This window comes from Schistocerca nitens, chromosome 8 (assembly GCF_023898315.1).
Source record: "Schistocerca nitens isolate TAMUIC-IGC-003100 chromosome 8, iqSchNite1.1, whole genome shotgun sequence".
Lineage (NCBI taxonomy): Eukaryota > Metazoa > Arthropoda > Insecta > Orthoptera > Acrididae > Schistocerca > Schistocerca nitens.
Window position 1 is genome coordinate 7,652,013 of NC_064621.1, and position 288,358 is coordinate 7,940,370.

A 288,358-nucleotide genomic window follows, 5' to 3' on the forward strand; every position below is an offset into this window, starting at 1 on the left:
ATTAAGAGGCTCTGAACGTTACAATTAACTGTCAGTTTTGCGTCGGATTCGAAAACCTAGACTCACAGGAGAACGACCATAAGGTGCCCGAGGCAGCAATAGATCCTTGGAGACAAGTCGGCTGGAGGACGATGTATTGAATCGGGACGCAATTTGTGTGTTCCATTGTCATTAAGAGGCTCTCAACGTTACAATTCACTGTCAGTTTTGCGTCGGATTCGAAAATCTAGACTTACAGGAGATCGACCATAAGGTGCCCGAGGCAGCAATAGACCCTTGGAGACAAGTCGGCTGGAGGACGATGTATTGAATCGGGACGCAATTTGTGTGTTCCATCGTCATTAAGAGGCTCTGAAGTTTACAATTAACTGTCAGTTTTGCGTCGGATTCGAAAAACTAGACACACAGGAGAACGACCATAAGGTGACCGAGGCAGCAATAGACCCTTGGAGACAGGGCGGCTGGAGGACGATGTATTGAATCGCGACGCGATTTGTGTGTTAAATCGTCATTATCAGGCTCTGAACGTTACAATTAACTGTCAGTTTTGCGTCGGATTCGAAAAGCTAGACTCACAGGAGGACGACCATAAGGTGCCCGAGGCAGCAATAGACCCTTGGAGACGAGTCGGCTGTCGGACGATGTATTGAATCGCGACGCAATTTGTGTGTTCCATCGTCATTAAGAGGCTCTGAACGTTAGAATTCACTGTCAGTTTTGCGTCGGATTCGAAAATCTAGACTCACAGGAGAACGACCATAAGGTGCCCGAGGCAGCAATAGACCCTTGGAGATAAGTCGGCTGGTGGACGATGTATTGAATCGCGACGCAATTTGTGTGTTCCATCGTCATTAAGAGGCTCTGAACCTTACATATAACTGTCAGTTTTGCGTCGGATTCAAAATTCAAGACTCACAGCAGAACGACCATAAGGTGACCGAGGCAGCAATAGACCCTTGGAGACAAGGCGGCTGGAGGACGATGTATTGAATCGCGACGCAATTTGTGTGTTCCATAGTCATTAACAGGCTCTGAACGTAACAATTAACTGTCAGTTTTACGTCGGATTCGAAAAACTAGACTCACAGCAGAGCGACCATAAGGTGCCCGAGGCAGCAATAGACCCTGGGGGACAGGTCGGCTGTCGGACGATGTATTGATTCGCGACGCAATTTGTGTGTTCCATCGTCATTAAGAGGCTCTAAACGTTACAATTAACTGTCAGTTTTGCGTCGGATTCGAAAAACTAGACACACAGGAGAACGACCATAAGGTGCCCGAGGCAGCAATAGACCCTTGGAGACAGGGCGGCTGGAGGACGATGTATTGAATCGCAACGCGATTTGTGTGTTCCATCGTCATTAACAGGCTCTGAACGTTACAATTATCTGTCAGTTTTGCGTCGGATTCGAAAATCTACACTCACAGGAGAACGACCATAAGGTGCCCGAGGCAGCACTAGACCCTTGAAGATAAGTCGGCTGGTGGACGATGTATTGAATCGCGACGCAATTTGTGTGTTCCATCGTCATTAAGATGCTTTGAACCTTACAACTAACTCTGAGTTTTGCGTCGGATTCAAAAACCTAGACTCACAGAAGAACGACCATAAGGGGCCCGAGGCAATACTAGGCCCTTGGAGACAAGTCGGCTGGAGGACGATGTATTGAATCGCGACGCAATTTGTATGTTCCATCGCCATTAACAGGCTCTGAACGTTACAATTAACTGTCAGTTATGCGTCTTATTCGGAAAACTAAACGCACAGCAGAAAACCATTAGGTGCCCGAGGCAGCAATAGACCCTTGGGGTCAGGTCGGCTGTCGGACGAAGTATTGAATCTCGACTCAATTTGTGTGTTCCATCGTCATTAAGAGGCTCTGAACGTTACAATTAACTGTCAGTTATGCGTCGGATTCGAAAAACTAGACACAGGAGAACGACCATAAGGTGACCGAGGCAGCAATAGACCCTTGGAGACAAGTCAGCTGGAGGACGATGTATTGAATCGCGACGCAATTTGTGTGTTCCATCGTCATTAACAGGCTCTGAACGTTACAATTAACTGTCAGTTTTGCGTCGGATCGAAAATCTAGACTCACAGGAGTTCGACCATCGGTGCCCGAGGCAGCAATAGACCCTTGGAGACAGGTCGGCCGGAGGACGATGTATTGAATCGCGACGCAATTTGTGTGTTCCATTGTCATTAACAGGCTCTGAACCTTCCCATTAACTGTCAGTTTTGCGTCGGATTCGAAAAACTAGACACACAGGAGAACGACCATAAGGTGACCGAGGCAGCAATAGACCCTTGGAGACAGGGCGGCTGGAGGACGATGTATTGAATCGCGACGCGATTTGTGTGTTAAATCGTCATTATCAGGCTCTGAACGTTACAATTAACTGTCAGTTTTGCGTCGGATTCGAAAAGCTAGACTCACAGGAGGACGACCATAAGGTGCCCGAGGCAGCACTAGACCCTTGGAGACGAGTCGGCTGTCGGACGATGTATTGAATCGCGACGCAATTTGTGTGTTCCATCGTCATTAAGAGGCTCTGAACGTTAGAATTCACTGTCAGTTTTGCGTCGGATTCGAAAATCTAGAGTCACAGGAGAACGACCATAAGGTGCCCGAGGCAGCACTAGACCCTTGAAGATAAGTCGGCTGGTGGACGATGTATTGAATCGCGACGCAATTTGTGTGTTCCATCGTCATTAAGAGGCTCTGAACCTTACATATAACTGTCAGTTTTGCGTCGGATTCAAAATTCAAGACTCACAGCAGAACGACCATAAGGTGACCGAGGCAGCAATAGACCCTTGGAGACAAGGCGGCTGGAGGACGATGTATTGAATCGCGACGCAATTTGTGTGTTCCATAGTCATTAACAGGCTCTGAACGTAACAATTAACTGTCAGTTTTGCGTCGGATTCGAAAAACTAGACTCACAGCAGAGCGACCATAAGGTGCCCGAGGCAGCAATAGACCTTTGGAGACAGGTCGGCTGTCGGACGATGTATTGATTCGCGACGCAATTTGTGTGTTCCATCGTCATTAAGAGGCTCTAAACGTTACAATTAACTGTCAGTATTGCGTCGGATTCGAAAAACTAGACACACAGGAGAACGACCATAAGGTGCCCGAGGCAGCAATAGACCCTTGGAGACAGGACGGCTGGAGGACGATGTATTGAATCGCAACGCGATTTGTGTGTTCCATCGTCATTAACAGGCTCTGAACGTTACAATTATCTGTCAGTTTTGCGTCGGATTCGAAAATCTACACTCACAGGAGAACGACCATAAGGTGCCCGAGGCAGCACTAGACCCTTGAAGATAAGTTGGCTGGTGGACGATGTATTGAATCGCGACGCAATTTGTGTGTTCCATCGTCATTAAGATGCTTTGAACCTTACAACTAACTCTCAGTTTTCCGTCGGATTCAAAAACCTAGACTCACAGAAGAACGACCATAAGGGGCCCGAGGCAATACTAGGCCCTTGGAGACAAGTCGGCTGGAGGACGATGTATTGAATCGCGACGCAATTTGTATGTTCCATCGCCATTAACAGGCTCTGAACGTTACAATTAAGTGTCAGTTATGCGTCTTATTCGGAAAACTAAACGCACAGCAGAAAACCATTAGGTGCCCGAGGCAGCAATAGACTCTTGGGGTCAGGTCGGCTGTCGGACGAAGTATTGAATCTCGACGCAATTTGTGTGTTCCATCGTCATTAAGAGGCTCTGAACGTTACAATTAACTGTCAGTTATGCGTCGGATTCGAAAAACTAGACACAGGAGAACGACCATAAGGTGACCGAGGCAGCAATAGACCCTTGGAGACAAGGCGGCTGGAAGACGATGTATTGAATCGCGACGCAATTTGTGTGTTCCATAGTCATTAAGAGGCTCTGAACGTTACAATTAACTGTCAGTTTTGCGTCGGATTCGAAAAACTAGACTCACAGGAGAACGACGAACAGATGCCCGAGGCAGCTATAGACCCTTGGAGACAAGTCGGCAGAAGGACGATGTATTGAATCGCGACGCAATTTGTGTGTTCCATCGCCATTAACACGCTCTGAACGTCACAATTAACTGTCAGTTTTGCGTCGGATTCGAAAATCTAGACTCACAGGAGAACGACCATAAGGTGACCGAGGCAGCAATAGACCCTTGGAGACAAGTCAGCTGGAGGACGATGTATTGAATCGCGACGCAATTTGTGTGTTCCATCGTCATTAACAGGCTCTGAACGTTACAATTAACTGTCAGTTTTGCGTCGGATCGAAAATCTAGACTCACAGGAGTTCGACCATAAGGTGCCCGAGGCAGCAATAGACCCTTGGAGACAGGTCGGCCGGAGGACGATGTATTGAATCGCGACGCAATTTGTGTGTTCCATTGTCATTAACAGGCTCTGAACCTTCCAATTAACTGTCAGTTTTGCGTCGGATTCGAAAATCTAGACTCAAAGAAGAACGACCATAAGGTGCCCGAGGCAGCAATAGACCCTTGGAGACAAGTCGGCTGGAGGGCGATGTATTGAATCGCGACGCAATTTGTGTGTTCCATAGTCATTAAGGGGCTCTGAACGTTACAATTAACTGTCAGTTTTGCGTCGGATTCGAAAAACTAGACTCACAGGAGAACGACCATAAGGTGCCCGAGGCAGCAATAGACCCTTGGGGACAAGTCGGCTGGAGGACGATTTATTGAATCGCGACGCAATTTGTGTGTTCCATCGTCATTAACAGGCTCTGAACGTTACAATTAACTGTCAGTTATGCGTCGTATTCGGAAAACTAGACTCACAGCAGAACGACCATAAGGTGCCCGAGGCAGCAATAGACCTTTGCAGACAGGTCGGCTGTCGGACGATGTATTGAATCTCGACGCAATTTGTGTGTTCCATCGTCATTAAGAGGCTCTGAACGTTACAATTAATTGTCAGTTTTGCGTCGGATTCGAAAAACTAGACTCACAGGAGAACGACGATCAGATGCCCGAGGCAGCTATAGACCCTTGGAGACAAGTCGGCTGGAGGACGATGTATTGAATCGCGACGCGATTTGTGTGTTCCATCGTCATTAACAGGCTCTGAACGTTACAATCAACTGTCAGTTTTGCGTCGGATTCGAAAATCTAGACTCACAGGAGAACGACCATAAGGTGCCCGAGGCAGCAATAGACCCTTGGAGACAGGTCGGCCGGAGGACGATGTATTGAATCGCGACGCAATTTGTGTGTTCCATCGTCATTAACAGGCTCTGAACCTTACAATTAACTGTCAGTTTTGCGTCGGATTCGAAAATCTAGACTCACAGGAGATCAACCATAAGGTGCCCGAGGCAGCAATAGACCCTTGGAGACAGGTCGGCCGGAAGACGAAGTATTGAATCGCGACGCGATTTGTCTGTTCCATCGTCATTAACAGGCTCTGAACGTTACAATTAACTGTCAGTTTTGCGTCGGATTCGAAAATCTAGACTCACAGGAGATCGACCATAAGGTGCCCGAGGCAGCAATAGACCCTTGGGGACAGGTCTGCCGGAGGACGATGTATTGAATCGCGACGGGATTTGTGGGTTCCATCGTCATTAACATTCTCTGAACGTTACAATTAACTGTCAGTTTTGCGTCGGATTCGAAAATCTAGACTCACAGGAGATCGACCATAAGGTGCCCGAGGCAGCAATAGACCCTTGGAGACAGGTCGGCCGGAGGACGATGTATTGAATCGCGACGCAATTTGTGTGTTCCATTGTCATTAAGAGGCTCTGAACCTTACAATTAACTGTCAGTTTTGCGTCGGATTCGAAAATCTAGACTCACAGAGGAACGACCATAAGGTGCCCGAGGCAGCACTAGACCCTTGGAGACAAGTCGGCTGGAGGACGATGTATTGAATCGCGACGCGATTTGTGTGTTCCATCGTCATTAACAGGCTCTGAACGTTACAATCAACTGTCAGTTTTGCGTCGGATTCGAAAATCTGGACACACAGGAGAACGACCATAAGGTGCCCGAGGCAGCAATAGACCCTTGGAGACAGGTCGGCCGGAGGGCAATGTATTGAATCGCGACGCAATTTGTGTGTTCCATCGTCATTAACAGGCTCTGAACCTTGCAATTAACTGTCAGTTTTGCGTCGGATTCGAAAATCTAGACTCACAGGAGATCAACCATAAGGTGCCCGAGGCAGCAATAGACCCTTGGAGACAGGTCGGCCGGAGGACGATGTATTGAATCGCGACGCGATTTGTGTGTTCCATCGTCATTAACAGGCTCTGAACGTTACAATTAACTGTCAGTTTTGCGTCGGATTCGAAAATCTAGACTCACAGGAGATCGACCATAACGTGCCCGAGGCAGCAATAGACCCTTGGAGACAGGTCTGCCGGAGGACGATGTATTGAATAGCGACGCGATTTGTGTGTTCCATTGTCATTAAGAGGCTCTGAACCTTACAATTAACTGTCAGTTTTGCGTCGGATTCAAAAGTCTAGACTCACAGGAGATCGACCATAAGGTGTCCGAGGCAGCACTAGACCCATGGAGACAAGTCGGCTGGAGGACGATGTATTGAATCGCGACGCAATTTGTGTGTTCCATCGTCATTAACAGGCTCTGAACGTTACAATTAACTGTCAGTTTTGCGTCGGATTCGAAAATCTAGACTCACAGGAGATCGACCATAAGGTGCCCGAGGCTGCAATAGACCCTTGGAGACAGGTCGGCCGGAGGACGATGTATTGAATCGCGACGCAATTTGTGTGTTCCATTGTCAATAACAGGCTCTGAACCTTACAATTAACTGTCAGTTTTGCGTCGGATTCGAAAATCTAGACTCAAAGAAGAACGACCAAAAGGTGCCCGAGGCAGCACTAGACCCTTGGATACAAGGCGGCTGGAGGACGATGTATTGATTCGCGACGCAATTTGTGTGTTCCATAGTCATTAACAGGCTCTGAACGTTACAATAAAATGTCAGTTTTGCGTCGGATTCGAAAAACTAGACTCACAGGAGAACGACCATAAGGTGCCCGAGGCAGCAATAGACCCTTGGAGACAAGTCGGCTGGAGGACGATGTATTGAATCGCGACGAAATTTGTGTGTTCCATAGTCATTAAGAGGCTCTGAACGTTACAATTAACTGTCAGTTTTGCGTCGGATTCGAAAAACTAGTCTCACAGGAGAACGACCATAAGGTGCCCGAGGCAGCAATAGACCCTTGGGGACAAGTCGGCTGGAGGACGATGTATTGAATCGCGACGCAATTTGTGTGTTTCATCGTCATTAACAGGCTCTGAACGTTACAATTAACTGTCAGTTATGCGTCGTATTCGGAAAACTAGACTCACAGCAGAACGACCATAAGGTGCCCGAGGCAGCAATAGACCTTTGGAGACAGGTCGGCGGTCGGACGATGTATTGAATCTCGACGCAATTTGTGTGTTCCATCGTCATTAAGAGGCTCTGAACGTTACAATTAATTGTCAGTTTTGCGTCGGATTCGAAAAACTAGACTCACAGGAGAACGACGATCAGGTGCCCGAGGCAGCTATAGACCCTTGGAGACAAGTCGGCTGGAGGACGATGTATTGAATCGCGACGCGATTTGTGTGTTCCATCGTCATTAACAGGCTCTGAACGTTACAATCAACTGTCAGTTTTGCGTCGGATTCGAAAATCTAGACTCACAGGAGAACGACCATAAGGTGCCCGAGGCAGCAATAGACCCTTGGAGACAGGTCGGCCGAAGGACGATGTATTGAATTGCGACGCGATTTGTGTGTTCCATCGTCATTAACAGGCTCTGAACCTTACAATTAACTGTCAGTTTTGCGTCGGATTCGAAAATCTAGACTCACAGGAGATCAACCATAAGGTGCCCGAGGCAGCAATAGACCCTTGGAGACAGGTCGGCCGGAAGACGATGTATTCAATCGCGACGCGATTTGTGTGATCCATCGTCATTATCAGGCTCTGAACATTACAATTAACTGTCAGTTTTGCGTCGGATTCGAAAATCTAGACTCACAGGAGATCGACCATAAGGTGCCCGAGGCAGCAATAGACCCTTGGAGACAGGTCTGCCGGAGGACGATGTATTGAATCGCAACGGGATTTGTGGGTTCCATCGTCATTAACAGGCTCTGAACGTTACAATTAACTGTCAGTTTTGCGTCGGATTCGAAAATCTAGATTCACAGGAGATCGACCATAAGGTGCCCGAGGCAGCAATAGACCCTTGGAGACAGGTCGGCCGGAGGACGATGTATTGAATCGCGACGCAATTTGTGTGTTCCATTGTCATTAAGAGGCTCTGAACCTTACAATTAACTGTCAGTTTTGCGTCGGATTTGAAAATCTATACTCACAGAGGAACGACCATAAGGTGCCCGAGGCAGCACTAGACCCTTGGAGACTAGACGGCTGGAGGACGATGTTTGAATCGCGACGTAATTTGTGTGTTCCGTCGTCATTAACAGGCTCTGAACGTTACAATTAACTGGCAGTTTTGCGTCGGATTCGAAAATCTAGACTCACAGGAGAACGACCATAAGGTGACCGAGGCAGCAATAGACCCTTGGAGACAAGTCGGCTGGAGGACGATGTATTGAATCGCGACGCAATTTGTGTGTTCCATTGTCATTAACAGGCTCTGAACCTTACAATTAACTGTCAGTTTTGCGTCGGATTCGAAAATCTAGACTCAAAGAAGAACGACCATAAGGTGCCCGAGGCAGCACTAGACCCTTGGATACAAGGCGGCTGGAGGACGATGTATTGAATCGCGACGCAATTTGTGTGTTCCATAGTCATTAACAGGCTCTGAACGTTACAATAAAATGTCAGTTTTGCGTCGGATTCGAAAAACTAGACTCACAGGAGAACGACCATAAGGTGCCCGAGGCAGCAATAGACCCTTGGAGACAAGTCGGCTGGAGGACGATGTATTGAATCGCGACGAAATTTGTGTGTTCCATAGTCATTAAGAGGCTCTGAACGTTACAATTAACTGTCAGTTTTGCGTCGGATTCGAAAAACTAGTCTCACAGGAGAACGACCATAAGGTGCCCGAGGCAGCAATAGACCCTTGGGGACAAGTCGGCTGGAGGACGATGTATTGAATCGCGACGCAATTTGTGTGTTTCATCGTCATTAACAGGCTCTGAACGTTACAATTAACTGTCAGTTATGCGTCGTATTCGGAAAACTAGACTCACAGCAGAACGACCATAAGGTGCCCGAGGCAGCAATAGACCTTTGGAGACAGGTCGGCGGTCGGACGATGTATTGAATCTCGACGCAATTTGTGTGTTCCATCGTCATTAAGAGGCTCTGAACGTTACAATTAATTGTCAGTTTTGCGTCGGATTCGAAAAACTAGACTCACAGGAGAACGACGATCTGGTGCCCGAGGCAGCTATAGACCCTTGGAGACAAGTCGGCTGGAGGACGATGTATTGAATCGCGACGCGATTTGTGTGTTCCATCGTCATTAACAGGCTCTGAACGTTACAATCAACTGTCAGTTTTGCGTCGGATTCGAAAATCTAGACTCACAGGAGAACGACCATAAGGTGCCCGAGGCAGCAATAGACCCTTGGAGACAGGTCGGCCGAAGGACGATGTATTGAATTGCGACGCGATTTGTGTGTTCCATCGTCATTAACAGGCTCTGAACCTTACAATTAACTGTCAGTTTTGCGTCGGATTCGAAAATCTAGACTCACAGGAGATCAACCATAAGGTGCCCGAGGCAGCAATAGACCCTTGGAGACAGGTCGGCCGGAAGACGATGTATTCAATCGCGACGCGATTTGTGTGATCCATCGTCATTAACAGGCTCTGAACATTACAATTAACTGTCAGTTTTGCGTCGGATTCGAAAATCTAGACTCACAGGAGATCGACCATAAGGTGCCCGAGGCAGCAATAGACCCTTGGAGACAGGTCTGCCGGAGGACGATGTATTGAATCGCAACGGGATTTGTGGGTTCCATCATCATTAACAGGCTCTGAACGTTACAATTAACTGTCAGTTTTGCGTCGGATTCGAAAATCTAGACTCACAGGAGATCGACCATAAGGTGCCCGAGGCAGCAATAGACCCTTGGAGACAGGTCGGCCGGAGGACGATGTATTGAATCGCGACGCAATTTGTGTGTTCCATTGTCATTAAGAGGCTCTGAACCTTACAATTAACTGTCAGTTTTGCGTCGGATTTGAAAATCTATACTCACAGAGGAACGACCATAAGGTGCCCGAGGCAGCACTAGACCCTTGGAGACAAGACGGCTGGAGGACGATGTTTGAATCGCGACGTAATTTGTGTGTTCCGTCGTCATTAACAGACTCTGAACGTTACAATTAACTGGCAGTTTTGCGTCGGATTCGAAAATCTAGACTCACAGGAGAACGACCATAAGGTGACCGAGGCAGCAATAGACCCTTGGAGACAAGTCGGCTGGAGGACGATGTATTGAATCGCGACGCAATTTGTGTGTTCCATTGTCATTAACAGGCTCTGAACCTTACAATTAACTGTCAGTTTTGCGTCGGATTCGAAAATCTAGACTCAAAGAAGAACGACCATAAGGTGCCCGAGGCAGCACTAGACCCTTGGATACAAGGCGGCTGGAGGACGATGTATTGAATCGCGACGCAATTTGTGTGTTCCATAGTCATTAACAGGCTCTGAACGTTACAATAAAATGTCAGTTTTGCGTCGGATTCGAAAAACTAGACTCACAGGAGAACGACCATAAGGTGCCCGAGGCAGCAATAGACCCTTGGAGACAAGTCGGCTGGAGGACGATGTATTGAATCGCGACGAAATTTGTGTGTTCCATAGTCATTAAGAGGCTCTGAACGTTACAATTAACTGTCAGTTTTGCGTCGGATTCGAAAAACTAGTCTCACAGGAGAACGACCATAAGGTGCCCGAGGCAGCAATAGACCCTTGGGGACAAGTCGGCTGGAGGACGATGTATTGAATCGCGACGCAATTTGTGTGTTCCATCGTCATTAACAGGCTCTGAACGTTACAATTAACTGTCAGTTATGTGTCGTATTCGGAAAACTAGACTCACAGCAGAACGACCATAAGGTGCCCGAGGCAGCAATAGACCTTTGGAGACAGGTCGGCGGTCGGACGATGTATTGAATCTCGACGCAATTTGTGTGTTCCATCGTCATTAAGAGGCTCTGAACGTTACAATTAATTGTCAGTTTTGCGTCGGATTCGAAACACTAGACTCACAGGAGAACGACGATCAGGTGCCCGAGGCAGCTATAGACCCTTGGAGACAAGTCGGCTGGAGGACGATGTATTGAATCGCGACGCGATTTGTGTGTTCCATCGTCATTAACAGGCTCTGAACGTTACAATCAACTGTCAGTTTTGCGTCGGATTCGAAAATCTAGACTCACAGGAGAACGACCATAAGGTGCCCGAGGCAGCAATAGACCCTTGGAGACAGGTCGGCCGGAGGACGATGTATTGAATCGCGACGCAATTTGTGTGTTCCATCGTCATTAACAGGCTCTGAACCTTACAATTAACTGTCAGTTTTGCGTCGGATTCGAAAATCTAGACTCACAGGAGATAAACCAAAAGTTGCCCGAGGCAGCAATAGACCCTTGGAGACAGGTCGGCCGGAAGACGATGTATTCAATCGCGACGCGATTTGTGTGTTCCATCGTCATTAACAGGCTCTGAACGTTACAATTAACTGTCAGTTTTGCGTCGGATTCGAAAATCTAGACTCACAGGAGATCGACCATAAGGTGCCCGAGGCAGCAATAGACCCTTGGAGACAGGTCTGCCGGAGGACGATGTATTGAATCGCAAGGGGATTTGTGGGTTCCATCGTCATTAACAGGCTCTGAACGTTACAATTAACTGTCAGTTTTGCGTCGGATTCGAAAATCTAGACTCACAGGAGATCGACCATAAGGTGCCCGAGGCAGCAATAGACCCTTGGAGACAGGTCGGCCGGAGGACGATGTATTGAATCGCGACGCAATTTGTGTGTTCCATTGTCATTAAGAGGCTCTGAACCTTACAATTAACTGTCAGTTTTGCGTCGGATTCGAAAATCTAGACTCACAGAGGAACGACCATAAGGTGCCCGAGGCAGCACTAGACCCTTGGAGACAAGTCGGCTGGAGGACGATGTATTGAATCGCGACGCGATTTGTGTGTTCCATCGTCATTAACAGGCCCTGAACGTTACAATTAACTGTCAGTTTTGCGTCGGATTCGAAAAACTAGACTCACAGGAGATCGACCATAAGGTGCCCGAGGCAGCAATAGCCCCTTGGAGACAGGTCTGCCGGAAGGACGATGTATTGAATCGCGACGCGATTTGTGTGTTCCATTGTCATTAAGAGGCTCTGAACCTTACAATTAACTGTCAGTTTTGCGTCGGATTCGAAAATCTAGACTCACAGGTGAACGACCATAAGGTGTCCGAGGCAGCACTAGACCCTTGGAGACAAGTCGGCTGGAGGACGATGTATTGAATCGCGACGCAATTTGTGTGTTCCATCGTCATTAACAGGCTCTGAACGTTACAATTAACTGTCAGTTTTGCGTCGGATTCGAAAATCTAGACTCACAGGAGATCGACCATAAGGTGCCCGAGGCAGCAATAGACCCTTGGAGACAGGTCGGCCGGAGGACGATGTATTGAATCGCGACGCGATTTGTGTGTTCCATCGTCATTAACAGGCCCTGAACGTTACAATTAACTGTCAGTTTTGCGTCGGAATCGAAAATCAAGACTCACAGGAGATCGACCATAAGGTGCCCGAGGCAGCAATAGACCATTGGAGACAGGTCGGCCGGAGGACGATGTATTGAATCGCGACGCGATTTGTGTGTTCCATTGTCATTAAGAGGCTCTGAACCTTACAATTAACTGTCAGTTTTGCGTCGGATTCGAAAATCTAGACTCACAGGAGAACGACCATAAGGTGTCCGAGGCAGCACTAGACCCTTGGAGACAGGTCGGCCGGAGGACGATGTATTGAATCGCGACGCAATTTGTGTGTTCCATCGTCATTAACAGGCTCCAGAACCTTACAATTAACTGTCAGTTTTGCGTCGGATTCGAAAATCTAGACTCACAGGAGATCAACCATAAGGTGCCCGAGGCAGCAATAGACCCTTGGAGACAGGTCGGCCGGAAGACGAAGTATTGAATCGCGACGCGATTTGTGTGTTCCATCGTCATTAACAGGCTCTGAACGTTACAATTAACTGTCAGTTTTGCGTCGGATTCGAAAATCTAGACTCACAGGAGATCGACCATAAGGTGCCCGAGGCAGCAATAGACCCTTGCAGACAGGTCTGCCGGAGGATGATGTATTGAATCGCGACGCGATTTGAGTGTTCCATCGTCATTAACAGGCTCTGAACCTTACCATTAACTGTCAGTTTTGCGTCGGATTCGAAAATCTAGACTCACAGGAGATCGACCATAAGGTGCCCGAGGCAGCAATAGACCCTTGGAGGCAGGTCGGCCGGAGGACGATGTATTGAATCGCGACGCGATTTGTGTGTTCCATCGTCATTAACAGGCTCTGAACCTTACAATTAACTGTCAGTTTTGCGTCGCATTCGAAAATCTAGACTCACAGGAGAACGACCATAAGGTGACCAAGGCAGCACTAGACCCTTGGAGACAGGTCGGCCGGAGGACGATGTATTGAATCGCGACGCGATTTGTGTGTTCCATCGTCATTAACAGGCCCTGAACGTTACAATTAGCTGTCAGTTTTGCGTCGGATTCGAAAATCAAGACTCACAGGAGATCGACCATAAGGTGCCCGAGGCAGCAATAGACCATTGGAGACAGGTCGGCCGGAGGACGATGTATTGAATCGCGACGCGATTTGTGTGTTCCATTGTCATTAAGAGGCTCAGAACCTTACAATTAACTGTCAGTTTTGCGTCGGATTCGAAAATCTAGACTCACAGGAGAACGAACATAAGGTGTCCGAGGCAGCACTAGACCCTTGGAGTCAAGTCGGCTGGAGGACGATGTATTGAATCGCGACGCAATTTGTGTGTTCCATCGTCATTAACAGGCTCTGAACGTTACAATTAACGGTCAGTTTTGCGTCGGATTCGAAAATCTAGACTCACAGGAGATCGACCATAAGGTGCCCGAGGCTGCAATAGACCCTTGGAGACAGGTCGGCCGGAGGACGATGTATTGAATCGCGACGCAATTTGTGTGTTACATCGTCATTAACAGGCTCTGAACGTTACAATTAACTGTCAGTTTTGCGTCGGATTCGAAAATCTAGACTCACAGGAGATCGACCATAAGGTGCCCGAGGCAGCAATAAACCCTTGGAGACAGGTCGGCCGGAGGACGATGTATTGAATCGCGACGCAATTTGTGTGTTCCATTGTCATTAAGAGGCTCTGAACCTTACGATTAACTGTCAGTTTTGCGTCGGATTCGAAAATCTAGACTCACAGGAGAACGACCATAAGGTGTCCGAGGCAGCACTAGACCCTAGGAGACAAGTCGGCTGGAGGACGATGTATTGAATCGCGACGCAATTTGTGTGTTCCATCGTCATTAAGAGGCTCTGAACGTTACAATTAACTGTCAGTTTTGCGTCGGATTCGAAAATCTAGACTCACAGGAGATCGACCATAAGGTGCCCGAGGCAGCAATAGACCCTTGGAGACAGGTCGGCCGGAGGACGATGTATTGAATCGCGACGCAATTTGTGTGTTCCATCGTCATTAACAGGCTCTGAACGTTACAATTAACTGTCAGTTTTGCGTCGGATTCGAAAATCTAGACTCACAGGAGATCGACCATAAGGTGCCCGAGGCAGCAATAAACCCTTGGAGACAGGTCGGCCGGAGGACGATGTATTGAATCGCGACGCAATTTGTGTGTTCCATTGTCATTAAGAGGGTCTGAACCTTACGATTAACTGTCAGTTTTGCGTCGGATTCGAAAATCTAGACTCACAGGATAACGACCATAAGGTGAACGATGCAGCACTAGACCCCTGGAGACAAGTCGGCTGGAGGACGATGTATTGAATCGCGACGCAATTTGTGTGTTCCATCGTCATTAACAGGCTCTGAACGTTATAATCAACTGTCAGTTTTGCGTCGGATTCGAAAATCTAGACTCACAGGAGAACGACCATAAGGTGCCCGAGGCAGCAATGGACCCTTGGAGACAGGTCGGCCGGAGGACGATGTATTGAATCGCGACGCAATTTGTGTGTTCCATCGTCATTAACAGGCTCTGAACCTTACAATTAACTGTCAGTTTTGCGTCGGATTCGAAAATCTAGACTCACAGGAGATCGACCAAAAGGTGCCCGAGGCAGCAATAGACCCTTGGAGACAGGTCGGCCGGAGGACGATGTATTTAATCGCGGCGCGATTTGTGTGTTCCATCGTCATGAACAGGCTGTGAACCTTCCAATTAACTGTCAGTTTTGCGTCGGATTCGAAAATCTAGACACACAGGAGATCGACCATAAGGTGCCCGAGGCAGCAATAGACCCTTGGAGACAGGTCGGCCGGAGGACGATGTAATGAATCGCGACGGGATTTGTGTGTTCCATCGTCATTAACAGGCTCTGAACGTTACAATTAACTGCGTCGGTTTCGAAAATCTAGACTCACAGGAGATCGACCATAAGGTGCCCGAGGCAGCAATAGTCCCCTGGAGACAAGTCGGCCGGAGGACGATGTATTGAATCGCGACGCGATTTGTGTGTTCCATTGTCATTAAGAGGCTCTGAGCCTTACAATTAACTGTCAGTTTTGCGTCGGATTCGAAAATCTAGACTCACAGGAGAACGACCATACGGTGTCCGAGGCAGCACTAGACCCTTGGAGTCAAGTCGGCTGGAGGACGATGTAATGAATCGCGACGCAATTTGTGTGTTCCATCGTCATTAACAGGCTCTGAACGTTACAATTAACTGTCAGTTTTGCGTCGGATTCGAAAATCTAGACTCACAGGAGGTCGACCATAAGGTGCCCGAGGCAGCAATAGACCCTTGGAGACAGGTCGGCCGGAAGACGACGTATTGTATTGCGACGCGATTTGTGTATTCCATTGTCATTAAGAGGCTCTGAACCTTCCAATTAACTGTAAGTTTTGCGTCGGATTCGAAAATCTAGACTCACAGGAGATCGACCATAAGATGCCCGAGGCAGCACTAGACCCTTGGAGACAGGTCGGCCGGAGGACGATGTATTGAATCGCGACGGGATTTGTGTGTTCCATCATCATTAACTGGCTCTGAACGTTACAATTAACTGTCAGTTTTGCGTCGGATTCGAAAATCTAGACTCACAGGAGAACGACCATAAGGTGCCCGAGGCAACAATAGACCCTTGGAGACAGGTCGGCCGGAGGACGATGTATTGAATCGCGACGCGATTTGTGTGTTCCATTGTCATTAAGAGGCTCTGAACCTTACAATTAACTGTCAGTTTTGCGTCGGATTCGAAAATCTAGACTCACAGGAGAACGACCATACGGTGTCCGAGGCAGCACTAGACCCTTGGAGACAAGTCGGCTGGAGGACGATGTATTGAATCGCGACGCAATTTGTGTGTTCCATCGTCATTAACAGGCTCTGAACGTTACAATTAAGTGTCAGTTTTGCGTGGGATTCGAAAATCTAGACTCACAGGAGATCGACCATAAGGTGCCCGAGGCAGCAATAGAACCTTGGGGACAGGTCGGCCGGAGGAGGATGTATTGAATCGCGACGCGATTTGTGTGTTCCATCGTCATTAAGAGGCTCTGAACGTTACAATTAACTGTCAGTTTTGCGTCGGATTCGAAAATCTAGACTCACAGGAGATCGACCATAAGGTGCCCGAGGCATCAATAGACCCTTGGAGACAGGTCGGCCGGAGGACGATGTATTGAATCGCGACGGGATTTGTGTGTTCCATCGTCATTAACAGGCTCTGAACGTTACAATTAACTGCGTCGGTTTCGAAAATCTAGACTTACAGGAGATCGACCATAAGGTGCCCGAGGCAGCAATAGTCCCTTGGAGACAAGTCGGCTGGAGGACGATGTATTGAATCGCGACGAAATTTGTGTGTTCCATAGTCATTAAGAGGCTCTGAACGTTACAATTAACTGTCAGTTTTGCGTCGGATTGGAAAAACTAGTCTCACAGGAGAACGACCATAAGGTGCCCGAGGCAGCAATAGACCCTTGGGGACAAGTCGGCTGGAGGACGATGTATTGAATCGCGACGCAATTTGTGTGTTCCATCGTCATTAACAGGCTCTGAACGTTACAATTAACTGTCAGTTATGTGTCGTATTCGGAAAACTAGACTCACAGCAGAACGACCATAAGGTGCCCGAGGCAGCAATAGACCTTTGGAGACAGGTCGGCGGTCGGACGATGTATTGAATCTCGACGCAATTTGTGTGTTCCATCGTCATTAAGAGGCTCTGAACGTTACAATTAATTGTCAGTTTTGCGTCGGATTCGAAACACTAGACTCACAGGAGAACGACGATCAGGTGCCCGAGGCAGCTATAGACCCTTGGAGACAAGTCGGCTGGAGGACGATGTATTGAATCGCGACGCGATTTGTGTGTTCCACCGTCATTAACAGGCTCTGAACGTTACAATCAACTGTCAGTTTTGCGTCGGATTCGAAAATCTAGACTCACAGGAGAACGACCATAAGGTGCCCGAGGCAGCAATAGACCCTTGGAGACAGGTCGGCCGGAGGACGATGTATTGAATCGCGACGCAATTTGTGTGTTCCATCGTCATTAACAGGCTCTGAACCTTACAATTAACTGTCAGTTTTGCGTCGGATTCGAAAATCTAGACTCACAGGAGATAAACCAAAAGTTGCCCGAGGCAGCAATAGACCCTTGGAGACAGGTCGGCCGGAAGACGATGTATTCAATCGCGACGCGATTTGTGTGTTCCATCGTCATTAACAGGCTCTGAACGTTACAATTAACTGTCAGTTTTGCGTCGGATTCGAAAATCTAGACTCACAGGAGATCGACCATAAGGTGCCCGAGGCAGCAATAGACCCTTGGAGACAGGTCTGCCGGAGGACGATGTATTGAATCGCAAGGGGGTTTGTGGGTTCCATCGTCATTAACAGGCTCTGAACGTTACAATTAACTGTCAGTTTTGCGTCGGATTCGAAAATCTAGACTCACAGGAGATCGACCATAAGGTGCCCGAGGCAGCAATAGACCCTTGGAGACAGGTCGGCCGGAGGACGATGTATTGAATCGCGACGCAATTTGTGTGTTCCATTGTCATTAAGAGGCTCTGAACCTTACAATTAACTGTCAGTTTTGCGTCGGATTCGAAAATCTAGACTCACAGAGGAACGACCATAAGGTGCCCGAGGCAGCACTAGACCCTTGGAGACAAGTCGGCTGGAGGACGATGTATTGAATCGCGACGCGATTTGTGTGTTCCATCGTCTTTAACAGGCCCTGAACGTTACAATTAACTGTCAGTTTTGCGTCGGATTCGAAAAACTAGACTCACAGGAGATCGACCATAAGGTGCCCGAGGCAGCAATAGACCCTTGGAGACTGGTCTGCCGGAGGACGATGTATTGAATCGCGACGCGATTTGTGTGTTCCATTGTCATTAAGAGGCTCTGAACCTTACAATTAACTGTCAGTTTTGCGTCGGATTCGAAAATCTAGACTCACAGGTGAACGACCATAAGGTGTCCGAGGCAGCACTAGACCCTTGGAGACAAGTCGGCTGGAGGACGATGTATTGAATCGCGACGCAATTTGTGTGTTCCATCGTCATTAACAGGCTCTGAACGTTACAATTAACTGTCAGTTTTGCGTCGGATTCGAAAATCTAGACTCACAGGAGATCGACCATAAGGTGCCCGAGGCAGCAATAGACCCTTGGAGACAGGTCGGCCGGAGGACGATGTATTGAATCGCGACGCGATTTGTGTGTTCCACCGTCATTAACAGGCCCTGAACGTTACAATTAACTGTCAGTTTTGCGTCGGAATCGAAAATCAAGACTCACAGGAGATCGACCATAAGGTGCCCGAGGCAGCAATAGACCATTGGAGACAGGTCGGCCGGAGGACGATGTATTGAATCGCGACGCGATTTGTGTGTTCCATTGTCATTAAGAGGCTCTGAACCTTACAATTAACTGTCAGTTTTGCGTCGGATTCGAAAATCTAGACTCACAGGAGAACGACCATAAGGTGTCCGAGGCAGCACTAGACCCTTGGAGACAGGTCGGCCGGAGGACGATGTATTGAATCGCGACGCAATTTGTGTGTTCCATCGTCATTAACAGGCTCCAGAACCTTACAATTAACTGTCAGTTTTGCGTCGGATTCGAAAATCTAGACTCACAGGAGATCAACCATAAGGTGCCCGAGGCAGCAATAGACCCTTGGAGACAGGTCGGCCGGAAGACGAAGTATTGAATCGCGACGCGATTTGTGTGTTCCATCGTCATTAACAGGCTCTGAACGTTACAATTAACTGTCAGTTTTGCGTCGGATTCGAAAATCTAGACTCACAGGAGATCGACCATAAGGTGCCCGAGGCAGCAATAGACCCTTGGAGACAGGTCTGCCGGAGGATGATGTATTGAATCGCGACGCGATTTGAGTGTTCCATCGTCATTAACAGGCTCTGAACCTTACAATTAACTGTCAGTTTTGCGTCGGATTCGAAAATCTAGACTCACAGGAGATCGACCATAAGGTGCCCCAGGCAGCAATAGACCCTTGGAGGCAGGTCGGCCGGAGGACGATGTATTGAATCGCGACGCGATTTGTGTGTTCCATCGTCATTAACAGGCTCTGAACCTTACAATTAACTGTCGGTATTGCGTCGCATTCGAAAATCTAGACTCACAGGAGAACGACCATAAGGTAACCAAGGCAGCACTAGACCCTTGGAGACAGGTCGGCCGGAGGACGATGTATTGAATCGCGACGCGATTTGTGTGTTCCATCGTCATTAACAGGCCCTGAACGTTACAATTAACTGTCAGTTTTGCGTCGGATTCGAAAATCAAGACTCACAGGAGATCGACCATAAGGTGCCCGAGGCAGCAATAGACCATTGGAGACAGGTCGGCCGGAGGACGATGTATTGAATCGCGACGCGATTTGTGTGTTCCATTGTCATTAAGAGGCTCTGAACCTTACAATTAACTGTCAGTTTTGCGTCGGATTCGAAAATCTAGACTCACAGGAGAACGAACATAAGGTGTCCGAGGCAGCACTAGACCCTTGGAGACAAGTCGGCTGGAGGACGATGTATTGAATCGCGACGCAATTTGTGTGTTCCATCGTCATTAACAGGCTCTGAACGTTACAATTAACTGTCAGTTTTGCGTCGGATTCGAAAATCTAGACTCACAGGAGATCGACCATAAGGTGCCCGAGGCAGCAATAGACCCTTGGAGACAGGTCGGCCGGAGGACGATGTATTGAATCGCGACGCAATTTGTGTGTTCCATCGTCATTAACAGGCTCTGAACCTTACTATTAACTGTCAGTTTTGCGTCGGATTCGAAAATCTAGACTCACAGGAGATCGACCATAAGGTGCCCGAGGCAGCAATAAACCCTTGGAGACAGGTCGGCCGGAGGACGATGTATTGAATCGCGACGCAATTTGTGTGTTCCATTGTCATTAAGAGGCTCTGAACCTTACAATTAACTGTCAGTTTTGCGTCGGATTCGAAAATCTAGACTCACAGGAGAACGACCATAAGGTGTCCGAGGCAGCACTAGACCCTAGGAGACAAGTCGGCTGGAGGACGATGTATTGAATCGCGACGCAATTTGTGTGTTCCATCGTCATTAAGAGGCTCTGAACGTTACAATTAACTGTCAGTTTTGCGTCGGATTCGAAAATCTAGACTCACAGGAGATCGACCATAAGGTGCCCGAGGCAGCAATAGACCCTTGGAGACAGGTCGGCCGGAGGACGATGTATTGAATCGCGACGCAATTTGTGTGTTCCATCGTCATTAACAGGCTCTGAACGTTACAATTAACTGTCAGTTTTGCGTCGGATTCGAAAATCTAGACTCACAGGAGATCGACCATAAGGTGCCCGAGGCAGCAATAAACCCTTGGAGACAGGTCGGCCGGAGGACGATGTATTGAATCGCGACGCAATTTGTGTGTTCCATTGTCATTAAGAGGGTCTGAACCTTACGATTAACTGTCAGTTTTGCGTCGGATTCGAAAATCTAGACTCACAGGATAACGACCATAAGGTGAACGATGCAGCACTAGACCCCTGGAGACAAGTCGACTGGAGGACGATGTATTGAATCGCGACGCAATTTGTGTGTTCCATCGTCATTAACAGGTTCTGAACGTTATAATCAACTGTCAGTTTTGCGTCGGATTCGAAAATCTAGACTCACAGGAGATCGACCATAAGGTGCCCGAGGCATCAATAGACCCTTGGAGACAGGTCGGCCGGAGGACGATGTATTGAATCGCGACGGGATTTGTGTGTTCCATCGTCATTAACAGGCTCTGAACGTTACAATTAACTGCGTCGGTTTCGAAAATCTAGACTTACAGGAGATCGACCATAAGGTGCCCGAGGCAGCAATAGTCCCTTGGAGACAAGTCGGCCGGAGGACGATGTATTGAATCGCGACGCGATTTGTGTGTTCCATTGTCATTAAGAGGCTCTGAGCCTTACAATTAACAGTCAGTTTTGCGTCGGATTCGAAAATCTAGACTCACAGGAGAACGACCATACGGTGTCCGAGGCAGCACTAGACCCTTGGAAACAAGTCGGCTGGAGGACGATGTATTGAATCGCGAGGCAATTTGTGTGTTCCATCGTCATTAACAGGCTCTGAACGTTACAATCAACTGTCAGTTTTGCGTCGGATTCGAAAATCTAGACTCACAGGAGAACGACCATAAGGTGCCCGAGGCAGCAATAGACCCTTGGAGACAGGTCGGCCGGAGGACGATGTATTGAATCGCGACGCGATTTGTGTTTTCCATCGTCATTAACAGGCTCTGAACGTTACAATTAACTGTCAGTTTTGCGTCGGATTCGAAAATCTAGACTCACAGGAGATCGACCATAAGGTGCCCGAGGCAGCAATAGACCCTTGGAGACAGGTCGGCCGGAGGACGATGTATTGAATCGCGACGGGATTTGTGTGTTCCATCGTCTATAACAGGCTCTGAACCTTACTATTAACTGTCAGTTTTGCGTCGGATTCGAAAATCTAGACTCACAGGAGGTCGACCATAAGGTGCCCGAGGCAGCAATAGACCCTTGGAGACAGGTCGGCCGGAAGACGACGTATTGTATTGCGACGCGATTTGTGTATTCCATTGTCATTAAGAGGCTCTGAGCCTTACAATTAACTGTCAGTTTTGCGTCGGATTCGAAAATCTAGACTCACAGGAGAACGACCATAAGGTGTCCGAGGCAGCACTAGACCCTTGGAGACAAGTCGGCTGGAGGACGATGTATTGAATCGCGACGCAATTTGTGTGTTCCATCGTCATTAACAGGCTCTGAACGTTACAATTAACTGTCAGTTTTGCGTCGGATTCGAAAATCTAGACTCACAGGAGATCGACCATAAGGTGCCCGAGGCAGCAATAGACCCTTGGAGACAGGTCGGCCGGAGGACGATGTATTGAATCGCGACGCGATTTGTGTGTTCCATCGTCATTAACAGGCCCTGAACGTTACAATTAACTGTCAGTTTTGCGTCGGAATCGAAAATCAAGACTCACAGGAGATCGACCATAAGGTGCCCGAGGCAGCAATAGACCATTGGAGACAGGTCGGCCGGAGGACGATGTATTGAATCGCGACGCGATTTGTGTGTTCCATTGTCATTAAGAGGCTCTGAACCTTACAATTAACTGTCAGTTTTGCGTCGGATTCGAAAATCTAGACTCACAGGAGAACGACCATAAGGTGTCCGAGGCAGCACTAGACCCTTGGAGACAGGTCGGCCGGAGGACGATGTATTGAATCGCGACGCAATTTGTGTGTTCCATCGTCATTAACAGGCTACAGAACCTTACAATTAACTGTCAGTTTTGCGTCGGATTCGAAAATCTAGACTCACAGGAGATCAACCATAAGGTGCCCGAGGCAGCAATAGACCCTTGGAGACAGGTCGGCCGGAAGACGAAGTATTGAATCGCGACGCGATTTGTGTGTTCCATCGTCATTAACAGGCTCTGAACGTTACAATTAACTGTCAGTTTTGCGTCGGATTCGAAAATCTAGACTCACAGGAGATCGACCATAAGGTGCCCGAGGCAGCAATAGACCCTTGGAGACAGGTCTGCCGGAGGATGATGTATTGAATCGCGACGCGATTTGAGTGTTCCATCGTCATTAACAGGCTCTGAACCTTACAATTAACTGTCAGTTTTGCGTCGGATTCGAAAATCTAGACTCACAGGAGATCGACCATAAGGTGCCCCAGGCAGCAATAGACCCTTGGAGGCAGGTCGGCCGGAGGACGATGTATTGAATCGCGACGCGATTTGTGTGTTCCATCGTCATTAACAGGCTCTGAACCTTACAATTAACTGTCGGTATTGCGTCGCATTCGAAAATCTAGACTCACAGGAGAACGACCATAAGGTAACCAAGGCAGCACTAGACCCTTGGAGACAGGTCGGCCGGAGGACGATGTATTGAATCGCGACGCGATTTGTGTGTTCCATCGTCATTAACAGGCCCTGAACGTTACAATTAACTGTCAGTTTTGCGTCGGATTCGAAAATCAAGACTCACAGGAGATCAACCATAAGGTGCCCGAGGCAGCAATAGACCATTGGAGACAGGTCGGCCGGAGGACGATGTATTGAATCGCGACGCGATTTGTGTGTTCCATTGTCATTAAGAGGCTCTGAACCTTACAATTAACTGTCAGTTTTGCGTCGGATTCGAAAATCTAGACTCACAGGAGAACGAACATAAGGTGTCCGAGGCAGCACTAGACCCTTGGAGACAAGTCGGCTGGAGGACGATGTATTGAATCGCGACGCAATTTGTGTGTTCCATCGTCATTAACAGGCTCTGAACGTTACAATTAACTGTCAGTTTTGCGTCGGATTCGAAAATCTAGACTCACAGGAGATCGACCATAAGGTGCCCGAGGCAGCAATAGACCCTTGGAGACAGGTCGGCCGGAGGACGATGTATTGAATCGCGACGCAATTTGTGTGTTCCATCGTCATTAACAGGCTCTGAACGTTACAATTAACTGTCAGTTTTGCGTCGGATTCGAAAATCTAGACTCACAGGAGATCGACCATAAGGTGCCCGAGGCAGCAATAAACCCTTGGAGACAGGTCGGCCGGAGGACGATGTATTGAATCGCGACGCAATTTGTGTGTTCCATTGTCATTAAGAGGCTCTGAACCTTACAATTAACTGTCAGTTTTGCGTCGGATTCGAAAATCTAGACTCACAGGAGAACTACCATAAGGTGTCCGAGGCAGCACTAGACCCTAGGAGACAAGTCGGCTGGAGGACGATGTATTGAATCGCGACGCAATTTGTGTGTTCCATCGTCATTAAGAGGCTCTGAACGTTACAATTAACTGTCAGTTTTGCGTCGGATTCGAAAATCTAGACTCACAGGAGATCGACCATAAGGTGCCCGAGGCAGCAATAGACCCTTGGAGACAGGTCGGCCGGAGGACGATGTATTGAATCGCGACGCAATTTGTGTGTTCCATCGTCATTAACAGGCTCTGAACGTTACAATTAACTGTCAGTTTTGCGTCGGATTCGAAAATCTAGACTCACAGGAGATCGACCATAAGGTGCCCGAGGCAGCAATAAACCCTTGGAGACAGGTCGGCCGGAGGACGATGTATTGAATCGCGACGCAATTTGTGTGTTCCATTGTCATTAAGAGGGTCTGAACCTTACGATTAACTGTCAGTTTTGCGTCGGATTCGAAAATCTAGACTCACAGGATAACGACCATAAGGTGAACGATGCAGCACTAGACCCCTGGAGACAAGTCGACTGGAGGACGATGTATTGAATCGCGACGCAATTTGTGTGTTCCATCGTCATTAACAGGTTCTGAACGTTATAATCAACTGTCAGTTTTGCGTCGGATTCGAAAATCTAGACTCACAGGAGAACGACCATAAGGTGCCCGAGGCAGCAATGGACCCTTGGAGACAGGTCGGCCGGAGGACGATGTATTGAATCGCGACGCAATTTGTGTGTTCCATCGTCATTAACAGGCTCTGAACCTTACAATTAACTGTCAGTTTTGCGTCGGATTCGAAAATCTAGACTCACAGGAGATCGACCAAAAGGTGCCCGAGGCAGCAATAGACCCTTGGAGACAGGTCGGCCGGAGGACGATGTATTAATCGCGGCGCGATTTGTGTGTTCCATCGTCATGAACAGGCTGTGAACCTTCCAATTAACTGTCAGTTTTGCGTCGGATTCGAAAATCTAGAGTCACAGGAGATCGACCATCAGGTGCCCGAGGCAGCAATAGACCCTTGGAGACAGGTCGGCCGGAGGACGATGTATTGAATCGCGACGCGATTTGTGTGTTCCATTGTCATTAAGAGGCTCTGAACCTTACAATTAACTGTCAGTTTTGCGTCGGATTCGAAAATCTAGACTCACAGGAGATCGACCATAAGGTGCCCGAGGCAGCAATAGACCCTTGGAGACAGGTCGGCCGGAGGACGATGTATTGAATCGCGACGCGATTTGTGTGTTCCATCGTCATTAACAGGCTCTGAACGTTACAATTAACTGTCAGTTTTGCGTCGGATTCGAAAATCTAGACTCACAGGAGATCGACCATAAGGTGCCCGAGGCAGCAATAGACCCTTGGAGACAGGTCGGCCGGAGGACGATGTATTGAATCGCGACGCAATTTGTGTGTTCCATCGTCATTAACAGGCTCTGAACGTTACAATTAACTGTCAGTTTTGCGTCGGATTCGAAAATCTAGACTCACAGGAGATCGACCATAAGGTGCCCGAGGCAGCAATAAACCCTTGGAGACAGGTCGGCCGGAGGACGATGTATTGAATCGCGACGCAATTTGTGTGTTCCATTGTCATTAAGAGGGTCTGAACCTTACGATTAACTGTCAGTTTTGCGTCGGATTCGAAAATCTAGACTCACAAGATAACGACCATAAGGTGAACGATGCAGCACTAGACCCCTGGAGACAAGTCGACTGGAGGACGATGTATTGAATCGCGACGCAATTTGTGTGTTCCATCGTCATTAACAGGTTCTGAACGTTATAATCAACTGTCAGTTTTGCGTCGGATTCGAAAATCTAGACTCACAGGAGAACGACCATAAGGTGCCCGAGGCAGCAATGGACCCTTGGAGACAGGTCGGCCGGAGGACGATGTATTGAATCGCGACGCAATTTGTGTGTTCCATCGTCATTAACAGGCTCTGAACCTTACAATTAACTGTCAGTTTTGCGTCGGATTCGAAAATCAAGACTCACAGGAGATCGACCATAAGGTGCCCGAGGCAGCAATAGACCATTGGAGACAGGTCGGCCGGAGGACGATGTATTGAATCGCGACGCGATTTGTGTGTTCCATTGTCATTAAGAGGCTCTGAACCTTACAATTAACTGTCAGTTTTGCGTCGGATTCGAAAATCTAGACTCACAGGAGAACGAACATAAGGTGTCCGAGGCAGCACTAGACCCTTGGAGACAAGTCGGCTGGAGGACGATGTATTGAATCGCGACGCAATTTGTGTGTTCCATCGTCATTAACAGGCTCTGAACGTTACAATTAACTGTCAGTTTTGCGTCGGATTCGAAAATCTAGACTCACAGGAGATCGACCATAAGGTGCCCGAGGCAGCAATAGACCCTTGGAGACAGGTCGGCCGGAGGACGATGTATTGAATCGCGACGCAATTTGTGTGTTCCATCGTCATTAACAGGCTCTGAACGTTACAATTAACTGTCAGTTTTGCGTCGGATTCGAAAATCTAGACTCACAGGAGATCGACCATAAGGTGCCCGAGGCAGCAATAAACCCTTGGAGACAGGTCGGCCGGAGGACGATGTATTGAATCGCGACGCAATTTGTGTGTTCCATTGTCATTAAGAGGCTCTGAACCTTACAATTAACTGTCAGTTTTGCTTCGGATTCGAAAATCTAGACTCACAGGAGATCGACCATAAGGTGTCCGAGGCAGCACTAGACCCTAGGAGACAAGTCGGCTGGAGGACGATGTATTGAATCGCGACGCAATTTGTGTGTTCCATCGTCATTAAGAGGCTCTGAACGTTACAATTAACTGTCAGTTTTGCGTCGGATTCGAAAATCTAGACTCACAGGAGATCGACCATAAGGTGCCCGAGGCAGCAATAGACCCTTGGAGACAGGTCGGCCGGAGGACGATGTATTGAATCGCGACGCAATTTGTGTGTTCCATCGTCATTAACAGGCTCTGAACGTTACAATTAACTGTCAGTTTTGCGTCGGATTCGAAAATATAGACTCACAGGAGATCGACCATAAGGTGCCCGAGGCAGCAATAAACCCTTGGAGACAGGTCGGCCGGAGGACGATGTATTGAATCGCGACGCAATTTGTGTGTTCCATTGTCATTAAGAGGGTCTGAACCTTACGATTAACTGTCAGTTTTGCGTCGGATTCGAAAATCTAGTCTCACAGGATAACGACCATAAGGTGAACGATGCAGCACTAGACCCCTGGAGACAAGTCGACTGGAGGACGATGTATTGAATCGCGACGCAATTTGTGTGTTCCATCGTCATTAACAGGTTCTGAACGTTATAATCAACTGTCAGTTTTGCGTCGGATTCGAAAATCTAGACTCACAGGAGAACGACCATAAGGTGCCCGAGGCAGCAATGGACCCTTGGAGACAGGTCGGCCGGAGGACGATGTATTGAATCGCGACGCAATTTGTGTGTTCCATCGTCATTAACAGGCTCTGAACCTTACAATTAACTGTCAGTTTTGCGTCGGATTCGAAAATCAAGACTCACAGGAGATCGACCATAAGGTGCCCGAGGCAGCAATAGACCATTGGAGACAGGTCGGCCGGAGGACGATGTATTGAATCGCGACGCGATTTGTGTGTTCCATTGTCATTAAGAGGCTCTGAACCTTACAATTAACTGTCAGTTTTGCGTCGGATTCGAAAATCTAGACTCACAGGAGAACGAACATAAGGTGTCCGAGGCAGCACTAGACCCTTGGAGACAAGTCGGCTGGAGGACGATGTATTGAATCGCGACGCAATTTGTGTGTTCCATCGTCATTAACAGGCTCTGAACGTTACAATTAACTGTCAGTTTTGCGTCGGATTCGAAAATCTAGACTCACAGGAGATCGACCATAAGGTGCCCGAGGCAGCAATAGACCCTTGGAGACAGGTCGGCCGGAGGACGATGTATTGAATCGCGACGCAATTTGTGTGTTCCATCGTCATTAACAGGCTCTGAACGTTACAATTAACTGTCAGTTTTGCGTCGGATTCGAAAATCTAGACTCACAGGAGATCGACCATAAGGTGCCCGAGGCAGCAATAAACCCTTGGAGACAGGTCGGCCGGAGGACGATGTATTGAATCGCGACGCAATTTGTGTGTTCCATTGTCATTAAGAGGCTCTGAACCTTACAATTAACTGTCAGTTTTGCTTCGGATTCGAAAATCTAGACTCACAGGAGATCGACCATAAGGTGTCCGAGGCAGCACTAGACCCTAGGAGACAAGTCGGCTGGAGGACGATGTATTGAATCGCGACGCAATTTGTGTGTTCCATCGTCATTAAGAGGCTCTGAACGTTACAATTAACTGTCAGTTTTGCGTCGGATTCGAAAATCTAGACTCACAGGAGATCGATCATAAGGTGCCCGAGGCAGCAATAGACCCTTGGAGACAGGTCGGCCGGAGGACGATGTATTGAATCGCGACGCAATTTGTGTGTTCCATCGTCATTAACAGGCTCTGAACGTTACAATTAACTGTCAGTTTTGCGTCGGATTCGAAAATCTAGACTCACAGGAGATCGACCATAAGGTGCCCGAGGCAGCAATAAACCCTTGGAGACAGGTCGGCCGGAGGACGATGTATTGAATCGCGACGCAATTTGTGTGTTCCATTGTCATTAAGAGGGTCTGAACCTTACGATTAACTGTCAGTTTTGCGTCGGATTCGAAAATCTAGTCTCACAGGATAACGACCATAAGGTGAACGATGCAGCACTAGACCCCTGGAGACAAGTCGACTGGAGGACGATGTATTGAATCGCGACGCAATTTGTGTGTTCCATCGTCATTAACAGGTTCTGAACGTTATAATCAACTGTCAGTTTTGCGTCGGATTCGAAAATCTAGACTCACAGGAGAACGACCATAAGGTGCCCGAGGCAGCAATGGACCCTTGGAGACAGGTCGGCCAGAGGACGATGTATTGAATCGCGACGCAATTTGTGTGTTCCATCGTCATTAACAGGCTCTGAACCTTACAATTAACTGTCAGTTTTGCGTCGGATTCGAAAATCTAGACTCACAGGAGATCGACCAAAAGGTGCCCGAGGCAGCAATAGACCCTTGGAGACAGGTCGGCCGGAGGACGATGTATTAATCGCGGCGCGATTTGTGTGTTCCATCGTCATGAACAGGCTGTGAACCTTCCAATTAACTGTCAGTTTTGCGTCGGATTCGAAAATCTAGAGTCACAGGAGATCGACCATCAGGTGCCCGAGGCAGCAATAGACCCTTGGAGACAGGTCGGCCGGAGGACGATGTATTGAATCGCGACGCGATTTGTGTGTTCCATTGTCATTAAGAGGCTCTGAACCTTACAATTAACTGTCAGTTTTGCGTCGGATTCGAAAATCTAGACTCACAGGAGATCGACCATAAGGTGCCCGAGGCAGCAATAGACCCTTGGAGACAGGTCGGCCGGAGGACGATGTATTGAATCGCGACGGGATTTGTGTGTTCCATCGTCATTAACAGGCTCTGAACGTTACAATTAACTGTCAGTTTTGCGTCGGATTCGAAAATCTAGACTCACAGGAGATCGACCATAAGGTGCCCGAGGCAGCAATAGACCCTTGGAGACAGGTCGGCCGGAGGACGATGTATTGAATCGCGACGGGATTTGTGTGTTCCATCGTCATTAACAGGCTCTGAACGTTACAATTAACTGCGTCGGTTTCGAAAATCTAGACTTACAGGAGATCGACCATAAGGTGCCCGAGGCAGCAATAGTCCCTTGGAGACAAGTCGGCCGGAGGACGATGCATTGAATCGCGACGCGATTTGTGTGTTCCATTGTCATTAAGAGGCTCTGAGCCTTACAATTAACTGTCAGTTTTGCGTCGGATTCGAAAATCTAGACCCACAGGAGAACGACCATACGGTGTCCGAGGCAGCACTAGACCCTTGGAAACAAGTCGGCTGGAGGACGATGTATTAAATCGCGAGGCAATTTGTGTGTTCCATCGTCATTAACAGGTTCTGAACGTTACAATCAACTGTCAGTTTTGCGTCGGATTCGAAAATCTAGACTCACAGGAGAACGACCATAAGGTGCCCGAGGCAGCAATAGACCCTTGGAGACAGGTCGGCCGGAGGACGATGTATTGAATCGCGACGCGATTTGTGTTTTCCATCGTCATTAACAGGCTCTGAACGTTACAATTAACTGCGTCGGTTTCGAAAATCTAGACTCACAGGAGATCGACCATAAGGTGCCCGAGGCAGCAATAGTCCCTTGGAGACAAGTCGGCCGGAGGGTGATGTATTGAATCGCGACGCGATTTGTGTGTTCCATTGTCATTAAGAGGCTCTGAGCCTTACAATTAACTGTCAGTTTTGGGTCGGATTCGAAAATCTAGACTCACAGGAGAACGACCATACGGTGTCCGAGGCAGCACTAGACCCTTGGAGTCAAGTCGGCTGGAGGACGATGTAATGAATCGCGACGCAATTTGTGTGTTCCGTCGTCATTAAGAGGCTCTGAACGTTACAATTAACTGTCAGTTTTGCGTCGGATTCGAAAATCTAGACTCACAGGAGGTCGACCATAAGGTGCCCGAGGCAGCAATAGACCCTTGGAGACAGGTCGGCCGGAAGACGACGTATTGTATTGCGACGCGATTTGTGTATTCCATTGTCATTAAGAGGCTCTGAACCTTACAATTAACTGTAAGTTTTGCGTCGGATTCGAAAATCTAGACTCACAGGAGATCGACCATAAGATGCCCGAGGCAGCACTAGACCCTTGGAGACAGGTCGGCCGGAGGACGATGTATTGAATCGCGACGGGATTTGTGTGTTCCATCGTCATTAACTGGCTCTGAACGTTACAATTAACTGTCAGTTTTGCGTCGGATTCGAAAATCTAGACTCACAGGAGAACGACCATAAGGTGCCCGAGGCAACAATAGACCCTTGGAGACAGGTCGGCCGGAGGACGATGTATTGAATCGCGACGCGATTTGTGTTTTCCATCGTCATTAACAGGCTCTGAACGTTACAATTAACTGTCAGTTTTGCGTCGGATTCGAAAATCTAGACTCACAGGAGATCGACCATAAGGTGCCCGAGGCAGCAATAGACCCTTGGAGACAGGTCGGCCGGAGGACGATGTATTGAATCGCGACGGGATTTGTGTGTTCCATCGTCATTAACAGGCTCTGAACGTTACAATTAACTGTCAGTTTTGCGTCGGATTCGAAAATCTAGACTCACAGGAGATCGACCATAAGATGCCCGAGGCATCAATAGACCCTTGGAGACAGGTCGGCCGGAGGACGATGTATTGAATCGCGACGGGATTTGTGTGTTCCATCGTCATTAACAGGCTCTGAACGTTACAATTAACTGCGTCGGTTTCGAAAATCTAGACTTACAGGAGATCGACCATAAGGTGCCCGAGGCAGCAATAGTCCCTTGGAGACAAGTCGGCCGGAGGACGATGTATTGAATCGCGACGCGATTTGTGTGTTCCATTGTCATTAAGAGGCTCTGAGCCTTACAATTAACAGTCAGTTTTGCGTCGGATTCGAAAATCTAGACTCACAGGAGAACGACCATACGGTGTCCGAGGCAGCACTAGACCCTTGGAAACAAGTCGGCTGGAGGACGATGTATTGAATCGCGAGGCAATTTGTGTGTTCCATCGTCATTAACAGGCTCTGAACGTTACAATCAACTGTCAGTTTTGCGTCGGATTCGAAAATCTAGACTCACAGGAGAACGACCATAAGGTGCCCGAGGCAGCAATAGACCCTTGGAGACAGGTCGGCCGGAGGACGATGTATTGAATCGCGACGCGATTTGTGTTTTCCATCGTCATTAACAGGCTCTGAACGTTACAATTAACTGTCAGTTTTGCGTCGGATTCGAAAATCTAGACTCACAGGAGATCGACCATAAGGTGCCCGAGGCAGCAATAGACCCTTGGAGACAGGTCGGCCGGAGGACGATGTATTGAATCGCGACGGGATTTGTGTGTTCCATCGTCTATAACAGGCTCTGAACCTTACTATTAACTGTCAGTTTTGCGTCGGATTCGAAAATCTAGACTCACAGGAGGTCGACCATAAGGTGCCCGAGGCAGCAATAGACCCTTGGAGACAGGTCGGCCGGAAGACGACGTATTGTATTGCGACGCGATTTGTGTATTCCATTGTCATTAAGAGGCTCTGAGCCTTACAATTAACTGTCAGTTTTGCGTCGGATTCGAAAATCTAGACTCACAGGAGAACGACCATACGGTGTCCGAGGCAGCACTAGACCCTTGGAGTCAAGTCGGCTGGAGGACGATGTAATGAATCGCGACGCAATTTGTGTGTTCCGTCGTCATTAACAGGCTCTGAACGTTACAATTAACTGTCAGTTTTGCGTCGGATTCGAAAATCTAGACTCACAGGAGGTCGACCATAAGGTGCCCGAGGCAGCAATAGACCCTTGGAGACAGGTCGGCCGGAAGACGACGTATTGTATTGCGACGCGATTTGTGTATTCCATTGTCATTAAGAGGCTCTGAACCTTACAATTAACTGTAAGTTTTGCGTCGGATTCGAAAATCTAGACTCACAGGAGATCGACCATAAGATGCCCGAGGCAGCACTAGACCCTTGGAGACAGGTCGGCCGGAGGACGATGTATTGAATCGCGACGGGATTTGTGTGTTCCATCGTCATTAACTGGCTCTGAACGTTACAATTAACTGTCAGTTTTGCGTCGGATTCGAAAATCTAGACTCACAGGAGAACGACCATAAGGTGCCCGAGGCAACAATAGACCCTTGGAGACAGGTCGGCCGGAGGACGATGTATTGAATCGCGACGCGATTTGTGTGTTCCATTGTCATTAAGAGGCTCTGAACCTTACAATTAACTGTCAGTTTTGCGTCGGATTCGAAAATCTAGACTCACAGGAGAACGACCATACGGTGTCCGAGGCAGCACTAGACCCTTGGAGACAAGTCGGCTGGAGGACGATGTATTGAATCGCGACGCAATTTGTGTGTTCCATCGTCATTAACAGGCTCTGAACGTTACAATTAACTGTCAGTTTTGCGTGGGATTCGAAAATCTAGACTCACAGGAGATCGACCATAAGGTGCCCGAGGCAGCAATAGAACCTTGGGGACAGGTCGGCCGGAGGAGGATGTATTGAATCGCGACGCGATTTGTGTGTTCCATCGTCATTAAGAGGCTCTGAACGTTACAATTAACTGTCAGTTTTGCGTCGGATTCGAAAATCTAGACTCTCAGAAGAACGACCATAAGGTGCCCGAGGCAGCACTAGACCCTTGGAGACAAGTCGGCTGGAGGACGATGTATTGAATCGCGACGCGATTTGTGTGTTCCATCGTCATTAACAGGCTCTGAACGTTACAATCAACTGTCAGTTTTGCGTCGGATTCGAAAATCTAGACTCACAGGAGAACGACCATAAGGTGCCCGAGGCAGCAATAGACCCTTGGAGACAGGTCGGCCGGAGGACGATGTATTGAATCGCGACGCGATTTGTGTTTTCCATCGTCATTAACAGGCTCTGAACGTTACAATTAACTGTCAGTTTTGCGTCGGATTCGAAAATCTAGACTCACAGGAGATCGACCATAAGGTGCCCGAGGCAGCAATAGACCCTTGGAGACAGGTCGGCCGGAGGACGATGTATTGAAGCGCGACGGGATTTGTGTGTTCCATCGTCATTAACATGCTCTGAACGTTACAATTAACTGTCAGTTTTGCGTCGGATTCGAAAATCTAGACTCACAGGAGATCGACCATAAGGTGCCCGAGGCATCAATAGACCCTTGGAGACAGGTCGGCCGGAGGACGATGTATTGAATCGCGACGGGATTTGTGTGTTCCATCGTCATTAACAGGCTCTGAACGTTACAATTAACTGCGTCGGTTTCAAAATCTAGACTTACAGGAGATCGACCATAAGGTGCCCGAGGCAGCAATAGTCCCTTGGAGACAAGTCGGCCGGAGGACGATGTATTGAATCGCGACGCGATTTGTGTGTTCCATTGTCATTAAGAGGCTCTGAGCCTTACAATTAACTGTCAGTTTTGCGTCGGATTCGAAAATCTAGACTCACAGGAGAACGACCATACGGTGTCCGAGGCAGCACTAGACCCTTGGAAACAAGTCGGCTGGAGGACGATGTATTGAATCGCGACGCAATTTGTGTGTTCCATCGTCATTAACAGGCTCTGAACGTTACAATCAACTGTCAGTTTTGCGTCGGATTCGAAAATCTAGACTCACAGGAGAACGACCATAAGGTGCCCGAGGCAGCAATAAACCCTTGGAGACAGGTCGGCCGGAGGACGATGTATTGAATCGCGACGCGATTTGTGTTTTCCATCGTCATTAACAGGCTCTGAACGTTACAATTAACTGTCAGTTTTGCGTCGCATTCGAAAATCTAGAGTCACAGGAGATCGACCATCAGGTGCCCGAGGCAGCAATAGACCCTTGGAGACAGGTCGGCCGGAGGACGATGTATTGAATCGCGACGCGATTTGTGTGTTCCATCGTCATTAAGAGGCTCTGAACCTTACAATTAACTGTCACTTTTGCGTCGGATTCGAAAATCTAGACTCACAGGAGATCGACCATAAGGTGCCCGAGGCAGCAATAGACCCTTGGAGACAGGTCGGCCGGAGGACGATGTATTGAATCGCGACGGGATTTGTGTGTTCCATCGTCATTAACAGGCTCTGAACCTTACTATTAACTGTCAGTTTTGCGTCGGATTCGAAAATCTAGACACACAGGAGATCGACCATAAGGTGCCCGACGCAGCAATAGACCCTTGGAGACAGGTCGGCCGGAGGACGATGTAATGAATCGCGACGGGATTTGTGTGTTCCATCGTCATTAACAGGCTCCGAACGTTACAATTAACTGCGTCGGTTTCGAAAATCTAGACTCACAGGAGATCGACCATAAGGTGCCCGAGGCAGCAATAGTCCCTTGGAGACAAGTCAGCCGGAGGACGATGTATTGAATCGCGACGCGATTTGTGTGTTCCATTGTCATTAAGAGGCTCTGAGCCTTACAATTAACTGTCAGTTTTGCGTCGGATTCGAAAATCTAGACTCACAGGAGAACGACCATACGGTGTCCGAGGCAGCACTAGACCCTTGGAGTCAAGTCGGCTGGAGGACGATGTAATGAATCGCGACGCAATTTGTGTGTTCCGTCGTCATTAACAGGCTCTGAACGTTACAATTAACTGTCAGTTTTGCGTCGGATTCGAAAATCTAGACTCACAGGAGGTCGACCATAAGGTGCCCGAGGCAGCAATAGACCCTTGGAGACAGGTCGGCCGGAAGACGACGTATTGTATTGCGACGCGATTTGTGTATTCCATTGTCATTAAGAGGCTCTGAACCTTACAATTAACTGTAAGTTTTGCGTCGGATTCGAAAATCTAGACTCACAGGAGATCGACCATAAGATGCCCGAGGCAGCACTAGACCCTTGGAGACAGGTCTGCCGGAGGACGATGTATTGAATCGCGACGGGATTTGTGTGTTCCATCGTCATTAACTGGCTCTGAACGTTACAATTAACTGTCAGTTTTGCGTCGGATTCGAAAATCTAGACTCACAGGAGAACAACCATAAGGTGCCCGAGGCAGGAATAGACCCTTGGAGACAGGTCGGCCGGAGGACGATGTATTGAATCGCGACGCGATTTGTGTGTTCCATTGTCATTAAGAGGCTCTGAACCTTACAATTAACTGTCAGTTTTGCGTCGGACTCGAAAATCTAGACTCACAGGAGAACGACCATAAGGTGTCCGAGGCAGCACTAGACCCTTGGAGACAAGTCGGCTGGAGGACGATGTATTGAATCGCGACGCAATTTGTGTGTTCCATCGTCATTAACAGGCTCTGAACGTTACAATTAACTGTCAGTTTTGCGTCGGATTCGAAAATCTAGACTCACAGGAGATCGACCATAAGGTGCCCGAGGCAGCACTAGACCCTTGGAGACAAGTCGGCTGGAGGACGATGTATTGAATCGCGACGCGATTTGTGGGTTCCATCGTCATTAACAGGCTCTGAACGTTACAATCAACTGTCAGTTTTGCGTCGGATTCGAAAATCTAGACTCACAGGAGAACGACCATAAGGTGCCCGAGGCAGCAATAGACCCTTGGAGACAGGTCGGTCGGAGGACGATGTATTGAATCGCGACGCAATTTGTGTGTTCCATCGTCATTAACAAGCTCTGAACGTTACAATTAACTGTCAGTTTTGCGTCGGATTCGAAAATCTAGACTCACAGGAGATCGACCATAAGGTGCCCGAGGCAGCAATAGACCCTTGGAGACACGTCGGCCGGAGGACGATAAATTGAATCGCGACGGGATTTGTGAGTTCCATCGTCATTAACAGGCTCTGAACGTTACAATTAACTGCGTCGGTTTCGAAAATCTAGACTCACAGGAGATCGACCATAAGATGCCCGAGGCAGCAATAGTCCCTTGGAGACAAGTCGGCCGGAGGACGATGTATTGAATCGTGACGCGATTTGTGTGTTCCATCGTCATTAAGAGGCTCTGAACGTTACAATTAACTGTCAGTTTTGCGTCGCATTCGAAAATCTAGACTCACAGGAGAACGACCATACGGTGCCCGAGGGAGCAATAGACCCTTGGAGACAGGTCGGCCGGAGGACGATGTATTGAATCGCGACGCAATTTGTGTGTTCCATCGTCATGAACAGGCTCTGAACCTTCCAATTAACTGTCAGTTTTGCGTCGGATTCGAAAATCTAGAGTCACAGGAGATCGACCATCAGGTGCCCGAGGCAGCAATAGACCCTTGGAGACAGGTCGGCCGGAGGACGATGTATTGAATCGCGACGCGATTTGTGTGTTCCATCGTCATTAAGAGGCTCTGAACCTTACAATTAACTGTCAGTTTTGCGTCGGATTCGAAAATCTAGACTCACAGGAGATCGACCATAAGGTGCCCGAGGCAGCAATAGACCCTTGGAGACAGGTCGGCCGGAGGACGATGTAATGAATCGCGACGGGATTTGTGTGTTCCATCGTCATTAACAGGCTCTGAACGTTACAATTAACTGCGTCGGTTTCGAAAATCTAGACTCACAGGAGATCGACCATAAGGTGCCCGAGGCAGCAATAGTCCCTTGGAGACAAGTCGGCCGGAGGACGATGTATTGAATCGCGACGCGATTTGTGTGTTCCATTGTCATTAAGAGGCTCTGAGCCTTACAATTAACTGTCAGTTTTGCGTCGGATTCGAAAATCTAGACTCACAGGAGAACGACCATACGGTGTCCGAGGCAGCACTAGACCCTTGGAGTCAAGTCGGCTGGAGGACGATGTAATGAATCGCGACGCAATTTGTGTGTTCCATCGTCATTAACAGGCTCTGAACGTTACAATTAACTGTCAGTTTTGCGTCGGATTCGAAAATCTAGACTCACAGGAGGTCGACCATAAGGTGCCCGAGGCAGCAATAGACCCTTGGAGACAGGTCGGCCGGAAGACGACGTATTGTATTGCGACGCGATTTGTGTATTCCATTGTCATTAAGAGGCTCTGAACCTTACAATTAACTGTAAGTTTTGCGTCGGATTCGAAAATCTAGACTCACAGAAGATCGACCATAAGATGCCCGAGGCAGCACTAGACCCTTGGAGACAGGTCGGCCGGAGGACGATGTATTGAATCGCGACGGGATTTGTGTGTTCCATCATCATTAACTGGCTCTGAACGTTACAATTAACTGTCAGTTTTGCGTCGGATTCGAAAATCTAGACTCACAGGAGAACGACCATAAGGAGCCCGAGGCAACAATAGACCCTTGGAGACAGGTCGGCCGGAGGACGATGTATTGAATCGCGACGCGATTTGTGTGTTCCATTGTCATTAAGAGGCTCTGAACCTTACAATTAACTGTCAGTTTTGCGTCGGATTCGAAAATCTAGACTCACAGGAGAACGACCATACGGTGTCCGAGGCAGCACTAGACCCTTGGAGACAAGTCGGCTGGAGGACGATGTATTGAATCGCGACGCAATTTGTGTGTTCCATCGTCATTAACAGGCTCTGAACGTTACAATTAACTGTCAGTTTTGCGTGGGATTCGAAAATCTAGACTCACAGGAGATCGACCATAAGGTGCCCGAGGCAGCAATAGAACCTTGGGGACAGGTCGGCCGGAGGAGGATGTATTGAATCGCGACGCGATTTGTGTGTTCCATCGTCATTAAGAGGCTCTGAACGTTACAATTAACTGTCAGTTTTGCGTCGGATTCGAAAATCTAGACTCTCAGAAGAACGACCATAAGGTGCCCGAGGCAGCACTAGACCCTTGGAGACAAGTCGGCTGGAGGACCATGTATTGAATCGCGACGCGATTTGTGTGTTCCATCGTCATTAACAGGCTCTGAACGTTACAATCAACTGTCAGTTTTGCGTCGGATTCGAAAATCTAGACTCACAGGAGAACGACCATAAGGTGCCCGAGGCAGCAATAGACCCTTGGAGACAGGTCGGCCGGAGGACGATGTATTGAATCGCGACGCGATTTGTGTTTTCCATCGTCATTAACAGGCTCTGAACGTTACAATTAACTGTCAGTTTTGCGTCGGATTCGAAAATCTAGACTCACAGGAGATCGACCATAAGGTGCCCGAGGCAGCAATAGACCCTTGGAGACAGGTCGGCCGGAGGACTATGTATTGAATCGCGACGGGATTTGTGTGTTCCATCGTCATTAACAGGCTCTGAACGTTACAATTAACTGTCAGTTTTGCGTCGGATTCGAAAATCTAGACTCACAGGAGATCGACCATAAGGTGCCCGAGGCATCAATAGACCCTTGGAGACAGGTCGGCCGGAGGACGATGTATTGAATCGCGACGGGATTTGTGTGTTCCATCGTCATTAACAGGCTCTGAACGTTACAATTAACTGCGTCGGTTTCGAAAATCTAGACTTACAGGAGATCGACCATAAGGTGCCCGAGGCAGCAATAGTCCCTTGGAGACAAGTCGGCCGGAGGACGATGTATTGAATCGCGACGCGATTTGTGTGTTCCATTGTCATTAAGAGGCTCTGAGCCTTACAATTAACTGTCAGTTTTGCGTCGGATTCGAAAATCTAGACTCACAGGAGAACGACCATACGGTGTCCGAGGCAGCACTAGACCCTTGGAAACAAGTCGGCTGGAGGACGATGTATTGAATCGCGACGCAATTTGTGTGTTCCATCGTCATTAACAGGCTCTGAACGTTACAATTAACAGTCAGTTTTGCGTCGCATTGAAAATCTAGACTCACAGGAGGTCGACCATAAGGTGCCCGAGGCAGCAATAGACCCTTGGAGACAGGTCGGCCGGAGGACGATGTATTGAATCGCAACGCGATTTGTGTGTTCCATCGTCATTAAGAGGCTCTGAACCTTACAATTAACTGTCAGTTTTGCGTCGGATTCGAAAATCTAGACTCACAGGAGATCGACCATAAGGTGCCCGAGGCAGCAATAGACCCTTGGAGACAGGTCGGCCGGAGGACGATGTATTGAATCGCGACGGGATTTGTGTGTTCCATCGTCATTAACAGGCTCTGAACCTTACTATTAACTGTCAGTTTTGCGTCGGATTCGAAAATCTAGACACACAGGAGATCGACCATAAGGTGCCCGACGCAGCAATAGACCCTTGGAGACAGGTCGGTCGGAGGACGATGTATTGAATCGCGACGCAATTTGTGTGTTCCATCGTCATTAACAAGCTCTGAACGTTACAATTAACTGTCAGTTTTGCGTCGGATTCGAAAATCTAGACTCACAGGAGATCGACCATAAGGTGCCCGAGGCAGCAATAGACCCTTGGAGACACGTCGGCCGGAGGACGATAAATTGAATCGCGACGGGATTTGTGAGTTCCATCGTCATTAACAGGCTCTGAACGTTACAATTAACTGCGTCGGTTTCGAAAATCTAGACTCACAGGAGATCGACCATAAGATGCCCGAGGCAGCAATAGTCCCTTGGAGACAAGTCGGCCGGAGGACGATGTATTGAATCGTGACGCGATTTGTGTGTTCCATCGTCATTAAGAGGCTCTGAACGTTACAATTAACTGTCAGTTTTGCGTCGCATTCGAAAATCTAGACTCACAGGAGAACGACCATACGGTGCCCGAGGGAGCAATAGACCCTTGGAGACAGGTCGGCCGGAGGACGATGTATTGAATCGCGACGCAATTTGTGTGTTCCATCGTCATGAACAGGCTCTGAACCTTCCAATTAACTGTCAGTTTTGCGTCGGATTCGAAAATCTAGAGTCACAGGAGATCGACCATCAGGTGCCCGAGGCAGCAATAGACCCTTGGAGACAGGTCGGCCGGAGGACGATGTATTGAATCGCGACGCGATTTGTGTGTTCCATCGTCATTAAGAGGCTCTGAACCTTACAATTAACTGTCAGTTTTGCGTCGGATTCGAAAATCTAGACTCACAGGAGATCGACCATAAGGTGCCCGAGGCAGCAATAGACCCTTGGAGACAGGTCGGCCGGAGGACGATGTAATGAATCGCGACGGGATTTGTGTGTTCCATCGTCATTAACAGGCTCTGAACGTTACAATTAACTGCGTCGGTTTCGAAAATCTAGACTCACAGGAGATCGACCATAAGGTGCCCGAGGCAGCAATAGTCCCTTGGAGACAAGTCGGCCGGAGGACGATGTATTGAATCGCGACGCGATTTGTGTGTTCCATTGTCATTAAGAGGCTCTGAGCCTTACAATTAACTGTCAGTTTTGCGTCGGATTCGAAAATCTAGACTCACAGGAGAACGACCATACGGTGTCCGAGGCAGCACTAGACCCTTGGAGTCAAGTCGGCTGGAGGACGATGTAATGAATCGCGACGCAATTTGTGTGTTCCATCGTCATTAACAGGCTCTGAACGTTACAATTAACTGTCAGTTTTGCGTCGGATTCGAAAATCTAGACTCACAGGAGGTCGACCATAAGGTGCCCGAGGCAGCAATAGACCCTTGGAGACAGGTCGGCCGGAAGACGACGTATTGTATTGCGACGCGATTTGTGTATTCCATTGTCATTAAGAGGCTCTGAACCTTACAATTAACTGTAAGTTTTGCGTCGGATTCGAAAATCTAGACTCACAGAAGATCGACCATAAGATGCCGGAGGCAGCACTAGACCCTTGGAGACAGGTCGGCCGGAGGACGATGTATTGAATCGCGACGGGATTTGTGTGTTCCATCATCATTAACTGGCTCTGAACGTTACAATTAACTGTCAGTTTTGCGTCGGATTCGAAAATCTAGACTCACAGGAGAACGACCATAAGGAGCCCGAGGCAACAATAGACCCTTGGAGACAGGTCGGCCGGAGGACGATGTATTGAATCGCGACGCGATTTGTGTGTTCCATTGTCATTAAGAGGCTCTGAACCTTACAATTAACTGTCAGTTTTGCGTCGGATTCGAAAATCTAGACTCACAGGAGAACGACCATACGGTGTCCGAGGCAGCACTAGACCCTTGGAGACAAGTCGGCTGGAGGACGATGTATTGAATCGCGACGCAATTTGTGTGTTCCATCGTCATTAACAGGCTCTGAACGTTACAATTAACTGTCAGTTTTGCGTGGGATTCGAAAATCTAGACTCACAGGAGATCGACCATAAGGTGCCCGAGGCAGCAATAGAACCTTGGGGACAGGTCGGCCGGAGGAGGATGTATTGAATCGCGACGCGATTTGTGTGTTCCATCGTCATTAAGAGGCTCTGAACGTTACAATTAACTGTCAGTTTTGCGTCGGATTCGAAAATCTAGACTCTCAGAAGAACGACCATAAGGTGCCCGAGGCAGCACTAGACCCTTGGAGACAAGTCGGCTGGAGGACCATGTATTGAATCGCGACGCGATTTGTGTGTTCCATCGTCATTAACAGGCTCTGAACGTTACAATCAACTGTCAGTTTTGCGTCGGATTCGAAAATCTAGACTCACAGGAGAACGACCATAAGGTGCCCGAGGCAGCAATAGACCCTTGGAGACAGGTCGGCCGGAGGACGATGTATTGAATCGCGACGCGATTTGTGTTTTCCATCGTCATTAACAGGCTCTGAACGTTACAATTAACTGTCAGTTTTGCGTCGGATTCGAAAATCTAGACTCACAGGAGATCGACCATAAGGTGCCCGAGGCAGCAATAGACCCTTGGAGACAGGTCGGCCGGAGGACTATGTATTGAATCGCGACGGGATTTGTGTGTTCCATCGTCATTAACAGGCTCTGAACGTTACAATTAACTGTCAGTTTTGCGTCGGATTCGAAAATCTAGACTCACAGGAGATCGACCATAAGGTGCCCGAGGCATCAATAGACCCTTGGAGACAGGTCGGCCGGAGGACGATGTATTGAATCGCGACGGGATTTGTGTGTTCCATCGTCATTAACAGGCTCTGAACGTTACAATTAACTGTCAGTTTTGCGTCGGATTCGAAAATCTAGACTCACAGGAGATCGACCATAAGGTGCCCGAGGCAGCAATAGACCCTTGGAGACACGTCGGCCGGAGGACGATAAATTGAATCGCGACGGGATTTGTGAGTTCCATCGTCATTAACAGGCTCTGAACGTTACAATTAACTGCGTCGGTTTCGAAAATCTAGACTCACAGGAGATCGACCATAAGATGCCCGAGGCAGCAATAGTCCCTTGGAGACAAGTCGGCCGGAGGACGATGTATTGAATCGTGACGCGATTTGTGTGTTCCATCGTCATTAAGAGGCTCTGAACGTTACAATTAACTGTCAGTTTTGCGTCGCATTCGAAAATCTAGACTCACAGGAGAACGACCATACGGTGCCCGAGGGAGCAATAGACCCTTGGAGACAGGTCGGCCGGAGGACGATGTATTGAATCGCGACGCAATTTGTGTGTTCCATCGTCATGAACAGGCTCTGAACCTTCCAATTAACTGTCAGTTTTGCGTCGGATTCGAAAATCTAGAGTCACAGGAGATCGACCATCAGGTGCCCGAGGCAGCAATAGACCCTTGGAGACAGGTCGGCCGGAGGACGATGTATTGAATCGCGACGCGATTTGTGTGTTCCATCGTCATTAAGAGGCTCTGAACCTTACAATTAACTGTCAGTTTTGCGTCGGATTCGAAAATCTAGACTCACAGGAGATCGACCATAAGGTGCCCGAGGCAGCAATAGACCCTTGGAGACAGGTCGGCCGGAGGACGATGTAATGAATCGCGACGGGATTTGTGTGTTCCATCGTCATTAACAGGCTCTGAACGTTACAATTAACTGCGTCGGTATCGAAAATCTAGACTCACAGGAGATCGACCATAAGGTGCCCGAGGCAGCAATAGTCCCTTGGAGACAAGTCGGCCGGAGGACGATGTATTGAATCGCGACGCGATTTGTGTGTTCCATTGTCATTAAGAGGCTCTGAGCCTTACAATTAACTGTCAGTTTTGCGTCGGATTCGAAAATCTAGACTCACAGGAGAACGACCATACGGTGTCCGAGGCAGCACTAGACCCTTGGAGTCAAGTCGGCTGGAGGACGATGTAATGAATCGCGACGCAATTTGTGTGTTCCATCGTCATTAACAGGCTCTGAACGTTACAATTAACTGTCAGTTTTGCGTCGGATTCGAAAATCTAGACTCACAGGAGGTCGACCATAAGGTGCCCGAGGCAGCAATAGACCCTTGGAGACAGGTCGGCCGGAAGACGACGTATTGTATTGCGACGCGATTTGTGTATTCCATTGTCATTAAGAGGCTCTGAACCTTACAATTAACTGTAAGTTTTGCGTCGGATTCGAAAATCTAGACTCACAGAAGATCGACCATAAGATGCCGGAGGCAGCACTAGACCCTTGGAGACAGGTCGGCCGGAGGACGATGTATTGAATCGCGACGGGATTTGTGTGTTCCATCATCATTAACTGGCTCTGAACGTTACAATTAACTGTCAGTTTTGCGTCGGATTCGAAAATCTAGACGCACAGGAGAACGACCATAAGGAGCCCGAGGCAACAATAGACCCTTGGAGACAGGTCGGCCGGAGGACGATGTATTGAATCGCGACGCGATTTGTGTGTTCCATTGTCATTAAGAGGCTCTGAACCTTACAATTAACTGTCAGTTTTGCGTCGGATTCGAAAATCTAGACTCACAGGAGAACGACCATACGGTGTCCGAGGCAGCACTAGACCCTTGGAGACAAGTCGGCTGGAGGACGATGTATTGAATCGCGACGCAATTTGTGTGTTCCATCGTCATTAACAGGCTCTGAACGTTACAATTAACTGTCAGTTTTGCGTGGGATTCGAAAATCTAGACTCACAGGAGATCGACCATAAGGTGCCCGAGGCAGCAATAGAACCTTGGGGACAGGTCGGCCGGAGGAGGATGTATTGAATCGCGACGCGATTTGTGTGTTCCATCGTCATTAAGAGGCTCTGAACGTTACAATTAACTGTCAGTTTTGCGTCGGATTCGAAAATCTAGACTCTCAGAAGAACGACCATAAGGTGCCCGAGGCAGCACTAGACCCTTGGAGACAAGTCGGCTGGAGGACCATGTATTGAATCGCGACGCGATTTGTGTGTTCCATCGTCATTAACAGGCTCTGAACGTTACAATCAACTGTCAGTTTTGCGTCGGATTCGAAAATCTAGACTCACAGGAGAACGACCATAAGGTGCCCGAGGCAGCAATAGACCCTTGGAGACAGGTCGGCCGGAGGACGATGTATTGAATCGCGACGCGATTTGTGTTTTCCATCGTCATTAACAGGCTCTGAACGTTAGAATTAACTGTCAGTTTTGCGTCGGATTCGAAAATCTAGACTCACAGGAGATCGACCATAAGGTGCCCGAGGCAGCAATAGACCTTTGGAGACAGGTCGGCCGGAGGACTATGTATTGAATCGCGACGGGATTTGTGTGTTCCATCGTCATTAACAGGCTCTGAACGTTACAATTAACTGTCAGTTTTGCGTCGGATTCGAAAATCTAGACTCACAGGAGATCGACCATAAGGTGCCCGAGGCATCAATAGACCCTTGGAGACAGGTCGGCCGGAGGACGATGTATTGAATCGCGACGGGATTTGTGTGTTCCATCGTCATTAACAGGCTCTGAACGTTACAATTAACTGCGTCGGTTTCGAAAATCTAGACTTACAGGAGATCGACCATAAGGTGCCCGAGGCAGCAATAGTCCCTTGGAGACAAGTCGGCCGGAGGACGATGTATTGAATCGCGACGCGATTTGTGTGTTCCATTGTCATTAAGAGGCTCTGAGCCTTACAATTAACTGTCAGTTTTGCGTCGGATTCGAAAATCTAGACTCACAGGAGAACGACCATACGGTGTCCGAGGCAGCACTAGACCCTTGGAAACAAGTCGGCTGGAGGACGATGTATTGAATCGCGACGCAATTTGTGTGTTCCATCGTCATTAACAGGCTCTGAACGTTACAATTAACAGTCAGTTTTGCGTCGCATTGAAAATCTAGACTCACAGGAGGTCGACCATAAGGTGCCCGAGGCAGCAATAGACCCTTGGAGACAGGTCGGCCGGAGGACGATGTATTGAATCGCAACGCGATTTGTGTGTTCCATCGTCATTAAGAGGCTCTGAACCTTACAATTAACTGTCAGTTTTGCGTCGGATTCGAAAATCTAGACTCACAGGAGATCGACCATAAGGTGCCCGAGGCAGCAATAGACCCTTGGAGACAGGTCGGCCGGAGGACGATGTATTGAATCGCGACGGGATTTGTGTGTTCCATCGTCATTAACAGGCTCTGAACCTTACAATTAACTGTCAGTTTTGCGTCGGATTCGAAAATCTAGACACACAGGAGATCGACCATAAGGTGCCCGACGCAGCAATAGACCCTTGGAGACAGGTCGGCCGGAGGACGATGTAATGAATCGCGACGGGATTTGTGTGTTCCATCGTCATTAACAGGCTCTGAACGTTACAATTAACTGCGTCGGTTTCGAAAATCTAGACTCACAGGAGATCGACCATAAGGTGCCCGAGGCAGCAATAGTCCCTTGGAGACAAGTCGGCCGGAGGACGATGTATTGAATCGCGACGCGATTTGTGTGTTCCATTGTCATTAAGAGGCTCTGAGCCTTACAATTAACTGTCAGTTTTGCGTCGGATTCGAAAATCTAGACTCACAGGAGAACGACCATACGGTGTCCGAGGCAGCACTAGACCCATGGAGTCAAGTCGGCTGGAGGACGATGTAATGAATCGCGACGCAATTTGTGTGTTCCATCGTCATTAACAGGCTCTGAACGTTACAATTAACTGTCAGTTTTGCGTCGGATTCGAAAATCTAGAGTCACAGGAGGTCGACCATAAGGTGCCCGAGGCAGCAATAGACCCTTGGAGACAGGTCGGCCGGAAGACGACGTATTGTATTGCGACGCGATTTGTGTATTCCATTGTCATTAAGAGGCTCTGAACCTTACAATTAACTGTAAGTTTTGCGTCGGATTCGAAAATCTAGACTCACAGGAGATCGACCATAAGATGCCCGAGGCAGCACTAGACCCTTGGAGACAGGTCGGCCGGAGGACGATGTATTGAATCGCGACGGGATTTGTGTGTTCCATCATCATTAACTGGCTCTGAACGTTACAATTAACTGTCAGTTTTGCGTCGGATTCGAAAATCTAGACTCACAGGAGAACGACCATAAGGTGCCCGAGGCAACAATAGACCCTTGGAGACAGGTCGGCCGGAGGACGATGTATTGAATCGCGACGCGATTTGTGTGTTCCATTGTCATTAAGAGGCTCTGAACCTTACAATTAACTGTCAGTTTTACGTCGGATTCGAAAATCTAGACTCACAGGAGAACGACCATACGGTGTCCGAGGCAGCACTAGACCCTTGGAGACAAGTCGGCTGGAGGACGATGTATTGAATCGCGACGCAATTTGTGTGTTCCATCGTCATTAACAGGCTCTGAACGTTACAATTAACTGTCAGTTTTGCGTGGGATTCGAAAATCTAGACTCACAGGAGATCGACCATAAGGTGCCCGAGGCAGCAGTAGAACCTTGGGGACAGGTCGGCCGGAGGAGGATGTATTGAATCGCGACGCGATTTGTGTGTTCCATCGTCATTAAGAGGCTCTGAACGTTACAATTAACTGTCAGTTTTGCGTCGGATTCGAAAATCTAGACTCTCAGAAGAACGACCATAAGGTGCCCGAGGCAGCACTAGACCCTTGGAGACAAGTCGGCTGGAGGACCATGTATTGAATCGCGACGCGATTTGTGTGTTCCATCGTCATTAACAGGCTCTGAACGTTACAATCAACTGTCAGTTTTGCGTCGGATTCGAAAATCTAGACTCACAGGAGAACGACCATAAGGTGCCCGAGGCAGCAATAGACCCTTGGAGACAGGTCGGCCGGAGGACGATGTATTGAATCGCGACGCGATTTGTGTTTTCCATCGTCATTAACAGGCTCTGAACGTTACAATTAACTGTCAGTTTTGCGTCGGATTCGAAAATCTAGACTCACAGGAGATCGACCATAAGGTGCCCGAGGCAGCAATAGACCCTTGGAGACAGGTCGGCCGGAGGACTATGTATTGAATCGCGACGGGATTTGTGTGTTCCATCGTCATTAACAGGCTCTGAACGTTACAATTAACTGTCAGTTTTGCGTCGGATTCGAAAATCTAGACTCACAGGAGATCGACCATAAGGTGCCCGAGGCATCAATAGACCCTTGGAGACAGGTCGGCCGGAGGACGATGTATTGAATCGCGACGGGATTTGTGTGTTCCATCGTCATTAACAGGCTCTGAACGTTACAATTAACTGCGTCGGTTTCGAAAATCTAGACTTACAGGAGATCGACCATAAGGTGCCCGAGGCAGCAATAGTCCCTTGGAGACAAGTCGGCCGGAGGACGATGTATTGAATCGCGACGCGATTTGTGTGTTCCATTGTCATTAAGAGGCTCTGAGCCTTACAATTAACTGTCAGTTTTGCGTCGGATTCGAAAATCTAGACTCACAGGAGAACGACCATACGGTGTCCGAGGCAGCACTAGACCCTTGGAAACAAGTCGGCTGGAGGACGATGTATTGAATCGCGACGCAATTTGTGTGTTCCATCGTCATTAACAGGCTCTGAACGTTACAATTAACAGTCAGTTTTGCGTCGCATTGAAAATCTAGACTCACAGGAGGTCGACCATAAGGTGCCCGAGGCAGCAATAGACCCTTGGAGACAGGTCGGCCGGAGGACGATGTATTGAATCGCGACGCGATTTGTGTGTTCCATCGTCATTAAGAGGCTCTGAACCTTACAATTAACTGTCAGTTTTGCGTCGGATTCGAAAATCTAGACTCACAGGAGATCGACCATAAGGTGCCCGAGGCAGCAATAGACCCTTGGAGACAGGTCGGCCGGAGGACGATGTATTGAATCGCGACGGGATTTGTGTGTTCCATCGTCATTAACAGGCTCTGAACCTTACTATTAACTGTCAGTTTTGCGTCGGATTCGAAAATCTAGACACACAGGAGATCGACCATAAGGTGCCCGAGGCAGCAATAGACCCTTGGAGACAGGTCGGCCGGAGGACGATGTAATGAATCGCGACGGGATTTGTGTGTTCCATCGTCATTAACAGTCTCTGAACGTTACAATTAACTGCATCGGTTTCGAAAATCTAGACTCACAGGAGATCGACCATAAGGAGCCCGAGGCAGCAATAGTCCCTTGGAGACAAGTCGGCCGGAGGACGATGTATTGAATCGCGACGCGATTTGTGTGTTCCATTGTCATTAAGAGGCTCTGAGCATTACAATTAACTGTCAGTTTTGCGTCGGATTCGAAAATCTAGACTCACAGGAGAACGACCATACGGTGTCCGAGGCAGCACTAGACCCTTGGAGTCAAGTCGGCTGGAGGACGATGTAATGAATCGCGACGCAATTTGTGTGTTCCATCGTCATTAACAGGCTCTGAACGTTACAATTAACTGTCAGTTTTGCGTCGGATTCGAAAATCTAGACTCACAGGAGGTCGACCATAAGGTGCCCGAGGCAGCAATAGACCCTTGGAGACAGGTCGGCCGGAAGACGACGTATTGTATTGCGACGCGATTTGTGTATTCCATTGTCATTAAGAGGCTCTGAACCTTACAATTAACTGTAAGTTTTGCGTCGGATTCGAAAATCTAGACTCACAGGAGATCGACCATAAGATGCCCGAGGCAGCACTAGACCCTTGGAGACAGGTCGGCCGGAGGACGATGTATTGAATCGCGACGGGATTTGTGTGTTCCATCGTCATTAACTGGCTCTGAACGTTACAATTAACTGTCAGTTTTGCGTCGGATTCGAAAATCTAGACTCACAGGAGAACGACCATAAGGTGCCCGAGGCAACAATAGACCCTTGGAGACAGGTCGGCCGGAGGACGATGTATTGAATCGCGACGCGATTTGTGTGTTCCATTGTCATTAAGAGGCTCTGAACCTTACAATTAACTGTCAGTTTTGCGTCGGATTCGAAAATCTAGACTCACAGGAGAACGACCATACGGTGTCCGAGGCAGCACTAGACCCTTGGAGACAAGTCGGCTGGAGGACGATGTATTGAATCGCGACGCAATTTGTGTGTTCCATCGTCATTAACAGGCTCTGAACGTTACAATTAACTGTCAGTTTTGCGTGGGATTCGAAAATCTAGACTCACAGGAGATCGACCATAAGGTGCCCGAGGCAGCAATAGAACCTTGGGGACAGGTCGGCCGGAGGAGGATGTATTGAATCGCGACGCGATTTGTGTGTTCCATCGTCATTAAGAGGCTCTGAACGTTACAATTAACTGTCAGTTTTGCGTCGGATTCGAAAATCTAGACTCTCAGAAGAACGACCATAAGGTGCCCGAGGCAGCACTAGACCCTTGGAGACAAGTCGGCTGGAGGACGATGTATTGAATCGCGACGCGATTTGTGTGTTCCATCGTCATTAACAGGCTCTGAACGTTACAATCAACTGTCAGTTTTGCGTCGGATTCGAAAATCTAGACTCACAGGAGAACGACCATAAGGTGCCCGAGGCAGCAATAGACCCTTGGAGACAGGTCGGCCGGAGGACGATGTATTGAATCGCGACGCGATTTGTGTTTTCCATCGTCATTAACAGGCTCTGAACGTTACAATTAACTGTCAGTTTTGCGTCGGATTCGAAAATCTAGACTCACAGGAGATCGACCATAAGGTGCCCGAGGCAGCAATAGACCCTTGGAGACAGGTCGGCCGGAGGACGATGTATTGAATCGCGACGGGATTTGTGTGTTCCATCGTCATTAACAGGCTCTGAACGTTACAATTAACTTTCAGTTTTGCGTCGGATTCGAAAATCTAGACTCACAGGAGATCGACCATAAGGTGCCCGAGGCATCAATAGACCCTTGGAGACAGGTCGGCCGGAGGACGATGTATTGAATCGCGACGGGATTTGTGTGTTCCATCGTCATTAACAGGCTCTGAACGTTACAATTAACTGCGTCGGTTTCGAAAATCTAGACTTACAGGAGATCGACCATAAGGTGCCCGAGGCAGCAATAGTCCCTTGGAGACAAGTCGGCCGGAGGACGATGTATTGAATCGCGACGCGATTTGTGTGTTCCATTGTCATTAAGAGGCTCTGAGCCTTACAATTAACTGTCAGTTTTGCGTCGGATTCGAAAATCTAGACTCACAGGAGAACGACCATACGGTGTCCGAGGCAGCACTAGACCCTTGGAAACATGTCGGCTGGAGGACGATGTATTGAATCGCGACGCAATTTGTGTGTTCCATCGTCATTAACAGGCTCTGAACGTTACAATTAACAGTCAGTTTTGCGTCGCATTGAAAATCTAGACTCACAGGAGGTCGACCATAAGGTGCCCGAGGCAGCAATAGACCCTTGGAGACAGGTCGGCCGGAGGACGACGTATTGTATTGCGACGCGATTTGTGTGTTCCATTGTCATTAAGAGGCTCTGAACCTTACAATTAACTGTAAGTTTTGCGTCGTGTTCGAAAATCTAGACTCACAGGAGATCGACCATAAGGTGCCCGAGGCAGCACTAGACCCTTGGAGACAGGTCGGCCGGAGGAGGATGTATTGAATCGCGACGGGATTTGTGTGTCCCATCGTCATTAACAGGCTCTGAACGTTACAATTAACTGTCAGTTTTGCGTCGGATTCGAAAATCTAGACTCACAGGAGATCGACCATAAGGTGCCCGAGGCAGCAATAGACCCTTGGAGACAGGTCGGCCGGAGGACGATAAATTGAATCGCGACGGGATTTGTGAGTTCCATCGTCATTAACAGGCTCTGACCGTTACAATTAACTGCGTCGGTTTCGAAAATCTAGACTCACAGGAGATCGACCATAAGATGCCCGAGGCAGCAATAGTCCCTTGGAGACAAGTCGGCCGGAGGACGATGTATTGAATAGCGACGCGATTTGTGTGTTCCATCGTCATTAAGAGGCTCTGAACCTTACAATTAACTGTCAGTTTTGCGTCGGGTTCGAAAATCTAGACTCACAGGAGAACGACCATAAGGTGTCCGAGGCAGCACTAGACCCTTGGAGACAAGTCGGCTGGAGAACGATGTATTGAATCGCGACGCAATTTGTGTGTTCCATCGTCATTAACAGGCTCTGAACGTTACAATTAACTGTCAGTTTTGCGTCGGATTCGAAAATCTAGACTCACAGGAGATCGACCATAAGGTGCCCGAGGCAGCACTAGACCCTTGGAGACAAGTCGGCTGGAGGACGATGTATTGAATCGCGACGCGATTTGTGGGTTCCATCGTCATTAACAGGCTCTGAACGTTACAATCAACTGTCAGTTTTGCGTCGGATTCGAACATCTAGACTCACAGGAGAACGACCATAAGGTGCCCGAGGCAGCAATAGACCCTTGGAGACAGGTCGGTCGGAGGACGATGTATTGAATCGCGACGCAATTTGTGTGTTCCATCGTCATTAACAAGCTCTGAACGTTACAATTAACTGTCAGTTTTGCGTCGGATTCGAAAATCTAGACTCACAGGAGATCGACCATAAGGTGCCCGAGGCAGCAATAGACCCTTGGAGACACGTCGGCCGGAGGACGATAAATTGAATCGCGACGGGATTTGTGAGTTCCATCGTCATTAACAGGCTCTGACCGTTACAATTAACTGCGTCGGTTTCGAAAATCTAGACTCACAGGAGATCGACCATAAGATGCCCGAGGCAGCAATAGTCCCTTGGAGACAAGTCGGCCGGAGGACGATGTATTGAATAGCGACGCGATTTGTGTGTTCCATCGTCATTAAGAGGCTCTGAACGTTACAATTAACTGTCAGTTTTGCGTCGCATTCGAAAATCTAGACTCACAGGAGAACGACCATACGGTGCCCGAGGGAGCAATAGACCCTTGGAGACAGGTCGGCCGGAGGACGATGTATTGAATCGCGACGCAATTTGTGTGTTCCATCGTCATGAACAGGCTCTGAACCTTCCAATTAACTGTCAGTTTTGCGTCGGATTCGAAAATCTAGAGTCACAGGAGATCGACCATCAGGTGCCCGAGGCAGCAATAGACCCTTGGAGACAGGTCGGCCGGAGGACGATGTATTGAATCGCGACGCGATTTGTGTGTTCCATCGTCATTAAGAGGCTCTGAACCTTACAATTAACTGTCAGTTTTGCGTCGGATTCGAAAATCTAGACTCACAGGAGATCGACCATAAGGTGCCCGAGGCAGCAATAGACCCTTGGAGACAGGTCGGCCGGAGGACGATGTATTGAATCGCGACGGGATTTGTGTGTTCCATCGTCATTAACAGGCTCTGAACCTTACTATTAACTGTCAGTTTTGCGTCGGATTCGAAAATCTAGACACACAGGAGATCGACCATAAGGTGCCCGAGGCAGCAATAGACCCTTGGGGACAGGTCGGCCGGAGGACGATGTAATGAATCGCGACGGGATTTGTGTGTTCCATCGTCATTAACAGGCTCTGAACGTTACAATTAACTGCGTCGGTTTCGAAAATCTAGACTCACAGGAGATCGACCATAAGGTGCCCGAGGCAGCAATAGTCCCTTGGAGACAAGTCGGCCGGAGGACGATGTATTGAATCGCGACGCGATTTGTGTGTTCCATTGTCATTAAGAGGCTCTGAGCCTTACAATTAACTGTCAGTTTTGCGTCGGATTCGAAAATCTAGACTCACAGGAGAACGACCATACGGTGTCCGAGGCAGCACTAGACCCTTGGAGTCAAGTCGGCTGGAGGACGATGTAATGAATCGCGACGCAATTTGTGTGTTCCATCGTCATTAACAGGCTCTGAACGTTACAATTAACTGTCAGTTTTGCGTCGGATTCGAAAATCTAGACTCACAGGAGGTCGACCATAAGGTGCCCGAGGCAGCAATAGACCCTTGGAGACAGGTCGGCCGGAAGACGACGTATTGTATTGCGACACGATTTGTGTATTCCATTGTCATTAAGAGGCTCTGAACCTTACAATTAACTGTAAGTTTTGCGTCGGATTCGAAAATCTAGACTCACAGGAGATCGACCATAAGATGCCCGAGGCAGCACTAGACCCTTGGAGACAGGTCGGCCGGAGGACGATGTATTGAATCGCGACGGGATTTGTGTGTTCCATCATCATTAACTGGCTCTGAACGTTACAATTAACTGTCAGTTTTGCGTCGGATTCGAAAATCTAGACTCACAGGAGAACGACCATAAGGTGCCCGAGGCAACAATAGACCCTTGGAGACAGGTCGGCCGGAGGACGATGTATTGAATCGCGACGCGATTTGTGTGTTCCATTGTCATTAAGAGGCTCTGAACCTTACAATTAACTGTCAGTTTTGCGTCGGATTCGAAAATCTAGACTCACAGGAGAACGACCATACGGTGTGCGAGGCAGCACTAGACCCTTGGAGACAAGTCGGCTGGAGGACGATGTATTGAATCGCGACGCAATTTGTGTGTTCCATCGTCATTAACAGGCTCTGAACGTTACAATTAACTGTCAGTTTTGCGTGGGATTCGAAAATCTAGACTCACAGGAGATCGACCATAAGGTGCCCGAGGCAGCAATAGAACCTTGGGGACAGGTCTGCCGGAGGAGGATGTATTGAATCGCGACGCGATTTGTGTGTTCCATCGTCATTAAGAGGCTATGAACGTTACAATTAACTGTCAGTTTTGCGTCGGATTCGAAAATCTAGACTCTCAGAAGAACGACCATAAGGTGCCCGAGGCAGCAATAGACCCTTGGAGACAGGTCGGCCGGAGGACTATGTATTGCATCGCGACGGGATTTGTGTGTTCCATCGTCATTAACAGGCTCTGAACGTTACAATTAACTGTCAGTTTTGCGTCGGATTCGAAAATCTAGACTCACAGGAGATCGACCATAAGGTGCCCGAGGCATCAATAGACCCTTGGAGACAGGTCGGCCGGAGGACGATGTATTGAATCGCGACGGGATTTGTGTGTTCCATCGTCATTAACAGGCTCTGAACGTTACAATTAACTGCGTCGGTTTCGAAAATCTAGACTTACAGGAGATCGACCATAAGGTGCCCGAGGCAGCAATAGTCCCTTGGAGACAAGTCGGCCGGAGGACGATGTATTGAATCGCGACGCGATTTGTGTGTTCCATTGTCATTAAGAGGCTCTGAGCCTTACAATTAACTGTCAGTTTTGCGTCGGATTCGAAAATCTAGACTCACAGGAGAACGACCATACGGTGTCCGAGGCAGCACTAGACCCTTGGAAACAAGTCGGCTGGAGGACGATGTATTGAATCGCGACGCAATTTGTGTGTTCCATCGTCATTAACAGGCTCTGAACGTTACAATTAACTGTCAGTTTTGCGTCGCATTGAAAATCTAGACTCACAGGAGGTCGACCATAAGGTGCCCGAGGCAGCAATAGACCCTTGGAGACAGGTCGGCCGGAGGACGATGTATTGAATCGCGACGCGATTTGTGTGTTCCATCGTCATTAAGAGGCTCTGAACCTTACAATTAACTGTCAGTTTTGCGTCGGATTCGAAAATCTAGACTCACAGGAGATCGACCATAAGGTGCCCGAGGCAGCAATAGACCCTTGGAGACAGGTCGGCCGGAGGACGATGTATTGAATCGCGACGGGATTTGTGTGTTCCATCGTCATTAACAGGCTCTGAACCTTACTATTAACTGTCAGTTTTGCGTCGGATTCGAAAATCTAGACACACAGGAGATCGACCATAAGGTGCCCGAGGCAGCAATAGACCCTTGGAGACAGGTCGGCCGGAGGACGATGTAATGAATCGCGACGGGATTTGTGTGTTCCATCGTCATTAACAGGCTCTGAACGTTACAATTAACTGCATCGGTTTCGAAAATCTAGACTCACAGGAGATCGACCATAAGGTGCCCGAGGCAGCAATAGTCCCTTGGAGACAAGTCGGCCGGAGGACGATGTATTGAATCGCGACGCGATTTGTGTGTTCCATTGTCATTAAGAGGCTCTGAGCCTTACAATTAACTGTCAGTTTTGCGTCGGATTCGAAAATCTAGACTCACAGGAGAACGACCATACGGTGTCCGAGGCAGCACTAGACCCTTGGAGTCAAGTCGGCTGGAGGACGATGTAATGAATCGCGACGCAATTTGTGTGTTCCATCGTCATTAACAGTCTCTGAACGTTACAATTAACTGTCAGTTTTGCGTCGGATTCGAAAATCTAGACTCACAGGAGGTCGACCATAAGGTGCCCGAGGCAGCAATAGACCCTTGGAGACAGGTCGGCCGGAAGACGACGTATTGTATTGCGACGCGATTTGTGTATTCCATTGTCATTAAGAGGCTCTGAACCTTACAATTAACTGTAAGTTTTGCGTCGGATTCGAAAATCTAGACTCACAGGAGATCGACCATAAGATGCCCGAGGCAGCACTAGACCCTTGGAGACAGGTCGGCCGGAGGACGATGTATTGAATCGCGACGGGATTTGTGTGTTCCATCGTCATTAACTGGCTCTGAACGTTACAATTAACTGTCAGTTTTGCGTCGGATTCGAAAATCTAGACTCACAGGAGAACGACCATAAGGTGCCCGAGGCAACAATAGACCCTTGGAGACAGGTCGGCCGGAGGACGATGTATTGAATCGCGACGCGATTTGTGTGTTCCATTGTCATTAAGAGGCTCTGAACCTTACAATTAACTGTCAGTTTTGCGTCGGATTCGAAAATCTAGACTCACAGGAGAACGACCATACGGTGTCCGAGGCAGCACTAGACCCTTGGAGACAAGTCGGCTGGAGGACGATGTATTGAATCGCGACGCAATTTGTGTGTTCCATCGTCATTAACAGGCTCTGAACGTTACAATTAACTGTCAGTTTTGCGTGGGATTCGAAAATCTAGACTCACAGGAGATCGACCATAAGGTTCCCGAGGCAGCAATAGAACCTTGGGGACAGGTCGGCCGGAGGAGGATGTATTGAATCGCGACGCGATTTGCGTGTTCCATCGTCATTAAGAGGCTCTGAACGTTACAATTAACTGTCAGTTTTGCGTCGGATTCGAAAATCTAGACTCTCAGAAGAACGACCATAAGGTGCCCGAGGCAGCACTAGACCCTTGGAGACAAGTCGGCTGGAGGACGATGTATTGAATCGCGACGCGATTTGTGTGTTCCATCGTCATTAACAGGCTCTGAACGTTACAATTAACTGTCAGTTTTGCGTCGGATTCGAAAATCTAGACTCACAGGAGATCGACCATAAGGTGCCCGAGGCATCAATAGACCCTTGGAGACAGGTCGGCCGGAGGACGATGTATTGAATCGCGACGGGATTTGTGTGTTCCATCGTCATTAACAGGCTCTGAACGTTACAATTAACTGCGTCGGTTTCGAAAATCTAGACTTACAGGAGATCGACCATAAGGTGCCCGAGGCAGCAATAGACCCTTGGAGACAAGTTGGCCGGAGGACGATGTATTGAATCGCGACGCGATTTGTGTGTTCCATTGTCATTAAGAGGCTCTGAGCCTTACAATTAACTGTCAGTTTTGCGTCGGATTCGAAAATCTAGACTCACAGGAGAACGACCATACGGTGTCCGAGGCAGCACTAGACCCTTGGAAACAAGTCGGCTGGAGGACGATGTATTGAATCGCGACGCAATTTGTGTGTTCCATCGTCATTAACAGGCTCTGAACGTTACAATTAACAGTCAGTTTTGCGTCGCATTGAAAATCTAGACTCACAGGAGGTCGACCATAAGGTGCCCGAGGCAGCAATAGACCCTTGGAGACAGGTCGGCCGGAGGACGACGTATTGTATTGCGACGCGATTTGTGTGTTCCATTGTCATTAAGAGGCTCTGAACCTTACAATTAACTGTAAGTTTTGCGTCGTGTTCGAAAATCTAGACTCACAGGAGATCGACCATAAGGTGCCCGAGGCAGCACTAGACCCTTGGAGACAGGTCGGCCGGAGGACGATGTATTGAATCGCGACGCAATTTGTGTGTTCCATCGTCATTAACAGGCTCTGAACGTTACAATTAACTGTCAGTTTTGCGTCGGATTCGAAAATCTAGACTCACAGAGGAACGACCATAAGGTGCCCGAGGCAGCACTAGACCCTTGGAGACAAGTCGGCTGGAGGACGATGTATTGAATCGCGACGCGATTTGTGGGTTCCATCGTCATTAACAGGCTCTGAACGTTACAATCAACTGTCAGTTTTGCGTCGGATTCGAAAATCTAGACTCACAGGAGAACGACCATAAGGTGCCCGAGGCAGCAATCGACCCTTGGAGACAGGTCGGCCGGAGGACGATGTATTGAATCGCGACGCTATTTGTGTGTTCCATCGTCATTAACAAGCTCTGAACGTTACAATTAACTGTCAGTTTTGCGTCGGATTCGAAAATCTAGACTCACAGGAGATCGACCATAAGGTGCCCGAGGCAGCAATAGACCCTTGGAGACAGGTCGGCCGGAGGACGATGTATTGAATCGCGACCGGATTTGTGTGTTCCATCGTCATTAACAGGCTCTGAACGTTACAATTAACTGTCAGTTTGGCGTCGGATTCGAAAATCTAGACTCACAGGAGATCGACCATAAGGTGCCCGAGGCAGCAATTGACCCTTGGAGACAGGTCGGCCGGAGGACGATAAATTGAATCGCGACGCAATTTGTGTGTTCCATCGTCATTAACAGGCTCTGAACGTTACAATTAACTGCGTCGGTTTCGAAAATCTAGACTCACAGGAGATCGACCATAAGATGCCCGAGGCAGCAATAGTCCCTTGGAGACAAGTCGGCCGGAGGACGATGTATTGAATCGCGACGCGATTTGTGTGTTCCATCGTCATTAAGAGGCTCTGAACGTTACAATTAACTGTCAGTTTTGCGTCGCATTCGAAAATCTAGACTCACAGGAGAACGACCATACGGTGCCCGAGGGAGCAATAGACCCTTGGAGACAGGTCGGCCGGAGGACGATGTATTGAATCGCGACGCAATTTGTGTGTTCCATTGTCATGAACAGGCTCTGAACCTTACAATTAACTGTCAGTTTTGCGTCGGATTCGAAAATCTAGAGTCACAGGAGATCGACCATCAGGTGCCCGAGGCAGCAATAGACCCTTGGATACAGGTCGGCCGGAGGACGATGTATTGAATCGCGACGCGATTTGTGTGTTCCATCGTCATTAAGAGGCTCTGAACCTTACAATTAACTGTCAGTTTTGCGTCGGATTCGAAAATCTAGACTCACAGGAGATCGACCATAAGGTGCCCGAGGCAGCAATAGACCCTTGGAGACAGGTCGGCCGGAGGACGATGTATTGAATCGCGACGGGATTTGTGTGTTCCATCGTCATTAACAGGCTCTGAACGTTACAATTAAGTGTCAGTTTTGCGTCGGATTCGAAAATCTAGACACACAGGAGATCGACCATAAGGTGCCCGAGGCAGCAATAGACCCTTGGAGACAGGTCGGCCGGAGGATGATGTAATAAATCGCGACGGGATTTGTGTGTTCCATCGTCATTAACAGGCTCTGAACGTTACAATTAACTGTCAGTTTTGCGTCGGATTCGAAAATCTAGACTCTCAGAAGAACGACCATAAGGTGCCCGAGGCAGCACTAGACCCTTGGAGACAAGTCGGCTGGAGGACGATGTATTGAATCGCGACGCGATTTGTGTGTTCCATCGTCATTAACAGGCTCTGAACGTTACAATCAACTGTCAGTTTTGCGTCGGATTCGAAAATCTAGACTCACAGGAGAACGACCATAAGGTGCCCGAGGCAGCAATAGCCCCTTGGAGACAGGTCGGCCGGAGGACGATGTATTGAATCGCGACGCGATTTGTGTTTTCCATCGTCATTAACAGGCTCTGAACGTTACAATTAACTGTCAGTTTTGCGTCGGATTCGAAAATCTAGACTCACAGGAGATCGACCATAAGGTGCCCGAGGCAGCAATAGACCCTTGGAGACAGGTCGGCCGGAGGACGATGTATTGAATCGCGACGGGATTTGTGTGTTCCATCGTCATTAACAGGCTCTGAACGTTACAATTAACTGTCAGTTTTGCGTCGGATTCGAAAATCTAGACTCACAGGAGATCGACCATAAGGTGCCCGAGGCATCAATAGACCCTTGGAGACAGGTCGGCCGGCGGACGATGTATTGAATCGCGACGGGATTTGTGTGTTCCATCGTCATTAACAGGCTCTGAACGTTACAATTAACTGCGTCGGTTTCGAAAATCTAGACTTACAGGAGATCGACCATAAGGTGCCCGAGGCAGCAATAGTCCCTTGGAGACAAGTCGGCCGGAGGACGATGTATTGAATCGCGACGCGATTTGTGTGTTCCATTGTCATTAAGAGGCTCTGAGCCTTACAATTAACTGTCAGTTTTGCGTCGGATTCGAAAATCTAGACTCACAGGAGAACGACCATACGGTGTCCGAGGCAGCACTAGACCCTTGGAAACAAGTCGGCTGGAGGACGATGTATTGAATCGCGACGCAATTTGTGTGTTCCATCGTCATTAACAGGCTCTGAACGTTACAATTAACAGTCAGTTTTGCGTCGCATTGAAAATCTAGACTCACAGGAGGTCGACCATAAGGTGCCCGAGGCAGCAATAGACCCTTGGAGACAGGTCGGCCGGAGGACGACGTATTGTATTGCGACGCGATTTGTGTGTTCCATTGTCATTAAGAGGCTCTGAACCTTACAATTAACTGTAAGTTTTGCGTCGTGTTCGAAAATCTAGAGTCACAGGAGATCGACCATAAGATGCCCGAGGCAGCACTAGACCCTTGGAGACAGGTCGGCCGGAGGACGATGTATTGAATCGCGACGCAATTTGTGTGTTCCATCGTCATTAACAGGCTCTGAACGTTACAATTAACTGTCAGTTTTGCGTCGGATTCGAAAATCTAGACTCACAGGAGATCGACCATAAGGTGCCCGAGGCAGCAATAGACCCTTGGAGACAGGTCGGCCGGAGGACGATGTATTGAATCGCGACGCAATTTGTGTGTTCCATTGTCATTAAGAGGCTCTGAACCTTACAATTAACTGTCAGTTTTGCGTCGGATTCGAAAATCTAGACTCACAGAGGAACGACCATAAGGTCCCCGAGGCAGCACTAGACCCTTGGAGACAAGTCGGCTGGAGGACGATGTATTGAATCGCGACGCGATTTGTGGGTTCCATCGTCATTAACAGGCTCTGAACGTTACAATCAACAGCCAGTTTTGCGTCGGATTCGAAAATCTAGACTCACAGGAGAACGACCATAAGGTGCCCGAGGCAGCAATAGACCCTTGGAGACAGGTCGGCCGGAGGACGATGTATTGAATCGCGACGCTATTTGTGTGTTCCATCGTCATTAACAAGCTCTGAACGTTACAATTAACTGTCAGTTTTGCGTCGGATTCGAAAATCTAGACTCACAGGAGATCGACCATAAGGTGCCCGAGGCAGCTATAGACCCTTGGAGACAGGTCGGCCGGAGGACGATGTATTGAATCGCGACCGGATTTGTGTGTTCCATCGTCATTAACAGGCTCTGAACGTTACAATTAACTGTCAGTTTTGCGTCGGATTCGAAAATCTAGACTCACAGGAGATCGACCATAAGGTGCCCGAGGCAGCAATAGACCCTTGGAGACAGGTCGGCCGGAGGACGATAAATTGAATCGCGACGCAATTTGTGTGTTCCATCGTCATTAACAGGCTCCGAACGTTACAATTAACTGCGTCGGTTTCGAAAATCTAGACTCACAGGAGATCGACCATAAGATGCCCGAGGCAGCAATAGTCCCTTGGAGACAAGTCGGCCGGAGGACGATGTATTGAATAGCGACGCGATTTGTGTGTTCCATCGTCATTAAGAGGCTCTGAACGTTACAATTAACTGTCAGTTTTGCGTCGCATTCGAAAATCTAGACTCACAGGAGAACGACCATACGGTGCCCGAGGGAGCAATAGACCCTTGGAGACAGGTCGGCCGGAGGACGATGTATTGAATCGCGACGCAATTTGTGTGTTCCATTGTCATGAACAGGCTCTGAACCTTACAATTAACTGTCAGTTTTGCGTCGGATTCGAAAATCTAGAGTCACAGGAGATCGACCATCAGGTGCCCGAGGCAGCAATAGACCCTTGGATACAGGTCGGCCGGAGGACGATGTATTGAATCGCGACGCGATTTGTGTGTTCCATCGTCATTAAGAGGCTCTGAACCTTACAATTAACTGTCAGTTTTGCGTCGGATTCGAAAATCTAGACTCACAGGAGATCGACCATAAGGTGCCCGAGGCAGCAATAGACCCTTGGAGACAGGTCGGCCGGAGGACGATGTATTGAATCGCGACGGGATTTGTGTGTTCCACCGTCATTAACAGGCTCTGAACGTTACAATTAACTGTCAGTTTTGCGTCGGATTCGAAAATCTAGACACACAGGAGATAGACCATAAGGTGCCCGAGGCAGCAATAGACCCTTGGAGACAGGTCGGCCGGAGGACGATATAATGAATCGCGACGGGATTTGTGTGTTCCATCGTCATTACCAGGCTCTGAACGTTACAATTAACTGCGTCGGTTTCGAAAATCTAGACTCACAGGAGATCGACCATAAGGTGCCCGAGGCAGCAATAGTCCCTTGGAGACAAGTCAGCCGGAGGATGATGTATTGAATCGCGACGCGATTTGTGTGTTCCATTGTCATTAAGAGGCTCTGAGCCTTACAATTAACTGTCAGTTTTGCGTCGGATTCGAAAATCTAGACTCACAGGAGAACGACCATACGGTGTCCGAGGCAGCACTAGACCCTTGGAAACAAGTCGGCTGGAGGACGATGTATTGAATCGCGACGCAATTTGTGTGTTCCATCGTCATTAACAGGCTCTGAACGTTACAATTAACAGTCAGTTTTGCGTCGCATTGAAAATCTAGACTCACAGGAGGTCGACCATAAGGTGCCCGAGGCAGCAATAGACCCTTGGAGACAGGTCGGCCGGAGGACGACGTATTGTATTGCGACGCGATTTGTGTGTTCCATTGTCATTAAGAGGCTCTGAACCTTACAATTAACTGTAAGTTTTGCGTCGTGTTCGAAAATCTAGACTCACAGGAGATCGACCATAAGGTGCCCGAGGCAGCACTAGACCCTTGGAGACAGGTCGGCCGGAGGACGATGTATTGAATCGCGACGCAATTTGTGTGTTCCATCGTCATTAACAGGCTCTGAACGTTACAATTAACTGTCAGTTTTGCGTCGGATTCGAAAATCTAGACTCACAGAGGAACGACCATAAGGTGCCCGAGGCAGCACTAGACCCTTGGAGACAAGTCGGCTGGAGGACGATGTATTGAATCGCGACGCGATTTGTGGGTTCCATCGTCATTAACAGGCTCTGAACGTTACAATCAACTGTCAGTTTTGCGTCGGATTCGAAAATCTAGACTCACAGGAGAACGACCATAAGGTGCCCGAGGCAGCAATCGACCCTTGGAGACAGGTCGGCCGGAGGACGATGTATTGAATCGCGACGCAATTTGTGTGTTCCATCGTCATTAACAAGCTCTGAACGTTACAATTAACTGTCAGTTTTGCGTCGGATTCGAAAATCTAGACTCACAGGAGATCGACCATAAGGTGCCCGAGGCAGCAATAGACCCTTGGAGACAGGTCGGCCGGAGGACGATGTATTGAATCGCGACCGGATTTGTGTGTTCCATCGTCATTAACAGGCTCTGAACGTTACAATTAACTGTCAGTTTGGCGTCGGATTCGAAAATCTAGACTCACAGGAGATCGACCATAAGGTGCCCGAGGCAGCAATAGACCCTTGGAGACAGGTCGGCCGGAGGACGATAAATTGAATCGCGACGCAATTTGTGTGTTCCATCGTCATTAACAGGCTCTGAACGTTACAATTAACTGCGTCGGTTTCGAAAATCTAGACTCACAGGAGATCGACCATAAGATGCCCGAGGCAGCAATAGTCCCTTGGAGACAAGTCGGCCGGAGGACGATGTATTGAATCGCGACGCGATTTGTGTGTTCCATCGTCATTAAGAGGCTCTGAACGTTACAATTAACTGTCAGTTTTGCGTCGCATTCGAAAATCTAGACTCACAGGAGAACGACCATACGGTGCCCGAGGGAGCAATAGACCCTTTGAGACAGGTCGGCCGGAGGACGATGTATTGAATCGCGACGCAATTTGTGTGTTCCATTGTCATGAACAGGCTCTGAACCTTACAATTAACTGTCAGTTTTGCGTCGGATTCGAAAATCTAGAGTCACAGGAGATCGACCATCAGGTGCCCGAGGCAGCAATAGACCCTTGGATACAGGTCGGCCGGAGGACGATGTATTGAATCGCGACGCGATTTGTGTGTTCCATCGTCATTAAGAGGCTCTGAACCTTACAATTAACTGTCAGTTTTGCGTCGGATTCGAAAATCTAGACTCACAGGAGATCGACCATAAGGTGCCCGAGGCAGCAATAGACCCTTGGAGACAGGTCGGCCGGAGGACGATGTATTGAATCGCGACGGGATTTGTGTGTTCCATCGTCATTAACAGGCTCTGAACGTTACAATTAAGTGTCAGTTTTGCGTCGGATTCGAAAATCTAGACACACAGGAGATCGACCATAAGGTGCCCGAGGCAGCAATAGACCCTTGGAGACAGGTCGGCCGGAGGACGATGTAATAAATCGCGACGGGATTTGTGTGTTCCATCGTCATTAACAGGCTCTGAACGTTACAATTAACTGTCAGTTTTGCGTCGGATTCGAAAATCTAGACTCTCAGAAGAACGACCATAAGGTGCCCGAGGCAGCACTAGACCCTTGGAGACAAGTCGGCTGGAGGACGATGTATTGAATCGCGACGCGATTTGTGTGTTCCATCGTCATTAACAGGCTCTGAACGTTACAATCAACTGTCAGTTTTGCGTCGGATTCGAAAATCTAGACTCACAGGAGAACGACCATAAGGTGCCCGAGGCAGCAATAGACCCTTGGAGACAGGTCGGCCGGAGGACGATGTATTGAATCGCGACGCGATTTGTGTTTTCCATCGTCATTAACAGGCTCTGAACGTTACAATTAACTGTCAGTTTTGCGTCGGATTCGAAAATCTAGACTCACAGGAGATCGACCATAAGGTGCCCGAGGCAGCAATAGACCCTTGGAGACAGGTCGGCCGGAGGACGATGTATTGAATCGCGACGGGATTTGTGTGTTCCATCGTCATTAACAGGCTCTGAACGTTACAATTAACTGTCAGTTTTGCGTCGGATTCGAAAATCTAGACTCACAGGAGATCGACCATAAGGTGCCCGAGGCATCAATAGACCCTTGGAGACAGGTCGGCCGGCGGACGATGTATTGAATCGCGACGGGATTTGTGTGTTCCATCGTCATTAACAGGCTCTGAACGTTACAATTAACTGCGTCGGTTTCGAAAATCTAGACTTACAGGAGATCGACCATAAGGTGCCCGAGGCAGCAATAGTCCCTTGGAGACAAGTCGGCCGGAGGACGATGTATTGAATCGCGACGCGATTTGTGTGTTCCATTGTCATTAAGAGGCTCTGAGCCTTACAATTAACTGTCAGTTTTGCGTCGGATTCGAAAATCTAGACTCACAGGAGAACGACCATACGGTGTCCGAGGCAGCACTAGACCCTTGGAAACAAGTCGGCTGGAGGACGATGTATTGAATCGCGACGCAATTTGTGTGTTCCATCGTCATTAACAGGCTCTGAACGTTACAATTAACAGTCAGTTTTGCGTCGCATTGAAAATCTAGACTCACAGGAGGTCGACCATAAGGTGCCCGAGGCAGCAATAGACCCTTGGAGACAGGTCGGCCGGAGGACGACGTATTGTATTGCGACGCGATTTGTGTGTTCCATTGTCATTAAGAGGCTCTGAACCTTACAATTAACTGTAAGTTTTGCGTCGTGTTCGAAAATCTAGACTCACAGGAGATCGACCATAAGGTGCCCGAGGCAGCACTAGACCCTTGGAGACAGGTCGGCCGGAGGACGATGTATTGAATCGCGACGCAATTTGTGTGTTCCATCGTCATTAACAGGCTCTGAACGTTACAATTAACTGTCAGTTTTGCGTCGGATTCGAAAATCTAGACTCACAGGAGATCGACCATAAGGTGCCCGAGGCAGCAATAGACCCTTGGAGACAGGTCGGCCGGAGGACGATGTATTGAATCGCGACGCAATTTGTGTGTTCCATTGTCATTAAGAGGCTCTGAACCTTACAATTAACTGTCAGTTTTGCGTCGGATTCGAAAATCTAGACTCACAGAGGAACGACCATAAGGTGCCCGAGGCAGCACTAGACCCTTGGATACAAGTCGGCTGGAGGACGATGTATTGAATCGCGACGCGATTTGTGGGTTCCATCGTCATTAACAGGCTCTGAACGTTACAATCAACTGTCAGTTTTGCGTCGGATTCGAAAATCTAGACTCACAGGAGAACGACCATAAGGTGCCCGAGGCAGCAATAGACCCTTGGAGACAGGTCGGCCGGAGGACGATGTATTGAATCGCGACGCTATTTGTGTGTTCCATCGTCATTAACAAGCTCTGAACGTTACAATTAACTGTCAGTTTTGCGTCGGATTCGAAAATCTAGACTCACAGGAGATCGACCATAAGGTGCCCGAGGCAGCAATAGACCCTTGGAGACAGGTCGGCCGGAGGACGATGTATTGAATCGCGACCGGATTTGTGTGTTCCATCGTCATTAACAGGCTCTGAACGTTACAATTAACTGTCAGTTTTGCGTCGGATTCGAAAATCTAGACTCACAAGAGATCGACCATAAGGTGCCCGAGGCAGCAATAGACCCTTGGAGACAGGTCGGCCGGAGGACGATAAATTGAATCGCGACGCAATTTGTGTGTTCCATTGTCATTAAGAGGCTCTGAACCTTACAATTAACTGTCAGTTTTGCGTCGGATTCGAAAATCTAGACTCACAGAGGAACGACCATAAGGTGCCCGAGGCAGCACTAGACCCTTGGATACAAGTCGGCTGGAGGACGATGTATTGAATCGCGACGCGATTTGTGGGTTCCATCGTCATTAACAGGCTCTGAACGTTACAATCAACTGTCAGTTTTGCGTCGGATTCGAAAATCTAGACTCACAGGAGAACGACCATAAGGTGCCCGAGGCAGCAATAGACCCTTGGAGACAGGTCGGCCGGAGGACGATGTATTGAATCGCGACGCTATTTGTGTGTTCCATCGTCATTAACAAGCTCTGAACGTTACAATTAACTGTCAGTTTTGCGTCGGATTCGAAAATCTAGACTCACAGGAGATCGACCATAAGGTGCCCGAGGCAGCAATAGACCCTTGGAGACAGGTCGGCCGGAGGACGATGTATTGAATCGCGACCGGATTTGTGTGTTCCATCGTCATTAACAGGCTCTGAACGTTACAATTAACTGTCAGTTTTGCGTCGGATTCGAAAATCTAGACTCACAAGAGATCGACCATAAGGTGCCCGAGGCAGCAATAGACCCTTGGAGACAGGTCGGCCGGAGGACGATAAATTGAATCGCGACGCAATTTGTGTGTTCCATCGTCATTAACAGGCTCTGAACGTTACAATTAACTGCGTCGGTTTCGAAAATCTAGACTCACAGGAGAACGACCATACGGTGCCCGAGGGAGCAATAGACCCTTGGAGACAGGTCGGCCGGAGGACGATGTATTGAATCGCGACGCAATTTGTGTGTTCCATTGTCATGAACAGGCTCTGAACCTTACAATTAACTGTCAGTTTTGCGTCGGATTCGAAAATCTAGAGTCACAGGTGATCGACCATCAGGTGCCCGAGGCAGCAATAGACCCTTGGATACAGGTCGGCCGGAGGACGATGTATTGAATCGCGACGCGATTTGTGTGTTCCATCGTCATTAAGAGGCTCTGAACCTTACAATTAACTGTCAGTTTTGCGTCGGATTCGAAAATATAGACTCACAGGAGATCGACCATAAGGTGCCCGAGGCAGCAATAGACCCTTGGAGACAGGTCGGCCGGAGGACGATGTATTGAATCGCGACGGGATTTGTGTGTTCCATCGTCATTAACAGGCTCTGAACGTTACAATTAACTGTCAGTTTTGCGTCGGATTCGAAAATCTAGACACACAGGAGATCGACCATAAGGTGCCCGAGGCAGCAATAGACCCTTGGAGACAGGTCGGCCGGAGGACGATGTAATAAATCGCGACGGGATTTGTGTGTTCCATCGTCATTACCAGGCTCTGAACGTTACAATTAACTGCGTCGGTTTCGAAAATCTAGACTCACAGGAGATCGACCATAAGGTGCCCGAGGCAGCAATAGTCCCTTGGAGACAAGTCAGCCGGAGGACGATGTATTGAATCGCGACGCGATTTGTGTGTTCCATTGTCATTAAGAGGCTCTGAGCCTTACAATTAACTGTCAGTTTTGCGTCGGATTCGAAAATCTAGACTCACAGGAGAACGACCATACGGTGTCCGAGGCAGCACTAGACCCTTGGAGTCAAGTCGGCTGGAGGACGATGTAATGAATCGCGACGCAATTTGTGTGTTCCATCGTCATTAACAGGCTCTGAACGTTACAATTAACTGTCAGTTTTGCGTCGGATTCGAAAATCTAGACTCACAGGAGGTCGACCATAAGGTGCCCGAGGCAGCAATAGACCCTTGGAGACAGGTCGGCCGGAAGACGACGTATTGTATTGCGACGCGATTTGTGTATTCCATTGTCATTAAGAGGCTCTGAACCTTACAATTAACTGTAAGTTTTGCGTCGGATTCGAAAATCTAGACTCACAGGAGATCGACCATAAGATGCCCGAGGCAGCACTAGACCCTTGGAGACAGGTCGGCCGGAGGACGATGTATTGAATCGCGACGGGATTTGTGTGTTCCATCGTCATTAACAGGCTCTGAACGTTACAATTAACTGTCAGTTTTGCGTCGGATTCGAAAATCTAGACTCACAGGAGATCAACCATAAGGTGCCCGAGGCAGCAATAGACCCTTGGAGACAGGTCGGCCGGAGGACGATGTATTGAATCGCGACGCGATTTGTGTGTTCCATTGTCATTAAGAGGCTCTGAACCTTACAATTAACTGTCAGTTTTGCGTCGGATTCGAAAATCTAGACTCACAGGAGAACGACCATACGGTGTCCGAGGCAGCACTAGACCCTTGGAGACAAGTCGGCTGGAGGACGATGTATTGAATCGCGACGCGATTTGTGGGTTCCATCGTCATTAACAGGCTCTGAACGTTACAATCAACTGTCAGTTTTGCGTCGGATTCGAAAATCTAGACTCACAGGAGAACGACCATAAGGTGCCCGAGGCAGCAATAGACCCTTGGAGACAGGTCGGCCAGAGGACGATGTATTGAATCGCGACGCTATTTGTGTGTTCCATCGTCATTAACAAGCTCTGAACGTTACAATTAACTGTCAGTTTTGCGTCGGATTCGAAAATCTAGACTCACAGGAGATCGACCATAAGGTGCCCGAGGCAGCAATAGACCCTTGGAGACAGGTCGGCCGGAGGACGATGTATTGAATCGCGACCGGATTTGTGTGTTCCATCGTCATTAACAGGCTCTGAACGTTACAATTAACTGTCAGTTTGGCGTCGGATTCGAAAATCTAGACTCACAGGAGATCGACCATAAGGTGCCCGAGGCAGCAATAGACCCTTGGAGACACGTCGGCCGGAGGACGATAAATTGAATCGCGACGGGATTTGTGTGTTCCATCGTCATTAACAGGCTCTGAACGTTACAATTAACTGCGTCGGTTTCGAAAATCTAGACTCACAGGAGATCGACCATAAGGTGCCCGAGGCAGCAATAGACCCTTGGAGACAGGTCGGCCGGAGGACGATGTATTGAATCGCGACGCAATTTGTGTGTTCCATCGTCATTAACAGGCTCTGAACGTTACAATTAACTGTCAGTTTTGCGTCGGATTCGAAAATCTAGACTCACAGGAGATCGACCATAAGGTGCCCGAGGCAGCAATAGACCCTTGGAGACAGGTCGGCCGGAGGACGATGTATTGAATCGCGACGCAATTTGTGTGTTCCATTGTCATTAAGAGGCTCTGAACCTTACAATTAACTGTCAGTTTTGCGTCGGATTCGAAAATCTAGACTCACAGAGGAACGACCATAAGGTGCCCGAGGCAGCACTAGACCCTTGGATACAAGTCGGCTGGAGGACGATGTATTGAATCGCGACGCGATTTGTGGGTTCCATCGTCATTAACAGGCTCTGAACGTTACAATCAACTGTCAGTTTTGCGTCGGATTCGAAAATCTAGACTCACAGGAGAACGACCATAAGGTGCCCGAGGCAGCAATAGACCCTTGGAGACAGGTCGGCCGGAGGACGATGTATTGAATCGCGACGCTATTTGTGTGTTCCATCGTCATTAACAAGCTCTGAACGTTACAATTAACTGTCAGTTTTGCGTCGGATTCGAAAATCTAGACTCACAGGAGATCGACCATAAGGTGCCCGAGGCAGCAATAGACCCTTGGAGACAGGTCGGCCGGAGGACGATGTATTGAATCGCGACCGGATTTGTGTGTTCCATCGTCATTAACAGGCTCTGAACGTTACAATTAACTGTCAGTTTTGCGTCGGATTCGAAAATCTAGACTCACAAGAGATCGACCATAAGGTGCCCGAGGCAGCAATAGACCCTTGGAGACAGGTCGGCCGGAGGACGATAAATTGAATCGCGACGCAATTTGTGTGTTCCATCGTCATTAACAGGCTCTGAACGTTACAATTAACTGCGTCGGTTTCGAAAATCTAGACTCACAGGAGAACGACCATACGGTGCCCGAGGGAGCAATAGACCCTTGGAGACAGGTCGGCCGGAGGACGATGTATTGAATCGCGACGCAATTTGTGTGTTCCATTGTCATGAACAGGCTCTGAACCTTACAATTAACTGTCAGTTTTGCGTCGGATTCGAAAATCTAGAGTCACAGGTGATCGACCATCAGGTGCCCGAGGCAGCAATAGACCCTTGGATACAGGTCGGCCGGAGGACGATGTATTGAATCGCGACGCGATTTGTGTGTTCCATCGTCATTAAGAGGCTCTGAACCTTACAATTAACTGTCAGTTTTGCGTCGGATTCGAAAATATAGACTCACAGGAGATCGACCATAAGGTGCCCGAGGCAGCAATAGACCCTTGGAGACAGGTCGGCCGGAGGACGATGTATTGAATCGCGACGGGATTTGTGTGTTCCATCGTCATTAACAGGCTCTGAACGTTACAATTAACTGTCAGTTTTGCGTCGGATTCGAAAATCTAGACACACAGGAGATCGACCATAAGGTGCCCGAGGCAGCAATAGACCCTTGGAGACAGGTCGGCCGGAGGACGATGTAATAAATCGCGACGGGATTTGTGTGTTCCATCGTCATTACCAGGCTCTGAACGTTACAATTAACTGCGTCGGTTTCGAAAATCTAGACTCACAGGAGATCGACCATAAGGTGCCCGAGGCAGCAATAGTCCCTTGGAGACAAGTCAGCCGGAGGACGATGTATTGAATCGCGACGCGATTTGTGTGTTCCATTGTCATTAAGAGGCTCTGAGCCTTACAATTAACTGTCAGTTTTGCGTCGGATTCGAAAATCTAGACTCACAGGAGAACGACCATACGGTGTCCGAGGCAGCACTAGACCCTTGGAGTCAAGTCGGCTGGAGGACGATGTAATGAATCGCGACGCAATTTGTGTGTTCCATCGTCATTAACAGGCTCTGAACGTTACAATTAACTGTCAGTTTTGCGTCGGATTCGAAAATCTAGACTCACAGGAGGTCGACCATAAGGTGCCCGAGGCAGCAATAGACCCTTGGAGACAGGTCGGCCGGAAGACGACGTATTGTATTGCGACGCGATTTGTGTATTCCATTGTCATTAAGAGGCTCTGAACCTTACAATTAACTGTAAGTTTTGCGTCGGATTCGAAAATCTAGACTCACAGGAGATCGACCATAAGATGCCCGAGGCAGCACTAGACCCTTGGAGACAGGTCGGCCGGAGGACGATGTATTGAATCGCGACGGGATTTGTGTGTTCCATCGTCATTAACAGGCTCTGAACGTTACAATTAACTGTCAGTTTTGCGTCGGATTCGAAAATCTAGACTCACAGGAGATCAACCATAAGGTGCCCGAGGCAGCAATAGACCCTTGGAGACAGGTCGGCCGGAGGACGATGTATTGAATCGCGACGCGATTTGTGTGTTCCATTGTCATTAAGAGGCTCTGAACCTTACAATTAACTGTCAGTTTTGCGTCGGATTCGAAAATCTAGACTCACAGGAGAACGACCATACGGTGTCCGAGGCAGCACTAGACCCTTGGAGACAAGTCGGCTGGAGGACGATGTATTGAATCGCGACGCGATTTGTGGGTTCCATCGTCATTAACAGGCTCTGAACGTTACAATCAACTGTCAGTTTTGCGTCGGATTCGAAAATCTAGACTCACAGGAGAACGACCATAAGGTGCCCGAGGCAGCAATAGACCCTTGGAGACAGGTCGGCCAGAGGACGATGTATTGAATCGCGACGCTATTTGTGTGTTCCATCGTCATTAACAAGCTCTGAACGTTACAATTAACTGTCAGTTTTGCGTCGGATTCGAAAATCTAGACTCACAGGAGATCGACCATAAGGTGCCCGAGGCAGCAATAGACCCTTGGAGACAGGTCGGCCGGAGGACGATGTATTGAATCGCGACCGGATTTGTGTGTTCCATCGTCATTAACAGGCTCTGAACGTTACAATTAACTGTCAGTTTGGCGTCGGATTCGAAAATCTAGACTCACAGGAGATCGACCATAAGGTGCCCGAGGCAGCAATAGACCCTTGGAGACACGTCGGCCGGAGGACGATAAATTGAATCGCGACGGGATTTGTGTGTTCCATCGTCATTAACAGGCTCTGAACGTTACAATTAACTGCGTCGGTTTCGAAAATCTAGACTCACAGGAGATCGACCATAAGGTGCCCGAGGCAGCAATAGACCCTTGGAGACAGGTCGGCCGGAGGACGATAAATTGAATCGCGACGCAATTTGTGTGTTCCATCGTCATTAACAGGCTCTGAACGTTACAATTAACTGCGTCGGTTTCGAAAATCTAGACTCACAGGAGAACGACCATACGGTGCCCGAGGGAGCAATAGACCCTTGGAGACAGGTCGGCCGGAGGACGATGTATTGAATCGCGACGCAATTTGTGTGTTCCATCGTCATGAACAGGCTCTGAACCTTACAATTAACTGTCAGTTTTGCGTCGGATTCGAAAATCTAGAGTCACAGGAGATCGACCATCAGGTGCCCGAGGCAGCAATAGACCCTTGGATACAGGTCGGCCGGAGGACGATGTATTGAATCGCGACGCGATTTGTGTGTTCCATCGTCATTAAGAGGCTCTGAACCTTACAATTAACTGTCAGTTTTGCGTCGGATTCGAAAATCTAGACTCACAGGAGATCGACCATAAGGTGCCCGAGGCAGCAATAGACCCTTGGAGACAGGTCGGCCGGAGGACGATGTATAGAATCGCGACGGGATTTGTGTGTTCCATCGTCATTAACAGGCTCTGAACGTTACAATTAACTGTCAGTTTTGCGTCGGATTCGAAAATCTAGACACACAGGAGATCGACCATAAGGTGCCCGAGGCAGCAATAGACCCTTGGAGACAGGTCGGCCGGAGGACGATGTAATAAATCGCGACGGGATTTGTGTGTTCCATCGTCATTAACAGGCTCTGAACGTTACAATTAACTGCGTCGGTTTCGAAAATCTAGACTCACAGGAGATCGACCATAAGGTGCCCGAGGCAGCAATAGTCCCTTGGAGACAAGTCGGCCGGAGGACGATGTATTGAATCGCGACGCGATTTGTGTGTTCCATTGTCATTAAGAGGCTCTGAGCCTTACAATTAACTGTCAGTTTTGCGTCGGATTCGAAAATCTAGACTCACAGGAGAACGACCATACGGTGTCCGAGGCAGCACTAGACCCTTGGAGTCAAGTCGGCTGGAGGACGATGTAATGAATCGCGACGCAATTTGTGTGTTCCATCGTCATTAACAGGCTCTGAACGTTACAATTAACTGTCAGTTTTGCGTCGGATTCGAAAATCTAGACTCACAGGAGGTCGACCATAAGGTGCCCGAGGCAGCAATAGACCCTTGGAGACAGGTCGGCCGGAGGACGATGTATTGAATCGCGACGCGATTTGTGTGTTCCATTGTCATTAAGAGGCTCTGAACCTTACAATTAACTGTAAGTTTTGCGTCGGATTCGAAAATCTAGACTCACAGGAGATCGACCATAAGATGCCCGAGGCAGCACTAGACCCTTGGAGACAGGTCGGCCGGAGGACGATGTATTGAATCGCGACGGGATTTGTGTGTTCCATCGTCATTAACAGGCTCTGAACGTTACAATTAACTGTCAGTTTTGCGTCGGATTCGAAAATCTAGACTCACAGGAGATCAACCATAAGGTGCCCGAGGCAGCAATAGACCCTTGGAGACAGGTCGGCCGGAGGACGATGTATTGAATCGCGACGCGATTTGTGTGTTCCATTGTCATTAAGAGGCTCTGAACCTTACAATTAACTGTCAGTTTTGCGTCGGATTCGAAAATCTAGACTCACAGGAGAACGACCATACGGTGTCCGAGGCAGCACTAGACCCTTGGAGACAAGTCGGCTGGAGGACGATGTATTGAATCGCGACGCAATTTGTGTGTTCCATCGTCATTAACAGGCTCTGAACGTTACAATTAACTGTCAGTTTTGCGTCGGATTCGAAAATCTAGACTCACAGGAGATCGACCATAAGGTGCCCGAGGCATCAACAGACCCTTGGAGACAGGGTGGCCGGAGGACGATGTATTGAATCGCGACGCGATTTGTGTGTTCCATCGTCATTAACAGGCTCTGAACGTTACAATTAACTGCGTCGGTTTCGAAAATCTAGACTTACAGGAGATCGACCATAAGGTGCCCGAGGCAGCAATAGTCCCTTGGAGACAAGTCGGCCGGAGGACGATGTATTGAATCGCGACGCGATTTGTGTGTTCCATTGTCATTAAGAGGCTCTGAGCCTTACAATTAACTGTCAGTTTTGCGTCGGATTCGAAAATCTAGACTCACAGGAGAACGACCATACGGTGTCCGAGGCAGCACTAGACCCTTGGAGACAAGTCGGCTGGAGGACGATGTATTGAATCGCGACGCAATTTGTGTGTTCCATCGTCATTAACAGGCTCTGAACGTTACAATTAACTGTCAGTTTTGCGTCGGATTGAAAATCTAGACTCACAGGAGGTCGACCATAAGGTGCCCGAGGCAGCAATAGACCCTTGGAGACAGGTCGGCCGGAGGACGACGTATTGTATTGCGACGCGATTTGTGTGTTCCATTGTCATTAAGAGGCTCTGAACCTTACAATTAACTGTAAGTTTTGCGTCGGATTCGAAAATCTAGACTCACAGGAGATCGACCATAAGGTGCCCGAGGCAGCACTAGACCCTTGGAGACAGGTCAGCCGGAGGAGGATGTATTGAATCGCGACGGGATTTGTGTGTTCCATCGTCATTAACAAGCTCTGAACGTTACAATTAACTGTCAGTTTTGCGTCGGATTCGAAAATCTACACTCACAGGAGATCGACCATAAGGTGCCCGAGGCAGCAATAGACCCTTGGAGACAGGTCGGCCGGAGGACGATGTATGGAATCGCGACGGGATTTGTGTGTTCCATCGTCATTAACAGGCTCTGAACGTTACAATTAACTGTCAGTTTTGCGTCGGATTCGAAAATCTAGACACACAGGAGATCGACCATAAGGTGCCCGAGGCAGCAATAGACCCTTGGAGACAAGTCGGCTGGAGGACGATGTATTGAATCGCGACGCAATTTGTGTGTTCCATCGTCATTAACAGGCTCTGAACGTTACAATTAACTGTCAGTTTTGCGTCGGATTTGAAAATCTAGACTCACAGGAGATCGACCATAAGGTGCCCGAGGCAGCAATAGAACCTTGGGGACAGGTCGGCCGGAGGAGGATGTATTGAATCGCGACGCGATTTGTGTGTTCCATTGTCATTAAGAGGCTCTGAACGTTACAATTAACTGTCAGTTTTGCGTCGGATTCGAAAATCTAGACTCACAGGAGAACGACCATAAGGTGCCCGAGGCAGCACTAGACCCTTGGAGACAAGTCGGCTGGAGGACGATGTGTTGAATCGCGACGCGATTTGTGTGTTCCATCGTCATTAACAGGCTCTGAACCTTACAATTAACTGTCAGTTTTGCGTCGGATTCGAAAATCTAGACTCACAGGAGATCGACCATAAGGTGCCCGAGGCAGCAATAGACCCTTGGACACAGGTCGGCCGGAAGACGATGTATTGAATCGCGACGCAATTTGTGTGTTCCATCGTCATTAAGAGGCTCTGAACGTTACAATTAACTGTCAGTTTTGCGTCGGATTCGAAAATCTAGACTCTCAGAAGAACGACCATAAGGTGCCCGAGGCAGCACTAGACCCTTGGAGACAAGTCGGCCGGAGGACGATGTATTGAATCGCGACGCGATTTGTGTGTTCCATCGTCATTAACAGGCTCTGAACGTTACAATTAACTGTCAGTTTTGCGTCGGATTCGAAAATCTAGACTCACAGGAGATCAACCATAAGGTGCCCGAAGCAGCAATAGACCCTTGGAGACAGGTCGGCCGGAGGACGATGTATTGAATCGCGACGCGATTTGTGTGTTCCATTGTCATTAAGAGGCTCTGAACCTTACAATTAACTGTCAGTTTTGCGTCGGATTCGAAAATCTAGACTCACAGGAGAACGACCATACGGTGTCCGAGGCAGCACTAGACCCTTGGAGACAAGTCGGCTGGAGGACGATGTATTGAATCGCGACGCAATTTGTGTGTTCCATCGTCATTAACAGGCTCTGAACGTTACAATTAACTGTCAGTTTTGCGTCGGATTCGAAAATCTAGACTCACAGGAGATCGACCATAAGGTGCCCGAGGCATCAACAGACCCTTGGAGACAGGTCGGCCGGAGGACGATGTATTGAATCGCGACGCGATTTGTGTGTTCCATCGTCATTAACAGGCTCTGAACGTTACAATTAACTGCGTCGGTTTCGAAAATCTAGACTTACAGGAGATCGACCATAAGGTGCCCGAGGCAGCAATAGTCCCTTGGAGACAAGTCGGCCGGAGGACGATGTATTGAATCGCGACGCGATTTGTGTGTTCCATTGTCATTAAGAGGCTCTGAGCCTTACAATTAACTGGCAGTTTTGCGTCGGATTCGAAAATCTAGACTCACAGGAGAACGACCATACGGTGTCCGAGGCAGCACTAGACCCTTGGAGACAAGTCGGCTGGAGGACGATGTATTGAATCGCGACGCAATTTGTGTGTTCCATCGTCATTAACAGGCTCTGAACGTTACAATTAACTGTCAGTTTTGCGTCGGATTGAAAATCTAGACTCACAGGAGGTCGACCATAAGGTGCCCGAGGCAGCAATAGACCCTTGGAGACAGGTCGGCCGGAGGACGACGTATTGTATTGCGACGCGATTTGTGTGTTCCATTGTCATTAAGAGGCTCTGAACCTTACAATTAACTGTAAGTTTTGCGTCGGATTCGAAAATCTAGACTCACAGGAGATCGACCATAAGATGCCCGAGGCAGCACTAGACCCTTGGAGACAGGTCGGCCGGAGGACGATGTATTGAATCGCGACGGGATTTGTGTGTTCCATCGTCATTAACAGGCTCTGAACGTTACAATTAACTGTCAGTTTTGCGTCGGATTCGAAAATCTAGACTCACAGGAGATCAACCATAAGGTGCCCGAGGCAGCAATAGACCCTTGGAGACAGGTCGGCCGGAGGACGATGTATTGAATCGCGACGCGATTTGTGTGTTCCATTGTCATTAAGTGGCTCTGAACCTTACAATTAACTGTCAGTTTTGCGTCGGATTCGAAAATCTAGACTCACAGGAGAACGACCATACGGTGTCCGAGGCAGCACTAGACCATTGGAGACAAGTCGGCTGGAGGACGATGTATTGAATCGCGACGCAATTTGTGTGTTCCATCGTCATTAACAGGCTCTGAACGTTACAATTAACTGTCAGTTTTGCGTCGGATTCGAAAATCTAGACTCACAGGAGATCGACCATAAGGTGCCCGAGGCATCAACAGACCCTTGGAGACAGGGTGGCCGGAGGACGATGTATTGAATCGCGACGCGATTTGTGTGTTCCATCGTCATTAACAGGCTCTGAACGTTACAATTAACTGCGTCGGTTTCGAAAATCTAGACTTACAGGAGATCGACCATAAGGTGCCCGAGGCAGCAATAGTCCCTTGGAGACAAGTCGGCCGGAGGACGATGTATTGAATCGCGACGCGATTTGTGTGTTCCATTGTCATTAAGAGGCTCTGAGCCTTACAATTAACTGTCAGTTTTGCGTCGGATTCGAAAATCTAGACTCACAGGAGAACGACCATACGGTGTCCGAGGCAGCACTAGACCCTTGGAGACAGGGTGGCCGGAGGACGATGTATTGAATCGCGACGCAATTTGTGTGTTCCATCGTCATTAACAGGCTCTGAACGTTACAATTAACTGTCAGTTTTGCGTCGGATTGAAAATCTAGACTCACAGGAGGTCGACCATAAGGTGCCCGAGGCAGCAATAGACCCTTGGAGACAGGTCGGCCGGAGGACGACGTATTGTATTGCGACGCGATTTGTGTGTTCCATTGTCATTAAGAGGCTCTGAACCTTACAATTAACTGTAAGTTTTGCGTCGGATTCGAAAATCTAGACTCACAGGAGATCGACCATAAGGTGCCCGAGGCAGCACTAGACCCTTGGAGACAGGTCGGCCGGAGGAGGATGTATTGAATCGCGACGGGATTTGTGGGTTCCATCGTCATTAACAAGCTCTGAACGTTACAATTAACTGTCAGTTTTGCGTCGGATTCGAAAATCTACACTCACAGGAGATCGACCATAAGGTGCCCGAGGCAGCAATAGACCCTTGGAGACAGGTCGGCCGGAGGACGATGTATGGAATCGCGACGGGATTTGTGTGTTCCATCGTCATTAACAGGCTCTGAACGTTACAATTAACTGTCAGTTTTGCGTCGGATTCGAAAATCTAGACACACAGGAGATCGACCATAAGGTGCCCGAGGCAGCAAAAGACCCTTGGAGACAAGTCGGCTGGAGGACGATGTATTGAATCGCGACGCAATTTGTGTGTTCCATCGTCATTAACAGGCTCTGAACGTTGCAATTAACTGTCTGTTTTGCGTCGGATTTGAAAATCTAGACTCACAGGAGATCGACCATAAGGTGCCCGAGGCAGCAATAGAACCTTGGGGACAGGTCGGCCGGAGGAGGATGTATTGAATCGCGACGCGATTTGTGTGTTCCATTGTCATTAAGAGGCTCTGAACGTTACAATTAACTGTCAGTTTTGCGTCGGATTCGAAAATCTAGACTCACAGGAGAACGACCATAAGGTGCCCGAGGCAGCACTAGACCCTTGGAGACAAGTCGGCTGGAGGACGATGTGTTGAATCGCGACGCGATTTGTGTGTTCCATCGTCATTAACAGGCTCTGAACCTTACAATTAACTGTCAGTTTTGCGTCGGATTCGAAAATCTAGACTCACAGGAGATCGACCATAAGGTGCCCGAGGAAGCAATAGACCCTTGGACACAGGTCGGCCGGAAGACGTTGTATTGAATCGCGACGCAATTTGTGTGTTCCATCGTCATTAAGAGGCACTGAACGTTACAATTAACTGTCAGTTTTGCGTCGGATTCGAAAATCTAGACTCTCAGAAGAACGACCATAAGGTGCCCGAGGCAGCACTAGACCCTTGGAGACAAGTCGGCCGGAGGACGATGTATTGAATCGCGACGCGATTTGTGTGTTCCATCGTCATTAACAGGCTCTGAACGTTACAATTAACTGTCAGTTTTGCGTCGGATTCGAAAATCTAGACTCACAGGAGATCAACCATAAGGTGCCCGAAGCAGCAATAGATCCTTGGAGACAGGTCGGCCGGAGGACGATGTATTGAATCGCGACGCGATTTGTGTGTTCCATTGTCATTAAGAGGCTCTGAACCTTACAATTAACTGTCAGTTTTGCGTCGGATTCGAAAATCTAGACTCACAGGAGAACGACCATACGGTGTCCGAGGCAGCACTAGACCCTTGGAGACAAGTCGGCTGGAGGACGATGTATTGAATCGCGACGCAATTTGTGTGTTCCATCGTCATTAACAGGCTCTGAACGTTACAATTAACTGTCAGTTTTGCGTCGGATTCGAAAATCAAGACTCACAGGAGATCGACCATAAGGTGCCCGAGGCATCAACAGACCCTTGGAGACAGGTCGGCCGGAGGACGATGTATTGAATCGCGACGCGATTTGTGTGTTCCATCGTCATTAACAGGCTCTGAACGTTACAATTAACTGCGTCGGTTTCGAAAATCTAGACTTACAGGAGATCGACCATAAGGTGCCCGAGGCAGCAATAGTCCCTTGGAGACAAGTCGGCCGGAGGACGATGTATTGAATCGCGACGCGATTTGTGTGTTCCATTGTCATTAAGAGGCTCTGAGCCTTACAATTAACTGTCAGTTTTGCGTCGGATTCGAAAATCTAGACTCACAGGAGAACGACCATACGGTGTCCGAGGCAGCACTAGACCCTTGGAGACAAGTCGGCTGGAGGACGATGTATTGAATCGCGACGCAATTTGTGTGTTCCATCGTCATTAACAGACTCTGAACGTTACAATTAACTGTCAGTTTTGCGTCGGATTGAAAATCTAGACTCACAGGAGGTCGACCATAAGGTGCCCGAGGCAGCAATAGACCCTTGGAGACAGGTCGGCCGGAGGACGACGTATTGTATTGCGACGCGATTTGTGTGTTCCATTGTCATTAAGAGGCTCTGAACCTTACAATTAACTGTTTTGCGTCGGATTCGAAAATCTAGACTCACAGGAGATCGACCATAAGGTGCCCGAGGCAGCACTAGACCCTTGGAGACAGGTCGGCCGGAGGAGGATGTATTGAATCGCGACGGGATTTGTGTGTTCCATCGTCATTAACAAGCTCTGAACGTTACAATTAACTGTCAGTTTTGCGTCGGATTCGAAAATCTACACTCACAGGAGATCGAACATAAGGTGCCCGAGGCAGCAATAGACCCTTGGAGACAGGTCGGCCGGAGGACGATGTATTGAATCGCGACGGGATTTGTGTGTTCCATCGTCATTAACAGGCTCTGAACGTTACAATTAACTGTCAGTTTTGCGTCGGATTCGAAAATCTAGACACACAGGAGATCGACCATAAGGTGCCCGAGGCAGCAATAGACCCTTGGAGACAGGTCGGCCGGAGGAGGTTGTAATGAATCGCGACGGGATTTGTGTGTTCCATCGTCATTAACAGGCTCTGAACGTTACAATTAACTGTCAGTTTTGCGTCGGATTCGAAAATCTAGACTCACAGGAGTACGACCATACGGTGTCCGAGGCAGCACTAGACCCTTGGAGACAAGTCGGCTGGAGGACGATGTATTGAATCGCGACGCAATTTGTGTGTTCCATCGTCATTAACAGGCTCTGAACGTTACAATTAACTGTCAGTTTTGCGTCGGATTCGAAAATCTAGACTCACAGGAGATCGACCATAAGGTGCCCGAGGCATCAACAGACCCTTGGAGATAGGTCGGCCGGAGGACGATGTATTGAATCGCGACGCGATTTGTGTGTTCCATCGTCATTAACAGGCTCTGAACGTTACAATTAACTGCGTCGGTTTCGAAAATCTAGACTTACAGGAGATCGACCATAAGGTGCCCGAGGCAGCAATAGTCCCTTGGAGATAAGTCGGCCGGAGGACGATGTATTGAATCGCGACGCGATTTGTGTGTTCCATTGTCATTAAGAGGCTCTGAGCCTTACAATTAACTGTCAGTTTTGCGTCGGATTCGAAAATCTAGACTCACAGGAGAACGACCATACGGTTTCCGAGGCAGCACTAGACCCTTGGAGACAAGTCGGCTGGAGGACGATGTATTGAATCGCGACGCAATTTGTGTGTTCCATCGTCATTAACAGGCTCTGAACGTTACAATTAACTGTCAGTTTTGCGTCGGATTGAAAATCTAGACTCACAGGAGGTCGACCATAAGGTGCCCGAGGCAGCAATAGACCCTTGGAGACATGTCGGCCGGAGGACGACGTATTGTATTGCGACGCGATTTGTGTGTTCCATTGTCATTAAGAGGCTCTGAACCTTACAATTAACTGTAAGTTTTGCGTCGGATTCGAAAATCTAGACTCACAGGAGATCGACCATAAGGTGCCCGAGGCAGCACTAGACCCTTGGAGACAGGTCGGCCGGAGGAGGATGTATTGAATCGCGACGGGATTTGTGTGTTCCATCGTCATTAACAAGCTCTGAACGTTACAATTAACTGTCAGTTTTGCGTCGGATTCGAAAATCTAGACTCACAGGAGGACGACCATAAGGTGCCCGAGGCAGCACTAGACCCTTGGAGACAAGTCGGCTGGAGGACGATGTATTGAATCGCGACGCGATTTGTGTGTTCCATCGTCATTAACAGGCTCTGAACGTTACAATTAACTGTCAGTTTTGCGTCGGATTCGAAAATCTAGACTCACAGGAGATCGACCATAAGGTGCCCGAGGCAGCAATAGACCCTTGGAGACAGGTCGGCCGGAGGACGATGTATTGAATCGCGACGCAATTTGTGTGTTCCATCGTCATTAACAGGCTCTGAACGTTACAATTAACTGTCAGTTTTGCGTCGGATTCGAAAATCTAGACTCACAGGAGAACGACCATAAGGTGCACGAGGCATCAACAGACCCTTGGAGACAGGTCGGCCGGAGGACGATGTATTGAATCGCGACGGGATTTGTGTGTTCCATCGTCATTAACAGGCTCTGAACGTTACAATTAACTGCGTCGGTTTCGAAAATCTAGACTTACAGGAGATCGACCATAAGGTGCCCGAGGCAGCAATAGTCCCTTGGAGACAAGTCGGCCGGAGGACGATGTATTGAATCGCGACGCGATTTGTGTGTTCCATCGTCATTAAGAGGCTCTGAACGTTACAATTAACTGTCAGTTTTGCGTCGGATTCGAAAATCTAGACTCTCAGATGAACGACCATAAGGTGCCCGAGGCAGCACTAGACCCCTGGAGACAAGTCGGCTGGAGGACGATGTATTGAATCGCGACGGGATTTGTGTGTTCCATCGTCATTAACAGGCTCTGAACGTTACAATTAACTGTCAGTTTTGCGTCGGATTCGAAAATCTAGATTCACAGGAGATCGACCATAAGGTGCCCGAGGCAGCAATAGACCCTTGGAGACAGGTCGGCCGGAGGTCGATGTATTGAATCGCGACGGGATTTGTGTGTTCCATCGTCATTAAGAGGCTCTGAACGTTACAATTAACTGTCAGTTTTGCGTCGGATTCGAAAATCTAGACTCACAGGAGGTCGACCATAAGGTGCCCGAGGCAGCAATAGACCCTTGGAGACAGGTCGGCCGGAAGACGACGTATTGTATTGCGACGCGATTTGTGTATTCCATTGTCATTAAGAGGCTCTGAACCTTACAATTAACTGTAAGTTTTGCGTCGGATTCGAAAATCTAGACTCACAGGAGATCGACCATAAGATGCCCGAGGCAGCACTAGACCCTTGGAGACAGGTCGGCCGGAGGACGATGTATTGAATCGCGACGGGATTTGTGTGTTCCATCGTCATTAACAGGCTCTGAACGTTACAATTAACTGTCAGTTTTGCGTCGGATTCGAAAATCTAGACTCACAGGAGATCAACCATAAGGTGCCCGAGGCAGCAATAGACCCTTGGTGACAGGTCGGCCGGAGGACGATGTATTGAATCGCGACGCGATTTGTGTGTTCCATTGTCATTAAGAGGCTCTGAACCTTACAATTAACTGTCAGTTTTGCGTCGGATTCGAAAATCTAGACTCACAGGAGAACGACCATACGGTGTCCGAGGCAGCACTAGACCCTTGGAGACAAGTCGGCTGGAGGACGATGTATTGAATCGCGACGCAATTTGTGTGTTCCATCGTCATTAACAGGCTCTGAACGTTACAATTAACTGTCAGTTTTGCGTCGGATTCGAAAATCTAGACTCACAGGAGATCGACCATAAGGTGCCCGAGGCAGCAATAGAACCTTGGGGACAGGTCGGCCGGAGGAGGATGTATTGAATCGCGACGCGATTTGTGTGTTCCATTGTCATTAAGAGGCTCTGAACGTTACAATTAACTGTCAGTTTTGCGTCGGATTCGAAAATCTAGACTCACAGGAGAACGACCATAAGGTGCCCGAGGCAGCACTAGACCCTTGAAGTCAAGTCGGCTGGAGGACGATGTAATGAATCGCGACGCAATTTGTGTGTTCCATCGTCATTAACAGGCTCTGAACGTTACAATTAACTGTCAGTTTTGCGTCGGATTCGAAAATCTAGACTCACAGGAGGTCGACCATAAGGTGCCCGAGGCAGCAATAGACCCTTGGAGACAGGTCGTCCGGAAGACGATGTATTGAATCGCGACGCGATTTGTGTGTTCCATCGTCATTAACAGGCTCTGAACGTTACAATTAACTGCGTCGGTTTCGAAAATCTAGACTTACAGGAGATCGACCATAAGGTGCCCGAGGCAGCAATAGTCCCTTGGAGACAAGTCGGCCGGAGGACGATGTATTGAATCGCGACGCGATTTGTGTGTTCCATTGTCATTAAGAGGCTCTGAGCCTTACAATTAACTGTCAGTTTTGCGTCGGATTCGAAAATCTAGACTCACAGGAGATCAACCATAAGGTGCCCGAGGCAGCAATAGACCCTTGGAGACAGGTCGGCCGGAGGACGATGTATTGAATCGCGACGCGATTTGTGTGTTCCATTGTCATTAAGAGGCTCTGAACCTTACAAATAACTGTCAGTTTTGCGTCGGATTCGAAAATCTAGACTCACAGGAGAACGACCATACGGTGTCCGAGGCAGCACTAGACCCTTGGAGACAAGTCGGCTGGAGGACGATGTATTGAATCGCGACGCAATTTGTGTGTTCCATCGTCATTAACAGGCTCTGAACGTTACAATTAACTGTCAGTTTTGCGTCGGATTCGAAAATCTAGACTCACAGGAGATCGACCATAAGGTGCCCGAGGCAGCAATAGAACCTTGGGGACAGGTCGGCCGGAGGAGGATGTATTGAATCGCGACGCGATTTGTGTGTTCCATTGTCATTAAGAGGCTCTGAACGTTACAATTAACTGTCAGTTTTGCGTCGGATTCGAAAATCTAGACTCACAGGAGAACGACCATAAGGTGCCCGAGGCAGCACTAGACCCTTGGAGACAAGTCGGCTGGAGGACGATGTGTTGAATCGCGACGCGATTTGTGTGTTCCATCGTCATTAACAGGCTCTGAACGTTACAATTAACTGTCAGTTTTGCGTCGGATTCGAAAATCTAGACTCACAGGAGATCGACCATAAGGTGCCCGAGACAGCAATAGAACCTTGGGGACAGGTCGGCCGGAGGAGGATGTATTGAATCGCGACGCGATTTGTGTGTTCCATTGTCATTAAGAGGCTCTGAACGTTACAATTAACTGTCAGTTTTGCGTCGGATTCGAAAATCTAGACTCACAGGAGAACGACCATAAGGTGCCCGAGGCAGCACAAGACCCTTGGAGACAAGTCGGCTGGAGGACGATGTGTTTAATCGCGACGCGATTTGTGTGTTCCATCGTCATTAACAGGCTCTGAACCTTACAATTAACTGTCAGTTTTGCGTCGGATTCGAAAATCTAGACTCACAGGAGATCAACCATAAGGTGCCCGAGGCAGCAATAGACCCTTGGAGACAGGTCGGCCGGAAGACGATGTATTGAATCGCGACGCAATTTGTGTGTTCCATCGTCATTAAGAGGCTCTGAACGTTACAATTAACTGTCAGTTTTGCGTCGGATTCGAAAATCTAGACTCTCAGAAGAACGACCATAAGGTGCCCGAGGCAGCACTAGACCCTTGGAGACAAGTCGGCTGGAGGACGATGTATTGAATCGCGACGCGATTTGTGTGTTGCATCGTCATTAACAGGCTCTGAACGTTACAATTAACTGTCAGTTTTGCGTCGGATTCGAAAATCTAGACTCACAGGAGATCGACCATAAGGCACCCGAGGCAGCAATAGACCCTTGGTGACAGGTCGGCCGGAGGACGATGTATTGAATCGCGACGCAATTTGTGTGTTCCATCGTCATTAACAGGCTCTGAACGATACAATTAACTGTCAGTTTTGCGTCGGATTCGAAAATCTAGACTCATAGGAGATCGACCATAAGGTGCACGAGGCATCAACAGACCCTTGGAGACAGGTCGGCCGGAGGACGATGTATTGAATCGCGACGGGATTTGTGTGTTCCATCGTCATTAACAGGCTCTGAACGTTACAATTAACTGCGTCGGTTTCGAAAATCTAGACTTACAGGAGATCGACCATAAGGTGCCCGAGGCAGCAATAGTCCCTTGAAGACAAGTCGGCCGGAGGACGATGTATTGAATCGCGACGCGATTTGTGTGTTCCATCGTCATTAAGAGGCTCTGAACGTTACAATTAACTGTCGGTTTTGCGTCGGATTCGAAAATCTAGACTCTCAGAAGAACGACCATAAGGTGCCCGAGGCAGCCCTAGACCCTTGGAGACAAGTCGGCTTTAGGACGATGTATTGAATCGCGACGGGATTTGTGTGTTCCATCGTCATTAACAGGCTCTGAACGTTACAATTAACTGTCATTTTTGCGTCGGATTCGAAAATCTAGACTCACAGGAGATCGACCATAAGGTGCCCGAGGCAGCAATAGACCCTTGGAGACAGGTCGGCCGGAGGACGATGTATTGAATCTCGACGGGATTTGTGTGTTCCATCGTCATTAACAGGCTCTGAACGTTACAATTAACTGTCAGTTTTGCGTCGGATTCGAAAATCTAGACTCACAGGAGGTCGACCATAAGGTGCCCGAGGCAGCACTAGACCCTTGGAGACAAGTCGGCTGGAGGACGATGTATTGAATCACGACGCGATTTGTGTGTTCCATCGTCATTAACAGGCTCTGAACGTTACAATTAACTGTCAGTTTTGCGTCGGATTCGAAAATCTAGACTCACAGGAGACCGACCATAAGGTGCCCGAGGCAGCAATAGACCCTTGGAGACAGGTCGGCCGGAGGACGATGTATTGAATCGCGACGCAATTTGTGTGTTCCATCGTCATTAACAGGCTCTGAACGTTACAATTAACTGTCAGTTTTGCGTCGGATTCGAAAATCTAGACTCACAGGAGATCGACCATAAGGTGCACGAGGCATCAACAGACCCTTGGAGACAGGTCGGCCGGAGGACGATGTATTGAATCGCGACGGGATTTGTGTGTTCCATCGTCATTAACAGGCTCTGAACGTTACAATTAACTGCGTCGGTTTCGAAAATCTAGACTTACAGGAGATCGACCATAAGGTGCCCGAGGCAGCAATAGTCCCTTGGAGACAAGTCGGCCGGAGGACGATGTATTGAATCGCGACGCGATTTGTGTGTTCCATCGTCATTAAGAGGCTCTGAACGTTACAATTAACTGTCAGTTTTGCGTCGGATACGAAAATCTAGACTCTCAGAAGAACGACCATAAGGTGCCCGAGGCAGCACTAGACCCTTGGAGACAAGTCGGCTGGAGGACGATGTATTGAATCGCGACGGGATTTGTGTGTTCCATCGTCATTAACAGGCTCTGAACGTTACAATTAACTGTCAGTTTTGCGTCGGATTCGAAAATCTAGACTCACAGGAGATCGACCATAAGGTGCCCGAGGCAGCAATAGACCCTTGGAGACAGGTCGGCCGGAGGACGATGTATTGAATCGCGACGGGATTTGTGTGTTCCATCGTCATTAACAGGCTCTGAACGTTACAATTAACTGTCAGTTTTGCGTCGGATTCGAAAATCTAGACTCACAGGAGATCAACCATAAGGTGCCCGAGGCAGCAATAGACCCTTGGAGACAGGTCGGCCGGAGGACGATGTATTGAATCGCGACGCTATTTGTGTGTTCCATTGTCATTAAGAGGCTCTGAACCTTACAATTAACTGTCAGTTTTGCGTCGGATTCGAAAATCTAGACTCACAGGAGAACGACCATACGGTGTCCGAGGCAGCACTAGACCCTTGGAGACAAGTCGGCTGGAGGACGATGTATTGAATCGCGACGCAATTTGTGTGTTCCATCGTCATTAACAGGCTCTGAACGTTACAATTAACTGTCAGTTTTGCGTCGGATTCGAAAATCTAGACTCACAGGAGATCGACCATAAGGTGCCCGAGGCAGCAATAGAACCTTGGGGACAGGTCGGCCGGAGGAGGATGTATTGAATCGCGACGCGATTTGTGTGTTCCATTGTCATTAAGAGGCTCTGAACGTTACAATTAACTGTCAGTTTTGCGTCGGATTCGAAAATCTAGACTGACAGGAGAACGACCATAAGGTGCCCGAGGCAGCACTAGAGCCTTGGAGTCAAGTCGGCTGGAGGACGATGTAATGAATCGCGACGCAATTTGTGTGTTCCATCGTCATTAACAGGCTCTGAACGTTACAATTAACTGTCAGTTTTGCGTCGGATTCGAAAATCTAGACTCACAGGAGAACGACCATACGGTGTCCGAGGCAGCACTAGACCCTTGGAGACAAGTCGGCTGGAGGACGATGTATTGAATCGCGACGCAATTTGTGTGTTCCATCGTCATTAACAGGCTCTGAACGTTACAATTAACTGTCAGTTTTGCGTCGGATTCGAAAATCTAGACTCACAGGAGATCGACCATAAGGTGCCCGAGGCAGCAATAGAACCTTGGGGACAGGTCGGCCGGAGGAGGATGTATTGAATCGCGACGCGATTTGTGTGTTCCATTGTCATTAAGAGGCTCTGAACGTTACAATTAACTGTCAGTTTTGCATCGGATTCGAAAATCTAGACTCACAGGAGAACGACAATAAGGTGCCCGAGGCAGCACTAGACCCTTGGAGACAAGTCGGCTGGAGGACGATGTGTTGAATCGCGACGCGATTTGTGTGTTCCATCGTCATTAACAGGCTCTGAACGTTACAATTAACTGTCAGTTTTGCGTCGGATTCGAGAATCTAGACTCACAGGAGATCGACCATAAGGTGCCCGAGGCAGCAATAGAACCTTGGGGACAGGTCGGCCGGAGGAGGATGTATTGAATCGCGACGCGATTTGTGTGTTCCATTGTCATTAAGAGGCTCTGAACGTTACAATTAACTGTCAGTTTTGCGTCGGATTCGAAAATCTAGACTCACAGGAGAACGACCATACGGTGTCCGAGGCAGCACTAGACCCTTGGAGACAAGTCGGCTGGAGGACGATGTATTGAATCGCGACGCAATTTGTGTGTTCCATCGTCATTAAGAGGCTCTGAACGTTACAATTAACTGTCAGTTTTGCGTCGGATTCGAAAATCTAGACTCACAGGAGATCGACCATAAGGTGCCCGAGGCAGCAATAGAACCTTGGGGACAGGTCGGCCGGACTAGGATGTGTTGAATCGCGACGCGATTTGTGTGTTCCATTGTCATTAAGAGGCTCTGAACGTTACAATTAACTGTCAGTTTTGCGTCGGATTCGAAAATCTAGACTCACAGGAGAACGACCATAAGGTGCCCGAGGCAGCACTAAACCCTTGGAGACAAGTCGGCTGGAGGACGATGTGTTGAATCGCGACGCGATTTGTGTGTTCCATCGTCATTAACAGGCTCTGAACGTTACAATTAACTGTCAGTTTTGCGTCGGATTCGAAAATCTAGACTCACAGGAGATCGACCATAAGGTGCCCGAGGCAGCAATAGACCCTTGGAGACAGGTCGGCCGGAAGACGATGTATTGAATCGCGACGCAATTTGTGTATTCCATCGTCATTAAGAGGCTCTGAACGATACAATTAACTGTCAGTTTTGCGTCGGATTCGAAAATCTAGACTCTCAGAAGAACGACCATAAGGTGCCCGAGGCAGCACTAGACCTTTGGAGACAAGTCGGCTGGAGGACGATGTATTGAATCGCGACGCGATTTGTGTGTTCCATCGTCATTAACAGGCTCTGAACGTTACAATTAACTGTCAGTTTTGCGTCGGATTCGAAAATCTAGACTCACAGGAGATCGACCATAAGGTGCCCGAGGCAGCAATAGACCCTTGGAGACAGGTCGGCCGGAGGACGATGTATTGAATCGCGACGGGATTTGTGTGTTCCATCGTCATTAACAGGCTCTGAACGTTACAATTAACTGTCAGTTTTGCGTCGGATTCGAAAATCTAGACTCACAGGAGATCGACCATAAGGTGCACGAGGCATCAACAGACCCTTGGAGACAGGTCGGCCGGAGGACGATGTATTGAATCGCGACGGGATTTGTGTGTTCCATCGTCATTAACAGGCTCTGAACGTTACAATTAACTGCGTCGGTTTCGAAAATCTAGACTTACAGGAGATCGACCATAAGGTGCCCGAGGCAGTAATAGTCCCTTGGAGACAAGTCGGCCGGAGGACGATGTATTGAATCGCGACGCGATTTGTGTGTTCCATTGTCATTAAGAGGCTCTGAGCCTTACAATTAACTGTCAGTTTTGCGTCGGATTCGAAAATCTAGACTCACAGGAGAACGACCATACGGTGTCCGAGGCAGCACTAGACCCTTGGAGTTAAGTCGGCTGGAGGACGATGTAATGAATCGCGACGCAATTTGTGTGTTCCATCGTCATTAACAGGCTCTGAACGTTACAATTAACTGTCAGTTTTGCGTCGGATTCGAAAATCTAGACTCACAGGAGGTCGACCATAAGGTGCCCGAGGCAGCAATAGACCCTTGGAGACAGGTCGGCCGGAAGACGACGTATTGTATTGCGACGCGATTTGTGTATTCCATTGTCATTAAGAGGCTCTGAACCTTACAATTAACTGTCAGTTTTGTGTCGGATTCGAAAATCTAGACTCACAGGAGATCGACCATAAGGTGCCCGAGGCAGCAATAGAACCGTGGGGCAGGTCGGCCGGAGGAGGATGTATTCAATCGCGACGCGATTTGTGTGTTCCATTGTCATTAAGAGGCTCTGAACGTTACAATTAACTGTCAGTTTGGCGTCGGATTCGAAAATCTAGACTCACAGGAGATCGACGATAAGGTGCCCGAGGCAGCAATAGACCCTTGGAGACAGGTCGGCCGGAGGACGATGTATTGAATCGCAACGCGATTTGTGTGTTCCATTGTCATTAAGAGGCTCTGAACGTTACAATTAACTGTCAGTTTTGCGTCGGATTCGAAAATCTAGACTCACAGGAGAACGACCATACGGTGTCCGAGGCAGCACTAGACCCTTGGAGACAAGTCGGCTGGAGGACGATGTATTGAATCGCGACGCAATTTGTGTGTTCCATCGTCATTAACAGGCTCTGAACGTTACAATTAACTGTCAGTTTTGCGTCGGATTCGAAAATCTAGACTCACAGGAGATCGTCCATAAGGTGCCCGAGGCAGCAATAGACCCTTGGAGACAGGTCGGCCGGAGGAGGATGTATTGAATCGCGACGCGATTTGTGTGTTCCATTGTCATTAAGAGGCTCTGAACGTTACAATTAACTGTCAGTTTGGCGTCGGATTCGAAAATCTAGACTCACAGGAGATCGACCATAAGGTGCCCGAGGCACCAATAGACCCTTGGAGACAGGTCGGCCGGAGGACGATAAATTGAATCGCGACGGGATTTGTGTGTTCCATCGTCATTAACAGGCTCTGAACGTTACAATTAACTGCGTCGGTTTCGAAAATCTAGACTCACAGGAGATCGACCATAAGATGCCCGAGGCAGCAATAGTCCCTTGGAGACAAGTCGGCCGGAGGACGATGTATTGAATCGCGACGCGATTTGTGTGTTCCATCGTCATTAAGAGGCTCTGAACGTTACAATTAACTGTCAGTTTTGCGTCGCATTCGAAAATCTAGACTCACAGGAGAACGACCATACGGTGCCCGAGGGAGCAATAGACCCTTGGAGACAGGTCGGCCGGAGGACGATGTATTGAATCGCGACGCAATTTGTGTGTTCCATCGTCATTAACAGGCTCTGAACCTTACAATTAACTGTCAGTTTTGCGTCGGATTCGAAAATCTAGAGTCACAGGAGATCGACCATCAGGTGCCCGAGGCAGCAATAGACCCTTGGAGACAGGTCGGCCGGAGGACGATATATTGAATCGCGACGCGATTTGTGTGTTCCATCGTCATTAAGAGGCTCTGAACCTTACAATTAACTGTCAGTTTTGCGTCGGATTCGAAAATCTAGACTCACAGGAGATCGACCATAAGGTGCCCGAGGCAGCAATAGACCCTTGGAGACAGGTCGGCCGGAGGACGATGTATTGAATCGCGACGGGATTTGTGTGTTCCATCGTCATTAACAGGCTCTGAACGTTACAATTAACTGTCAGTTTTGCGTCGGATTCGAAAATCTAGACACACAGGAGATCGACCATAAGGTGCCCGAGGCAGCAATAGACCCTTGGAGACAGGTCGGCCGGAGGACGATATAATGAATCGCGACGGGTTTTGTGTGTTCTATCGTCATTAACAGGCTCTGAACGTTACAATTAACTGCGTCGGTTTCGAAAATCTAGACTCACAGGAGATCGCCCATAAGGTGCCCGAGGCAGCAATAGTCCCTTGGAGACAAGTCGGCCGGAGGACGATGTATTGAATCGCGACGCGATTTGTGTGTTCCATTGTCATTAAGAGGCTCTGAGCCTTACAATTAACTGTCAGTTTTGCGTCGGATTCGAAAATCTAGACTCACAGGAGAACGACCATACGGTGTCCGAGGCAGCACTAGACCCTTGGAGTCAAGTCGGCTGGAGGACGATGTAATGAATCGCGACGCAATTTGTGTGTTCCATCGTCATTAACAGGCTCTGAACGTTACAATTAACTGTCAGTTTTGCGTCGGATTCGAAAATCTAGACTCACAGGAGGTCGACCATAAGGTGCCCGAGGCAGCAATAGACCCTTGGAGACAGGTCGGCCGGAAGACGACGTATTGTATTGCGACGCGATTTGTGTATTCCATTGTCATTAAGAGGCTCTGAACCTTACAATTAACTGTAAGTTTTGCGTCGGATTCGAAGATCTAGACTCACAGGAGGTCGATCATAAGATGCCCGAGCCAGCACTAGACCCTTGGAGACAGGTCGGCCGGAGGACGATGTATTGAATCGCGACGGGATTTGTGTGTTCCATCGTCATTAACAGGCTCTGAACGTTACAATTAACTGTCAGTTTTGCGTCGGATTCGAAAATCTAGACTCACAGGAGATCAACCATAAGGTGCCCGAGGCAGCAATAGACCATTGGAGACAGGTCGGCCGGAGGACGATGTATTGAATCGCGACGCGATTTGTGTGTTCCATTGTCATTAAGAGGCTCTGAACCTTACAATTAACTGTCAGTTTTGCGTCGGATTCGAAAATCTAGACTCACAGGAGAACGACCATACGGTGTCCGAGGCAGCACTAGACCCTTGGAGACAAGTCGGCTGGAGGACGATGTATTGAATCGCGACGCAATTTGTGTGTTCCATCGTCATTAACAGGCTCTGAACGTTACAATTAACTGTCAGTTTTGCGTCGGATTCGAAAATCTAGACTCACAGGAGATCGACCATAAGGTGCCCGAGGCAGCAATAGAACCTTGGGGACAGGTCGGCCGGAGGAGGATGTATTGAATCGCGACGCGATTTGTGTGTTCCATTGTCATTAAGAGGCTCTGAACGTTACAATTAACTGTCAGTTTTGCGTCGGATTCGAAAATCTAGACTCACAGGAGAACGACCATAAGGTGCCCGAGGCAGCACTATACCCTTGGAGACAAGTCGGCTGGAGGACGATGTGTTTAATCGAGACGCGATTTGTGTGTTCCATCGTATTTAACAGGCTCTGAACCTTACAATTAACTGTCAGTTTTGCGTCGGATTCGAAAATCTAGACTCACAGGAGATCAACCATAAGGTGCCCGAGGCAGCAATAGACCCTTGGAGACAGGTCGGCCGGAGGACGATGTATTGAATCGCGACGCGATTTGTGTGTTCCATTGTCATTATGAGGCTCTGAACCTTACAATTAACTGTCAGTTTTGCGTCGGATTCGAAAATCTAGACTCACAGGAGAACGACCATACGGTGTCCGAGGCAGCACTAGACCCTTGGAGACAAGTCGGCTGGAGGACGATGTATTGAATCGCGACGCAATTTGTGTGTTCCATCGTCATTAACAGGCTCTGAACGTTACAATTAACTGTCAGTTTTGCGTCGGATTCGAAAATCTAGACTCACAGGAGATCGACCATAAGGTGCCCGAGGCAGCAATAGAACCTTGGGGACAGGTCGGCCGGAGGAGGATGTATTGAATCGCGACGCGATTTGTGTGTTCCATTGTCATTAAGAGGCTCTGAACGTTACAATTAACTGTCAGTTTTGCGTCGGATTCGAAAATCAAGACTCACAGGAGAACGACCATAAGGTGCACGAGGCAGCAATAGACCCTTGGAGACAAGTCGGCTGGAGGACGATGTGTTGAATCGCGACGCGATTTGTGTGTTCCATCGTCATTAACAGGCTCTGAACCTTACAATTAACTGTCAGTTTTGCGTCGGATTCGAAAATCTAGACTCACAGGAGATCGACCATAAGGTGCCCGAGGCAGCAATAGACCCTTGGAGACAGGTCGGCCGGAAGACGATGTATTGAATCGCGACGCAATTTGTGTGTTCCATCGTCATTAAGAGGCTCTGAACGATACAATTAACTGTCAGTTTTGCGTCGGATTCGAAAATCTAGACTCTCAGAAGAACGACCATAAGGTGCCCGAGGCAGCACTAGACCCTTGGAGACAAGTCGGCTGGAGGACGATGTATTGAATCGCGACGCGATTTGTGTGTTCCATCGTCATTAACAGGCTCTGAACGTTACAATTAACTGTCAGTTTTGCGTCGGATTCGAAAATCTAGACTCACAGGAGATCGACCATAAGGTGCCCGAGGCAGCAATAGACCCTTGGAGACAGGTCGGCCGGAGGACGATGTATTGAATCGCGACGGGATTTGTGTGTTCCATCGTCATTAACAGGCTCTGAACGTTACAATTAACTGTCAGTTTTGCGTCGGATTCGAAAATCTAGACTCACAGGAGATCGACCATAAGGTGCACGAGGCATCAACAGACCCTTGGAGACAGGTCGGCCGGAGGACGATGTATTGATCGCGACGGGATTTCTGTGTTCCATCGTCATTAACAGGCTCTGAACGTTACAATTAACTGCGTCGGTTTCGAAAATCTAGACTTACAGGAGATCGACCATAAGGTGCCCGAGGCAGCAATAGTCCCTTGGAGACAAGTCGGCCGGAGGACGATGTATTGAATCGCGACGCGATTTGTGTGTTCCATTGTCATTAAGAGGCTCTGAGCCTTACAATTAACTGTCAGTTTTGCGTCGGATTCGAAAATCTAGACTCACAGGAGAACGACCATACGGTGTCCGGGGCAGCACTAGACCCTTGGAGTTAAGTCGGCTGGAGGACGATGTAATGAATCGCGACGCAATTTGTGTGTTCCATCGTCATTAACAGGCTCTGAACGTTACAATAAACTGTCAGTTTTGCGTCGGATTCGAAAATCTAGACTCACAGGAGGTCGACCATAAGGTGCCCGAGGCAGCAATAGACCCTTGGAGACAGGTCGGCCGAAGACGACGTATTGTATTGCGACGCGATTTGTGTATTCCATTGTCATTAAGAGGCTCTGAACCTTACAATTAACTGTCAGTTTTGCGTCGGATTCGAAAATCTAGACTCACAGGAGATCGATGCCCGAGGCAGCAATAGACCCTTGGAGACAGGTCGGCCGGAGGAGGATGTATTGAATCGCGACGCGATTTGTGTGTTCCATTGTCATTAAGAGGCTCTGAACGTTACAATTAACTGTCAGTTTTGCGTCGGATTCGAAAATCTAGACTCACAGGAGAACGACCATAAGGTGCCCGAGGCAGCACAAGACCCTTGGAGACAAGTCGGCTGGAGGACGATGTGTTTAATCGCGACGCGATTTGTGTGTTCCATCGTCATTAACAGGCTCTGAACCTTACAATTAACTGTCAGTTTTGCGTCGGATTCGAAAATCTAGACACAGGAGATCAACCATAAGGTGCCCGAGGCAGCAATAGACCCTTGGAGACAGGTCGGCCGGAGGACGATGTATTGAATCGCGACGGGATTTGTGTGTTCCATCGTCATTAACAGGCTCTGAACGTTACAATTAACTGCGTCGGTTTCGAAAATCTAGACTTACAGGAGATCGACCATAAGGTGCCCGAGGCAGCAATAGTCCCTTGGAGACAAGTCGGCCGGAGGACGATGTATTGAATCGCGACGCGATTTGTGTGTTCCATTGTCATTAAGAGGCTCTGAGCCTTACAATTAACTGTCAGTTTTGCGTCGGATTCGAAAATCTAGACTCACAGGAGAACGACCATAAGGTGCCCGAGGCAGCACAAGACCCTTGGAGACAAGTCGGCTGGAGGACGATGTGTTTAATCGCGACGCGATTTGTGTGTTCCATCGTCATTAACAGGCTCTGAACCTTACAATTAACTGTCAGTTTTGCGTCGGATTCGAAAATCTAGACTCTCAGAAGAACGACCATAAGGTGCCCGAGGCAGCACTAGACCCTTGGAGACAAGTCGGCTGGAGGACGATGTATTGAATCGCGACGCGATTTGTGTGTTCCATCGTCATTAACAGGCTCTGAACGTTACAATTAACTGTCAGTTTTGCGTCGGATTCGAAAATCTAGACTCACAGGAGATCGACCATAAGGTGCCCGAGGCAGCAATAGACCCTTGGAGACAGGTCGGCCGGAGGACGATGTATTGAATCGCGACGGGATTTGTGTGTTCCATCGTCATTAACAGGCTCTGAACGTTACAATTAACTGTCAGTTTTGCGTCGGATTCGAAAATCTAGACTCACAGGAGATCGACCATAAGGTGCACGAGGCATCAAGAGACCCTTGGAGACAGGTCGGCCGGAGGACGATGTATTGAATCGCGACGGGATTTGTGTGTTCCATCGTCATTAACAGGCTCTGAACGTTACAATTAACTGCGTCGGTTTCGAAAATCTAGACTTACAGGAGATCGACCATAAGGTGCCCGAGGCAGCAATAGTCCCTTGGAGACAAGTCGGCTGGAGGACGATGTATTGAATCGCGACGCAATTTGTGTGTTCCATCGTCATTAACAGGCTCTGAACGTTACAATTAACTGTCAGTTTTGCGTCGGATTCGAAAATCTAGACTCACAGGAGATCGACCATAAGGTGCCCGAGGCAGCAATAGAACCTTGGGGACAGGTCGGCCGGAGGAGGATGTATTGAATCGCGACGCGATTTGTGTGTTCCATTGTCATTAAGAGGCTCTGAACGTTACAATTAACTGTCAGTTTTGCGTCGGATTCGAAAATCTAGACTCACAGGAGATCGACCATAAGATGCCCGAGGCAGCAATAGACCCTTGGAGACAGGTCGGCCGGGGGACGATGTATTGAATCGCGACGGGATTTGTGTGTTCCATCGTCATTAACAGGCTCTGAACCTTACAATTAACTGTCAGTCTTGCGTCGGATTCGAAAATCTAGACTCACAGGAGATCAACCATAAGGTGCCAGAGGCAGCAATAGACCCTTGGAGACAGGTCGGCCGGAGGACGATGTATTGAATCGCGACGCGATTTGTGTATTCCATTGTCATTAAGAGGCTCTGAACCTTACAATTAACTGTCAGTTTTGCGTCGGATTCGAAAATCTAGACTCACAGGAGAACGACCATACGGTGTCCGAGACAGCACTAGACCCTTGGAGACAAGTCGGTTGGAGGACGATGTATTGAATCGCGACGCAATTTGTGTGTTCCATCGTCATTAACAGGCTCTGAACGTTACAATTAACTGTCAGTTTTGCGTCGGATTCGAAAATCTAGACTCACAGGAGATCGACCATAAGGTGCCCGAGGCAGCAATAGAACCTTGGGGACAGGTCGGCCGGAGGAGGATGTATTGAATCGCGACGCGATTTGTGTGTTCCATTGTCATTAAGAGGCTCTGAACGTTACAATTAACTGTCAGTTTGGCGTCGGATTCGAAAATCTAGACTCACAGGAGATCGACGATAAGATGCCCGAGGCAGCAATAGACCCTTGGAGACAGGTCGGCCGGAGGACGATGTATTGAATCGCGACGCGATTTGTGTGTTCCATTGTCATTAAGAGGCTCTGAACCTTACAATTAACTGTCAGTTTTGCGTCGGATTCGAAAATCTAGACTCACAGGAGAACGACCATACGGTGTCCGAGGCAGCACTAGACCCTTGGAGACAAGTCGGCTGGAGGACGATGTATTGAATCGCGACGCAATTTGTGTGTTCCATCGTCATTAACAGGCTCTGAACGTTACAATTAACTGTCAGTTTTGCGTCGGATTCGAAAATATAGACTCACAGGAGAACGACCATAAGGTGCCCGAGGCAGCAATAGACCCTTGGAGACAGGTCGGCCGGAGGAGTATGTATTGAATCGCGACGCGATTTGTGTGTTCCATTGTCATTAAGAGGCTCTGAACGTTACAATTAACTGTCAGTTTGGCGTCGGATTCGAAAATCTAGACTCACAGGAGATCGACCATAAGGTGCCCGAGGCAGCAATAGACCCTTGGAGACAGGTCGGCCGGAGGACGATAAATTGAATCGCGACGGGATTTGTGTGTTCCATCGTCATTAACAGGCTCTGAACGTTACAATTAACTGCGTCGGTTTCGAAAATCTAGACTCACAGGAGATCGACCATAAGATGCCCGAGGCAGCAATAGTCCCTTGGAGACAAGTCGGCCGGAGGACGATGTATTGAATCGCGACGCGATTTGTGTGTTCCATCGTCATTAAGAGGCTCTGAACGTTACAATTAACTGTCAGTTTTGCGTCGCATTCGAAAATCTAGACTCACAGGAGAACGACCATACGGTGCCCGAGGGAGCAATAGACCCTTGGAGACAGGTCGGCCGGAGGACGATGTATTGAATCGCGACGCAATTTGTGTGTTCCATCGTCATTAACAGGCTCTGAACCTTACAATTAACTGTCAGTTTTGCGTCGGATTCGAAAATCTAGAGTCACAGGAGATCGACCATCAGGTGCCCGAGGCAGCAATAGACCCTTGGAGACAGGTCGGCCGGAGGACGATGTATTGAATCGCGACGCGATTTGTGTGTTCCATCGTCATTAAGAGGCTCTGAACCTTACAATTAACTGTCAGTTTTGCGTCGGATTCGAAAATCTAGACTCACAGGAGATCAACCATAAGGTGCCCGAGGCAGCAATAGACCCTTGGAGACAGGTCGGCCGGAGGACGATGTATTGAATCGCGACGGGATTTGTGTGTTCCATCGTCATTAACAGGCTCTGAACGTTACAATTAACTGTCAGTTTTGCGTCGGATTCGAAAATCTAGACACACAGGAGATCGACCATAAGGTGCCCGAGGCAGCAATAGACCCTTGGAGACAGGTCGGCCGGAGGACGATGTAATGAATCGCGACGGGATTTGTGTGTTCCATCGTCATTAACAGGCTCTGAACGTTACAATTAACTGCGTCGGTTTCGAAAATCTAGACTCACAGGAGAACGACCATACGGTGTCCGAGGCAGCACTAGACCCTTGGAGTCAAGTCGGCTGGAGGACGATGTAATGAATCGCGACGCAATTTGTGTGTTCCATCGTCATTAACAGGCTCTGAACGTTACAATTAACTGTCAGTTTTGCGTCGGATTCGAAAATCTAGACTCACAGGAGGTCGACCATAAGGTGCCCGAGGCAGCAATAGACCCTTGGAGACAGGTCGGCCGGAAGACGACGTATTGTATTGCGACGCGATTTGTGTATTCCATTGTCATTAAGAGGCTCTGAACCTTACATTTAACTGTAAGTTTTGCGTCGAATTCGAAAATCTAGACTCACAGGAGATCGACCATAAGATGCCCGAGCCAGCACTAGACCCTTGGAGACAGGTCGGCCGGAGGACGATGTATTGAATCGCGACGCGATTTGTGTGTTCCATCGTCATTAACAGGCTCTGAACGTTACAATTAACTGTCAGTTTTGCGTCGGATTCGAAAATCTAGACTCACAGAAGATCAACCATAAGGTGCCCGAGGCAGCAATAGACCCTTGGAGACAGGTCGGCCGGAGGACGATGTATTGAATCGCGACGCGATTTGTGTGTTCCATTGTCATTAAGAGGCTCTGAACCTTACAATTAACTGTCAGTTTTGCGTCGGATTCGAAAATCTAGATTCACAGGAGAACGACCATACGGTGTCCGAGGCAGCACTAGACCCTTGGAGACAAGTCGGCTGGAGGACGATGTATTGAATCGCGACGCAATTTGTGTGTTCCATCGTCATTAACAGGCTCTGAACGTTACAATTAACTGTCAGTTTTGCGTCGGATTCGAAAATCTAGACTCACAGGAGAACGACCATACGGTGTCCGAGGCAGCACTAGACCCTTGGAGACAAGTCGGCTGGAGGACGATGTATTGAATCGCGACGCAATTTGTGTGTTCCATCGTCATTAACAGGCTCTGAACGTTACAATTAACTGTCAGTTTTGCGTCGGATTCGAAAATCTAGACTCACAGGAGATCGACCATAAGGTGCCCGAGGCAGCAATAGAACCTTGGGGGCAGGTCGGCCGGAGGAGGATGTATTGAATCGCGACGCGATTTGTGTGTTCCATTGTCACTAAGAGGCTCTGAACGTTACAATTAACTGTCAGTTTTGCGTCGGATTCGAAAATCTAGACTCACAGGAGAACGACCATAAGGTGCCCGAGGCAGCACCAGACCCTTGGAGACAAGTCGGCTGGAGGACGATGTGTTGAATCGCGACGCGATTTGTGTGTTCCATCGTCAGTAACAGGCTCTGAACCTTACAATTAACTGTCAGTTTTGCGTCGGATTCGAAAATCTAGACTCACAGGAGATCGACCATAAGGTGCCCGAGGCAGCAATAGACCCTTGGAGACAGGTCGGCCGGAGGACGATGTATTGAAACGCGACGGGATTTGTGTGTTCCATCGTCATTAACAGGCTCTGAACGTTACAATTAACTGTCAGTTTTGCGTCGGATTCGAAAATCTAGACTCACAGGAGATCGACCATAAGGTGCACGAGGCATCAACAGACCCTTGGAGACAGGTCGGCCGGACGACGATGTATTGAATCGCGACGGGATGTGTGTGTTCCATCGTCATTAACAGGCTCTGAACGTTATAATTAACTGCGTCGGTTTCGAAAATCTAGACTTACAGGAGATCGACCATAAGGTGCCCGAGGCAGCAATAGTCCCTTGGAGACAAGTCGGCCGGAGGACGATGTATTGAATCGCGACGCGATTTGTGTGTTCCATTGTCATTAAGAGGCTCTGAGCCTTACAATTAACTGTCAGTTTTGCGTCGGATTCGAAAATCTAGACTCACAGGAGATCGACCATACGGTGTCCGAGGCAGCACTAGACCCTTGGAGTCAAGTCGGCTGGAGGACGATGTAATGAATCGCGACGCAATTTGTGTGTTCCATCGTCATTAACAGGCTCTGAACGTTACAATTAACTGTCAGTTTTGCGTCGGATTCGAAAATCTAGACTCACAGGAGGTCGACCATAAGGTGCCCGAGGCAGCAATAGACCCTTGGAGACAGGTCGGCCGGAAGACGACGTATTGTATTGCGACGCGATTTGTGTATTCCATTGTCATTAAGAGGCTCTGAACCTTACATTTAACTGTAAGTTTTGCGTCGAATTCGAAAATCTAGACTCACAGGAGATCGACCATAAGATGCCCGAGCCAGCACTAGACCCTTGGAGACAGGTCGGCCGGAGGACGATGTATTGAATCGCGACGCGATTTGTGTGTTCCATCGTCATTAACAGGCTCTGAACGTTACAATTAACTGTCAGTTTTGCGTCGGATTCGAAAATCTAGACTCACAGAAGATCAACCATAAGGTGCCCGAGGCAGCAATAGACCCTTGGAGACAGGTCGGCCGGAGGACGATGTATTGAATCGCGACGCGATTTGTGTGTTCCATTGTCATTAAGAGGCTCTGAACCTTACAATTAACTGTCAGTTTTGCGTCGGATTCGAAAATCTAGATTCACAGGAGAACGACCATACGGTGTCCGAGGCAGCACTAGACCCTTGGAGACAAGTCGGCTGGAGGACGATGTATTGAATCGCGACGCAATTTGTGTGTTCCATCGTCATTAACAGGCTCTGAACGTTACAATTAACTGTCAGTTTTGCGTCGGATTCGAAAATCTACACTCACAGGAGATCGACCATAAGGTGCCCGAGGCAGCAATAGAACCTTGGGGACAGGTCGGCCGGAGGAGGATGTATTGAATCGCGACGCGATATCTGTGTTCCAACGTCATTAACAGGCTCTGAACGTTACAATTAACTGTCAGTTTTGCGTCGGATTCGAAAATCTAGACTCACAGGAGATCGACCATAAGGTGCCCGAGGCAGCAATAGACCCTTGGAGACAGGTCGGCCGGAGGACGATGTATTGAATCGCGACGGGATTTGTGTGTTCCATCGTCATTAACAGGCTCTGAACGTTAGAATTAACTGTCAGTTTTGCGTCGGATTCGAAAATCTAGACTCACAGGAGATCGACCATAAGGTGCCCGAGGCATCAACAGACCCTTGGAGACAGGTCGGCCGGAGGACGATGTATTGAATCGCGACGGGATTTGTGTGTTCCATCGTCATTAACAGGCTCTGAACGTTACAATTAACTGTGTCGGTTTCGAAAATCTAGACTTACAGGAGATCGACCATAAGGTGCCCGAGGCAGCAATAGTCCCTTGGAGACAAGTCGGCCGGAGGACGATGTATTGAATCGCGACGCGATTTGTGTGTTCCATTGTCATTAAGAGGCTCTGAGCCTTACAATTAACTGTCAGTTTTGCGTCGGATTCGAAAATCTAGACTCACAGGAGAACGACCATACGGTGTCCGAGGCAGCACTAGACCCTTGGAGACAAGTCGGTTGGAGGACGATGTATTGAATCGCGGCGCAATTTGTGTGTTCCATCGTCATTAACAGGCTCTGAACGTTACAATTAACTGTCAGTTTTGCGTTGGATTCGAAAATCTACACTCACAGGAGGTCGACCATAAGGTGCCCGAGGCAGCAATAGACTCTTGGAGACAGGTCGGCCGGAGGACGACGTATTGTATTGCGACGCGATTTGTGTGTTCCATTGTCATTAAGAGGCTCTGAACCTTACAATTAACTGTAAGTTTTGCGTCGGATTCGAAAATCTAGACTCACAGGAGATCGACCATAAGGTGCCCGAGGCAGCACTAGACCCTTGGAGACAGGTCTGCCGGAGGAGGATGTATTGAATCGCGACGGGATTTGTGTGTTCCATCGTCATTAACAGGCTCTGAACGTTACAATTAACTGTCAGTTTTGCGTCGGATTCGAAAATCTAGACTCACAGGAGATCGACCATAAGGTGCCCGAGGCAGCAATAGACCCTTGGAGACAGGTCGGCCGGAGGACGATGTATTGAATCGCGACGCGATTTGTGTGTTCCATTGTCATTAAGAGGCCCTGAACCTTACAATTAACTGTCAGTTTTGCGTCGGATTCGAAAATCTAGACTCACAGGAGAACGACCATAAGGTGCCCGAGGCAGCACTAGACCCTTGGAGACAAATCGGCTGGAGGACGATGTATTAAATCGCGACGCGATTTGTGTGTTCCATCGTCATTAACAGGCTCTGAACGTTACAATTAACTGTCAGTTTTGCGTCGGATTCGAAAATCTAGACTCACAGGAGAACGACCATAAGGTGCCCGAGGCAGCAATAGACCCTTGGAGACAGGTCGGCCGGAGGACGATGTATTGAATCGCGACCGGATTTGTGTGTTCCATCGTCATTAACAGGCTCTGAACGTTACAATTAACTGTCAGTTTGGCGTCGGATTCGAAAATCTAGACTCACAGGAGATCGACCATAAGGTGCCCGAGGCAGCAATAGACCCATGGAGACAGGTCGGCCGGAGGACGATGTATTGAATCGCGACGCGATTTGTGTGTTCCATCGTCATTAAGAGGCTCTGAACGTTACAATTAACTGTCAGTTTTGCGTCGCATTCGAAAATCTAGACTCACAGGAGAACGACCATACGGTGCCCGAGGGAGCAATAGACCCTTGGAGACAGGTCGGCCGGAGGACGATGTATTGAATCGCGACGCAATTTGTGTGTTCCATCGTCATGAACAGGCTCTGAACCTTACAATTAACTGCCAGTTTTGCGTCGGATTCGATAATCTAGAGTCACAGGAGATCGACCATCAGGTGCCCGAGGCAGCAATAGACCCTTGGAGACAGGTCGGCCGGAGGACGATGTATTGAATCGCGACGCGATTTGTGTGTTCCATCGTCATTAAGAGGCTCTGAACCTTACAATGAACTGTCAGTTTTGCGTCGGATTCGAAAATCTAGACTCACAGGAGGTCGACCATAAGGTGCCCGAGGCAGCAATAGACCCTTGGAGACAGGTCGGCCGGAGGACGATGTATTGAATCGCGACGGGATTTGTGTGTTCCATCGTCATTAACAGGCTCTGAACGTTACAATTAACTGTCAGTTTTGCGTCGGATTCGAAAATCTAGACACACAGGAGATCGACCATAAGGTGCCCGAGGCAGCAATAGACCCTTGGAGACAGGTCGGCCGGAGGACGATGTAATGAATCGCGACGGGATTTGTGTGTTCCATCGTCATTAACAGGCCCTGAACGTTAGAATTAACTGCGTCGGTTTCGAAAATCTAGACTCACAGGAGATCGACCATAAGGTGCCCGAGGCAGCAATAGTCCCTTGGAGACAAGTCGGCCGGAGGACGATGTATTGAATCGCGACGCGATTTGTGTGTTCCATTGTCATTAAGAGGCTCTGAGCCTTACAATTAACTGTCAGTTTTGCGTCGTATTCGAAAATCTAGACTCACAGGAGGACGACCATACGGTGTCCGAGGCAGCACTAGACCCTTGGAGTCAAGTCGGCTGGAGGACGATGTATTGAATCGCGACGCAATTTGTGTGTTCCATCGTCATTAACAGGCTCTGAACGTTACAATTAACTGTCAGTTTTGCGTCGGATTCGAAAATCTAGACTCACAGGAGGTCGACCATAAGGTGCCCGAGGCAGCAATAGGCCCTTGGAGACAGGTCGGCCGGAAGACGACGTATTGTATTGCGACGTGATTTGTGTATTCCATTGTCATTAAGAGGCTCTGAACCTTACAATTAACTGTAAGTTTTGCGTCGGATTCGAAAATCTAGACTCACAGGAGATCGACCATAAGATGCCCGAGGCAGCACTAGACCCTTGGAGACAGGTCGGCCGGAGGACGATGTATTGAATCGCGACGGGATTTGTGTGTTCCATCGTCATTAACAGGCTCTGAACGTTACAATTAACTGTCAGTTTTGCGTCGGATTCGAAAATCTAGACTCACAGGAGATCAACCATAAGGTACCCGAGGCAGCAATAGACCCTTGGAGACAGGTCGGCCGGAGGACGATGTATTGAATCGCGACGCGATTTGTGTGTTCCATTGTCATTAAGAGGCTCTGAACTTTACAATTAACTGTCAGTTTTGCGTCGGATTGGAAAATCTAGACTCACAGGAGGTCGACCATAAGGTGCCCGAGGCAGCAATAGACCCTTGGAGACAGGTCGGCCGGAAGACGATTTATTGTATTGCGACGCGATTTGTGTATTCCATTGTCATTAAGAGGCTCTGAACGATACAATTAACTGTCAGTTTTGCGTCGGATTCGAAAATCTAGACTCTCAGAAGAACGACCATAAGGTGCCCGAGGCAGCACTAGACCCTTGGAGACAAGTCGGCTGGAGGACGATGTATTGAATCGCGACGCGATTTGTGTGTTCCATCGTCATTAACAGGCTCTGAACGTTACAATTAACTGTCAGTTTTGCGTCGGATTCGAAAATCTAGACTCACAGGAGATCGACCATAAGGTGCCCGAGGCAGCAATAGACCCTTGGAGACAGGTCGGCCGGAGGACGATGTATTGAATCGCGACGGGATTTGTGTGTTCCATCGTCATTAACAGGCTCTGAACGTTACAATTAACTGTCAGTTTTGCGTCGGATTCGAAAATCTAGACTCACAGGAGATCGACCATAAGGTGCACGAGGCATCAAGAGACCCTTGGAGACAGGTCGGCCGGAGGACGATGTATTGAATCGCGACGGGATTTGTGTGTTCCATCGTCATTAACAGGCTCTGAACGTTACAATTAACTGCGTCGGTTTCGAAAATCTAGACTTACAGGAGATCGACCATAAGGTGCCCGAGGCAGCAATAGTCCCTTGGAGACAAGTCGGCTGGAGGACGATGTATTGAATCGCGACGCAATTTGTGTGTTCCATCGTCATTAACAGGCTCTGAACGTTACAATTAACTGTCAGTTTTGCGTCGGATTCGAAAATCTAGACTCACAGGAGATCGACCATAAGGTGCCCGAGGCAGCAATAGAACCTTGGGGACAGGTCGGCCGGAGGAGGATGTATTGAATCGCGACGCGATTTGTGTGTTCCATTGTCATTAAGAGGCTCTGAACGTTACAATTAACTGTCAGTTTGGCGTCGGATTCGAAAATCTAGACTCACAGGAGATCGACCATAAGATGCCCGAGGCAGCAATAGACCCTTGGAGACAGGTCGGCCGGGGGACGATGTATTGAATCGCGACGGGATTTGTGTGTTCCATCGTCATTAACAGGCTCTGAACCTTACAATTAACTGTCAGTCTTGCGTCGGATTCGAAAATCTAGACTCACAGGAGATCAACCATAAGGTGCCAGAGGCAGCAATAGACCCTTGGAGACAGGTCGGCCGGAGGACGATGTATTGAATCGCGACGCGATTTGTGTATTCCATTGTCATTAAGAGGCTCTGAACCTTACAATTAACTGTCAGTTTTGCGTCGGATTCGAAAATCTAGACTCACAGGAGAACGACCATACGGTGTCCGAGACAGCACTAGACCCTTGGAGACAAGTCGGTTGGAGGACGATGTATTGAATCGCGACGCAATTTGTGTGTTCCATCGTCATTAACAGGCTCTGAACGTTACAATTAACTGTCAGTTTTGCGTCGGATTCGAAAATCTAGACTCACAGGAGATCGACCATAAGGTGCCCGAGGCAGCAATAGAACCTTGGGGACAGGTCGGCCGGAGGAGGATGTATTGAATCGCGACGCGATTTGTGTGTTCCATTGTCATTAAGAGGCTCTGAACGTTACAATTAACTGTCAGTTTGGCGTCGGATTCGAAAATCTAGACTCACAGGAGATCGACGATAAGATGCCCGAGGCAGCAATAGACCCTTGGAGACAGGTCGGCCGGAGGACGATGTATTGAATCGCGACGCGATTTGTGTGTTCCATTGTCATTAAGAGGCTCTGAACCTTACAATTAACTGTCAGTTTTGCGTCGGATTCGAAAATCTAGACTCACAGGAGAACGACCATACGGTGTCCGAGGCAGCACTAGACCCTTGGAGACAAGTCGGCTGGAGGACGATGTATTGAATCGCGACGCAATTTGTGTGTTCCATCGTCATTAACAGGCTCTGAACGTTACAATTAACTGTCAGTTTTGCGTCGGATTCGAAAATCTAGACTCACAGGAGAACGACCATAAGGTGCCCGAGGCAGCAATAGACCCTTGGAGACAGGTCGGCCGGAGGAGTATGTATTGAATCGCGACGCGATTTGTGTGTTCCATTGTCATTAAGAGGCTCTGAACGTTACAATTAACTGTCAGTTTGGCGTCGGATTCGAAAATCTAGACTCACAGGAGATCGACCATAAGGTGCCCGAGGCAGCAATAGACCCTTGGAGACAGGTCGGCCGGAGGACGATAAATTGAATCGCGACGGGATTTGTGTGTTCCATCGTCATTAACAGGCTCTGAACGTTACAATTAACTGCGTCGGTTTCGAAAATCTAGACTCACAGGAGATCGACCATAAGATGCCCGAGGCAGTAATAGTCCCTTGGAGACAAGTCGGCCGGAGGACGATGTATTGAATCGCGACGCGATTTGTGTGTTCCATCGTCATTAAGAGGCTCTGAACGTTACAATTAACTGTCAGTTTTGCGTCGCATTCGAAAATCTAGACTCACAGGAGAACGACCATACGGTGCCCGAGGGAGCAATAGACCCTTGGAGACAGGTCGGCCGGAGGACGATGTATTGAATCGCGACGCAATTTGTGTGTTCCATCGTCATTAACAGGCTCTGAACCTTACAATTAACTGTCAGTTTTGCGTCGGATTCGAAAATCTAGAGTCACAGGAGATCGACCATCAGGTGCCCGAGGCAGCAATAGACCCTTGGAGACAGGTCGGCCGGAGGACGATGTATTGAATCGCGACGCGATTTGTGTGTTCCATCGTCATTAAGAGGCTCTGAACCTTACAATTAACTGTCAGTTTTGCGTCGGATTCGAAAATCTAGACTCACAGGAGATCAACCATAAGGTGCCCGAGGCAGCAATAGACCCTTGGAGACAGGTCGGCCGGAGGACGATGTATTGAATCGCGACGGGATTTGTGTGTTCCATCGTCATTAACAGGCTCTGAACGTTACAATTAACTGTCAGTTTTGCGTCGGATTCGAAAATCTAGACACACAGGAGATCGACCATAAGGTGCCCGAGGCAGCAATAGACCCTTGGAGACAGGTCGGCCGGAGGACGATGTAATGAATCGCGACGGGATTTGTGTGTTCCATCGTCATTAACAGGCTCTGAACGTTACAATTAACTGCGTCGGTTTCGAAAATCTAGACTCACAGGAGAACGACCATACGGTGTCCGAGGCAGCACTAGACCCTTGGAGTCAAGTCGGCTGGAGGACGATGTAATGAATCGCGACGCAATTTGTGTGTTCCATCGTCATTAACAGGCTCTGAACGTTACAATTAACTGTCAGTTTTGCGTCGGATTCGAAAATCTAGACTCACAGGAGGTCGACCATAAGGTGCCCGAGGCAGCAATAGACCCTTGGAGACAGGTCGGCCGGAAGACGACGTATTGTATTGCGACGCGATTTGTGTATTCCATTGTCATTAAGAGGCTCTGAACCTTACATTTAACTGTAAGTTTTGCGTCGAATTCGAAAATCTAGACTCACAGGAGATCGACCATAAGATGCCCGAGCCAGCACTAGACCCTTGGAGACAGGTCGGCCGGAGGACGATGTATTGAATCGCGACGCGATTTGTGTGTTCCATCGTCATTAACAGGCTCTGAACGTTACAATTAACTGTCAGTTTTGCGTCGGATTCGAAAATCTAGACTCACAGAAGATCAACCATAAGGTGCCCGAGGCAGCAATAGACCCTTGGAGACAGGTCGGCCGGGGGACGATGTATTGAATCGCGACGCGATTTGTGTGTTCCATTGTCATTAAGAGGCTCTGAACCTTACAATTAACTGTCAGTTTTGCGTCGGATTCGAAAATCTAGATTCACAGGAGAACGACCATACGGTGTCCGAGGCAGCACTAGACCCTTGGAGACAAGTCGGCTGGAGGACGATGTATTGAATCGCGACGCAATTTGTGTGTTCCATCGTCATTAACAGGCTCTGAACGTTACAATTAACTGTCAGTTTTGCGTCGGATTCGAAAATCTAGACTCACAGGAGAACGACCATACGGTGTCCGAGGCAGCACTAGACCCTTGGAGACAAGTCGGCTGGAGGACGATGTATTGAATCGCGACGCAATTTGTGTGTTCCATCGTCATTAACAGGCTCTGAACGTTACAATTAACTGTCAGTTTTGCGTCGGATTCGAAAATCTAGACTCACAGGAGATCGACCATAAGGTGCCCGAGGCAGCAATAGAACCTTGGGGGCAGGTCGGCCGGAGGAGGATGTATTGAATCGCGACGCGATTTGTGTGTTCCATTGTCACTAAGAGGCTCTGAACGTTACAATTAACTGTCAGTTTTGCGTCGGATTCGAAAATCTAGACTCACAGGAGAACGACCATAAGGTGCCCGAGGCAGCACCAGACCCTTGGAGACAAGTCGGCTGGAGGACGATGTGTTGAATCGCGACGCGATTTGTGTGTTCCATCGTCAGTAACAGGCTCTGAACCTTACAATTAACTGTCAGTTTTGCGTCGGATTCGAAAATCTAGACTCACAGGAGATCGACCATAAGGTGCCCGAGGCAGCAATAGACCCTTGGAGACAGGTCGGCCGGAGGACGATGTATTGAATCGCGACGGGATTTGTGTGTTCCATCGTCATTAACAGGCTCTGAACGTTACAATTAACTGTCAGTTTTGCGTCGGATTCGAAAATCTAGACTCACAGGAGATCGACCATAAGGTGCACGAGGCATCAACAGACCCTTGGAGACAGGTCGGCCGGACGACGATGTATTGAATCGCGACGGGATTTGTGTGTTCCATCGTCATTAACAGGCTCTGAACGTTATAATTAACTGCGTCGGTTTCGAAAATCTAGACTTACAGGAGATCGACCATAAGGTGCCCGAGGCAGCAATAGTCCCTTGGAGACAAGTCGGCCGGAGGACGATGTATTGAATCGCGACGCGATTTGTGTGTTCCATTGTCATTAAGAGGCTCTGAGCCTTACAATTAACTGTCAGTTTTGCGTCGGATTCGAAAATCTAGACTCACAGGAGATCGACCATACGGTGTCCGAGGCAGCACTAGACCCTTGGAGTCAAGTCGGCTGGAGGACGATGTAATGAATCGCGACGCAATTTGTGTGTTCCATCGTCATTAACAGGCTCTGAACGTTACAATTAACTGTCAGTTTTGCGTCGGATTCGAAAATCTAGACTCACAGGAGGTCGACCATAAGGTGCCCGAGGCAGCAATAGACCCTTGGAGACAGGTCGGCCGGAAGACGACGTATTGTATTGCGACGCGATTTGTGTATTCCATTGTCATTAAGAGGCTCTGAACCTTACATTTAACTGTAAGTTTTGCGTCGAATTCGAAAATCTAGACTCACAGGAGATCGACCATAAGATGCCCGAGCCAGCACTAGACCCTTGGAGACAGGTCGGCCGGAGGACGATGTATTGAATCGCGACGCGATTTGTGTGTTCCATCGTCATTAACAGGCTCTGAACGTTACAATTAACTGTCAGTTTTGCGTCGGATTCGAAAATCTAGACTCACAGAAGATCAACCATAAGGTGCCCGAGGCAGCAATAGACCCTTGGAGACAGGTCGGCCGGAGGACGATGTATTGAATCGCGACGCGATTTGTGTGTTCCATTGTCATTAAGAGGCTCTGAACCTTACAATTAACTGTCAGTTTTGCGTCGGATTCGAAAATCTAGATTCACAGGAGAACGACCATACGGTGTCCGAGGCAGCACTAGACCCTTGGAGACAAGTCGGCTGGAGGACGATGTATTGAATCGCGACGCAATTTGTGTGTTCCATCGTCATTAACAGGCTCTGAACGTTACAATTAACTGTCAGTTTTGCGTCGGATTCGAAAATCTAGACTCACAGGAGATCGACCATAAGGTGCCCGAGGCAGCAATAGAACCTTGGGGACAGGTCGGCCGGAGGAGGATGTATTGAATCGCGACGCGATATGTGTGTTCCAACGTCATTAACAGGCTCTGAACGTTACAATTAACTGTCAGTTTTGCGTCGGATTCGAAAATCTAGACTCACAGGAGATCGACCATAAGGTGCCCGAGGCAGCAATAGACCCTTGGAGACAGGTCGGCCGGAGGACGATGTATTGAATCGCGACGGGATTTGTGTGTTCCATCGTCATTAACAGGCTCTGAACGTTAGAATTAACTGTCAGTTTTGCGTCGGATTCGAAAATCTAGACTCACAGGAGATCGACCATAAGGTGCCCGAGGCATCAACAGACCCTTGGAGACAGGTCGGCCGGAGGACGATGTATTGAATCGCGACGGGATTTGTGTGTTCCATCGTCATTAACAGGCTCTGAACGTTACAATTAACTGTGTCGGTTTCGAAAATCTAGACTTACAGGAGATCGACCATAAGGTGCCCGAGGCAGCAATAGTCCCTTGGAGACAAGTCGGCCGGAGGACGATGTATTGAATCGCGACGCGATTTGTGTGTTCCATTGTCATTAAGAGGCTCTGAGCCTTACAATTAACTGTCAGTTTTGCGTCGGATTCGAAAATCTAGACTCACAGGAGAACGACCATACGGTGTCCGAGGCAGCACTAGACCCTTGGAGACAAGTCGGTTGGAGGACGATGTATTGAATCGCGGCGCAATTTGTGTGTTCCATCGTCATTAACAGGCTCTGAACGTTACAATTAACTGTCAGTTTTGCGTTGGATTCGAAAATCTACACTCACAGGAGGTCGACCATAAGGTGCCCGAGGCAGCAATAGACTCTTGGAGACAGGTCGGCCGGAGGACGACGTATTGTATTGCGACGCGATTTGTGTGTTCCATTGTCATTAAGAGGCTCTGAACCTTACAATTAACTGTAAGTTTTGCGTCGGATTCGAAAATCTAGACTCACAGGAGATCGACCATAAGGTGCCCGAGGCAGCACTAGACCCTTGGAGACAGGTCTGCCGGAGGAGGATGTATTGAATCGCGACGGGATTTGTGTGTTCCATCGTCATTAACAGGCTCTGAACGTTACAATTAACTGTCAGTTTTGCGTCGGATTCGAAAATCTAGACTCACAGGAGATCGACCATAAGGTGCCCGAGGCAGCAATAGACCCTTGGAGACAGGTCGGCCGGAGGACGATGTATTGAATCGCGACGCGATTTGTGTGTTCCATTGTCATTAAGAGGCCCTGAACCTTACAATTAACTGTCAGTTTTGCGTCGGATTCGAAAATCTAGACTCACAGGAGAACGACCATAAGGTGCCCGAGGCAGCACTAGACCCTTGGAGACAAATCGGCTGGAGGACGATGTATTAAATCGCGACGCGATTTGTGTGTTCCATCGTCATTAACAGGCTCTGAACGTTACAATTAACTGTCAGTTTTGCGTCGGATTCGAAAATCTAGACTCACAGGAGAACGACCATAAGGTGCCCGAGGCAGCAATAGACCCTTGGAGACAGGTCGGCCGGAGGACGATGTATTGAATCGCGACCGGATTTGTGTGTTCCATCGTCATTAACAGGCTCTGAACGTTACAATTAACTGTCAGTTTGGCGTCGGATTCGAAAATCTAGACTCACAGGAGATCGACCATAAGGTGCCCGAGGCAGCAATAGACCCATGGAGACAGGTCGGCCGGAGGACGATGTATTGAATCGCGACGCGATTTGTGTGTTCCATCGTCATTAAGAGGCTCTGAACGTTACAATTAACTGTCAGTTTTGCGCCGCATTCGAAAATCTAGACTCACAGGAGAACGACCATACGGTGCCCGAGGGAGCAATAGACCCTTGGAGACAGGTCGGCCGGAGGACGATGTATTGAATCGCGACGCAATTTGTGTGTTCCATCGTCATGAACAGGCTCTGAACCTTACAATTAACTGCCAGTTTTGCGTCGGATTCGATAATCTAGAGTCACAGGAGATCGACCATCAGGTGCCCGAGGCAGCAATAGACCCTTGGAGACAGGTCGGCCGGAGGACGATGTATTGAATCGCGACGCGATTTGTGTGTTCCATCGTCATTAAGAGGCTCTGAACCTTACAATGAACTGTCAGTTTTGCGTCGGATTCGAAAATCTAGACTCACAGGAGGTCGACCATAAGGTGCCCGAGGCAGCAATAGACCCTTGGAGACAGGTCGGCCGGAGGACGATGTATTGAATCGCGACGGGATTTGTGTGTTCCATCGTCATTAACAGGCTCTGAACGTTACAATTAACTGTCAGTTTTGCGTCGGATTCGAAAATCTAGACACACAGGAGATCGACCATAAGGTGCCCGAGGCAGCAATAGACCCTTGGAGACAGGTCGGCCGGAGGACGATGTAATGAATCGCGACGGGATTTGTGTGTTCCATCGTCATTAACAGGCCCTGAACGTTAGAATTAACTGCGTCGGTTTCGAAAATCTAGACTCACAGGAGATCGACCATAAGGTGCCCGAGGCAGCAATAGTCCCTTGGAGACAAGTCGGCCGGAGGACGATGTATTGAATCGCGACGCGATTTGTGTGTTCCATTGTCATTAAGAGGCTCTGAGCCTTACAATTAACTGTCAGTTTTGCGTCGTATTCGAAAATCTAGACTCACAGGAGGACGACCATACGGTGTCCGAGGCAGCACTAGACCCTTGGAGTCAAGTCGGCTGGAGGACGATGTATTGAATCGCTACGCAATTTGTGTGTTCCATTGTCATTAAGAGGCTCTGAACGTTACAATTAACTGTCAGTTTTGCGTCGGATTTGAAGATCTAAACTCACAGGAGAACGACCATAAGGTGTCCGAGGCAGCACTAGACCCTTGGAGACAAATCGGCTGGACGACGACGTATTGAATCGCGACGCAATTTGTGTGTTCCATCGTCATTAACAGGCTCTGAACGTTACAATTAACTCTCAGTTTTGCGTCGGATTCGAAAATCTAGACTCACAGGAGATCGATCATAAGGTGCCCGAGGCAGCAATAGACCCTTGGAGACAGGTCGGCCGGAGGAGGATGTATTGAATCGCGACGGGATTTGTGTGTTCCATCGTCATTAACAGGCTCTGAACGTTACAATTAACTGTCAGTTTTGCGTCGGATTCGAAAATCTAGACTCACAGGAGATCAACCATAAGGTACCCGAGGTAGCAATAGACCCTTGGAGACAGGTCGGCCGGAGGACGATGTATTGAATCGCGACGCGATTTGTGTGTTCCATTGTCATTAAGAGGCTCTGAACTTTACAATTAACTGTCAGTTTTGCGTCGGATTGGAAAATCTAGACTCACAGGAGATCGACCATAAGGTGCCCGAGGCAGCAATAGACCCTTGGAGACAGGTCGGCCGGAAGACGACGTATTGTATTGCGACGCGATTTGTGTATTCCATTGTCATTAAGAGGCTCTGAACCTTACAATTAACTGTAAGTTTTGCGTCGGATTCGAAAATCTAGACTCACAGGAGATCGACCATAAGATGCCCGAGGCAGCACTAGACCCTTGGAGACAGGTCGGCCGGAGGACGATGTATTGAATCGCGACGGGATTTGTGTGTTCCATCGTCATTAACAGGCTCTGAACGTTACAATTAACTGTCAGTTTTGCGTCGGATTCGAAAATCTAGACTCACAGGAGATCAACCATAAGGTGCCCGAGGCAGTAATAGACCCTTGGAGACAGGTCGGCCGGAGGACGATGTATTGAATCGCGACGCGATTTGTGTGTTCCATTGTCATTAAGAGGCTCTGAACCTTACAATTAACTGTCAGTTTTGCGTCGGATTCGAAAATCTAGACTCACAGGAGAACGACCATAAGGTGCCCGAGGCAGCAATAGAACCTTGGGGGCAGGTCGGCCGGAGGACGATGTATTGAATCGCGACGCGATTTGTGTGTTCCATTGTCATTAAGAGGCTCTGAACGTTACAATTAACTGTCAGTTTTGCGTCGGATTCGAAAATCTAGACTCACAGGAGAACGACCATAAGGTGCCCGAGGCAGCACCAGACCCTTGGAGACAAGTCGGCTGGAGGACGATGTGTTGAATCGCGACGCGATTTGTGTGTTCCATCGTCATTAACAGGCTCTGAACCTTACAATTAACTGTCAGTTTTGCGTCGGATTCGAAAATCTAGACTCACAGGAGATCGACCATAAGGTGCCCGAGGCAGCAATAGACCCTTGGAGACAGGTCGGCCGGAGGACGATGTATTGAATCGCGACGGGATTTGTGTGTTCCATCGTCATTAACAGGCTCTGAACGTTACAATTAACTGTCAGTTTTGCGTCGGATTCGAAAATCTAGACTCACAGGAGATCGACCATAAGGTGCACGAGGCATCAACAGACCCTTGGAGACAGGTCGGCCGGACGACGATGTATTGAATCGCGACGGGATTTGTGTGTTCCATCGTCATTAACAGGCTCTGAACGTTATAATTAACTGCGTCGGTTTCGAAAATCTAGACTTACAGGAGATCGACCATAAGGTGCCCGAGGCAGCAATAGACCCTTGGAGACAGGTCGGCCGGAGGACGATGTATTGAATCGCGACGCGATTTGTGTGTTCCATTGTCATTAAGAGGCTCTGAACCTTACAATTAACTGTCAGTTTTGCGTCGGATTCGAAAATCTAGACTCACAGGAGAACGACCATACGGTGTCCGAGGCAGCACTAGACCCTTGGAGACAAGTCGGCTGGAGGACGATGTATTGAATCGCGACGCAATTTGTGTGTTCCATTGTCATTAAGAGGCTCTGAACCTTACAATTAACTGTCAGTTTTGCGTCGGATTCGAAAATCTAGACTCACAGGAGAACGACCATACGGTGCCCGAGGCAGCAATAGACACTTGGAGACAGGTCGGCCGGAGGACGATGTATTGAATCGCGACGCTATTTGTGTGTTCCATCGTCATTAACAAGCTCTGAACGTTCAGTTTTGCGTCGGATTCGAAAATCTAGACTCACAGGAGATCGACCATAAGGTGCCCGAGGCAGCAATAGACCCTTGGAGACAGGTCGGCCGGAGGACGATGTATTGAATCGCGACCGGATTTGTGTGTTCCATCGTCATTAACAGGCTCTGAACGTTACAATTAACTGTCAGTTTGGCGTCGGATTCGAAAATCTAGACTCACAGGAGATCGACCATAAGGTGCCCGAGGCAGCAATAGACCCATGGAGACAGGTTGGCCGGAGGACGATGTATTGAATCGCGACGGGATTTGTGTGTTCCATCGTCATTAAGAGGCTCTGAACGTTACAATTAACTGTCAGTTTTGCGTCGCATTCGAAAATCTAGACTCACAGGAGAACGACCATACGGTGCCCGAGGGAGCAATAGACCCTTGGAGACAGGTCGGCCGGAGGACGATGTATTGAATCGCGACGCAATTTGTGTGTTCCATCGTCATGAACAGGCTCTGAACCTTACAATTAACTGCCAGTTTTGCGTCGGATTCGATAATCTAGAGTCACAGGAGATCGACCATCAGGTGCCCGAGGCAGCAATAGACCCTTGGAGACAGGTCGGCCGGAGGACGATGTATTGAATCGCGACGCGATTTGTGTGTTCCATCGTCATTAAGAGGCTCTGAACCTTACAATGAACTGTCAGTTTTGCGTCGGATTCGAAAATCTAGACTCACAGGAGGTCGACCATAAGGTGCCCGAGGCAGCAATAGACCCTTGGAGACAGGTCGGCCGGAGGACGATGTATTGAATCGCGACGGGATTTGTGTGTTCCATCGTCATTAACAGGCTCTGAACGTTACAATTAACTGTCAGTTTTGCGTCGGATTCGAAAATCTAGACACACAGGAGATCGACCATAAGGTGCCCGAGGCAGCAATAGACCCTTGGAGACAGGTCGGCCGGAGGACGATGTAATGAATCGCGACGGGATTTGTGTGTTCCATCGTCATTAACAGGCCCTGAACGTTAGAATTAACTGCGTCGGTTTCGAAAATCTAGACTCACAGGAGATCGACCATAAGGTGCCCGAGGCAGCAATAGTCCCTTGGAGACAAGTCGGCCGGAGGACGATGTATTGAATCGCGACGCGATTTGTGTGTTCCATTGTCATTAAGAGGCTCTGAGCCTTACAATTAACTGTCAGTTTTGCGTCGTATTCGAAAATCTAGACTCACAGGAGGACGACCATACGGTGTCCGAGGCAGCACTAGACCCTTGGAGTCAAGTCGGCTGGAGGACGATGTATTGAATCGCGACGCAATTTGTGTGTTCCATCGTCATTAACAGGCTCTGAACGTTACAATTAACTGTCAGTTTTGCGTCGGATTCGAAAATCTAGACTCACAGGAGGTCGACCATAAGGTGCCCGAGGCAGCAATAGGCCCTTGGAGACAGGTCGGCCGGAAGACGACGTATTGTATTGCGACGTGATTTGTGTATTCCATTGTCATTAAGAGGCTCTGAACCTTACAATTAACTGTAAGTTTTGCGTCGGATTCGAAAATCTAGACTCACAGGAGATCGACCATAAGATGCCCGAGGCAGCACTAGACCCTTGGAGACAGGTCGGCCGGAGGACGATGTATTGAATCGCGACGGGATTTGTGTGTTCCATCGTCATTAACAGGCTCTGAACGTTACAATTAACTGTCAGTTTTGCGTCGGATTCGAAAATCTAGACTCACAGGAGATCAACCATAAGGTACCCGAGGCAGCAATAGACCCTTGGAGACAGGTCGGCCGGAGGACGATGTATTGAATCGCGACGCGATTTGTGTGTTCCATTGTCATTAAGAGGCTCTGAACTTTACAATTAACTGTCAGTTTTGCGTCGGATTGGAAAATCTAGACTCACAGGAGGTCGACCATAAGGTGCCCGAGGCAGCAATAGACCCTTGGAGACAGGTCGGCCGGAAGACGACGTATTGTATTGCGACGCGATTTGTGTATTCCATTGTCATTAAGAGGCTCTGAACCTTACAATTAACTGTAAGTTTTGCGTCGGATTCGAAAATCTAGACTCACAGGAGATCGACCATAAGATGCCCGAGGCAGCACTAGACCCTTGGAGACAGGTCGGCCGGAGGACGATGTATTGAATCGCGACGGGATTTGTGTGTTCCATCGTCATTAACAGGCTCTGAACGTTACAATTAACTGTCAGTTTTGCGTCGGATTCGAAAATCTAGACTCACAGGAGATCAACCATAAGGTGCCCGAGGCAGTAATAGACCCTTGGAGACAGGTCGGCCGGAGGACGATGTATTGAATCGCGACGCGATTTGTGTGTTCCATTGTCATTAAGAGGCTCTGAACCTTACAATTAACTGTCAGTTTTGCGTCGGATTCGAAAATCTAGACTCACAGGAGAACGACCATAAGGTGCCCGAGGCAGCAATAGAACCTTGGGGGCAGGTCGGCCGGAGGACGATGTATTGAATCGCGACGCGATTTGTGTGTTCCATTGTCATTAAGAGGCTCTGAACGTTACAATTAACTGTCAGTTTTGCGTCGGATTCGAAAATCTAGACTCACAGGAGAACGACCATAAGGTGCCCGAGGCAGCACCAGAACCTTGGAGACAAGTCGGCTGGAGGACGATGTGTTGAATCGCGACGCGATTTGTGTGTTCCATCGTCATTAACAGGCTCTGAACCTTACAATTAACTGTCAGTTTTGCGTCGGATTCGAAAATCTAGACTCACAGGAGATCGACCATAAGGTGCCCGAGGCAGCAATAGACCCTTGGAGACAGGTCGGCCGGAGGACGATGTATTGAATCGCGACGGGATTTGTGTGTTCCATCGTCATTAACAGGCTCTGAACGTTACAATTAACTGTCAGTTTTGCGTCGGATTCGAAAATCTAGACTCACAGGAGATCGACCATAAGGTGCACGAGGCATCAACAGACCCTTGGAGACAGGTCGGCCGGACGACGATGTATTGAATCGCGACGGGATTTGTGTGTTCCATCGTCATTAACAGGCTCTGAACGTTATAATTAACTGCGTCGGTTTCGAAAATCTAGACTTACAGGAGATCGACCATAAGGTGCCCGAGGCAGCAATAGACCCTTGGAGACAGGTCGGCCGGAGGACGATGTATTGAATCGCGACGCGATTTGTGTGTTCCATTGTCATTAAGAGGCTCTGAACCTTACAATTAACTGTCAGTTTTGCGTCGGATTCGAAAATCTAGACTCACAGGAGAACGACCATACGGTGTCCGAGGCAGCACTAGACCCTTGGAGACAAGTCGGCTGGAGGACGATGTATTGAATCGCGACGCAATTTGTGTGTTCCATCGTCATTAACAGGCTCTGAACGTTACAATTAACTGTCAGTTTTGCGTCGGATTCGAAAATCTAGACTCACAGGAGATCGACCATAAGGTGCCCGAGGCAGCAATAGAACCTTGGGGGCAGGTCGGCCGGAGGAGGATGTATTGAATCGCGACGCGATTTGTGTGTTCCATTGTCATTAAGAGGCTCTGAACGTTACAATTAACTGTCAGTTTTGCGTCGGATTCGAAAATCTAGACTCACAGGAGAACGACCATAAGGTGCCCGAGGCAGCACCAGACCCTTGGAGACAAGTCGGCTGGAGGACGATGTGTTGAATCGCGACGCGATTTGTGTGTTCCATCGTCATTAACAGGCTCTGAACCTTACAATTAACTGTCAGTTTTGCGTCGGATTCGAAAATCTAGACTCACAGGAGATCGACCATAAGGTGCCCGAGGCAGCAATAGACCCTTGGAGACAGGTCGGCCGGAGGACGATGTATTGAATCGCGACGGGATTTGTGTGTTCCATCGTCATTAACAGGCTCTGAACGTTACAATTAACTGTCAGTTTTGCGTCGGATTCGAAAATCTAGACTCACAGGAGATCGACCATAAGGTGCACGAGGCATCAACAGACCCTTGGAGACAGGTCGGCCGGACGACGATGTATTGAATCGCGACGGGATTTGTGTGTTCCATCGTCATTAACAGGCTCTGAACGTTATAATTAACTGCGTCGGATTCGAAAATCTAGACTTACAGGAGATCGACCATAAGGTGCCCGAGGCAGCAATAGTCCCTTGGAGACAAGTCGGCCGGAGGACGATGTATTGAATCGCGACGCGATTTGTGTGTTCCATTGTCATTAAGAGGCTCTGAGCCTTACAATTAACTGTCAGTTTTGCGTCGGATTCGAAAATCTAGACTCACAGGAGATCGACCATACGGTGTCCGAGGCAGCACTAGACCCTTGGAGTCAAGTCGGCTGGAGGACGATGTAATGAATCGCGACGCAATTTGTGTGTTCCATCGTCATTAACAGGCTCTGAACGTTACAATTAACTGTCAGTTTTGCGTCGGATTCGAAAATCTAGACTCACAGGAGGTCGACCATAAGGTGCCCGAGGCAGCAATAGACCCTTGGAGACAAGTCGGCCGGAGGACGATGTATTGAATCGCGACGCGATTTGTGTGTTCCATTGTCATTAAGAGGCTCTGAGCCTTACAATTAACTGTCAGTTTTGCGTCGGATTCGAAAATCTAGACTCACAGGAGATCGACCATAAGGTGCCCGAGGCAGCAATAGACCCTTGGAGACAGGTCGGCCGGAGAACGATGTACTGAATCGCGACGGGATTTGTGTGTTCCATCGTCATTAACAGGCTCTGAACGTTAGAATTAACTGTCAGTTTTGCGTCGGATTCGAAAATCTAGACTCACAGGAGATCGACCATAAGGTGCCCGAGGCATCAACAGACCCTTGGAGACAGGTCGGCCGGAGGACGATGTATTGAATCGCGACGGGATTTGTGTGTTCCATCGTCATTAACAGGCTCTGAACGTTACAATTAACTGTGTCGGTTTCGAAAATCTAGACTTACAGGAGATCGACGATAAGGTGCCCGAGGCAGCAATAGTCCCTTGGAGACAAGTCGGCCGGAGGACGATGTATTGAATCGCGACGCGATTTGTGTGTTCCATTGTCATTAAGAGGCTCTGAGCCTTACAATTAACTGTCAGTTTTGCGTCGGATTCGAAAATCTAGACTCACAGGAGAACGACCATACGGTGTCCGAGGCAGCACTAGACCCTTGGAGACAAGTCGGTTGGAGGACGATGTATTGAATCGCGGCGCAATTTGTGTGTTCCATCGTCATTAACAGGCTCTGAACGTTACAATTAACTGTCAGTTTTGCGTTGGATTCGAAAATCTACACTCACAGGAGGTCGACCATAAGGTGCCCGAGGCAGCAATAGACTCTTGGAGACAGGTCGGCCGGAGGACGACGTATTGTATTGCGACGCGATTTGTGTGTTCCATTGTCATTAAGAGGCTCTGAACCTTACAATTAACTGTAAGTTTTGCGTCGGATTCGAAAATCTAGACTCACAGGAGATCGACCATAAGGTGCCCGAGGCAGCACTAGACCCTTGGAGACAGGTCGGCCGGAGGAGGATGTATTGAATCGCGACGGGATTTGTGTGTTCCATCGTCATTAACAGGCTCTGAACGTTACAATTAACTGTCAGTTTTGCGTCGGATTCGAAAATCTAGACTCACAGGAGATCGACCATAAGGTGCCCGAGGCAGCAATAGACCCTTGGAGACAGGTCGGCCGGAGGACGATGTATTGAATCGCGACGCGATTTGTGTGTTCCATTGTCATTAAGAGGCCCTGAACCTTACAATTAACTGTCAGTTTTGCGTCGGATTCGAAAATCTAGACTCACAGGAGAACGACCATAAGGTGCCCGAGGCAGCACTAGACCCTTCGAGACAAATCGGCTGGAGGACGATGTATTAAATCGCGACGCGATTTGTGTGTTCCATCGTCATTAACAGGCTCTGAACGTTACAATTAACTGTCAGTTTTGCGTCGGATTCGAAAATCTAGACTCACAGGAGAACGACCATAAGGTGCCCGAGGCAGCAATAGACCCTTGGAGACAGGTCGGCCGGAGGACGATGTATTGAATCGCGACGCTATTTGTGTGTTCCATCGTCATTAACAAACTCTGAACGTTCAGTTTTGCGTCGGATTCGAAAATCTAGACTCACAGGAGATCGACCATAAGGTGCCCGAGGCAGCAATAGACCCTTGGAGACAGGTCGGCCGGAGGACGATGTATTGAATCGCGACCGGATTTGTGTGTTCCATCGTCATTAACAGGCTCTGAACGTTACAATTAACTGTCAGTTTGGCGTCGGATTCGAAAATCTAGACTCACAGGAGATCGACCATAAGGTGCCCGAGGCAGCAATAGACCCATGGAGACAGGTCGGCCGGAGGACGATGTATTGAATCGCGACGCGATTTGTGTGTTCCATCGTCATTAAGAGGCTCTGAACGTTACAATTAACTGTCAGTTTTGCGTCGCATTCGAAAATCTAGACTCACAGGAGAACGACCATACGGTGCCCGAGGGAGCAATAGACCCTTGGAGACAGGTCGGACGGAGGACGATGTATTGAATCGCGACGCAATTTGTGTGTTCCATCGTCATGAACAGGCTCTGAACCTTACAATTAACTGCCAGTTTTGCGTCGGATTCGATAATCTAGAGTCACAGGAGATCGACCATCAGGTGCCCGAGGCAGCAATAGACCCTTGGAGACAGGTCGGCCGGAGGACGATGTATTGAATCGCGACGCGATTTGTGTGTTCCATCGTCATTAAGAGGCTCTGAACCTTACAATTAACTGTCAGTTTTGCGTCGGATTCGAAAATCTAGACTCACAGGAGGTCGACCATAAGGTGCCCGAGGCAGCAATAGACCCTTGGATACAGGTCGGCCGGAGGACGATGTATTGAATCGCGACGGGATTTGTGTGTTCCATCGTCATTAACAGGCTCTGAACGTTACAATTAACTGTCAGTTTTGCGTCGGATTCGAAAATCTAGACACACAGGAGATCGACCATAAGGTGCCCGAGGCAGCAATAGACCCTTGGAGACAGGTCGGCCGGAGGACGATGTAATGAATCGCGACGGGATTTGTGTGTTCCATCGTCATTAACAGGCCCTGAACGTTAGAATTAACTGCGTCGGTTTCGAAAATCTAGACTCACAGGAGATCGACCATAAAGTGCCCGAGGCAGCAATAGTCCCTTGGAGACAAGTCGGCCGGAGGACGATGTATTGAATCGCGACGCGATTTGTGTGTTCCATTGTCATTAAGAGGCTCTGAGCCTTACAATTAACTGTCAGTTTTGCGTCGTATTCGAAAATCTAGACTCACAGGAGGACGACCATACGGTGTCCGAGGCAGCACTAGACCCTTGGAGTCAAGTCGGCTGGAGGACGATGTATTGAATCGCGACGCAATTTGTGTGTTCCATCGTCATTAACAGGCTCTGAACGTTACAATTAACTGTCAGTTTTGCGTCGGATTCGAAAATCTAGACTCACAGGAGGTCGACCATAAGGTGCCCGAGGCAGCAATAGGCCCTTGGAGACAGGTCGGCCGGAAGACGACGTATTGTATTGCGACGTGATTTGTGTATTCCATTGTCATTAAGAGGCTCTGAACCTTACAATTAACTGTAAGTTTGGCGTCGGATTCGAAAATCTAGACACACAGGAGATCGACCATAAGGTGCCCGAGGCAGCAATAGACCCTTGGAGACAGGTCGGCCGGAGGACGATGTAATGAATCGCGACGGGATTTGTGTGTTCCATCGTCATTAACAGGCCCTGAACGTTAGAATTAACTGCGTCGGTTTCGAAAATCTAGACTCACAGGAGATCGACCATAAGGTGCCCGAGGCAGCAATAGTCCCTTGGAGACAAGTCGGCCGGAGGACGATGTATTGAATCGCGACGCGATTTGTGTGTTCCATTGTCATTAAGAGGCTCTGAGCCTTACAATTAACTGTCAGTTTTGCGTCGTATTCGAAAATCTAGACTCACAGGAGGACGACCATACGGTGTCCGAGGCAGCACTAGACCCTTGGAGTCAAGTCGGCTGGAGGACGATGTATTGAATCGCGACGCAATTTGTGTGTTCCATCGTCATTAACAGGCTCTGAACGTTACAATTAACTGTCAGTTTTGCGTCGGATTCGAAAATCTAGACTCACAGGAGGTCGACCATAAGGTGCCCGAGGCAGCAATAGGCCCTTGGAGACAGGTCGGCCGGAAGACGACGTATTGTATTGCGACGTGATTTGTGTATTCCATTGTCATTAAGAGGCTCTGAACCTTACAATTAACTGTAAGTTTTGCGTCGGATTCGAAAATCTAGACTCACAGGAGATCGACCATAAGATGCCCGAGGCAGCACTAGACCCTTGGAGACAGGTCGGCCGGAGGACGATGTATTGAATCGCGACGGGATTTGTGTGTTCCATCGTCATTAACAGGCTCTGAACGTTACAATTAACTGTCAGTTTTGCGTCGGAATCGAAAATCTAGACTCACAGGAGATCAACCATAAGGTACCCGAGGCAGCAATAGACCCTTGGAGACAGGTCGGCCGGAGGACGATGTATTGAATCGCGACGCGATTTGTGTGTTCCATTGTCATTAAGAGGCTCTGAACCTTACAATTAACTGTCAGTTTTGCGTCGGATTGGAAAATCTAGACTCACAGGAGGTCGACCATAAGGTGCCCGAGGCAGCAATAGACCCTTGGAGACAGGTCGGCCGGAAGACGACGTATTGTATTGCGACGCGATTTGTGTATTCCATTGTCATTAAGAGGCTCTGAACCTTACAATTAACTGTAAGTTTTGCGTCGGATTCGAAAATCTAGACTCACAGGAGATCGACCATAAGATGCCCGAGGCAGCACTAGACCCTTGGAGACAGGTCGGTCGGAGGACGATGTATTGAATCGCGACGGGATTTGTGTGTTCCATCGTCATTAACAGGCTCTGAACGTTACAATTAACTGTCAGTTTTGCGTCGGATTCGAAAATCTAGACTCACAGGAGATCAACCATAAGGTGCCCGAGGCAGTAATAGACCCTTGGAGACAGGTCGGCCGGAGGACGATGTATTGAATCGCGACGCGATTTGTGTGTTCCATTGTCATTAAGAGGCTCTGAACCTTACAATTAACTGTCAGTTTTGCGTCGGATTCGAAAATCTAGACTCACAGGAGAACGACCATACGGTGTCCGAGGCAGCACTAGACCCTTGGAGACAAGTCGGCTGGAGGACGATTTATTGAATCGCGACGCAATTTGTGTGTTCCATCGTCATTAACAGGCTCTGAACGTTACAATTAACTGTCAGTTTTGCGTCGGATTCGAAAATCTAGACTCACAGGAGATTGACCATAAGGTGCCCGAGGCAGCAATAGAACCTTGGGGACAGGTCGGCCGGAGGAGGATGTATTGAATCGCGACGCGATTAGTGTGTTCCATTGTCATTAAGAGGCTCTGAACGTTACAATTAACTGTCAGTTTTGCGTCGGATTCGAAAATCTAGACTCACAGGAGAACGACCATAAGGTGCCCGAGGCAGCACTAGACCCTTGGAGACAAGTCGGCTGGAGAACGATGTGTTGAATCGCGACGCGATTTGTGTGTTCCATCGTCATTAACAGGCTCTGAACCTTACAATTAACTGTCAGTTTTGCGTCGGATTCGAAAATCTAGACTCACAGGAGATCGACCATAAGGTGCCCGAGGCAGCAATAGACCCTTGGAGACAGGTCGGCCGGAAGACGATGTATTGAATCGCGACGCAATTTGTGTGTTCCATCGTCATTAAGAGGCTCTGAACGTTACAATTAACTGTCAGTTTTGCGTCGGATTCGAAAATCTAGACTCTCAGAAGAACGACCATAAGGTGCCCGAGGCAGCACTAGACCCTTGGAGACAAGTCGGCTGGAGGACGATGTATTGAATCGCGACGCGATTTGTGTGTTCCATCGTCATTAACAGGCTCTGAACGTTACAATTAACTGTCAGTTTTGCGTCGGATTCGAAAATCTAGACTCACAGGAGAACTACCATAAGGTGCCCGAGGCAGCAATAGACCCTTGGAGACAGGTCGGCCGGAGGACGATGTATTGAATCGCGACGCAATTTGTGTGTTCCATCGTCGTGAACAGGCTCTGAACCTTACAATTAACTGTCAGTTTTGCGTCGGATTCGAAAATCTAGACTCACAGGAGATCGACCATAAGGTGCCCGAGGCAGCAATAGACCCTTGGAGACAGGTCGGCCGGAGGACGATGTATTGAATCGCGACGCGATTTGTGTTTTCCATCGTCATTAATAGGCTCTGAACGTTACAATTAACTGTCAGTTTTGCGTCGGATTCGAAAATCTAGACTCACAGGAGATCGACCATAAGGTGCCCGAGGCAGCAATAGACCCTTGGAGACAGGTCGGCCGGAGGACGATGTATTGAATCGCGACGGGATTTGAGTGTTCCATCGTCATTAACAGGCTCTGAACGTTACAATTAACTGCGTCGGTTTCGAAAATCTAGACTTACAGGAGATCGACCATAAGGTGCCCGAGGCAGCAATAGTCCCTTGGAGACAAGTCGGCCGGAGGACGATGTATTGAATCGCGACGCGATTTGTGTGTTCCATTGTCATTAAGAGGCTCTGAGCCTTACAATTAACTGTCAGTTTTGCGTCGGATTCGAAAATCTAGACTCACAGGAGAACGACCATACGGTGTCCGAGGCAGCACTAGACCCTTGGAGACAAGTCGGCTGGAGGACGATGTATTGAATCGCGACGCAATTTGTGTGTTCCATCGTCATTAACAGGCTCTGAACGTTACAATTAACTGTCAGTTTTGCGTCGGATTCGAAAATCTAGACTCACAGGAGGTCGACCATAAGGTGCCCGAGGCAGCAATAGACCCTTGGAGACAGGTCGGCCGGAGGACGATGTATTGAATCGCGACGCAATTTGTGTGTTCCATCGTCATTAAGAGGCTCTGAACGTTACAATTAACTGTCAGTTTTGCGTCGGATTCGAAAATCTAGACTCACAGGAGAACGACCATAAGGTGCCCGAGGCAGCTATAGACCCATGGAGACAAGTCGGCTCTAGGACGATGTGTTGAATCGCGACGCGATTTGTGTGTTCCATCGTCATTAACAGGCTCTGAACGTTACAATTAACTGTCAGTTTTGCGTCGGATTCGAAAATCTAGACTCACAGGAGATCGACCATAAGGTGCCCGAGGCAGCAATAGACCCTTGGAGACAGGTCGGCCGGAGGACGATGTATTGAATCGCGACGCGATTTGTGTGTTCCATTGTCATTAAGAGGCCCTGAACCTTACAATTAACTGTCAGTTTTGCGTCGGATTCGAAAATCTAGACTCACAGGAGAACGACCATAAGGTGCCCGAGGCAGCACTAGACCCTTGGAAACAAATCGGCTGGAGGACGATGTATTGAATCGCGACGCGATTTGTGTGTTCCATTGTCATTAACAGGCTCTGAACGTTACAATTAACTGTCAGTTTTGCGTCGGATTCGAAAATCTAGACTCACAGGAGAACGACCATAAGGTGCCCGAGGCAGCAATAGACCCTTGGAGACAGGTCGGCCTGAGGACGATGCATTGAATCGCGACGCAATTTGTGTGTTCTAGCGTCATTAACAGGCTCTGAACGTTACAATTAACTGTCAGTTTTGCGTCGGATTCGAAAATCTAGACTCACAGGAGATCGACCATAAGGTGCCCGAGGCAGCAATAGACCCTTGGAGACAGGTCGGCCGGAGGACGATGTATTGAATCGCGACGCGATTTGTGTGTTCCATCGTCATTAACAGGCTCTGAACGTTACAATTAACTGTCAGTTTTGCGTCGGATTCGAAAATCTAGACTCACAGGTGATCGACCATAAGGTGGCCGAGGCAGCAATAGACCCTTGGAGACAGGTCGGCCGGAGGACGATATATTGAATCGCGACGCGATCTGTGTGTTCCATCGTCATTAACAGGCTCTGAACGTTACAATTAACTGTCAGTTTTGCGTCGGATTCGAAAATCTAGACTCACAGGAGATCGACCATAAGGTGCCCGAGGCAGCAATAGACACTTGGAGACAGGTCGGCCGGAGGACGATGTATTGAATCGCGACGGGATTTGTGTGTTCCATCGTCATTAACAGGCTCTGAACGTTACAATTAACTGCGTCGGTTTCGAAAATCTAGACTTACAGGAGATCGACCATAAGGTGCCCGAGGCAGCAATAGACCCTTGGAGACAGGTCGGCCGGAGGACGACCTATTGTATTGCGACGCGATTTGTGTGTTCCATTGTCATTAAGAGGCTCTGAACCTTACAATTAACCGTAAGTTTTGCGTCGGATTCGAAAATCTAGACTCACAGGAGATAGACCATAAGGTGCCCGAGGCAGCACTAGACCCTTGGAGACAGGTCGGCCGGAGGAGGATGTATTGAATCGCGACGGGATTTGTGTGTTCCATCGTCATTAACAGGCTCTGAACGTTACAATTAACTGTCAGTTTTGCGTCGGATTCGAAAATCTAGACTCACAGGAGATCGACCATAAGGTGCCCGAGGCAGCAATAGACCCTTGGAGACAGGTCGGCCGGAGGACGATGTATTGAATCGCGACGCGATTTGTGTGTTCCATTGTCATTAAGAGGCTCTGAACCTTACAATTAACTGTCAGTTTTGCGTCGGATTCGAAAATCTAGACTCACAGGAGAACGACCATACGGTGTCCGAGGCAGCACTAGACCCTTGGAGACAAGTCGGCTGGAGGACGATTTATTGAATCGCGACGCAATTTGTGTGTTCCATCATCATTAACAGGCTCTGAACGTTACAATTAACTGTCAGTTTTGCGTCGGATTCGAAAATCTAGACTCACAGGAGATCGACCATAAGGTGCCCGAGGCAGCAATAGAACCTTGGGGACAGGTCGGCCGGAGGACGATGTATTGAATCGCGACGCGATTTGTGTGTTCCATTGTCATTAAGAGGCTCTGAACGTTACAATTAACTGTCAGTTTTGCGTCGGATTCGAAAATCTAGACTCACAGGAGAACGACCTTAAGGTGCCCGAGGCAGCACTAGACCCTTGGAGACAAGTCGGCTGGAGGACGATGTGTTGAATCGCGACGCGATTTGTGTGTTCCATCGTCATTAACAGGCTCTGAACCTTACAATTAACTGTCAGTTTTGCGTCGGATTCGAAAATCTAGACTCACAGGAGGTCGACCATAAGGTGCCCGAGGCAGCAATAGGCCCTTGGAGACAGGTCGGCCGGAAGACGACGTATTGTATTGCGACGTGATTTGTGTATTCCATTGTCATTAAGAGGCTCTGAACCTTACAATTAACTGTAAGTTTGGCGTCGGATTCGAAAATCTAGACACACAGGAGATCGACCATAAGGTGCCCGAGGCAGCAATAGACCCTTGGAGACAGGTCGGCCGGAGGACGATGTAATGAATCGCGACGGGATTTGTGTGTTCCATCGTCATTAACAGGGCCTGAACGTTAGAATTAACTGCGTCGGTTTCGAAAATCTAGACTCACAGGAGATCGACCATAAGGTGCCCGAGGCAGCAATAGTCCCTTGGAGACAAGTCGGCCGGAGGACGATGTATTGAATCGCGACGCGATTTGTGTGTTCCATTGTCATTAAGAGGCTCTGAGCCTTACAATTAACTGTCAGTTTTGCGTCGTATTCGAAAATCTAGACTCACAGGAGGACGACCATACGGTGTCCGAGGCAGCACTAGACCCTTGGAGTCAAGTCGGCTGGAGGACGATGTATTGAATCGCGACGCAATTTGTGTGTTCCATCGTCATTAACAGGCTCTGAACGTTACAATTAACTGTCAGTTTTGCGTCGGATTCGAAAATCTAGACTCACAGGAGGTCGACCATAAGGTGCCCGAGGCAGCAATAGGCCCTTGGAGACAGGTCGGCCGGAAGACGACGTATTGTATTGCGACGTGATTTGTGTATTCCATTGTCATTAAGAGGCTCTGAACCTTACAATTAACTGTAAGTTTTGCGTCGGATTCGAAAATCTAGACTCACAGGAGATCGACCATAAGATGCCCGAGGCAGCACTAGACCCTTGGAGACAGGTCGGCCGGAGGACGATGTATTGAATCGCGACGGGATTTGTGTGTTCCATCGTCATTAACAGGCTCTGAACGTTACAATTAACTGTCAGTTTTGCGTCGGATTCGAAAATCTAGACTCACAGGAGATCAACCATAAGGTACCCGAGGCAGCAATAGACCCTTGGAGACAGGTCGGCCGGAGGACGATGTATTGAATCGCGACGCGATTTGTGTGTTCCATTGTCATTAAGAGGCTCTGAACCTTACAATTAACTGTCAGTTTTGCGTCGGATTGGAAAATCTAGACTCACAGGAGGTCGACCATAAGGTGCCCGAGGCAGCAATAGACCCTTGGAGACAGGTCGGCCGGAAGACGACGTATTGTATTGCGACGCGATTTGTGTATTCCATTGTCATTAAGAGGCTCTGAACCTTACAATTAACTGTAAGTTTTGCGTCGGATTCGAAAATCTAGACTCACAGGAGATCGACCATAAGATGCCCGAGGCAGCACTAGACCCTTGGAGACAGGTCGGCCGGAGGACGATGTATTGAATCGCGACGGGATTTATGTGTTCCATCGTCATTAACAGGCTCTGAACGTTACAATTAACTGTCAGTTTTGCGTCGGATTCGAAAATCTAGACTCACAGGAGATTGACCATAAGGTGCCCGAGGCAGCAATAGAACCTTGGGGACAGGTCGGCCGGAGGAGGATGTATTGAATCGCGACGCGATTAGTGTGTTCCATTGTCATTAAGAGGCTCTGAACGTTACAATTAACTGTCAGTTTTGCGTCGGATTCGAAAATCTAGACTCACAGGAGAACGACCATAAGGTGCCCGAGGCAGCACTAGACCCTTGGAGACAAGTCGGCTGGAGAACGATGTGTTGAATCGCGACGCGATTTGTGTGTTCCATCGTCATTAACAGGCTCTGAACCTTACAATTAACTGTCAGTTTTGCGTCGGATTCGAAAATCTAGACTCACAGGAGATCGACCATAAGGTGCCCGAGGCAGCAATAGACCCTTGGAGACAGGTCGGCCGGAAGACGATGTATTGAATCGCGACGCAATTTGTGTGTTCCATCGTCATTAAGAGGCTCTGAACGTTACAATTAACTGTCAGTTTTGCGTCGGATTCGAAAATCTAGACTCTCAGAAGAACGACCATAAGGTGCCCGAGGCAGCACTAGACCCTTGGAGACAAGTCGGCTGGAGGACGATGTATTGAATCGCGACGCGATTTGTGTGTTCCATCGTCATTAACAGGCTCTGAACGTTACAATCAACTGTCAGTTTTGCGTCGGATTCGAAAATCTAGACTCACAGGAGAACTACCATAAGGTGCCCGAGGCAGCAATAGACCCTTGGAGACAGGTCGGCCGGAGGACGATGTATTGAATCGCGACGCAATTTGTGTGTTCCATCGTCGTGAACAGGCTCTGAACCTTACAATTAACTGTCAGTTTTGCGTCGGATTCGAAAATCTAGACTCACAGGAGATCGACCATAAGGTGCCCGAGGCAGCAATAGACCCTTGGAGACAGGTCGGCCGGAGGACGATGTATTGAATCGCGACGCGATTTGTGTTTTCCATCGTCTTTAATAGGCTCTGAACGTTACAATTAACTGTCAGTTTTGCGTCGGATTCGAAAATCTAGACTCACAGGAGATCGACCATAAGGTGCCCGAGGCAGCAATAGACCCTTGGAGACAGGTCGGCCGGAGGACGATGTATTGAATCGCGACGGGATTTGAGTGTTCCATCGTCATTAACAGGCTCTGAACGTTACAATTAACTGCGTCGGTTTCGAAAATCTAGACTTACAGGAGATCGACCATAAGGTGCCCGAGGCAGCAATAGTCCCTTGGAGACAAGTCGGCCGGAGGACGATGTATTGAATCGCGACGCGATTTGTGTGTTCCATTGTCATTAAGAGGCTCTGAGCCTTACAATTAACTGTCAGTTTTGCGTCGGATTCGAAAATCTAGACTCACAGGAGAACGACCATACGGTGTCCGAGGCAGCACTAGACCCTTGGAGACAAGTCGGCTGGAGGACGATGTATTGAATCGCGACGCAATTTGTGTGTTCCATCGTCATTAACAGGCTCTGAACGTTACAATTAACTGTCAGTTTTGCGTCGGATTCGAAAATCTAGACTCACAGGAGGTCGACCATAAGGTGCCCGAGGCAGCAATAGACCCTTGGAGACAGGTCGGCCGGAGGACGACGTATTGTATTGCGACGCGATTTGTGTGTTCCATTGTCATTAAGAGGCTCTGAACCTTACAATTAACTGTAAGTTTTGCGTCGGATTCGAAAATCTAGACTCACAGGAGATCGACCATAAGGTGCCCGAGGCAGCACTAGACCCTTGGAGACAGGTCGGCCGGAGGAGGATGTATTGAATCGCGACGGGATTTGTGTGTTCCATCGTCATTAACAGGCTCTGAACGTTACAATTAACTGTCAGTTTTGCGTCGGATTCGAAAATCTAGACTCACAGGAGATCGACCATAAGGTGCCCGAGGCAGCAATAGACCCTTGGAGACAGGTCGGCCGGAGGACGATGTATTGAATCGCGACGCGATTTGTGTGTTCCATTGTCATTAAGAGGCCCTGAACCTTACAATTAACTGTCAGTTTTGCGTCGGATTCGAAAATCTAGACTCACAGGAGAACGACCATAAGGTGCCCGAGGCAGCACTAGACCCTTGGAAACAAATCAGCTGGAGGACGATGTATTGAATCGCGACGCGATTTGTGTGTTCCATTGTCATTAACAGGCTCTGAACGTTACAATTAACTGTCAGTTTTGCGTCGGATTCGAAAATCTAGACTCACAGGAGAACGACCATAAGGTGCCCGAGGCAGCAATAGACCCTTGGAGACAGGTCGGCCTGAGGACGATGCATTGAATCGCGACGCAATTTGTGTGTTCCAGCGTCATTAACAGGCTCTGAACGTTACAATTAACTGTCAGTTTTGCGTCGGATTCGAAAATCTAGACTCACAGGAGATCGACCATAAGGTGCCCGAGGCAGCAATAGACCCTTGGAGACAGGTCGGCCGGAGGACGATGTATTGAATCGCGACGCGATTTGTGTGTTCCATCGTCATTAACAGGCTCTGAACGTTACAATTAACTGTCAGTTTTGCGTCGGATTCGAAAATCTAGACTCACAGGTGATCGACCATAAGGTGGCCGAGGCAGCAATAGACCCTTGGAGACAGGTCGGCCGGAGGACGATATATTGAATCGCGACGCGATCTGTGTGTTCCATCGTCATTAACAGGCTCTGAACGTTACAATTAACTGTCAGTTTTGCGTCGGATTCGAAAATCTAGACTCACAGGAGATCGACCATAAGGTGCCCGAGGCAGCAATAGACACTTGGAGACAGGTCGGCCGGAGGACGATGTATTGAATCGCGACGGGATTTGTGTGTTCCATCGTCATTAACAGGCTCTGAACGTTACAATTAACTGCGTCGGTTTCGAAAATCTAGACTTACAGGAGATCGACCATAAGGTGCCCGAGGCAGCAATAGACCCTTGGAGACAGGTCGGCCGGAGGACGACCTATTGTATTGCGACGCGATTTGTGTGTTCCATTGTCATTAAGAGGCTCTGAACCTTACAATTAACCGTAAGTTTTGCGTCGGATTCGAAAATCTAGACTCACAGGAGATCGACCATAAGGTGCCCGAGGCAGCAATAGAACCTTGGGGACAGGTCGGCCGGAGGACGATGTATTGAATCGCGACGCGATTTGTGTGTTCCATTGTCATTAAGAGGCTCTGAACGTTACAATTAACTGTCAGTTTTGCGTCGGATTCGAAAATCTAGACTCACAGGAGAACGACCTTAAGGTGCCCGAGGCAGCACTAGACCCTTGGAGACAAGTCGGCTGGAGGACGATGTGTTGAATCGCGACGCGATTTGTGTGTTCCATCGTCATTAACAGGCTCTGAACCTTACAATTAACTGTCAGTTTTGCGTCGGATTCGAAAATCTAGACTCACAGGAGATCGACCATAAGGTGCCCGAGGCAGCAATAGACCCTTGGAGACAGGTCGGCCGGAAGACGATGTATTGAATCGCGACGCAATTTGTGTGTTCCATCGTCATTAAGAGGCTCTGAACGTTACAATTAACTGTCAGTTTTGCGTCGGATTCGAAAATCTAGACTCTCAGAAGAACGACCAAAAGGTGCCCGAGGCAGCACTAGACCCTTGGAGACAAGTCGGCTGGAGGACGATGTATTGAATCGCGACGCGATTTGTGTGTTCCATCGTCATTAACAGGCTCTGAACGTTACAATCAACTGTCAGTTTTGCGTCGGATTCGAAAATCTAGACTCACAGGAGAACTACCATAAGGTGCCCGAGGCAGCAATAGACCCTTGGAGACAGGTCGGCCGGAGGACGATGTATTGAATCGCGACGCAATTTGTGTGTTCCATCGTCATTAACAGGCTCTGAACATTACAATTAACTGTCAGTTTTGCGTCGGATTCGAAAATCTAGACTCACAGGAGAACGACCATAAGGTGCCCGAAGGAGCAATAGACCCTTGGAGACAGGTCGGCCGGAGGACGATGTATTGAATCGCGACGCAATTTGTGTGTTCCATCGTCGTGAACAGGCTCTGAACCTTACAATTAACTGTCAGATTTGCGTCGGATTCGAAAATCTAGACTCACAGGAGGTCGACCATAAGGTGCCCGAGGCAGCAATAGACCCTTGGAGACAGGTCGGCCGGAGGACGACGTATTGTATTGCGACGCGATTTGTGTGTTCCATTGTCATTAAGAGGCTCTGAACCTTACAATTAACTGTAAGTTTTGCGTCGGATTCGAAAATCTAGACTCACAGGAGATCGACCATAAGGTGCCCGAGGCAGCACTAGACCCTTGGAGACAGGTCGGCCGGAGGAGGATGTATTGAATCGCGACGGGATTTGTGTGTTCCATCGTCATTAACAGGCTCTGAACGTTACAATTAACTGTCAGTTTTGCGTCGGATTCGAAAATCTAGACTCACAGGAGATCGACCATAAGGTGCCCGAGGCAGCAATAGACCCTTGGAGACAGGTCGGCCGGAGGACGATGTATTGAATCGCGACGCGATTTGTGTGTTCCATTGTCATTAAGAGGCCCTGAACCTTACAATTAACTGTCAGTTTTGCGTCGGATTCGAAAATCTAGACTCACAGGAGAACGACCATAAGGTGCCCGAGGCAGCACTAGACCCTTGGAAACAAATCGGCTGGAGGACGATGTATTGAATCGCGACGCGATTTGTGTGTTCCATTGTCATTAACAGGCTCTGAACGTTACAATTAACTGTCAGTTTTGCGTCGGATTCGAAAATCTAGACTCACAGGAGAACGACCATAAGGTGCCCGAGGCAGCAATAGACCCTTGGAGACAGGTCGGCCTGAGGACGATGCATTGAATCGCGACGCAATTTGTGTGTTCCAGCGTCATTAACAGGCTCTGAACGTTACAATTAACTGTCAGTTTTGCGTCGGATTCGAAAATCTAGACTCACAGGAGATCGACCATAAGGTGCCCGAGGCAGCAATAGACCCTAGGAGACAGGTCGGCCGGAGGACGATGTATTGAATCGCGACGCGATTTGTGTGTTCCATCGTCATTAACAGGCTCTGAACGTTACAATTAACTGTCAGTTTTGCGTCGGATTCGAAAATCTAGACTCACAGGTGATCGACCATAAGGTGGCCGAGGCAGCAATAGACCCTTGGAGACAGGTCGGCCGGAGGACGATATATTGAATCGCGACGCGATCTGTGTGTTCCATCGTCATTAACAGGCTCTGAACGTTACAATTAACTGTCAGTTTTGCGTCGGATTCGAAAATCTAGACTCACAGGAGATCGACCATAAGGTGCCCGAGGCAGCAATAGACACTTGGAGACAGGTCGGCCGGAGGACGATGTATTGAATCGCGACGGGATTTGTGTGTTCCATCGTCATTAACAGGCTCTGAACGTTACAATTAACTGCGTCGGTTTCGAAAATCTAGACTTACAGGAGATCGACCATAAGGTGCCCGAGGCAGCAATAGACCCTTGGAGACAGGTCGGCCGGAGGACGACCTATTGTATTGCGACGCGATTTGTGTGTTCCATTGTCATTAAGAGGCTCTGAACCTTACAATTAACTGTAAGTTTTGCGTCGGATTCTAAAATCTAGACTCACAGGAGATAGACCGTAAGGTGCCCGAGGCAGCACTAGACCCTTGGAGACAGGTCGGCCGGAGGAGGATGTATTGAATCGCGACGGGATTTGTGTGTTCCATCGTCATTAACAGGCTCTGAACGTTACAATTAACTGTCAGTTTTGCGTCGGATTCGAAAATCTAGACTCACAGGAGATCGACCATAAGGTGCCCGAGGCAGCAATAGACCCTTGGAGACAGGTCGTCCGGAGGACGATGTATTGAATCGCGACGCGATTTGTGTGTTCCATTGTCATTAAGAGGCCCTGAACCTTACAATTAACTGTCAGTTTTGCGTCGGATTCGAAAATCTAGACTCACAGGAGAACGACCATAAGGTGCCCGAGGGAGCACTAGACCCTTGGAGACAAATCGGCTGGAGGACGATGTATTGAATCGCGACGCAATTTGTGTGTTCCATCGTCATTAACAGGCTCTGAACGTTACAATTAACTGTCAGTTTTGCGTCGGATTCGAAAATCTAGACTCACAGGAGAACGACCATAAGGTGCCCGAGGCAGCTATAGACCCATGGAGACAAGTCGGCTCTAGGACGATGTGTTGAATCGCGACGCGATTTGTGTGTTCCATCGTCATTAACAGGCTCTGAACGTTACAATTAACTGTCAGTTTTGCGTCGGATTCGAAAATCTAGACTCACAGGAGATCGACCATAAGGTGCCCGAGGCAGCAATAGACCCTTGGAGACAAGTCGGCTGGAGGACGATGTATTGAATCGCGACGCAATTTGTGTGTTCCATTGTCATTAAGGGGCTCTGAACCTTACAATTAACTGTCAGTTTTGCGTCGGATTCGAAAATCTAGACTCACAGAGGAACGACCATAAGGTGCCCGAGGCTGCACTAGACCCTTGGAGACAAGTCGGCTGGAGGACGATGTATTGAATCGCGACGCGATTTGTGTGTTCCATCGTCATTAACAGGCTCTGAACGTTACAATCAACTGTCAGTTTTGCGTCGGATTCGAAAATCTAGCCTCACAGGAGAACGACCATAAGGTGCCCGAGGCAGCAATAGACCCTTGGAGACAGGTCGGCCGGAGGACGATGTATTGAATCGCGACGCAATTTGTGTGTTCCATCGTCATTAACAGGCTCTGAACGTTACAATCAACTGTCAGTTTTGCGTCGGATGCGAAAATCTAGACTCACAGGAAAACGACCATAAGGTGCCCGAGGGAGCAATAGACCCTTGGAGACAGGTCGGCCGGTGGACGATGTATTGAATCGCGACGCAATTTGTGTGTTCCATCGTCATTAACAGGCTCTGAACCTTACAATTAACTGTCAGTTTTGCGTCGGATTCGAAAATCTAGACTCACAGGAGATCGACCACAAGGTGCCCGAGGCAGCAATAGACCCTTGGAGACAGGTCGGCCGGAGGACGATGTATTGAATCGCGACGCGATTTGTGTGTTCCATCGTCATTAACAGGCTCTGAATGTTACAATTAACTGTCAGTTTTGCGTCGGATTCGAAAATCTAGACGCACAGGAGATCGACCATAAGGTGCCCGAGGCAGCAATAGACCCTTGGAGACAGGTCGGCCGGAGGACGATGTATTGAATCGCGACGGGATTTGTGTGTTCCATCGTCATTAACAGGCTCTGAACGTTACAATTAACTGTCAGTTTTGCGTCGGATTCGAAAATCTAGACTCACAGGAGATCGACCATAAGGTGCCCGAGGCACCAATAGACCCTTGGAGTCAGGTCCGCCGGAGGACGATGTATTGAATCGCGACGGGATTTGTGTGTTCCATCGTCATTAACTGGCTCTGAACGTTACAATTAACTGCGTCGGTTTCGAAAATCTAGACTTACAGGAGATCGACCATAAGGTGCCCGAGGCAGCAATAGTCCCTTGGAGACAAGTCGGCCGGAGGACGATGTATTGAATCGCGACGCGATTTGTGTGTTCCATTGTCATTAAGAGGCTCTGAGCCTTACAATTAACTGTCAGTTTTGGGTCGGATTCGAAAATCTAGACTCACAGGAGAACGACCATACGGTGCCCGAGGCAGCACTAGACCCTTGGAGACAGGCCGGACGGATGAGGATGTATTGAATCGCGACGGGATTTGTGTGTTCCATCGTCATTAACAGGCTCTGAACGTTACAATTAACTGTCAGTTTTGCCTCGGATTCGAAAATCTAGACTCACGGGAGATCGACCATAAGGTGCCCGAGGCAGCAATAGACCCCTGGAGACAGGTCGGCCGGAGGACGATGTATTGAATCGCGACGCGATTTGTGTGTTCAATTGTCATTAAGAGGCTCTGAACGTTACAATTAACTGTCAGTATTGCGTCGGATTCGAAAATCTAGACTCACAGGAGAACGACCATACGGTGTCCGAGGCAGCACTAGACCCTTGGAGACAAGTCGGCTGGAGGACGATGTATTGAATCGCGACGCAATTTGTGTGTTTCATCGTCATTAACAGGCTCTGAACGTTACAATTAACTGTCAGTTTTGCGTCGGATTCGAAAATCTAGACTCACAGGAGATCGACCATAAGGTGCCCGAGGCAGCAATAGAACCTTGGGGACAGGTCGGCCGGAGGAGGATGTATTGAATCGCGACGCGATTTGTGTGATCCATTGTCATTAACAGGCTCTGAACGTTACAATTAACTGTCAGTTTTGCGTCGGATTCGAAAATCTAGACTCACAGGAGAACGACCATAAGGTGCCCGAGGCAGCACAAGACCCTTGGAGACAAGCCGGCTGGAGGACGATGTGTTGAATCGCGACGCGATTTGTGTGTTCCATCGTCATTAACAGGCTCAGAACCTTACAATTAACTGTCAGTTTTGCGTCGGATTCGAAAATCTAGACTCACAGGTGATCGACCATAAGGTGCCCGAGGCAGCAATAGACCCTTGGAGACAGGTCGGCCGGAAGACGATGTATTGAATCGCGACGCAATTTGTGTGTTCCATCGTCATTAACAGGCTCTGAACGTTACAATTAACTGTCAGTTTTGCGTCGGATTCGAAAATCTAGACTCTCAGAAGAACGACCATAAGGTGCCCGAGGCAGCACTAGACCCTTGGAGACAAATCGGCTGGAGGACGATGTATTGAATCGCGACGCGATTTGTGTGTTCCATCGTCATTAACAGGCTCTGAACGTTACAATTAACTGTCAGTTTTGCGTCGGATTCGAAAATCTAGACTCACAGGAGATCGACCATAAGGTGCCCGAGGCAGCAATAGACACTTGGAGACAGGTCGGCCGGAGGACGATGTATTGAATCGCGACGCGATTTGTGTGTTCCATCGTCATTAACAGGCTCTGAACGTTACAATTAACTGCGTCGGTTTCGAAAATCTAGACTTACAGGAGATCGACCATAAGGTGCCCGAGGCAGCAATAGACCCTTGGAGACAGGTCGGCCGGAGGACGACCTATTGTATTGCGACGCGATTTGTGTGTTCCATTGTCATTAAGAGGCTCTGAACCTTACAATTAACTGTAAGTTTTGCGTCGGATTCGAAAATCTAGACTCACAGGAGGTAGACCATAAGGTGCCCGAGGCAGCACTAGACCCTTGGAGACAGGTCGGCCGGAGGAGGATGTATTGAATCGCGACGGGATTTGTGTGTTCCATCGTCATTAACAGGCTCTGAACGTTACAATTAACTGTCAGTTTTGCGTCGGATTCGAAAATCTAGACTCACAGGAGATCGACCATAAGGTGCCCGAGGCAGCAATAGACCCTTGGAGACAGGTCGGCCGGAGGACGATGTATTGAATCGCGACGCGATATGTGTGTTCCATTGTCATTAAGAGGCCCTGAACCTTACAATTAACTGTCAGTTTTGCGTCGGATTCGAAAATCTAGACTCACAGGAGAACGACCATAAGGTGCCCGAGGCAGCACTAGACCTTTGGAGACAAATCGTCTGGAGGACGATGTATTGAATCGCGACGCGATTTGTGTGTTCCATCGTCATTAACAGGCTCTGAACGTTACAATTAACTGTCAGTTTTGCGTCGGATTCGAAAATCTAGACTCACAGGAGAACGACCATAAGGTACCCGAGGCAGTAATAGACCCTTGGAGACAGGTCGGCCGGGGGACGATGTATTGAATCGCGACGCAATTTGTGTGTTCCATCGTCATTAACAGGCTCTGAACGTTACAATTAACTGTCAGTTTTGCGTCGGATTCGAAAATCTAGACTCACAGGAGAACGACCATAAGGTCCCCGAGGCAGCACTAGACCCTTGGAGACAAGTCGGCTGGAGGACGACGTATTGAATCGCGACGCAATTTGTGTCTTCCATCGTCATTAACAGGCTCTGAACGTTACAATTAACTGTCAGTTTTGCGTCGGATTCGAAAATCTAGACTCACAGGAGATCGACCATAAGGTGCCCGAGGCAGCAATAGACCCTTGGAGACAGGTCGGCCGGAAGACGATGTATTGAATCGCGACGCAATTTGTGTGTTCCATTGTCATTAAGGGGCTCTGAACCTTACAATTAACTGTCAGTTTTGCGTCGGATTCGAAAATCTAGACTCACAGAGGAACGACCATAAGATGCCCGAGGCTGCACTAGACCCTTGGAGACAAGTCGGCTGGAGGACGATGTATTGAATCGCGACGCGATTTGTGTGTTCCATCGTCATTAACAGGCTCTGAACGTTACAATCAACTGTCAGTTTTGCGTCGGATTCGAAAATCTAGACTCACAGGAGAACGACCATAAGGTGCCCGAGGCAGCAATAGACCCTTGGAGACAGGTCGGCCGGAGGACGATGTATTGAATCGCGACGGGATTTGTGTGTTCCATCGTCATTAACAGGCTCTGAACGTTACAATTAACTGCGTCGGTTTCGAAAATCTAGACTTACAGGAGATCGACCATAAGGTGCCCGAGGCAGCAATAGTCCCTTGGAGACAAGTCGGCCGGAGGACGATGTATTGAATCGCGACGCGATTTGTGTGTTCCATTGTCATTAAGAGGCTCTGAGCCTTACAATTAACTGTCAGTTTTGCGTCGGATTCGAAAATCTAGACTCACAGGAGAACGACCATACGGTGCCCGAGGCAGCACTAGACCCTTGGAGACAGGTCGGACGGAGGAGGATGTATTGAATCGCGACGGGATTTGTGTGTTCCATCGTCATTAACAGGCTCTGAACGTTACAATTAACTGTCAGTTTTGCGTCGGATTCGAAAATCTAGACTCACGGGAGATCGACCATAAGGTGCCCGAGGCAGCAATAGACCCTTGGAGACAGGTCGGCCGGAGGACGATGTATTGAATCGCGACGCGATTTGTGTGTTCAATTGTCATTAAGAGGCTCTGAACGTTACAATTAACTGTCAGTATTGCGTCGGATTCGAAAATCTAGACTCACAGGAGAACGACCATACGGTGTCCGAGGCAGCACTAGACCCTTGGAGACAAGTCGGCTGGAGGACGATGTATTGAATCGCGACGCAATTTGTGTGTTCCATCGTCATTAACAGGCTCTGAACGTTACAATTAACTGTCAGTTTTGCGTCGGATTCGAAAATCTAGACTCACAGGAGATCGACCATAAGGTGCCCGAGGCAGCAATAGAACCTTGGGGACAGGTCGGCCGGAGGAGGATGTATTGAATCGCGACGCGATTTGTGTGATCCATTGTCATTAAGAGGCTCTGAACGTTACAATTAACTGTCAGTTTTGCGTCGGATTCGTAAATCTAGACTCACAGGAGAACGACCATAAGGTGCCCGAGGCAGCACAAGACCCTTGGAGACAAGCCGGCTGGAGGACGATGTGTTGAATCGCGACACGATTTGTGTGTTCCATCGTCATTAACAGGCTCAGAACCTTACAATTAACTGTCAGTTTTGCGTCGGATTCGAAAATCTAGACTCACAGGTGATCGACCATAAGGTGCCCGAGGCAGCAATAGACCCTTGGAGACAGGTCGGCCGGAAGACGATGTATTGAATCGCGACGCAATTTGTGTGTTCCATCGTCATTAAGAGGCTCTGAACGTTACAATTAACTGTCAGTTTTGCGTCGGATTCGCAAAAACTAGACTCTCAGAAGAACGACCATAAGGTGCCCGAGGCAGCACTAGACCCTTGGAGACAAATCGGCTGGAGGACGATGTATTGAATCGCGACGCGATTTGTGTGTTCCATCGTCATTAACAGGCTCTGAACGTTACAATTAACTGTCAGTTTTGCGTCGGATTCGAAAATCTAGACTCACAGGAGAACGACCATAAGGTGCCCGAGGCAGCAATAGACCCTTGGAGACAGGTCCGCCTGAGGACGATGCATTGAATCGCGACGCAATTTGTGTGTTCCATCGTCATTAACACGCACTGAACGTTACAATTAACTTTCAGTTTTGCGTCGGATTCGAAAATCTAGACTCACAGGTGATCGACCATAAGGTGCCCGAGGCAGCAATAGACCCTTGGAGACAGGTCGGCCGGAGGACGATGTATTGAATCGCGACGCGATTTGTGTGTTCCATCGTCATTAACAGGCTCTGAATGTTACAATTAACTGTCAGTTTTGCGTCGGATTCGAAAATCTAGACGCACAGGAGATCGACCATAAGGTGCCCGAGGCAGCAATAGACCCTTGGAGACAGGTCGGCCGGAGGACGATGTATTGAATCGCGACGGGATTTGTGTGTTCCATCGTCATTAACAGGCTCTGAACGTTACAATTAACTGTCAGTTTTGCGTCGGATTCGAAAATCTAGACTCACAGGAGATCGACCATAAGGTGCCCGAGGCAGCAATAGACCCTTGGAGACAGGTCCGCCGGAGGACGATGTATTGAATCGCGACGGGATTTGTGTGTTCCATCGTCATTAACTGGCTCTGAACGTTACAATTAACTGCGTCGGTTTCGAAAATCTAGACTTACAGGAGATCGACCATAAGGTGCCCGAGGCAGCAATAGTCCCTTGGAGACAAGTCGGCCGGAGGACGATGTATTGAATCGCGACGCGATTTGTGTGTTCCATTGTCATTAAGAGGCTCTGAGCCTTACAATTAACTGTCAGTTTTGGGTCGGATTCGAAAATCTAGACTCACAGGAGAACGACCATACGGTGCCCGAGGCAGCACTAGACCCTTGGAGACAGGCCGGACGGATGAGGATGTATTGAATCGCGACGGGATTTGTGTGTTCCATCGTCATTAACAGGCTCTGAACGTTACAATTAACTGTCAGTTTTGCCTCGGATTCGAAAATCTAGACTCACGGGAGATCGACCATAAGGTGCCCGAGGCAGCAATAGACCCCTGGAGACAGGTCGGCCGGAGGACGATGTATTGAATCGCGACGCGATTTGTGTGTTCAATTGTCATTAAGAGGCTCTGAACGTTACAATTAACTGTCAGTATTGCGTCGGATTCGAAAATCTAGACTCACAGGAGAACGACCATACGGTGTCCGAGGCAGCACTAGACCCTTGGAGACAAGTCGGCTGGAGGACGATGTATTGAATCGCGACGCAATTTGTGTGTTTCATCGTCATTAACAGGCTCTGAACGTTACAATTAACTGTCAGTTTTGCGTCGGATTCGAAAATCTAGACTCACAGGAGATCGACCATAAGGTGCCCGAGGCAGCAATAGAACCTTGGGGACAGGTCGGCCGGAGGAGGATGTATTGAATCGCGACGCGATTTGTGTGATCCATTGTCATTAACAGGCTCTGAACGTTACAATTAACTGTCAGTTTTGCGTCGGATTCGAAAATCTAGACTCACAGGAGAACGACCATAAGGTGCCCGAGGCAGCACAAGACCCTTGGAGACAAGCCGGCTGGAGGACGATGTGTTGAATCGCGACGCGATTTGTGTGTTCCATCGTCATTAACAGGCTCAGAACCTTACAATTAACTGTCAGTTTTGCGTCGGATTCGAAAATCTAGACTCACAGGTGATCGACCATAAGGTGCCCGAGGCAGCAATAGACCCTTGGAGACAGGTCGGCCGGAAGACGATGTATTGAATCGCGACGCAATTTGTGTGTTCCATCGTCATTAAGAGGCTCTGAACGTTACAATTAACTGTCAGTTTTGCGTCGGATTCGAAAATCTAGACTCACAGAAGAACGACCATAAGGTGCCCGAGGCAGCACTAGACCCTTGGAGACAAATCGGCTGGAGGACGATGTATTGAATCGCGACGCGATTTGTGTGTTCCATCGTCATTAACAGGCTCTGAACGTTACAATTAACTGTCAGTTTTGCGTCGGATTCGAAAATCTAGACTCACAGGAGATCGACCATAAGGTGCCCGAGGCAGCAATAGACACTTGGAGACAGGTCGGCCGGAGGACGATGTATTGAATCGCGACGGGATTTGTGTGTTCCATCGTCATTAACAGGCTCTGAACGTTACAATTAACTGCGTCGGTTTCGAAAATCTAGACTTACAGGAGATCGACCATAAGGTGCCCGAGGCAGCAATAGACCCTTGGAGACAGGTCGGCCGGAGGACGACCTATTGTATTGCGACGCGATTTGTGTGTTCCATTGTCATTAAGAGGCTCTGAACCTTACAATTAACTGTAAGTTTTGCGTCGGATTCGAAAATCTAGACTCACAGGAGGTAGACCATAAGGTGCCCGAGGCAGCACTAGACCCTTGGAGACAGGTCGGCCGGAGGAGGATGTATTGAATCGCGACGGGATTTGTGTGTTCCATCGTCATTAACAGGCTCTGAACGTTACAATTAACTGTCAGTTTTGCGTCGGATTCGAAAATCTAGACTCACAGGAGATCGACCATAAGGTGCCCGAGGCAGCAATAGACCCTTGGAGACAGGTCGGCCGGAGGACGATGTATTGAATCGCGACGCGATTTGTGTGTTCCATTGTCATTAAGAGGCCCTGAACCTTACAATTAACTGTCAGTTTTGCGTCGGATTCGAAAATCTAGACTCACAGGAGAACGACCATAAGGTGCCCGAGGCAGCACTAGACCCTTGGAGACAAATCGTCTGGAGGACGATGTATTGAATCGCGACGCGATTTGTGTGTTCCATCGTCATTAACAGGCTCTGAACGTTACAATTAACTGTCAGTTTTGCGTCGGATTCGAAAATCTAGACTCACAGGAGAACGACCATAAGGTGCCCGAGGCAGCAATAGACCCTTGGAGACAGGTCGGCTGGGGGACGATGTATTGAATCGCGACGCAATTTGTGTGTTCCATCGTCATTAACAGGCTCTGAACGTTACAATTAACTGTCAGTTTTGCGTCGGATTCGAAAATCTAGACTCACAGGAGAACGACCATAAGGTCCCCGAGGCAGCACTAGACCCTTGGAGACAAGTCGGCTGGAGGACGACGTATTGAATCGCGACGCAATTTGTGTCTTCCATCGTCATTAACAGGCTCTGAACGTTACAATTAACTGTCAGTTTTGCGTCGGATTCGAAAATCTAGACTCACAGGAGATCGACCATAAGGTGCCCGAGGCAGCAATAGACCCTTGGAGACAGGTCGGCCGGAAGACGATGTATTGAATCGCGACGCAATTTGTGTGTTCCATTGTCATTAAGGGGCTCTGAACCTTACAATTAACTGTCAGTTTTGCGTCGGATTCGAAAATCTAGACTCACAGAGGAACGACCATAAGATGCCCGAGGCTGCACTAGACCCTTGGAGACAAGTCGGCTGGAGGACGATGTATTGAATCGCGACGCGATTTGTGTGTTCCATCGTCATTAACAGGCTCTGAACGTTACAATCAACTGTCAGTTTTGCGTCGGATTCGAAAATCTAGACTCACAGGAGAACGACCATAAGGTGCCCGAGGCAGCAATAGACCCTTGGAGACAGGTCGGCCGGAGGACGATGTATTGAATCGCGACGGGATTTGTGTGTTCCATCGTCAGTAACAGGCTCTGAACGTTACAATTAACTGCGTCGGTTTCGAAAATCTAGACTTACAGGAGATCGACCATAAGGTGCCCGAGGCAGCAATAGTCCCTTGGAGACAAGTCGGCCGGAGGACGATGTATTGAATCGCGACGCGATTTGTGTGTTCCATTGTCATTAAGAGGCTCTGAGCCTTACAATTAACTGTCAGTTTTGCGTCGGATTCGAAAATCTAGACTCACAGGAGAACGACCATACGGTGCCCGAGGCAGCACTAGACCCTTGGAGACAGGTCGGACGGAGGAGGATGTATGGAATCGCGACGGGATTTGTGTGTTCCATCGTCATTAACAGGCTCTGAACGTTACAATTCACTGTCAGTTTTGCGTCGGATTCGAAAATCTAGACTCACGGGAGATCGACCATAAGGTGCCCGAGGCAGCAATAGACCCTTGGAGACAGGTCGGCCGGAGGACGATGTATTGAATCGCGACGCGATTTGTGTGTTCCATTGTCATTAAGAGGCTCTGAACGTTACAATTAACTGTCAGTATTGCGTCGGATTCGAAAATCTAGACTCACAGGAGAACGACCATACGGTGTCCGAGGCAGCACTAGACCCTTGGAGACAAGTCGGCTGGAGGACGATGTATTGAATCGCGACGCAATTTGTGTGTTCCATCGTCATTAACAGGCTCTGAACGTTACAATTAACTGTCAGTTTTGCGTCGGATTCGAAAATCTAGACTCACAGGAGATCGACCATAAGGTGCCCGAGGCAGCAATAGAACCTTGGGGACAGGTCGGCCGGAGGAGGATGTATTGAATCGCGACGCGATTTGTGTGATCCATTGTCATTAAGAGGCTCTGAACGTTACAATTAACTGTCAGTTTTGCGTCGGATTCGTAAATCTAGACTCACAGGAGAACGACCATAAGGTGCCCGAGGCAGCACAAGACCCTTGGAGACAAGCCGGCTGGAGGACGATGTGTTGAATCGCGACACGATTTGTGTGTTCCATCGTCATTAACAGGCTCAGAACCTTACAATTAACTGTCAGTTTTGCGTCGGATTCGAAAATCTAGACTCACAGGTGATCGACCATAAGGTGCCCGAGGCAGCAATAGACCCTTGGAGACAGGTCGGCCGGAAGACGATGTATTTAATCGCGACGCAATTTGTGTGTTCCATCGTCATTAAGAGGCTCTGAACGTTACAATTAACTGTCAGTTTTGCGTCGGATTCGAAAATCTAGACTCTCAGAAGAACGACCATAAGGTGCCCGAGGCAGCACTAGACCCTTGGAGACAAATCGGCTGGAGGACGATGTATTGAATCGCGACGCGATTTGTGTGTTCCATCGTCATTAACAGGCTCTGAACGTTACAATTAACTGTCAGTTTTGCGTCGGATTCGAAAATCTAGACTCACAGGAGAACGACCATAAGGTGCCCGAGGCAGCAATAGACCCTTGGAGACAGGTCCGCCTGAGGACGATGCATTGAATCGCGACGCAATTTGTGTGTTCCATCGTCATTAACACGCACTGAACGTTACAATTAACTTTCAGTTTTGCGTCGGATTCGAAAATCTAGAGTCACAGGAGATCGACCATAAGGTGCCCGAGGCAGCAATAGAGCCTTGGAGACAGGTCGGCCGGAGGACGATGTATTGAATCGCGACGCGATTTGTGTGTTCCATCGTCATTAACAGGCTCTGAACGTTACAATTAACTGTCAGTTTTGCGTCGGATTCGAAAATCTAGACTCACAGGTGATCGACCATAAGGTGGCCGAGGCAGCAATAGACCCTTGGAGACAGGTCGGCCGGAGGACGATGTATTGAATCGCGACGCGATTTGTGTGTTCCATCGTCATTAACAGGCTCTGAACGTTACAATTAACTGTCAGTTTTGCGTCGGATTCGAAAATCTAGACTCACAGGAGATCGACCATAAGGTGCCCGAGGCAGCAATAGACACTTGGAGACAGGTCGGCCGGAGGATGATGTATTGAATCGCGACGGGATTTGTGTGTTCCATCGTCATTAACAGGCTCTGAACGTTACAATTAACTGCGTCGGTTTCGAAAATCTAGACTTACAGGAGATCGACCATAAGGTGCCCGAGGCAGCAATAGACCCTTGGAGACAGGTCGGCCGGAGGACGACCTATTGTATTGCGACGCGATTTGTGTGTTCCATTGTCATTAAGAGGCTCTGAACCTTACAATTAACTGTAAGTTTTGCGTCGGATTCGAAAATCTAGACTCACAGGAGGTAGACCATAAAGTGCCCGAGGCAGCACTAGACCCTTGGAGACAGGTCGGCCGGAGGAGGATGTATTGAATCGCGACGGGATTTGTGTGTTCCATCGTCATTAACAGGCTCTGAACGTTACAATTAACTGTCAGTTTTGCGTCGGATTCGAAAATCTAGACTCACAGGAGATCGACCATAAGGTGCCCGAGGCAGCAATAGACCCTTGGAGACAGGTCGGCCGGAGGACGATGTATTGAATCGCGACGCGATTTGTGTGTTCCATTGTCATTAAGAGGCCCTGAACCTTACAATTAACTGTCAGTTTTGCGTCGGATTCGAAAATCTAGACTCACAGGAGAACGACCATAAGGTGCCCGAGGCAGCACTAGACCCTTGGAGACAAATCGGCTGGAGGACCATGTATTGAATCGCGACGAGATTTGTGTGTTCCATCGTCATTAACAGGCTCTGAACGTTACAATTAACTGTCAGTTTTGCGTCGGATTCGAAAATCTAGACTCACAGGAGAACGACCATAAGGTGCCCGAGGCAGCAATAGACCCTTGGAGACAGGTCGGCCGGAGGACGATGTATTGAATCGCGACGCAATTTGTGTGTTCCATCGTCATTAACAGGCTCTGAACGTTACAATTAACTGTCAGTTTTGCGTCGGATTCGAAAATCTAGACTCACAGGAGAACGACCATAAGGTCCCCGAGGCAGCACTAGACCCTTGGAGACAAGTCGGCTGGAGGACGACGTATTGAATCGCGACGCAATTTGTGTCTTCCATCGTCATTAACAGGCTCTGAACGTTACAATTAACTGTCAGTTTTGCGTCGGATTCGAAAATCTAGACTCACAGGAGATCGACCATAAGGTGCCCGAGGCAGCAATAGACCCTTGGAGACAGGTCGGCCGGAAGACGATGTATTGAATCGCGACGCAATTTGTGTGTTCCATTGTCATTAAGGGGCTCTGAACCTTACAATTAACTGTCAGTTTTGCGTCGGATTCGAAAATCTAGACTCACAGAGGAACGACCATAAGGTGCCCGAGGCTGCACTAGACCCTTGGAGACAAGTCGGCTGGAGGACGATGTATTGAATCGCGACGCGATTTGTGTGTTCCATCGTCATTAACAGGCTCTGAACGTTACAATCAACTGTCAGTTTTGCGTCGGATTCGAAAATCTAGACTCACAGGAGAACGACCATAAGGTGCCCGAGGCAGCAATACACCCTTGGAGACAGGTCGGCCGGAGGACGATGTATTGAATCGCGACGGGGTTTGTGTGTTCCATCGTCATTAACAGGCTCTGAACGTTACAATTAACTGCGTCGGTTTCGAAAATCTAGACTTACAGGAGATCGACCATAAGGTGCCCGAGGCAGCAATAGTCCCTTGGAGACAAGTCGGCCGGAGGACGATGTATTGAATCGCGACGCGATTTGTGTGTTCCATTGTCTTTAAGAGGCTCTGAGCCTTACAATTAACTGTCAGTTTTGCGTCGGATTCGAAAATCTAGACTCACAGGAGAACGACCATACGGTGCCCGAGGCAGCACTAGACCCTTGGAGACAGGTCGGACGGAGGAGGATGTATTGAATCGCGACGGGATTTGTGTGTTCCATCGTCATTAACAGGCTCTGAACGTTACAATTAACTGTCAGTTTTGCGTCGGATTCGAAAATCTAGACTCACGGGAGATCGACCATAAGGTGCCCGAGGCAGCAATAGACCCTTGGAGACAGGTCGGCCGGAGGACGATGTATTGAATCGCGACGCGATTTGTGTGTTCAATTGTCATTAAGAGGCTCTGAACGTTACAATTAACTGTCAGTTTTGCGTCGGATTCGAAAATCTAGACTCACAGGAGATCGACCATAAGGTGCCCGAGGCAGCAATAGAACCTTGGGGACAGGTCGGCCGGAGGTGGATGTATTGAATCGCGACGCGATTTGTGTGATCCATTGTCATTAAGAGGCTCTGAACGTTACAATTAACTGTCAGTTTTGCGTCGGATTCGAAAATCTAGACTCACAGGAGAACGACCATAAGGTGCCCGAGGCAGCACAAGACCGTTGGAGACAAGCCGGCTGGAGGACGATGTGTTGAATCGCGACGCGATTTGTGTGTTCCATCGTCATTAACAGGCTCAGAACCTTACAATTAACTGTCAGTTTTGCGTCGGATTCGAAAATCTAGACTCACAGGTAATCGACCATAAGGTGCCCGAGGCAGCAATAGACCCTTGGAGACAGGTCGGCCGGAAGACGATGTATTGAATCGCGACGCAATTTGTGTGTTCCATCGTCATTAAGAGGCTCTGAACGTTACAATTAACTGTCAGTTTTGCGTCGGATTCGAAAATCTAGACTCTCAGAAGAACGACCATAAGGTGCCCGAGGCAGCACTAGACCCTTGGAGACAAATCGGCTGGAGGACGATGTATTGAATCGCGACGCGATTTGTGTGTTCCATCGTCATTAACAGGCTCTGAACGTTACAATTAACTGTCAGTTTTGCGTCGGATTCGAAAATCTAGACTCACAGGAGAACGACCATAAGGTGCCCGAGGCAGCAATAGACCCTTGGAGACAGGTCCGCCTGAGGACGATGCATTGAATCGCGACGCAATTTGTGTGTTCCATCGTCATTAACACGCACTGAACGTTACAATTAACTTTCAGTTTTGCGTCGGATTCGAAAATCTAGAGTCACAGGAGATCGACCATAAGGTGCCCGAGGCAGCAATAGACCCTTGGAGACAGGTCGGCCGGAGGACGATGTATTGATTCGCGACGCGATTTGTGTGTTCCATCGTCATTAACAGGCTCTGAACGTTACAATTAACTGTCAGTTTTGCGTCGGATTCGAAAATCTAGACTCACAGGTGATCGACCATAAGGTGGCCGAGGCAGCAATAGACCCTTGGAGACAGGTCGGCCGGAGGACGATGTATTGAATCGCGACGCGATTTGTGTGTTCCATCGTCATTAACAGGCTCTGAACGTTACAATTAACTGTCAGTTTTGCGTCGGATTCGAAAATCTAGACTCACAGGAGATCGACCATAAGGTGCCCGAGGCAGCAATAGACACTTGGAGACAGGTCGGCCGGAGGACGATGTATTGAATCGCGACGGGATTTGTGTGTTCCATCGTCATTAACAGGCTCTGAACGTTACAATTAACTGCGTCGGTTTCGAAAATCTAGACTTACAGGAGATCGACCATCAGGTGCCCGAGGCAGCAATAGACCCTTGGAGACAGGTCGGCCGGAGGACGACCTATTGTATTGCGACGCGATTTGTGTGTTCCATTGTCATTAAGAGGCTCTGAACCTTACAATTAACTGTAAGTTTTGCGTCGGATTCGAAAATCTAGACTCATAGGAGGTAGACCATAAAGTGCCCGAGGCAGCACTAGACCCTTGGAGACAGGTCGGCCGGAGGAGGATGTATTGAATCGCGACGGGATTTGTGTGTTCCATCGTCATTAACAGGCTCTGAACGTTACAATTAACTGTCAGTTTTGCGTCGGATTCGAAAATCTAGACTCACAGGAGATCGACCATAAGGTGCCCGAGGCAGCAATAGACCCTTGGAGACAGGTCGGCCGGAGGACGATGTATTGAATCGCGACGCGATTTGTGTGTTCCATTGTCATTAAGAGGCCCTGAACCTTACAATTAACTGTCAGTTTTGCGTCGGATTCGAAAATCTAGACTCACAGGAGAACGACCATAAGGTGCCCGAGGCAGCACTAGACCCTTGGAGACAAATCGGCTGGAGGACCATGTATTGAATCGCGACGCGATTTGTGTGTTCCATCGTCATTAACAGGCTCTGAACGTTACAATTAACTGTCAGTTTTGCGTCGGATTCGAAAATCTAGACTCACAGGAGAACGACCATAAGGTGCCCGAGGCAGCAATAGACCCTTGGAGACAGGTCGGCCGGAGGACGATGTATTGAATCGCGACGCAATTTGTGTGTTCCATCGTCATTAACAGGCTCTGAACGTTACAATTAACTGTCAGTTTTGCGTCGGATTCGAAAATCTAGACTCACAGGAGAACGACCATAAGGTCCCCGAGGCAGCACTAGACCCTTGGAGACAAGTCGGCTGGAGGACGACGTATTGAATCGCGACGCAATTTGTGTCTTCCATCGTCATTAACAGGCTCTGAACGTTACAATTAACTGTCAGTTTTGCGTCGGATTCGAAAATCTAGACTCACAGGAGATCGACCACAAGGTGCCCGAGGCAGCAATAGACCCTTGGAGACAGGTCGGCCGGAAGACGATGTATTGAATCGCGACGCAATTTGTGTGTTCCATTGTCATTAAGGGGCTCTGAACCTTACAATTAACTGTCAGTTTTGCGTCGGATTCGAAAATCTAGACTCACAGAGGAACGACCATAAGATGCCCGAGGCTGCACTAGACCCTTGGAGACAAGTCGGCTGGAGGACGATGTATTGAATCGCGACGCGATTTGTGTGTTCCATCGTCATTAACAGGCTCTGAACGTTACAATCAACTGTCAGTTTTGCGTCGGATTCGAAAATCTAGACTCACAGGAGAACGACCATAAGGTGCCCGAGGCAGCAATAGACCCTTGGAGACAGGTCGGCCGGAGGACGATGTATTGAATCGCGACGGGATTTGTGTGTTCCATCGTCATTAACAGGCTCTGAACGTTACAATTAACTGCGTCGGTTTCGAAAATCTAGACTCACAGGAGATCGACCATAAGGTGCCCGAGGCAGCAATAGTCCCTTGGAGACAAGTCGGCCGGAGGACGATGTATTGAATCGCGACGCGATTTGTGTGTTCCATTGTCATTAAGAGGCTCTGAGCCTTACAATTAACTGTCAGTTTTGCGTCGGATTCGAAAATCTAGACTCACAGGAGAACGACCATACGGTGCCCGAGGCAGCACTAGCCCCTTGGAGACAGGTCGGACGGAGGAGGATGTATTGAATCGCGACGGGATTTGTGTGTTCCATCGTCATTAACAGGCTCTGAACGTTACAATTAACTGTCAGTTTTGCGTCGGATTCGAAAATCTAGACTCACGGGAGATCGACCATAAGGTGCCCGAGGCAGCAATAGACCCTTGGAGACAGGTCGGCCGGAGGACGATGTATTGAATCGCGACGCGATTTGTGTGTTCAATTGTCATTAAGAGGCTCTGAACGTTACAGTTAACTGTCAGTATTGCGTCGGATTCGAAAATCTAGACTCACAGGAGTACGACCATACGGTGTCCGACGCAGCACTAGACCCTTGGAGACAAGTCGGCTGGAGGACGATGTATTGAATCGCGACGCAATTTGTGTGTTCCATCGTCATTAACAGGCTCTGAACGTTACAATTAACTGTCAGTTTTGCGTCGGATTCGAAAATCTAGACTCACAGGAGATCGACCATAAGGTGCCCGAGGCAGCAATAGAACCTTGGGGACAGGTCGGCCGGAGGAGGATGTATTGAATCGCGACGCGATTTGTGTGATCCATTGTCATTAAGAGGCTCTGAACGTTACAATTAACTGTCAGTTTTGCGTCGGATTCGAAAATCTAGACTCACAGGAGAACGACCATAAGGTGCCCGAGGTAGCACAAGACCCTTGGAGACAAGCCGGCTGGAGGACCATGTGTTGAATCGCGACGCGATTTGTGTGTTCCATCGTCATTAACAGGCTCAGAACCTGACAATTAACTGTCAGTTTTTCGTCGGATTCGAAAATCTAGACTCACAGGTGATCGACCATAAGGTGCCCGAGGCAGCAATAGACCCTTGGAGACAGGTCGGCCGGAAGACGATGTATTGAATCGCGACGCAGTTTGTGTGTTCCATCGTCATTAAGAGGCTCTGAACGTTACAATTAACTGTCAGTTTTGCGTCGGATTCGAAAATCTAGACTCTCAGAAGAACGACCATAAGGTGCCCGAGGCAGCACTAGACCCTTGGAGACAAATCGGCTGGAGGACGATGTATTGAATCGCGACGCGATTTGTGTGTTCCATCGTCATTAACAGGCTCTGAACGTTACAATTAACTGTCAGTTTTGCGTCGGATTCGAAAATCTAGACTCACAGGAGAACGACCATAAGGTGCCCGAGGCAGCAATAGACCCTTGGAGACAGGTCCGCCTGAGGACGATGCATTGAATCGCGACGCAATTTGTGTGTTCCATCGTCATTAACACGCACTGAACGTTACAATTAACTTTCAGTTTTGCGTCGGATTCGAAAATCTAGAGTCACAGGAGATCGACCATAAGGTGCCCGAGGCAGCAATAGACCCTTGGAGACAGGTCGGCCTGAGGACGATGTATTGAATCGCGACGCGATTTGTGTGTTCCATCGTCATTAACAGGCTCTGAACGTTACAATTAACTGTCAGTTTTGCGTCGGATTCGAAAATCTAGACTCACAGGTGATCGACCATAAGGTGGCCGAGGCAGCAATAGACCCTTGGAGACAGGTCGGCCGGAGGACGATGTATTGAATCGCGACGCGATTTGTGTGTTCCATCGTCATTAACAGGCTCTGAACGTTACAATTAACTGTCAGTTTTGCGTCGGATTCGAAAATCTAGACTCACAGGAGATCGACCATAAGGTGCCCGAGGCAGCAATAGACACTTGGAGACAGGTCGGCCGGAGGACGATGTATTGAATCGCGACGGGATTTGTGTGTTCCATCGTCATTAACAGGCTCTGAACGTTACAATTAACTGCGTCGGTTTCGAAAATCTAGACTTACAGGAGATCGACCATAAGGTGCCCGAGGCAGCAATAGACCCTTGGAGACAGGTCGGCCGGAGGACGACCAATTGTATTGCGACGCGATTTGTGTGTTCCATTGTCATTAAGAGGCTCTGAACCTTACAATTAACTGTAAGTTTTGCGTCGGATTCGAAAATCTAGAGTCACAGGAGGTAGACCATAAAGTGCTCGAGGCAGCACTAGACCCTTGGAGACAGGTCGGCCGGAGGAGGATGTATTGAATCGCGACGGGATTTGTGTGTTCCATCGTCATTAACAGGCTCTGAACGTTACAATTAACTGTCAGTTTTGCGTCGGATTCGAAAATCTAGACTCACAGGAGATCGACCATAAGGTGCCCGAGGCAGCAATAGACCCTTGGAGACAGGTCGGCCGGAGGACGATGTATTGAATCGCGACGCGATTTGTGTGTTCCATTGTCATTAAGAGGCCCTGAACCTTACAATTAACTGTCAGTTTTGCGTCGGATTCGAAAATCTAGACTCTCAGAAGAACGACCATAAGGTGCCCGAGGCAGCACTAGACCCTTGGAGACAAATCGGCTGGAGGACGATGTATTGAATCGCGACGCGATTTGTGTGTTCCATCGTCATTAACAGGCTCTGAACGTTACAATTAACTGTCAGTTTTGCGTCGGATTCGAAAATCTAGACTCACAGGAGAACGACCATAAGGTGCCCGAGGCAGCAATAGACCCTTGGAGACAGGTCCGCCTGAGGACGATGCATTGAATCGCGACGCAATTTGTGTGTTCCATCGTCATTAACACGCACTGAACGTTACAATTAACTTTCAGTTTTGCGTCGGATTCGAAAATCTAGAGTCACAGGAGATCGACCATAAGGTGCCCGAGGCAGCAATAGACCCTTGGAGACAGGTCGGCCTGAGGACGATGTATTGAATCGCGACGCGATTTGTGTGTTCCATCGTCATTAACAGGCTCTGAACGTTACAATTAACTGTCAGTTTTGCGTCGGATTCGAAAATCTAGACTCACAGGTGATCGACCATAAGGTGGCCGAGGCAGCAATAGACCCTTGGAGACAGGTCGGCCGGAGGACGATGTATTGAATCGCGACGCGATTTGTGTGTTCCATCGTCATTAACAGGCTCTGAACGTTACAATTAACTGTCAGTTTTGCGTCGGATTCGAAAATCTAGACTCACAGGAGATCGACCATAAGGTGCCCGAGGCAGCAATAGACACTTGGAGACAGGTCGGCCGGAGGACGATGTATTGAATCGCGACGGGATTTGTGTGTTCCATCGTCATTAACAGGCTCTGAACGTTACAATTAACTGCGTCGGTTTCGAAAATCTAGACTTACAGGAGATCGACCATAAGGTGCCCGAGGCAGCAATAGACCCTTGGAGACAGGTCGGCCGGAGGACGACCAATTGTATTGCGACGCGATTTGTGTGTTCCATTGTCATTAAGAGGCTCTGAACCTTACAATTAACTGTAAGTTTTGCGTCGGATTCGAAAATCTAGAGTCACAGGAGGTAGACCATAAAGTGCTCGAGGCAGCACTAGACCCTTGGAGACAGGTCGGCCGGAGGAGGATGTATTGAATCGCGACGGGATTTGTGTGTTCCATCGTCATTAACAGGCTCTGAACGTTACAATTAACTGTCAGTTTTGCGTCGGATTCGAAAATCTAGACTCACAGGAGATCGACCATAAGGTGCCCGAGGCAGCAATAGACCCTTGGAGACAGGTCGGCCGGAGGACGATGTATTGAATCGCGACGCGATTTGTGTGTTCCATTGTCATTAAGAGGCCCTGAACCTTACAATTAACTGTCAGTTTTGCGTCGGATTCGAAAATCTAGACTCACAGGAGAACGACCATAAGGTGCCCGAGGCAGCACTAGACCCTTGGAGACAAATCGGCTGGAGGACGATGTATTGAATCGCGACGCGATTTGTGTGTTCCATCGTCATTAACAGGCTCTGAACGTTACAATTAACTGTCAGTTTTGCGTCGGATTCGAAAATCTAGACTCACAGGAGAACGACCATAAGGTGCCCGAGGCAGCAATAGACCCTTGGAGACAGGTCGGCCGGAGGACGATGTATTGAATCGCGACGCAATTTGTGTGTTCCATCGTCATTAACAGGCTCTGAACGTTACAATTAACTGTCAGTTTTGCGTCGGATTCGAAAATCTAGACTCACAGGAGAACGACCATAAGGTCCCCGAGGCAGCACTAGACCCTTGGAGACAAGTCGGCTGGAGGACGACGTATTGAATCGCGACGCAATTTGTGTCTTCCATCGTCATTAACAGGCTCTGAACGTTACAATTAACTGTCAGTTTTGCGTCGGATTCGAAAATCTAGACTCACAGGAGATCGACCATAAGGTGCCCGAGGCAGCAATAGACCCTTGGAGACAGGTCGGCCGGAAGACGATGTATTGAATCGCGACGCAATTTGTGTGTTCCATTGTTATTAAGGGGCTCTGAACCTTACAATTAACTGTCAGTTTTGCGTCGGATTCGAAAATCTAGACTCACAGAGGAACGACCATAAGATGCCCGAGGCTGCACTAGACCCTTGGAGACAAGTCGGCTGGAGGACGATGTATTGAATCGCGACGCGATTTGTGTGTTCCATCGTCATTAACAGGCTCTGAACGTTACAATCAACTGTCAGTTTTGCGTCGGATTCGAAAATCTAGACTCACAGGAGAACGACCATAAGGTGCCCGAGGCAGCAATAGACCCTTGGAGACAGGTCGGCCGGAGGACGATTTATTGAATCGCGACGCAATTTGTGTGTTCCATCGTCATTAACAGGCTCTGAACCTTACAATTAACTGTCAGTTTTGCGTCGGATTCGAAAATCTAGACTCACAGGAGATCGACCATAAGGTGCCCGAGGCAGCAATAGACCCTTGGAGACAGGTCGGCCGGAAGACGATGTATTGAATCGCGACGCAATTTGTGTGTTCCATTGTTATTAAGGGGCTCTGAACCTTACAATTAACTGTCAGTTTTGCGTCGGATTCGAAAATCTAGACTCACAGAGGAACGACCATAAGATGCCCGAGGCTGCACTAGACCCTTGGAGACAGGTCGGACGGAGGAGGATGTATTGAATCGCGACGGGATTTGTGTGTTCCATCGTCATTAACAGGCTCTGAACGTTACAATTAACTGTCAGTTTTGCGTCGGATTCCAAAATCTAGACTCACGGGAGATCGACCATAAGGTGCCCGAGGCAGCAATAGACCCTTGGAGACAGGTCGGCCGGAGGACGATGTATTGAATCGCGACGCGATTTGTGTGTTCAATTGTCATTAAGAGGCTCTGAACCTTACAATTAACTGTCAGTTTTGCGTCGGATTCGAAAATCTAGACTCACAGGAGAACGACCATACGGTGTCCGAGGCAGCACTAGACCCTTGGAGACAAGTCGGCTGGAGGACGATGTATTGAATCGCGACGCAATTTGTGTGTTCCATCGTCATTAACAGGCTCTGAACGTTACAATTAACTGTCAGTTTTGCGTCGGATTCGAAAATCTAGACTCACAGGAGATCGACCATAAGGTGCCCGAGGCAGCAATAGAACCTTGGGGACAGGTCGGCCAAAGGAGGATGTATTGAATCGCAACGCGATTTGTGTGATCCATTGTCATTAAGAGGCTCTGAACGTTACAATTAACTGTCGGTTTTGCGTCGGATTCGAAAATCTAGACTCACAGGAGAACGACCATAAGGTGCCCGAGGCAGCACAAGACCCTTGGAGACAAGTCGGCTGGAGGACGATGTGTTGAATCGCGACGCGATTTGTGTGTTCCATAGTCATTAACAGGTTCTGAACCTTACAATTAACTGTCAGTTTTGCGTCGGATTCGAAAATCTAGACTCACAGGAGATCGACCATAAGGTGCCCGAGGCAGCAATAGACCCTTGGAGACAGGTCGGCCGGAAGACGATGTATTGAATCGCGACGCGATTTGTGTGTTCCATCGTCATTAACAGGCTCTGAACGTTACAATCAACTGTCAGTTTTGCGTCGGATTCGAAAATCTAGACTCACAGGAGAACGACCATAAAGTGCCCGAGGCAGCAATAGACCCTTGGAGACAGGTCGGCCGGAGGACGATGTATTGAATCGCGACGCAATTTGTGTGTTCCATCGTCATTAACAAGCTCTGAACGATACAATTAACTGTCAGTTTTGCGTCGGATTCGAAAATCTAGACTCACAGGAGAACGACCATAAGGTGCCCGAGGGAGCAATAGACCCTTGGAGACAGGTCGGCCGGAGGACGATGTATTGAATCGCGACGCAATTTGTGTGTTCCATCGTCATGAACAGGCTCTGTACCTTACAATTAACTGTCAGTTTTGCGTCGGATTCGAAAATCTAGACTCACAGGAGATCGACCATAAGGTGCCCGAGGCAGCAATAGACCCTTGGAGACAGGTCGGCCGGAGAACGATGTATTGAATCGCGACGCGATTTGTGTTTTCCATCGCCATTAACAGGCTCTGAACGTTACAATTAACTGTCAGTTTTGCGTCGGATTCGAAAATCTAGACTCACAGGAGATCGACCATAAGGTGCCCGAGGCAGCAATAGACCCTTGGAGACAGGTCGGCCGGAGGACGATGTATTGAATCGCGACGCGATTTGTGTGTTCCATCGTCATTAACAGGCTCTGAACGTTACAATTAACTGTCAGTTTTGCGTCGGATTCGAAAATCTAGACTCACAGGAGATCGACCATAAGGTGCCCGAGGCATCAATAGACCCTTGGAGACAGGTCGGCCGGAGGACGATGTATTGAATCGCGACGGGATTTGTGTGTTCCATCGTCATTAACAGGCTCTGAACGTTACAATTAACTGCGTCGGTTTCGAAAATCTAGACTTACAGGAGATCGACCATAAGGTGCCCGAGGCAGCAATAGTCCCTTGGAGACAAGTCGGCCGGAGGACGATGTATTGAATCGCGACGCGATTTGTGTGTTCCATTGTCATTAAGTGGCTCTGAGCCTTACAATTAACTGTCAGTTTTGCGTCGGATTCGAAAATCTAGACTCACAGGAGAACGACCATACGGTGTCCGAGGCAGCACTAGACCCTTGGAGACAAGTCGGCTGGAGGACGATGTATTGAATCGCGACGCAATTTGTGTGTTCCATCGTCATTAACAGGCTCTGAACGTTACAATTAACTGTCAGTTTTGCGTCGGATTGAAAATCTAGACTCACAGGAGGTCGACCATAAGGTGCCCGAGGCAGCAATAGACCCTTGGGGACAGGTCGGCCGGAGGACGATGTATTGTATTGCGACGCGATTTGTGTGTTCCATTGTCATTAAGAGGCTCTGAACCTTACAATTAACTGTAAGTTTTGCGTCGGATTCGAAAATCTAGACTCACAGGAGATCGACCATAAGGTGCCCGAGGCAGCACTAGACCCTTGGAGACAGGTCGGCCGGAGGAGGATGTATTGAATCGCGACGGGATTTGTGTGTTCCATCGTCATTAACAGGCTCTGAACGTTACAATTAACTGTCAGTTTTGCGTCGGATTCGAAAATCTAGACTCACAGGAGATCGACCATAAGGTGCCCGAGGCAGCAATAGATCCTTGGAGACAGGTCGGCCGGAGGACGATGTGTTGAATCGCGACGCAATTTGTGTGTTCCATTGTCATTAAGAGGCTCTGAACCTTACAATTAACTGTCAGTTTTGCGTCGGATTCGAAAATCTAGACTCACAGAGGAACGACCATAAGGTGCCCGAGGCAGCACTAGACCCTTGGAGACAAGTCGGCTGGAGGACGATGTATTGAATCGCGACGCGATTTGTGTGTTCCATCGTCATTAACAGGCTCTGAACGTTACAATCAACTGTCAGTTTTGCGTCGGATTCGAAAATCTAGACTCACAGGAGAACGACCATAAGGTGCCCGAGGCAGCAATAGACCCTTGGAGACAGGTCGGCCGGAGGACGATGTATTGAATCGCGACGCTATTTGTGTGTTCCATCGTCATTAACAAGCTCTGAACGTTACAATTAACTGTCAGTTTTGCGTCGGATTCGAAAATCTAGACTCACAGGAGATCGACCATACGGTGCCCGTGGAAGCAATAGACCCTTGGAGACAGGTCGGCCGGAGGACGATGTATTGAATCGCGACCGGATTTGTGTGTTCCATCGTCATTAACAGGCTCTGAACGTTACAATTAACTGTCAGTTTGGCGTCGGATTCGAAAATCTAGACTCACAGGAGATCGACCATAAGGTGCCCGAGGCAGCAATAGACCCTTGGAGACAGGTCGGCCGGAGGACAATAAATTGAATCGCGACGGGATTTGTGTGTTCCATCGTCATTAACAGGCTCTGAACGTTACAATTAACTGCGTCGGTTTCGAAAATCTAGACTCACAGGAGATCGACCATAAGATGCCCGAGGCAGCAATAGTCCCTTGGAGACAAGTCGGCCGGAGGACGATGTATTGAATCGCGACGCGATTTGTGTGTTCCATCGTCATTAAGAGGCTCTGAACGTTACAATTAACTGTCAGTTTTGCGTCGCATTCGAAAATCTAGACTCACAGGAGAACGACCATACGGTGCCCGAGGGAGCAATAGACCTTTGGAGACAGGTCGGCCGGAGGACGATGTATTGAATCGCGACGCAATTTGTGTGTTCCATCGTCATGAACAGGCTCTGAACCTTACAATTAACTGTCAGTTTTGCGTCGGATTCGAAAATCTAGAGTCACAGGAGATCGACCATCAGGTGCCCGAGGCAGCAATAGACCCTTGGAGACAGGTCGGCCGGAGGACGATGTATTGAATCGCGACGCGATATGTGTGTTCCATCGTCATTAAGAGGCTCTGAACCTTACAATTAACTGTCAGTTTTGCTTCGGATTCGAAAATCTAGACTCACAGATCGACCATAAGGTGCCCGAGGCAGCAATAGACCCTTGGAGACAGGTCGGCCGGAGGACGATGTATTGAATCGCGACGGGATTTGTGTGTTCCATCGTCATTAAGAGGCTCTGAACGTTACAATCAACTGTCAGTTTTGCGTCGGATTCGAAAATCTAGACACACAGGAGATCGACCATAAGGTGCCCGAGGCAGCAATAGACCCTTGGAGACAGGTCGGCCGGAGGACGATGTAATGAATCGCGACGGGATTTGTGTGTTCCATCGTCATTAACAGGCTCTGAACGTTACAATTAACTGTCAGTTTTGCGTCGGATTCGAAAATCTAGACTCACAGGAGGTCGACCATAAGGTGCCCGAGGCAGCAATACACCCTTGGCGACAGGTCGGCCGGAAGACGACGTATTGTATTGCGACGCGATTTATGTATTCCATTGTCATTAAGAGGCTATGAATCGTACAATTAACTGTAAGTTTTGCGTCGGATTCGAAAATCTAGACTCACAGGAGATCGACCATAAGATGCCCGAGGCGGCACTAGACCCTTGGAGACAGGTCGGCCGGAGGACGATGTATTGAATCGCGACGGTATTTGTGTGTTCCATCGTCATTAATAGGCTCTCAACGTTATAATTAACTGTCAGTTTTGCGTCGGATTCGAAAATCTAGACTCACAGGAGATCAACCATAAGGTGCCCGAGGCAGCAATAGACCCTTGGAGACAGGTCGGCCGGAGGACGATGTATTGAATCGCGACGCGATTTGTGTGTTCCATTGTCATTAAGAGGCTCTGAACGTTACAATTAACTGTCAGTTTTGCGTCGGATTCGAAAATCTAGACTCACAGGAGAACGACCATACGGTGTCCGAGGCAGCACTAGACCCTTGGAGACAAGTCGGCTGGAGGACGATGTGTTGAATCGCGACGCGATTTGTGTGTTCCATCGTCATTAACAGGCTCTGAACCCTACAATTAACTGTCAGTTTTGCGTCGGATTCGAAAATCTAGACTCACAGGAGATGACGATGGAACACACAAATCGCGTCGCGATTCAATACATCGTCCTCCAGCCGATTTGTCTCCAAGGGTCTAGTGCTGCCTCGGACACCTTATGGTCGTTCTCCTGTGAGTCTAGATTTTCGAATCCGACGCAAAACTGACAGTTAATTGTAAGGTTCAGGGCCTATTAATGACAATGGAACACACAAATCGCGTCGCGATTCAATACATCGTCCTCCGGCCGAACTGTCTCCAAGGGTCTATTGCTGCCTCGGGCACCTTATGGTCGATCTCCTGTGAGTCTAGATTTTCGAATCCGACGCAAAACTGACAGTTAATTGTAACGTTCAGAGCCTGTTAATGACGATGGAACACACAAATCCCGTCGCGATTCAATACATCCTCCTCCGGCCGACCTGTCTCCAAGGGTCTATTGCTGCCTCGGGCACCTTATGGTCGATCTCCTGTGAGTCTAGATTTTCGAATCCGACGCAAAACTGACAGTTAATTGTAACGTTCTGAGCCTGTTAATGACGATGGAACACACAAATCCCGTCGCGATTCAATACATCCTCCTACGGCCGACCTGTCTCCAAGGGTCTAGTGCTGCCTCGGGCACCGTATGGTCGTTCTCCTGTGAGTCTAGATTTTCGAATCCGACGCAAAACTGACAGTTAATTGTAAGGCTCAGAGCCTCTTAATGACAATGGATCACACAAATCGCGTCGCGATTCAATACATCGTCCTCCGGCCGACTTGTCTCCAAGGGACTATTGCTGCCTCGGGCACCTTATGGTCGATCTCCTGTAAGTCTAGATTTTCGAAACCGACGCAGTTAATTGTAACGTTCAGAGCCTGTTAATGACGATGGAACACACAAATCCCGTCGCGATTCAATACATCGTCCTCCGGCCGACCTGTCTCCAAGGGTCTATTGCTGCCTCGGGCACCTTATGGTCGATCTCCTGTGAGTCTAGATTTTCGAATCCGACGCAAAACTGACAGTTAATTGTAACGTTCAGAGCCTGTTAATGACGATGGAACACACAAATCCCGTCGCGATTCAATACATCGTCCTCCGGCCGACCTGTCTCCAAGGGTCTATTGCTGCCTCGGGCACCTAATGGTCGATCTCCTGTGAGTCTAGATTTTCGAATCCGACGCAAAACTGACAGTTTATTGTAACGTTCAGAGCCTGTTAATGACGATGGAACACACAAATCGCGTCGCGATTCAATACATCGTCCTCCGGCCGACCTGTCTCCAAGGGTCTATTGCTGCCTCGGGCACCTTATGGTCGACCTCCTGTGAGTCTAGATTTTCGAATCCGACGCAAAACTGACAGTTAATTGTAAGGTTCAGAGCCTGTTCATGACGATGGAACACACAAATTGCGTCGCGATTCAATACATCGTCCTCCGGCCGACCTGTCTCCAAGGGTCTATTGCTCCCTCGGGCACCTTATGGTCGTTCTCCTGTGAGTCTAGATTTTCGAATCCGACGCAAAACTGACAGTTAATTGTAACGTTCAGAGCCTGTTAATGACGATGGAACACACAAATTGCGTCGCGATTCAATACATCGTCCTCCGGCCGACCTGTCTCCAAGGGTCTATTGCTGCCTCGGGCACCTTATGGTCGTTCTCCTGTGAGTCTAGATTTTCGAATCCGACGCAAAACTGACAGTTGATTGTAACGTTCAGAGCCTGTTAATGACGATGGAACACACAAATCGCGTCGCGATTCAATACATCGTCCTCCAGCCGACTTGTCTGCAAGGGTCTAGTGCTGCCTCGGGCACCTTATGGTCGGTCCTCTGTGAGTCTAGATTTTCGAATCCGACGCAAAACTGACAGTTAATTGTAAGGTTCAGAGCCCCTTAATGACAATGGAACACACAAATTGCGTCGCGATTCAATACATCGTCTTCCGGCCGACCTGTCTCCAAGGGTCTATTGCTGCCTCGGGCACCTTATGGTCGATCTCCTGTGAGTCTAGTTTTTCGAATCCGACGCAAAACTGACAGTTAATTGTAACGTTCAGAGCCTGTTAATGACGATGGAACACACAAATCGCGTCGCGATTCAACACATCGTCCTAGAGCCGACTTGTCTCCATGGGTCTATAGCTGCCTCGGGCACCTTATGGTCGTTCTCCTGTGAGTCTAGATTTTCGAATCCGACGCAAAACTGACAGTTAATTGTAACGTTCAGAGCCTCTTAATGACGATGGAACACACAAATTGCGTCGCGATTCAATACATCGTCCTCCGGCCGACCTGTCTCCAAGGGTCTATTGCTGCCTCGGGCACCTTATGGTCGATCTCCTGTGAGTCTAGATTTTCGAACCCGACGCAAAACTGACAGTTAATTGTAAGGTTCAGAGCCTGTTAATGACGATGGAACACACAAATCGCGTCGCGATTCAATACATCGTCCTCTAGCCGATTTGTCTCCAAGGGTCTAGTGCTGCCTCGGGCACCTTATGGTCGTTCTCCTGTGAGTCTAGATTTTCGAATCCGACGCAAAACTGACAGTTAATTGTAACGTTCAGAGCCTGTTAATGACGATGGAACACACAAATCGCGTCGCGATTCAATACATCGTCCTCCAGCCGATTTGTCTCCAAGGGTCTAGTGCTGCCTCGGGCACCTTATGGTCGTTCTTCTGTGAGTCTAGATTTTCGAATCCGACGCAAAACTGACAGTTAATTGTAAGGTTCAGGGCCTCTTAATGACAATGGAACACACAAATCGCGTCGCGATTCAATACATCGTCCTCCGGCCGACCTGTCTCCAAGGGTCTATTGCTGCCTCGGGCACCTTATGGTCGATCTCCTGTGAGTCTAGATTTTCGAATCCGACGCAAAACTGACAGTTAATTGTAACGTTCAGAGCCTGTTAATGACGATGGAACACACAAATCCCGTCGCGATTCAATACATCCTCCTCCGGCGACCTGTCTCCAAGGGTCTAGTGCTGCCTCGGGCACCTTATGGTCGATCTCCTGTGAGTCTAGATTTTCGAATCCGACGCAAAACTTACAGTTGATTGTAACGTTCAGAGCCTGTTAATGACGATGGAACACACAAATCGCGTCGCGATTCAATACATCGTCCTCCAGCCGACTTGTCTCCAAGGGTCTAGTGCTGCCTCGGGCACCTTATGGTCGTTCCTCTGTGAGTCTAGATTTTCGAATCCGACGCAAAACTGACAGTTAATTGTAAGGTTCAGAGCCCCTTAATGACAATGGAACACACAAATTGCGTCGCGATTCAATACATCGTCTTCCGGCCGACCTGTCTCCAAGGGTCTATTGCTGCCTCGGGCACCTTATGGTCGATCTCCTGTGAGTCTAGATTTTCGAATCCGACGCAAAACTGACAGTTAATTGTAACGTTCAGAGCCTGTTAATGACGATGGAACACACAAATCGCGACGCGATTCAACACATCATCCTAGAGCCGACTTGTCTCCATGGGTCTATAGCTGCCTCGGGCACCTTATGGTCGTTCTCCTGTGAGTCTAGATTTTCGAATCCGACGCAAAACTGACAGTTAATTGTAACGTTCAGAGCCTCTTAATGACGATGGAACACACAAATTGCGTCGCGATTCAATACATCGTCCTCCGGCCGACCTGTCTCCAAGGGTCTATTGCTGCCTCGGGCACCTTATGGTCGATCTCCTGTGAGTCTAGATTTTCGAATCCGACGCAAAACTGACAGTTAATTGTAAGGTTCAGAGCCTGTTAATGACGATGGAACACACAAATCGCGTCGCGATTCAATACATCGTCCTCCAGCCGATTTGTCTCCAAGGGTCTAGTGCTGCCTCGGGCACCTTATGGTCGTTCTCCTGTGAGTCTAGATTTTCGAATCCGACGCAAAACTGACAGTTAATTGTAACTTTCAGAGCCTGTTAATGACGATGGAACACACAAATCCCGTCGCGATTCAATACATCCTCCTCCGGCCGACCTGTCTCCAAGGGTCTATTGCTGCCTCGGGCACCTTATGGTCGATCTCCTGTGAGTCTAGATTTTCGAATCCGACGCAAAACTGACAGTTAATTGTAACGTTCAGAGCCTGTTAATGACGATGGAACACACAAATCCCGTCGCGATTCAATACATCCTCCTCCGGCCGACCTGTCTCCAAGGGTCTAGTGCTGCCTCGGGCACCGTATGGTCGTTCTCCTGTGAGTCTAGATTTTCGAATCCGACGCAAAACTGACAGTTAATTGTAAGGCTCAGAGCCTCTTAATGACAATGGAACACACAAATCGCGTCGCGATTCAATACATCGTCCTCCGGCCGACTTGTCTCCAAGGGACTATTGCTGCCTCGGGCACCTTATGGTCGATCTCCTGTAAGTCTAGATTTTCGAAACCGACGCAGTTAATTGTAACGTTCAGAGCCTGTTAATGACGATGGAACACACAAATCCCGTCGCGATTCAATACATCGTCCTCCGGCCGACCTGTCTCCAAGGGTCTATTGCTGCCTCGGGCACCTTATGGTCGATCTCCTGTGAGTCTAGATTTTCGAATCCGACGCAAAACTGACAGTTAATTGTAACGTTCAGAGCCTGTTAATGACGATGGAACACACAAATCCCGTCGCGATTCAATACATCGTCCTCCGGCCGACCTGTCTCCAAGGGTCTATTGCTGCCTCGGGCACCTTATGGTCGATCTCCTGTGAGTCTAGATTTTCGAATCCGACGCAAAACTGACAGTTAATTGTAACGTTCAGAGCCTGTTAATGACGATGGAACACACAAATCGCGTCGCGATTCAATACATCGTCCTCCGGCCGACCTGTCTCCAAGGGTCTATTGCTGAGTCGGGCACCTTATGGTCGACCTCCTGTGAGTCTAGATTTTCGAATCCGACGCAAAACTGACAGTTAATTGTAAGGTTCAGAGCCTGTTCATGACGATGGAACACACAAATTGCGTCGCGATTCAATACATCGTCCTCCGGCCGACCTGTCTCCAAGGGTCTATTGCTCCCTCGGGCACCTTATGGTCGTTCTCCTGTGAGTCTAGATTTTCGAATCCGACGCAAAACTGACAGTTAATTGTAACGTTCAGAGCCTGTTAATGACGATGGAACACACAAATTGCGTCGCGATTCAATACATCGTCCTCCGGCCGACCTGTCTCCAAGGGTCTTTTGCTGCCTCGGGCACCTTATGGTCGTTCTCCTGTGAGTCTAGATTTTCGAATCCGACGCAAAACTGACAGTTGATTGTAACGTTCAGAGCCTGTTAATGACGATGGAACACACAAATCGCGTCGCGATTCAATACATCGTCCTCCAGCCGACTTGTCTGCAAGGGTCTAGTGCTGCCTCGGGCACCTTATAGTCGGTCCTCTGTGAGTCTAGATTTTCGAATCCGACGCAAAACTGACAGTTAATTGTAAGGTTCAGAGCCCCTTAATGACAATGGAACACACAAATTGCGTCGCGATTCAATACATCGTGTTCCGGCCGACCTGTCTCCAAGGGTCTATTGCTGCCTCGGGCACCTTATGGTCGATCTCCTGTGAGTCTAGATTTTCGAATCCGACGCAAAACTGACAGTTAATTGTAACGTTCAGAGCCTGTTAATGACGATGGAACACACAAATCGCGTCGCGATTCAACACATCGTCCTAGAGCCGACTTGTCTCCATGGGTCTATAGCTGCCTCGGGCACCTTATGGTCGTTCTCCTGTGAGTCTAGATTTTCGAATCCGACGCAAAACTGACAGTTAATTGTAACGTTCAGAGCCTCTTAATGACGATGGAACACACAAATTGCGTCGCGATTCAATACATCGTCCTCCGGCCGACCTGTCTCCAAGGGTCTATTGCTGCCTCGGGCACCTTATGGTCGATCTCCTGTGAGTCTAGATTTTCGAACCCGACGCAAAACTGACAGTTAATTGTAAGGTTCAGAGCCTGTTAATGACGATGGAACACACAAATCGCGTCGCGATTCAATACATCGTCCTCTAGCCGATTTGTCTCCAAGGGTCTAGTGCTGCCTCGGGCACCTTATGGTCGTTCTCCTGTGAGTCTAGATTTTCGAATCCGACGAAAAACTGACAGTTAATTGTAACGTTCAGAGCCTCTTAATGACGATGGAACACACAAATTGCGTCGCGATTCAATACATCGTCCTCCGGCCGACCTGTCTCCAAGGGTCTATTGCTGCCTCGGGCACCTTATGGTCGTTCTCCTGTGAGTCTAGATTTTCGAATCCGACGCAAAACTGACAGTTAATTGTAACGTTCAGAGCCTGTTAATGACGATGGAACACACAAATCGCGTCGCGATTCAATACATCGTCCTCCAGCCGATTTGTCTCCAAGGGTCTAGTGCTGCCTCGGGCACCTTATGGTCGTTCTTCTGTGAGTCTAGATTTTCGAATCCGACGCAAAACTGACAGTTAATTGTAAGGTTCAGGGCCTCTTAATGACAATGGAACACACAAATCGCGTCGCGATTCAATACATCGTCCTCCGGCCGACCTGTCTCCAAGGGTCTATTGCTGCCTCGGGCACCTTATGGTCGATCTCCTGTGAGTCTAGATTTTCGAATCCGACGCAAAACTGACAGTTAATTGTAACGTTCAGAGCCTGTTAATGACGATGGAACACACAAATCCCGTCGCGATTCAATACATCCTCCTCCGGCGACCTGTCTCCAAGGGTCTAGTGCTGCCTCGGGCACCTTATGGTCGATCTCCTGTGAGTCTAGATTTTCGAATCCGACGCAAAACTTACATTTAATTGTAAGGTTCAGAGCCTCTTAATGACAATGGAACACACAAATCGCGTCGCAATACAATACGTCGTCCTCCGGCCGACCTGTCTCCAAGGGTCTATTGCTGCCTCGGGCACCTTATGGTCGACCTCCTGTGAGTCTAGATTTTCGAATCCGACGCAAAACTGACAGTTAATTGTAACGTTCAGAGCCTGTTAATGACGATGGAACACACAAATTGCGTCGCGATTCAATACATCGTCCTCCGGCCGACCTGTCTCCAAGGGTCTATTGCTGCCTCGGGCACCTTATGGTCGTTCTCCTGTGAGTCTAGATTTTCGAATCCGACGCAAAACTGACAGTTGATTGTAACGTTCAGAGCCTGTTAATGACGATGGAACACACAAATCGCGTCGCGATTCAATACATCGTCCTCCAGCCGACTTGTCTCCAAGGGTCTAGTGCTGCCTCGGGCACCTTATGGTCGTTCCTCTGTGAGTCTAGATTTTCGAATCCGACGCCAAACTGACAGTTAATTGTAACGTTCAGAGCCTGTTAATGACGATGGAACACACAAATCGCGTCGCGATTCAATACATCGTCTTCCGGCCGACCTGTCTCCAAGGGTCTATTGCTGCCTCGGGCACCTTATGGTCGATCTCCTGTGAGTCTAGATTTTCGAATCCGACGCAAAACTGACAGTTAATTGTAACGTTCAGAGCCTGTTAATGACGATGGAACACACAAATCGCGTCGCGATTCAACACATCATCCTAGAGCCAACTTGTCTCCATGGGTCTATAGCTGCCTCGGGCACCTTATGGTCGTTCTCCTGTGAGTCTAGATTTTCGAATCCGACGCAAAACTGACAGTTAATTGTAACGTTCAGAGCCTGTTAATGACGATGGAACACACAAATTGCGTCGCGATTCAATACATCGTCCTCCGGCCGACCTGTCTCCAAGGGTCTATTGCTGCCTCGGGCACCTTATGGTCGATCTCCTGTGAGTCTAGATTTTCGAATCCGACGCAAAACTGACAGTTAATTGTAAGGTTCAGAGCCTGTTAATGACGATGGAACACACAAATCGCGTCGCGATTCAATACATCGTCCTCCAGCCGATTTGTCTCCAAGGGTCTAGTGCTGCCTCGGGCACCTTATGGTCGTTCTCCTGTGAGTCTAGATTTTCGAATCCGACGCAAAACTGACAGTTAATTGTAACGTTCAGAGCCTGTTAATGACGATGGAACACACAAATTGCGTCGCGATTCAATACTTCGTCCTCCGGCCGACCTGTCTCCAAGGGTCTATTGCTGCCTCGGGCACCTTATGGTCGATCTCCTGTGAGTCTAGATTTTCGAATCCGACGCAAAACTGACAGTTAATTGTAACGTTCAGAGCCTGTTAATGACGATGGAACACACAAATTGCGTCGCGATTCAATACATCGTCCTCCGGCCGACCTGTCTCCAAGGGTCTATTGCTGCCTCGGGCACCTTATGGTCGTTCTCCTGTGAGTCTAGATTTTCGAATCCGACGCAAAACTGACAGTTAATTGTAACTTTCAGAGCCTGTTAATGACGATGGAACACACAAATCGCGTCGCGATTCAATACATCGTCCTCCAGCCGATTTGTCTCCAAGGTTCTAGTGCTGCCTCGGGCACCTTATGGTCGTTCCTCTGTGAGTCTAGATTTTCGAATCCGACGCAAAACTGACAGTTAGTTGTAAGGTTCAGGGCCTATTAATGACAATGGAACACACAAATCACGTCGCGATTCAATACATCGTCCTCCAGCCGACCTGTCTCCAAGGGTCTATTGCTGCCTCGGGCACCTTATGGTCGATCTCCTGTGAGTCTAGATTTTTCGAATCCGACGCAAAACTGACAGTTAATTGTAACGTTCAGAGCCTGTTAATGACGATGGAACACACAAATCCCGTCGCGATTCAAAACATCCTCCTCCGGCCGACCTGTCTCCAAGGGTCTATTGCTGCCTCGGGCACCTTATAGTCGATCTCCTGTGAGTCTAGATTTTCGAATCCGACGCAAAACTGACAGTTAATTGTAACGTTCAGAGCCTGTTAATGACGATGGAACACACAAATCCCGTCGCGATTCAATACATCCTCCTCCGGCCGACCTGTCTCCAAGGGTCTAGTGCTGCCTCGGGCACCGTATGGTCGTTCTCCTGTGAGTCTAGATATTCGAATCCGACGCAAAACTGACAGTTAATTGTAAGGCTCAGAGCCTCTTAATGACAATGGAACACACAAATCGCGTCGCGATTCAATACATCGTCCTCCGGCCGACTTGTCTCCAAGGGACTATTGCTGCCTCGGGCACCTTATGGTCGATCTCCTGTAAGTCTAGATTTTCGAAACCGACGCAGTTAATTGTAACGTTCAGAGCCTGTTAATGACGATGGAACACACAAATCCCGTCGCGATTCAATACATCGTCCTCCGGCCGACCTGTCTCCAAGGGTCTATTGCTGCCTCGGGCACCTTATGGTCGATCTCCTGTGAGTCTAGATTTTCGAATCCGACGCAAAACTGACAGTTAATTGTAACGTTCAGAGCCTGTTAATGACGATGGAACACACAAATCCCGTCGCGATTCAATACATCGTCCTCCGGTCGACCTGTCTCCAAGGGCCTATTGCTGCCTCGGGCACCTTATGGTCGATCTCCTGTGAGTCTAGATTTTCGAATCCGACGCAAAACTGACAGTTAATTGTAACGTTCAGTGCCTGTTAATGACGATGGAACACACAAATCGCGTCGCGATTCAATACATCGTCCTCCGGCCGACCTGTCTCCAAGGGTCTATTGCTGCCTCGGGCACCTTATGGTCGACCTCCTGTGAGTCTAGATTTTCGAATCCGACGCAAAACTGACAGTTAATTGTAAGGTTCAGAGCCTGTTCATGACGATGGAACACACAAATTGCGTCGCGATTCAATACATCGTCCTCCGGCCGACCTGTCTCCAAGGGTCTATTGCTCCCTCGGGCACCTTATGGTCGTTCTCCTGTGAGTCTAGATTTTCCAATCCGACGCAAACCTGACAGTTAATTGTAACGTTCAGAGCCTGTTAATGACGATGGAACACACAAATTGCGTCGCGATTCAATACATCGTCCTCCGGCCGACCTGTCTCCAAGGGTCTATTGCTGCCTCGGGCACCTTATGGTCGTTCTCCTGTGAGTCTAGATTTTCGAATCCGACGCAAAACTGACAGTTAATTGTAACGTTCAGAGCCTGTTAATGACGATGGAACACACAAATCGCGTCGCGATTCAATACATCGTCCTCCGGCCGACCTGTCTCCAAGGGTCTATTGCTGCCTCGGGCACCTTATGGTCGATCTCCTGTTAGTCTAGATTTTCGAATCCGACGCAAAACTGACAGTTAATTGTAACGTTCAGAGCCTGTTAATGACGATGGAACACACAAATCGCGTCGCGATTCAATACATCGTCCTCCGGCCGACCTGTCTCCAAGGGTCTATTGCTGCCTCGGGCACCTTATGGTCGATCTCCTGTGAGTCTAGATTTTCGAATCCGACGCAAAACTGACTGTTAATTGTAAGGTTCAGAGCCTGTTCATGACGATGGAACACACAAATTGCGTCGCGATTCAATACATCGTCCTCCGGCCGACCTGTCTCCAAGGGTCTTTGCTCCCTCGGGCACCTTATGGTCGGTCTCCTGTGAGTCTAGATTTTCGAATCTGACGCAAAACTGACAGTTAATTGTAACGTTCAGAGCCTGTTAATGACGATGGAACACACAAATTGCGTCGCGATTCAATACATCGTCCTCCGGCCGACCTGTCTCCAAGGGTCTATTGCTGCCTCAGGCACCTTATGGTCGTTCTCCTGTGAGTCTAGATTTTCGAATCCGACGCAAAACTGACAGTTGATTGTAACGTACAGAGCCTGTTAATGACGATGCAACACACAAATCGCGTCGCGATTCAATACATCGTCCTCCAGCCGACTTGTCTGCAAGGGTCTAGTGCTGCCTCGGGCACCTTATGGTCGTTCCTCTGTGAGTCTAGATTTTCGAATCCGACGCAAAACTGACAGTTAATTGTAAGGTTCAGAGCCCCTTAATGACAATGGAACACACAAATTGCGTCGCGATTCAATACATCGTGTTCCGGCCGACCTGTCTCCAAGGGTCTATTGCTGCCTCGGGCACCTTATGGTCGATCTCCTGTGAGTCTAGATTTTCGAATCCGACGCAAAACTGACAGTTAATTGTAACGTTCAGAGCCTGTTAATGACGATGGAACACACAAATCGCGTCGCGATTCAACACATCGTCGTAGAGCCGACTTGTCTCCATGGGTCTATAGCTGCCTCGGGCACCTTATGGTCGTTCTCCTGTGAGTCTAGATTTTCGAATCCGACGCAAAACTGACAGTTAATTGAAACGTTCAGAGCCTCTTAATGACGATGGAACACACAAATTGCGTCGCGATTCAATACATCGTCCTCCGGCCGACCTGTCTCCAAGGGTCTATTGCTGCCTCGGGCACCTTATGGTCGATCTCCTGTGAGTCTAGATTTTCGAATCCGACGCAAAACTGACAGTTAATTGTAACGTTCAGAGCCTGTTAATGACGATGGAACACACAAATCGCGTCTCGATTCAATACATCGTCCTCCAGCCTATTTGTCTCCAAGGGTCTAGTGCTGCCTCGGGCACCTTATGGTCGTTCTCCTGTGAGTCTAGATTTTTCGAATCCGACGCAAAACTGACAGTTAATTGTAAGGTTCAGGGCCTCTTAATGACAATGGAACACACAAATCGCGTCGCGATTCAATACATCGTCCTCCGGCCGACCTGTCTCCAAGGGTCTATTGCTGCCTCGGGCACCTTATGGTCGAACTCCTGTGAGTCTAGATTTTCGAATCCGACGCAAAACTGACAGTTAATTGTAACGTTCAGAGCCTGTTAATGACGATGGAACACACAAATCCCGTCGCGATTCAATACATCCTCCTCCGGCGTCCTGTCTCCAAGGGTCTAGTGCTGCCTCGGGCACCTTATGGTCGATCTCCTGTGAGTCTAGATTTTCGAATCCGACGCAATACTTACAGTTAATTGTAAGGTTCAGAGCCTCTTAATGACAATGGAACACACAAATCGCGTCGCAATACAATACGTCGTCCTCCGGCCGACCTGTCTCCAAGGGTCTATTGCTGCCTCGGGCACCTTACGGTCGACCTCCTGTGAGTCTAGATTTTCGAATCCGACGCAAAACTGACAGTTAATTGTAACGTTCAGAGCCTGTTAATGACGATGGAACACACAAATTGCGTCGCGATTCAATACATCGTCCTCCGGCCGACCTGTCACCAAGGGTCTATTGCTGCCTCGGACACCTTATGGTCGTTCTCCTGTGAGTCTAGATTTTCGAATCCGACGCAAAACTGACAGTTGATTGTAACGTTCAGAGCCTGTTAATGACGATGGAACACACAAATCGCGTCGCGATTCAATACATCGTCCTCCAGCCGACTTGTCTCCAAGGGTCTAGTGCTGCCTCGGGCACCTTATGGTCGTTCCTCTGTGAGTCTAGATTTTCGAATCCGACGCAAAACTGACAGTTAATTGTAAGGTTCAGAGCCCCTTAATGACAATGGAACACACAAATTGCGTCGCGATGCAATACATCGTCTTCCGGCCGACCTGTCTCCAAGGGTCTATTGCTGCCTCGGGCACCTTATGGTCGTTCTCCTGTGAGTCTAGATTTTCGAATCCGACGCAAAACTGACAGTTGATTGTAACGTTCAGAGCCTGTTAATGACGATGGAACACACAAATCGCGTCGCGATTCAATACATCGTCCTCCAGCCGACTTGTCTGCAAGGGTCTAGTGCTGCCTCGGGCACCTTATGGTCGGTCCTCTGTGAGTCTAGATTTTCGAATCCGACGCAAAACTGACAGTTAATTGTAAGGTTCAGAGCCCCTTAATGACAATGGAACACACAAATTGCGTCGCGATTCAATACATCGTCTTCCGGCCGACCTGTCTCCAAGGGTCTATTGCTGCCTCGGGCACCTTATGGTCGATCTCCTGTGAGTCTAGTTTTTCGAATCCGACGCAAAACTGACAGTTAATTGTAACGTTCAGAGCCTGTTAATGACGATGGAACACACAAATCGCGTCGCGATTCAACACATCGTCCTAGAGCCGACTTGTCTCCATGGGTCTATAGCTGCCTTGGGCACCTTATGGTCGTTCTCCTGTGAGTCTAGATTTTCGAATCCGACGCAAAACTGACAGTTAATTGTAACGTTCAGAGCCTCTTAATGACGATGGAACACACAAATTGCGTCGCGATTCAATACATCGTCCTCCGGCCGACCTGTCTCCAAGGGTCTATTGCTGCCTCGGGCACCTTATGGTCGATCTCCTGTGAGTCTAGATTTTCGAACCCGACGCAAAACTGACAGTTAATTGTAAGGTTCAGAGCCTGTTAATGACGATGGAACACACAAATCGCGTCGCGATTCAATACATCGTCCTCTAGCCGATTTGTCTCCAAGGGTCTAGTGCTGCCTCGGGCACCTTATGGTCGTTCTCCTGTGAGTCTAGATTTTCGAATCCGACGCAAAACTGACAGTTAATTGTAACGTTCAGAGCCTGTTAATGACGATGGAACACACAAATCGCGTCGCGATTCAATACATCGTCCTCCAGCCGATTTGTCTCCAAGGGTCTAGTGCTGCCTCGGGCACCTTATGGTCGTTCTTCTGTGAGTCTAGATTTTCGAATCCGACGCAAAACTGACAGTTAATTGTAAGGTTCAGGGCCTCTTAATGACAATGGAACACACAAATCGCGTCGCGATTCAATACATCGTCCTCCGGCCGACCTGTCTCCAAGGGTCTATTGCTGCCTCGGGCACCTTATGGTCGATCTCCTGTGAGTCTAGATTTTCGAATCCGACGCAAAACTGACAGTTAATTGTAACGTTCAGAGCCTGTTAATGACGATGGAACACACAAATCCCGTCGCGATTCAATACATCCTCCTCCGGCGACCTGTCTCCAAGGGTCTAGTGCTGCCTCGGGCACCTTATGGTCGATCTCCTGTGAGTCTAGATTTTCGAATCCGACGCAAAACTTACAGTTGATTGTAACGTTCAGAGCCTGTTAATGACGATGGAACACACAAATCGCGTCGCGATTCAATACATCGTCCTCCAGCCGACTTGTCTCCAAGGGTCTAGTGCTGCCTCGGGCACCTTATGGTCGTTCCTCTGTGAGTCTAGATTTTCGAATCCGACGCAAAACTGACAGTTAATTGTAAGGTTCAGAGCCCCTTAATGACAATGGAACACACAAATTGCGTCGCGATTCAATACATCGTCTTCCGGCCGACCTGTCTCCAAGGGTCTATTGCTGCCTCGGGCACCTTATGGTCGATCTCCTGTGAGTCTAGATTTTCGAATCCGACGCAAAACTGACAGTTAATTGTAACGTTCAGAGCCTGTTAATGACGATGGAACACACAAATCGCGACGCGATTCAACACATCATCCTAGAGCCGACTTGTCTCCATGGGTCTATAGCTGCCTCGGGCACCTTATGGTCGTTCTCCTGTGAGTCTAGATTTTCGAATCCGACGCAAAACTGACAGTTAATTGTAACGTTCAGAGCCTCTTAATGACGATGGAACACACAAATTGCGTCGCGATTCAATACATCGTCCTCCGGCCGACCTGTCTCCAAGGGTCTATTGCTGCCTCGGGCACCTTATGGTCGATCTCCTGTGAGTCTAGATTTTCGAATCCGACGCAAAACTGACAGTTAATTGTAAGGTTCAGAGCCTGTTAATGACGATGGAACACACAAATCGCGTCGCGATTCAATACATCGTCCTCCAGCCGATTTGTCTCCAAGGGTCTAGTGCTGCCTCGGGCACCTTATGGTCGTTCTCCTGTGAGTCTAGATTTTCGAATCCGACGCAAAACTGACAGTTAATTGTAACTTTCAGAGCCTGTTAATGACGATGGAACACACAAATCCCGTCGCGATTCAATACATCCTCCTCCGGCCGACCTGTCTCCAAGGGTCTATTGCTGCCTCGGGCACCTTATGGTCGATCTCCTGTGAGTCTAGATTTTCGAATCCGACGCAAAACTGACAGTTAATTGTAACGTTCAGAGCCTGTTAATGACGATGGAACACACAAATCCCGTCGCGATTCAATACATCCTCCTCCGGCCGACCTGTCTCCAAGGGTCTAGTGCTGCCTCGGGCACCGTATGGTCGTTCTCCTGTGAGTCTAGATTTTCGAATCCGACGCAAAACTGACAGTTAATTGTAAGGCTCAGAGCCTCTTAATGACAATGGAACACACAAATCGCGTCGCGATTCAATACATCGTCCTCCGGCCGACTTGTCTCCAAGGGACTATTGCTGCCTCGGGCACCTTATGGTCGATCTCCTGTAAGTCTAGATTTTCGAAACCGACGCAGTTAATTGTAACGTTCAGAGCCTGTTAATGACGATGGAACACACAAATCCCGTCGCGATTCAATACATCGTCCTCCGGCCGACCTGTCTCCAAGGGTCTATTGCTGCCTCGGGCACCTTATGGTCGATCTCCTGTGAGTCTAGATTTTCGAATCCGACGCAAAACTGACAGTTAATTGTAACGTTCAGAGCCTGTTAATGACGATGGAACACACAAATCCCGTCGCGATTCAATACATCGTCCTCCGGCCGACCTGTCTCCAAGGGTCTATTGCTGCCTCGGGCACCTTATGGTCGATCTCCTGTGAGTCTAGATTTTCGAATCCGACGCAAAACTGACAGTTAATTGTAACGTTCAGAGCCTGTTAATGACGATGGAACACACAAATCGCGTCGCGATTCAATACATCGTCCTCCGGCCGACCTGTCTCCAAGGGTCTATTGCTGAGTCGGGCACCTTATGGTCGACCTCCTGTGAGTCTAGATTTTCGAATCCGACGCAAAACTGACAGTTAATTGTAAGGTTCAGAGCCTGTTCATGACGATGGAACACACAAATTGCGTCGCGATTCAATACATCGTCCTCCGGCCGACCTGTCTCCAAGGGTCTATTGCTCCCTCGGGCACCTTATGGTCGTTCTCCTGTGAGTCTAGATTTTCGAATCCGACGCAAAACTGACAAGTAATTGTAACGTTCAGAGCCTGTTAATGACGATGGAACACACAAATTGCGTCGCGATTCAATACATCGTCCTCCGGCCGACCTGTCTCCAAGGGTCTATTGCTGCCTCGGGCACCTTATGGTCGTTCTCCTGTGAGTCTAGATTTTCGAATCCGACGCAAAACTGACAGTTGATTGTAACGTTCAGAGCCTGTTAATGACGATGGAACACACAAATCGCGTCGCGATTCAATACATCGTCCTCCAGCCGACTTGTCTGCAAGGGTCTAGTGCTGCCTCGGGCACCTTATGGTCGGTCCTCTGTGAGTCTAGATTTTCGAATCCGACGCAAAACTGACAGTTAATTGTAAGGTTCAGAGCCCCTTAATGACAATGGAACACACAAATTGCGTCGCGATTCAATACATCGTGTTCCGGCCGACCTGTCTCCAAGGGTCTATTGCTGCCTCGGGCACCTTATGGTCGATCTCCTGTGAGTCTAGATTTTCGAATCCGACGCAAAACTGACAGTTAATTGTAACGTTCAGAGCCTGTTAATGACGATGGAACACACAAATCGCGTCGCGATTCAACACATCGTCCTAGAGCCGACTTGTCTCCATGGGTCTATAGCTGCCTCGGGCACCTTATGGTCGTTCTCCTGTGAGTCTAGATTTTCGAATCCGACGCAAAACTGACAGTTAATTGTAACGTTCAGAGCCTCTTAATGACGATGGAACACACAAATTGCGTCGCGATTCAATACATCGTCCTCCGGCCGACCTGTCTCCAAGGGTCTATTGCTGCCTCGGGCACCTTATGGTCGATCTCCTGTGAGTCTACATTTTCGAACCCGACGCAAAACTGACAGTTAATTGTAACGTTCAGAGCCTGTTAATGACGATGGAACACACAAATCGCGTCGCGATTCAATACATCGTCCTCTAGCCGATTTGTCTCCAAGGGTCTAGTGCTGCCTCGGGCACCTTATGGTCGTTCTCCTGTGAGTCTAGATTTTCGAATCCGACGAAAAACTGACAGTTAATTGTAACGTTCAGAGCCTCTTAATGACGATGGAACACACAAATTGCGTCGCGATTCAATACATCGTCCTCCGGCCGACCTGTCTCCAAGGGTCTATTGCTGCCTCGGGCACCTTATGGTCGTTCTCCTGTGAGTCTAGATTTTCGAATCCGACGCAAAACTGACAGTTAATTGTAACGTTCAGAGCCTGTTAATGACGATGGAACACACAAATCGCGTCGCGATTCAATACATCGTCCTCCAGCCGATTTGTCTCCAAGGGTCTAGTGCTGCCTCGGGCACCTTATGGTCGTTCTTCTGTGAGTCTAGATTTTCGAATCCGACGCAAAACTGACAGTTAATTGTAAGGTTCAGGGCCTCTTAATGACAATGGAACACACAAATCGCGTCGCGATTCAATACATCGTCCTCCGGCCGACCTGTCTCCAAGGGTCTATTGCTGCCTCGGGCACCTTATGGTCGATCTCCTGTGAGTCTAGATTTTCGAATCCGACGCAAAACTGACAGTTAATTGTAACGTTCAGAGCCTGTTAATGACGATGGAACACACAAATCCCGTCGCGATTCAATACATCCTCCTCCGGCGACCTGTCTCCAAGGGTCTAGTGCTGCCTCGGGCACCTTATGGTCGATCTCCTGTGAGTCTAGATTTTCGAATCCGACGCAAAACTTACAGTTAATTGTAAGGTTCAGAGCCTCTTAATGACAATGGAACACACAAATCGCGTCGCAATACAATACGTCGTCCTCCGGCCGACCTGTCTCCAAGGTTCTATTGCTGCCTCGGGCACCTTATGGTCGACCTCCTGTGAGTCTAGATTTTCGAATCCGACGCAAAACTGACAGTTAATTGTAACGTTCAGAGCCTGTTAATGACGATGGAACACACAAATTGCGTCGCGATTCAATACATCGTCCTCCGGCCGACCTGTCTCCAAGGGTCTATTGCTGCCTCGGGCACCTTATGGTCGTTCTCCTGTGAGTCTAGATTTTCGAATCCGACGCAAAACTGACAGTTGATTGTAACGTTCAGAGCCTGTTAATGACGATGGAACACACAAATCGCGTCGCGATTCAATACATCGTCCTCCAGCCGACTTGTCTCCAAGGGTCTAGCCCTGCTGTTCTGTTCGGGTCTATATGACCCGAAACGAATATGAACGTTATTTTACATTATGTAAATACCAATATATATTTATGAAACTTTGTGACTTTGTCTGAAAATGGATGAGCAGCATGTGTTTTAAAAGGTTTTAAAAAAGTTTAAGAAGTTTGGGCTTCAACTGTAATAGTTGCATATGTAATGTTCGGGTCATAATGACCCGACACAAATATGTTTAGTGTAACTCGTATTTATTTCTAAAATCTGGAAATGGCGAAAATTATTTTTGTTGTGTTGTGTGGGAATAGTGACTGCATCATTCCAACTTACTCTCAACAATCACCTAAAGCTCCATGCGTTCACAACAATGGGCTTGTTTGTTGCTTTCCCCAGGAAATAATAATTGGCAGTTCTCAATAATTGGAATGCTTTGTTTCTGCCCAGTTTGACTTGTGACACCATGGCGATGAGACCATTGAATGATCGTGAGTTGGAAGAAATAGTAAATGCCTCACCAGATGAAGGATCACTTTCTGAGTTTGAAGATCACATCAGCAATGCATCTGAAAGCGAGTGTTCCGATGACAGTTACGACAGTCCACAGCCCATACAAAATAGTGTAGAGACTTTTCTTTCTAAAAATGGGAATATAGAATGGCAGTTGCATCCACCAGCACAACATGGTCGCCTACCAGCTTCGAACATCATCAAGAGTACCCCAGGAGTTACCAGGTATGCAGTCAGCAGAATATCTGATGTAAAATGTTCATTTGAAGCAGTATTTCACACAGCGCTTCAAAATGAAATAATAGAGATGACAAATATTGAAGGGCAGCGAGTTTATGGTGAACAGTGGACAGATATTGATGGTTCTGTTTTCCATGCATACTTAGGACTCTTACTCCTAGCGGGTGTATATCGATCTCATGGGGAGTCTACAAAAAGTTTGTGGGATAAAGATACTGGGCGAAACATATTTCGAGCAACCATGTCTCATGAAACATTCTGTAAGATATCACGTGTCCTGCGATTTGACAAGAAATCTACTAGAGAGGAAAGACGACGTACTGACAAACTTGCCGCAATTCGTAGTATTTGGGAGAAGTGGGTAGAGGTCCTTCCTAAACTGTATAATCCAGGAGAAAATGTTACTGTTGACGAGCAGTTAGTAGCATTTAGAGGTCGCTGTCCATTCAAGCAGTATATCCCAAGTAAACCGGCAAAATATGGGATCAAAATATGGACCATGTGTGACAGCAAAACTTCATACGTACTGAAAGCCCAAATTTATACAGGAAAGGTGAGTGGAGCGGCACCAGAAAGAAATCAGGGAATGAGGGTGGTATCTGATCTCACTTCTGAGTTACGTGGTCAGAATATCACGTGTGACAACTTTTTTACGTCGTACAATTTGGGGCAGCTGCTTCTGAAAAGGAAATTGACTATGTTGGGAACTATACGGAAAAATAAGCCGGAGCTTCCACACAAAATGACCAACAAGGAGGTACACAGCTCTTCATTTTACTTCACAAATGACACTACTGTGGTTAATTATATTCCTAAGAGACACAAGAATGTTGTACTTATGAGCACTCTCCACCATGATGCGGAAATCAGTGACAGGGCTGATAAGAAGCCAAAAATGATTTTGGACTATAATTCAACCAAAGGTGCTGTAGACACGCTTGATCAGTTATTAGGTACATATACATGCAAACGAAAAAGTAATAGGTGGCCAATGATAGTTTTCTACAATATTCTTGATGTTTCTGCTTATAATGCATACGTTTTGTGGATTTCGGTTGACCCTAATTGGAATGCAAGCAAATTGACTAGAAGGAGAATATTCTTGGAGGAACTTGGAAAGTCACTGATAAAAGAACATATTGCATCAAGAACGCATTTCCCAAGAACAGAAGATTCTTTGAGAATGGTCACAAGCATCCAAAACCCGAATGATGTGGGTGGTGTGTCAGAATCGGTAACAACAAGAAAATCTACAAAACGTGCACGCTGTAAGTTCTGTCCATCAAGTAATGACAATAAAACAAACATGGTGTGTGGAAAATGTAGTAAACATATTTGCAAGAAACATGTAACCTACTTGTGTCCACAGTGCAAGCAGTAAGAAAAGAACTGTAGTATTTTATAAGATGATTGTATTGAAAATTCTGTTGTTTCAAATTTATGTGAATACTTGTGCCTAAACTACAATCAGTAAGAAGAGAGGATTCTAAAGTTGTAGTGCTTTCTATGTTGGAATGTAATAAAAAAACTGTAGTGTGTTCTGTACTGTAGTGTGCTCTAAGATGAATATCTGTAATGACAACTGTCTGTTGTTAGAAAATGTCAATACTTACGTCTAAACTGTCAACAATAAGAATAGAAGTATGGAAAAACTGTAGTGCTTTCTAAGTTGAATGCCTGTAATGGAAACTGTCTGTTGTTTCAAATTTATGTGCATATTTAAATGAAAAATATCCCTCAATAAAGTTGTATGCATTGTTATTATTATTATTATTACCATTATTATTATTATTATTATTATTATTATTATTACTAACAAGGTACTGGAATAGAACAACAATGTCGATAGCTAAAACTGTACCAAAATTTATGTTTCTAAAGCATTTTGATATGTCGGGTCATATTGACCCGAACAGTATATATGTCAAGTAAAAGTGAACAGAACAGCAGGGCTAGTGCTGCCTCGGGCACCTTATGGTCGTTCCTCTGTGAGTCTAGATTTTCGAATCCGACGCAAAACTGACAGTTAATTGTAACGTTCAGAGCCTGTTAATGACGATGGAACACACAAATCGCGTCGCGATTCAATACATCGTCTTCCGGCCGACCTGTCTCCAAGGGTCTATTGCTGCCTCGGGCACCTTATGGTCGATCTCCTGTGAGTCTAGATTTTCGAATCCGACGCAAAACTGACAGTTAATTGTAACGTTCAGAGCCTGTTAATGACGATGGAACACACAAATCGCGTCGCGATTCAACACATCATCCTAGAGCCAACTTGTCTCCATGGGTCTATAGCTGCCTCGGGCACCTTATGGTCGTTCTCCTGTGAGTCTAGATTTTCGAATCCGACGCAAAACTGACAGTTAATTGTAACGTTCAGAGCCTCTTAATGACGATGGAACACACAAATTGCGTCGCGATTCAATACATCGTCCTCCGGCCGACCTGTCTCCAAGGGTCTATTGCTGCCTCGGGCACCTTATGGTCGATCTCCTGTGAGTCTAGATTTTCGAATCCGACGCAAAACTGACAGTTAATTGTAAGGTTCAGAGCCTGTTAATGACGATGGAACACACAAATCGCGTCGCGATTCAATACATCGTCCTCCAGCCGATTTGTCTCCAAGGGTCTAGTGCTGCCTCGGGCACCTTATGGTCGTTCTCCTGTGAGTCTAGATTTTCGAATCCGACGCAAAACTGACAGTTAATTGTAACGTTCAGAGCCTGTTAATGACGATGGAACACACAAATTGCGTCGCGATTCAATACTTCGTCCTCCGGCCGACCTGTCTCCAAGGGTCTATTGCTGCCTCGGGCACCTTATGGTCGATCTCCTGTGAGTCTAGATTTTCGAATCCGACGCAAAACTGACAGTTAATTGTAACGTTCAGAGCCTGTTAATGACGATGGAACACACAAATTGCGTCGCGATTCAATACATCGTCCTCCGGCCGACCTGTCTCCAAGGGTCTATTGCTGCCTCGGGCACCTTATGGTCGTTCTCCTGTGAGTCTAGATTTTCGAATCCGACGCAAAACTGACAGTTAATTGTAACTTTCAGAGCCTGTTAATGACGATGGAACACACAAATCGCGTCGCGATTCAATACATCGTCCTCCAGCCGATTTGTCTCCAAGGTTCTAGTGCTGCCTCGGGCACCTTATGGTCGTTCCTCTGTGAGTCTAGATTTTCGAATCCGACGCAAAACTGACAGTTAGTTGTAAGGTTCAGGGCCTATTAATGACAATGGAACATACAAATCACGTCGCGATTCAATACATCGTCCTCCGGCCGACCTGTCTCCAAGGGTCTATTGCTGCCTCGGGCACCTTATGGTCGATCTCCTGTGAGTCTAGATTTTTCGAATCCGACGCAAAACTGACAGTTAATTGTAACGTTCAGAGCCTGTTAATGACGATGGAACACACAAATCCCGTCGCGATTCAAAACATCCTCCTCCGGCCGACCTGTCTCCAAGGGTCTATTGCTGCCTCGGGCACCTTATGGTCGATCTCCTGTGAGTCTAGATTTTCGAATCCGACGCAAAACTGACAGTTAATTGTAACGTTCAGAGCCTGTTAATGACGATGGAACACACAAATCCCGTCGCGATTCAATACATCCTCCTCCGGCCGACCTGTCTCCAAGGGTCTAGTGCTGCCTCGGGCACCGTATGGTCGTTCTCCTGTGAGTCTAGATATTCGAATCCGACGCAAAACTGACAGTTAATTGTAAGGCTCAGAGCCTCTTAATGACAATGGAACACACAAATCGCGTCGCGATTCAATACATCGTCCTCCGGCCGACTTGTCTCCAAGGGACTATTGCTGCCTCGGGCACCTTATGGTCGATCTCCTGTAAGTCTAGATTTTCGAAACCGACGCAGTTAATTGTAACGTTCAGAGCCTGTTAATGACGATGGAACACACAAATCCCGTCGCGATTCAATACATCGTCCTCCGGCCGACCTGTCTCCAAGGGTCTATTGCTGCCTCGGGCACCTTATGGTCGATCTCCTGTGAGTCTAGATTTTCGAATCCGACGCAAAACTGACAGTTAATTGTAACGTTCAGAGCCTGTTAATGACGATGGAACACACAAATCCCGTCGCGATTCAATACATCGTCCTCCGGTCGACCTGTCTCCAAGGGCCTATTGCTGCCTCGGGCACCTTATGGTCGATCTCCTGTGAGTCTAGATTTTCGAATCCGACGCAAAACTGACAGTTAATTGTAACGTTCAGTGCCTGTTAATGACGATGGAACACACAAATCGCGTCGCGATTCAATACATCGTCCTCCGGCCGACCTGTCTCCAAGGGTCTATTGCTGCCTCGGGCACCTTATGGTCGACCTCCTGTGAGTCTAGATTTTCGAATCCGACGCAAAACTGACAGTTAATTGTAAGGTTCAGAGCCTGTTCATGACGATGGAACACACAAATTGCGTCGCGATTCAATACATCGTCCTCCGGCCGACCTGTCTCCAAGGGTCTATTGCTCCCTCGGGCACCTTATGGTCGTTCTCCTGTGAGTCTAGATTTTCCAATCCGACGCAAACCTGACAGTTAATTGTAACGTTCAGAGCCTGTTAATGACGATGGAACACACAAATTGCGTCGCGATTCAATACATCGTCCTCCGGCCGACCTGTCTCCAAGGGTCTATTGCTGCCTCGGGCACCTTATGGTCGTTCTCCTGTGAGTCTAGATTTTCGAATCCGACGCAAAACTGACAGTTAATTGTAACGTTCAGAGCCTGTTAATGACGATGGAACACACAAATCGCGTCGCGATTCAATACATCGTCCTCCGGCCGACCTGTCTCCAAGGGTCTATTGCTGCCTCGGGCACCTTATGGTCGATCTCCTGTTAGTCTAGATTTTCGAATCCGACGCAAAACTGACAGTTAATTGTAACGTTCAGAGCCTGTTAATGACGATGGAACACACAAATCGCGTCGCGATTCAATACATCGTCCTCCGGCCGACCTGTCTCCAAGGGTCTATTGCTGCCTCGGGCACCTTATGGTCGATCTCCTGTGAGTCTAGATTTTCGAATCCGACGCAAAACTGACTGTTAATTGTAAGGTTCAGAGCCTGTTCATGACGATGGAACACACAAATTGCGTCGCGATTCAATACATCGTCCTCCGGCCGACCTGTCTCCAAGGGTCTTTGCTCCCTCGGGCACCTTATGGTCGGTCTCCTGTGAGTCTAGATTTTCGAATCTGACGCAAAACTGACAGTTAATTGTAACGTTCAGAGCCTGTTAATGACGATGGAACACACAAATTGCGTCGCGATTCAATACATCGTCCTCCGGCCGACCTGTCTCCAAGGGTCTATTGCTGCCTCAGGCACCTTATGGTCGTTCTCCTGTGAGTCTAGATTTTCGAATCCGACGCAAAACTGACAGTTGATTGTAACGTACAGAGCCTGTTAATGACGATGCAACACACAAATCGCGTCGCGATTCAATACATCGTCCTCCAGCCGACTTGTCTGCAAGGGTCTAGTGCTGCCTCGGGCACCTTATGGTCGTTCCTCTGTGAGTCTAGATTTTCGAATCCGACGCAAAACTGACAGTTAATTGTAAGGTTCAGAGCCCCTTAATGACAATGGAACACACAAATTGCGTCGCGATTCAATACATCGTCTTCCGGCCGACCTGTCTCCAAGGGTCTATTGCTGCCTCGGGCACCTTATGGTCGATCTCCTGTGAGTCTAGATTTTCGAATCCGACGCAAAACTGACAGTTAATTGTAACGTTCAGAGCCTGTTAATGACGATGGAACACACAAATCGCGTCGCGATTCAACACATCGTCCTAGAGCCGACTTGTCTCCATGGGTCTATAGCTGCCTCGGGCACCTTATGGTCGTTCTCCTGTGAGTCTAGATTTTCGAATCCGACGCAAAACTGACAGTTAATTGTAACGTTCAGAGCCTCTTAATGACGATGGAACACACAAATTGCGTCGCGATTCAATACATCGTCCTCCGGCCGACCTGTCTCCAAGGGTCTATTGCTGCCTCGGGCACCTTATGGTCGATCTCCTGTGAGTCTAGATTTTCGAATCCGACGCAAAACTGACAGTTAATTGTAACGTTCAGAGCCTGTTAATGACGATGGAACACACAAATCGCGTCGCGATTCAATACATCGTCCTCCAGCCGATTTGTCTCCAAGGGTCTAGTGCTTCCTCGGGGAACCTTATGGTCGTTCTCCTGTGAGTCTAGATTTTTCGAATCCGACGCAAAACTGACAGTTAATTGTAAGGTTCAGGGCCTCTGAATGACAATGGAACACACAAATCGCGTCGCGATTCAATACATCGTCCTCCGGCCGACCTGTCTCCAAGGGTCTATTGCTGCCTCGGGCACCTTATGGTCGATCTCCTGTCAGTCTAGATTTTCGAATCCGACGCAAAACTGACAGTTAATTGTAACGTTCAGAGCCTGTTAATGACGATGGAACACACAAATCCCGTCGCGATTCAATACATCCTCCTCCGGCGACCTGTCTCCAAGGGTCTAGTGCTGCCTCGGGCACCTTATGGTCGATCTCCTGTGAGTCTAGATTTTCGAATCCGACGCAATACTTACAGTTAATTGTAAGGTTCAGAGCCTCTTAATGACAATGGAACACACAAATCGCGTCGCAATACAATACGTCGTCCTCCGGCCGACCTGTCTCCAAGGGTCTATTGCTGCCTCGGGCACCTTATGGTCGACCTCCTGTGAGTCTAGATTTTCGAATCCGACGCAAAACTGACAGTTAATTGTAACGTTCAGAGCCTGTTAATGACGATGGAACACACAAATCCCGTCGCGATTCAATACATCCTCCTCCGGCGACCTGTCTCCAAGGGTCTAGTGCTGCCTCGGGCACCTTATGGTCGATCTCCTGTGAGTCTAGATTTTCGAATCCGCCGCAATACTTACATTTAAATGTAAGGTTCAGAGCCTCTTAATGACAATGGAACACACAAATCGCGTCGCGATTCAATACATCGTCCTCCGGCCGACCTGTCTCCAAGGGTCTATTGCTGCCTCGGGCACCTTATGGTCGATCTCCTGTGAGTCTAGATTTTCGAATCCGACGCAAAACTGACAGTTAATTGTAACGTTCAGAGCCTGTTAATGACGATGGAACACACAAATCGCGTCGCGATTCAATACATCGTCCTCCGGCCGACCTGTCTCCAAGGGTCTATTGCTGCCTCGGGCACCTTATGGTCGTTCTCCTGTGAGTCTAGATTTTCGAATCCGACGCAAAACTGACAGTTGATTGTAACGTTCAGAGCCTGTTAATGACGATGGAACACACAAATCGCGTCGCGATTCAATACATCGTCCTCCAGCCGACTTGTCTCCAAGGGTCTATAGCTGCCTCGGGCACCTTATGGTCGTTCCTCTGTGAGTCTAGATTTTCGAATCCGACGCAAAACTGACAGTTAATTGTAAGGTTCAGAGCCCCTTAATGACAATGGAACACACAAATTGCGTCGCGATTCAATACATCGTCTTCCGGCCGACCTGTCTCCAAGGGTCTATTGCTGCCTCGGGCACCTTATGGTCGATCTCCTGTGAGTCTAGATTTTCGAATTCGACGCAAAACTGACAGTTAATTGTAACGTTCAGAGCCTGTTAATGACGATGGAACACACAAATCGCGTCGCGATTCAACACATCGTCCTCCAGCCGACCTGTCTCCAAGGGTCTATTGCTGCCTCGGGCACCTTATGGTCGATCTCCTGTGAGTCTAGATTTTCGAATCCGACGCAAAACTGACAGTTAATTGTAACGTTCAGAGCCTGTTAATGACGATGGAACACACAAATCCCGTCGCGATTCAATACATCCTCCTCCGGCCGACCTGTCTCCAAGGGTCTATTGCTGCCTCGGGCACCTTATGGTCGATCTCCTGTGAGTCTAGATTTTCGAATCCGACGCAAAACTGACAGTTAATTGTAACGTTCAGAGCCTGTTAATGACGATGGAACACACAAATCCCGTCGCGATTCAATACATCGTCCTCCGGCCGACCTGTCTCCAAGGGTCTATTGCTGCCTCGGGCACCATATGGTCGATCTCCTGTGAGTCTAGATTTTCGAATCCGACGCAAAACTGACAGTTAATTGTAACGTTCAGAGCCTGTTAATGACGATGGAACACACAAATCGCGTCGCGATTCAATACATCGTCCTCCGGCCGACCTGTCTCCAAGGGTCTATTGCTGCCTCGGGCACCTTATGGTCGATCTCCTGTTAGTCTAGATTTTCGAATCCGACGCAAAACTGACAGTTAATTGTAACGTTCAGAGCCTGTTAATGACGATGGAACACACAAATCGCGTCGCGATTCAATACATCGTCCTCCGGCCGACCTGTCTCCAAGGGTCTATTGCTGCCTCGGGCACCTTATGGTCGATCTCCTGTGAGTCTAGATTTTCGAATCCGACGCAAAACTGACAGTTAATTGTAAGGTTCAGAGCCTGTTCATGACGATGGAACACACAAATTGCGTCGCGATTCAATACATCGTCCTCCGGCCGACCTGTCTCCAAGGGTCTTTGCTCCCTCGGGCACCTTATGGTCGGTCTCCTGTGAGTCTAGATTTTCGAATCTGACGCAAAACTGACAGTTAATTGTAACGTTCAGAGCCTGTTAATGACGATGGAACACACAAATTGCGTCGCGATTCAATACATCGTCCTCCGGCCGACCTGTCTCCAAGGGTCTATTGCTGCCTCAGGCACCTTATGGTCGTTCTCCTGTGAGTCTAGATTTTCGAATCCGACGCAAAACTGACAGTTGATTGTAACGTACAGAGCCTGTTAATGACGATGGAACACACAAATCGCGTCGCGATTCAATACATCGTCCTCCAGCCGACTTGTCTGCAAGGGTCTAGTGCTGCCTCGGGCACCTTATGGTCGTTCCTCTGTGAGTCTAGATTTTCGAATCCGACGCAAAACTGACAGTTAATTGTAAGGTTCAGAGCCCCTTAATGACAATGGAACACACAAATTGCGTCGCGATTCAATACATCGTCTTCCGGCCGACCTGTCTCCAAGGGTCTATTGCTGCCTCGGGCACCTTATGGTCGATCTCCTGTGAGACTAGATTTTCGAATCCGACGCAAAACTGACAGTTAATTGTAACGTTCAGAGCCTGTTAATGACGATGGAACACACAAATCGCGTCGCGATTCAACACATCGTCCTCCGGCCGACCTGTCTCCAAGGGTCTATTGCTGCCTCGGGCACCTTATGGTCGATCTCCTGTGAGTCTAGATTTTCGAATCCGACGCAAAACTGACAGTTAATTGTAACGTTCAGAGCCTGTTAATGACGATGGAACACACAAATCGCGTCGCGATTCAACACATCGTCCTAGAGCCGACTTGTCTCCATGGGTCTATAGCTGCCTCGGGCACCTTATGGTCGTTCTCCTGTGAGTCTAGATTTTCGAATCCGACGCAAAACTGACAGTTAATTGTGACGTTCAGAGCCTCTTAATGACGATGGAACACACAAATTGCGTCGCGATTCAATACATCGTCCTCCGGCCGACCTGTCTCCAAGGGTCTATTGCTGCCTCGGGCACCTTATGGTCGATCTCCTGTGAGTCTAGATTTTCGAATCCGACGCAAAACTGACAGTTAATTGTAACGTTCAGAGCCTGTTAATGACGATGGAACACACAAATTGCGTCGCGATTCAATACATCGTCCTCCGGCCGACCTGTCTCCAAGGGTCTATTGCTGCCTCGGGCACCTTATGGTCGTTCTCCTGTGAGTCTAGATTTTCGAATCCGACGCAAAACTGACAGTTGATTGTATCGTTCAGAGCCTGTTAATGACGATGGAACACACAAATCGCGTCGCGATTCAATACATCGTCCTCCAGCCGACTTGTCTCCAAGGGTCTAGTGCTGCCTCGGGCACCTTATGGTCGTTCCTCTGTGAGTCTAGATTTTCGAATCCGACGCAAAACTGACAGTTAATTGTAAGGTTCAGAGCCCCTTAATGACAATGGAACACACAAATTGCGTCGCGATGCAATACATCGTCTTCCGGCCGACCTGTCTCCAAGGGTCTATTGCTGCCTCGGGCACCTTATGGTCGATCTCCTGTGAGTCTAGATTTTCGAATCCGACGCAAAACTGACAGTTAATTGTAACGTTCAGAGCCTGTTAATGACGATGGAACACACAAATCGCGTCGCGATTCAACACATCGTCCTCCGGCCGACCTGTCTCCAAGGGTCTATTGCTGCCTCGGGCACCTTATGGTCGATCTCCTGTGAGTCTAGATTTTCGAATCCGACGCAAAACTGACAGTTAATTGTAACGTTCAGAGCCTGTTAATGACGATGGAACACACAAATCCCGTCGCGATTCAATACATCCTCCTCCGGCCGACCTGTCTCCAAGGGTCTATTGCTGCCTCGGGCACCTTATGGTCGATCTCCTGTGAGTCTAGATTTTCGAATCCGACGCAAAACTGACAGTTAATTGTAACGTTCAGAGCCTGTTAATGACGATGGAACACACAAATCCCGTCGCGATTCAATACATCGTCCTCCGGCCGACCTGTCTCCAAGGGTCTATTGCTGCCTCGGGCACCTTATGGTCGATCTCCTGTTAGTCTAGATTTTCGAATCCGACGCAAAACTGACAGTTAATTGTAACGTTCAGAGCCTGTTAATGACGATGGAACACACAAATCGCGTCGCGATTCAATACATCGTCCTCCGGCCGACCTGTCTCCAAGGGTCTATTGCTGTCTCGGGCACCATATGGTCGATCTCCTGTGAGTCTAGATTTTCGAATCCGACGCAAAACTGACAGTTAATTGTAAGGTTCAGAGCCCGTTCATGACGATGGAACACACAAATTGCGTCGCGATTCAATACATCGTCCTCCGGCCGACCTGTCTCCAAGGGTCTTTGCTCCCTCGGGCACCTTATGGTCGGTCTCCTGTGAGTCTAGATTTTCGAATCCGACGCAAAACTGACAGTTAATTGTAACGTTCAGAGCCTGTTAATGACGATGGAACACACAAATTGCGTCGCGATTCAATGCATCGTCCTCCGGCCGACCTGTCTCCAAGGGTCTATTGCTGCCTCAGGCACCTTATGGTCGTTCTCCTGTGAGTCTAGATTTTCGAATCCGACGCAAAACTGACAGTTGATTGTAACGTTCAGAGCCTGTTAATGACGATGGAACACACAAATCGCGTCGCGATTCAATACATCGTCCTCCAGCCGACTTGTCTGCAAGGGTCTAGTGCTGCCTCGGGCACCTTATGGTCGTTCCTCTGTGAGTCTAGATTTTCGAATCCGACGCAAAACTGACAGTTAATTGTAAGGTTCAGAGCCCCTTAATGACAATGGAACACACAAATTGCGTCGCGATTCAATACATCGTCTTCCGGCCGACCTGTCTCCAAGGGTCTATTGCTGCCTCGGGCACCTTATGGTCGATCTCCTGTGAGTCTAGATTTTCGAATCCGACGCAAAACTGACAGTTAATTGTAACGTTCAGAGCCTGTTAATGACGATGGAACACACAAATCGCGTCGCGATTCAACACATCGTCCTAGAGCCGACTTGTCTCCATGGGTCTATAGCTGCCTCGGGCACCTTATGGTCGTTCTCCTGTGAGTCTAGATTTTCGAATCCGACGCAAAACTGACAGTTAATTGTAACGTTCAGAGCCTCTTAATGACGATGGAACACACAAATTGCGTCGCGATTCAATACATCGTCCTCCGGCCGACCTGTCTCCAAGGGTCTATTGCTGCCTCGGGCACCTTATGGTCGATCTCCTGTGAGTCTAGATTTTCGAATCCGACGCAAAACTGACAGTTAATTGTAACGTTCAGAGCCTGTTAATGACGATGGAACACACAAATCGCGTCGCGATTCAATACATCGTCCTCCAGCCGATTTGTCTCCAAGGGTCTAGTGCTGCCTCGGGGAACCTTATGGTCGTTCTCCTGTGAGTCTAGATTTTTCGAATCCGACGCAAAACTGACAGTTAATTGTAAGGTTCAGGGCCTCTGAATGACAATGGAACACACAAATCGCGTCGCGATTCAATACATCGTCCTCCGGCCGACCTGTCTCCAAGGGTCTATTGCTGCCTCGGGCACCTTATGGTCGATCTCCTGTCAGTCTAGATTTTCGAATCCGACGCAAAACTGACAGTTAATTGTAACGTTCAGAGCCTGTTAATGACGATGGAACACACAAATCCCGTCGCGATTCAATACATCCTCCTCCGGCGACCTGTCTCCAAGGGTCTAGTGATGCCTCGGGCACCTTATGGTCGATCTCCTGTGAGTCTAGATTTTCGAATCCGACGCAATACTTACAGTTAATTGTAAGGTTCAGAGCCTCTTAATGACAATGGAACACACAAATCGCGTCGCAATACAATACGTCGTCCTCCGGCCGACCTGTCTCCAAGGGTCTATTGCTGCCTCGGGCACCTTATGGTCGACCTCCTGTGAGTCTAGATTTTCGAATCCGACGCAAAACTGACAGTTAATTGTAACGTTCAGAGCCTGTTAATGACGATGGAACACACAAATCCCGTCGCGATTCAATACATCCTCCTCCGGCGACCTGTCTCCAAGGGTCTAGTGCTGCCTCGGGCACCTTATGGTCGATCTCCTGTGAGTCTAGATTTTCGAATCCGCCGCAATACTTACATTTAATTGTAAGGTTCAGAGCCTCTTAATGACAATGGAACACACAAATCGCGTCGCGATTCAATACATCGTCCTCCGGCCGACCTGTCTCCAAGGGTCTATTGCTGCCTCGGGCACCTTATGGTCGATCTCCTGTGAGTCTAGATTTTCGAATCCGACGCAAAACTGACAGTTAATTGTAACGTTCAGAGCCTGTTAATGACGATGGAACACACAAATCGCGTCGCGATTCAATACATCGTCCTCCGGCCGACCTGTCTCCAAGGGTCTATTGCTGCCTCGGGCACCTTATGGTCGTTCTCCTGTGAGTCTAGATTTTCGAATCCGACGCAAAACTGACAGTTGATTGTAACGTTCAGAGCCTGTTAATGACGATGGAACACACAAATCGCGTCGCGATTCAATACATCGTCCTCCAGCCGACTTGTCTCCAAGGGTCTAGTGCTGCCTCGGGCACCTTATGGTCGTTCCTCTGTGAGTCTAGATTTTCGAATCCGACGCAAAACTGACAGTTGATTGTAACGTTCAGAGCCTGTTAATGACGATGGAACACACAAATCGCGTCGCGATTCAATACATCGTCCTCCAGCCGACTTGTCTGCAAGGGTCTAGTGCTGCCTCGGGCACCTTATGGTCGTTCCTCTGTGAGTCTAGATTTTCGAATCCGACGCAAAACTGACAGTTAATTGTAAGGTTCAGAGCCCCTTAATGACAATGGAACACACAAATTGCGTCGCGTTTCAATACATCGTCTTCCGGCCGACCTGTCTCCAAGGGTCTATTGCTGCCTCGGGCACCTTATGGTCGATCTCCTGTGAGTCTAGATTTTCGAATCCGACGCAAAACTGACAGTTAATTGTAACGTTCAGAGCCTGTTAATGACGATGGAACACACAAATCGCGTCGCGATTCAACACATCGTCCTAGAGCCGACTTGTCTCCATGGGTCTATAGCTGCCTCGGGCACCTTATGGTCGTTCTCCTGTGAGTCTAGATTTTCGAATCCGACGCAAAACTGACAGTTGATTGTAACGTTCAGAGCCTGTTAATGACGATGGAACACACAAATCGCGTCGCGATTCAATACATCGTCCTCCGGCCGACCTGTCTCCAAGGGTCTATTGCTGCCTCGGGCACCTTATGGTCGTTCTCCTGTGAGTCTAGATTTTCGAATCCGACGCAAAACTGACAGTTGATTGTAACGTTCAGAGCCTGTTAATGACGATGGAACACACAAATCGCGTCGCGATTCAATACATCGTCCTCCAGCCGACTTGTCTCCAAGGGTCTAGTACTGCCTCGGGCACCTTATGGTCGTTCCTCTGTGAGTCTAGATTTTCGAATCCGACGCAAAACTGACAGTTAATTGTAAGGTTCAGAGCCCCTTAATGACAATGGAACACACAAATTGCGTCGCGATTCAATACATCGTCTTCCGGCCGACCTGTCTCCAAGGGTCTATTGCTGCCTCGGGCACCTTATGGTCGATCTCCTGTGAGTCTAGATTTTCGAATCCGACGCAAAACTGACAGTTAATTGTAACGTTCAGAGCCTGTTAATGACGATGGAACACACAAATCGCGTCGCGATTCAACACATCGTCCTCCAGCCGACCAGTCTCCAAGGGTCTATTGCTGCCTCGGGCACCTTATGGTCGATCTCCTGTGAGTCTAGATTTTCGAATCCGACGCAAAACTGACAGTTAATTGTAACGTTCAGAGCCTGTTAATGACGATGGAACACACAAATCCCGTCGCGATTCAATACATCCTCCTCCGGCCGACCTGTCTCCAAGGGTCTATTGCTGCCTCGGGCACCTTATGGTCGATCTCCTGTGAGTCTAGATTTTCGAATCCGACGCAAAACTGACAGTTAATTGTAACGTTCAGAGCCTGTTAATGACGATGGAACACACAAATCCCGTCGCGATTCAATACATCCTCCTCCGGCCGACCTGTATCCAAGGGTCTAGTGCTGCCTCGGGCACCGTATGGTCGTTCTCCTGTGAGTCTAGATTTTCGAATCCGACGCAAAACTGACAGTTAATTGTAAGGCTCAGAGCCTCTTAATGACAATGGAACACACAAATCGCGTCGCGATTCAATACATCGTCCTCCGGCCGACTTGTCTCCAAGGGACTATTGCTGCCTCGGGCACCTTATGGTCGATCTCCTGTAAGTCTAGATTTTCGAAACCGACGCAGTTAATTGTAACGTTCAGAGCCTGTTAATGACGATGGAACACACAAATCCCGTCGCGATTCAATACATCGTCCTCCGGCCGACCTGTCTCCAAGGGTCTATTGCTGCCTCGGGCACCATATAATCGATCTCATGTGAGTCTAGATTTTCGAATCCGACGCAAAACTGACAGTTAATTGTAACGTTCAGAGCCTGTTAATGACGATGGAACACACAAATCGCGTCGCGATTCAATACATCGTCCTCCGGCCGACCTGTCTCCAAGGGTCTATTGCTGCCTCGGGCACCTTATGGTCGATCTCCTGTTAGTCTAGATTTTCGAATCCGACGCAAAACTGACAGTTAATTGTAACGTTCAGAGCCTGTTAATGACGATGGAACACACAAATCGCGTCGCGATTCAATACATCGTCCTCCGGCCGACCTGTCTCCAAGGGTCTATTGCTGCCTCGGGCACCTTATGGTCGATCTCCTGTGAGTCAAGATTTTCGAATCCGACGCAAAACTGACAGTTAATTGTAAGGTTCAGAGCCTGTTCATGACGATGGAACACACAAATTGCGTCGCGATTCAATACATCGTCCTCCGGCCGACCTGTCTCCAAGGGTCTTTGCTCCCTCGGGCACCTTATGGTCGGTCTCCTGTGAGTCTAGATTTTCGAATCTGACGCAAAACTGACAGTTAATTGTAACGTTCAGAGCCTGTTAATGACGATGGAACACACAAATTGCGTCGCGATTCAATACATCGTCCTCCGGCCGACCTGTCTCCAAGGGTCTATTGCTGCCTCAGGCACCTTATGGTCGTTCTCCTGTGAGTCTAGATTTTCGAATCCGACGCAAAACTGACAGTTGATTGTAACGTACAGAGCCTGTTAATGACGATGGAACACACAAATCGCGTCGCGATTCAATACATCGTCCTCCAGCCGACTTGTCTGCAAGGGTCTAGTGCTGCCTCGGGCACCTTATGGTCGTTCCTCTGTGAGTCTAGATTTTCGAATCCGACGCAAAACTGACAGTTAATTGTAACGTTCAGAGCCCCTTAATGACAATGGAACACACAAATTGCGTCGCGATTCAATACATCGTCTTCCGGCCGACCTGTCTCCAAGGGTCTATTGCTGCCTCGGGCACCTTATGGTCGATCTCCTGTGAGTCTAGATTTTCGAATCCGACGCAAAACTGACAGTTAATTGTAACGTTCAGAGCCTGTTAATGACGATGGAACACACAAATCGCGTCGCGATTCAACACATCGTCCTAGAGCCGACTTGTCTCCATGGGTCTATAGCTGCCTCGGGCACCTTATGGTCGTTCTCCTGTGAGTCTAGATTTTCGAATCCGACGCAAAACTGACAGTTAATTGAAACGTTCAGAGCCTCTTAATGACGATGGAACACACAAATTGCGTCGCGATTCAATACATCGTCCTCCGGCCGACCTGTCTCCAAGGGTCTATTGCTGCCTCGGGCACCTTATGGTCGATCTCCTGTGAGTCGAGATTTTCGAATCCGACGCAAAACTGACAGTTAATTGTAACGTTCAGAGCCTGTTAATGACGATGGAACACACAAATCGCGTCGCGATTCAATACATCGTCCTCCAGCCTATTTGTCTCCAAGGGTCTAGTGCTGCCTCGGGCACCTTATGGTCGTTCTCCTGTGAGTCTAGATTTTTCGAATCCGACGCAAAACTGACAGTTAATTGTAAGGTTCAGGGCCTCTTAATGACAATGGAACACACAAATCGCGTCGCGATTCAATACATCGTCCTCCGGCCGACCTGTCTCCAAGGGTCTATTGCTGCCTCGGGCACCTTATGGTCGATCTCCTGTGAGTCTAGATTTTCGAATCCGACGCAAAACTGACAGTTAATTGTAACGTTCAGAGCCTGTTAATGACGATGGAACACACAAATCCCGTCGCGATTCAATACATCCTCCTCCGGCGACCTGTCTCCAAGGGTCTAGTGCTGCCTCGGGCACCTTATGGTCGTTCTCCTGTGAGTCTAGATTTTCGAATCCGACGCAATACTTACAGTTAATTGTAAGGTTCAGAGCCTCTTAATGACAATGGAACACACAAATCGCGTCGCAATACAATACGTCGTCCTCCGGCCGACCTGTCTCCAAGGGTCTATTGCTGCCTCGGGCACCTTACGGTCGACCTCCTGTGAGTCTAGATTTTCGAATCCGACGCAAAACTGACAGTTAATTGTAACGTTCAGAGCCTGTTAATGACGATGGAACACACAAATTGCGTCGCGATTCAATACATCGTCCTCCGGCCGACCTGTCACCAAGGGTCTATTGCTGCCTCGGACACCTTATGGTCGTTCTCCTGTGAGTCTAGATTTTCGAATCCGACGCAAAACTGACAGTTGATTGTAACGTTCAGAGCCTGTTAATGACGATGGAACACACAAATCGCGTCGCGATTCAATACATCGTCCTCCAGCCGACTTGTCTGCAAGGGTCTAGTGCTGCCTCGGGCACCTTATGGTCGTTCCTCTGTGAGTCTAGATTTTCGAATCCGACGCAAAACTGACAGTTAATTGTAAGGTTCAGAGCCCCTAAATGACAATGGAACACACAAATTGCGTCGCGATTCAATACATCGTCTTCCGGCCGACCTGTCTCCAAGGGTCTATTGCTGCCTCGGGCACCTTATGGTCGATCTCCTGTGAGTCTAGATTTTCGAATCCGACGCAAAACTGACAGTTAATTGTAACGTTCAGAGCCTGTTAATGACGATGGAACACACAAATCGCGTCGCGATTCAACACATCGTCCTAGAGCCGACTTGTCTCCATGGGTCTATAGCTGCCTCGGGCACCTTATGGTCGTTCTCCTGTGAGTCTAGATTTTCGAATCCGACGCAAAACTGACAGTTAATTGTGACGTTCAGAGCCTCTTAATGACGATGGAACACACAAATTGCGTCGCGATTCAATACATCGTCCTCCGGCCGACCTGTCTCAAAGGGTCTATTGCTGCCTCGGGCACCTTATGGTCGATCTCCTGTGAGTCTAGATTTTCGAATCCGACGCAAAACTGACAGTTAATTGTAACGTTCAGAGCCTGTTAATGACGATGGAACACACAAATTGCGTCGCGATTCAATACATCGTCCTCCGGCCGACCTGTCTCCAAGGGTCTATTGCTGCCTCGGGCACCTTATGGTCGTTCTCCTGTGAGTCTAGATTTTCGAATCCGACGCAAAACTGACAGTTGATTGTAACGTTCAGAGCCTGTTAATGACGATGGAACACACAAATCGCGTCGCGATTCAATACATCGTCCTCCAGCCGACTTGTCTCCAAGGGTCTAGTGCTGCCTCGGGCACCTTATGGTCGTTCCTCTGTGAGTCTAGATTTTCGAATCCGACGCAAAACTGACAGTTAATTGTAAGGTTCAGAGCCCCTTAATGACAATGGAACACACAAATTGCGTCGCGATGCAATACATCGTCTTCCGGCCGACCTGTCTCCAAGGGTCTATTGCTGCCTCGGGCACCTTATGGTCGATCTCCTGTGAGTCTAGATTTTCGAATCCGACGCAAAACTGACAGTTAATTGTAACGTTCAGAGCCTCTTAATGACGATGGAACACACAAATCGCGTCGCGATTCAACACATCGTCCTCCGGCCGACCTGTCTCCAAGGGTCTATTGCTGCCTCGGGCACCTTATGGTCGATCTCCTGTGAGTCTAGATTTTCGAATCCGACGCAAAACTGACAGTTAATTGTAACGTTCAGAGCCTGTTAATGACGATGGAACACACAAATCGCGTCGCGATTCAACACATCGTCCTAGAGCCGACTTGTCTCCATGGGTCTACAGCTGCCTCGGGCACCTTATGGTCGTTCTCCTGTGAGTCTAGATTTTCGAATCCGACGCAAAACTGACAGTTAATTGTGACGTTCAGAGCCTCTTAATGACGATGGAACACACAAATTGCGCCGCGATTCAATACATCGTCCTCCGGCCGACCTGTCTCAAAGGGTCTATTGCTGCCTCGGGCACCTTATGGTCGATCTCCTGTGAGTCTAGATTTTCGAATCCGACGCAAAACTGACAGTTAATTGTAACGTTCAGAGCCTGTTAATGACGATGGAACACACAAATTGCGTCGCGATTCAATACATCGTCCTCCGGCCGACCTGTCTCCAAGGGTCTATTGCTGCCTCGGGCACCTTATGGTCGTTCTCCTGTGAGTCTAGATTTTCGAATCCGACGCAAAACTGACAGTTGATTGTAACGTTCAGTGCCTGTTAATGACGATGGAACACACAAATCGCGTCGCGGTTCAATACATCGTCCTCCAGCCGACTTGTCTCCAAGGGTCTAGTGCTGCCTCGGGCACCTTATGGTCGTTCCTCTGTGAGTCTAGATTTTCGAATCCGACGCAAAACTGACAGTTAATTGTAAGGTTCAGAGCCCCTTAATGACAATGGAACACACAAATTGCGTCGCGATGCAATACATCGTCTTCCGGCCGACCTGTCTCCAAGGGTCTATTGCTGCCTCGGGCACCTTATGGTCGATCTCCTGTGAGTCTAGATTTTCGAATCCGACGCAAAACTGACAGTTAATTGTAACGTTCAGAGCCTCTTAATGACGATGGAACACACAAATCGCGTCGCGATTCAACACATCGTCCTCCGGCCGACCTGTCTCCAAGGGTCTATTGCTGCCTCGGGCACCTTATGGTCGATCTCCTGTGAGTCTAGATTTTCGAATCCGACGCAAAACTGACAGTTAATTGTAACGTTCAGAGCCTGTTAATGACGATGGAACACACAAATCCCGTCGCGATTCAATACATCCTCCTCCGGCCGACCTGTCTCCAAGGGTCTATTGCTGCCTCGGGCACCTTATGGTCGATCTCCTGTGAGTCTAGATTTTCGAATCCGACGCAAAACTGACAGTTAATTGTAACGTTCAGAGCCTGTTAATGACGATGGAACACACAAATCCCGTCGCGATTCAATACATCCTCCTCCGGCCGACCTGTCTCCAAGGGCCTATTGCTGCCTCGGGCACCTTATGGTCGATCTCCTGTTAGTCTAGATTTTCGAATCCGACGCAAAACTGACAGTTAATTGTAACGTTCAGAGCCTGTTAATGACGATGGAACACACAAATCGCGTCGCGATTCAATACATCGTCCTCCGGCCGACCTGTCTCCAAGGGTCTATTGCTGCCTCGGGCACCATATGGTCGATCTCCTGTGAGTCTAGATTTTCGAATCCGACGCAAAACTGACAGTTAATTGTAAGGTTCAGAGCCCGTTCATGACGATGGAACACACAAATTGCGTCGCGATTCAATACATCGTCCTCCGGCCGACCTGTCTCCAAGGGTCTTTGCTCCCTCGGGCACCTTATGGTCGGTCTCCTGTGAGTCTAGATTTTCGAATCCGACGCAAAACTGACAGTTAATTGTAACGTTCAGAGCCTGTTAATGACGATGGAACACACAAATTGCGTCGCGATTCAATACATCGTCCTCCGGCCGACCTGTCTCCAAGGGTCTATTGCTGCCTCAGGCACCTTATGGTCGTTCTCCTGTGAGTCTAGATTTTCGAATCCGACGCAAAACTGACAGTTGATTGTAACGTTCAGAGCCTGTTAATGACGATGGAACACACAAATCGCGTCGCGATTCAATACATCGTCCTCCAGCCGACTTGTCTGCAAGGGTCTAGTGCTGCCTCGGGCACCTTATGGTCGTTCCTCTGTGAGTCTAGATTTTCGAATCCGACGCAAAACTGACAGTTAATTGTAAGGTTCAGAGCCCCTTAATGACAATGGAACACACAAATTGCGTCGCGATTCAATACATCGTCTTCCGGCCGACCTGTCTCCAAGGGTCTATTGCTGCCTCGGGCACCTTATGGTCGATCTCCTGTGAGTCTAGATTTTCGAATCCGACGCAAAACTGACAGTTAATTGTAACGTTCAGAGCCTGTTAATGACGATGGAACACACAAATCGCGTCGCGATTCAACACATCGTCCTAGAGCCGACTTGTCTCCATGGGTCTATAGCTGCCTCGGGCACCTTATGGTCGTTCTCCTGTGAGTCTAGATTTTCGAATCCGACGCAAAACTGACAGTTAATTGTAACGTTCAGAGCCTCTTAATGACGATGGAACACACAAATTGCGTCGCGATTCAATACATCGTCCTCCGGCCGACCTGTCTCCAAGGGTCTATTGCTGCCTCGGCACCTTATGGTCGATCTCCTGTGAGTCTAGATTTTCGAATCCGACGCAAAACTGACAGTTAATTGTAACGTTCAGAGCCTGTTAATGACGATGGAACACACAAATCGCGTCGCGATTCAATACATCGTCCTCCAGCCGATTTGTCTCCAAGGGTCTAGTGCTGCCTCGGGCACCTTATGGTCGTTCTCCTGTGAGTCTAGATTTTTCGAATCCGACGCAAAACTGACAGTTAATTGTAAGGTTCAGGGCCTCTGAATGACAATGGAACACACAAATCGCGTCGCGATTCAATACATCGTCCTCCGGCCGACCTGTCTCCAAGGGTCTATTGCTGCCTCGGGCACCTTATGGTCGATCTCCTGTCAGTCTAGATTTTCGAATCCGACGCAAAACTGACAGTTAATTGTAACGTTCAGAGCCTGTTAATGACGATGGAACACACAAATCCCGTCGCGATTCAATACATCCTCCTCCGGCGACCTGTCTCCAAGGGTCTAGCGCTGCCTCGGGCACCTTATGGTCGATCTCCTGTGAGTCTAGATTTTCGAATCCGACGCAATACTTACAGTTAATTGTAAGGTTCAGAGCCTCTTAATGACAATGGAACACACAAATCGCGTCGCAATACAATACGTCGTCCTCCGGCCGACCTGTCTCCAAGGGTCTATTGCTGCCTCGGGCACCTTATGGTCGACCTCCTGTGAGTCTAGATTTTCGAATCCGACGCAAAACTGACAGTTAATTGTAACGTTCAGAGCCTGTTAATGACGATGGAACACACAAATCCCGTCGCGATTCAATACATCCTCCTCCGGCGACCTGTCTCCAAGGGTCTAGTGCTGCCTCGGGCACCTTATGGTCGATCTCCTGTGAGTCTAGATTTTCGAATCCGCCGCAATACTTACAGTTAATTGTAAGGTTCAGAGCCTCTTAATGACAATGGAACACACAAATCGCGTCGCGATTCAATACATCGTCCTCCGGCCGACCTGTCTCCAAGGGTCTATTGCTGCCTCGGGCACCTTATGGTCGATCTCCTGTGAGTCTAGATTTTCGAATCCGACGCAAAACTGACAGTTAATTGTAACGTTCAGAGCCTGTTAATGACGATGGAACACACAAATCGCGTCGCGATTCAATACATCGTCCTCCGGCCGACCTGTCTCCAAGGGTCTATTGCTGCCTCGGGCACCTTATGGTCGTTCTCCTGTGAGTCTAGATTTTCGAATCCGACGCAAAACTGACAGTTGATTGTAACGTTCAGAGCCTGTTAATGACGATGGAACACACAAATCGCGTCGCGATTCAATACATCGTCCTCCAGCCGACTTGTCTCCAAGGGTCTAGTGCTGCCTCGGGCACCTTATGGTCGTTCCTCTGTGAGTCTACATTTTCGAATCCGACGCAAAACTGACAGTTAATTGTAAGGTTCAGAGCCCCTTAATGACAATGGAACACACAAATTGCGTCGCGATTCAATACATCGTCTTCCGGCCGACCTGTCTCCAAGGGTCTATTGCTGCCTCGGGCACCTTATGGTCGATCTCCTGTGAGTCTAGATTTTCGAATCCGACGCAAAACTGACAGTTAATTGTAACGTTCAGAGCCTGTTAATGACGATGGAACACACAAATCGCGTCGCGATTCAACACATCGTCCTCCAGCCGACCTGTCTCCAAGGGTCTATTGCTGCCTCGGGCACCTTATGGTCGATCTCCTGTGAGTCTAGATTTTCGAATCCGACGCAAAACTGACAGTTAATTGTAACGTTCAGAGCCTGTTAATGACGATGGAACACACAAATCCCGTCGCGATTCAATACATCCTCCTCCGGCCGACCTGTCTCCAAGGGTCTATTGCTGCCTCGGGCACCTTATGGTCGATCTCCTGTGAGTCTAGATTTTCGAATCCGACGCAAAACTGACAGTTAATTGTAACGTTCAGAGCCTGTTAATGACGATGGAACACACAAATCCCGTCGCGATTCAATACATCCTCCTCCGGCCGACCTGTATCCAAGGGTCTAGTGCTGCCTCGGGCACCGTATGGTCGTTCTCCTGTGAGTCTAGATTTTCGAATCCGACGCAAAACTGACAGTTAATTGTAAGGCTCAGAGCCTCTTAATGACAATGGAACACACAAATCGCGTCGCGATTCAATACATCGTCCTCCGGCCGACTTGTCTCCAAGGGACTATTGCTGCCTCGGGCACCTTATGGTCGATCTCCTGTAAGTCTAGATTTTCGAAACCGACGCAGTTAATTGTAACGTTCAGAGCCTGTTAATGACGATGGAACACACAAATCCCGTCGCGATTCAATACATCGTCCTCCGGCCGACCTGTCTCCAAGGGTCTATTGCTGCCTCGGGCACCATATGGTCGATCTCCTGTGAGTCTAGATTTTCGTATCCGACGCAAAACTGACAGTTAATTGTAACGTTCAGAGCCTGTTAATGACGATGGAACACACAAATCGCGTCGCGATTCAATACATCGTCCTCCGGCCGACCTGTCTCCAAGGGTCTATTGCTGCCTCGGGCACCTTATGGTCGATCTCCTGTTAGTCTAGATTTTCGAATCCGACGCAAAACTGACAGTTAATTGTAACGTTCAGAGCCTGTTAATGACGATGGAACACACAAATCGCGACGCGATTCAATACATCGTCCTCCGGCCGACCTGTCTCCAAGGGTCTATTGCTGCCTCGGGCACCTTATGGTCGATCTCCTGTGAGTCTAGATTTTCGAATCCGACGCAAAACTGACTGTTAATTGTAAGGTTCAGAGCCCGTTCATGACGATGGAACACACAAATTGCGTCGCGATTCAATACATCGTCCTCCGGCCGACCTGTCTCCAAGGGTCTTTGCTCCCTCGGGCACCTTATGGTCGGTCTCCTGTGAGTCTAGATTTTCGAATCTGACGCAAAACTGACAGTTAATTGTAACGTTCAGAGCCTGTTAATGACGATGGAACACACAAATTGCGTCGCGATTCAATACATCGTCCTCCGGCCGACCTGTCTCCAAGGGTCTATTGCTGCCTCAGGCACCTTATGGTCGTTCTCCTGTGAGTCTAGATTTTCGAATCCGACGCAAAACTGACAGTTGATTGTAACGTACAGAGCCTGTTAATGACGATGGAACACACAAATCGCGTCGCGATTCAATACATCGTCCTCCAGCCGACTTGTCTGCAAGGGTCTAGTGCTGCCTCGGGCACCTTATGGTCGTTCCTCTGTGAGTCTAGATTTTCGAATCCGACGCAAAACTGACAGTTAATTGTAAGGTTCAGAGCCCCTTAATGACAATGGAACACACAAATTGCGTCGCGATTCAATACATCGTCTTCCGGCCGACCTGTCTCCAAGGGTCTATTGCTGCCTCGGGCACCTTATGGTCGATCTCCTGTGAGTCTAGATTTTCGAATCCGACGAAAAACTGACAGTTAATTGTAACGTTCAGAGCCTGTTAATGACGATGGAACACACAAATCGCGTCGCGATTCAACACATCGTCCTAGAGCCGACTTGTCTCCATGGGTCTATAGCTGCCTCGGGCACCTAATGGTCGTTCTCCTGTGAGTCTAGATTTTCGAATCCGACGCAAACCTGACAGTTAATTGTAACGTTCAGAGCCTGTTAATGACGATGGAACACACAAATCGCGTCGCGATTCAATACATCGTCCTCCAGCCTATTTGTCTCCAAGGGTCTAGTGCTGCCTCGGGCACCTTATGGTCGTTCTCCTGTGAGTCTAGATTTTTCGAATCCGACGCAAAACTGACAGTTAATTGTAAGGTTCAGGGCCTCTTAATGACAATGGAACACACAAATCGCGTCGCGATTCAATACATCGTCCTCCGGCCGACCTGTCTCCAAGGGTCTATTGCTGCCTCGGGCACCTTATGGTCGATCTCCTGTGAGTCTAGATTTTCGAATCCGACGCAAAACTGACAGTTAATTGTAACGTTCAGAGCCTGTTAATGACGATGGAACACACAAATCCCGTCGCGATTCAATACATCCTCCTCCGGCGACCTGTCTCCAATGGTCTTGTGCTGCCTCGGGCACCTTATGGTCGATCTCCTGTGAGTCTAGATTTTCGAATCCGACGCAATACTTACAGTTAATTGTAACGTTCAGAGCCTCTTAATGACAATGGAACACACAAATCGCGTCGCAATACAATACGTCGTCCTCCGGCCGACCTGTCTCCAAGGGTCTATTGCTGCCTCGGGCACCTTACGGTCGACCTCCTGTGAGTCTAGATTTTCGAATCCGACGCAAAACTGACAGTTAATTGTAACGTTCAGAGCCTGTTAATGACGATGGAACACACAAATTGCGTCGCGATTCAATACATCGTCCTCCGGCCGACCTGTCGCCAAGGGTCTATTGCTGCCTCGGACACCTTATGGTCGTTCTCCTGTGAGTCTAGATTTTCGAATCCGACGCAAAACTGACAGTTGATTGTAACGTTCAGAGCCTGTTAATGACGATGGAACACACAAATCGCGTCGCGATTCAATACATCGTCCTCCAGCCGACTTGTCTCCAAGGGTCTAGTGCTGCCTCGGGCACCTTATGGTCGTTCCTCTGTGAGTCTAGATTTTCGAATCCGACGCAAAACTGACAGTTGATTGTAACGTTCAGAGCCTGTTAATGACGATGGAACACACAAATCGCGTCGCGATTCAATACATCGTCCTCCAGCCGACTTGTCTCCAAGGGTCTAGTGCTGCCTCGGGCACCTTATGGTCGTTCTCCTGTGAGTCTAGATTTTCGAATCCGACGCAAAACTGACAGTTAATTGTAACGTTCAGAGCCTGTTAATGACGATGGAACACACAAATCCCGTCGCGATTCAATACATCGTCCTCCGGCCGACCTGTCTCCAAGGGTCTATTGCTGCCTCGGGCACCTTATGGTCGATTTCCTGTGAGTCTAGATTTTCGAATCCGACGCAAAACTGACAGTTAATTGTAACGTTCAGAGCCTGTTATTGTCGATGGAACACACAAATCCCGTCGCGATTCAATACATCGTCCTCCGGCCGACCTGTCTCCAAGGGTCTATTGCTGCCTCGGGCACCTTATGGTCGATCTCCTGTGAGTCTAGATTTTCGAATCCGACGCAAAACTGACAGTTAATTGTAACGTTCAGAGCCTGTTAATGACGATGGAACACACAAATCGCGTCGCGATTCAATACATCGTCCTCCGGCCGACCTGTCTCCAAGGGTCTATTGCTGCCTCGGGCACCTTATGGTCGTTCTCCTGTGAGTCTAGATTTTCGAATCCGACGCAAAACTGACAGTTAATTGTAACGTTCAGAGCCTGTTAATGACAATGGAACACACAAATCGCGTCACAGGAGATCGACCATAAGGTTTCCGAGGCAGCAATAGACCCTTGGAGACAGGTCGGCCGGAGGACGATGTATTGAATCGCAACGCGATTTGTGTGTTCCATGGTCATTAACAGGCTCTGAACCTTACAATTAACTGTCAGTTTTGCGTCGGATTCGAAAATCTAGACTCACAGAGGTACGACCATAAGGTGCCCGAGGCAGCACTAGACCCTTGGAGACAAGTCGGCTGGAGGACGATGTATTGAATCGCGAAGCGATTTGTGTGTTCCATCGTCATTAACAGGCTCTGAACGTTACAATCAACTGTCAGTTTTGCGTCGGATTCGAAAATCTAGACTCACAGGAGAACGACCATAAGGTGCCCGAGGCAGCAATAGACCCTTGGAGACAGGTCGGCCGGAGGACGATGTATTGAATCGCGACGCGATTTGTGTGTTCCATCGTCATTAACAGGCTCTGAACGTTGCAATTAACTGTCAGTTTTGCGTCGGATTCGAAAATCTAGACTCACATGAGATCGACCATAAGGTGCCCGAGGCAGCAATAGACCCTTGGAGACAGGTCGGCCGGAGGACGATGTATTGAATCGCGACGGGATTTGTGTGTTCCATCGTCATTAACAGGCTCTGAACGTTACAATTAACTGTCAGTTTTGCGTCGGATTCGAAAATCTAGACTCACAGGAGATCGACCATAAGGTGCCCGAGGCAGCAATAGACCCTTGGAGACAGGTCGGCCGGAGGACGATGTATTGAATCGCGACGGGATTTGTGTGTTCCATCGTCATTAACAGGCTCTGAACGTTACAATTAACTGCGTCGGTTTCGAAAATCTAGACTTACAGGAGATCGACCATAAGGTGCCCGAGGCAGCAATAGACCCTTGGAGACAGGTCGGCCGGAGGAGGATGTATTGAATGGCGACGGGATTTGTGTGTTCCATCGTCATTAACAGGCTCTGAACGTTACAATTAACTGTCAGTTTTGCGTCGGATTCGAAAATCTAGACTCACAGGAGATCGACCATAAGGTGCCCGAGGCAGCAATAGACCCATGGAGACAGGTCGGCCGGAGGACGATGTATTGAATCGCGACGCGATTTGTGTGTTCCATCGTCATTAACAGGCTCTGAACGTTACAATTAACTGTCAGTTTTGCGTCGGATTCGAAAATCTAGACTCACAGGAGATCGACCATAAGGTGCCCGAGGCAGCAATAGACCCTTGGAGACAGGTCGGCCGGAGGACGATGTATTGAATCGCGACGCAATTTGTGTGTTCCATCGTCATTAAGAGGCTCTGAACGTCACAATTAACTGTCAGTTTTGGTCGGATTCGAAAATCTAGACTCACAGGAGAACGACCATAAGGTGCCCGAGGCAGCTATAGACCCATGGAGACAAGTCGGCTCTAGGACGATGTGTTGAATCGCGACGCGATTTGTGTGTTCCATCGTCATTAACAGGCTCTGAACGTTACAATTAACTGTCAGTTTTGCGTCGGATTCGAAAATCTAGACTCACAGGAGATCGACCATAAGGTGCCAGAGGCAGCAATAGACCCTTGGAGACAGGTCGGCCGGAAGACGATGTATTGAATCGCGACGCAATTTGTGTGTTCCATTGTCATTTAGGGGCTCTGAACCTTACAATTAACTGTCAGTTTTGCGTCGGATTCGAAAATCTAGACTCACAGAGGAACGACCATAAGGTGCCCGAGGCAGCACTAGACCCTTGGAGACAAGTCGGCTGGAGGACGATGTATTGAATCGCGACGCGATTTGTGTGTTCCATCGTCATTAACAGGCTCTGAACGTTACAATCAACTGTCAGTTTTGCGTCGGATTCGAAAATCTAAACTCACAGGAGAACGACCATAAGGTGTCCGAGGCAGCAATAGACCCTTGGAGACAGGTCGGCCGGAGGACGATGTATTTAATCGCGACGCAATTTGTGTGTTCCATCGTCATTAACAGGCTCTGAACGTTACAATTAACTGTCAGTTTTGCGTCGGATTCGAAAATCTAGACTCACAGGAGGTCGACCGTAAGGTGCCCGAGGCAGCAATAGACCCTTGGAGACAGGTCGGCCGGAGGACGACGTATTGTATTGCGACGCGATTTGTGTGTTCCATTGTCATTAAGAGGCTCTGAACCTTACAATTAACTGTAAGTATTGCGTCGGATTCGAAAATCTAGACTCACAGGAGATCGACCATAAGGTGCCCGAGGCAGCACTAGACCCTTGGAGACAGTTCGCCGGAGGAGGATGTATTGAATCGCGACGGGATTTGTGTGTTCCATCGTCATTAACAGGCTCTGAACGTTACAATTAACTGTCAGTTTTGCGTCGGATTCGAAAATCTAGACTCACAGGAGATCGACCATAAGGTGCCCGAGGCAGCAATAGACCCTTGGAGACAGGTCGGCCGGAGGACGATGTATTGAATCGCGACGGGATTTGTGTGTTCCATCGTCATTAACAGGCTCTGAACGTTACAATTAACTGTCAGTTTTGCGTCGGATTCGAAAATCTAGACTCACAGGAGATCGACCATAAGGTGCCCGAGGCAGCAATAGACCCTTGGAGACAGGTCGGCCGGAGGACGATGTATTGAATCGCGACGCAATTTGTGTGTTCCATCGTCATTAAGAGGCTCTGAACGTTACAATTAACTGTCAGTTTTTCGTTGGATTCGAAAATCTAGACTCACAGGAGAACGGTCATAAGGTGCCCGAGGCAGCACTAGACCCTTGGAGACAAATCGGCTAGAGGACGATGTATTGAATCGCGACGCGATTTGTGTGTTCCATCGTCATTAACAGGCTCTGAACCTTACAATTAACTGTCAGTTTTGCGTCGGGTTCGAAAATCTAGACTCACAGGAGATCGACCATAAGGTGCCCGAGGCAGCAATAGACCCTTGGAGACAGGTCGGCCGGAGGAGGATGTATTGAATCGCGACGGGATTTGTGTGTTCCATCGTCATTAACAGGCTCTGAACGTTACAATTAACTGTCAGTTTTGCGTCGGATTCGAAAATGTAGACTCACAGGAGATCGACCATAAGGTGGCCGAGGCAGCAATAGACCCTTGGAGACAGGTCGGCCGGAGGAGGATGTATTGAATCGCGACGGGATTTGTGTGTTCCATCGTCATTAACAGGCTCTGAACGTTACAATTAACTGTCAGTTTTGCGTCGGATTCGAAAATCTAGACTCACAGGAGATCGACCATAAGGTGCCCGAGGCAGCAATAGACCCTTGGAGACAGGTCGGCCGGAGGACGATGTGTTGAATCGCGACGCGATTTGTGTGTTCCATCGTCATTAACAGGCTCTGAACGTTACAATTAACTGTCAGTTTTGCGTCGGATTCGAAAATCTAGACTCACAGGAGATCGACCATAAGGTGCCCGAGGCAGCAATAGACCCTTGGAGACAGGTCGGCCGGAAGACGATGTATTGAATCCCGACGCTATTTGTGTGTTCCATTGTCATTAAGGGGCTCTGAACCTTACAATTAACTGTCAGTTTTGCGTCGGATTCGAAAATCTAGACTCACAGAGGAACGACCATAAGGTGCCCGAGGCAGCACTAGACCCTTGGAGACAAGTCGGCTGGAGGACGATGTATTGAATCGCGACGCGATTTGTGTGTTCCATCGTCATTAACAGGCTCTGAACGTTACAATCAACTGTCAGTTTTGCGTCGGATTCGAAAATCTAGACTCACAGGAGAACGTCCATAAGGTGCCCGAGGCAGCAATAGACCCTTGGAGACAGGTCGGCCGGAGGACGATGTATTGAATCGCGACGCAATTTGTGTGTTCCATTGTCATTAACAGGCTCTGAACGTTACAATTAACTGTCAGTTTTGCGTCGGATTCGAAAATCTAGACTCACAGGAGATCGACCATAAGGTGCCCGAGGCAGCAATAGACCCTTGGAGACAGGTCGGCCGGAGGACGATGTATTGAATCGCGACGCGATTTGTGTGTTCCATTGTCATTAAGAGGCTCTGAACCTTACAATTAACTGTAAGTATTGCGTCGGATTCGAAAATCTAGACTCACAGGAGATCGACCATAAGGTGCCCGAGGCAGCACTAGACCCTTGGAGACAGGTCGCCGCAGGAGGATGTATTGAATCGCGACGGGATTTGTGTGTTCCATCGTCATTAACAGGCTCTGAACGTTACAATTAACTGTCAGTTTTGCGTCGGATTCGAAAATCTAGACTCACAGGAGATCGACCATAAGGTGCCCGAGGCAGCAATAGACCCTTGGAGAAAGGTCGGCCGGAGGACGATGTATTGAATCGCGACGCGATTTGTGTGTTCCATTGTCATTAAGAGGCCCTGAACCTTACAATTAACTGTCAGTTTTGCGTCGGATTCGAAAAATCTAGACTCACAGGAGAACGACCATAAGGTGCCCGAGGCAGCACTAGACCCTTGGAGACAAATCGGCTGGAGGACGATGTATTGAATCGCGACGCGATTTGTGTGTTCCATCGTCATTAACAGGCTCTGAACGTTACAATTAACTGTCAGTTTTGCGTCGGATTCGAAAATCTAGACTCACAGGAGATCGACCATAAGGTGCCCGAGGCAGCAATAGACCCTTGGAGACAGGTCGGCCGGAAGACGATGTATTGAATCGCGACGCAATTTGTGTGTTCCATTGCCATTAAGGGGCTCTGAACCTTACAATTAACTGTCAGTTTTGCGTCGGATTCGAAAATCTAGACTCACAGAGGAACGACCATAAGGTGCCCGAGGCAGCACTAGACCCTTGCAGACAAGTCGGCTGGAGGACGATGTATTGAATCGCGACGCGATTTGTGTGTTCCATCGTCATTAACAGGCTCTGAACGTTACAATCAACTGTCAGTTTTGCGTCGGATTCGAAAATCTAGACTCACAGGAGAACGACCATAAGGTGCCTGAGGCAGCAATAGACCCTTGGAGACAGGTCGGCCGGAGGACGATGTATTGAATCGCGACGCAATTTGTGTGTTCCATCGTCATTAACAGGCTCTGAACGTTACAATTAACTGTCAGTTTTGCGTCGGATTCGAAAATCTAGACCCACAGGAGACCGACCATAAGGTGCCCGAGGGAGCAAAGACCCTTGGAGACAGGTCGGCCGGAGGACGATGTATTGAATCGCGACGCAATTTGTGTGTTCCATCGTCATGAACAGGCTCTGAACCTTACAATTAACTGTCAGTTTTGCGTCGGATTCGAAAATCTAGACTCACAGGAGATCGACCATAAGGTGCCCGAGGCAGCAATAGACCCTTGGAGACAGGTCGGCCGGAGGACGATGTATTGAATCGCGACGGGATTTGTGTGTTCCATCGTCATTAACAGGCTCTGAACGTTACAATTAACTGTCAGTTTTGCGTCGGATTCGAAAATCTAGACTAACAGGAGATCGACCATAAGGTGCCCGAGGCAGCAATAGACCCTTGGAGATAGGTCGGCCGGAGGACGATGTATTGAATCGCGACGGGATTTGTGTGTTCCATCGTCATTAACAGGCTCTGAACGTTACAATTAACTGCGTCGGTTTCGAAAATCTAGACTTACAGGAGATCGACCATAAGGTGCCCGAGGCAGCAATAGTCCCTTGGAGACAAGTCGGCCGGAGGACGATGTATTGAATCGCGACGCGATTTGTGTGTTCCATTGTCATTAAGAGGCTCTGAGCCTTACAATTAACTGTCAGTTTTGCGTCGGATTCGAAAATCTAGACTCACAGGAGAACGACCATACGGTGCCCGAGGCAGCACTAGACCCTTGGAGACAAGTCGGCCGGAGGAGGATGTATTGAATCGAGACGGGATTTGTGTGTTCCATCGTCATTAACAGGCTCTGAACGTTACAATTAACTGTCAGTTTTGCGTCGGATTCGAAAATCTAGACTCACAGGAGATCGACCATAAGGTGCCCGAGGCAGCAATAGACCCTTGGAGACAGGTCGGCCGGAGGAGGATGTATTGAATCGCGACGGGATTTGTGTGTTCCATCGTCATTAACAGGCTCTGAACGTTACAATTAACTGTCAGTTTTGCGTCGGATTCGAAAATCTAGACTCACAGGAGATCGACCATAAGGTGCCCGAGGCAGCAATAGACCCTTGGAGACAGGTCGGCCGGAGGACGACGTATTGTATTGCGACGCGATTTGTGTGTTCCATTGTCATTAAGAGGCTCTGAACCTTACAATTAACTGTAAGTTTTGCGTCGGATTCGAAAATCTAGACTCACAGGAGATCGACCATAAGGTGCCCGAGGCAGCACTAGACCCTTGGAGACAGGTCGCCGGAGGAGGATGTATTGAATCGCGACGGGATTTGTGTGTTCCATCGTCATTAACAGGCTCTGAACGTTACAATTAACTGTCAGTTTTGCGTCGGATTCGAAAATCTAGACTCACAGGAGATCGACCATAAGGTGCCCGAGGCAGCAATAGACCCTTGGAGACAGGTCGGCCGGAGGACGATGTATTGAATCGCGACGCGATTTGTGTGTTCCATTGTCATTAAGAGGCCCTGAACCTTACAATTAACTGTCAGTTTTGCGTCGGATTCGAAAATCTAGGCTCACAGGAGAACGACCATAAGGTGCCCGAGGCAGCACTAGACCCTTGGAGACAAATCGGCTGGAGGACGATGTATTGAATCGCGACGCGATTTGTGTGTTCCATCGTCATTAACAGGCTCTGAACGTTACAATTAACTGTCAGTTTTGCGTCGGATTCGAAAATCTAGACTCACAGGAGAACGACCATAAGGTGCCCGAGGCAGCAATAGACCCTTGGAGACAGGTCGGCCGGAGGACGATGTATTGAATCGCGACGCAATTTGTGTGTTCCATCGTCATTAACAGGCTCTGAACGTTACAATTAACTGTCAGTTTTGCGTCGGATTCGAAAATCTAGACTCACAGGAGATCGACCATAAGGTGCCCGAGGCAGCAATAGACCCTTGGAGACAGGTCGGCCGGAGGACGATGTATTGAATCGCGACGCAATTTGTGTGTTCCATCGTCATTAAGAGGCTCTGAACGTTACAATTAACTGTCAGTTTTTCGTCGGATTCGAAAATCTAGACTCACAGGAGAACGACCATAAGGTGCCCGAGGCAGCTATAGACCCATGGAGACAAGTCGGCTCTAGGACGATGTGTTGAATCGCGACGCGATTTGTGTGTTCCATCGTCATTAACAGGCTCTGAACGTTACAATTAACTGTCAGTTTTGCGTCGGATTCGAAAATCTAGACTCACAGGAGATCGACCATAAGGTGCCCGAGGCAGCAATAGACCCTTGGAGACAGGTCGGCCGGAAGACGATGTATTGAATCGCGACGCAATTTGTGTGTTCCATTGTCATTAAGGGGCTCTGAACCTTACAATTAACTGTCAGTTTTGCGTCGGATTCGAAAATCTAGACTCACAGAGGGACGACCATAAGGTGCCCGAGGCAGCACTAGACCCTTGCAGACAAGTCGGCTGGAGGACGATGTATTGAATCGCGACGCGATTTGTGTGTTCCATCGTCATTAACAGGCTCTGAACGTTACAATCAACTGTCAGTTTTGCGTCGGATTCGAAAATCTAGACTCACAGGAGAACGACCATAAGGTGCCCGAGGCAGCAATAGACCCTTGGAGACAGGTCGGCCGGAGGACGATGTATTGAATCGCGACGCAATTTGTGTGTTCCATCGTCATTAACAGGCTCTGAACGTTACAATTAACTGTCAGTTTTGCGTCGGATTGGAAAATCTAGACTCACAGGAGAACGACCATAATGTGCCCGAGGGAGCAATAGACCCTTGGAGACAGGTCGGCCGGAGGACGATGTATTAAATCGCGACGCAATTTGTGTGTTCCATCGTCATGAACAGGCTCTGAACCTTACAATTAACTGTCAGTTTTGCGTCGGATTCGATAATCTAGACTCACAGGAGGTCGACCATAAGGTGCCCGAGGCAGCAATAGACCCTTGGAGACAGGTCGGCCGGAGGACGATGTATTGAATCGCGACGCGATTTGTGTGTTCCATCGTCATTAACAGGCTCTGAACGTTACAATTAACTGTCAGTTTTGCGTCGGATTCGAAAATCTAGACTCACAGGAGATCGACCATAAGGTGCCCGAGGCAGCAATAGACCCTTGGAGACAGGTCGGCCGGAGGACGATGTATTGAATCGCGACGGGATTTGTGTGTTCCATCGTCATTAACAGGCTCTGAACGTTACAATTAACTGCGTCGGTTTCGAAAATCTAGACTTACAGGAGATCGACCATAAGGTGCCCGAGGCAGCAATAGTCCCTTGGAGACAAGTCGGCCGGAGGACGATGTATTGAATCGCAACGCGATTTGTGTGTTCCATTGTCATTAAGAGGCTCTGAGCCTTACAATTAACTGTCAGTTTTGCGTCGGATTCGAAAATCTAGACTCACAGGAGAACGACCATACGGTGCCCGAGGCAGCACTAGACCCTTGGAGACAGGTCGGCCGGAGGAGGATGTATTGAATCGCGACGGGATTTGTGTGTTCCATCGTCATTAACAGGCTCTAAACGTTACAATTAACTGTCAGTTTTGCGTCGGATTCGAAAATCTAGACTCACAGGAGAACGACCATAAGGTGCCCGAGGCAGCAATAGACCCTTGGAGACAGGTCGGCCGGAGGACGATGTATTGAATCGCGACGCAATTTGTGTGTTCCATCGTCATTAACAGGCTCTGAACGTTACAATTAACTGTCAGTTTTGCGTCGGATTCGAAAATCTAGACTCACAGGAGATCGACCATAAGGTGCCCGAGGCAGCAATAGACCCTTGGAGACAGGTCGGCCGGAGGACGATGTATTGAATCGCGACGCAATTTGTGTGTTCCATCGTCATTAAGAGGCTCTGAACGTTACAATTAACTGTCAGTTTTGCGTCGGATTCGAAAATCTAGACTCACAGGAGAACGACCATAAGGTGCCCGAGGCAGCACTAGACCCTTGGAGAAAATCGGCTGGAGGACGATGTATTGAATAGCGACGCGATTTGTGTGTTCCATCGTCATTAACAGGCTCTGAACCTTACAATTAACTGTCAGTTTTGCGTCGGATTCGAAAATCTAGACTCACAGGAGATCGACCATAAGGTGCCCGAGGCAGCAATAGACCCTTGGAGACAGGTCGGCCGCAGGACGATGTATTGAATCGCGACGCAATTTGTGTGTTCCATCGTCATTAAGAGGCTCTGAACGTTACAATTAACTGTCAGTTTTGCGTCGGATTCGAAAATCTAGACTCACAGGAGAACGACCATAAGGTGCCCGAGGCAGCTATAGACCCATGGAGACAAGTCGGCTCTAGGATGATGTGTTAAATCGCGACGCGATTTGTGTGTTCCATCGTCATTAACAGGCTCTGAACGTTACAATTAACTGTCAGTTTTGCGTCGGATTCGAAAATCTAGACTCACAGGAGATCGACCATAAGGTGCCCGAGGCAGCAATAGACCCTTGGAGACAGGTCGGCCGGAAGACGATGTATTGAATCGCGACGCAATTTGTGTGTTCCATTGTCATTAAGGGGCTCTGAACCTTACAATTAACTGTCAGTTTTGCGTCGGATTCGAAAATCTAGACTCACAGAGGAACGACCATTAGGTGCCCGAGGCAGCACTAGACCCTTGGAGACAAGTCGGCTGGAGGAAGATGTATTGAATCGCGGCGCGATTTGTGTGTTCCATCGTCATTAACAGGCTCTGAACGTTACAATCAACTGTCAGTTTTGCGTCGGATTCGAAAATCTAGACTCACAGGAGAACGACCATAAGGTGCCCGAGGCAGCAATAGACCCTTGGAGACAGGTCGGCCGGAGGACGATGTATTGAATCGCGACGCAATTTGTGTGTTCCATCGTCATTAACAGGCTCTGAACGTTACAATTAACTGTCAGTTTTGCGTCGGATTGGAAAATCTAGACTCACAGGAGAACGACCATAAGGTGCCCGAGGCAGCAATAGACCCTTGGAGACAGGTCGGCCGGAGGACGATGTATTGAATCGCGACGCAATTTGTGTGTTCCATCGTCATGAACAGGCTCTGAACCTTACAATTAACTGTCAGTTTTGCGTCGGATTCGATAATCTAGACTCACAGGAGGTCGACCATAAGGTGCCCGAGGCAGCAATAGACCCTTGGAGACAGGTCGGCCGGAGGACGATGTATTGAATCGCGACGCGATTTGTGTGTTCCATCGTCATTAACAGGCTCTGAACGTTACAATTAACTGTCAGTTTTGCGTCGGATTCGAAAATCTAGACTCACAGGAGATCGACCATAAGGTGCCCGAGGCAGCAATAGACCCTTGGAGACAGGTCGGCCGGAGGACGATGTATTGAATCGCGACGGGATTTGTGTGTTCCATCGTCATTAACAGGCTCTGAACGTTACAATTAACTGCGTCGGTTTCGAAAATCTAGACTTACAGGAGATCGACCATAAGGTGCCCGAGGCAGCAATAGTCCATTGGAGACAAGTCGGCCGGAGGACGATGTATTGAATCGCGACGCGATTTGTGTGTTCCATTGTCATTAAGAGGCTCTGAGCCTTACAATTAACTGTCAGTTTTGCGTCGGATTCGAAAATCTAGACTCACAGGAGAACGACCATACGGTGCCCGAGGCAGCACTAGACCCTTGGAGACAGGTCGGCCGGAGGAGGATGTATTGAATCGCGACGGGATTTGTGTGTTCCATCGTCATTAACAGGCTCTGAACGTTACAATTAACTGTCAGTTTTGCGTCGGATTCGAAAATCTAGACTCACAGGAGATCGACCATAAGGTGCCCGAGGCAGCAATAGACCCTTGGAGACAGGTCGGCCGGAGGAGGATGTATTGAATCGCGACGGGATTTGTGTGTTCCATCGTCATTAACAGGCTCTGAACGTTACAATTAACTGTCAGTTTTGCGTCGGATTCGAAAAATCTAGACTCACAGGAGATCGACCATAAGGTGCCCGAGGCAGCAATAGACCCTTGGAGACAGGTCGGCCGGAGGACGATGTATTGAATCGCGACGCAATTTGTGTGTTCCATCGTCATTAAGAGGCTCTGAACGTTACAATTAACTGTCAGTTTTGCGTCGGATTCGAAAATCTAGACTCACAGGAGAACGACCATAAGGTGCCCGAGGCAGCACTAGACCCTTGGAGAAAATCGGCTGGAGGACGATGTATTGAATAGCGACGCGATTTGTGTGTTCCATCGTCATTAACAGGCTCTGAACCTTACAATTAACTGTCAGTTTTGCGTCGGATTCGAAAATCTAGACTCACAGGAGATCGACCATAAGGTGCCCGAGGCAGCAATAGACCCTTGGAGACAGGTCGGCCGGAGGACGATGTATTGAATCGCGACGCAATTTGTGTGTTCCATTGTCATTAAGGGGCTCTGAACCTTACAATTAACTGTCAGTTTTGCGTCGGATTCGAAAATCTAGACTCACAGAGGAACGACCATTAGGTGCCCGAGGCAGCACTAGACCCTTGGAGACAAGTCGGCTGGAGGACGATGTATTGAATCGCTGCGCGATTTGTGTGTTCCATCGTCATTAACAGGCTCTGAACGTTACAATCAACTGTCAGTTTTGCGTCGGATTCGAAAATCTAGACTCACAGGAGAACGACCATAAGGTGCCCGAGGCAGCAATAGACCCTTGGAGACAGGTCGGCCGGAGGACGATGTCTTGAATCGCGACGCAATTTGTGTGTTCCATCGTCATTAACAGGCTCTGAACGTTACAATTAACTGTCAGTTTTGCGTCGGATTCGAAAATCTAGACTCACAGGAGGTCGAGCATAAGGTGCCCGAGGCAGCAATAGACCCTTGGAGACAGGTCGGCCGGAGGACGACGTATTGTATTGCGACGCGATTTGTGTGTTCCATTGTCATTAAGAGGCTCTGAACCTTACAATTAACTGTAAGTTTTGCGTCGGATTCGAAAATCTAGACTCACAGGAGATCGACCATAAGGTGCCCGAGGCAGCACTAGACCCTTGGAGACAGGTCGCCGGAGGAGGATGTATTAAATCGCGACGGGATTTGTGTGTTCCATCGTCATTAACAGGCTCTGAACGTTACAATTAACTGTCAGTTTTGCGTCGGATTCGAAAATCTAGACTCACAGGAGATCGACCATAAGGTGCCCGAGGCAGCAATAGACCCTTGGAGACAGGTCGGCCGGAGGACGATGTATTGAATCGCGACGCGATTTGTGTGTTCCATTGTCATTAAGAGGCCCTGAACCTTACAATTAACTGTCAGTTTTGCGTCGGATTCGAAAATCTAGACTCACAGGAGAACGACCATAAGGTGCCCGAGGCAGCACTAGACCCTTGGAGACAAATCGGCTGGAGGACGATGTATAGAATCGCGACGCGATTTGTGTGTTCCATCGTCATTAACAGGCTCTGAACGTTACAATTAACTGTCAGTTTTGCGTCGGATTCGAAAATCTAGACTCACAGGAGAACGACCATAAGGTGCCCGAGGCAGCAATAGACCCTTGGAGACAGGTCGGCCGGAGGACGATGTATTGAATCGCGACGCAATTTGTGTGTTCCATCGTCATTAAGAGGCTCTGAACGTTACAATTAACTGTCAGTTTTTCGTCGGATTCGAAAATCTAGACTCACAGGAGAACGACCATAAGGTGCCCGAGGCAGCACTAGACCCTTCGAGACAAATCGGCTAGAGGACGATGTATTGAATGGCGACGCGATTTGTGTGTTCCATCGTCATTAACAGGCTCTGAACCTTACAATTAACTGTCAGTTTTGCGTCGGGTTCGAAAATCTAGACTCACAGGAGATCGACCATAAGGTGCCCGAGGCAGCAATAGACCCTTGGAGACAGGTCGGCCGGAGGACGATGTATTGAATCGCGACGCAATTTGTGTGTTCCATCGTCATTAAGAGGCTCTGAACGTTACAATTAACTGTCAGTTTTGCGTCGGATTCGAAAATCTAGACTCACAGGAGAACGACCATAACTTGCCCGAGGCAGCTATAGACCCATGGAGACAAGTCGGCTCTAGGACGATGTGTTGAATCGCGACGCGATTTGTGTGTTCCATCGTCATTAACAGGCTCTGAACGTTACAATTAACTGTCAGTTTTGCGTCGGATTCGAAAATCTAGACTCACAGGAGATCGACCATAAGGTGCCCGAGGCAGCAATAGACGCTTGGAGACAGGTCGGCCGGAAGACGATGTATTGAATCGCGACGCAATTTGTGTGTTCCATTGTCATTAAGGGCCTCTGAACCTTACAATTAACTGTCAGTTTTGCGTCGGATTCGAAAATCTAGACTCACAGAGGAACGACCATAAGGTGCCCGAGGCGGCACTAGACCCTTGCAGACAAGTCGGCTGGAGGACGATGTATTGAATCGCGACGCGATTTGTGTGTTCCATCGTCATTAACAGGCTCTGAACGTTACAATCAACTGTCAGTTTTGCGTCGGATTCGAAAATCTAGACTCACAGGAGAACGACCATAAGGTGCCCGAGGCAGCAATAGACCCTTGGAGACAGGTCGGCCGGAGGACGATGTATTGAATCGCGACGCAATTTGTGTGTTCCATCGTCATTAACAGGCTCTGAACGTTACAATTAACTGTCAGTTTTGCGTCGGATTGGAAAATCTAGACTCACAGGAGAACGACCATAAGGTGCCCGAGGGAGCAATAGACCCTCGGAGACAGGTCGGCCGGAGGACGATGTATTGAATCGCGACGCAATTTGTGTGTTCCATCGTCATGAACAGGTTTTGAACCTTACAATTAACTGTCAGTTTTGCGTCGGATTCGAAAATCTAGACTCACAGGAGGTCGACCATAAGGTGCCCGAGGCAGCAATAGACCCTTGGAGACAGGTCGGCCGGAGGACGATGTATTGAATCGCGACGCGATTTGTGTGTTCCATCGTCATTAACAGGCTCTGAACGTTACAATTAACTGTCAGTTTTGCGTCGGATTCGAAAATCTAGACTCACAGGAGATCGACCATAAGGTGCCCGAGGCAGCAATAGACCCTAGGAGACAGGTCGGCCGGAGGACGATGTATTGAATCGTGACGGGATTTGTGTGTTCTATCGTCATTAACAGGCTCTGAACGTTACAATTAACTGTCAGTTTTGCGTCGGATTCGAAAATCTAGACTCACAGGAGATCGACCATAAGGTGCCCGAGGCAGCAATAGACCCTTGGAGACAGGTCGGCCGGAGGACGATGTATTGTATCGCGACGGGATTTGTGTGTTCCATCGTCATTAACAGGCTCTGAACGTTACAATTAACTGCGTCGGTTTCGAAAATCTAGACTTACAGGAGATCGACCATTAGGTGCCCGAGGCAGCAATAGTCCCTTGGAGACAAGTCGGCCGGAGGACGATGTATTGAATCGCGACGCGATTTGTGTGTTCCATTGTCATTAAGAGGCTCTGAGCCTTACAATTAACTGTCAGTTTTGCGTCGGATTCGAAAATCTAGACTCACAGGAGAACGACCATACGGTGCCCGAGGCAGCACTAGACCCTTGGAGACAGGTCGGCCGGAGGAGGATGTATTGAATCGCGACGGGATTTGTGTGTTCCATCGTCATTAACAGGCTCTGAACGTTACAATTAACTGTCAGTTTTGCGTCGGATTCGAAAATCTAGACTCACAGGAGATCGACCATAAGGTGCCCGAGGCAGCAATAGACCCTTGGAGACAGGTCGGCCGGAGGAGGATGTGTTGAATCGCGACGGGATTTGTGTGTTCCATTGTCATTAACAGGCTCTGAACGTTACAATTAACTGTCAGTTTTGCGTCGGATTCGAAAATCTAGACTCACAGGAGATCGACCATAAGGTGCCCGAGGCAGCAATAGACCCTTGGAGACAGGTCGGCCGGAGGACGATGTATTGAATCGCGACGCGATTTGTGTGTTCCATTGTCATTAATAGGCCCTGAACCTTACAATTAACTGTCAGTTTTGCGTCGGATTCGAAAATCTAGACTCACAGGAGAACGACCATAAGGTGCCCGAGGCAGCACTAGACCCTTGGAGACAAATCGGCTGGAGGACGATGTATTGAATCGCGACGCGATTTGTGTGTTCCATCGTCATTAACAGGCTCTGAACGTTACAATTAACTGTCAGTTTTGCGTCGGATTCGAAAATCTAGACTCACAGGAGAACGACCATAAGGTGCCCGAGGCAGCAATAGACCCTTGGAGACAGGTCGGCCGGAGGACGATGTATTGAATCGCGACGCAATTTGTGCGTTCCATCGTCATTAACAGGCTCTGAACGTTACAATTAACTGTCAGTTTTGCGTCGGATTCGAAAATCTAGACTCACAGGAGATCGACCATAAGGTGCCCGAGGCAGCAATAGACCCTTGGAGACAGGTCGGCCGGAGGACGATGTATTGAATCGCGACGCGATTTGTGTGTTCCATCGTCATTAACAGGCTCTGAACGTTACAATTAACTGTCAGTTTTGCGTCGGATTCGAAAATCTAGACTCACAGGAGATCGACCATAAGGTGCCCGAGGCAGCAATAGACCCTTGGAGACAGGTCGGCCGGAGGACGATGTATTGAATCGCGACGCGATTTGTGTGTTCCATCGTCATTAACAGGCTCTGAACGTTACAATTAACTGTCAGTTTTGCGTCGGATTCGAAAATCTAGACTCACAGGAGAACGACCATAAGGTGCCCGAGGCAGCAATAGACCCTTGGAGACAGGTCGGCCGGAGGACGATGTATTGAATCGCGACGCAATTTGTGTGTTCCATCGTCATTAACAGGCTCTGAACGTTACAATTAACTGTCAGTTTTGCGTCGGATTCGAAAATCTAGACTCACAGGAGATCGACCATAAGGTGCCCGAGGCAGCAATAGACCCTTGGAGACAGGTCGGCCGGAGGACGATGTATTGAATCGCGACGCGATTTGTGTGTTCCATCGTCATTAACAGGCTCTGAACGTTACAATTAACTGTCAGTTTTGCGTCGGATTCGAAAATCTAGACTCACAGGAGATCGACCATAAGGTGCCCGAGGCAGCAATAGACCCTTGGAGACAGGTCGGCCGGAGGACGATGTATTGAATCGCGACGCGATTTGTGTGTTCCATCGTCATTATCAGGCTCTGAACGTTACAATTAACTGTCAGTTTGGAGTCGGATTCGAAAATCTAGACTCAAAGGAGATCGACCATAAGGTGCCCGAGGCAGCAATAGACCCTTGGAGACAGGTCGGCCGGAGGACGATGTATTGAATCGCGACGGGATTTGTGTGTTCCATCGTCATTAACAGGCTCTGAACGTTACAATTAACTGTCAGTTTTGCGTCGGATTCGAAAATCTAGACTCACAGGAGAACGACCATAAGGTGCCCGAGGCAGCACTAGACCCTTGGAGACAAATCGGCTGGAGGACGATGTATTGAATCGCGACGCGATTTGTGTATTCCATCGTCATTAACAGGCTCTGAACCTTGCAATTAACTGTCAGTTTTGCGTCGGATTCGAAAATCTAGACTCACAGGAGATCGACCATAAGGTGCCCGAGGCAGCAATAGACGCTTGGAGACAGGTCGGCCGGAAGACGGTGTATTGAATCGCGACGCAATTTGTGTGTTCCATTGTCATTAAGGGGCTCTGAACCTTACAATTAACTGTCAGTTTTGCGTCGGATTCGAAAATCTAGACTCACAGAGGAACGACCATAAGGTGCCCGAGGCAGCACTAGACCCTTGCAGACAAGTCGGCTAGAGGACGATGTATTGAATCGCGACGCGATTTGTGTGTTCCATCGTCATTAACAGGCTCTGAACATTACAATCAACTGTCAGTTTTGCGTCGGATTCGAAAATCTAGACTCACAGGAGAACGACCATAAGGTGCCCGAGGCAGCAATAGACCCTTGGAGACAGGTCGGCCGGAGGACGATGTATTGAATCGCGACGCAATTTGTGTGTTCCATCGTCATTAACAGGCTCTGAACGTTACAATTAACTGTCAGTTTTGCGTCGGATTGGAAAATCTAGACTCACAGGAGAACGACCATAAGGTGCCCGAGGGAGCAATAGACCCTCGGAGACAGGTCGGCCGGAGGACGATGTATTGAATCGCGACGCAATTTGTGTGTTCCATCGTCATGAACAGGCTCTGAACCTTACAATTAACTGTCAGTTTTGCGTCGGATTCGAAAATCTAGACTCACAGGAGGTCGACCATAAGGTGCCCGAGGCAGCAATAGACCCTTGGAGACAGGTCGGCCGGAGGACGATGTATTGAATCGCGACGCGATTTGTGTGTTCCATCGTCATTAACAGGCTCTGAACGTTACAATTAACTGTCAGTTTTGCGTCGGATTCGAAAATCTAGACTCACAGGAGATCGACCATAAGGTGCCCGAGGCAGCAATAGACCCTTGGAGACAGGTCGGCCGGAGGACGATGTATTGAATCGTGACGGGATTTGTGTGTTCTATCGTCATTAACAGGCTCTGAACGTTACAATTAACTGTCAGTTTTGCGTCGGATTCGAAAATCTAGACTCACAGGAGATCGACCATAAGGTGCCCGAGGCAGCAATAGACCCTTGGAGACAGGTCGGCCGGAGGACGATGTATTGAATCGCGACGGGATTTGTGTGTTCCATCGTCATTAACAGGCTCTGAACGTTACAATTAACTGCGTCGGTTTCGAAAATCTAGACTTACAGGAGATCGACCATAAGGTGCCCGAGGCAGCAATAGTCCCTTGGAGACAAGTCGGCCGGAGGACGATGTATTGAATCGCGACGCGATTTGTGTGTTCCATTGTCATTAAGAGGCTCTGAGCCTTACAATTAACTGTCAGTTTTGCGTCGGATTCGAAAATCTAGACTCACAGGAGAACGACCATACGGTGCCCGAGGCAGCACTAGACCCTTGGAGACAGGTCGGCCGGAGGAGGATGTATTGAATCGCGACGGGATTTGTGTGTTCCATCGTCATTAACAGGCTCTGAACGTTACAATTAACTGTCAGTTTTGCGTCGGATTCGAAAATCTAGACTCACAGGAGATCGACCATAAGGTGCCCGAGGCAGCAATAGACCCTTGGAGACAGGTCGGCCGGAGGAGGATGTGTTGAATCGCGACGGGATTTGTGTGTTCCATTGTCATTAACAGGCTCTGAACGTTACAATTAACTGTCAGTTTTGCGTCGGATTCGAAAATCTAGACTCACAGGAGATCGACCATAAGGTGCCCGAGGCAGCAATAGACCCTTGGAGACAGGTCGGCCGGAGGACGATGTATTGAATCGCGACGCGATTTGTGTGTTCCATTGTCATTAATAGGCCCTGAACCTTACAATTAACTGTCAGTTTTGCGTCGGATTCGAAAATCTAGACTCACAGGAGAACGACCATAAGGTGCCCGAGGCAGCACTAGACCCTTGGAGACAAATCGGCTGGAGGACGATGTATTGAATCGCGACGCGATTTGTGTGTTCCATCGTCATTAACAGGCTCTGAACGTTACAATTAACTGTCAGTTTTGCGTCGGATTCGAAAATCTAGACTCACAGGAGAACGACCATAAGGTGCCCGAGGCAGCAATAGACCCTTGGAGACAGGTCGGCCGGAGGACGATGTATTGAATCGCGACGCAATTTGTGTGTTCCATCGTCATTAACAGGCTCTGAACGTTACAATTAACTGTCAGTTTTGCGTCGGATTCGAAAATCTAGACTCACAGGAGATCGACCATAAGGTGCCCGAGGCAGCAATAGACCCTTGGAGACAGGTCGGCCGGAGGACGATGTATTGAATCGCGACGCGATTTGTGTGTTCCATCGTCATTAACAGGCTCTGAACGTTACAATTAACTGTCAGTTTTGCGTCGGATTCGAAAATCTAGACTCACAGGAGATCGACCATAAGGTGCCCGAGGCAGCAATAGACCCTTGGAGACAGGTCGGCCGGAGGACGATGTATTGAATCGCGACGCAATTTGTGTGTTCCATCGTCATTAACAGGCTCTGAACGTTACAATTAACTGTCAGTTTTGCGTCGGATTCGAAAATCTAGACTCACAGGAGAACGACCATAAGGTGCCCGAGGCAGCAATAGACCCTTGGAGACAGGTCGGCCGGAGGACGATGTATTGAATCGCGACGCAATTTGTGTGTTCCATCGTCATTAACAGGCTCTGAACGTTACAATTAACTGTCAGTTTTGCGTCGGATTCGAAAATCTAGACTCACAGGAGATCGACCATAAGGTGCCCGAGGCAGCAATAGACCCTTGGAGACAGGTCGGCCGGAGGACGATGTATTGAATCGCGACGCGATTTGTGTGTTCCATCGTCATTAAGAGGCTCTGAACGTTACAATTAACTGTCAGTTTTGCGTCGGATTCGAAAATCTAGACTCACAGGAGATCGACCATAAGGTGCCCGAGGCAGCAATAGACCCTTGGAGACAGGTCGGCCGGAGGACGATGTATTGAATCGCGACGCGATTTGTGTGTTCCATCGTCATTATCAGGCTCTGAACGTTACAATTAACTGTCAGTTTGGAGTCGGATTCGAAAATCTAGACTCAAAGGAGATCGACCATAAGGTGCCCGAGGCAGCAATAGACCCTTGGAGACAGGTCGGCCGGAGGACGATGTATTGAATCGCGACGGGATTTGTGTGTTCCATCGTCATTAACAGGCTCTGAACGTTACAATTAACTGTCAGTTTTGCGTCGGATTCGAAAATCTAGACTCACAGGAGAACGACCATAAGGTGCCCGAGGCAGCACTAGACCCTTGGAGACAAATCGGCTGGAGGACGATGTATTGAATCGCGACGCGATTTGTGTATTCCATCGTCATTAACAGGCTCTGAACCTTGCAATTAACTGTCAGTTTTGCGTCGGATTCGAAAATCTAGACTCACAGGAGATCGACCATAAGGTGCCCGAGGCAGCAATAGACCCTTGGAGACAGGTCGGCCGGAAGACGATGTATTGAATCGCGACGCAATTTGTGTGTTCCATTGTCATTAAGGGGCCCTGAACCTTACAATTAACTGTCAGTTTTGCGTCGGATTCGAAAATCTAGACTCACAGAGGAACGACCATAAGGTGCCCGTGGCATCACTAGACCCATGCAGACAAGTCGGCTGGAGGACGATGTATTGAATCGCGACGCGATTTGTGTGTTCCATCGTCATTAACAGGCTCTGAACGTTACAATCAACTGTCAGTTTTGCGTCGGATTCGAAAATCTAGACTCACAGGAGAACGACCATAAGGTGCCCGAGGCAGCAATAGACCCTTGGAGACAGGTCGGCCGGAGGACGATGTATTGAATCGCGACGCAATTTGTGTGTTCCATCGTCATTAACAGTCTCTGAACGTTACAATTAACTGTCAGTTTTGCGTCGGATTGGAAAATCTAGACTCACAGGAGGACGACCATAAGGTGCCCGAGGGAGCACAAGACCCTTGGAGACAGGTCGGCCGGAGGACGATGTATTGAATCGCGACGCAATTTGTGTGTTCCATCGTCAAGAACAGGCTCTGAACCTTACAATTAACTGTCAGTTTTGCGTCGGATTCGAAAATCTAGACTCACAGGAGGTCGACCATAAGGTGCCCGAGGCAGCAATAGACCCTTGGAGACAGGTCGGCCGGAGGACGATGTATTGAATCGCGACGCGATTTGTGTGTTCCATCGTCATTAACAGGCTCTGAACGTTACAATTAACTGTCAGTTTTGCGTCGGATTCGAAAATCTAGACTCACAGGAGATCGACCATAAGGTGCCCGAGGCAGCAATAGACCCTTGGAGACAGGTCGGCCGGAGGACGATGTATTGAATCGCGACGGGATTTGTGTGTTCCATCGTCATTAACAGGCTCTGAACGTTACAATTAACTGTCAGTTTTGCGTCGGATTCGAAAATCTAGACTCACAGGAGATCGACCATAAGGTGCCCGAGGCAGCAATAGACCCTTGGAGACAGGTCGGCCGGAGGACGATGTATTGAATCGCGACGGGATTTGTGTGTTCCATCGTCATTAACAAGCTCTGAACGTTACAATTAACTGCGTCGGTTTCGAAAATCTAGACTTACAGGAGATCGACCATAAGGTGCCCGAGGCAGCAATAGTCCCTTGGAGACAAGTCGGCCGGAGGACGATGTATTGAATCGCGACGCGATTTGTGTGTTCCATTGTCATTAAGAGGCTCTGAGCCTTACAATTAACTGTCAGTTTTGCGTCGGATTCGAAAATCTAGACTCACAGGAGAACGACCATACGGTGCCCGAGGCAGCACTAGACCCTTGGAGACAGGTCGGCCGGAGGAGGATGTATTGAATCGCGACGGGATTTGTGTGTTCCATCGTCATTAACAGGCTCTGAACGTTACAATTAACTGTCAGTTTTTCGTCGGATTCGAAAAATCTAGACTCACAGGAGATCGACCATAAGGTGCCCGAGGCAGCAATAGACCCTTGGAGACAGGTCGGCCGGAGGACGATGTATTGAATCGCGACGCGATTTGTGTGTTCCATCGTCATTAACAGGCTCTGAACGTTACAATTAACTGTCAGTTTTGCGTCGGATTCGAAAATCTAGACTCACAGGAGATCGACCATAAGGTGCCCGAGGCAGCAATAGACCCTTGGAGACAGGTCGGCCGGAGGACGATGTATTGAATCGCGACGCAATTTGTGTGTTCCATCGTCATTAAGAGGCTCTGAACGTTACAATTAACTGTCAGTTTTTCGTCGGATTCGAAAATCTAGACTCACAGGAGAACGGTCATAAGGTGCCCGAGGCAGCACTAGACCCTTGGAGACAAATCGGCTAGAGGACGATGTATTGAATCGCGACGCGATTTGTGTGTTCCATCGTCATTAACAGGCTCTGAACCTTACAATTAACTGTCAGTTTTGCGTCGGGTTCGAAAATCTAGACTCACAGGAGATCGACCATAAGGTGCCCGAGGCAGCAATAGACCCTTGGAGACAGGTCGGCCGGAGGACGATGTATTGAATCGCGACGCAATTTGTGTGTTCCATCGTCATTAAGAGGCTCTGAACGTTACAATTAACTGTCAGTTTTGCGTCGGATTCGAAAATCTAGACTCACAGGAGAACGACCATAAGGTGCCCGAGGCAGCTATAGACCCATGGAGACAAGTCGGCTCTAGGACGATGTGTTGAATCGCGACGCGATTTGTGTGTTCCATCGTCATTAACAGGCTCTGAACTTTACAATCAACTGTCAGTTTTGCGTCGGATTCGAAAATCTAGACTCACAGGAGAACGACCATAAGGTGCCCGAGGCAGCAATAGACCCTTGGAGACAGGTCGGCCGGAGGACGATGTATTGAATCGCGACGCAATTTGTGTGTTCCATCGTCATTAACAGGCTCTGAACGTTACAATTAACTGTCAGTTTTGCGTCGGATTCGAAAATCTAGACTCACAGGAGGTCGACCATAAGGTGCCCGAGGCAGCAATAGACCCTTGGAGACAGGTCGGCCGGAGGACGACGTATTCTATTGCGACGCGATTTGTGTGTTCCATTGTCATTAAGAGGCTCTGAACCTTACAATTAACTGTAAGTTTTGCGTCGGATTCGAAAATCTAGACTCACAGGAGATCGACCATAAGGTGCCCGAGGCAGCACTAGACCCTTGGAGACAGGTCGCCGGAGGAGGATGTATTGAATCGCGACGGGATTTGTGTGTTCCATCGTCATTAACAGGCTCTGAACGTTACAATTAACTGTCAGTTTTGCGTCGGATTCGAAAATCTAGACTCACAGGAGATCGACCATAAGGTGCCCGAGGCAGCAATAGACCCTTGGAGACAGGTCGGCCGGAGGACGATGTATTGAATCGCGACGCGATTTGTGTGTTCCATTGTCATTAAGAGGCCCTGAACCTTACAATTAACTGTCAGTTTTGCGTCGGATTCGAAAATCTAGACTCACAGGAGAACGACCATAAGGTGCCCGAGGCAGCACTAGACCCTTGGAGACAAATCGGCTGGAGGACGATGTATTGAATCGCGACGCGATTTGTGTGTTCCATCGTCATTAACAGGCTCTGAACGTTACAATTAACTGTCAGTTTTGCGTCGGATTCGAAAATCTAGACTCACAGGAGAACGACCATAAGGTGCCCGAGGCAGCAATAGACCCTTGGAGACAGGTCTGCCGGAGGACGATGTATTTAATCGCGACGCAATTTGTGTGTTCCATCGTCATTAACAGGCTCTGAACGTTACAATTAACTGTCAGTTTTGCGTCGGATTCGAAAATCTAGACTCACAGGAGATCGACCATAAGGTGCCCGAGGCAGCAATAGACCCTTGGAGACAGGTCGGCCGGAGGACGATGTATTGAATCGCGACGCAATTTGTGTGTTCCATCGTCATTAAGAGGCTCTGAACGTTACAATTAAGTGTCAGTTTTTCGTCGGATTCGAAAATCTAGACTCACAGGAGAACGACCATAAGGTGCCCGAGGCAGCACTAGACCCTTGGAGACAAATCGGCTAGAGGACGATGTATTGAATCGCGGCGCGATTTGTGTGTTCCATCGTCATTAACAGGCTCTGAACGTTACAATTAACTGTCAGTTTTGCGTCGGATTCGAAAATCTAGACTCACAGGAGATCGACCATAAGGTGCCCGAGGCAGCAATAGACGCTTGGAGACAGGTCGGCCGGAAGACGATGTATTGAATCGCGACGCAATTTGTGTGTTCCATTGTCATTAAGGGGCTCTGAACCTTACAATTAACTGTCAGTTTTGCGTCGGATTCGAAAATCTAGACTCACAGAGGGACGAACATAAGGTGCCCGAGGCAGCACTAGACCCTTGCAGACAAGTCGGCTGGAGGACGATGTATTGAATCGCGACGCGATTTGTGTGTTCCATCGTCATTAACAGGCTCTGAACGTTACAATCAACTGTCAGTTTTGCATCGGATTCGAAAATCTAGACTCACAGGAGAACGACCATAAGGTGCCCGAGGCAGCAATAGACCCTTGGAGACAGGTCGGCCGGAGGACGATGTATTGAATCGCGACGCAATTTGTGTGTTCCATCGTCATTAACAGGCTCTGAACGTTACAATTAACTGTCAGTTTTGCGTCGGATTGGAAAATCTAGACTCACATGAGAACGACCATAAGGTGCCCGAGGGAGCAATAGACCCTTGGAGACAGGTCGGCCGGAGGACGATGTATTGAATCGCGACGCAATTTGTGTGTTCCATCGTCATGAACAGGCTCTGAACCTTACAATTAACTGTCAGTTTTGCGTCGGATTGGAAAATCTAGACTCACAGGAGGTCGACCATAAGGTGCCCGAGGCAGCAATAGACCCTTGGAGACAGGTCGGCCGGAGGACGATGGATTGAATCGCGACGCGATTTGTGTGTTCCATCGTCATTAACAGGCTCTGAACGTTACAATTAACTGTCAGTTTTGCGTCGGATTCGAAAATCTAGACTCACAGGAGATCGACCATAAGGTGCCCGAGGCAGCAATAGACCCTTGGTCGGCCGGAGGAGGATGTATTGAATCGCGACGGGATTTGTGTGTTCCATCGTCATTAACAGGTTCTGAACGTTACAATTAACTGTCAGTTTTGCGTCGGATTCGAAAATCTAGACTCACAGGAGATCGACCATAAGGTGCCCGAGGCAGCAATAGACCCTTGGAGACAGGTCGGCCGGAGGACGATGTATTGAATCGCGACGGGATTTGTGTGTTCCATCGTCATTAACAGGCTCTGAACGTTACAATTAACTGCGTCGGTTTCGAAAATCTAGACTTACAGGAGATTGACCATAAGGTGCCCGAGGCAGCAATAGTCCCTTGGAGACAAGTCGGCCGGAGGATGATGTATTGAATCGCGACGCGATTTGTGTGTTCCATTGTCTCTAAGATGCTCTGAGCCTTACAATTAACTGTCAGTTTTGCGTCGGATTCGAAAATCTAGACTCACAGGAGAACGACCATACGGTGCCCGAGGCAGCACTAGACCCTTGGAGACAGGTCGGCCGGAGGAGGATGTATTGAATCGCGACGTGATTTGTGTGTTCCATCGTCATTAACAGGCTCTGAACGTTACAATTAACTGTCAGTTTTGCGTCGGATTCGAAAATCTAGACTCACAGGAGATCGACCATAAGGTGCCCGAGGCAGCAATAGACCCTTGGAGACAGGTCGGCCGGAGAAGGATGTATTGAATCGCGACGGGATTTGTGTGTTCCATCGTCATTAACAGGCTCTGAACGTTACAATTAACTGTCAGTTTTGCGTCGGATTCGAAAAATCTAGACTCACAGGAGATCGACCATAAGGTGCCCGAGGCAGCAATAGACCCTTGGAGACAGGTCGGCCGGAGGACGATGTATTGAATCGCGACGCGATCTGTGTGTTCCATTGTCATTAATAGGCCCTGAACCTTACAACTAACTGTCAGTTTTGCGTCGGATTCGAAAATCTAGACTCACAGGAGAACGACCATAAGGTGCCCGAGGCAGCACTAGACCCTTGGAGACAAATCGGCTGGAGGACGATGTATTGAATCGCGACCCGATTTGTGTGTTCCATCGTCATTAACAGGCTCTGAACGTTACAATTAACTGTCAGTTTTGCGTCGGATTCGAAAATCTAGACTCACAGGAGAACGACCATAAGGTGCCCGAGGCAGCAATAGACCCTTGGAGACAGGTCGGCCGGAGGACGATGTATTGAATCGCGACGCAATTTGTGTGTTCCATCGTCATTAACAGGCTCTGAACGTTACAATTAACTGTCAGTTTTGCGTCGGATTCGAAAATCTAGACTCACAGGAGATCGACCATAAGGTGCCCGTGGCAGCAATAGACCCTTGGAGACAGGTCGGCCGGACGACGATGTATTGAATCGCGACGCAATTTGTGTGTTCCATCGTCATTAAGAGGCTCTGAACGTTACAATTAACTGTCAGTTTTGCGTCGGATTCGAAAATCTAGACTCACAAGAGAACGACCATAAGGTGCCCGAGGCAGCACTAGACCCTTGGAGAAAATCGGCTGGAGGACGATGTATTGAATAGCGACGCGATTTGTGTGTTCCATCGTCATTAACAGGCTCTGAACCTTACAATTAACTGTCAGTTTTGCGTCGGATTCGAAAATCTAGACTCACAGGAGATCGACCATAAGGTGCCCGAGGCAGCAATAGACCCTTGGAGACAGGTCGGCCGGAGGACGATGTATTGAATCGCGACGCAATTTGTGTGTTCCATCGTCATTAAGAGGCTCTGAACGTTACAATTAACTGTCAGTTTTGCGTCGGATTCGAAAATCTAGACTCACAGGAGAACGACCATAAGGTGCCCGAGGCAGCTATAGACCCATGGAGACAAGTCGGCTCTAGGATGATGTGTTGAATCGCGACGCGATTTGTGTGTTCCATCGTCATTAACAGGCTCTGAACGTTACAATTAACTGTCAGTTTTGCGTCGGATTCGAAAATCTAGACTCACAGGAGATCGATCATAAGGTGCCCGAGGCAGCAATAGACCCTTGGAGACAGGTCGGCCGGAAGACGATGTATTGAATCGCGACGCAATTTGTGTGTTCCATTGTCATTAAGGGGCCCTGAACCTTACAATTAACTGTCAGTTTTGCGTCGGATTCGAAAATCTAGACTCACATAGGAACGACCATAAGGTGCCCGAGGCAGCACTAGACCCTTGGAGACAAGTCGGCTGGAGGACGATGTATTGAATCGCGGCGCGATTTGTGTGTTCCATCGTCATTAACAGGCTCTGAACGTTACAATCAACTGTCAGTTTTGCGTCGGATTCGAAAATCTAGACTCACAGGAGAACGACCATAAGGTGCCCGAGGCAGCAATAGACCCTTGGAGACAGGTCGGCCGGAGGACGATGTATTGAATCGCGACGGGATTTGTGTGTTCCATCGTCATTAACAGGCTCTGAACGTTACAATTAACTGTCAGTTTTGCGTCGGATTCGAAAATCTAGACTCACAGGAGGTCGACCATAAGGTGCCCGAGGCAGCAATAGACCCTTGGAGACAGGTCGGCCGGAGGACGACGTATTGTATTGCGACGCGATTTGTGTGTTCCATTGTCATTAAGAGGCTCTGAACCTTACAATTAACTGTAAGTTTTGCGTCGGATTCGAAAATCTAGACTCACAGGAGATCGACCATAAGGTGCCCGAGGCAGCACTAGACCCTTGGAGACAGGTCGCCGGAGGAGGATGTATTAAATCGCGACGGGATTTGTGTGTTCCATCTTCATTAACAGGCTCTGAACGTTACAATTAACTGTCAGTTTTGCGTCGGATCGAAAATCTAGACTCACAGGAGATCGACCATAAGGTGCCCGAGGCAGCAATAGACCCTTGGAGACAGGTCGGCCGGAGGACGATGTATTGAATCGCGACGGGATTTGTGTGTTCCATCGTCATTAACAAGCTCTGAACGTTACAATTAACTGCGTCGGTTTCGAAAATCTAGACTTACAGGAGATCGACCATTAGGTGCCCGAGGCAGCAATAGTCCCTTGGAGACAAGTCGGCCGGAGGACGATGTATTGAATCGCGACGCGATTTGTGTGTTCCATTGTCATTAAGAGGCTCTGAGCCTTACAATTAACTGTCAGTTTTGCGTCGGATTCGAAAATCTAGACTCACAGGAGAACGACCATAAGGTGCCCGAGGCAGCACTAGACCCTTGGAGACAAATCGGCTGGAGGACGATGTATTGAATCGCGACGCGATTTGTGTGTTCCATCGTCATTAAGAGGCTCTGAACGTTACAATTAACTGTCAGTTTTGCGTCGGATTCGAAAATCTAGACTCACAGGAGAACGACCATAAGGTGCCCGAGGCAGCAATAGACCCTTGGAGACAGGTCGGCCGGAGGACGATGTATTGAATCGCGACGCAATTTGTGTGTTCCATCGTCATTAACAGGCTCTGAACGTTACAATTAACTGTCAGTTTTGCGTCGGATTCGAAAATCTAGACTCACAGGAGATCGACCATAAGGTGCCCGAGGCAGCAATAGACCCTTGGAGACAGGTCGGCCGGAGGACGATGTATTGAATCGCGACGCAATTTGTGTGTTCCTTCGTCATTAAGAGGCTCTGAACGTTACAATTAACTGTCAGTTTTTCGTTGGATTCGAAAATCTAGACTCACAGGAGAACGGTCATAAGGTGCCCGAGGCAGCACTAGACCCTTGGAGACAAATCGGCTAGAGGACGATGTATTGAATCGCGACGCGATTTGTGTGTTCCATCGTCATTAACAGGCTCTGAACCTTACAATTAACTGTCAGTTTTGCGTCGGGTTCGAAAATCTAGACTCACAGGAGATCGACCATAAGGTGCCCGAGGCAGCAATAGACCCTTGGAGACAGGTCGGCCGGAGGACGATGTATTGAATCGCGACGCAATTTGTGTGTTCCATCGTCATTAAGAGGCTCTGAACGTTACAATTAACTGTCAGTTTTGCGTCGGATTCGAAAATCTAGACTCACAGGAGAACGACCATAAGGTGCCCGAGGCAGCTATAGACCCATGGAGACAAGTCGGCTCTAGGACGATGTGTTGAATCGCGACGCGATTTGTGTGTTCCATCGTCATTAACAGGCTCTGAACGTTACAATCAACTGTCAGTTTTGCGTCGGATTCGAAAATCTAGACTCACAGGAGAACGACCATAAGGTGCCCGAGGCAGCAATAGACCCATGGAGACAGGTCGGCCGGAGGACGATGTATTGAATCGCGACGCAATTTGTGTGTTCCATCGTCATAAACAGGCTCTGAACGTTACAATTAACTGTCAGTTTTGCGTCGGATTCGAAAATCTAGACTCACAGGAGGTCGACCATAAGGTGCCCGAGGCAGCAATAGACCCTTGGAGACAGGTCGGCCGGAGGACGACGTATTGTATTGCGACGCGATTTGTGTGTTCCATCGTCATTAACAGGCTCTGAACGTTACAATCAACTGTCAGTTTTGCGTCGGATTCGAAAATCTAGACTCACAGGAGAACGACCATAAGGTGCCCGAGGCAGCAATAGACCCTTGGAGACAGGTCGGCCGGAGGACGATGTATTGAATCGCGACGCAATTTGTGTGTTCCATCGTCATTAACAGGCTCTGAACGTTACAATTAACTGTCAGTTTTGCGTCGGATTCGAAAATCTAGACTCACAGGAGGTCGACCATAAGTTGCCCGAGGCAGCAATAGACCCTTGGAGACAGGTCGGCCGGAGGACGACGTATTGAATTGCGACGCGATTTGTGTGTTCCATTGTCATTAAGAGGCTCTGAACCTTACAATTAACTGTAAGTTTTGCGTCGGATTCGAAAATCTAGACTCACAGGAGATCGACCATAAGGTGCCCGAGGCAGCACTAGACCCTTGGAGACAGGTCGCCGGAGGAGGATGTATTGAATCGCGACGGGATTTGTGTGTTCCATCGTCATTAACAGGCTCTGAACGTTACAATTAACTGTCAGTTTTGCGTCGGATTCGAAAATCTAGACTCACAGGAGATCGACCATAAGGTGCCCGAGGCAGCAATAGACCCTTGGAGACAGGTCGGCCGGAGGACGATGTATTGAATCGCGACGCGATTTGTGTGTTCCATTGTCATTAAGAGGCCCTGAACCTTACAATTAACTGTCAGTTTTGCGTCGGATTCGAAAATCTAGACTCACAGGAGAACGACCATAAGGTGCCCGAGGCAGCACTAGACCCTTGGAGACAAATCGGCTGGAGGACGATGTATTGAATCGCGACGCGATTTGTGTGTTCCATCGTCATTAACAGGCTCTGAACGTTACAATTAACTGTCAGTTTTGCGTCGGATTCGAAAATCTAGACTCACAGGAGAACGACCATAAGGTGCCCGAGGCAGCAATAGACCCTTGGAGACAGGTCGGCCGGAGGACGATGTATTGAATCGCGACGCGATTTGTGTGTTCCATCGCCATTAACAGGCTCTGAACGTTACAATCAACTGTCAGTTTTGCATCGGATTCGAAAATCTAGACTCACAGGAGAACGACCATAAGGTGCCCGAGGCAGTAATAGACCCTTGGAGACAGGTCGGCCGGAGGACGATGTATTGAATCGCGACGCAATTTGTGTGTTCCATCGTCATTAACAGGCTCTGAACGTTACAATTAACTGTCAGTTTTGCGTCGGATTGGAAAATCTAGACTCACATGAGAACGACCATAAGGTGCCCGAGGGAGCAATAGACCCTTGGAGACAGGTCGGCCGGAGGACGATGTATTGAATCGCGACGCAATTTGTGTGTTCCATCGTCATGAACAGGCTCTGAACCTTACAATTAACTGTCAGTTTTGCGTCGGATTCGAAAATCTAGACTCACAGGAGGTCGACCATAAGGTGCCCGAGGCAGCAATAGACCCTTGGAGACAGGTCGGCCGGAGGACGATGTATTGAATCGCGACGCGATTTGTGTGTTCCATCGTCATTAACAGGCTCTGAACGTTACAATTAACTGTCAGTTTTGCGTCGGATTCGAAAATCTAGACTCACAGGAGAACGACCATAAGGTGCCCGAGGCAGCAATAGACCCTTGGAGACAGGTCGGCCGGAGGACGATGTATTGAATCGCGACGCAATTTGTGTGTTCCATCGTCATTAACAGGCTCTGAACGTTACAATTAACTGTCAGTTTTGCGTCGGATTCGAAAATCTAGACTCACAGGAGATCGACCATAAGGTGCCCGAGGCAGCAATAGACCCTTGGAGACAGGTCGGCCGGAGGACGATGTATTGAATCGCGACGCAATTTGTGTGTTCCATCGTCATTAAGAGGCTCTGAACGTTACAATTAACTGTCAGTTTTTCGTTGGATTCGAAAATCTAGACTCACAGGAGAACGGTCATAAGGTGCCCGAGGCAGCACTAGACCCTTGGAGACAAATCGGCTAGAGGACGATGTATTGAATCGCGACGCGATTTGTGTGTTCCATCGTCATTAACAGGCTCTGAACGTTACAATTAACTGTCAGTTTTGCGTCGGATTCGAAAATCTAGACTCACAGGAGATCGACCATAAGGTGCCCGAGGCAGCAATAGACCCTTGGAGACAGGTCGGCCGGAGGACGATGTATTGAATCGCGACGCAATTTGTGTGTTCCATCGTCATTAACAGGCTCTGAACGTTACAATTAACTGTCAGTTTTGCGTCGGATTCGAAAATCTAGACTCACAGGAGGTCGACCATAAGGTGCCCGAGGCAGCAATAGACCCTTGGAGACAGGTCGGCCGGAGGACGACGTATTGTATTGCGACGCGATTTGTGTGTTCCATCGTCATTAACAGGCTCTGAACGTTACAATCAACTGTCAGTTTTGCGTCGGATTCGAAAATCTAGACTCACAGGAGAACGACCATAAGGTGCCCGAGGCAGCAATAGACCCTTGGAGACAGGTCGGCCGGAGGACGATGTATTGAATCGCGACGCAATTTGTGTGTTCCATCGTCATTAACAGGCTCTGAACGTTACAATTAACTGTCAGTTTTGCGTCGGATTCGAAAATCTAGACTCACAGGAGGTCGACCATAAGTTGCCCGAGGCAGCAATAGACCCTTGGAGACAGGTCGGCCGGAGGACGACGTATTGTATTGCGACGCGATTTGTGTGTTCCATTGTCATTAAGAGGCTCTGAACCTTACAATTAACTGTAAGTTTTGCGTCGGATTCGAAAATCTAGACTCACAGGAGATCGACCATAAGGTGCCCGAGGCAGCACTAGACCCTTGGAGACAGGTCGCCGGAGGAGGATGTATTGAATCGCGACGGGATTTGTGTGTTCCATCGTCATTAACAGGCTCTGAACGTTACAATTAACTGTCAGTTTTGCGTCGGATTCGAAAATCTAGACTCACAGGAGATCGACCATAAGGTGCCCGAGGCAGCAATAGACCCTTGGAGACAGGTCGGCCGGAGGACGATGTATTGAATCGCGACGCGATTTGTGTGTTCCATTGTCATTAAGAGGCCCTGAACCTTACAATTAACTGTCAGTTTTGCGTCGGATTCGAAAATCTAGACTCACAGGAGAACGACCATAAGGTGCCCGAGGCAGCACTAGACCCTTGGAGACAAATCGGCTGGAGGACGATGTATTGAATCGCGACGCGATTTGTGTGTTCCATCGTCATTAACAGGCTCTGAACGTTACAATTAACTGTCAGTTTTGCGTCGGATTCGAAAATCTAGACTCACAGGAGAACGACCATAAGGTGCCCGAGGCAGCAATAGACCCTTGGAGACAGGTCGGCCGGAGGACGATGTATTGAATCGCGACGCGATTTGTGTGTTCCATCGTCATTAACAGGCTCTGAACGTTACAATCAACTGTCAGTTTTGCATCGGATTCGAAAATCTAGACTCACAGGAGAACGACCATAAGGTGCCCGAGGCAGCAATAGACCCTTGGAGACAGGTCGGCCGGAGGACGATGTATTGAATCGCGACGCAATTTGTGTGTTCCATCGTCATTAACAGGCTCTGAACGTTACAATTAACTGTCAGTTTTGCGTCGGATTGGAAAATCTAGACTCACATGAGAACGACCATAAGGTGCCCGAGGGAGCAATAGACCCTTGGAGACAGGTCGGCCGGAGGACGATGTATTGAATCGCGACGCAATTTGTGTGTTCCATCGTCATTAACAGGCTCTGAACGTTACAATTAACTGTCAGTTTTGCGTCGGATTCGAAAATCTAGACTCACAGGAGGTCGACCATAAGGTGCCCGAGGCAGCAATAGACCCTTGGAGACAGGTCGGCCGGAGGACGATGTATTGAATCGCGACGCGATTTGTGTGTTCCATCGTCATTAACAGGCTCTGAACGTTACAATTAACTGTCAGTTTTGCGTCGGATTCGAAAATCTAGACTCACAGGAGATCGACCATAAGGTGCCCGAGGCAGCAATAGACCCTTGGAGACAGGTCGGCCGGAGGAGGATGTATTGAATCGCGACGGGATTTGTGTGTTCCATCGTCATTAACAGGTTCTGAACGTTACAATTAACTGTCAGTTTTGCGTCGGATTCGAAAATCTAGACTCACAGGAGATCGACCATAAGGTGCCCGAGGCAGCAATAGACCCTTGGAGACAGGTCGGCCGGACGACGATGCATTGAATCGCGACGCAATTTGTGTGTTCCATCGTCATTAAGAGGCTCTGAACGTTACAATTAACTGTCAGTTTTGCGTCGGATTCGAAAATCTAGACTCACAGGAGGTCGACCATAAGGTGCCCGAGGCAGCAATAGACCCTTGGAGACAGGTCGGCCGGAGGACGACGTATTGTATTGCGACGCGATTTGTGTGTTCCATTGTCATTAAGAGGCTCTGAACCTTACAATTAACTGTAAGTTTTGCGTCGGATTCGAAAATCTAGACTCACAGGAGGTCGACCATAAGGTGCCCGAGGCAGCAATAGACCCTTGGAGACAGGTCGGCCGGAGGACGACGTATTGTATTGCGACGCGATTTGTGTGTTCCATTGTCATTAAGAGGCTCTGAACCTTACAATTAACTGTAAGTTTTGCGTCGGATTCGAAAATCTAGACTCACAGGAGATCGACCATACGGTGCCCGAGGCAGCACTAGACCCTTGGAGACAGGTCGGCCGGAGGAGGATGTATTGAATCGCGACGGGATTTGTGTGTTCCATCGTCATTAACAGGCTCTGAACGTTACAATTAACTGTCAGTTTTGCGTCGGATTCGAAAAATCTAGACTCACAGGAGATCGACCATAAGGTGCCCGAGGCAGCAATAGACCCTTGGAGACAGGTCGGCCGGAGGACGATGTATTGAATCGCGACGCGATTTGTGTGTTCCATTGTCATTAAGAGGCCCTGAACCTTACAATTAACTGTCAGTTTTGCGTCGGATTCGAAAATCTAGACTCACAGGAGAACGACCATAAGGTGCCCGAGGCAGCACTAGACCCTTGGAGACAAATCGGCTGGAGGACGATGTATTGAATCGCGACGCGATTTGTGTGTTCCATCGTCATTAAGAGGCTCTGAACGTTACAATTAACTGTCAGTTTTGCGTCGGATTCGAAAATCTAGACTCACAGGAGAACGACCATAAGGTGCCCGAGGCAGCAATAGACCCTTGGAGACAGGTCGGCCGGAGGACGATGTATTGAATCGCGACGCAATTTGTGTGTTCCATCGTCATTAACAGGCTCTGAACGTTACAATTAACTGTCAGTTTTGCGTCGGATTCGAAAATCTAGACTCACAGGAGATCGACCATAAGGTGCCCGAGGCAGCAATAGACCCTTGGAGACAGGTCGGCCGGAGGACGATGTATTGAATCGCGACGCAATTTGTGTGTTCCATCGTCATTAAGAGGCTCTGAACGTTACAATTAACTGTCAGTTTTTCGTTGGATTCGAAAATCTAGACTCACAGGAGAACGGTCATAAGGTGCCCGAGGCAGCACTAGACCCTTGGAGACAAATCGGCTAGAGGACGATGTATTGAATCGCGACGCGATTTGTGTGTTCCATCGTCATTAACAGGCTCTGAACCTTACAATTAACTGTCAGTTTTGCGTCGGGTTCGAAAATCTAGACTCACAGGAGATCGACCATAAGGTGCCCGAGGCAGCAATAGACCCTTGGAGACAGGTCGGCCGGAGGACGATGTATTGAATCGCGACGCAATTTGTGTGTTCCATCGTCATTAAGAGGCTCTGAACGTTACAATTAACTGTCAGTTTTGCGTCGGATTCGAAAATCTAGACTCACAGGAGAACGACCATAAGGTGCCCGAGGCAGCTATAGACCCATGGAGACAAGTCGGCTCTAGGACGATGTGTTGAATCGCGACGCGATTTTTGTGTTCCATCGTCATTAACAGGCTCTGAACGTTACAATCAACTGTCAGTTTTGCGTCGGATTCGAAAATCTAGACTCACAGGAGAACGACCATAAGGTGCCCGAGGCAGCAATAGACCCATGGAGACAGGTCGGCCGGAGGACGATGTATTGAATCGCGACGCAATTTGTGTGTTCCATCGTCATTAACAGGCTCTGAACGTTACAATTAACTGTCAGTTTTGCGTCGGATTCGAAAATCTAGACTCACAGGAGGTCGACCATAAGGTGCCCGAGGCAGCAATAGACCCTTGGAGACAGGTCGGCCGGAGGACGACGTATTGTATTGCGACGCGATTTGTGTGTTCCATCGTCATTAACAGGCTCTGAACGTTACAATCAACTGTCAATTTTGCGTCGGATTCGAAAATCTAGACTCACAGGAGAACGACCATAAGGTGCCCGAGGCAGCAATAGACCCTTGGAGACAGGTCGGCCGGAGGACGATGTATTGAATCGCGACGCAATTTGTGTGTTCCATCGTCATTAACAGGCTCTGAACGTTACAATTAACTGTCAGTTTTGCGTCGGATTCGAAAATCTAGACTCACAGGAGGTCGACCATAAGTTGCCCGAGGCAGCAATAGACCCTTGGAGACAGGTCGGCCGGAGGACGACGTATTGTATTGCGACGCGATTTGTGTGTTCCATTGTCATTAAGAGGCTCTGAACCTTACAATTAACTGTAAGTTTTGCGTCGGATTCGAAAATCTAGACTCACAGGAGATCGACCATAAGGTGCCCGAGGCAGCACTAGACCCTTGGAGACAGGTCGCCGGAGGAGGATGTATTGAATCGCGACGGGATTTGTGTGTTCCATCGTCATTAACAGGCTCTGAACGTTACAATTAACTGTCAGTTTTGCGTCGGATTCGAAAATCTAGACTCACAGGAGATCGACCATAAGGTGCCCGAGGCAGCAATAGACCCTTGGAGACAGGTCGGCCGGAGGACGATGTATTGAATCGCGACGCGATTTGTGTGTTCCATTGTCATTAAGAGGCCCTGAACCTTACAATTAACTGTCAGTTTTGCGTCGGATTCGAAAATCTAGACTCACAGGAGAACGACCATAAGGTGCCCGAGGCAGCACTAGACCCTTGGAGACAAATCGGCTGGAGGACGATGTATTGAATCGCGACGCGATTTGTGTGTTCCATCGTCATTAACAGGCTCTGAACGTTACAATTAACTGTCAGTTTTGCGTCGGATTCGAAAATCTAGACTCACAGGAGAACGACCATAAGGTGCCCGAGGCAGCAATAGACCCTTGGAGACAGGTCGGCCGGAGGACGATGTATTGAATCGCGACGCGATTTGTGTGTTCCATCGTCATTAACAGGCTCTGAACGTTACAATCAACTGTCAGTTTTGCATCGGATTCGAAAATCTAGACTCACAGGAGAACGACCATAAGGTGCCCGAGGCAGCAATAGACCCTTGGAGACAGGTCGGCCGGAGGACGATGTATTGAATCGCGACGCAATTTGTGTGTTCCATCGTCATTAACAGGCTCTGAACGTTACAATTAACTGTCAGTTTTGCGTCGGATTGGAAAATCTAGACTCACATGAGAACGACCATAAGGTGCCCGAGGGAGCAATAGACCCTTGGAGACAGGTCGGCCGGAGGACGATGTATTGAATCGCGACGCAATTTGTGTGTTCCATCGTCATGAACAGGCTCTGAACCTTACAATTAACTGTCAGTTTCGCGTCGGATTCGAAAATCTAGACTCACAGGAGGTCGACCATAAGGTGCCCGAGGCAGCAATAGACCCTTGGAGACAGGTCGGCCGGAGGACGATGTATTGAATCGCGACGCGATTTGTGTGTTCCATCGTCATTAACAGGCTCTGAACGTTACAATTAACTGTCAGTTTTGCGTCGGATTCGAAAATCTAGACTCACAGGAGAACGACCATAAGGTGCCCGAGGCAGCAATAGACCCTTGGAGACAGGTCGGCCGGAGGACGATGTATTGAATCGCGACGCAATTTGTGTGTTCCATCGTCATTAACAGGCTCTGAACGTTACAATTAACTGTCAGTTTTGCGTCGGATTCGAAAATCTAGACTCACAGGAGATCGACCATAAGGTGCCCGAGGCAGCAATAGACCCTTGGAGACAGGTCGGCCGGAGGACGATGTATTGAATCGCGACGCAATTTGTGTGTTCCATCGTCATTAAGAGGCTCTGAACGTTACAATTAACTGTCAGTTTTTCGTTGGATTCGAAAATCTAGACTCACAGGAGAACGGTCATAAGGTGCCCGAGGCAGCACTAGACCCTTGGAGACAAATCGGCTAGAGGACGATGTATTGAATCGCGACGCGATTTGTGTGTTCCATCGTCATTAACAGGCTCTGAACCTTACAATTAACTGTCAGTTTTGCGTCGGGTTCGAAAATCTAGACTCACAGGAGATCGACCATAAGGTGCCCGAGGCAGCAATAGACCCTTGGAGACAGGTCGGCCGGAGGACGATGTATTGAATCGCGACGCAATTTGTGTGTTCCATCGTCATTAAGAGGCTCTGAACGTTACAATTAACTGTCAGTTTTGCGTCGGATTCGAAAATCTAGACTCACAGGAGAACGACCATAAGGTGCCCGAGGCAGCTATAGACCCATGGAGACAAGTCGGCTCTAGGACGATGTGTTGAATCGCGACGCGATTTGTGTGTTCCATCGTCATTAACAGGCTCTGAACGTTACAATCAACTGTCAGTTTTGCGTCGGATTCGAAAATCTAGACTCACAGGAGAACGACCATAAGGTGCCCGAGGCAGCAATAGACCCTTGGAGACAGGTCGGCCGGAGGACGATGTATTGAATCGCGACGCAATTTGTGTGTTCCATCGTCATTAACAGGCTCTGAACGTTACAATTAACTGTCAGTTTTGCGTCGGATTCGAAAATCTAGACTCACAGGAGGTCGACCATAAGGTGCCCGAGGCAGCAATAGACCCTTGGAGACAGGTCGGCCGGAGGACGACGTATTGTATTGCGACGCGATTTGTGTGTTCCATCGTCATTAACAGGCTCTGAACGTTACAATCAACTGTCAGTTTTGCGTCGGATTCGAAAATCTAGACTCACAGGAGAACGACCATAAGGTGCCCGAGGCAGCAATAGACCCTTGGAGACAGGTCGGCCGGAGGACGATGTATTGAATCGCGACGCAATTTGTGTGTTCCATCGTCATTAATAGGCTCTGAACGTTACAATTAACTGTCAGTTTTGCGTCGGATTCGAAAATCTAGACTCACAGGAGGTCGACCATAAGTTGCCCGAGGCAGCAATAGACCCTTGGAGACAGGTCGGCCGGAGGACGACGTATTGTATTGCGACGCGATTTGTGTGTTCCATTGTCATTAAGAGGCTCTGAACCTTACAATTAACTGTAAGTTTTGCGTCGGATTCGAAAATCTAGACTCACAGGAGATCGACCATAAGGTGCCCGAGGCAGCACTAGACCCTTGGAGACAGGTCGCCGGAGGAGGATGTATTGAATCGCGACGGGATTTGTGTGTTCCATCGTCATTAACAGGCTCTGAACGTTACAATTAACTGTCAGTTTTGCGTCGGATTCGAAAATCTAGACTCACAGGAGATCGACCATAAGGTGCCCGAGGCAGCAATAGACCCTTGGAGACAGGTCGGCCGGAGGACGATGTATTGAATCGCGACGCGATTTGTGTGTTCCATTGTCATTAAGAGGCCCTGAACCTTACAATTAACTGTCAGTTTTGCGTCGGATTCGAAAATCTAGACTCACAGGAGAACGACCATAAGGTGCCCGAGGCAGCACTAGACCCTTGGAGACAAATCGGCTGGAGGACGATGTATTGAATCGCGACGCGATTTGTGTGTCCCATCGTCATTAACAGGCTCTGAACGTTACAATTAACTGTCAGTTTTGCGTCGGATTCGAAAATCTAGACTCACAGGAGAACGACCGTAAGGTGCCCGAGGCAGCAATAGACCCTTGGAGACAGGTCGGCCGGAGGACGATGTATTGAATCGCGACGCGATTTGTGTGTTCCATCGTCATTAACAGGCTCTGAACGTTACAATCAACTGTCAGTTTTGCATCGGATTCGAAAATCTAGACTCACAGGAGAACGACCATAAGGTGCCCGAGGCAGCAATAGACCCTTGGAGACAGGTCGGCCGGAGGACGATGTATTGAATCGCGACGCAATTTGTGTGTTCCATCGTCATTAACAGGCGCTGAACGTTACAATTAACTGTCAGTTTTGCGTCGGATTGGAAAATCTAGACTCACATGAGAACGACCATAAGGTGCCCGAGGGAGCAATAGACCCTTGGAGACAGGTCGGCCGGAGGACGATGTATTGAATCGCGACGCAATTTGTGTGTTCCATCGTCATGAACAGGCTCTGAACCTTACAATTAACTGTCAGTTTTGCGTCGGATTCGAAAATCTAGACTCACAGGAGGTCGACCATAAGGTGCCCGAGGCAGCAATAGACCCTTGGAGACAGGTCGGCCGGAGGACGATGTATTGAATCGCGACGCGATTTGTGTGTTCCATCGTCATTAACAGGCTCTGAACGTTACAATTAACTGTCAGTTTTGCGTCGGATTCGAAAATCTAGACTCACAGGAGATCGACCATAAGGTGCCCGAGGCAGCAATAGACCCTTGGAGACAGGTCGGCCGGAGGAGGATGTATTGAATCGCGACGGGATTTGTGTGTTCCATCGTCATTAACAGGTTCTGAACGTTACAATTAACTGTCAGTTTTGCGTCGGATTCGAAAATCTAGACTCACAGGAGATCGACCATAAGGTGCCCGAGGCAGCAATAGACCCTTGGAGACTGGTCGGCCGGAGGACGATGTATTGAATCGCGACGGGATTTGTGTGTTCCATCGTCATTAACAGGCTCTGAACGTTACAATTAACTGCGTCGGTTTCGAAAATCTAGACTTACAGGAGATCGACCATAAGGTGCCCGAGGCAGCAATAGTTCCTTGGAGACAAGTCGGCCGGAGGATGATGTATTGAATCGCGACGCGATTTGTGTGTTCCATTGTCTCTAAGATGCTCTGAGCCTTACAATTAACTGTCAGTTTTGCGTCGGATTCGAAAATCTAGACTCACAGGAGAACGACCATACGGTGCCCGAGGCAGCACTAGACCCTTGGAGACAGGTCGGCCGGAGGAGGATGTATTGAATCGCGACGGGATTTGTGTGTTCCATCGTCATTAACAGGCTCTGAACGTTACAATTAACTGTCAGTTTTGCGTCGGATTCGAAAATCTAGACTCACAGGAGATCGACCATAAGGTGCCCGAGGCAGCAATAGACCCTTGGAGACAGGTCGGCCGGAGAAGGATGTATTGAATCGCGACGGGATTTGTGTGTTCCATCGTCATTAACAGGCTCTGAACGTTACAATTAACTGTCAGTTTTGCGTCGGATTCGAAAAATCTAGACTCACAGGAGATCGACCATAAGGTGCCCGAGGCAGCAATAGACCCTTGGAGACAGGTCGGCCGGAGGACGATGTATTGAATCGCGACGCGATTTGTGTGTTCCATTGTCATTAATAGGCCCTGAACCTTACAACTAACTGTCAGTTTTGTGTCGGATTCGAAAATCTAGACTCACAGGAGAACGACCATAAGGTGCCCGAGGCAGCACTAGACCCTTGGAGACAAATCGGCTGGAGGACGATGTATTGAATCGCGACCCGATTTGTGTGTTCCATCGTCATTAACAGGCTCTGAACGTTACAATTAACTGTCAGTTTTGCGTCGGATTCGAAAATCTAGACTCACAGGAGAACGACCATAAGGTGCCCGAGGCAGCAATAGACCCTTGGAGACAGGTCGGCCGGAGGACGATGTATTGAATCGCGACGCAATTTGTGTGTTCCATCGTCATTAACAGGCTCTGAACGTTACAATTAACTGTCAGTTTTGCGTCGGATCCGAAAATCTAGACTCACAGGAGATCGACCATAAGGTGCCCGAGGCAGCAATAGACCTTTGGAGACAGGTCGGCCGGACGACGATGTATTGAATCGCGACGCAATTTGTGTGTTCCATCGTCATTAAGAGGCTCTGAACGTTACAATTAACTGTCAGTTTTGCGTCGGATTCGAAAATCTAGACTCACAAGAGAACGACCATAAGGTGCCCGAGGCAGCACTAGACCCTTGGAGAAAATCGGCTGGAGGACGATGTATTGAATAGCGACGCGATTTGTGTGTTCCATCGTCATTAACAGGCTCTGAACCTTACAATTAACTGTCAGTTTTGCGTCGGATTCGAAAATCTAGACTCATAGGAGAACGACCATAAGGTGCCCGAGGCAGCTATAGACCCATGGAGACAAGTCGGCTCTAGGATGATGTGTTGAATCGCGACGCGATTTGTGTGTTCCATCGTCATTAACAGGCTCTGAACGTTACAATTAACTGTCAGTTTTGCGTCGGATTCGAAAATCTAGACTCACAGGAGATCGATCATAAGGTGCCCGAGGCAGCAATAGACCCTTGGAGACAGGTCGGCCGGAAGACGATGTATTGAATCGCGACGCAATTTGTGTGTTCCATTGTCATTAAGGGGCTCTGAACCTTACAATTAACTGTCAGTTTTGCGTCGGATTCGAAAATCTAGACTCACAGAGGAACGACCATAAGGTGCCCGAGGCAGCACTAGACCCTTGGAGACAAGTCGGCTGGAGGACGATGTATTGAATCGCGGCGCGATATGTGTGTTCCATCGTCATTAACAGGCTCTGAACGTTACAATCAACTGTCAGTTTTGCGTCGGATTCGAAAATCTAGACTCACAGGAGAACGACCATAAGGTGCCCGAGGCAGCAATAGACCCTTGGAGACAGGTCGGCCGGAGGACGATGTATTGAATCGCGACGGGATTTGTGTGTTCCATCGTCATTAACAGGCTCTGAACGTTACAATTAACTGTCAGTTTTGGTCGGATTCGAAAATCTAGACTCACAGGAGGTCGACCATAAGGTGCCCGAGGCAGCAATAGACCCTTGGAGACAGGTCGGCCGGAGGACGACGTATTGTATTGCGACGCGATTTGTGTGTTCCATTGTCATTAGGAGGCTCTGAACCTTACAATTAACTGTAAGTTTTGCGTCGGATTCGAAAATCTAGACTCACAGGAGATCGACCATAAGGTGCCCGAGGCAGCACTAGACCCTTGGAGACAGGTCGCCGGAGGAGGATGTATTGAATCGCGACGGGATTTGTGTATTCCATCGTCATTAACAGGCTCTGAACGTTACAATTAACTGTCAGTTTTGCGTCGGATCGAAAATCTAGACTCACAGGAGATCGACCATAAGGTGCCCGAGGCAGCAATAGACCCTTGGAGACAGGTCGGCCGGAGGACGATGTATTGAACCGCGACGGGATTTGTGTGTTCCATCGTCATTAACAAGCTCTGAACGTTACAATTAACTGCGTCGGTTTCGAAAATCTAGACTTACAGGAGATCGACCTTTAGGTGCCCGAGGCAGCAATAGTCCCTTGGAGACAAGTCGGCCGGAGGACGATGTATTGAATCGCGACGCGATTTGTGTGTTCCATTGTCATTAAGAGGCTCTGAGCCTTACAATTAACTGTCAGTTTTGCGTCGGATTCGAAAATCTAGACTCACAGGAGAACGACCATACGGTGCCCGAGGCAGCACTAGACCCTTGGAGACAGGTCGGCCGGAGGAGGATGTATTGAATCGCGACGGGATTTGTGTGTTCCATCGTCATTAACAGGCTCTGAACGTTACAATTAACTGTCAGTTTTGCGTCGGATTCGAAAAATCTAGACTCACAGGAGATCGACCATAAGGTGCCCGAGGCAGCAATAGACCCTTGGAGACAGGTCGGCCGGAGGACGATGTATTGAATCGCGACGCGATTTGTGTGTTCCATCGTCATTAACAGGCTCTGAACGTTACAATTAACTGTCAGTTTTGCGTCGGATTCGAAAATCTAGACTCACAGGAGAACGACCATAAGGTGCCCGAGGCAGCAATAGACCCTTGGAGACAGGTCGGCCGGAGGACGATGTATTGAATCGCGACGCAATTTGTGTGTTCCATCGTCATTAAGAGGCTCTGAACGTTACAATTAACTGTCAGTTTTTCGTTGGATTCGAAAATCTAGACTCACAGGAGAACGGTCATAAGGTGCCCGAGGCAGCACTAGACCCTTGGAGACAAATCGGCTAGAGGACGATGTATTGAATCGCGACGCGATTTGTGTGTTCCATCGTCATTAACAGGCTCTGAACCTTACAATTAACTGTCAGTTTTGCGTCGGGTTCGAAAATCTAGACTCACAGGAGATCGACCATAAGGTGCCCGAGGCAGCAATAGACCCTTGGAGACAGGTCGGCCGGAGGACGATGTATTGAATCGCGACGCAATTTGTGTGTTCCATCGTCATTAAGAGGCTCTGAACGTTACAATTAACTGTCAGTTTTGCGTCGGATTCGAAAATCTAGACTCACAGGAGAACGACCATAAGGTGCCCGAGGCAGCTATAGACCCATGGAGACAAGTCGGCTCTAGGACGATGTGTTGAATCGCGACGCGATTTGTGTGTTCCATCGTCATTAACAGGCTCTGAACGTTACAATCAACTGTCAGTTTTGCGTCGGATTCGAAAATCTAGACTCACAGGAGAACGACCATAAGGTGCCCGAGGCAGCAATAGACCCTTGGAGACAGGTCGGCCGGAGGACGATGTATTGAATCGCGACGCAATTTGTGTGTTCCATCGTCATTAACAGGCTCTGAACGTTATAATTAACTGTCAGTTTTGCGTCGGATTCGAAAATCTAGACTCACAGGAGGTCGACCATAAGTTGCCCGAGGCAGCAATAGACCCTTGGAGACAGGTCGGCCGGAGGACGACGTATTGTATTGCGACGCGATTTGTGTGTTCCATTGTCATTAAGAGGCTCTGAACGTTACAATTAACTGTAAGTTTTGCGTCGGATTCGAAAATCTAGACTCACAGGAGATCGACCATAAGGTGCCCGAGGCAGCACTAGACCCTTGGAGACAGGTCGCCGGAGGAGGATGTATTGAATCGCGACGGGATTTGTGTGTTCCATCGTCATTAACAGGCTCTGAACGTTACAATTAACTGTCAGTTTTGCGTCGGATTCGAAAATCTAGACTCACAGGAGATCGACCATAAGGTGCCCGAGGCAGCAATAGACCCTTGGAGACAGGTCGGCCGGAGGACGATGTATTGAATCGCGACGCGATTTGTGTGTTCCATTGTCATTAAGAGGCCCTGAACCTTACAATTAACTGTCAGTTTTGCGTCGGATTCGAAAATCTAGACTCACAGGAGAACGACCATAAGGTGCCCGAGGCAGCACTAGACCCTTGGAGACAAATCGGCTGGATGACGATGTATTGAATCGCGACGCGATTTGTGTGTTCCATCGTCATTAACAGGCTCTGAACCTTACAATTAACTGTCAGTTTTGCGTCGGATTCGAAAATCTAGACTCACAGGAGAACGACCATAAGGTGCCCGAGGCAGCAATAGACCCTTGGAGACAGGTCGGCCGGAGGACGATGTATTTAATCGCGACGCAATTTGTGTGTTCCATCGTCATTAACAGGCTCTGAACGTTACAATTAACTGTCAGTTTTGCGTCGGATTCGAAAATCTAGACTCACAGGAGATCGACCATAAGGTGCCCGAGGCAGCAATAGACCCTTGGAGACAGGTCGGCCGGGGGACGATGTATTGAATCGCGACGCAATTTGTGTGTTCCATCGTCATTAAGAGGCTCTGAACGTTACAATTAACTGTCAGTTTTTCGTCGGATTCGAAAATCTAGACTCACAGGAGAACGACCATAAGGTGCCCGAGACAGCACTAGACCCTTGGAGACAAATCGGCTAGAGGACGATGTATTGAATCGCGACGCGATTTGTGTGTTCCATCGTCATTAACAGGCTCTGAACGTTACAATTAACTGCGTCGGTTTCGAAAATCTAGACTTACAGGAGATCGACCATAAGGTGCCCGAGGCAGCAATAGACCCTTGGAGACAGGTCGGCCGGAGAAGGATGTATTGAATCGCGACGGGATTTGTGTGTTCCATCGTCATTAACAGGCTCTGAACGTTACAATTAACTGTCAGTTTTGCGTCGGATTCGAAAAATCTAGACTCACAGGAGATCGACCATAAGGTGCCCGAGGCAGCAATAGACCCTTGGAGACAGGTCGGCCGGAGGACGATGTATTGAATCGCGACGCGATTTGTGTGTTCCATTGTCATTAATAGGCCCTGAACCTTACAACTAACTGTCAGTTTTGTGTCGGATTCGAAAATCTAGACTCACAGGAGAACGACCATAAGGTGCCCGAGGCAGCACTAGACCCTTGGAGACAAATCGGCTGGAGGACGATGTATTGAATCGCGACCCGATTTGTGTGTTCCATCGTCATTAACAGGCTCTGAACGTTACAATTAACTGTCAGTTTTGCGTCGGATTCGAAAATCTAGACTCACAGGAGAACGACCATAAGGTGCCCGAGGCAGCAATAGACCCTTGGAGACAGGTCGGCCGGAGGACGATGTATTGAATCGCGACGCAATTTGTGTGTTCCATCGTCATTAACAGGCTCTGAACGTTACAATTAACTGTCAGTTTTGCGTCGGATCCGAAAATCTAGACTCACAGGAGATCGACCATAAGGTGCCCGAGGCAGCAATAGACCTTTGGAGACAGGTCGGCCGGACGACGATGTATTGAATCGCGACGCAATTTGTGTGTTCCATCGTCATTAAGAGGCTCTGAACGTTACAATTAACTGTCAGTTTTGCGTCGGATTCGAAAATCTAGACTCACAAGAGAACGACCATAAGGTGCCCGAGGCAGCACTAGACCCTTGGAGAAAATCGGCTGGAGGACGATGTATTGAATAGCGACGCGATTTGTGTGTTCCATCGTCATTAACAGGCTCTGAACCTTACAATTAACTGTCAGTTTTGCGTCGGATTCGAAAATCTAGACTCATAGGAGAACGACCATAAGGTGCCCGAGGCAGCTATAGACCCATGGAGACAAGTCGGCTCTAGGATGATGTGTTGAATCGCGACGCGATTTGTGTGTTCCATCGTCATTAACAGGCTCTGAACGTTACAATTAACTGTCAGTTTTGCGTCGGATTCGAAAATCTAGACTCACAGGAGATCGATCATAAGGTGCCCGAGGCAGCAATAGACCCTTGGAGACAGGTCGGCCGGAAGACGATGTATTGAATCGCGACGCAATTTGTGTGTTCCATTGTCATTAAGGGGCTCTGAACCTTACAATTAACTGTCAGTTTTGCGTCGGATTCGAAAATCTAGACTCACAGAGGAACGACCATAAGGTGCCCGAGGCAGCACTAGACCCTTGGAGACAAGTCGGCTGGAGGACGATGTATTGAATCGCGGCGCGATATGTGTGTTCCATCGTCATTAACAGGCTCTGAACGTTACAATCAACTGTCAGTTTTGCGTCGGATTCGAAAATCTAGACTCACAGGAGAACGACCATAAGGTGCCCGAGGCAGCAATAGACCCTTGGAGACAGGTCGGCCGGAGGACGATGTATTGAATCGCGACGGGATTTGTGTGTTCCATCGTCATTAACAGGCTCTGAACGTTACAATTAACTGTCAGTTTTGGTCGGATTCGAAAATCTAGACTCACAGGAGGTCGACCATAAGGTGCCCGAGGCAGCAATAGACCCTTGGAGACAGGTCGGCCGGAGGACGACGTATTGTATTGCGACGCGATTTGTGTGTTCCATTGTCATTAGGAGGCTCTGAACCTTACAATTAACTGTAAGTTTTGCGTCGGATTCGAAAATCTAGACTCACAGGAGATCGACCATAAGGTGCCCGAGGCAGCACTAGACCCTTGGAGACAGGTCGCCGGAGGAGGATGTATTGAATCGCGACGGGATTTGTGTATTCCATCGTCATTAACAGGCTCTGAACGTTACAATTAACTGTCAGTTTTGCGTCGGATCGAAAATCTAGACTCACAGGAGATCGACCATAAGGTGCCCGAGGCAGCAATAGACCCTTGGAGACAGGTCGGCCGGAGGACGATGTATTGAACCGCGACGGGATTTGTGTGTTCCATCGTCATTAACAAGCTCTGAACGTTACAATTAACTGCGTCGGTTTCGAAAATCTAGACTTACAGGAGATCGACCTTTAGGTGCCCGAGGCAGCAATAGTCCCTTGGAGACAAGTCGGCCGGAGGACGATGTATTGAATCGCGACGCGATTTGTGTGTTCCATTGTCATTAAGAGGCTCTGAGCCTTACAATTAACTGTCAGTTTTGCGTCGGATTCGAAAATCTAGACTCACAGGAGAACGACCATACGGTGCCCGAGGCAGCACTAGACCCTTGGAGACAGGTCGGCCGGAGGAGGATGTATTGAATCGCGACGGGATTTGTGTGTTCCATCGTCATTAACAGGCTCTGAACGTTACAATTAACTGTCAGTTTTGCGTCGGATTCGAAAAATCTAGACTCACAGGAGATCGACCATAAGGTGCCCGAGGCAGCAATAGACCCTTGGAGACAGGTCGGCCGGAGGACGATGTATTGAATCGCGACGCGATTTGTGTGTTCCATCGTCATTAACAGGCTCTGAACGTTACAATTAACTGTCAGTTTTGCGTCGGATTCGAAAATCTAGACTCACAGGAGAACGACCATAAGGTGCCCGAGGCAGCAATAGACCCTTGGAGACAGGTCGGCCGGAGGACGATGTATTGAATCGCGACGCAATTTGTGTGTTCCATCGTCATTAAGAGGCTCTGAACGTTACAATTAACTGTCAGTTTTTCGTTGGATTCGAAAATCTAGACTCACAGGAGAACGGTCATAAGGTGCCCGAGGCAGCACTAGACCCTTGGAGACAAATCGGCTAGAGGACGATGTATTGAATCGCGACGCGATTTGTGTGTTCCATCGTCATTAACAGGCTCTGAACCTTACAATTAACTGTCAGTTTTGCGTCGGGTTCGAAAATCTAGACTCACAGGAGATCGACCATAAGGTGCCCGAGGCAGCAATAGACCCTTGGAGACAGGTCGGCCGGAGGACGATGTATTGAATCGCGACGCAATTTGTGTGTTCCATCGTCATTAAGAGGCTCTGAACGTTACAATTAACTGTCAGTTTTGCGTCGGATTCGAAAATCTAGACTCACAGGAGAACGACCATAAGGTGCCCGAGGCAGCTATAGACCCATGGAGACAAGTCGGCTCTAGGACGATGTGTTGAATCGCGACGCGATTTGTGTGTTCCATCGTCATTAACAGGCTCTGAACGTTACAATCAACTGTCAGTTTTGCGTCGGATTCGAAAATCTAGACTCACAGGAGAACGACCATAAGGTGCCCGAGGCAGCAATAGACCCTTGGAGACAGGTCGGCCGGAGGACGATGTATTGAATCGCGACGCAATTTGTGTGTTCCATCGTCATTAACAGGCTCTGAACGTTATAATTAACTGTCAGTTTTGCGTCGGATTCGAAAATCTAGACTCACAGGAGGTCGACCATAAGTTGCCCGAGGCAGCAATAGACCCTTGGAGACAGGTCGGCCGGAGGACGACGTATTGTATTGCGACGCGATTTGTGTGTTCCATTGTCATTAAGAGGCTCTGAACGTTACAATTAACTGTAAGTTTTGCGTCGGATTCGAAAATCTAGACTCACAGGAGATCGACCATAAGGTGCCCGAGGCAGCACTAGACCCTTGGAGACAGGTCGCCGGAGGAGGATGTATTGAATCGCGACGGGATTTGTGTGTTCCATCGTCATTAACAGGCTCTGAACGTTACAATTAACTGTCAGTTTTGCGTCGGATTCGAAAATCTAGACTCACAGGAGATCGACCATAAGGTGCCCGAGGCAGCAATAGACCCTTGGAGACAGGTCGGCCGGAGGACGATGTATTGAATCGCGACGCGATTTGTGTGTTCCATTGTCATTAAGAGGCCCTGAACCTTACAATTAACTGTCAGTTTTGCGTCGGATTCGAAAATCTAGACTCACAGGAGAACGACCATAAGGTGCCCGAGGCAGCACTAGACCCTTGGAGACAAATCGGCTGGATGACGATGTATTGAATCGCGACGCGATTTGTGTGTTCCATCGTCATTAACAGGCTCTGAACCTTACAATTAACTGTCAGTTTTGCGTCGGATTCGAAAATCTAGACTCACAGGAGAACGACCATAAGGTGCCCGAGGCAGCAATAGACCCTTGGAGACAGGTCGGCCGGAGGACGATGTATTTAATCGCGACGCAATTTGTGTGTTCCATCGTCATTAACAGGCTCTGAACGTTACAATTAACTGTCAGTTTTGCGTCGGATTCGAAAATCTAGACTCACAGGAGATCGACCATAAGGTGCCCGAGGCAGCAATAGACCCTTGGAGACAGGTCGGCCGGGGGACGATGTATTGAATCGCGACGCAATTTGTGTGTTCCATCGTCATTAAGAGGCTCTGAACGTTACAATTAACTGTCAGTTTTTCGTCGGATTCGAAAATCTAGACTCACAGGAGAACGACCATAAGGTGCCCGAGACAGCACTAGACCCTTGGAGACAAATCGGCTAGAGGACGATGTATTGAATCGCGACGCGATTTGTGTGTTCCATCGTCATTAACAGGCTCTGAACCTTACAATTAACTGTCAGTTTTGCGTCGGGTTCGAAAATCTAGACTCACACGAGATCGACCATAAGGTGCCCGAGGCAGCAATAGACCCTTGGAGACAGGTCGGCCGGAGGACGATGTATTGAATCGCGACGCAATTTGTGTGTTCCATCGTCATTAACAGGCTCTGAACGTTACAATTAACTGTCAGTTTTTCGTCGGATTCGAAAATCTAGACTCACAGGAGAACGACCATAAGGTGCCCGAGACAGCACTAGACCCTTGGAGACAAATCGGCTAGAGGACGATGTATTGAATCGCGACGCGATTTGTGTGTTCCATCGTCATTAACAGGCTCTGAACCTTACAATTAACTGTCAGTTTTGCGTCGGGTTCGAAAATCTAGACTCACACGAGATCGACCATAAGGTGCCCGAGGCAGCAATAGACCCTTGGAGACAGGTCGGCCGGAGGACGATGTATTGAATCGCGACGCAATTTGTGTGTTCCATTGTCATTAAGGGGCTCTGAACCTTACAATTAACTGTCAGTTTTGCGTCGGATTCGAAAATCTAGACTCACAGAGGGACGACCATAAGGTGCCCGAGGCAGCACTAGACCCTTGCAGACAAGTCGGCTGGAGGACGATGTATTGAATCGCGACGCGATTTGTGTGTTCCATCGTCATTAACAGGCTCTGAACGTTACAATCAACTGTCAGTTTTGCGTCGGATTCGAAAATCTAGACTCACAGGAGAACGACCATAAGGTGCCCGAGGCAGCAATAGACCCTTGGAGACAGGTCGGCCGGAGGACGATGTATTGAATCGCGACGCAATTTGTGTGTTCCATCGACATTAACAGGCTCTGAACGTTACAATTAACTGTCAGTTTTGCGTCGGATTGGAAAATCTAGACTCACAGGAGAACGACCATAAGGTGCCCGAGGGAGCAATAGACCCTTGGAGACAGGTCGGCCGGAGAAGGATGTATTGAATCGCGACGGGATTTGTGTGTTCCATCGTCATTAACAGGCTCTGAACGTTACAATTAACTGCGTCGGTTTCGAAAATCTAGACTTACAGGAGATCGACCATAAGGTGCCCGAGGCAGCAATAGTCCCTTGGAGACAAGTCGGCCGGAGGACGATGTATTGAATCGCGACGCGATTTGTGTGTTCCATTGTCTCTAAGATGCTCTGAGCCTTACAATTAACTGTCAGTTTTGCGTCGGATTCGAAAATCTAGACTCACAGGAGAACGACCATACGGTGCCCGAGGCAGCACTAGACCCTTGGAGACAGGTCGGCCGGAGGAGGATGTATTGAATCGCGACGGGATTTGTGTGTTCCATCGTCATTAACAGGCTCTGAACGTTACAATTAACTGTCAGTTTTGCGTCGGATTCGAAAATCTAGACTCACAGGAGATCGACCATAAGGTGCCCGAGGCAGCAATAGACCCTTGGAGACAGGTCGGCCGGAGAAGGATGTATTGAATCGCGACGGGATTTGTGTGTTCCATCGTCATTAACAGGCTCTGAACGTTACAATTAACTGTCAGTTTTGCGTCGGATTCGAAAAATCTAGACTCACAGGAGATCGACCATAAGGTGCCCGAGGCAGCAATAGACCCTTGGAGACAGGTCGGCCGGAGGACGATGTATTGAATGGCGACGCGATTTGTGTGTTCCATTGTCATTAATAGGCCCTGAACCTTACAACTAACTGTCAGTTTTGCGTCGGATTCGAAAATCTAGAGTCACAGGAGAACGACCATAAGGTGCCCGAGGCCGCACTAGACCCTTGGAGACAAATCGGCTGGAGGACGATGTATTGAATCGCGACCCGATTTGTGTGTTCCATCGTCATTAACAGGCTCTGAACGTTACAATTAACTGTCAGTTTTGCGTCGGATTCGAAAATCTAGACTCACAGGAGAACGACCATAAGGTGCCCGAGGCAGCAATAGACCCTTGGAGACAGGTCGGCCGGAGGACGATGTATTGAATCGCGACGCAATTTGTGTGTTCCATCGTCATTAACAGGCTCTGAACGTTACAATTAACTGTCAGTTTTGCGTCGGATTCGAAAATCTAGACTCACAGGAGATCGACCATAAGGTGCCCGAGGCAGCAATAGACCCTTGGAGACAGGTCGGCCGGACGACGATGTATTGAATCGCGACGCAATTTGTGTGTTCCATCGTCATTAAGAGGCTCTGAACGTTACAATTAACTGTCAGTTTTGCGTCGGATTCGAAAATCTAGACTCACAGAGGAACGACCATAAGGTGCCCGAGGCAGCACTAGACCCTTGGAGAAAATCGGCTGGAGGACGATGTATTGAATAGCGACGCGATTTGTGTGTTCCATCGTCATTAACAGGCTCTGAACGTTACATTTAACTGTCAGGTTTGCGTCGGATTCGAAAATCTAGACTCACAGGAGAACGACCATAAGGTGCCCGAGGCAGCAATAGACCCTTGGAGACAGGTCGGCCGGAGGACGATGTATTGAATCGCGACGCAATTTGTGTGTTCCATCGTCATTAAGAGGCTCTGAACGTTACAATTAACTGTCAGTTTTGCGTCGGATTCGAAAATCTAGACTCACAGGAGAACGACCATAAGGTGCCCGAGGCAGCTATAGACCCATGGAGACAAGTCGGCTCTAGGATGATGTGTTGAATCGCGACGCGATTTGTGTGTTCCATCGTCATTAACAGGCTCTGAACGTTACAATTAACTGTCAGTTTTGCGTCGGATTCGAAAATCTAGACTCACAGGAGATCGACCATAAGGTGCCCGAGGCAGCAATAGACCCTTGGAGACAGGTCGGCCGGAAGACGATGTATTGAATCGCGACGCAATTTGTGTGTTCCATTGTCATTAAGGGGCTCTGAACCTTACAATTAACTGTCAGTTTTGCGTCGGATTCGAAAATCTAGACTCACAGAGGAACGACCATTAGGTGCCCGAGGCAGCACTAGACCCTTGGAAACAAATCGGCTGGAGGACGATGTATTGAATCGCGGCGCGATTTGTGTGTTCCATCGTCATTAACAGGCTCTGAACGTTACAATCAACTGTCAGTTTTGCGTCGGATTCGAAAATCTAGACTCACAGGAGAACGACCATAAGGTGCCCGAGGCAGCAATAGACCCTTGGAGACAGGTCGGCCGGAGGACGATGTATTGAATCGCGACGCAATTTGTGTGTTCCATCGTCATTAACAGGCTCTGAACGTTACAATTAACTGTCAGTTTTGCGTCGGATTCGAAAATCTAGACTCACAGGAGGTCGACCATAAGGTGCCCGAGGCAGCAATAGACCCTTGGAGACAGGTCGGCCGGAGGACGACGTATTGTATTGCGACGCGATTTGTGTGTTCCATTGTCATTAAGAGGCTCTGAACCTTACAATTAACTGTAAGTTTTGCGTCGGATTCGAAAATCTAGACTCACAGGAGATCGACCATAAGGTGCCCGAGGCTGCACCAGACCCTTGGAGACAGGTCGCCGGAGGAGGATGTATTGAATCGCGACGGGATTTGTGTGTTCCATCGTCATTAACAGGCTCTGAACGTTACAATTAACTGTCAGTTTTGCGTCGCATTCGAAAATCTAGACTCACAGGAGAACGACCATAAGGTGCCCGAGGCAGCAATAGACCCTTGGAGACAGGTCGGCCGGAGGACGATGTATTGAATCGCGACGCGATTTGTGTGTTCCATTGTCATTAAGAGGCCCTGAACCTTACAATTAACTGTCAGTTTTGCGTCGGATTCGAAAATCTAGACTCACAGGAGAACGACCATAAGGTGCCCGAGGCAGTACTAGACCCTTGGAGACAAATCGGCTGGAGGACGATGTATAGAATCGCGACGCGATTTGTGTGTTCCATCGTCATTAACAGGCTCTGAACGTTACAATTAACTGTCAGTTTTGCGTCGGATTCGAAAATCTAGACTCACAGGAGAACGACCATTAGATGCCCGAGGCAGCAATAGACCCTTGGAGACAGGTCGGCCGGAGGACGATGTATTGAATCGCGACGCAATTTGTGTGTTCCATCGTCATTAAGAGGCTCTGAACGTTACAATTAACTGTCAGTTTTTCGTCGGATTCGAAAATCTAGACTCACAGGAGAACGACCATAAGGTGCCCGAGGCAGCACTAGACCCGTCGAGACAAATCGGCTAGAGGACGATGTATTGAATCGCGACGCGATTTGTGTGTTCCATCGTCATTAACAGGCTCTGAACCTTACAATTAACTGTCAGTTTTGCGTCGGGTTCGAAAATCTAGACTCACACGAGATCGACCATAAGGTGCCCGAGGCAGCAATAGACCCTTGGAGACAGGTCGGCCGGAGGACGATGTATTGAATCGCGACGCAATTTGTGTGTTCCATCGTCATTAAGAGGCTCTGAACGTTACAATTAACTGTCAGTTTTGCGTCGGATTCGAAAATCTAGACTCACAGGAGAACGACCATAAGGTGCCCGAGGCAGCTATAGACCCATGGAGACAAGTCGGCTCTAGGACGATGTGTTGAATCGCGACGCGATTTGTATGTTCCATCGTCATTAACAGGCTCTGAACGTTACAATTAACTGTCAGTTTTGCGTCGGATTCGAAAATCTAGACTCACAGGAGATCGACCATAAGGTGCCCGAGGCAGCAATAGACCCTTGGAGACAGGTCGGCCGGAGGACGATGTATTGAATCGCGACGCGATTTGTGTGTTCCATTGTCATTAATAGGCCCTGAACCTTACAATTAACTGTCAGTTTTGCGTCGGATTCGAAAATCTAGACTCACAGGAGAACGACCATAAGGTGCCCGAGGCAGCACTAGACCCTTGGAGACAAATCGGCTGGAGGACGATGTATTGAATCGCGACGCGATTTGTGTGTTCCATCGTCATTAACAGGCTCTGAACGTTACAATTAACTGTCAGTTTTGCGTCGGATTCGAAAATCTAGACTCACAGGAGAACGACCATAAGGTGCCCGAGGCAGCAATAGACCCTTGGGAGACAGGTCGGCCGGAGGACGATGTATTGAATCGCGACGCAATTTGTGTGTTCCATCGTCATTAACAGGCTCTGAACGTTACAATTAACTGTCAGTTTTGCGTCGGATTCGAAAATCTAGACTCACAGGAGATCGACCATAAGGTGCCCGAGGCAGCAATAGACCCTTTGAGACAGGTCGGCCGGAGGACGATGTATTGAATCGCGACACGATTTGTGTGTTCCATCGTCATTAACAGGCTCTGAACGTTACAATTAACTGTCAGTTTTGCGTCGGATTCGAAAATCTAGACTCACACGAGATCGACCATAAGGTGCCCGAGGCAGCAATAGACCCTTGGAGACAGGTCGGCCGGAGGACGATGTATTGAATCGCGACGGGATTTGTGTGTTCCATCGTCATTATCAGGCTCTGAACGTTACAATTAACTGTCAGTTTGGAGTCGGATTCGTAAATCTAGACTCAAAGGAGATCGACCATAAGGTGCCCGAGGCAGCAATAGACCCTTGGAGACAGGTCGGCCGGAGGACGATGTATTGAATCGCGACGGGATTTGTGTGTTCCATCGTCATTAACAGACTCTGAACGTTACAATTAACTGTCAGTTTTGCGTCGGATTCGAAAATCTAGACTCACAGGAGAACGACCATAAGGTGCCCGAGGCAGCACTAGACCCTTGGAGACAAATCGGCTGGAGGACGATGTATTGAATCGCGACGCGATTTGTGTGTTCCATCGTCATTAACAGGCTCTGAACGTTACAATTAACTGTCAGTTTTGCGTCGGATTCGAAAATCTAGACTCACAGGAGATCGACCATAAGGTGCCCGAGGCAGCAATAGACCCTTGGAGACAGGTCGGCCGGAAGACGATGTGTTGAATCGCGACGCAATTTGTGTGTTCCATTGTCATTAAGGGGCTCTGAACCTTACAATTAACTGTCAGTTTTGCGTCGGATTCGAAAATCTAGACTCACAGGAGGTCGACCATAAGGTGCCCGAGGCAGCAATAGACCCTTGGAGACAGGTCGGCCGGAGGACGATGTATTGAATCGCGACGCGATTTGTGTGTTCCATCGTCATTAACAGGCTCTGAACGTTACAATTAACTGTCAGTTTTGCGTCGGATTCGAAAATCTAGACTCACAGGAGATCGACCATAAGGTGCCCGAGGCAGCAATAGACCCTTGGAGACAGGTCGGCCGGAGGACGATGTATTGAATCGCGACGGGATTTGTGTGTTCCATCGTCATTAACAGGCTCTGAACGTTACAATTAACTGTCAGTTTTGCGTCGGATTCGAAAATCTAGACTCACAGGAGATCGACCATAAGGTGCCCGAGGCAGCAATAGACCCTTGGAGACAGGTCGGCCGGAGGACGATGTATTGAATCGCGACGGGATTTGTGTGTTCCATCGTCATTAACAAGCTCTGAACGTTACAATTAACTGCGTCGGTTTCGAAAATCTAGACTTACAGGAGATCGACCATAAGGTGCAGGAGGCAGCAATAGTCCCTTGGAGACAAGTCGGCAGGAGGACGATGTATTGAATCGCGACGCGATTTGTGTGTTCCATTGTCATTAAGAGGCTCTGAGCCTTACAATTAACTGTCAGTTTTGCGTCGGATTCGAAAATCTAGACTCACAGGAGAACGACCATACGGTGCCCGAGGCAGCACTAGACCCTTGGAGACAGGTCGGCCGGAGGAGGATGTATTGAATCGCGACGGGATTTGTGTGTTCCATCGTCATTAACAGGCTCTGAAAGTTACAATTAACTGTCAGTTTTGCGTCGGATTCGAAAAATCTAGACTCACAGGAGATCGACCATAAGGTGCCCGAGGCAGCAATAGACCCTTGGAGACAGGTCGGCCGGAGGACGATGTATTGAATCGCGACGCGATTTGTGTGTTCCATTGTCATTAAGAGGCCCTGAACCTTACAATTAACTGTCAGTTTTGCGTCGGATTCGAAAATCTAGACTCACAGGAGAACGACCAATAGGTGCCCGAGGCAGCACTAGACCCTTGGAGACAAATCGGCTGGAGGACGATGTATTGAATCGCGACGCGATTTGTGTGTTCCATCGTAATTAACAGGCTCTGAACGTTACAATTAACTGTCAGTTTTGCGTCGGATTCGAAAATCTAGACTCACAGGAGAACGACCATAAGGTGCCCGAGGCAGCAATAGACCCTTGGAGACAGGTCGGCCGGAGGACGATGTATTGAATCGCGACGCGATTTGTGTGTTCCATCGTCATTAACAGGCTCTGAACGTTACAATCAACTGTCAGTTTTGCATCGGATTCGAAAATCTAGACTCACAGGAGAACGACCATAAGGTGCCCGAGGCAGCAATAGACCCTTGGAGACAGGTCGGCCGGAGGACGATGTATTGAATCGCGACGCAATTTGTGTGTTCCATCGTCATTAACAGGCTCTGAACGTTACAATTAACTGTCAGTTTTGCGTCGGATTGGAAAATCTAGACTCACATGAGAACGACCATAAGGTGCCCGAGGGAGCAATAGACCCTTGGAGACAGGTCGGCCGGAGGACGATGTATTGAATCGCGACGCAATTTGTGTGTTCCATCGTCATGAACAGGCTCTGAACCTTACAATTAACTGTCAGTTTTGCGTCGGATTCGAAAATCTAGACTCACAGGAGGTCGACCATAAGGTGCCCGAGGCAGCAATAGACCCTTGGAGACAGGTCGGCCGGAGGACGATGTATTGAATCGCGACGCGATTTGTGTGTTCCATCGTCATTAACAGGCTCTGAACGTTACAATTAACTGTCAGTTTTGCGTCGGATTCGAAAATCTAGACTCACAGGAGATCGACCATAAGGTGCCCGAGGCAGCAATAGACCCTTGGAGACAGGTCGGCCGGAGGAGGATGTATTGAATCGCGACGGGATTTGTGTGTTCCATCGTCATTAACAGGTTCTGAACGTTACAATTAACTGTCAGTTTTGCGTCGGATTCGAAAATCTAGACTCACAGGAGATCTACCATAAGGTGCCCGAGGCAGCAATAGACCCTTGGAGACAGGTCGGCCGGAGGACGATGTATTGAATCGCGACGGGATTTGTGTGTTCCATCGTCATTAACAGGCTCTGAACGTTACAATTAACTGCGTCGGTTTCGAAAATCTAGACTTACAGGAGATCGACCATAAGGTGCCCGAGGCAGCAATAGTCCCTTGGAGACAAGTCGGCCGGAGGATGATGTATTGAATCGCGACGCGATTTGTGTGTTCCATTGTCTCTAAGATGCTCTGAGCCTTACAATTAACTGTCAGTTTTGCGTCGGATTCGAAAATCTAGACTCACAGGAGAACGACCATACGGTGCCCGAGGCAGCACTAGACCCTTGGAGACAGGTCGGCCGGAGGAGGATGTATTGAATCGCGACGGGATTTGTGTGTTCCATCGTCATTAACAGGCTCTGAACGTTACAATTAACTGTCAGTTTTGCGTCGGATTCGAAAATCTAGACTCACAGGAGATCGACCATAAGGTGCCCGAGGCAGCAATAGACCCTTGGAGACAGGTCGGCCGGAGAAGGATGTATTGAATCGCGACGGGATTTGTGTGTTCCATCGTCATTAACAGGCTCTGAACGTTACAATTAACTGTCAGTTTTGCGTCGGATTCGCAAAATCTAGACTCACAGGAGATCGACCATAAGGTGCCCGAGGCAGCAATAGACCCTTGGAGACAGGTCGGCCGGAGGACGATGTATTGAATCGCGACGCGATTTGTGTGTTCCATTGTCATTAATAGGCCCTGAACCTTACAACTAACTGTCAGTTTTGTGTCGGATTCGAAAATCTAGACTCACAGGAGAACGACCATAAGGTGCCCGAGGCAGCACTAGACCCTTGGAGACAAATCGGCTGGAGGACGATGTATTGAATCGCGACCCGATTTGTGTGTTCCATCGTCATTAACAGGCTCTGAACGTTACAATTAACTGTCAGTTTTGCGTCGGATTCGAAAATCTAGACTCACAGGAGAACGACCATAAGGTGCCCGAGGCAGCAATAGACCCTTGGAGACAGGTCGGCCGGAGGACGATGTATTGAATCGCGACGCAATTTGTGTGTTCCATCGTCATTAACAGGCTCTGAACGTTACAATTAACTGTCAGTTTTGCGTCGGATTCGAAAATCTAGACTCACAGGAGATCGACCATAAGGTGCCCGAGGCAGCAATAGACCTTTGGAGACAGGTCGGCCGGACGACGATGTATTGAATCGCGACGCAATTTATGTGTTCCATCGTCATTAAGAGGCTCTGAACGTTACAATTAACTGTCAGTTTTGCGTCGGATTCGAAAATCTAGACTCACAAGAGAACGACCATAAGGTGCCCGAGGCAGCACTAGACCCTTGGAGAAAATCGGCTGGAGGACGATGTATTGAATAGCGACGCGATTTGTGTGTTCCATCGTCATTAACAGGCTCTGAACCTTACAATTAACTGTCAGTTTTGCGTCGGATTCGAAAATCTAGACTCACAGGAGAACGACCATAAGGTGCCCGAGGCAGCTATAGACCCATGGAGACAAGTCGGCTCTAGGATGATGTGTTGAATCGCGACGCGATTTGTGTGTTCCATCGTCATTAACAGGCTCTGAACGTTACAATTAACTGTCAGTTTTGCGTCGGATTCGAAAATCTAGACTCACAGGAGATCGATCATAAGGTGCCCGAGGCAGCAATAGACCCTTGGAGACAGGTCGGCCGGAAGACGATGTATTGAATCGCGACGCAATTTGTGTGTTCCATTGTCATTAAGGGGCTCTGAACCTTACAATTAACTGTCAGTTTTGCGTCGGATTCGAAAATCTAGACTCACAGAGGAACGACCATAAGGTGCCCGAGGCAGCACTAGACCCTTGGAGACAAGTCGGCTGGAGGACGATGTATTGAATCGCGGCGCGATTTGTGTGTTCCATCGTCATTAACAGGCTCTGAACGTTACAATCAACTGTCAGTTTTGCGTCGGATTCGAAAATCTAGACTCACAGGAGAACGACCATAAGGTGCCCGAGGCAGCAATAGACCCTTGGAGACAGGTCGGCCGGAGGACGATGTATTGAATCGCGACGGGATTTGTGTGTTCCATCGTCATTAACAGGCTCTGAACGTTACAATTAACTGTCAGTTTTGCGTCGGATTCGAAAATCTAGACTCACAGGAGGTCGACCATAAGGTGCCCGAGGCAGCAATAGACCCTTGGAGACAGGTCGGCCGGAGGACGACGTATTGTATTGCGACGCGATTTGTGTGTTCCATTGTCATTAAGAGGCTCTGAACCTTACAATTAACTGTAAGTTTTGCGTCGGATTCGAAAATCTAGACTCACAGGAGATCGACCATAAGGTGCCCGAGGCAGCACTAGACCCTTGGAGACAGGTCGCCGGAGGAGGATGTATTGAATCGCGACGGGATTTGTGTGTTCCATCGTCATTAACAGGCTCTGAACGTTACAATTAACTGTCAGTTTTGCGTCGAATCGAAAATCTAGACTCACAGGAGATCGACCATAAGGTGCCCGAGGCAGCAATAGACCCTTGGAGACAGGTCGGCCGGAGGACGATGTATTGAACCGCGACGGGATTTGTGTGTTCCATCGTCATTAACAAGCTCTGAACGTTACAATTAACTGCGTCGGTTTCGAAAATCTAGACTTACAGGAGATCGACCTTTAGGTGCCCGAGGCAGCAATAGTCCCTTGGAGACAAGTCGGCCGGAGGACGATGTATTGAATCGCGACGCGATTTGTGTGTTCCATTGTCATTAAGAGGCTCTGAGCCTTACAATTAACTGTCAGTTTTGCGTCGGATTCGAAAATCTAGACTCACAGGAGAACGACCATACGGTGCCCGAGGCAGCACTAGACCCTTGGAGACAGGTTGGCCGGAGGAGGATGTATTGAATCGCGACGGGATTTGTGTGTTCCATCGTCATTAACAGGCTCTGAACGTTACAATTAACTGTCAGTTTTGCGTCGGATTCGAAAAATCTAGACTCACAGGAGATCGACCATAAGGTGCCCGAGGCAGACCTTGGAGACAGGTCGGCCGGAGGACGATGTATTGAATCGCGACGCGATTTGTGTGTTCCATCGTCATTAAGAGGCTCTGAACGTTACAATTAACTGTCAGTTTTGCGTCGGATTCGAAAATCTAGACTCACAGGAGAACGACCATAAGGTGCCCGAGGCAGCAATAGACCCTTGGAGACAGGTCGGCCGGAGGACGATGTATTGAATCGCGACGCAATTTGTGTGTTCCATCGTCATTAACAGGCTCTGAACGTTACAATTAACTGTCAGTTTTGCGTCGGATTCGAAAATCTAGAATCACAGGAGATCGACCATAAGGTGCCCGAGGCAGCAATAGACCCTTGGAGACAGGTCGGCCGGAGGACGATGTATTGAATCGCGACGCAATTTGTGTGTTCCATCGTCATTAAGAGGCTCTGAACGTTACAATTAACTGTCAGTTTTTCGTTGGATTCGAAAATCTAGACTCACAGGAGAACGGTCATAAGGTGCCCGAGGCAGCACTAGACCCTTGGAGACAAATCGGCTAGAGGACGATGTATTGAATCGCGACGCGATTTGTGTGTTCCATCGTCATTAACAGGCTCTGAACCTTACAATTAACTGTCAGTTTTGCGTCGGGTTCGAAAATATAGACTCACAGGAGATCGACCATAAGGTGCCCGAGGCAGCAATAGACCCTTGGAGACAGGTCGGCCGGAGGACGATGTATTGAATCGCGACGCAATTTGTGTGTTCCATCGTCATTAAGAGGCTCTGAACGTTACAATTAACTGTCAGTTTTGCGTCGGATTCGAAAATCTAGACTCACAGGAGAACGACCATAAGGTGCCCGAGGCAGCTATAGACCCATGGAGACAAGTCGGCACTAGGACGATGTGTTGAATCGCGACGCGACTTGTGTGTTCCATCGTCATTAACAGGCTCTGAACGTTACAATCAACTGTCAGTTTTGCGTCGGATTCGAAAATCTAGACTCACAGGAGAACGACCATAAGGTGCCCGAGGCAGCAATAGACCCTTGGAGACAGGTCGGCCGGAGGAGGATGTATTGAATCGCGACGCAATTTGTGTGTTCCATCGTCATTAACAGGCTCTGAACGTTACAATTAACTGTCAGTTTTGCGTCGGATTCGAAAATCTAGACTCACAGGAGGTCGACCATAAGGTGCCCGAGGCAGCAATAGACCCTTGGAGACAGGTCGGCCGGAGGACGACGTATTGTATTGCGACGCGATTTGTGTGTTCCATCGTCATTAACAGGCTCTGAACGTTACAATCAACTGTCAGTTTTGCGTCGGATTCGAAAATCTAGACTCACAGGAGAACGACCATAAGGTGCCCGAGGCAGCAATAGACCCTTGGAGACAGGTCGGCCGGAGGACGATGTATTGAATCGCGACGCAATTTGTGTGTTCCATCGTCATTAACAGGCTCTGAACGTTACAATTAACTGTCAGTTTTGCGTCGGATTCGAAAATCTAGACTCACAGGAGGTCGACCATAAGTTGCCATAGGCAGCAATAGACCCTTGGAGACAGGTCGGCCGGAGGACGACGTATTGTATTGCGACGCGATTTGTGTGTTCCATTGTCATTAAGAGGCTCTGAACGTTACAATTAACTGTAAGTTTTGCGTCGGATTCGAAAATCTAGACTCACAGGAGATCGACCATAAGGTGCCCGAGGCAGCACTAGACCCTTGGAGACAGGTCGCCGGAGGAGGATGTATTGAATCGCGACGGGATTTGTGTGTTCCATCGTCATTAACAGGCTCTGAACGTTACAATTAACTGTCAGTTTTGCGTCGGATTCGAAAATCTAGACTCACAGGAGATCGACCATAAGGTGCCCGAGGCAGCAATAGACCCTTGGAGACAGGTCGGCCGGAGGACGATGTATTGAATCGCGACGCGATTTGTGTGTTCCATTGTCATTAAGAGGCCCTGAACCTTACAATTAACTGTCAGTTTTGCGTCGGATTCGAAAATCTAGACTCACAGGAGAACGACCATAAGGTGCCCGAGGCAGCACTAGACCCTTGGAGACAAATCGGCTGGAGGACGATGTATTGAATCGCGACGCGATTTGTGTGTTCCATCGTCATTAACAGGCTCTGAACGTTACAATTAACTGTCAGTTTTGCGTCGGATTCGAAAATCTAGACTCACAGGAGATCGACCATAAGGTGCCCGAGGCAGCAATAGACCCTTGGAGACAGGTCGGCCGGAGGAGGATGTATTGAATCGCGACGGGATTTGTGTGTTCCATCGTCATTAACAGGTTCTGAACGTTACAATTAACTGTCAGTTTTGCGTCGGATTCGAAAATCTAGACTCACAGGAGATCTACCATAAGGTGCCCGAGGCAGCAATAGACCCTTGGAGACAGGTCGGCCGGAGGACGATGTATTGAATCGCGACGGGATTTGTGTGTTCCATCGTCATTAACAGGCTCTGAACGTTACAATTAACTGCGTCGGTTTCGAAAATCTAGACTTACAGGAGATCGACCATAAGGTGCCCGAGGCAGCAATAGTCCCTTGGAGACAAGTCGGCCGGAGGATGATGTATTGAATCGCGACGCGATTTGTGTGTTCCATTGTCTCTAAGATGCTCTGAGCCTTACAATTAACTGTCAGTTTTGCGTCGGATTCGAAAATCTAGACTCACAGGAGAACGACCATACGGTGCCCGAGGCAGCACTAGACCCTTGGAGACAGGTCGGCCGGAGGAGGATGTATTGAATCGCGACGGGATTTGTGTGTTCCATCGTCATTAACAGGCTCTGAACGTTACAATTAACTGTCAGTTTTGCGTCGGATTCGAAAATCTAGACTCACAGGAGATCGACCATAAGGTGCCCGAGGCAGCAATAGACCCTTGGAGACAGGTCGGCCGGAGAAGGATGTATTGAATCGCGACGGGATTTGTGTGTTCCATCGTCATTAACAGGCTCTGAACGTTACAATTAACTGTCAGTTTTGCGTCGGATTCGCAAAATCTAGACTCACAGGAGATCGACCATAAGGTGCCCGAGGCAGCAATAGACCCTTGGAGACAGGTCGGCCGGAGGACGATGTATTGAATCGCGACGCGATTTGTGTGTTCCATTGTCATTAATAGGCCCTGAACCTTACAACTAACTGTCAGTTTTGTGTCGGATTCGAAAATCTAGACTCACAGGAGAACGACCATAAGGTGCCCGAGGCAGCACTAGACCCTTGGAGACAAATCGGCTGGAGGACGATGTATTGAATCGCGACCCGATTTGTGTGTTCCATCGTCATTAACAGGCTCTGAACGTTACAATTAACTGTCAGTTTTGCGTCGGATTCGAAAATCTAGACTCACAGGAGAACGACCATAAGGTGCCCGAGGCAGCAATAGACCCTTGGAGACAGGTCGGCCGGAGGACGATGTATTGAATCGCGACGCAATTTGTGTGTTCCATCGTCATTAACAGGCTCTGAACGTTACAATTAACTGTCAGTTTTGCGTCGGATTCGAAAATCTAGACTCACAGGAGATCGACCATAAGGTGCCCGAGGCAGCAATAGACCTTTGGAGACAGGTCGGCCGGACGACGATGTATTGAATCGCGACGCAATTTATGTGTTCCATCGTCATTAAGAGGCTCTGAACGTTACAATTAACTGTCAGTTTTGCGTCGGATTCGAAAATCTAGACTCACAAGAGAACGACCATAAGGTGCCCGAGGCAGCACTAGACCCTTGGAGAAAATCGGCTGGAGGACGATGTATTGAATAGCGACGCGATTTGTGTGTTCCATCGTCATTAACAGGCTCTGAACCTTACAATTAACTGTCAGTTTTGCGTCGGATTCGAAAATCTAGACTCACAGGAGAACGACCATAAGGTGCCCGAGGCAGCTATAGACCCATGGAGACAAGTCGGCTCTAGGATGATGTGTTGAATCGCGACGCGATTTGTGTGTTCCATCGTCATTAACAGGCTCTGAACGTTACAATTAACTGTCAGTTTTGCGTCGGATTCGAAAATCTAGACTCACAGGAGATCGATCATAAGGTGCCCGAGGCAGCAATAGACCCTTGGAGACAGGTCGGCCGGAAGACGATGTATTGAATCGCGACGCAATTTGTGTGTTCCATTGTCATTAAGGGGCTCTGAACCTTACAATTAACTGTCAGTTTTGCGTCGGATTCGAAAATCTAGACTCACAGAGGAACGACCATAAGGTGCCCGAGGCAGCACTAGACCCTTGGAGACAAGTCGGCTGGAGGACGATGTATTGAATCGCGGCGCGATTTGTGTGTTCCATCGTCATTAACAGGCTCTGAACGTTACAATCAACTGTCAGTTTTGCGTCGGATTCGAAAATCTAGACTCACAGGAGAACGACCATAAGGTGCCCGAGGCAGCAATAGACCCTTGGAGACAGGTCGGCCGGAGGACGATGTATTGAATCGCGACGGGATTTGTGTGTTCCATCGTCATTAACAGGCTCTGAACGTTACAATTAACTGTCAGTTTTGCGTCGGATTCGAAAATCTAGACTCACAGGAGGTCGACCATAAGGTGCCCGAGGCAGCAATAGACCCTTGGAGACAGGTCGGCCGGAGGACGACGTATTGTATTGCGACGCGATTTGTGTGTTCCATTGTCATTAAGAGGCTCTGAACCTTACAATTAACTGTAAGTTTTGCGTCGGATTCGAAAATCTAGACTCACAGGAGATCGACCATAAGGTGCCCGAGGCAGCACTAGACCCTTGGAGACAGGTCGCCGGAGGAGGATGTATTGAATCGCGACGGGATTTGTGTGTTCCATCGTCATTAACAGGCTCTGAACGTTACAATTAACTGTCAGTTTTGCGTCGAATCGAAAATCTAGACTCACAGGAGATCGACCATAAGGTGCCCGAGGCAGCAATAGACCCTTGGAGACAGGTCGGCCGGAGGACGATGTATTGAACCGCGACGGGATTTGTGTGTTCCATCGTCATTAACAAGCTCTGAACGTTACAATTAACTGCGTCGGTTTCGAAAATCTAGACTTACAGGAGATCGACCTTTAGGTGCCCGAGGCAGCAATAGTCCCTTGGAGACAAGTCGGCCGGAGGACGATGTATTGAATCGCGACGCGATTTGTGTGTTCCATTGTCATTAAGAGGCTCTGAGCCTTACAATTAACTGTCAGTTTTGCGTCGGATTCGAAAATCTAGACTCACAGGAGAACGACCATACGGTGCCCGAGGCAGCACTAGACCCTTGGAGACAGGTTGGCCGGAGGAGGATGTATTGAATCGCGACGGGATTTGTGTGTTCCATCGTCATTAACAGGCTCTGAACGTTACAATTAACTGTCAGTTTTGCGTCGGATTCGAAAAATCTAGACTCACAGGAGATCGACCATAAGGTGCCCGAGGCAGACCTTGGAGACAGGTCGGCCGGAGGACGATGTATTGAATCGCGACGCGATTTGTGTGTTCCATCGTCATTAAGAGGCTCTGAACGTTACAATTAACTGTCAGTTTTGCGTCGGATTCGAAAATCTAGACTCACAGGAGAACGACCATAAGGTGCCCGAGGCAGCAATAGACCCTTGGAGACAGGTCGGCCGGAGGACGATGTATTGAATCGCGACGCAATTTGTGTGTTCCATCGTCATTAACAGGCTCTGAACGTTACAATTAACTGTCAGTTTTGCGTCGGATTCGAAAATCTAGAATCACAGGAGATCGACCATAAGGTGCCCGAGGCAGCAATAGACCCTTGGAGACAGGTCGGCCGGAGGACGATGTATTGAATCGCGACGCAATTTGTGTGTTCCATCGTCATTAAGAGGCTCTGAACGTTACAATTAACTGTCAGTTTTTCGTTGGATTCGAAAATCTAGACTCACAGGAGAACGGTCATAAGGTGCCCGAGGCAGCACTAGACCCTTGGAGACAAATCGGCTAGAGGACGATGTATTGAATCGCGACGCGATTTGTGTGTTCCATCGTCATTAACAGGCTCTGAACCTTACAATTAACTGTCAGTTTTGCGTCGGGTTCGAAAATATAGACTCACAGGAGATCGACCATAAGGTGCCCGAGGCAGCAATAGACCCTTGGAGACAGGTCGGCCGGAGGACGATGTATTGAATCGCGACGCAATTTGTGTGTTCCATCGTCATTAAGAGGCTCTGAACGTTACAATTAACTGTCAGTTTTGCGTCGGATTCGAAAATCTAGACTCACAGGAGAACGACCATAAGGTGCCCGAGGCAGCTATAGACCCATGGAGACAAGTCGGCACTAGGACGATGTGTTGAATCGCGACGCGACTTGTGTGTTCCATCGTCATTAACAGGCTCTGAACGTTACAATCAACTGTCAGTTTTGCGTCGGATTCGAAAATCTAGACTCACAGGAGAACGACCATAAGGTGCCCGAGGCAGCAATAGACCCTTGGAGACAGGTCGGCCGGAGGAGGATGTATTGAATCGCGACGCAATTTGTGTGTTCCATCGTCATTAACAGGCTCTGAACGTTACAATTAACTGTCAGTTTTGCGTCGGATTCGAAAATCTAGACTCACAGGAGGTCGACCATAAGGTGCCCGAGGCAGCAATAGACCCTTGGAGACAGGTCGGCCGGAGGACGACGTATTGTATTGCGACGCGATTTGTGTGTTCCATCGTCATTAACAGGCTCTGAACGTTACAATCAACTGTCAGTTTTGCGTCGGATTCGAAAATCTAGACTCACAGGAGAACGACCATAAGGTGCCCGAGGCAGCAATAGACCCTTGGAGACAGGTCGGCCGGAGGACGATGTATTGAATCGCGACGCAATTTGTGTGTTCCATCGTCATTAACAGGCTCTGAACGTTACAATTAACTGTCAGTTTTGCGTCGGATTCGAAAATCTAGACTCACAGGAGGTCGACCATAAGTTGCCATAGGCAGCAATAGACCCTTGGAGACAGGTCGGCCGGAGGACGACGTATTGTATTGCGACGCGATTTGTGTGTTCCATTGTCATTAAGAGGCTCTGAACGTTACAATTAACTGTAAGTTTTGCGTCGGATTCGAAAATCTAGACTCACAGGAGATCGACCATAAGGTGCCCGAGGCAGCACTAGACCCTTGGAGACAGGTCGCCGGAGGAGGATGTATTGAATCGCGACGGGATTTGTGTGTTCCATCGTCATTAACAGGCTCTGAACGTTACAATTAACTGTCAGTTTTGCGTCGGATTCGAAAATCTAGACTCACAGGAGATCGACCATAAGGTGCCCGAGGCAGCAATAGACCCTTGGAGACAGGTCGGCCGGAGGACGATGTATTGAATCGCGACGCGATTTGTGTGTTCCATTGTCATTAAGAGGCCCTGAACCTTACAATTAACTGTCAGTTTTGCGTCGGATTCGAAAATCTAGACTCACAGGAGAACGACCATAAGGTGCCCGAGGCAGCACTAGACCCTTGGAGACAAATCGGCTGGAGGACGATGTATTGAATCGCGACGCGATTTGTGTGTTCCATCGTCATTAACAGGCTCTGAACCTTACAATTAACTGTCAGTTTTGCGTCGGATTCGAAAATCTAGACTCACAGGAGAACGACCATAAGGTGCCCGAGGCAGCAATAGACCCTTGGAGACAGGTCGGCCGGAGGACGATGTATTTAATCGCGACGCAATTTGTGTGTTCCATCGTCATTAACAGGCTCTGAACGTTACAATTAACTGTCAGTTTTGCGTCGGATTCGAAAATCTAGACTCACAGGAGATCGACCATAAGGTGCCCGAGGCAGCAATAGACCCTTGGAGACAGGTCGGCCGGAGGACGATGTATTGAATCGCGACGCAATTTGTGTGTTCCATCGTCATTAAGAGGCTCTGAACGTTACAATTAACTGTCAGTTTTTCGTCGGATTCGAAAATCTAGACTCACAGGAGAACGACCATAAGGTGCCCGAGACAGCACTAGACCCTTGGAGACAAATCGGCTAGAGGACGATGTATTGAATCGCGACGCGATTTGTGTGTTCCATCGTCATTAACAGGCTCTGAACCTTACAATTAACTGTCAGTTTTGCGTCGGGTTCGAAAATCTAGACTCACACGAGATCGACCATAAGGTGCCCGAGGCAGCAATAGACCCTTGGAGACAGGTCGGCCGGAGGACGATGTATTGAATCGCGACGCGATTTGTGTGTTCCATCGTAATTAACAGGCTCTGAACGTTACAATTAACTGTCAGTTTTGCGTCGGATTCGAAAATCTAGACTCACAGGAGAACGACCGTAAGGTGCCCGAGGCAGCTATAGACCCATGGAGACAAGTCGGCTCTAGGACGATGTGTTGAATCGCGACGCGATTTGTGTGTTCCATCGTCATTAACAGGCTCTGAACGTTACAATTAACTGTCAGTTTTGCGTCGGATTCGAAAATCTAGACTCACAGGAGATCGACCATAAGGTGCCCGAGGCAGCAATAGACCCTTGGAGACAGGTCGGCCGGAGGACGATGTATTGAATCGCGACGCAATTTGTGTGTTCCATTGTCATTAAGGGGCTCTGAACCTTACAATTAACTGTCAGTTTTGCGTCGGATTCGAAAATCTAGACTCACAGAGGGACGACCATAAGGTGCCCGAGGCAGCACTAGACCCTTGCAGACAAGTCGGCTGGAGGACGATGTATTGAATCGCGACGCGATTTGTGTGTTCCATCGTCATTAACAGGCTCTGAACGTTACAATCAACTGTCAGTTTTGCGTCGGATTCGAAAATCTAGACTCACAGGAGAACGACCATAAGGTGCCCGAGGCAGCAATAGACCCTTGGAGACAGGTCGGCCGGAGGACGATGTATTGAATCGCGACGCAATTTGTGTGTTCCATCGTCATTAAGAGGCTCTGAACGTTACAATTAACTGTCAGTTTTGCGTCGGATTCGAAAATCTAGACTCACAGGAGAACGACCATAAGGTGCCCGAGGCAGCTATAGACCCATGGAGACAAGTCGGCTCTAGGACGATGTGTTGAATCGCGACGCGATTTGTGTGTTCCATCGTCATTAACAGGCTCTGAACGTTACAATTAACTGTCAGTTTTGCGTCGGATTCGAAAATCTAGACTCACAGGAGATCGACCATAAGGTGCCCGAGGCAGCAATAGACCCTTGGAGACAGGTCGGCCGGAGGACGATGTATTGAATCGCGACGCAATTTGTGTGTTCCATCGTCATTAAGAGGCTCTGAACGTTACAATTAACTGTCAGTTTTGCGTCGGATTCGAAAATCTAGACTCACAGGAGAACGACCATAAGGTGCCCGAGGCAGCTATAGACCCATGGAGACAAGTCGGCTCTAGGACGATGTGTTGAATCGCGACGCGATTTGTGTGTTCCATCGTCATTAACAGGCTCTGAACGTTACAATTAACTGTCAGTTTTGCGTCGGATTCGAAAATCTAGACTCACAGGAGATCGACCATAAGGTGCCCGAGGCAGCAATAGACCCTTGGAGACAGGTCGGCCGGAGGACGATGTATTGAATCGCGACGCAATTTGTGTGTTCCATTGTCATTAAGGGGCTCTGAACCTTACAATTAACTGTCAGTTTTGCGTCGGATTCGAAAATCTAGACTCACAGAGGGACGACCATAAGGTGCCCGAGGCAGCACTAGACCCTTGCAGACAAGTCGGCTGGAGGACGATGTATTGAATCGCGACGCGATTTGTGTGTTCCATCGTCATTAACAGGCTCTGAACGTTACAATCAACTGTCAGTTTTGCGTCGGATTCGAAAATCTAGACTCACAGGAGAACGACCATAAGGTGCCCGAGGCAGCAATAGACCCTTGGAGACAGGTCGGCCGGAGGACGATGTATTGAATCGCGACGCAATTTGTGTGTTCCATCGTCATTAACAGGCTCTGAACGTTACAATTAACTGTCAGTTTTGCGTCGGATTGGAAAATCTAGACTCACAGGAGAACGACCATAAGGTGCCTGAGGGAGCAATAGACCCTTGGAGACAGGTCGGCCGGAGAAGGATGTATTGAATCGCGACGGGATTTGTGTGTTCCATCCTCATTAACAGGCTCTGAACGTTACAATTAACTGCGTCGGTTTCGAAAATCTAGACTTACAGGAGATCGACCATAAGGTGCCCGAGGCAGCAATAGTCCCTTGGAGACAAGTCGGCCGGAGGACGATGTATTGAATCGCGACGCGATTTGTGTGTTCCATTGTCTCTAAGATGCTCTGAGCCTTACAATTAACTGTCAGTTTTGCGTCGGATTCGAAAATCTAGACTCACAGGAGAACGACCATACGGTGCCCGAGGCAGCACTAGACCCTTGGAGACAGGTCGGCCGGAGGAGGATGTATTGAATCGCGACGGGATTTGTGTGTTCCATCGTCATTAACAGGCTCTGAACGTTACAATTAACTGTCAGTTTTGCGTCGGATTCGAAAATCTAGACTCACAGGAGATCGACCATAAGGTGCCCGAGGCAGCAATAGACCCTTGGAGACAGGTCGGCCGGAGAAGGATGTATTGAATCGCGACGGGATTTGTGTGTTCCATCGTCATTAACAGGCTCTGAACGTTACAATTAACTGTCAGTTTTGCGTCGGATTCGAAAAATCTAGACTCACAGGAGATCGACCATAAGGTGCCCGAGGCAGCAATAGACCCTTGGAGACAGGTTGGCCGGAGGACGATGTATTGAATCGCGACGCGATTTGTGTGTTCCATTGTCATTAATAGGCCCTGAACCTTACAACTAACTGTCAGTTTTGCGTCGGATTCGAAAATCTAGACTCACAGGAGAACGACCATAAGGTACCCGAGGCCGCACTAGACCCTTGGAGACAAATCGGCTGGAGGACGATGTATTGAATCGCGACCCGATTTGTGTGTTCCATCGTCATTAACAGGCCCTGAACGTTACAATTAACTGTCAGTTTTGCGTCGGATTCGAAAATCTAGACTCACAGGAGAACGACCATAAGGTGCCCGAGGCAGCAATAGATCCTTGGAGACAGGTCGGCCGGAGGACGATGTATTGAATCGCGACGCAATTTGTGTGTTCCATCGTCATTAACAGGCTCTGAACGTTACAATTAACTGTCAGTTTTGCGTCGGATTCGAAAATCTAGACTCACAGGAGATCGACCATAAGGTGCCCGAGGCAGCAATAGACCCTTGGAGACAGGTCGGCCGGACGACGATGTATTGAATCGCGACGCAATTTGTGTGTTCCATCGTCATTAAGAGGCTCTGAACGTTACAATTAACTGTCAGTTTTGCGTCGGATTCGAAAATCTAGACTCACAGGAGAACGACCATAAGGTGCCCGAGGCAGCACTAGACCCTTGGAGAAAATCGGCTGGAGGACGATGTATTGAATAGCGACGCGATTTGTGTGTTCCATCGTCATTAACAGGCTCTGAACGTTACAATTAACTGTCAGTTTTGCGTCGGATTCGAAAATCTAGACTCACAGGAGATCGACCATAAGGTGCCCGAGGCAGCAATAGACCCTTGGAGACAGGTCGGCCGGAGGACGATGTATTGAATCGCGACGCAATTTGTGTGTTCCATCGTCATTAAGAGGCTCTGAACGTTACAATTAACTGTCAGTTTTGCGTCGGATTCGAAAATCTAGACTCACAGGAGAACGACCATAAGGTGCCCGAGGCAGCTATAGACCCATGGAGACAAGTCGGCTCTAGGATGATGTGTTGAATCGCGACGCGATTTGTGTGTTCCATCGTCATTAACAGGCTCTGAACGTTACAATTAACTGTCAGTTTTGCGTCGGATTCGAAAATCTAGACTCACAGGAGATCGACCATAAGGTGCCCGAGGCAGCAATAGACCCTTGGAGACAGGTCGGCCGGAAGACGATGTATTGAATCGCGACGCAATTTGTGTGTTCCATTGTCATTAAGGGGCTCTGAACATTACAATTAACTGTCAGTTTTGCGTCGGATTCGAAAATCTAGACTCACAGAGGAACGACCATTAGGTGCCCGAGGCAGCACTAGACCCTTGGAGACAAATCGGCTGGAGGACGATGTATTGAATCGCGGCGCGATTTGTGTGTTCCATCGTCATTAACAGGCTCTGAACGTTACAATCAACTGTCAGTTTTGCGTCGGATTCGAAAATCTAGACTCACAGGAGAACGACCATAAGGTGCCCGAGGCAGCAATAGACCCTTGGAGACAGGTCGGCCGGAGGACGATGTATTGAATCGCGACGCGATTTGTGTGTTCCATTGTCATTAAGAGGCCCTGAACCTTACAATTAACTGTCAGTTTTGCGTCGGATTCGAAAATCTAGACTCACAGGAGAACGACCATAAGGTGCCCGAGGCAGTACTAGACCCTTGGAGACAAATCGGCTGGAGGACGATGTATAGAATCGCGACGCGATTTGTGTGTTCCATCGTTATTAACAGGCTCTGAACGTTACAATTAACTGTCAGTTTTTCGTCGGATTCGAAAATCTAGACTCACAGGAGAACGACCATAAGGTGCCCGAGGCAGCTATAGACCCATGGAGACAAGTCGGCTCTAGGACGATGTGTTGAATCGCGACGCGATTTGTGTGTTCCATCGTCATTAACAGGCTCTGACCGTTACAATTAACTGTCAGTTTTGCGTCGGATTCGAAAATCTAGACTCACAGGAGATCGACCATAAGGTGCCCGAGGCAGCAATAGACGCTTGGAGACAGGTCGGCCGGAAGACGATGTATTGAATCGCGACGCAATTTGTGTGTTCCATTGTCATTAAGGGGCTCTGAACCTTACAATTAACTGTCAGTTTTGCGTCGGATTCGAAAATCTAGACTCACAGAGGAACGACCATAAGGTGCCCGAGGCAGCACTAGACCCTTGCAGACAAGTCGGCTGGAGGACGATGTATTGAATCGCGACGCGATTTGTGTGTTCCATCGTCATTAACAGGCTCTGAACGTTACAATCAACTGTCAGTTTTGCGTCGGATTCGAAAATCTAGACTCACAGGAGAACGACCATAAGGTGCCCGAGGCAGCAATAGACCCTTGGAGACAGGTCGGCCGGAGGACGATGTATTGAATCGCGACGCAATTTTTGTGTTCCATCGTCATTAACAGGCTCTGAACGTTACAATTAACTGTCAGTTTTGCGTCGGATTGGAAAATCTAGACTCACAGGAGAACGACCATAAGGTGCCCGAGGGAGCAATAGACCCTCGGAGACAGGTCGGCCGGAGGACGATGTATTGAATCGCGACGCAATTTGTGTGTTCCATCGTCATGAACAGGCTCTGAACCTTACAATTAACTGTCAGTTTTGCGTCGGATTCGAAAATCTAGACTCACAGGAGGTCGACCATAAGGTGCCCGAGGCAGCAATAGACCCTTGGAGACAGGTCGGCCGGAGGACGATGTATTGAATCGCGACGCGATTTGTGTGTTCCATCGTCATTAACAGGCTCTGAACGTTACAATTAACTGTCAGTTTTGCGTCGGATTCGAAAATCTAGACTCACAGGAGATCGACCATAAGGTGCCCGAGGCAGCAATAGACCCTTGGAGACAGGTCGGCCGGAGGACGATGTATTGAATCGTGACGGGATTTGTGTGTTCCATCGTCATTAACAGGCTCTGAACGTTACAATTAACTGTCAGTTTTGCGTCGGATTCGAAAATCTAGACTCACAGGAGATCGACCATAAGGTGCCCGAGGCAGCAATAGACCCTTGGAGACAGGTCGGCCGGAGGACGATGTATTGAATCGCGACGGGATTTGTGTGTTCCATCGTCATTAACAGGCTCTGAACGTTACAATTAACTGCGTCGGTTTCGAAAATCTAGACTTACAGGAGATCGACCATAAGGTGCCCGAGGCAGCAATAGTCCCTTGGAGACAAGTCGGCCGGAGGACGATGTATTGAATCGCGACGCGATTTGTGTGTTCCATTGTCATTAAGAGGCTCTGAGCCTTACAATTAACTGTCAGTTTTGCGTCGGATTCGAAAATCTAGACTCACAGGAGAACGACCATACGGTGCCCGAGCCAGCACTAGACCCTTGGAGACAGGTCGGCCGGAGGAGGATGTATTGAATCGCGACGGGATTTGTGTGTTCCATCGTCATTAACAGGCTCTGAACGTTACAATTAACTGTCAGTTTTGCGTCGGATTCGAAAATCTAGACTCACAGGAGATCGACCATAAGGTGCCCGAGGCAGCAATAGACCCTTGGAGACAGGTCGGCCGGAGGACGATGTATTGAATCGCGACGGGATTTGTGTGTTCCATTGTCATTAACAGGCTCTGAACGTTACAATTAACTGTCAGTTTTGCGTCGGATTCGAAAATCTAGACTCACAGGAGATCGACCATAAGGTGCCCGAGGCAGCAATAGACCCTTGGAGACAGGTCGGCCGGAGGACGATGTATTGAATCGCGACGCGATTTGTGTGTTCCATTGTCATTAATAGGCCCTGAACCTTACAATTAACTGTCAGTTTTGCGTCGGATTCGAAAATCTAGACTCACAGGAGAACGACCATAAGGTGCCCGAGGCAGCACTAGACCCTTGGAGACAAATCGGCTGGAGGACGATGTATTGAATCGCGACGCGATTTGTGTGTTCCATCGTCATTAACAGGCTCTGAACGTTACAATTAACTGTCAGTTTTGCGTCGGATTCGAAAATCTAGACTCACAGGAGAACGACCATAAGGCGCCCGAGGCAGCAATAGACCCTTGGGAGACAGGTCGGCCGGAGGACGATGTATTGAATCGCGACGCAATTTGTGTGTTCCATCGTCATTAACAGGCTCTGAACGTTACAATTAACTGTCAGTTTTGCGTCGGATTCGAAAATCTAGACTCACAGGAGATCGACCATAAGGTGCCCGAGGCAGCAATAGACCCTTGGAGACAGGTCGGCCGGAGGACGATGTATTGAATCGCGACACGATTTGTGTGTTCCATCGTCATTAACAGGCTCTGAACGTTACAATTAACTGTCAGTTTTGCGTCGGATTCGAAAATCTAGACTCACAGGAGATCGACCATAAGGTGCCCGAGGCAGCAATAGACCCTTGGAGACAGGTCGGCCGGAGGACGATGTATTGAATCGCGACGGGATTTGTGTGTTCCATCGTCATTATCAGGCTCTGAACGTTACAATTAACTGTCAGTTTTGCGTCGGATTCGAAAATCTAGACTCAAAGGAGATCGACCATAAGGTGCCCGAGGCAGCAATAGACCCTTGGAGACAGGTCGGCCGGAGGACGATGTATTGAATCGCGACGGGATTTGTGTGTTCCATCGTCATTAACAGGCTCTGAACGTTACAATTAACTGTCAGTTTTGCGTCGGATTCGAAAATCTAGACTCACAGGAGAACGACCATAAGGTGCCCGAGGCAGCACTAGACCCTTGGAGACAAATCGGCTGGAGGACGATGTATTGAATCGCGACGCGATTTGTGTGTTCCATCGTCATTAACAGGCTCTGAACCTTACAATTAACTGTCAGTTTTGCGTCGGTTTCGAAAATCTAGACTCACAGGAGATCGACCATAAGGTGCCCGAGGCAGCAATAGACCCTTGGAGACAGGTCGGCCGGAAGACGATGTGTTGAATCGCGACGCAATTTGTGTGTTCCATTGTCATTAAGGGGCTCTGAACCTTACAATTAACTGTCAGTTTTGCGTCGGATTCGAAAATCTAGACTCACAGAGGAACGACCATAAGGTGCCCGTGGCAGCACTAGACCCTTGCAGACAAGTCGGCTGGAGGACGATGTATTGAATCGCGACGCGATTTGTGTGTTCCATCGTCATTAACAGGCTCTGAACGTTACAATCAACTGTCAGTTTTGCGTCGGATTCGAAAATCTAGACTCACAGGAGAACGACCATAAGGTGCCCGAGGCAGCAATAGACCCTTGGAGACAGGTCGGCCGGAGGACGATGTATTGAATCGCGACGCAATTTGTGTGTTCCATCGTCATTAACAGGCTCTGAACGTTACAATTAACTGTCAGTTTTGCGTCGGATTGGAAAATCTAGACTCACAGGAGAACGACCATAAGGTGCCCGAGGGAGCAATAGACATTTGGAGACAGGTCGGCCGGAGGACGATGTATTGAATCGCGACGCAATTTGTGTGTTCCATCGTCAAGAACAGGCTCTGAACCTTACAATTAACTGTCAGTTTTGCGTCGGATTCGAAAATCTAGACTCACAGGAGATCGACCATAAGGTGCCCGAGGCAGCAATAGACCCTTGGAGACAGGTCGGCCGGAGGACGATGTATTGAATCGCGACGGGATTTGTGTGTTCCATCGTCATTAACAGGCTCTGAACGTTACAATTAACTGTCAGTTTTGCGTCGGATTCGAAAATCTAGACTCACAGGAGATCGACCATAAGGTGCCCGAGGCAGCAATAGACCCTTTGGAGACAGGTCGGCCGGAGGACGATGTATTGAATCGCGACGGGATTTGTGTGTTCCATCGTCATTAACAAGCTCTGAACGTTACAATTAACTGCGTCGGTTTCGAAAATCTAGACTTACAGGAGATCGACCAAAAGGTGCAGGAGGCAGCAATAGTCCCTTGGAGACAAGTCGGCCGGAGGACGATGTATTGAATCGCGACGCGATTTGTGTGTTCCATTGTCATTAAGAGGCTCTGAGCCTTACAATTAACTGTCAGTTTTGCGTCGGATTCGAAAATCTAGACTCACAGGAGAACGACCATACGGTGCCCGAGGCAGCACTAGACCCTTGGAGACAGGTCGGCCGGAGGAGGATGTATTGAATCGCGACGGGATTTGTGTGTTCCATCGTCATTAACAGGCTCTGAACGTTACAATTAACTCTCAGTTTTGCGTCGGATTCGAAAAATCTAGACTCACAGGAGATCGACCATAAGGTGCCCGAGGCAGCAATAGACCCTTGGAGACAGGTCGGCCGGAGGACGATGTATTGAATCGCGACGCGATTTGTGTGTTCCATTGTCATTAAGAGGCCCTGAACCTTACAATTAACTGTCAGTTTTGCGTCGGATTCGAAAATCTAGACTCACAGGAGAACGACCAATAGGTGCCCGAGGCAGCACTAGACCCTTGGAGACAAATCGGCTGGAGGACGATGTATTGAATCGCGACGCGATTTGTGTGTTCCATCGTAATTAACAGGCTCTGAACGTTACAATTAACTGTCAGTTTTGCGTCGGATTCGAAAATCTAGACTCACAGGAGAACGACCATAAGGTGCCCGAGGCAGCAATAGACCCATGGAGACAGGTCGGCCGGAGGACGATGTATTGAATCGCGACGCAATTTGTGTGTTCCATCGTCATTAACAGGCTCTGAACGTTACAATTAACTGTCAGTTTTGCGTCGGATTCGAAAATCTAGACTCACAGGAGATCGACCATAAGGTGCCCGAGGCAGCAATAGACCCTTGGAGACAGGTCGGCCGGAGGACGATGTATTGAATCGCGACGCAATTTGTGTGTTCCATCGTCATTAAGAGGCTCTGAAAGTTACAATTAACTGTCAGTTTTTCGTCGGATTCGAAAATCTAG